This window comes from Nannobrachium achirus (assembly GCF_963921795.1).
Source record: "Nannobrachium achirus genome assembly, chromosome: 4".
Taxonomy (NCBI): domain Eukaryota; kingdom Metazoa; phylum Chordata; class Actinopteri; order Myctophiformes; family Myctophidae; genus Nannobrachium; species Nannobrachium achirus.
In genome coordinates, this window is record NC_137813.1 from 37,531,393 (window position 1) to 37,819,750 (window position 288,358).

The following is a 288,358-nucleotide window of genomic DNA, read 5'->3' on the forward strand; positions in this document are numbered from 1 at the left end:
AGGCTGCTGTGAGAAAGAAGAAACAGCCCAGTTATGCTGCCGCTGCTGCAGGAGAGAGGACCTTAGTCATTATCAGCTATGCTGTTAATGAACACAGACATCCACACCACTGAATCTGTGTCAGTCTGTTGAAGACCACAACAGACTTGGATTTCTGATTCGACACTGACAACAGGGAAGACCTTGCTCATGTCTTCAGGGATCCCTTGCTTGAGAGAATTGTCTTGCTCACCGAATAGAAAGTAGTGAAAGGATCTGCTCTTTTTAGTCACCAGTCTTTTTGGGGTTGTTTCCACCTCAACACGTTGTAGACTAGGTCAGTTATCAAAAAATCTTAACCCCAAAGGCAAATCGTGTTAATTTATTTATGACATACATCCTTTTCAGGGGTATTAAGGTGTGCTGAAACCAAATCTGCTGTATGTCAAGCAAGAATAAGGCCGCTAAGCCCTCAAAATGGTCCATTTAAAGATGGTGGCTACCACTATGCTGAAACATAATAAAACACATATCTAACTATTAATTTAGTGAATGTCTGTCCATCCGTCACTCTGACCATCTGTATGCTGACATCACTGATACTACACAGTTTCGCCGCCATGGTAGCCGTCTGTCTGCATGCTGACATCACGTCATACTCTAACGTCATACTCTGACGTCATAGTACTGACATCACAGACTGGACTGGACACGGAACACCATATATGGGCATAAAGATCTGCCCAACGGGCACTCCAACATGGAACACCATATGGTCTTAAAGATCTGCCCGATGGGCACCCCCTCCGGGCACAGGACTAGTACGTTTGACTAAACAAGGTAGAAAATTGACTGAAATGTCCTTTTTTATGTTTTCATATATGGGGAATACAATGAAATATTCTGATTTAAGATCAAATGTGAAGGAGCCCAGATGTAGCCCAGTGCATGCTCTAATGATGGTACCCGAGCTAGTGTCCTTCAGCGTCACCATAGTGGCCAAATCCAATATGAATTCAATACAAATGCAGACTTGGTGTCTATTTCAGGTTTTTTGACAATTAGAAACTATATTTTGGAATACTTATCTGTATTATTGGCTGTGTCTGGACACCTAATTTGCATATGTCCAAGATGGCGGCTATATGAAAAGTCCACATGATCATGGCTTCAATCCTGGCCATATCTAACTCAGTGTACGAGTAGCAAGCTGTGTGGTAATATAAGTACTGGTAGCTGATAGTAGGTGTTGCAATCCAATTTAGCAATCCATCTCTCAGGGGTTCCATTGGAATGGAATACAGATTATAGACTATAGGGTAGAGTAGACTAGAGTAAACTAATAGAAAGATGCAATTCTGGGAAATTGCAAGTGGGGTTGCTGTGACGCAAGTCACACTTGCAAATGATTTCCGTCTTACCATTTGAATTTTCACTGATATGTTGATGGCCATAGAGATCCCTCACTAATTGATCCTATCAATATTAAACCCATACAGATCCATCTAAAGAAAATGAATATTGTGTAAGAAATCATTGTACAGTAGATGCCATAGAACCCCAAATTATCACTCACTTCGGAAACTTCCCACTGCATGGACTTCAAGCAACTCTGACTGCTGTTTTGAGTCATCTGTAATATTGTGTAATATTGTAATATTAATTGCCAGACCCATGAAATGGGTAGGCCTACATAAGCAAATGTCGGTCTGTCTGTCCGGGTTTTCTATATAAAGGGTATATATGATGATGACATGATGATGACATGCCTACAAAAGGCATGATGTCATAAATGATGATGACAGACAGGGGGTCTGGCACAACCAGGTTGACCTGGTCTAGTTTTTGAAATATGGACTTTTGATGAGCTGTATGCCATAACGTTTTAACAAAAAAAGGTTTGGAATAATTCACTGAGTAAATTATTATAGTTATTATCTTTATCTTTGCATATTCAACCTCTCGTTTGGAACCAAGCAAGCTGCCATACATAGTCCTGTGGAAGATGAAAGTCTTTTGTAAGAGGCGCTGCTGGCCCTTGCTGCTGCTGGCAACACTGGGGCTAGTTTCCATTTACCTGTGGGTCATCATGGCTGAACAGGCAAGAGGGCTGGGCAGAATGCAGGCAGACCATGTGCCAGGCATAAAGAAGGCAGACCACGGACCGGGCAGAGAGTCAACTCCATCACTGAATCAGCATTTCAACCAAGCCAACATTCTGACTGGACATTCTGACGTTGCCATGGTGACCCCATGGTTAGTGCCTATTGTGTGGGAGACTTCTTTTGACCCCGTACTGTTAGACACCACCTATGAACCCCGCGGCATCAGCGTTGCAGTGACCGTCTTTTCTGTCAGGAAATACACCCAGTTCTTGCACGATTTCCTAGAAACCGCCGAGTGTCACTTCTTTGTCAATTTTCAAGTCGTCAAGACGTTAGCTGTTTGTCAGATCAGTGCCTGGGTCGAAACGCTGGCAAGAGATTTCAGCCACCCGAATAAAACGTATGCAGGAATTAATAGAGACGGATCTCTCTAGCAGTAACACTGACTACATCTTCTGTCTGGACGTCGACTCAAAGTTCCTTGGTCCCTGGGGAACTGAGACCCTTGGGGAACTGGTCGCCGCTGTGCACCCAGGGTACTACACTGCAGAGCGCTTTTGAGCTTGACATACTGCAGATTTGGATTAAGCAGCCCTTAATACCCCTAAAAAAGGTGTATGTCATAAATGAACAGTGCCTTCAGCACTTTAAATAAGCACCTTTTCTGAAATCCTGCCTAGTCTATTGTTACATCTTGTCTGCAGCTAGTAATTAAAGCCCTCTGTATCGTACAAACAAATGGCCAGGAGGTTAATAGGAGACGCAGAGGTGCAACTGACTTACTGTAGGTGGATTATGCCTTAAAGAATCCCTGATGAGGTCACTCACTGTGCATCTGCTGCGACCCCCTGCATTGATCTGACATAGAGATGCTGACAGAAAGGTCACTTTCCGACCTTTCTGTGATGGAATTCATTACTGCAGGGTTTTGATGTTGCTCTATGACCCCCAACCAGTGTCACATTTGACTGTCTGTCACACATTATTAGGCTATGTCATATATCCAAAGCACTGGGGGAGTATATAACAATACATCTGACATCAATGATTTTGCCTCACTGTTAGTCTCTCTCACCACTCTCACTCTGCTCTCATTCCTTATTGAATTTCAAAGGAGCGAGTCTGAAAAACTAACAGGCTCACGTAGCCTCCAAAGTCCAAAGCAAGTTTACATGATGTATTTTTATTTTTCCTGAATAAAGCAGCATCTTCAGTCAGGGTGACAGTGTAGAGCTCCCTTTGTCCATAGGGAGGCAGCAGAGTGCTAGTCAGAGAGAAAGGGTGACGGGGCAACCCCACTCTGTAAGCACTTGACCCTGGTGGTGGGGAGGGCTGGGGGCGGGCGCTGTCCTCATGTTCCCCTGGCTCGTGGCCCTCGCTTTGGGCAGCCAGAGATGGACAGACTGGAGCTGCATTGGGACTATAGAGGAAAACCTTCGGACTCCATCTGTTGCTTTCTCAACACCAGAGGAGAAGGAGACAGAGAGAGACAGAGACAGGTGTCCCAACCCCCACCAGCTGTCGCTGAAACCAGCATCTGTCCACAGCCAAGGGAACTTTCTATTCGTCACATCAACTGAGCCACACAGTCACATAGCATACACCATCTTCTTATTATTTTCCTGACTTTTATTGCCACCCTGCACCTTTATTGCCAATTCTCCACCTTCTTCCAACATATGGTGCTCTCTTGTTTTCATTTCATGAATCTATGGAATGAGAAATGTGACTTACCTAATAGGTTCCTTCAGTTGCGGATGTGAACGTGTGTCAGGCAAGCAGGGGCGTCACAAGGGGTAGGAAAGTGGGACTGAGTTACTGGGGCCCTGGAGGGGCCCTAATAACTTTATCTATTGAAAAATAGCAGATATACAAGCTCACAGCGCGGCACAAGTGCCGCGCTGCGAGCTTGTAGATCTGCTATTTTTGAAAAGTTGTGAAAATGTGTGAAAATCTTTGAATATGTATATGTACATTTCTAACTCAAATTTTGCTTCTGGGGGTCCCTGGAACTAAATATTTTGAGATTGGGGTCCGTGGCCAAATACATATCATCTTGGGGGTCCTTGACATAGGTTTCTTGCACACATTTTCACCATTTTTCAAAAATAGCAGATCTACAAGCTCACAGTGCGGCACTCGGTGCCGCGCTGTGAGCTTGTATATCTGCTATTTTTCAATAGTTAACATTCATGGGGGGCCCGCAGTGAATCCTTGTACCCAGGGCCCAGAATTTGGTGTGACGCCCCTGCAGGCAAGGTTAGGACCCTCATGCCCTCAGAGTAAAAACGTGCCCTTTACCATTGCGAAGCAAGGAAGGCAAGGAATGTATTATTATTATTAGGCTATACCCATGAAATAACATTTTTGACGGCTTAAACATACTCAAAAAGCTTAGCAACTTATTTGCACACAATCTATCAGAATTTGGGGGACATTACGTATGTTATTATTATCATCAAATTATTGGCTTAGGAATGTGATAAAAACGATATAAAACTATCCATTAATTCAATGCTTCATGGGGAATCGATAGAAAATAAGTCATTTTGGAGGTGAACTATCCCTTTAACGAATGGAAAGTAAAACGAACACTGTGGGAATGATTTGCGTCAGTGGGGAGATTTTGCTGAGCCCCTGTCTGCCAAAATGTCTGTGCTTTGCCCTGATGAATCTTTGTCTAGGGGGCACTATACCTGTCTTGAACATTTCAACAACTGTATACGGTGCAAAACTATCTGGGGATCACAGCCTACTCTTGAAAGATGTGAGAAAGGTTTGTTATCCAGTATTCATTAAATCTCTGTGCTTTTGAATCACGTGTGGTTTTCACACGTCTGTATAGAGTGTGTGTGTTGCTTGAGAGATAATGATGCCATCTTTGCTTCCTGCCAATCAGGATTCAGTTTTAACTCTGCCTCCTCAACTCTTGTGGACCAGTTTAAATGAACTGCAAATTGATACGGGGATGAGAATAAATGTTGAATCAGACAACCCAGTGAGTTTGATTAGGTTGCATGTATAGCCAATTAGGCCTATACTGGCTCTCACCAGGTACTAGCAACCACAAGGCTCATTACAATACAGGAGTGTCTACAGTAGGCTACTTTATTTTAATGTATCAGAGAACTATCAGATTTCATGTTCCTTTCAAAGGTGATGCAATCAAAGAGTATAATTCGTCACTGTCTGGCCAAAACCTCCTAAATCCATTTTTGAGGTTTTTTATTTTGTATTTCTTTTTCATAAATCACTGGGCTATTGAACACCCTTTATGTCTGCGTGTTGGTTAGAATAATATTGAACCAATGAAAAGTAGTAAAAGGTGCTTCGGTCAAAATCTCCTAACTCCACTTGAGCTCATTTTCCCGAAGATTAACATTTTAGGAGGTTTCGGCCTCCTTTCAGCAGAGATATGCTAATAAAAAAAAGGGGAAAAAAAGATAGTGTACAACCTAGGGCAGGAAGTATGTTACATCTATTAGAAAGGCAGGGTGGCTTTGATACTTTCACTCCTTACTGGTGTCTTTTGAGTGGTGGTCAACCACTCCCCAGAGTGGGTATGTCCGTGGCTTTGTGGCTATGTGGCTTTGTTTGTACACTGTTGCACAGCCTCCACCACTCAGTTCACACAAGTGTGATTTTTTTTGTTCATTCTTCAAAATGGGTACCACTGGAAATCAGGATCTGGTATGTTGAAAAGTATAAATATGGATCAGGGCAGGGCTGGACTGGGACATAAATTTGGCCCTGACATCTTGGCCCAGACCGGCCCACCACAAAACTGGCACGAACCGAACATTGAAAATCTAAAAGCAGCAGGGCGTTATGGGCTTGTATCAGCTGTTATATGTTTGGGTGGGACTCCTCCTAGAACATAGCAGCCTGTGACTGGACTACTAGGCCGGTATTCAGATAATAGACAAGCCAGTGATGTCTCTCTGCTCTGTGGGTTGGTGCAACTGAAGTATTGGCCCTCTCCACACAGTTGGTGGTGAGTGTGATGTTAACTCTCCCCACGCTTTGAACGATAACGCTCGCCCGATTTCGCAAGACCTCTCCGCCAATACGGCGCTCGTTCGGTTCGTTCGTCTGATGACTGTAAGCTGATGAGGGGTCGCGCGGCTGTCTACTGTAAACACATTTTCCGCGGTGATGGTGTAAAAAATCCATTATGCGTTAGATCAACGGAGAACAATTCACTTCCTTGTTGATTTCCTCTGGCTGTAAGGCTCTGGGGCCAGTGACTGGTCTTCTTCTTCTTCAACACATAACAGGCAAATTCACATTCATTCTCGCATGACGCCGCCCTCTGCTGCCTGGCAGACCAAAGTGCACTATTGCACAACCAAAAAAAATAAAAAAATAAAAATAAATGTCTGTCTGTCTGTCTATCTACTATAACGTCGCAAAGGTAAGCCGCTTTTTGATGGCGCCAGACCCAATAAATAAATAAATGATCTGGCAGTAGGAGAGTTAATAATGGTCAAAACACAAAGATATAGGACATGCATATTGCATATGCAGCTCCATATAAGTATTTTATGAGTAACCAAACCTGTCAATCCATACAAATGAACTAATAATACACCCTTAACCATTCATTTTAATAAAAAAACAAACACATTTCCTATTCCATAACAGTGCCATAACAGTGTCATAAAAAGCTTGTTACAGGAAATGTAACCTCATTATCAGGAAACATCTCCAGTCACGCAGAAGTGACACATGTAATTAGAACAACATGTATTGTCTGTTATTTGTTTCAGTCTGCATATTATCTCCATTGCTTGCCACATATTGTTTGTCTCCACTGCCTGCTGGGTTTAATCGCATCTCCCCATGGACATCAATGTACATCCATTCAGCATGATTAGGCCTAATAGATATGCAGTTGGCTTCTATCCGATGACCCAGGATGTTTGAAAAAGCCTCAATGCACTTGTTTATCAAATGTATTAAGCTACTACACTCTAAAAGCAACTGGTGCTACTGTATATAGCACCAAAAGCGTTTCTTTGGCTCATTATCATAGGAGAACCTACATTATATACGGTAGCATGTCTCTAAAATGTACTATATAGCACCTCAACCATCACAAAGAACCACTGAGGGGTGTAGAAGAGAGTCCCTTAAAAGGGGGTACAATGTACCTCCTTTTCAGGGTGTACATTTGAGTTCTCTCATATGCATATTAGCTCTCCCATATGGATACTTTGATTATCACAAGTCATATAGTGTAATATTTATATATTACACTATATATAGTAATAGTATTTATACTTATGAGTCTCTTAAGTCTCTTATGTTTAAATAATTGCTGGTCATTAGTGAATGGACATTATGTGTGATATTCAAGTTCTAAGATACAAATGAAGCATCGCAGTGACATATGCACTGAATGGCCAAAGAAAAAGCATTCAAGCAAATTTGTTAATTCTTTAGAGTTTCCTTAGGACCTTCAAAAGACCATGGATAAATTTGATTTGTTTTTTAATGATAACCAGTTGATGCTCATCCATAGAATACTTTTCAAAAATAAATGTAGGCTAATAATACAATTTGTGGAAAGTTATAAGTATCTCAAAAATCAATACCAATGTCAATTTAGGTCTCATGCCATTGTATACACACACATTAAAGTCATAGTGGGACTATATGAAGAATGTACAAGCCACATGCACACTGATTACAAATGAAAAGCCATGACTGTATAGTGGGACTATATAAGCAGTTTACAGGCAGACAAATGTTGAGAATGTGAGAAATACTCACCACTTTGTTCAATGGATAGTTACTGCTGTAGCACCAACTATGAGCAGAGAGTTTATTGTCATGAATACAAGCATGAATATAGAAATTAAATGGAAGAGCTTGTTTTCAGTCCGTCCTTATATTGTGCCATGCCATTATTTGAGAACTGCAGGCAATAGTGAATATTGGCTTTCAATAATATTCAGCTATGGCTGTGCTGCTTTTAACACAATCTATGTAACATATTAATTATAATGAATTTACAGCAACATTTAGATGATGTTAATGTAAACTGAATCTGTTTTGTTCTTTGCCTAGTCCATTGAAACCAGTCGTACTGGCTATGAGTCTGCAAGTGCACTGCTGCTGCTGCCATATTTGCACAATAGTGGAGGAGACGAATGTCCCAAATCTCCCTCTTTCATGCCTTTATAAGAGGTCTAATCCCATTGCTTGTTATTGCCTTCATTTGTCTCCGGTGTTACCATTACAAGAGGTGATTGACACCCCCCAGAGATGCTTTTTGGCGGGCCAACCTTTGACTCCCAACTTGAAATGTGCAATCCAGCTGTGATGGAGGTGCCTCTTGGGGCCACGCTGCAGCTATCTTCTGATCATCTGTTATCTCTGACTGAACATATTGGATTATTGATTGAGGGTGAGAATGTGCTTTTGTGAGTGCACTACGGCCGACAGGCTTCTGTGTAGGAGCCTAACATGCTCACTGTAGCCTAACCGTGACCCACTGAAATGCTTGATAAAAGGAGAAGGTCCATTCTTTCATTCTGTGATCTGAGAGTTCCTTTTAATCATAGCTCATGCATCACTTTCAACTACTTTACCAATGTACCGAAGAGTGAGTGAAGAGGAACTGTCCTTGGTGCTGAAACGTAACATTTCCTATAGAAAACCAAAGTGCCTTGAAAGTGTGAATTATGGGTGTTAATGTTTAAACAAGACTACACTGGCAGGAAGTGTATATTTTATTAAGTGTTAAGTATTAAGTGTATATTATATTAAGTGTTCCACACCATGCCCCTTTTTAAGTATATAGATATACCGGTACTAGTGGTTCTCAAAGTGGGGACCGGGGACCCCCAGGGACCCTTGAATGAGTTCAACATTTTTTAACCACTTTAACCCTACATACATTGGCTATTTGAAAATAGCAGATCTACAAGCTCACAGTGTGACACGTTGACAGATTTTCAAAGAATTTTAACCACTCCAATACGTGACTTTTTTTCAAGGGTTTTTTCCAAGGGTTAGGAAAGGGTTGACATAAGTTTGTCATATGTTTTCCAAGGGTTTTCCCATGATGTAATAAAAGCAAGAAAAAGTCTGCACACCAAATTTGATGTTCCCAATACTTGGTTTTTACTCAGGTGACGTTTCGAGCCTGGTGGCTCTTCTTCAGACCTTCACAGACAAGTGATACCAACATTTTTATATGTGTGCAGAGATCACCCACACCTGTGACCCATCTGCCAATCAGTCCCATCAGTGTCATCAACCAATGATACAGTTACATTATATGTTTGTCTTAAATTGTACATCATATACACATTGCATACATAAAAACAATACAAAAATCCTGTTGACCCAAGAAATGACATTTACACATACACAAAAGGACTCAGGCCAAAGGCCATCATACTGCTACCTAAGAGGCGCCTCTTGTCTATAGTAAAAGTAAATACCTTAAGGGACAAAAAACCTTTACATACAAAATCAAAACAAAAAACAACACACACATGAGAGATCGCTTGATTTGGAAAAACAACCAGGGTTAACCCAACAAGGAGGTACTATGGTATACATGGATATATACACACAGGTATAAATACAGGAGTGCATCCCTGTCTTTTTGCACCCCCTCTTTTCCCATGATGTAGTCAGAGAATATTATCAGAATACCTGTCAAAGCTGTGAATAAATTCCTTACCAAAAAATGTCTTCACCAATGTGTTCGTAAAGGTGTCTAGTAACATCTAACAAAGATTGAAATTCAACATCCCTAGGAGAATCTTTGACAGCTAGGGTAAGTTTGGCTCTCATTCACTTCCTATACACTATATACTATAAAGGGAAAAAATTACCCCCCAAAAATATGCTTTAAGTAGCATGTGAGGGGTCTTAATTATTCTGATTCCATTGCAAGCATTTGTTTTGCACAAAAAAAAGAAAAAAAAATCCTTGGGCCAATTATGGACCCCAAGCAACTGTGAAAAGTGATGACTCACCACTAAACTTTTTGGGGCTGTTTTAGCCCAATGAATGTTTTTCGTGCATTTGTTTTGCACGAACACCTAGTAGTCATGCTACTTAAAGCATATTTTTTGGGAGTAATTCTTTCCCCTACAGTATAGTGTATAGGAAGTGAATGAAACCCAGAATTACCCTAGCTGTCAAAGATTCTCCTAGGGATGTTGAATTTCAATCTTTGTTAGATATGTTACTAGACACCTTTATGAACACATTGGTGAAGAAATGATTTGGTAAGGAATTTATTCCCAGGTTTTATTAATATCCCCTGACTAATGGGGTTATAACTACACATGACATGACATCACAGGATATCAGTATTTGATATCAACACCGCTCACATGGGTGTGATTTTTTTAAACAACAATGCAAATCTTGTATGGGGGTCCCTGGCACAAAATATTTTCATATATGCGGGCAAATGCATATTAATTTGGGGGTCCTTGATAGGCATGCACGCACGCACGCGGCCATCGGGTGTAGGATTGTAGGACTGGACAGCTATTCAAGCACCAGTATCCCTGGGCAGTCGATGATCCAAATATATGTTTGTTTCTTGTGTGTGTAGAGAGAGAGAGAGAGAGATAAAGAGAACACATTGGCATGGGCGTGTATACAGTATGTGTTTATGGGCAGAACAAGAGAGGGTGGAGCTATATAGAGAACAGGCGGAGGACAATGGGTACTTTGATGGCTCCTCCGGAGACCCAGTGAATTAGGACAGTCTGAAGAGGAGACCAGCAGGGGAAGAGAGGAGGACTCTGTCAGCAGGATGATATCGACGTGGGACAAGACTTTTATTGATATTACAGTTCATTCTGGCTGTGTGTAACAGACAACAAAAGCATTTGTGTGAGAGAGAGGAGGATGTAGGAGACAGGAGGGGTATTATATTTTTCAGCAAAGCCCTCCTCATGTGGGGTGGTTCCCACTATTTATTCACACCTCAATGGTGTGATGAGCACTGCTTGAATTATAACAACCTCTTACGTCGAACCCCCCCATCCCTTACACGCACGCACTCAGGCACGCACACACGCTTGGATGCACACTGCACCCTCCCCCCACCCCTCCCCATTAGTTGATGGCATACAATCTGGAAGCAGGTAAATCACCAGGGACCTACTCTTACTGTCCCCTGCTGTCTAAATGAATTAGTAACACACAGTGCCACTAATGCTACCAGATCACAGACTCATGCACAGCAACATCTGTGCACATCTGAGCATATCAGTGTGACTCTGAGAGCCCTTGAACTTCACGGGGTAAGTCACCCTGAGGACACTTGTAACTGTCAGACACCTGTGGGAGACCGTCTGGAGCAGACGCTGCACATCAGAAACAATGAGAGAAACGCTGGCCATGGTTACCCAAATGCGTAAGGTAGAGGTCGTTGCTTTACGTTCAGACGAAGCTATCCTACTCAAGTGACTGTGTGTGTGTGCAGGGGTGTCGCACCAAATTCTGGGCCCTGGGTACAAGGATTCACTGCGGGCCCCCCATGAATGTACTTCATAGGGGAAGGGGATTTAACCCATTTAGATTGGGAACACATTACGCATTATTTTGTGCTTCAACTATATTGAAAAATAGCAGATATACAAGCTCACAGCGCGGCACCGAGTGCCGCGCTGCGAGTTTGTAGATCTGCAATTTTTCAATAGCTTAAGTATAAAATAATTAAGGCCCCTCCACCCCATGGGCCCTAGTAACTCAGTCCCACCCCCCCCCCCCCCTTATGACACCCCTGTGTGTGTGTGTGTGTGTGTGTGTGTGTGTGTGTGTGTGTGTGTGTGTGTGTGTGTGTGTGTGTGTGTGTGTGTGTGTGTGTGTGTGTGTGTGTGTGTGTGTGTGTGTATAAGTGGTCCAGCTGACATAGGCCTCCTTACCCTCAATCAACACCTCCTCTGCAAGATAGACACTTCATCTCACTTCTGTATCTCGTCTGTGTCTTATTTCCCGACACTGTGTCTCAAACGATGCTTTACTTCTGTTTTCTATTTTAGCTTCCATCTGCTTGCTTTCTCTCTCTCATTCTCTCTATGTATTCCCCCTTCCATGGCAGGCAAATACAACCATTGCAAAGACTAGCTCTGCTTCAATATTACATTATGTAAATGAAAGCCAATGTTGTTCATAGATCTGCAATTAAGCAAACAGCTGAAGCTTACAAACAGCGTCAGTCTCCAATACTTCACCAATAATAGAGTTTCTTGTGTGCTGATTTAAGTGGCTAACCCTATTACCTTCATTCTATTGCATTTCTCAGTTGGTTGAAGATTATAACTTGGAGCCAGCCAAAGGTCTTTGATTATTGAAGCAACGCAAAGTTGTCACAGTGAAAAGAAGCCTTCCTCTTCCCCAGTCAAAATGTCTGAGCACGACTGAGCAGACTTGGACCTTTGTAGAAGACACAGTGTAATTAGTGTCAGCATCATTTTCACTGAACATTACTGTGTGTAAAAGTATTATTAATGTTCTGGAGGCCAGCAATACCTTTGTTCAAATATAATGCTTGATCCAGGTCCCTAAAGCATCAAATAGATGACACTGAGTTAAGATTATAATGCAGCATTTCTTGAAGGGAGTTTCTTTGGAAGGGACAAATCACCAGCCTCTCTCCAGTCTCTATCCTGTTGCATTGTAGAGAGCTTGATGTGGCTTGCCTCTCTCTATATATTTAGTGACAGCTATGTCTGTAGCTTACACTAACTGGTAAATGTTAATTTTAATGATTGAAACTCATCTGCAGAGAGAATTTGGCAGCAATGACCATCTACAGTATCAGAAACTATTTTGTTGAGTGTATTACCAAAATTATTTTAACTGTAACTATTGTTTGAACCAATGGGAAAGTTTTAATGGTAATTAGGCTACATTTGTTAATGAATAGAATGGAAAAAGGGATGGGTGTATTAATGAATTGAACCTCGTTCAGCAGCAACAAAGCAGATTTCTGCCCTTTCATTTTAAACCCAGAAAGCTACAATCTTTTTGGTTTGTTTGATAAATTGCACTGTTTACCCAGAACTGTCAACATAAGTAGCACAATGAAATATGATGATATGTTCCATTCACAGAAATTGGGGACAATACAGGTGTACAGACAATACAGGCGTATGGCCAATGATTCAATAGAAAGCGCAATTTGGGGGACAATCCTACCTTGAACCATTTGAGATGGCAAAAGGAGGACAGCAATTCTAGCCTGTGAGCATCACAGCTGTTGGATTATTATATATAACACCTTAGTCATATCAATAAAATGGTCACCCAAGCACTTTGCTCCAAGCACTGACCATAAAAAGGCCATTCTAGGCTGTCAAGGTCCTTCATTCACATCTCAGGAAAGGACTGCGGCTGGAGAAATCCGATTTTGGGAACCATCTAAGTGATATTACGACCTCCTCACATTGTCTTAGGACAGCCTGGATTGATAAAGCCTATGTCATGTGTCAACACTTTGGCAAAAACAGTGTGCATTTAGGAGTGAAACTAGCACTGCACACTTTATACGGATATTAGCATGTGTATATATAAAAAAAGAAACACTCACATGCCATGCACTTGGATGGTGCAAAAGAAGATGGTCCTGTTGTCCTGCTGGCCTGGTCCCAATATTTACACATTCGAGGTCGCTATAGACCTGTCCAATGTAAGAGTGTATCAAAGTTTCCAATATCACGCTCCCCCCGGATAATTCCTTTGTAGAGGGAATCAGAAAGGAGGGATTCAAAGTCCATTTGTGGCAAGGGAGTCAGTGCCTGCAGACTATCCAGGTCATATATTTCTGACCTGATCTCTTTTCTCTCTATTTCATCTCTCATTCTACAAACACTCACTGTCTCGCACACGCACGCACGTACCGTGCACAGGCACGCATTCACAGACACACATATGTTTTTTTTTAAAGAGGAACAAGTGGCATATTGTTAAACTAATTAGAATGAATGACTGATAGTTGATGTTCAAAAGGAAAGGCAATATGAAATGATGGGATTGTATTATGGAACATGATGAGGGATTAGGACCCAGGCAGCCACAATCTGAAGTGTTTCAGCTTCAGACACTCTCTAATGCTGTGAAATGAGAACAGATCTGTTAAGGCTTCACAGAACACAGAAATGGGATAGAATTGGGTTTACGCTGTCTTACATTACCTCTCCCACATTGATAGGCCCTTAATGAGACTTAATTAAAAAGTCGATGGCATCTTTAATAGCCACAGCAGTAGTTGTTTTTCTGTGTTTTTAAAACGTTGGGGTGCTAATGACCAGAGGCAGTCTGATTTAGGAATGGAGGAGAGAATAATGTTCTGGCTGGTTGCAGGAGGTCATTATGACCGGTGTCAGAATTCTAAAGATAAGGCTTGTGTTTGGTAAATGCACCGTACTTCACTGCTCAGGTTTGCTTCAAAACGGACCACTGTTGGGGAAATTAAAAGTGTTATATATTACATTGCTATCATTATATTACTAGCATGAAAAGTAATACATCACATAACTTATTACTTACTGTGTCAAGTAATGTGTTATTATGTTTGCATTACTTTCACAAAACACAAATGGAGACTAAATTGAATAGAGAAGGGTGTCACAATATAGTAATGTGTTAATTATTTGACATACTGTAGTAGGCCCACCTATAATACCCAATTTGTTGTTCTTTATGTTTTCACCAGGCCAGATATAAATTGATAGAATTATAACAGTGAATTGAAACACAGATCTTAGTTTGAAGTTGTTTACCTTATGCATTGGAAATTACTTTATGGTGTTAAGATGTCAAAGGCACAAAAGCATTATTGTGAAGAATTTCTATTGAGACTCAATGTGAACCACTTCTGTTTTAACTACTGTTATAGTGTATGATTATAAATCAATTTTAATCAAGATATTCATAATATGATTATGACATTGAAATTACACTGCTAACAATTAAGTGGTAGTGCTACTTTTAACACTATCAATTAGGGACAACACATCCAATATTATGTGTCACTGATATAAAAACACATTTATCCATTTACCCATGCTCAACTGAGAGTAACAATGTTGTGGCCAATTATACAATTGAACTAAAGTAATAAGTGTCAAGTGATTAAATATAATAATTTCCACTCTTTTGGGGTATTTTTTGTCATGTATTCATCCTCTGCATTTATCCATACATATGCATGCTATTATTACAGTATCCAGGAAGCATTTAGGGGTTAAGTCCCTTAATGTACATGCAGGAACATTTCTACAACATGTCTGAGCAGGCCAGGGGGCTAACAGGGGACCTTCTACGGCCTCTCTACCCATTCAGCTATATGAGCAGTTTGATTTAGGAATAGAGGAGAGAATATTGGGCCTCTTTCACCAATACCTTTGTACGTTTTAAGTGTTCTAAGTGTTCTGGGAGGTCATGTCAGTCAGTCAATCAATCAATCAATCAATCAATCAATCAATCAATCAATATGTGATGTACACAAAATATACTTACATTTTCCCCCCAAAAAACGAAAGTTTTAATGTCTGAGCATATTCAGCTCTTAAGAGTTTAGAGTGTCAATGCTGCACCAAAACGTATATAGCCTAATAGTAGCAGAAGTTAAGATGCTCCTCCCTCTCCCTTTCTCTCTCTCTCTCTCTCTCCCTCTCTCTCTCTCTCTCTCTCACACACACACACACACACACACACACACACACACACACACACACACACACACACACACACACACACACACACACACACACACACACACACACACACACACACACATGCTCACAGATTCTGAATCTAAATGTTGATTCTTTTTATGCTATAAACTCTCCAGAGACATCAGTCTCTGCTACGTTTCAAATTGTTTTTTTCCCCCCTGAATGATAGTTGTAGGCTATGAGTGACTGAATTGAATATGCATTTCAAGCTTGTTCAAGCCTGACATTAGGGAGCTACCCAGCATAAACACCTCATCCTTTTCCTTCTTTTGGAAATGATCTCCATTTAGAATAGGGGGGCTGTCTTCCAAAGGATGCATCTAATTGGACGCAAAAGGGTTCCTTTCCAGAAGCTCTGGAAAGGAACCTTTGGCAGCGTAAGGAGTCATTAAACATGTCATTACAGCCTGGTCTTCTGATATAACTGGATGAATTCTGGATTTCCCGTTTGATCTGTGGAAATGATGTTGTGGGCTTTTCTGCTGTAATTCACACTAGAATGATGGAGGTCTGAGAGGGAAGTCCACACACACAAACATACTGATTTATGTACCCTGCTTCCATTCACACTGTGTGTGCTCTCTGTGAGCCTCTTTTCCTACAGGAGTGCACCAAATCATCCCATTACTGTGTATGGCCACATGACAAAAGACGAGTCTAGGATGTTCCCAGACTAGCTGCAGTCCTCCATCTGACTTGTAGTTCTTTGTTTCACTCTCGCGGTTGATTCTTTTTCTCCTTTCTCCAGTCTCCACTCAGCAGTCTGATTTGGCCTGCAGCGAGCGGCTGGTGATTCCCTGTGGAGATGTCGGCCTAAACAGCCGGGTCTGAAGTGATTATGTGAGTGCAGTGTGAGAGATTCCTTTAGGGCCTGTGGGAAGTCTACACAGCCTATGTTGACAGTAGCAATGAGAGAGAGAGAGAGAGAGAGAGAGAGAGAGAGAGAGAGAGAGAGAGAGAGAGAGAGTGTGAGAGAGAGAGTGAGAGAGTGTGAGTCTGTGAGAGAGTGAGAGAAAGAGTTGTTTGTAAAAAGATTATCTGAAAGAGCACTATAAGTGTTAGACTTAAAGAAATAGGTCTAGATATAAAAGGTCTAGATTTTATTGACAGCTATTAGCTTCTCTTCTATTTGTTTATTTTTTATTTTTTAATCTACAAATCCAATTAACATGGGACAATGGTAGGTGTCTTGTAACATTGCGCTATTTTTTGATAGCGCCGTCCATGGCTGCTGTGGTGACTACGTGTTGCGTTCTGTCGGTGTTTTTGTGTTTGTCTGTTTTTTGTTTTTGTTTATGTTATATGTGAAAAAATTGATTTGAATGCAAACATGTAGTATGCCAAAGCAAATTCCTATGTGTATTACACAATGGTTAATAAAGAAATCTGAATCTGAATCTGAACCTCATTGTGTATCTTAAAGCACTGCTATAATTGCTTTCAAATTTGCCTCAAGTTCACTTTTTAACTTTTTGGTATCTGTGATGCCATTCATGTGGTCCCTTCTGAGATATTTTACTCTCAGTGTGAGCCTTGTGCAAACATCAGAATCAGTAATTAAGCATCAACAATACGTCTTAAGGGTCTGTAACTATTAATTATTCATATTCACATTATCTCACATTGTCTTTTTAAGTACAGCCAAGCAATCCAATGATTTCCCTTCTGTTCTCTGCCATTGCCCTGTTTACGCAAAAATGTCCTTCAAGCATCTCCCTTTTAGAATCGATGAGCTAAGCTGAAGAAAGGCAAATTGCAGTTTATCACTGCCTAGCAGACAAATCCACGCTAAATGGCCACTGATTTTAACTCATTGGCTCAATAATCCATTGGAGAATTTACTCTGGGACACAGACACATTGCTGATGTATTTTCTGCATGGCTCTTGTTTCAACTGATTGCTCTGTATTGCACTGTTGTGAAGAAAAAAAGTTGAGCCGGAAGGCAAAGCTCTCTGTCTACCGATCAATCTTCGTTCCTACTCTCACCTATGGTCATGAAGTGTGGGTCATGACCGAAAGTATAAGGTCGCGGGTGCAAGCGGCTGAAATGGGTTTCCTCAGACGGGTGGCTGGTATCTCCCTTAGAGATAGGGTGAGAAGTTCAGTCACCCGAGAGAGACTTGGAGTAGAACCGCTGCTCCTACACTTGGAAAGGAGTCAGCTTAGGTGGTTCGGGCATCTAGTACGAATGCCCCCCGAGCACCTTCCTAGGAAGGTCCTCGATGCACGTCCCACTGGGAGGAGACCCCGTGGCAGGCCAAAGACCAGGTGGAGAGATTACATCTCCAAACTGGCTTGGGAACGCCTCGGTATACTCCCTGAGGGAGTGGAGGAAGTTGCTCGGGATAAGGAAATCTGGAAGTCTCAGTTGGAACTGTTACCCCCACGACCCGATTCCGGATAAGCGGTTGAAGATGGATGGATGGATGGATGGATGGAGTATTATTGTTACAACACAAACAAAAAAAGGAAACAGTATGAGCACAGTATGTATACAAAGAACTTGAAATGTACAAAGCACTATGCTAGTGGCTGCAGTCTCAGTGGAGTCTGAGACCTGAAAGTTGAAAGAACTTAGACACCTTCAGTCTATCCAGACAGTGCTTCTTTCATAATTGTACACAAACACATTCCTCTACCCCTTCTTCTTGTCCTGATTGAATAATTGGCTTGCCAATTTTTTGTCCAGCATCCAGCAACTTACTATACACTAAACATCCTCCATAATCGCTGTCTCCCTAATTCCTCAAAATGTATACATTTTCTTCCCCACTATACTTTCTTATTATTATTTCCCAGCCAGTATGCTGGAGTAATTGAGTGAGAGTAGTGGCTCTGGAGTCCTACGTGTAATCCACACTTTATACTCTAATTGAAGTGCAAATTCAATACTCCCTCATCAACTCCTTTCACTGGCTTGTGCATTTGCCCACAACCCAGGTAATTACAAGGAGACCGTCAGTTCAAACATTTCGCGGAAAATAATCTTACGAACAATAATCTTACAAACAATAATGGCTACACACAACACCAGAACAACGTGTTGTCAGTCACTGTTTAGTTTAAAGTGAGTAAGGACAGAGCTAGAAGAATAATACTAAATTCAAATCTCCAACACTTATGCTAAAATTGTGTGGTGGTGATGATGATGATAATACGATAATAATTGTATTATTATCATTTGTATAGCCCTTTTTTTCTTGAAAATATAGAGTAGGCAATTATTCTTTACCCCTTTTTCTCCCCAATTTAGTCCTTATGCCCAATTAATTCCTCCCCCCACACATTTCTGTCTTGACACTGCTGTTGTATCCTACTGACTCACCTGCCCGAGAGGAGTCCCACGGAGGAAGTAGGGCCTTCGTCCTACTCCTCAACACTCAACACCCAACACTCCATCCCATCCACGTATAGTACATGCAGTGACCAATATTCACCCTCCCTGCGGGCCTCCCTCCGAACACGGGCGCCTGACAAAGCTGGATGCACCATGGTGGTGCAAAATACATTTCACCAAATTAATGATTTGGTGAATCACATTCTTCTGAATGGTCAATATGCTATACTGCAGGGTTCCCCAATAGGCCCCCATTTGCGGCCCTCGGGGGGCTACTGTCTGGCCCCCACCAACCCCAGTAATAATGGTGGTATAAGAGCAGCAACAACACTAGTATAACATATTTGTCGGGTGGAAAGCTTGTATCTCCGAATTTGTACGTTCTTTTGCAAATCATACAAGGCCATCGCACAAAAGTAGTGAAAACAGCAGATCTACAAGCACACAACGCCTCGCACCGCGAGGCGTTGTGTGCTTGTAGATCGGCTGTTTTCACTAGTTTAAATCATTTTTCAAATGACAAATGCAAAACGGTTTTGGACATACAAGATTTTCACCCGACAACGACGATATCTGAACTGTCGCTGGAGTAGCGGGAACGCCACTGTCGCCCCCTGCAATGTTGTGGCCCTCGGCTTGGTACCCTAGACATAATAATTCGGCCCTTGGGGAAAACTAATTGGGTAACCCTGTGCTACTGGATCAGCACACACATATAAGCCCATCAACAACTACTGAACACGTGCTCACTGTTCATGCATGCAGGCGACACCGCGCTCCTGCCCTAGCATGCACAGCTATGCTCACGCAAATGTCTCCCCTCATGTATTGGTTTGCTTATATTACTGTCTCCACGTGTGGGAGTGCAGTTTTGCAGCTTTAATTAAACTTCCTCTATTTTCTCTCGGCATGGCCCCAAAGGGCCCAGACTTCTTCTCAACCACATGCTTATTTATGTATAATTGCATTTAACTCCAGAGCTGCCTGAGACACAGCTGAACCCCAATGACAGACCTGTGGCATAAACTGGGATTGAGAGAGTAATACAATTTCATGTACTGAAGCATTGCATTGGCTGGGAACATGCTACATTATGAATATGTATGGCTGTTCATTAAAAAGTAAGAAGTAGAAAAGTTTAGATTATTGCTTGAATAGCTTATGTATATCAAAATGTCAAAACAAATCTATACAGTCCTGTACTGTGGGAATATGGTTCCCACAGTTCCCGGTGCAAACAGACCACACAAACACAGTCACTGTAGCTGTTGTTTTCATCAAGAGATCAAAGGAAAATAATCCAGGTGACATCACGCTTCGACTTCCCTTTTTACATTTGCCAGATTGTTTTCATCTGTTGTTTAAGGTATTGGAAGAACTTCACAGCAAAGTCAAAGTAGGTCCCTTGTTTCTTTTACATTTCAAAAGAGAAATCACGTTTCAACATTCTTATAATATTGTGAAATTTCCAACATACCCAATAGCCTACATAGGGTAATTCTAGGTTATGACAATTAACAACACTGCCTGCACTAATAAACAAAAAGTTTGTATAGGCCCTGGCCCACATTCAATTATTTTATTCAACACCCATTTAATTAAAGGTGCAGTAACTCAGTTCAAAAAAACATTTTCATGTCAAGTAGAAATGTTGAGCATTGACAGTTTTTGGACACTTGTATATATTCTTCGTTCCCTTCTTTGTTGTACCTTGCTCTTTACTGTGCTCTGTTCTTTTTTATTCTTTTCATACCTCTCTGTAACTTTGTAAATATCCTTATACTGCTGTGCTGCCTCTGGGCGACTGATTTTCCCCCTTGGGATAATAAAGGTATCTATCTATATCTATCTATCTAAGTATTTGGCTGACCCCAATTTGAAGAGGTTTGTAAGAGAACCTTTGTGTGATCAATCTTCTAAATTATTTAAAAATTCAACATTTATCTATATTCTTTATAAAATAGCCAATCCACAAGCACAGTGCGTCACATCATGACAAGGTTAAAGTGGTTAAACAGATTTTTATGGTATATTAATACATTTTTGCTGGGGACCCCCTGGAACCCCAGGGGGGTCCCAAGTATACAAGTATGAACAAAAGTTATTTTTTTGTTAAAAGGTTAAAGCTCTATATTGTGCTAGTATCAGGGGTCAGCAACCTTTGAAATGAAGTGCCATGTTTTTATTTTCTAGATCAGGGGTTTTCAAAGTGGGTGGGGTGCCGCGACGGCAGTCCAGGGGTGTCGCGAGAACATTTGGTAATATTTTGAATTTATTTGAACACTTAAACAAATATTTGGTATCATTTTAAACTTGATGTACAGAGTTATTTTCAGTACGTTTTGACCAAAATGGTAATTATCTCAACGTTTTCCTCACGACATAATCCCGATAAATATGCCACGAATATAAGGTACTGGGAGTGAAAATTATGAATGTCATGTAGGTAATATTATAATATAATGTAGGGGTGCCTCTGATGAAAAAGATATTTATATGGGTGCCCTGAGCCCAAAAAGTTTGGGAACGAACCCCTGTTCTAGATAGTCAGTGTGCCATGTCAACATGAATTTTAATGACATGCCATCAAATATTCTGAGGACAAATCATCTCATAGCAATAATCCACCTATCTCATGGACAAGTCCTCCTCAGTCAGAGTTCAGATCTGCCAGACTCAGTGTGCCAGTGATCACCCTCCCCTGCATGTGCCATGTTGGCACCCGTGCCGTACCTAAGGTTGCCTACCCTGCTATATACCTGTAGCATAATGTTTGTTCATGCAGGGGTCTCCCTGTCTCAGCAGCTCTTTAATAGACATAAAATACATTTTTAGGCTAGTTTCTAATTTAATTTGGAAATTTCTTTTCAAATTTTACTTGTTTATATGAGTTCTCTCCTGATGAAATTGGTATCCCGGCCTGAAAATGTTACTAAAGAGCTGGAGAGTTTATATATATATATATATAAGAAGAAAGAAAGAAAGAAAGAAAGAAAGAAAGAAAGAAAGAAAGAAAGAAAAAATAATAATTTATAATATTAATTTGTCACTGGATAACAGCTTGATTGGAATAACTCCAAATATAATATTTAGTGAGGCAACCATAATTATTTATTGGCAAACTGCACAAATATGCAGACACATTGTGAGCTTGTAGATCGGATATTTTCAAATGGCTGAAATGTGATTAATGTTTTGTAATAATAATCAAAATGTAAGTAACTAGTAAAAGTTTTCAAATAAATGTAGTGGAATAATAATTGGATCACAGTGGAGTAAAATGGAAATACTCAAGTAAATAACAAATACCTCCAAATTGTACAGTAGGCTACTTAAGTAAATTAACTTAGTAGTTTCCACTACTGCACAATTGAAAGCCGGCTAAGTTAATGCATTACATTACTACAACTCCAGACACCGTCTAAAACCAAAACAGTCACAGCATGGCAATGTTTTCATTGGGCGTGTCTCCTTTCGTCACAGTCGTAACCCGGATGTGGAGTGACAGCTTCTGTCAAAAGAAATCCTTTGCCTTTCGGCGAACAACGAAAGAAAGGTGAGTTTTAAAGCAATGGAAATCACTACAGGGGTTACATATGAGTAGTATGATGTTATGTCGTAGCGTGTGTTTGTATTTCATATTCGACTAAATACGAGAAGCACTTTTTTCAAAGCTAACTGCACTGCATAGCTATAGGCTAACGGTACGGTAGCCCCATGCAGCTGGCTGCCAGATTGGTTACTGTTGTGTTGGTGGGATGGTGAGTCGTAGTTGTGCTTCATGTTTCTGTTTCTACGGGGTTGCCTCTTGCTTTGAATGGTTAATGCTAACCTGCCGACGCTGGTGAATGCTAACCTGGTGAATGTTAACCTGGTCGGACCAACGGGAGTTCGAACCATGGGGCAGCCCCCCTTTGAATGTGACCACGAAATGAATTGATCCCAAGTAAGCACAGGGACATGCTAGAATAATGAATCCACCCATAAAAACGCTGATTTCATGCATCCCCTAGCTCCATTAGAAGGCAATTTGTGCCAAATAGTGGCCGTGATTTCCCCAAGATTAAATTTCCATTCGCAGTGTAGGACAGTGGACAACGCTGCAGGTGGTTGCACTTTGCCAAAAACTGATCTCAATAAAGGTGAGGAGTTGTTGCTGGCTGCTGAGTTGCAGAATAGTGTCTTGAGCTTGTTGAGAAAGCATCCTGGAACCAGAGCCCTAGAATGGAGAGTTAGGCCAACTACGTTCACTTTATGGGGCGAGTCCAATGGCGGCTCGTGGGGAGCTTCTAAAGTGACTAATGTTAGAAAGCAATAGCAACTGACAGTCTCACGATAACAGAGTATGCCTTTCATTGCCTTACTTTCAGCTGCCACTCGGTGGTGCTATTGTGCATGTCAACAACGTTATGACAACGCATTGATTAGCCAGTGATAGGGCAACAGCCTGACTTCAATGATTTTAAACCACGTTATTTTACATCGTTTTTTGGCAATAGTGTAAAGTAAATATTAAAGCGACTTTAGTTATCCCTGTACAATACTTTAAAATGGTTGTAATATTGTATATTTACCTAAAAATGCAGATATTCGCGACGCTTCTATTGAAACCAATGTTATTTAAATCTCCCGCTTGTCCTTTTAGAGCTGAAACATGGGTCACGTGACGCAGTTCATTTTCAGACCCCTCGGTGACACGACTCTCTCTCTCAATTGACTCTGCCTGGAACCACCAGTGTTTACTGTTTTCAAATTCACACACATGAAATAAATGAAACGTGTGGCCATTGATGTTAAACCATTTTGACTGTTAACACTTAACAGGCAAAGCAAGGGTTGTCATGTTGTCTCCGCCAGGCCAAAAGGCATGGCCGAGACTGTTTCGCCCCTGTCCGTCCGCGTATCCTTCCTGTCCTTTTCTGTGGAAAGCTAATCTCCGGCACCGTTGGCATGATGGCAGCGAAACTGTGCACACACACTCCCTGGGTGCCAAATCAGAACTTCTGCCCCCAATCTTTTGCATGGGTCTTTTATAGCGCCACCAGGAGGTGGATTTGTGCAAAAAAAATAATAATTGGACAGTACTCTTACATCACGCAAATCGGTACACAGTATCTCTATAGTCATTAAACGAAACAGGTCTTTCAGATTTTTCATATTCCATCCTAATTGGCTTCCAAAGTTTGCAAGAGTGCTCCCTTTTGAACAAAATGCCTCAAATCATGACCACAGAGTGCGATTTCTGTGAAATGTTGCACACACATTCCCACTAGGCAGAGGAAGAAATGGCCCTGTTATAGCGCCACCAGCAGCTACATTTTTACAAAACAATTTGTTTTGATCAAAATTCCTCAAATCATGACAGGCTGCAGATGACATGGCACCCTTTGCCTATTATATTGCCACCAGGAGGCCACAATAACCTACCTGACCTGGCGGAGACCTGTGCTCGGAAGAGCACTGCTTCTAGACTAGTTTTGGATGCACTTGGGGCACTCATTATTCATCTGTCTTTCTCCTGACACCTCAAACTCATCCTCTCCCTGTTTTCTGTTTTTAGTATTTAATTCACACAGTTTGACAGCACATAGCTAAATAAATAAAAAACAAATAACAGGCTACACCATTGATTGATTGATGAAGACTTTATTAGAAGTTTGGAAGGAAAAGGTACAGTTTCATGACAGTGCACTCTTGTACAAGGTAAACTAAAAGGAGATCATGATAAGCTTTTAGGCTTATTTACCCAGGAAACCTTTATGTATCTAATATAACATCTCCTTTTGCACAAAGTAGTGCAATGCAATATAGAGGGCGCCAGATCCCTTTGAGTCACACCCTACCAATACTTCCTGTTCATCCACAGAGCATTGATTCTAGTCATTTTCTCCATTAGATTAAAGTGCTTTCTTTTCACCTTTTTCAACTTTTATTACTTGTCAAAATACATTTTATTTGTCTGCCTCATCTTTTTACCATCCCAAGTAATAAAAGTTGAAAAAAGTGAAAAGAAATCTAATGGAGAAAATGACTAGAATCAATGCTCTGTGGATGAACAGGAAGTAGTGGTAGGGTGTGACTCAAAGGGATCTGGCGCCCTATATCTTGCATTGCACTACTTTGTGTAAAAAACAGTTATAAAGAAGAAAAAGAAAAGAAAAAGAAAATAAATACAGTGGAAAAGGGGGAGGTAAGTACGGGCTTAGGTTAGTATTAGTCTATTACAAGTTTCGAGTAGAAGCCGCCTGTAAGTGACTTTTCAGACCTTAGTTTAAGGCTTTCAGTAGGGCGTTCTACATGTTAGTGGTATCGCAGGAGCACAAATTTGAATCTTTTTTAGAGCCAAATCTGGGTTGAACATAGGGCAGTCACGATTAATACATAATCGTCTATTCGTGATTATTTTTCATATTCGCGATTATCGTCAATTATTGACGTTTAGGAAGTATTTTGTCAGGTACATGGGTATCTTAGTAGTGTGGTGTATCTTGTACACCAGGCCCATTGCAAGATGCTGTACTCTGTCGGTAAGGTGAGCCAGAGAAGGAAGGCCAAGCAGGACCCTAATCAGTTTGTTTTGGGCTGTTTGGAGGTTTGATTTTAAGGCATTTGGGGCATCGCGATACCATACGTGGACTCCATAGTCAATGAGTGCTAGAGTCTTCCATGTATTGCTATTGACCAGCAGGGCGACCCTCTGCAAGGAACACATTTGTTGGTTGACTTTTTTGATCACCTTAGTTGTCACTTTTTCACTGGAAAGGTTTGCCTCTAAGATGCAACCCAGGTAGGTGATTTCTTGTTATTACAGTATCACCCACTTTGATTGTGAAGTTATCGACTTTGCTGAGGTTATGAATTGACCCAAAGAGGATGGATTCGGTTTTACCTAGGCGTATTGATAGTTTGTCGTCATTGAGCCAGGTGCATATCTTATTTAGTTCACAGCTGAGGACCTTTTCAACCTGCAATGTATCACTGCCTGAGTCTGAGACTAGGAGAGTCGAGGCATCCACGAACAGGAACAGATTGCAGTCACAAACACATGACATGTCGTTTACATATAGGAACAATAGAGGGCAATGTAATGCACGTTTATTTGCATAGCACATTACATACAAAGACAGATAACTAACTTACATACAGCATACAAGGACTTTCAAAGGAATAAAGCGCATTTAAAGAGTAATACAGAATAGAAGGATAAGAAAATAAAAATAAATCTTAAGCTCTTTGTGTGACAAACCTCATTCATACATTTCAACTAGGCGATTGAGGGTGACACACTAACTACAGTGTACAGTAGTTTGACCATAGAAGGGTTTTGGAACACAGCAGGCTACTGCACAAGTTGGAACTTCCTTTGTGTATAATATTCCATTGTAGCTACTGCATGTATCCTGGATACTCTATATGTGTGTGTGTGTGTGTGTGTGTAGTGTACAGTATGTGGGTGCCTGTGTCCTTGTGGAAATAGTATTGGCAAATTCTTTAAATAGTGTGTCTCAGCTTCCAGGTGACTGATGGCTGGAGTCTGACACATACTGTAGGACTAGAACAACTCAATGACTTCCAGCAAGTTTAGAAAGTTAACCGAAAAGTATTTTAAACCTATGTGGAAGTCAGTTTCTTACTTTTCTCTGACTGACAACTTATTTGACATTCTCTGACTTGCCCTGGTGAGGTAAACAACAACGCCCCTGGAGTTTACCGCACCACCACCTTTTGCTGCATGTTCAAACTAAGAATTATTTGCAAACTAGGCAAAGTATCCCACTTATTAGCATAACAATGGCACCACCTTTTTTTACCAATACATCGTTATGGAAAATTGTGTTCAAAACGATAGAGGAAATAGAAAATGTCCTATACTTGCATCCCCGTTGTCCAATTAGAACAAGTTGCACTGCGGGGCTTCTGTCCAAAATTACACATTATGTTCATGTTAACAAGATTATTTTGCAGGGGGGCAAGACAGATGAGGTATTGCTGAATGCTGAGCTGTGCACATTGATGAAAACTATCATTAGACAGGTGGCCAGTCCTGAGATTTCCAGCTGGCAGCTGGCAGATACAGACAATGCTGCTTTTGTTTACACTGTAGGTCTGCGTGTGCAATGGGATCAGACTATTTGTCAGTTTGAAGTGCCGGCCTTGAGTGCTTGTATTGTTTTAAAGTGTGTTCATTTTAAGACGCTAATATGCATTGTGGTTTGCCCTCTAGTCGACTGTGTTCATTCAGCTTGCAGTGGCATGTTAAACCACTCAACCACTCAATGAGATGTTCGCTATATACACAGCCGGCGATCCACCCAATGGCTCCCTCCCTCTTCATACACTGTAGGACGGAGCCATTTGGCTTATTTACGGGAGGTGCTTCTGTAACTGCTGGGAATAGGCTAACAGCCAATCGAAATACAGGGTGGAGGCCAAGCTAATAGAATCTGACAGGAATGGAGTCATAGAGGCCACTCAGGCGTCGTAAAGCTGTCGCCGTTTTAAGCCCCTAAATTTGTCGCTATTACATGACTACCTCTCCCTCCTCGTGTTCCTATAGTGGAAACTTGGAGTAGGAAGGTACTGCTCATTTCTCGTGGCCTGTCTCACTGTGCAAACTGGATCCTTCTCCTACTGTGTTTGTTTGTGTGGCAGGGTGGGTAGGTGTGTGTGTTGTGATAACGGATACATTTTGTGCCATGTTTTTTTTTTTTGTTTAGCACAACTGCTTAGCTGATGTCTGTCCATTTAGAATTTTGTTCACACACAATACACATATACATACTATCAAAGGTACAATTTACCTTGTTGTTGTAGGCTACCTGAGAATATTACAAAGGGATTACACACATCTAACCCCAACAAAAGCTGTACACCGTCCTAGTTACTAATACTTGGTAAGGGACAGAGTTTTAGTTGGGACTTATTTCTAGCTAATTTCTCACTTTGCTGATGGCTTGCGAGGGAAGGCAACAGGTATTGAATTAGTTTGCATGAGAGGAGGGAAATTGAAATATGGATTGGGGTCGCAAATGCCTGCCAGTGCTATTGGCTGTTTGTGATGTGGAGGATGAGATGTATTTTCTGTGTGTGTATGTGTGTGTGTCAGTGTGTGACTGATGCAGACAGTGCTGGTATCGAATGGCTTTCTACCACTTCCGCACAGAGCTATTTTCCAATAACAAGCTGGGAGCGGGAGTGACACAGATGAAGTGGATGTTTTAAGAGGAAAAGTAATCTTAAAGGGAAGCTAGGCCATTCCTCACTCTAATACCCAACTTCCCTTACCCCAACCCTCCAACCTCAGCTACTGCTTCCATCTTGGAGTCAGACACAAGCTACTTGTCTCTCACCATCTGCCTTTTAGATGTATTTAAATCATGCATGCATGCTAAGCATGGGGCAGGGTGTGGACCACTGGACCTTTGGTTCAACCAGTCATGTCCCTGTTCTCTCTCAAGGCTTTGCAGCCCAACTCCTGACCTGGGGAAACTGCCTGAAGAATATGAATACCAACACAGCAAGTTAAATGTGTCACAGGCGTGCTGAAAACGTCTGACCTGTTCCGATGTTTTGATAATCAAAATTATAATAGTGCCAAAGCTGTAGTGTCTGATTTGGTATTTGGATGGGAAGCAAATATGTTTTTGATTAAATGATTGAAGTGGGTATTAGGTCTAGGTACTGTAATGTGCAAATTCAAGTCTAGTCCAACCAGAGAGAAATGCTTTATAAAAATCTGTGTGCTTGCGGTTGTGAAAGGGAAAAGAAAGCATTAATAAAATGGAGCAAGCGAACTCATTTGCTTTGGAGCGGAGACTGAGGGAGGTAGGAGAGCAGCGATTTGTGAGATTCAGATGAAGAAAGCCTCAATGTTTTATTGAGTATTTTTTGCTTCATATTTTCTCTGCTGCTTGTAGACTGTGTTCAGGTGCAACAGTGTGTTGCAATTCAAAGTCCCATTTGCTTCCTCTGCGAATACAAAGCCATTAAGTTTTAAATGGCATCAAATCTCCCATGTGTTCACCCTGTCCATCTGAGTCCATAAACACAATTTCAAACACAATTTCAGGGCAACAGTTGCAGTGTCTACACAGCAAAATCCTGTGTTCATTTAACTCTGGAGTTTGTTCTTTCAGCCAATAACTTTATAACTGCCAGTGCCTTTAGTTTTTTAAGTGAGGTCACTTAGATTTCACACAACCTCAAATGACACTGCTGAGCTGTACTTGAGCTGTGTGTTACGGGTCCTTTTCATTTATATAGTTTGAGCTGATTTTGAGACTGAGCTACTGCCACCCCGGGAACTGTAACCCTGTACAGTTCCCGGGGTAGCAGTAGCTCAGTCTGTAGGGACTTGACTTAAGAGGCATAGGGTTCCCGGTTCAAGTCCAGCCCCGACCACACAGAGGGCAGATTGCTGGAGAGGTGCCGGTTCACCTCCTGGGCACTGCATAGGTGCCCGTGAGCAAGGCACCAAAAACCCCTAACTGCTCCTGGCCTGGGCTTCGGGTGTGTAGCGTTGTTCCGACGTCCCACTGGTCCGACGATACCTGACCCTAACCTTTACCCTAACCTCAGTAAAACTATGCCAAAACTTAACCTTAATCCTAACCCGTCCCTAACCTCAGTAAAACTATGCCTAAACCTAAACCTAAACTAAATCGGACAAATGGGAAGTCAGACTATCGAGATTTTGCCCTGGGCTTCAGCTTCACTACTTTTTGCAGTCAATCACTTCACCTTCTGTCCACATTTGCATGTCTAGTGGCTGTATTTCTGTATTTCAGGTGTATTTGTGTGTAACAAAATAATGTCCTTGTCCTCATAGGGATTAACACTTATGTTGCAATGATTTTTTCTCTTCAATGTCTCGCGTTGCCATGGTTACCATAGACTTCCATGTAATTGTGCAATTGTGTAAAAAGTGCATGCCCATGCCTAGATGATGCACCACGTGTGTAGATGCTGTTCACAGCTTTCAAACAAAAAAATCCGCTTGGAAATCCGTTAAGGCATTCATGATTTATGGGCCATTATGTTTTCTTCAGATGTAAACAAACATGGCTGCCATGTTTGAAAGAATGGGTTGGTATGGGGGTTAAACATGCAATTTCGCGATCGCGATCATGCCTAATACATTTCTGGAGGTCCAAAAAAAATTTTTTAAAACTTTTTTTTTTTTCAAAAACGGCCCAAACTCGGGAAACTCGGGGTTGGCACAGCGTTGGTATCAATACAAACTCGGGAAACTCGGGGTTGGCACCAGATGTTTTAATAAAGAAAACCTTCTAATCTTCTTCTTCTGCTGTAAGTAACCATTAAATTAAAGGGACCTTGCCCTCTCAGAACGAGAGGCATGCAATTGTCGACTGACCAGTGCACTGAGAGAGTCATGAAATCGATAGCTCATACCATTCTGACTTAGAATTTGTTTTGGTCACAAAACCAGGCAAAGAGAGTAGAATATGAAACAGCTTTTGCAGAGGCTCCTCTGGTGTAGCTTTATTGATTTACCGTTGCTTTTGTCCAATTACAGCTTGGTATTTTTGTCCGAGCCGATTCGACCAGCCGTTAAAGACCTGAACGGACAGGACGGGCCAAAGTTCTTCTGGGTGCTGACATGGTCCCATTCTCCTCGTGTCAAAGAAGCCTACCTTTTGAATCTCCAAAGTCCCAGAGAGAGGTATGGGGAATAGAGCCTGCTGTTTGACACATTCCACAGACTCACTGAGGATACAGCTATACCGAATGAGAGGTTCTGTCCTCCCACCACTCCTGGCTAGTTCCTCTTAAGAGATTCACTAGCATTTACTACATAAAGAGAAAATAATGCTCTGTCTGTGTGTCAGTCTGTCCACGCGTGTGTGTGTGCGTGCGTGCGTGCGTGTCTGTGTGTCTTAGGCTGGAGGCTCAGAATATTACATGTCTGACTGGAACTGGATCTGTGCCTGTATGAGACTGCATGGTTTTGTATGTACAGTAGTATGTGCGTGCTGTGGGTTAGGCGCCTATGGTCAGGCGAGTTGTGTGTGTGTGTGTGTGTGTGTGTGTGTGTGTGTGTGTGTGTGTGTGTGTGTGTGTGTGTGTGTGTGTGTGTGTGTGTGTGTGTGTGTGTGTGTGCGCGCGCGTGTGTGTGTGTGTGTGTACTTATATCAAAGGTTGCACTAGAATTGCTGGTCAGCATGATTACGGTTCACTGGATACCATCATCGTTTAATCCATGAAAATAAATGTAGCCAATAGTTACTAAATTTGGGTCTCGACTCTCGAAATGTTTTGAACATAGAGTAGCTAAGCTAATCAAAAATGTGAACAGCTTCATCTTATATAAGGGAATAAATTAGCTACATTACAATTACACATTTTGTGATCGTGGCTCTGTACGAAATTATATCTCAATAAAATATGGCATCATCAGTTTAATATAATACACAAGCAATCAAAGAGTTTGAACAAAAATGGGCCCTTGGGATAATCCTTTGTAGCTTTGATTGATTCATCTGGACGGTAATAAATCACAATATAGGCTACGCACGCAGGTATGGTGACATAATTATGTCCTGAATGTGTGCGGCCGTCCATGCGTCTAGAGGCAGCAGACATTTTCAGTTCCAAGTGGTAACATTTTACATGTTGGGACCATGCATTCCTTGTATCCATCTGTTTTCAAATGCTGTGCATTGCTGTTGATTTGTATTAGGACAATTGCCATTAGAATTGCCGCGGGTCTCGGGTCGGAGCTTCTAAAATGGATGGACCTATGAGGATTTTCTTTTATTATATTAAACTCTTTAACCATAGGTTTTTGCATATGCAATATAATTACATTCTAAAATCCATATTGTTTGTTCTCGCATTTTGAATGAGCCACATTTAATCTTAATAGCAGATTGAAAAGGACCCATTCTGGAGTGCAGTGCAGCAGTGAGCCACACTGCCTCCTGAAAACCTTGGAGATTTTATTTTAAACAAAAACCACAGGATGTTGAATCTGTGTGGACATGCACGGTAAAATAATCTGCTTTGCTATAGCTCCGAAGGAGCGGTGGAGATGACACTCAGACGGCCACTGTGAAAATTAGCATAATGTATCCTGTGCATTGGCTCCAGTACAGGTCTAGAGACCCAGTCGGATAGGGTTTCCTCTGGTCCGTTTCAGTCATTTTTAATTGTTTTCAGGTCTGTTCGGTCAAAATTGTTTGACCCTGGCACCCTTTATTACAGTGTGTCTGATTTGCAGTGATAATAATTATAAATTGTCGTGTTTTCTCTCTTCTTTTTTACCGGATAAGGTGACCAGAGAGAATTATAGTTTTTGTCATAAAAAACTATCAAAAATGTCTGTTCGTTGAGTTTCCGGTGGCGCTGAACAAGATGGCAGCTTAGTAACAGAGCTCCTGCACCAGCCTATAATTTCCCCTAATTCAGTGAGTTTAATACATCTAAAGTGATACAAACAAAGGAATATGAGTGGGGGAAAGACGCAAGGAGAGAAAAAAGGAGGATACGAGCTAAGAAAAACCACCGTTGGGTCGATGATCGGGGGCGACGCACACGCCGAGAAAACAACAACACAAAATGGAGACCGCGGGGGTGGAAGCGACGGCGGCGGCGACGACAGAGGCGGCGGTAGCCGCGGAGATGACGGCCAGGGCGGCGTGAACCACGGGAGCGGCGACCGAGACTGCGGGAACCGGGGAGACGGCGACAACAGCGGCGGGAGTCGCGGAGGCGGCGACCGCGGCGATGCGAGCCGTGGAGACGGCAACCGCGGTGGAGGAAACCGTGACGGCGGTGATCGACACCCTGTGATGGCACCGAAGCCACTACTGATGGATATGGCTTCTCTTAAAACTGTGGTGAGTGAGGCGATGGCGGCGGGGTTGGCCACAATCCAATCAGAACTTAAAAAAGACCTTTCTGAATTCCGAAAATGCCTTGGAGAAGATATTAAAAAACAAATGGAGGAATTTAGAACGGAAATAAACAGAAAGGTACAGGATTCTACAGACAAGCTGGATGGAGCAGTGAAAAGAATGGGGGAAATGGAGGAAAGCTTTGCCACCATGGAAGAATGGGACATTGGAGTTAAAGACACCCTCATTCAGATGCTCTCTAACCAGCAAGAATTGGAGGACAAACTGACTGCAATAGAAGGATATTCACGTAGAAATAACATAAGAATTTATTCAATTCCAGAGGGCGCAGAAGCGAATTCCACAGTCACATTCATAGAAAATCTGATAAAGACTGAACTGGGGGATATAAACCTGGTACAGGACCAGAACTTTGGAATAGAACGGGCTCATAGAGTTGGGCCAAAGCCGCCTGCGACCGCTCCACCGCGCTCCATATTGGTCAAGTTCCTTCAGTTTCCAGTGAAAGAGGAAATACTTATTACAGCCTGGAAGAAGAAACCCTGTGTTCAAGGTAAACGGGTCTATTTCGATAACGACTACCCGGAAGCTGTACAAAAAAAGAGAATGGAATATGCTCCAGTCAAAAAAGCTCTCCTGAATAAGAAAATACGCTTCAGAACCCCGATGACTAAAATACGAGTTGAATTTGAGAAGGGCGTGTACACAACATACGACAGTGCAGCACAAGCAACTGAAGACCTCAGAAGCAAGGGATTCACCGTGGAGAACTTCACCCCAAGGAACAAGAAGAAGAAGAAGGGTATGACAGCGGAAAAGCTTGCTGAGCTTCTGCCATGGAAAATGGTGAGGGCCCAGCACACTGGAGCCAAGGATCTGTTCCAGCAGCAGATTCGGGAGAGGCTGAGTGAATATCGCAGGAAGGAGCCTGGAGAAGAGGGAGCAACGCAAGACTAAGAGGAGGGGTGAGCGCCTTAACCCCCGGTCAAATGGAACCCGAGGTGTGTTATAGATAACTATGCAAATAACAGTATCCTTTAAATACGTTTAAAAGTTTTAGATAATGGCTGGTGCTTTGGTAATGTTTGAGCCACACATCTGTTTTTGTTTCTTTCTGCTTACGAGGGGCCCCATTTAGTGGCTAGCACCCCTCATTACGGAAGGCCTTCTTTGATGCCTTCACCTGTATTAGGAACTTTTGTGTTATTGTTGTTTTTTATTGTCTTATTTTCTTTTTCTTACTACTTGTTGAGGTCTGGGATGTTGCGGGTACAGTGTCAACCTTTTGTTATGTGGGATGTTGTCATGGTCTGGAATGATACAGGTCTGGGATTTACACTATCTGCTCACTGGTGGGTGCTGAATTATGGCATACAGGGCTTAAAAAAGAAAGAAAAACATGCAATACCAACACTATAACTTATTATCCCTAAATGTAAATGGGTTAAATAGCCCAATCAAGAGGAGTAAAATGATTGCAAAAATAAAAAAGGAGAAGATTAATATTGCATTCTGGCAGGAAACCCACCTGTCCGATATAGAGCACGAAAAGCTTAAAAAAATGGGCTTTAAAAATACCTTCTTCTCCTCATATAAAAATGGTAAAAAGAGAGGTGTTGCCATTTTGATTTCTAACGCAATTCGATTTGAATTCATATCCAAAATAATTGATAAGGAGGGTAGATATGTCTTATTAAAGGGGAAAATTGATCATAAAGAGGTGACACTATTTAATGTCTATGCCCCACCAGGGAGTGATATGTCTTTCTTTAGGAAAATATTTAATTTGGTTGCTTCAGAGACATATGGTACCTTGATTTTGGCAGGGGATTTAAATATCTTACGTCATTCTCAGGACTCCAGTAACAAGCAGAGACGTAGAACTCCTATAGAGAAACGTATTAATAAATCTTTAATGGACCTGGGACTGATGGATGTGTGGCGCGCTATGCATGGATCGGCCCCAGGATACACTTTCTTTAGCGCAAGACATTCAGTACATTCAAGGTTAGATTATATCTTTACATATAGTGGGGATGTACACAGATTGAAGGAATGTAAAGTGGGTCAAAGAGATCTATCTGATCATTCAGGGGTCTACCTGACCTTTCATTTAGATTGTAGAATAAGGAAAACATTATGGAGAATGAATACTAGCCTTTTGAATAGCACTGCTTTTAAGGAAGAAATGGAATCGGAGTTGACCGCCTATATACAAGTTAATGATAATGGAGATGTCAACCCTGGTATATTATGGGATGCGGCCAAAGCAGTTATCAGAGGAAAGATTATAGCCCGAACAGCCATGATAAAAAAGATTAAAGCACAACAACTATTAAAACTACAAGAACAGCTAAGGGAATTGGAACAAACACACATAAAAAACAAAGAACCTGCTATAATACAGCAAATCAGAAATACTAAACAAGAAATTGATAAAATAATGAGCGAAGAAGTGGAGAAAAACCTAAGATTTATGAAACAAAAATATTATGAAGCTGGACCCAAAGCAGCAAGGTTATTAGCCTGGAGGCTCAGAAAACAACAGGCCGAAAACACTATATATAAAATCAGGGATCCAACCACGAAAGAGATTGTTAGTAATATGGATGCCATACAGAAGGCATTTGAAACACATTTTAAATCACTGTACTCCCAACCTGATCTAGCAGACAAGCAAACAATTGTAACATTTCTGGAATCATTAGATCTCCCCTCGATTGGCACAATAATGAACAAAAAACTAATTGCCCCAATAACACAAGAGGAAATAGATGAAGCCATCTCTAGTTTGAATTCTAATAAGTCTCCAGGGACCGATGGCTTCGGCAGCGAATGGTACAAAGCTATGAGAGAGCAACTGCTCCCCCTGTTGGGGAAATGCTTCAACTACGTATTGAAAAATGATTTCATTCCTCCTTCATGGAATGAGGCCTTTATATCTGTTATTCATAAAGAGGGAAGAGATAGGATGGAGTGTGGGAATTATAGGCCCATAAGTGTTCTAAACACAGACTATAAGCTATATACATCCATCTTAACAAAAAGGTTGGGAGAGACAATGGATTTTCTCATAGACGAGGACCAGAGTGGATTTTTGAAAAATCGTCAGACTCAAGATAATATAAGGAGGACCTTGCACGTCATAGAGCAGATTAATAAGGACAAGACTAGTGCTATTGCCGTCAGCCTGGACGCCCGTTGTGCCTTTGATTGTCTATCTTGGGAATTTCTATATTTAGTGATGCATAGATTTGGTTTCTGTGAGAGTTTTATAAAACGTATCCAATCAATCTACTCTGCTCCCACGGCAAGAATTAAGATAAACGGTAGTCTTTCGGACGCTATAGCGCTTGAACGTGGGTCCAGACAGGGCTGCCCAGCTTCACCCTATCTCTTCAATTTATTCATCGAACCTTTGGCCCAAGCAATTAGACAGGAGACACAATTAAAGGGGATACATATAGGAGGAGAGGAGTATAAGGTCGGCATGTTTGCGGACGATGTGATTGTCACAATTATGGACCCAGGATCAGGACTACCCATATTGATGGAAATGTTGGAAACATATGGGTCCTACTCTGGATATGTTCTCAATGTAAACAAAACTCAGGTCTTGACATTCAACTACAACCCTACACAAGAATTCATTACAAAATATAAATTTAATTGGTATTTACCCCATATTAAATACCTAGGTGTTAACCTACCCAAAGATCTATCTCAACTGTATGATGTTAACTACAAGGGTGCAACTAGAAAAATGTATGATGACTTAGACAGATGGAGCATGCTTCCTCTGGATTTAGGGGATAGAATAAGATCAGTTAAAATGGTAATCCTACCCAGACTGTTATACCTCTTTTTGTCATTACCAGTAGAAATACCCATGAAACAATTCAGAGAATGGAACAAACACATTTCGCGTTTTATTTGGGACAAAAAAAGACCTCGGGTTAGATTTTCTACCTTACAACTGCCCCGGGAGAAGGGGGGCATGTCTCTTCCATCTTTAAGGGACTATTATTTATCAGCACAGTTGAGACCCCTTGTATACTGGTGTAACCCATCATATGTTGCCAAATGGAAACGTATAGAACTATCTTTAATGGATAAGCCAATACAGTCATTATTGGGTTGCATTGACGGAGGGAAGGGAATGCCTTTAACATCAAGTCAATGGGTAAATCTATCACTTAAAATTTGGTTTGAGGTGATAAGATGTTTCCAACTTCAGAGGGAAGCTAAGCTTCTAAGCTGGCCGGCATATGATCCTGACTATATGCCATCACTGCTAGACAGTAGATATAGACAATGGGTCCGCCTTGGTATCACTTCCATATGCACAATAATGAAAAAAGGGGATATTGACAGCTTTGAAAAACTAAGTCAGAAATATGGACTGGTCAAACAGGATTTTTATAGATACTTGCAGTTGAGGGATTTTTTCGGCAAAGAAATAAAAAGGTCTAAAGAAGAGATTACACCAACTATAATTAAGGTATTCATTGAAGCCTATGACTCAAAGAGTATGAGGGGTCTTGTAAGCAAATTGTATAATGGTATAATGTCATTGAAAAAAGATTCTACAATGTATATAAAACAACGATGGGAAAAAGAAATGGACATTGTGATAAGTGATGATGTATGGTTGGAAACATGGACAATACAATCAACAACAACCAACTCTTTATCTTGGAGAGACTTCAGTTGGAAAAATCAAATCCGCTTCTTTATAACGCCTAAGCAGAAGTCCAAGCAAACAGGCAACCAATTGGACTGCTGGAGGGACTGTGGAGAAACAGCTGTAGATCATGCGCACATCTTTTGGTCTTGCCCTGTGATACAACCCTTCTGGACAGAAATAACAACATTGGTTTCGAAAATAATGGGCTTCAATATCAGCGATACATTTGAGTTCTTGTATCTTGGACAATTTCCAGATGAACTGAGTCAGGACGATTCATACTTACTCAAGATACTACTTGTGGCAAGTAAAAAAGCCATAACTAAGAATTGGTTACAGAAAAAATGCCCTACTATAGACCTATATGTTAACATTGTGAAACAATTGCATCTTATGGAACAAATGACCTACTCTCTGAGACTCCAAAAGGAGGCAGGAGAAAGGAAATGGGAGAAATGGTTAAGACATTTGGGTGAAGCAACTGATTCTTTATGAAGGTTGATGATATCCTACATGTTACTAATCCTATAAATATAACTACATGACAACTGTGCCGGGCGTCCCATGACCTCTTATATTTTTATTATTGTTTTCTTTTATTGTATTTTATTGTATTTTTATTTATGTATCTTATTTTTGATCTACTTTTATATCTGTCTTGCTTATTGTCTTATTGTTTATATTGTTGAAAAATGTAAAATTATTGAGAAATAAAGAGTTTAAAAAAAAAAAATGTCTGTTCGTTGGAGCTGAGGTGAATTCCCTCACAAAGCTTTTAGCCAGACATTTACAGAGAAATTTCAGCCGTTTGAAAGCATATTGTTGCTGCAGGATTTGGAGGCTGAAATTCCCAGGCTGCGCTCCCCTGTGTCGGCCCTACTGCTGACACTGCTTTCACACTGCCCCAGTCTGGCTCTGTAACGAAGGCAAGGGGAGGATTTTGGCTCCCTGGAACAATCCAGAACAACTTTAACCCTCACTCCTGAGATTTAACAAAGTGTGTTGGCGATGCAAAACTACTCTTGCTCCCCTTGCTCACTCTATGACTTCCTTTGGTTTGTCGACACAATAAAACCCTTGTGTCAGTTTACCCTGGAAGTGTAAAAATAGACGCAAATCGTTTTGACTCTTTCAGGGTTAAGTTAACACTCAAAGTCACCCTCTGTCCCATCCCTTTCACCTGACTTCCTGGAATAATCTTCAACTCACACAAAAAATATAACATTAAATTATATACAATATTACAATTTAATAATTTTATCGCAAATATCATGACCCCTGTTTTGTGTTTTTTCGTTGTCGTATGTATTTTATGGGTGTTTCATATGTTTTAACAGTTAAAGTTAGTAATCTCAATGGCAGAGCAAGTGAGGGTAAAACCTCAATGTTCTTTTTGAGAATTAATTCAACTTTCAATCAATAAAAAAAACTCCTCTCCATCCCAGAGCTCTCCACTCTTAGTTGAAGCCTCATGCAATATGCGATTTTCCCACTTGAGTGTTAATGAGCCGTATGAATATTCATGAGGATGAGGCTGACATCGCTGTGTGGCGATTGTGTCAAGGGAGCGAGGGCAGGATGTTTTGTGTGTAGTATGCACAGGGACTGTGTACTGTGGTGGCCACATTTCTACTGAATTTATTTTGTGTGTAGACTCTGGGATTCAGTAGACCTCCACTAATGATCCAGATTTGTGTGCGTTGCAGTAAGTGAGTGCACATTTCTTATTACATTAGTTTGTGACTGTGTGTGTCCAATTTTGTGTTTGTGTACGAGGGGTGAGATTGTGCATCCTGCGTGTGCCTCAGTGTGTGTGCGTAATTGAGATTGCGTATGGGATTCAAGATGGTGCATCTCTTGTGTGTGGTTAAGTGAGTTGTTTTTGTGTCTGACACATATATATGTCTGAAATTGCATTTGGCTGTGTCAGTGTGCTCCTAATGATGCCCAAAGTGTGTCTTGCGCTGGTACATGTCTGAGTTGGTGCATGTCTTAGCCTGCCTCAGGGTGGATGTGGGTGACCCCTGCTGTCTCTGGTGGCTGCAGGCTGAGGTGGAGACTCCACACTCCAGCTGCTCGAGGAGAAGAACCGCCTGGCCAGCCCCTCACTTACCCAACGCCTTCTCTTTTCTCTGGCCTTGGTGTGCGACAAAGAGCCACAATGGACTGTCTCTCCAGGGAATCTCTCTCCTCCTCTCTCTCTATCTCTTTCTGTCTCTCTTGCTACCTCTTATTATCTTTTTTCTTTTTCTTTTTCGTGTGGCCTGGGTATTTTTCTTTCTCCGAACAGATTGCGCTGTGATGTCTGCAGCCTCTGGCACTGCTGTTCAGAGGACATGTAAGAAACGGTGCAGCCCATTGTAGCAGTAAAAGACAGGCCTATAGGCTGTGTGATGTGTGCCGGTGTCCTCATGCAAAATCCCAACACACATGCACACACACACACACACACACACACACACACACACACACACACACACACACACACACACACACACACCACTTCTTTAGTTGTCAGCTTTGTTCTGCTCCTCAGTTTCCTCCCTCAAGTTCCATAGTCAATGTTTTCCCATTGCTCTCTTTTGCTTGGCAGCTTCTCATTTGCATTTTCTCTCTCTCTCTCTCTCTCTCTCTCTCTCTCTCTCTCTCTCACTTGTCATCCCCACCGTCTGCCTCCTCTTCACTCATCTGTCTTTAGCCTGTTCCCCCCTTCTCCTCTGATTTACCTTTTCTCCTTCTCTTTTCCTCTCTACGGTCTTTTGCAATCCCTCTATCTGTGAGACACCCATGGCGTGTTGACCATATGAACCCTAGCAGCACCATATTCTGGGGCGAACATTTGCAGAAAATAGCAGATCTACAAGCTCACAACACAATCACCCACTTACAATTAGCCACCGATCAAAATTGGCGGCTAATTAAATCCATATCAGCATTATTACATGCATAATGCAGAATGAATGATGGTGTGCGCACACAGCAACAACAGTCAACAACATGCCATTGGTGTGGATTCCTTTCCAGCGTGAGACGTGAGTATAAAAGTTGAGTTAAGCAGCTGAATTGCCTGGCAACCACTGGGAAAACAAGGAAAAGGAATTGAATGACCTAATGCATGTTTGCTATACTATCCATTTGGTCAAAGCAACAGTGTTTTTTCTCCTCTCTTGGCTTCTAAACTCTTTGTGTATACCAGTGGTCATTAAACCTTTTCATGTCAAGGACCGCCAATTTGATATGTAATTGGACATGGACCCCCGCCTAAAAAGATTTTCTGCCAGGGACGACCATAGGAGAAGATTTGTAGAAATATTTTCACAATTGTTCTCTCCCTGAGCAGCTAATCTCTGGCATTGCTGGCCGATCGGTGTGAAACTTTGAATGTACTCTCTAGAGCTGTCAAAGACTATTCCATAGTCGATATATATTTGAATATAAAAAATAAACAGATTAGACTATAACAATTTTAAAGACATCACAGAGCCATCAGTCTGGAATACGTGCGTGTGTGTATGAAAATGAAAACTATAACTACAAAATGCATGCAAGCTTGAACCCCATGTGATGTTTTTTGCTGCCTATCTCTTCTGCTCCATTCACTTCAGCACCATGCACAAAGGATAGCAACACACACACACACACACACACACACACACACACACACACACACACACACACACACACACACACACACACACACACACACACACACACACACACACAGCTATACTTCTGTCTATAAACTATTTCATTCGCTGGCCATGGCATCAGGCAATGCATCCCTTTCATTGAAAGACCTATCGGACAGAAAAGTCCCATCTGAACTGTGTTTGTAAAGACTTTTACAAAAAAATCCACTGTTGTCATTATGAGCAACTTTCTGTCAAACTCTATGAGGCCATGAATCTCATCAGGGGAAGTTGTTTTGGGGTGCGGTGTGCTTATTTTAAATCAGTCAACATCTTGCATAATGTGCAGTTTCTAAACAGGTCGTACGCAGGACGACGAGTGATTTTAAAACAAGCACTTCACAAGGAACACAGCTCGGATTTGTCAAACACCTACATTGTATTCTTGTTATATGGTCGGTGCAATAATAGTGGCCTTCTGTACCTGTTTTCTGGGCCTACAGAGTGGTTACTCTGCTATTTCCTCACTTACAGATGATCAGTTCCAGCCTAAAGCCGGTAACTGTGCTATGCCGATTCTCATGCACATGACATGCTATTGTCAGTGGGAAATGGATGGGGCTACAGGGACCCCTCTATCTTTCCATCTTGATCCTTTCACTCTGCAGATTGAGTCTCTAAGTGACTAGACTCACCTATGTGTCTCCATTAGTAACAAAGATGTAAAGGTGGCTAGAGTAGATGCTCATATTGTAGCCATTTAAGTAGCGTGTGTCTTCTCAAAGCAAGAGTGACTGTCCATGTCCACTGGACTGGGACAGTCAATATGTCATGGTGTTGTTCACCACCCAGGCGTACTGTTGCTTCTCTGGAGCAGATGCCTTTTTGCAGCATGCCCCGAATGGTGCTGCCTCATCACCTGGGACCTCAGGGCTGTCCCCTCGGACAGGGAAGGACACTTGTCTCCTCTCTGTCTGTCTTCTCCACCATTCTCAAAGAGAGCTTTTTCCTTGCCATCCTGTGGCCCAATCCTGTTCCTCAGCTCAGCCCTGATCAAAGCCCCTTTTGAGGTGGACTCAGTGGATGTGAGCTGATAGCAATCTGATGATGGGCGTCTTAAAAGAGGCCTTCCTCCTGTGTGATTAGACCGCTTGTGACAGCCAGAGTCAGTCCCATCAGCTCACATTAAGCCCAGCTGCCACCATGGCCCTCTTTTTTTTTTCTAATCCTTTAATGTTTCACCTTCCTCCACCAGCTGAATCAATTATATGTGATTATATTGGTGTCAAAGTCTTTAGCGCTGGGCTGAGCGCTTCTCACACCTCCCTTCCTCTTCACTCTTTGACAGGCAGCCGTGCTACTACCTCGCCCACGCCTGCCGTCGGAGTAGGGTCTGCCACACAGGGATAGCTGCTCAACCGTCCTCCTCAAACATTGCTGTGACAATAAAAGAACGGTTGATTGTGGCTACTGGCTACCCCCCCCCCCCCCCCCCCCCTCCCGAAGTTGGTCATTCTAAATAAAGTGGCATTATGGACTTTTATATAAAAGTAGTGTGAGCAGTTAACTTTACTTTATGTTTCAGTGTATACAGTATCCAGTGACAGCGGTGACCAGAGGATGTTTTTCGGGTTGTCTGTCTGTCCCGTTCTCGTAACCACGATATCTCTGGAACGCCTTGAGGGAATTACTTTGAGAACCACAACTTTAACTTTTATTTTGGTGGTCAAATGTTAAGGTCACTGTTACCACACATCTCATTCTCATGAACACGAGATCTCAAGAATGCCTGGAGGGAATTTCATTACATCTGGCACAAATCTCCACTTGAACTCAAGGAACGAAAGATACTTTTTTTCATTGACAATTATATTAAAAAAATCTATTTTAACCAAAACAAAATGTAAAACATTATTAAACTAAAGGTAATATTTAGCAACATCTTATAACTTTTGTATTACTTTATTCTGTATTTTATATATAATGGTAGTATACAGTACTGTGAGAAGCCTGGGCGGCATCCAGCCCTTGCAGATCAAATTTGGTTGCATCTGAGTTGTTAAAGGAGTAGTTCACCCCCAAAATGACTTTTTTTCTATTGATTAGTCATGCCATGGAGAGTAGAGTTCAATAATATTTTTTGGTTTTTGTCACATTCCTAAGACAAAAAATGTATTCGAGTAAATTTACCCCCATTGATTCCGGATGGTGACCCGTTTCGAAGCGGGTCACCATCCGGAATGAATGGGGGTAAATTTATTGTTATCACATTTTTGTCTTAGGAATGCGACAAAAAACTAAAAAATATTATTGAACTCTAGTCTCCATGGCGTGACTAATCAATAGAAAAAAAGTCATTTTGGGGGTGAACTACTCCTTTAAACAAACTCAAATCAATGGGTAGGGATGGCCAACGGTTAACCGTTACCGGTAAACCGATAAGAAATTGGTTACCGGTAAGCACTAACGGTCAATTTTGACCGATAAAAAAGAAAAGAAAAAGGAAATCAACCCATGCGTCACACCAAAAGCCCCGTACACCAATATCTACGCAACATCAAGTCATCAACCATGCAACTATATATATATACGCGCTGTGGTCACACATTTCTGGGACACCAATATCTATGTAACATCCATGCATTCACGCAACTGGGAGTGTGCGACGCTGCTTGATTTTGGAGTCGGGTACACGCTGACTTGTTCAACAAATGCTCCGTCGTCGATTGGATTTTACAAAACAGACCCCCGTCAGCGTCACATTGAATCCCGTTAAGAATAGCTTAAAACACAACTTTCTAATGTTACATGTTGACGACGTGAGGAACGCTAAAGTCGTCTTGGTTACAGAGAGTAGCCTAGGATATGCGAAAATAACACAGCTCAGAGTCGCAAATTCAATGATCGCTGCATCAGCACACACAAAACACGGTCGAGAGAGAAGAAAATGAATGAAATGGACATCACGTTTAGCCGATTCAACCATTCCAAATGTCATACGATTGAAAGTTATTGCTCTACATGCGAGCATCTCGTTGCTGCTGTTTTTAGGCGAGAGCCAGGGAGTGCACAGCATTTTAGAGAGGCATGGGCTGAAGGGCCTTTTGGTGGACAATTCTGTTGATAAAAGTTAAGGGCTCCAGCCCCCTTTGCTGTATGTGCGCACGTGCCTGGCGAAATCGCATCACATTACAGATTGATCATTTCAATCCCACGGTTTCTTTGCAAAAACACATTTCTTTTAGAAAACATTTGTTTTCTTGTTTCTCCTAGTTTTATTGTTTGTAATGTGTAAATATGGCACTTTATTATGGGGGAAAACGGGTGTATTTTCCTTTTTTTTTAAATCGCAAAAATAGCGCATTTTTGAACACATTTCCTTAATGGTTAACGGTTAATTAACTGATAAGGCCTTTCGGTTATCGGTTAAGAAAAAATCTCCATTTGGCCATCCCTATCAATGGGACTTGCTAATTTTTCTCTATAACGTTTGTTTTGCCGTTTACAGTATGTTGCACAGATATAATGAACCATAAGCCTAATGACAGATTGAACTGTAACACTTCAACTGTACAATCTAATAGAAGTATAATTTGTACATTCTGAGTTAGCGTTTACATTAACAGTATTTATTTAATATTACAATATTTATTCACTCTGATTGAAATAATTCTGATTCTGATTGAGAGTTCAACGAGCCAATTAAACAAATGAGTACCAGAGGCGTGGAGACAATGCATCACATCGTTCTCCCAGATCATGGGATGAAGATGAGTTGCATATCATTTAGAATAGCAGATATACAAGCTATATAACAAACAAGTGTGCAGACTGTGCATCCTTGTTTGCGATAAAGAATAATGACAAAAGAGAATGGAGTGGAGCGGTGAATTATTATTTTAATAATTATTACTTTACAAATGACGTACATGGTCGATTCGCACAGGATAAAAAAAAACAGACGTCCTCCGTGATTATTACAAATCACCTGAGGTCCCTACATAATACTAGTCCCGTGTGAATAGGGCATAAATACTACTGCACACAGTAAAATGGCCATTGATTATTGTTCAAAATGCCTGCTGTTTCACTGGATGAATTTAAATTTAAACTTTTGAGTACAAGAAAGGGTGCATACTCTCATTCTCTCTCTCTTTCTCTCTTTCTCTCTCTCTCTCTCACTCACTCACTCACACACACACACACACACACACACACACACACACACACACACACACACACACACACACACACACACACACACACACACCTCACTCACTCACACACTCTCTCTCTCTCTCTCTCTCTCTCTCTCTCTCTCTCTCTCTCTCTCTCTCTCTCTCTCTCTCACAGTGGTTGAACAAGTCAAAGCCCAGCCGGGGGGCAGAGTGCATGATCGGGCCTCCCCCCAAGTTGCCCAACCCAACACCAAAACCACTACAGTACACAGTCCTGTTGCGCGCCGCTGTTAAGGCAGTTTCAGAAAAGCACTGTACTGTTGCATTATGGTGCTAAATAATAACGCTTGACATTACATTGCTTTGACAAACAAATGCCTGCAACTGCAGGGTTTACAAGCCTTACTAACGTTTTCTCACACAAAGTCAAAGCATTTGAGAGTGAAGAGGTCAGTACCATGGACCCACTTCAACTAATGAGCAGTTTTGTAAATTATCAATTTCTAGAATGTTTAGAAGAATTGGCACGGTGGCTCATCAGTTCGAGTGCAAGTACAAATTCAAGTTCCTGTTAAACACAATTTGAAAGGAACAATCTACAGTAAGTAGGCTGTGTAGCTGATAACCATATAACCTATACTTCTATAACCTGTTAATTTAGCTGCCTGACCCAGAGAAAAGTAACATTAGTAGTGGGGATGAATCTGATAACATACAGTAAGGCTCATCTGGAGTTGCTCGGGACGCCAAGTTTGAAGTTGACTGTTCTCAAGATACGCGACGGACGCACTCACTCACACACACGTACAAAGTGATTTCGCACAATTATAGATCCCCATACTATGCCTATACTGTATGTGGCATACATACAGTAGGATGATACAGCTGCACAGTCCACTTAAACGGGGCATGACACGCAAAACAAAGGGGGAAATCAGGCTATCAAATGAACTAATATGATGATGACCCCCCGCATTTATGAATGTTTTAACTTGTATCTACTGTACTGTTGTACGGCTCCTCCCCTATATGCTCCCACTGCACAGAGAGTGTCTGTCACTTCTAGTGACAAACAGTCAAAAAACACAACATAGTTTTTCCTCATCTCTAAAGGTCTCCCATACATGAAAAAAAATTCTCACTCAACGGTAAACAAACCTACATAAGTGTATACAGGGTATATGTACATTTATAATGTGACAATTGTGGAAACGAATCACATTAAATGTAATACCTACTATTCCAAGTGCTTGTCAGAGTGGGGGTCCCCAGTTCATATATGTTTATTTTGGGGGTCACGGCCTAAAAATGTTTGAGAACCCCTGGCCTGTTGTAATCCATATGTCATCTTTTTAGGGGCCAGGATTAGAATTACAGTGATGTCATTACGTCACCCTGGGGTCCCAGGGATGCGCCTCCATTGGAGTCCATGTTAAAATAATTTACTGCGTTGCGGTAAAAAAAAAAAAAAAAAAAAATCCACAGACACCACCATTGTTCATAGGTGAAAGCATCCTACTTTACCCTACGTTAACACAAATAAAATCCACATATAAAGTCTTAAACAGGCGATAGAAACGTCAATGTTTTGATTCCACCGACGTCCGACGCCATTTTGCACACGTAAACTTTATATTGAGGACTCATAAAACTTTTCTGGGTCCCATTTGAATGACCACCTGTGGGTCCCGGGACCCATTACATTGAAAACCTAGTAACATCACTGGAATTAGGATGTGAAATGCATGGTTGGAGGTTTGCCTGTGAGTATTCTTGATCAGGCTCTGCTGGTGACTGGAGGAGGTTTTTAAACATGTTCTAGTGGTGGCCTACTAAACTTCTGCCACCCCTTTTCTGCCGCAACGCATCTAACCTTGCATGCCACGCATGCATGCAGACAGACAGGTCGCGTGCACACACACACACACACACACACACACACACACACACACACACACACACACACACACACACACACACACACACACACACACACACACACACACCTATGTGCACATGCGCATTCACTCGCGTGCACACACATATAGTGTTCTCTCGTTCTGGTGCGACACACTTCGTCATGTGTTGTTGGCAGTAAGGGGAGATAGTAATCTTCCGTAGCCTTGGCACTCTAGTGCTCTCGGATTCATTGAAGAAGATTGATGGCCCCTCCTTAAGGACTGGCTGTTGTTTTGGATGGAGGGGTGGGGGGCGGGCGAGGCTGCTACTGCAGGTGTGAGCCAGGGAGTTGGAGGGTGTGTGATAGTTAACTTGGATGTGGTAATGTGAGGACCGAACAATGTATTTGGTCTGGTTATTGTTTTGGTCGGTATGTAGTATTTGATTAGATAAGTGCTGTATACAAGCACCATCAGTTTTGGATTGGCACAGCCTAGTTCTTTATATTCTTTAGCTCCACCAGTGCTGAAGGCAGGCGAGAGCCACTGTTTTACGGCATACTACCCCTACCTTAGCTGCACTTCACTGGTTACCTGTTAGTTTCAGAATAGATTTTTAGATTTTACTGATGACTTCTAAAGCTGTGTATGGACTATGGACAGGATCTCAATTATATCCTAGATATGCTGACCACTTACAAGCCTGTGCGCAGCCATAGATCCTCAGACAAGGCCCTCTTGATGGTTCTCAGAGCACGCCTCATCACAATGGATGGCCACTGGCCGGGCTTTTGCAGTCAAGGCCCCAAAGCTTTGGAACGCCTTACCTGGTGACCTAAAAGGCTTGCAACATCGGTGTCATCTTTTAAATCTCTTCAGAGAACCCACCCCTATGTTAAGTCTTTTTCTTAAATCCTGACAGTTTGTGTTTCATTTATTACACCTGTATGAATCTATTTTGTGGTTATTGTGCTAATTAATTCACTGATCTTTTGTTTTATCTCTAATGTTTATCATGCTGCTCTCTTACCCTGTCCTGTAAAGCACTTTGTAACTATGTTTGGACTTTGGAAAAGCGCTATACAAATACATTCATGCACGTGCACATGAGACAGCACATATATGGTCATCCTAGGACCTAGGCATCATATAAGCCACAATTTCACATTCTGCACACATGCACGCACGCAGCGTCGTTTTCATGTCGGCGGGATTATATTCTCTTCAGGATGCAAATTGGCCGGGAATGTATAGTGACGGAATTATAAATTAAATTACGACACAGCCTTTTGTGTGTGAGGTTGTAACGGCCATCAGTAGTGTCTACTGTCTAGTGCACGTGCTGTAGCACCGGAGGGAATTAGTAGTCTGTCACTGTGCATTACATCAGGCCCATTGCTCTGTGTGGGCAGCTCTCGGCTGGCTGGCTGGCTGGCTGGCTGTGATGACAGCTATGCTCTTTACTGTGTCATTCTTTCCTTTGTCACTCTGTTTAAGTGTAGTCTAGGGCTTGATGTAAATCCCTGGTGTTTTGTTCATTTCTACATATTCGTTTTAAAAAAAGTTATTGTTGTCACAACAGGTGCTGCTCCTGGTGAGACTCTTTATCTCTCCATTTCATTCCCTCCAATTCTGTGAATCAAGTGTGACGCTTTCTTTCCCTTACCCCACCCCTCCCTCCTCCTTTCTGCCCCTCTACCTAATTTGTCTTCCATCCGTGCACACTGTGTGTGTGTGTGTGTGTGTGTGTGTGTGTGTGTGTGCGTGTGTATGTGTGTGTGTGCGCGTGTGTGTGTGTGCGTGTGTGTGCGTGCGTGCGTGCGTGTGCGCGTTTGTGTGTTTTCCTTTTCCAGTCTTTATATTTCCACAATTGTTGGAGCTGCTGCTCCCTGTCTCTCCTCTGCCCTTCTTTTCATCTGTGTATTGTACAATGACTTATCTTTCATCCTAGCTCTCTAGTCTGTTCTGCTTTCCTTACCTGCACTTTGCTTTTTTCATTATTATTTTTCATTTGAACCACTTTTCCATTTATATTTTGGCTATTCTTCATTTTTACTATTTTTATTTTCTCTCTGTTGTAGCTTCCCGCACACCCCCCACCCCACCCTACTACCTCAGGAGGCTCAGCCACATCTGTGGGTTCTGACAGGGTTGCTGGATAAATGTGTAGATCGCTAGATGGATGGGTGATGGATGGACAGCTAAATGAATTCAGGCGTGTTGCAAATAAGTTAGTTGGATGGATAATTATAATTTAGTATGGAAAGAGGAATGGACAGAGGGATGGGTGTGTGTGTAGAGCGGCTCAGGAGGCCCCCGGTTCGATCCCCGGCTGCTCCTGACTTAGTGTTGAAGAGTCCATGAACAAGACACTTAACCCTTAACTGCTCCCGATGAGCAGGTTAGTGCCTTCATTGCATGGTTGCCTCTGCCATCTGTGTGTGCAATTGGTTTCACATCATAGTAGAATGTTTTGGATAAGGGCCCTACATAAATGCAGCATTTACCATTTAGATGGATAAGTGGATGAAACTATAGGTTACAAATGTTTTTGATTGATTAATTGATTGAATACTTTATTAACGGTTTGCAAAAACAAGGCACGGTGACACAGATTTATGCAAAAGAATGCTAAAAGCTTGACCCAGATAAGCCCTCAGCGCTTGTTTCCATTAAGGTCCTGTGTATTCAGTTCATTGAGACATGTAAAGACAAACAACAATATATAGCCTAACTAGAAAGTGTGGTTGTCCTGACGTGAGTTGCAAGGAATGCACTGGGAAATGAGTTCCGTCTTACCATTTATAATATATATTGTGATGTATAGATATGCCGTTTCAACTCTTCGGTATTTATTGCGCTTTTCCTGAAAGTTTCTTGCAAATGCATTTTTTCCACAGATTTCGTTCCCTGTTTTGCCTTTCAAATTCTTATGGAGAATGGAGCGTATTTTTGCAGAAACTCGCAAATGTCAAGAAACCACTCCATTCCCAATGAAAAGCAGAATCCACCTTCATAGGTAGATTTAAACTTCAAAGTCAGAGAAGGTAATAAAAATAGCAAAAATAGATGATCTACAAGCTCAATATTCTGCCAATGGCAGGATGTGTGAAGTTTTTAAATGGCACATCTGTAAATGTTCTTCTTTTGAAAAAGACACTTGGGAAGCCATTTTCACTCTTATTTATACTAGAACGTTCTAATCTTGATGAATTCTGTCTTGCCATTTATATTGAAAATTGTGATGTGGCGCAAAGTTTGACCAATCAGAAAAGGGACAGAAAAATGTCTTTATTAGGTGAGATAAAAGTTGTCAGACCTAGAACAATAGTCTGGTTTTGCCTATATACCAACTACACCAATATTATATGCAAGGGAGGGGGGGGGGGTTGATGAGTTTTGACTTTTTACAGGAGCCAGTTACAATTTGCAGACACTTTTTGAAGGAGGGTCAGGAGTCACACATGTTATGCCTAAGCATTTCATATTCTGGTGGCCTAGAAGTAGGACTAATTTGATCCCATTTTTGTGCCGAAACTGAGTTTAGTGAGATCAGTGGAGCTCCTTCTGGTGTTGTCATTGTGTGTCTTTTACACTATTGAAATAACTGTACTTTGAGCGAGATGTCGTCTCGCTTATGGGATGGCGCTCCCTCGCGGGATCACAGAATTGATTGATTGATTGATTGATTGAATGATGCCACAGATGTATACAAATGAATGCCAAAAGGATAATGTAGATAAGCCCAGGGATTTTTTCCCTTTTTCCCAGGGATTTAAAGACGAACAATAATATACAGTAAAATGCAAAAACATCATACGAGTAGTAATTAAACAAGAAAGATATGTACAGTAAACAGTTGGGGGTGGGCGGGGGTTTCCAGTGATAAGCTTAGACTTTTTACAGGGGCCAGTTACAATTTGCACTTTATTATACACTTCCACTTACAATTCCAGACAATCTATTAGCTGGATTAAGGTCACACCAGGCCACGACAGCAGGATACCACCCCCACCTTTGTGCTGTATAAGGAACTGTCATGGCCCGGCGCGTTATTGAAGATAAGCATTTTCCTTCCTCGCATACCAAACACGGAGGGTGTTTCAGCGAGACATCTCACTCGTAATACTCAATACTTATTTTTCATTTTACTCACTCAATGTCTCGCTTATGGTAGATGTGATAAACTCCAGTATTGCCCAGAACCTTATCTCGAAGTCCTGACCTGTCAGCCTATGGGGTTGTTTTGTCTGGAACCCACACTGACGACTGCATGCACCAGGTGCAGTGCAGTCACATCCAGTTTATAATATCTCGCGAAAGTCAAGGGTGAAGATCAGCTTTCCGCTGCACAGAAATCTTGAATAGTGATCCCTTTAAAAAGGGCCCAGGGTGTAGATATCCCTTGAAGTGGAACGTGTATATTTGTATGGCCTCCACTATCCAGTGGGAGAGCCAGCATACTGCTCGGCACGGCCCATGAAACAAACAACAACTGGTCTGACTTTCTGAGAGTCTTAAACCTTTCAATTTAAGTGCTCAGCGCTCTGACAGGACAAAGAGAATGTAACTTTTGGTGCTCCTGCGATGCAATATGTTTAAAGGACTAGGGTGAAACCCCTCCAATTCCACAGGAATGCACTTCATAAGAGGGTTCTTTGGTCCGAAAGTTGGGTTAGGCTTCATGACCACCCGAATGTTATTGTCAGCAAAACGAGTGCACTCCAGGTGTACCGAGAGCACATGCACATCACTGACGCGCTTTGCAGTTGTCAAAGCCAGAAATATCCCTGTCTTTCTTTTCAAATATTTGTATTCAGATTTTCAATCAAAATATAACCCAAGGGCAGGTAAACAGTCCCAGGTTGCGTACATCACATTTAAGAAGCATATACTGTACATAATGAGAATGAGAAACCCTTACCCTATCCCCACTCCCCCACCCTCAATCCCCCTACGGTAACATGACATGATCTTTCAAAAATAAAATAAAAAGATGAAAAGTATAAGAATAGAGAAAGGAGAGCAGGATATATAATTAAGGTTTGTTGCGGTTTTAGGTTGGTCAGAGCAGGAAAACGCCACACTATGCAGTTTGTTGTGTGTTGTGGTAGAATGCCATAAAGGGACCCCAGGTCTTATAAAATGTATTCTCTGAGCTGGCATTGTGGAAATAATGTTGTCTTAAGAGACAGAAACATCATATCCACCAGATGTAACGTTACGAACGGTGGTTTAGAGATTGAATCCAGTTCCACAGCTAAATCCCACAACTAAGGTTTTAGATACCGGAAAACAGAAAAACAGGGATAGCCGCGGCTGGTTAAAGTGAGCTAATTTTGCTCAAAAAGTCCAGATGCTGATTCTCAGAAAGCTGTCGGAAGCGTTAGGTGGTCGTGGCCCGGTGCCACCTTGATCCAGCCAATGGCTGCTGTTTGGAGCACGGGACAAAAGAGGAAGTGCTGGGCCATTATTAATGCAGAGAAAGGGGGGGATAGGGAGAACTGTGAAGTGTATCGATGGAGGAAGATGGAAGAGAGAATGGAAGAGTGTGGGCTTTATCTTGAGGGAGCAGCCAACACAAGACAATAGATTAGATAAGATTAAATTGTGTGTTAAAAGTTAATGTTTTGAAGGTGCAGTGAGAACAGGAGCAGCCAGGGTCAAACAATGTAAAGTAGAAATAGAACCGATTCTATCAACTTTAGCTTTCACACACTTTGTTTTTCATGTTCAATTACAGTTTGAGCTCTTCATCCCCCTACAATCCCCAGTCTACCTGTTTAAAAACATTGCATCAATGCAGGTTGGTATTAAACAGGTATTTGAAGTGGGGCTTATCGATTTGACTCGTATCTCTTTATTTATTTTTTGGTAAAGTTTTGAGTGCACATCTGCTTGTTCTGTCAATAAGAGGATCACATATTCAGTTGAGGGGGGTTATCGATCAGCCTTTGTGCTTTCTCCATACACACATCTGAGAGAGCAGCTTGCTCTTTGGCATTCCTCGTGAGCACTCTACCTCTGTACTTTGCATCTGATTGACATTTCCTTTCTATGTATGCGTAAACCTGCGGGTCTTTAAGATGATTCTATTCATTCATTTAGGCACTTCCCTTTCTCTTTCTCTCTGTGGTTTGAGTCCACAGGTGATATGGAGCATGGTCTGGAATATAAAGAGAATAACTGTCAAAATGTCAAAAGTAGCCGCCGGGCTAAATGCTTTAGACCAGAGCAAGAAGTTCGTTTTCATTTGGGTGTTTTCGTCTCCCTTTCCTTGGTCACCATTGTCAACAATGACAAGCTTGTTTTTAAGGCACAATTCCACATTTCATGATACACATTATAGTATCAATGTTTTTGTGCCCAAGCCACAACAATCGGCAAGTCACAATATCAATATCAAGGTACACCTCCTGTGTTCATAGCAAAAATAACAGATGTACAAGCTCACAATGAGCCGCCAAGTTTTTAGATCTGCTCATTTCGAAAGTTTAAAAATGTGTGAATTTTCTTAATAAAAAATAATAATAAAAAATAATAGTAAATTAAAAAATACTTAACTTGTATTTATTGCAAATTTGGGAACCACTAGACTGTGTGGGTCTACAGTCATGCAGAACAAGAATCAGATGTTCTTTAGGAAGGAAGTGTTGAATCAAAAGCAACAAATGTGTTTAAGTTCCTTTCCTTTGCAGATGAACATAAGATTTAAAGTACTTCAGGAGGAGAACATAAAAAAACAGTCTTTGTTGAAGCCTGGCTTGGCAAACAAGCATACTCCTCTTATGTATGGAGCCTTGTTTGAGCTGAAACATACTGGTCAGCAAGCGTTTTTAAACTTTGCTAAGCCAGGCTTCAATGGAGGCTTTTTATTTTTTCAAAGGAGCGGGTTGTGCCTCGGATATTTTGTAAGCTCTCCTGAAGTGCTCAGAGTACTAGATTTTCACAACTTTGTCAAAGAGAAGAGCGATGTAGGAGAAGGGTTGGACCACAGAGTGCCATCATGGATCTCTCCTAACCAGATGGCTGTACTGTTGTTGAAGTCTTATGATCCATTTATTCATCACACCAGCATAGCACTTGCACATCTGGTCTGCATCCACACCCATCTTATTCACATTTACAGGCAAGTGTGAATAGACAACGAGGCATATTTGAGACACGTCATGTCTGCTTTGAATCTAACTGCCCTAAGCGCGTCCATTTATGATTTGGTTAAATTAGATTGGAGTCCCTCAAGGCTTTGTTTACATTTGTGGCTTTGTGGCCCATTTGGAGAGGAGCCAGGTATAGTTCGTGTTTGGAATAGTATTTTAATGCTGTTTGGAATTAAATAACTAAGGCCTCTGTTTGACTTCATTTTCACCGTGTAAACTCCACAGCAGTTTTACTAAAACATGCATTATACACTCTGACAGACACATGCACAAAGGCTCACTAACACACACATTAGTGCATCATAAAGCATTTTGTGTGTTTATGCATAATGCATTATAAATGTGGGCTTCATAGAAAGTGTTACCAGAATATTTTATACTACCGCCGTAGTAACAGTTGTTGTTGCACTGTGGATTCAAGTCAGGCACATAGTGTAAATGTTATGTGCATTCAACTTGAACATTGGACTCGACACAGAGTCATCTTGTTGTAAGAATATGATAAAGTTCAGTTCACCCCATTCCCGCTCCCTCTTTTCACACAATGCATCTTCTGCCTGCTTTCTTTGTTTTGCAGCCCACTAGGAAGTCCAGACACAGTGAGCGGACAAACTGACAAGACGGTCCGACCTACAGACAGAGAGCAGCGCTTGCAGCCCTGACGGACATGGTCCAGCTGGCTGGCCATGGCAGCAGGCAGCAGCACAGATGTCGGAGGGACTTTGATCTAGGTGAGTACCAAATAGGGGTGAGATCTGGAGGGGAGGTTGGTCTGTACCAATATTAGAAAAGATCAAGAGTGTGTGCGTGTGCGTGTGCATGTGCACGTGCGTGCGTGCGTGCACATGTATGTTTCTGTGTGTGTACTTGTATTATTTCTTTGAGGGCTCTATGTCCCCACAAGTGCAGCAGAATACGAGAAATAGAATGTTTTAATCATTAAAATAATTGTTAGAGTTGGGTTTGGATTCAGGTTAGAGTTCGGATTAGGCATTTAGAGGTGAGATGCACTGTTGTGCACCGAACAGTATATCTACAAGTTAACAATGCGTCGCAGTGAGATGCGTCGCGTTTGTAGATCTGCAATCTCTGGTGCACAACACAAGTTTAAAAATGGAAAAAGTTGAGTTTGTGGGTTCTAATCCACCGCGGTACATGTCGAGAGTCTATACGAACAGTGTTGGCCCTTATTCCTGCAAGGGAAGCCGGGCAAGGAGGGTCATATTATTGCACGTAATCCTACGGGCGCCTGTCAGCAGGGGTGTTGGCCGGAAGGAGTAGGACGAAGGCACATCTTGAGGTCCTCTGAAATATAGTAATACAAACAAGTGTGTGTGTTGTGTTGTGCTGTGATGTGATATGATGTGATCTAGTCTTTAGTAGCGAGTTGAACCCGTTAGTGGATGAGTCGGATGCTGATGATACAGAATGAGCAGCAACAGTATGTGTTTTGAATAGGAAACACAGCCATTCCAAAGCAGCATTGATGACAGAAGAAGTAAAGTGCTCCTTGAAGAATACCAAGTAGCTGGAGAAGCAGGGGAGATGAAAATGACAACCAAGAGGTTGCAACAAGGAATGTGGAGTCATAATTTACAAGAGAGAAATGGCACCAGACTCTAATAAAATACTTAACAGTGTGAAAGAAGGCTATGACATTAAGTTGCTGGAATGTGTGGGGCACTGAGCTTGCTGAGGAGGGACAAAACTGTAAAGTCTGAGAACAACCTAAAAATAATAATAATGAATTAAACCATGTAACCCTAGTAGACAACCGTGAGGATATGTAAGTATAGCCCTCTCAGCTCAGTTAGAGGCAGTGAGGTATGCATTTGTGATTTTGTAGAGAGTTAACCAAGTAATGAAAGATGTGATATTCACATTATTAGCCTACTAGTGGGGTATGCGTTAAAGTGAAGGCTTCACTGTTGCTGCAACATCATTACATCAAAGAGATCCATTGTCACCTGTAGGCCTTGTGGTGGAATAACTCGAGGAGCAAGGTACCCCAATCAATGATGACAGACCAGTCTGCAACTCTCCATGTTCACTATTTATTTATTCAGTATGAATAAATAGTGAACGCAAATTGGGTGCTTATATACCATCCAAAGCAAGCAGACAGACTCGGATCTATTCTTACCTACCACTCACATACAATGTGTTTCAATATGAGCATCCTGCCTCCGTCATCAGAATTCATGTTGCAGTTCTAATATGTCTAGTCTGTCCTCTCATCTCTATTTGAATCACAGACCATTAGACACAGTGTCCGGTGGCTGGTCATTGTGACCCTACCTAGGTATCATATTTGTCATGATGTTGCATTAATCTTAATTTAGAATTTCAAGCAGATGGTAGTGTAGACATTAGTCTGTAGTCTGTTGTCCAACAAACGTATGAGTATGTGTTTTCTCAAAGGCATATACACAATATACAATATGAATCTTGCATATAACCGCATAGTATAGAAATTCCCTAACAACCTCATGCAGCATATACTGTAGATCAACAGCCTCATGAAACTGAATCTTGAACAATTTTATGAATTCCTCTGAATGTGAAACATTCAGAGGAATTTGTATTTGAATACCTGTAGTATGTGGCTTCATTACAGGGAAAAACAGCAACCTTGCCAAAGTAGCATCTACATTTACACATGTAATAAACCTGTGTTTTTCCTGGCAATGCACTCTTTAACATCAGCACTAGTGTTGCATACTGTACACGTTTGGGGATTTACTGTAAATCAAAATGCGGCTTGTGTTGAGAAATGCCAGGCTGTTTTTATCTTCTTTCTACATTATCATGCAGATGGTTCATCTTGCAGAATCACATTAAGGATCTAGCTTTCCAGCTAACCACCAGTTAAGTCAATATCTGTGACGGTATTGAATCTGATGTCCCATAAACAATCTCGCTCATTTCTGTCAGGATGTTAAAAATAATGTAAAATATTGAAAAGGTGACAGCCTGTATATATATGTGTGTGTGTGTGTGTGTGTGTGTGTGTGTGTGTGTGTGTGTGTGTGTGTGTGTGTGTGTGTGTGTGTGTGTGTGTGTGTGTGTGTGTGTGTGTGTGTGTGTGTGTGTGTGTGTGTGTGTGTGTGTGTGTGCGTGCGTGCGTGCGCTTTATGTGCGACTAAATGCGTGTAACCTACTGTATCAGTGCACACGCTTGAGTGAGACACAGGCACTGCTGACCCTGCAGTTAGGGCCAATTTACTGTTATCACAGTGACAAGTGTCTCCATGCGGAGACAACAGTAATTAGCTGGGGGTTGATATCGGTGAGGACCTGTCGTAGGGTTCCACTCATCTTGACCCCATCTCCTTCTTCATACAGTACTTGTCAGTGGGCCTGTCGCCATCCTGTCCCCGTCAGTCCCATCCCTCATGCTCTGCTGCTCCAGGTAATTGACGCCATTTCAGATCAGGCAATAGACCGGATGCCACTCACCTAACCTGTCATTCAGCCACCCTGACAGAAATCACCAGATCTTACCACCCGCTTACGTTTCAGGTCGCACAGGCAACCCAAGAGAGAACCCCAGCCCATCCCCACTCAGCTTCATGTATCTTCATTGCGACCGACCGACCGTAGGTCGCAGTTAACTATGAAAACCGCCACATCTTGTCAGTAACGTCAGAGGGTAATGTCAGTAACGTCAGAGGGTAACGCCTCAATGTCTATAGCTGACCTATGACATCACATTGTTGTGACTTCACATTGTGACATCACTTTCGTCCTTATCCCTTGTATGCCCATATATGGAGATCCCTGATGTACAGTTGTACAAAACAACATTTTTCAGTAGAACCGCCGATCCAACCAATATGCCCATAAAAGGGGACAAGGACTGAGAGACAGCTACTGACGTGCACGGACGCATGTCTGGGGTCTCACAGCACACGGTTGGTTCTACAGACAGGGTTAGGGTTAGGGTCTCCATATATGGGCATAAAAGGAATTGTATGTATGATGTCAGACGTCATAGGACTTTCACATAATGAGTAACCGAGTAAGCATGTCTGGGGTCTCACAGGCAGCACACGGTTGTTTCTACAGACTCCAACTTTTGCACACCGATAGCTCAGATTTCTGCCTATGTTCTTAGCTGCTTCCCCTGCCGTTACTGTACTTGCACAATGTATAGTTGTATGAATTTAATTTGTTTTTGTTGAACTGCCGATCCAACCAATATGCCCATATCTCCATATACATGGATCTCCATATATGGGTATCGGGGATCTCCATATATGGGTAACTGGTCCGATATATATTAATAATGAATTCCGTCCTGCTCGCCATCGCCCTCTGCGCAACCTCGCTTTTCACCCTTAGGCATCTTACTGGTGGTATAGTATGAATGTGGAGGCCAGTGATATATCTCAACCAATTGAGAATAACTCCATAAACATACTTGGTTTTAAAAACATGGTTATCCTGTATGCTACTAAAGGATTTGGGTAGCACTTTACAATAATGACCTGTTATAAAGCATTTATAAACATTTATAACACATTAATAAGCAACTTGTAGATGAGTAATAATGAATGAACAAGCGGTTAATACATGTTTATTTAAACATTTATAACTATATTTAATAATCATTTATAAATTGTTAGTAACTAGTGAACTATTCATGAATAAGCCATTTGTAAACAATTATAAATATATTTTAAATCATTTGTAACCAAAGTTATTTAGTATTTATAAGCTATTTAGAGATAAATAACTAATCATTTACAAGCTATTCATATACATTGGTAAATGTTTAGTAAAACATTTATAACCCTTTTTATGCCTTTGTAAATGATTATTAAAACATTAATAACACAGTTATAAGTTATTTGTAGATAAGGAACTAATCATAGACAAGCTATTTATATACTAATTCATTATTTACAACTGTCTATTTATGTGGCCTCCATTTTTGTTCATGTTTAACAAATGCTTTGTAAAGCATTCCTAAATTATCTATAAATCATTGCTAGATGTTATCAAGAGCCCTAATGTAAAGTGAAGACACTTCATAATCTACAACTGTCTGTTAACGTGGTCTTCACTTTACACTACCAATGATTTATAGATATTTTAGGAATGTTTTACAAAGCATTTGTTAAACATGAACTGTCTGTTAACGTGGTCTTCACTTTACACTACCAATGATTTATAGATATTTTAGGAATGTTTTACAAAGCATTTGTTAAACATGAACAAAAATGGAGGCCACGTTATTAACAGACAGTTGTAGATTATGAAGTGTCTTCACTTTACATTAGGGCTCTTGATATCATCTACCAATGATTTATAGATATTTTAGGAATGTTTTACAAAGCATTTGTTAAACATGAACAAAAATGGAGGCCACATTATTAACAGACAGTTGTAGATTATGAAGTGTCTTCACTTTACATTAGGGCTCTTGATAACATCTAGCAATGATTTATAGATAATTTAGGAATGCTTTACAAAGCATTTGTTAAACATGAACAAAAATGGAGGCCACATAAATAGACAGTTGTAAATAATGAATTAGTATATAAATAGCTTGTCTATGATTAGTTTCTTATCTACAAATAACTTATAACTGTGTTATTAATGTTTTAATAATCATTTACAAAGGCATAAAAAGGGTTATAAATGTTTTACTAAACATTTACCAATGTATATGAATAGCTTGTAAATGATTAGTTATTTATCTCTAAATAGCTTATAAATACTAAATAACTTTGGTTACAAATGATTTAAAATATATTTATAATTGTTTATAAATGGCTTATTCATGAATAGTTCACTAGTTACTAACAATTTATAAATGATTATTAAATATAGTTATAAATGTTTAAATAAACATGTATTAACCGCTTGTTCATTCATTATTACTCATCTACAAGTTGCTTATTAATGTGTTATAAATGTTTATAAATGCTTTATAACAGGTCATTATTGTAAAGTGCTACCAGGATGGGTAGTGGAATGTTTGGAAACTCCCACTGGTTATTATACTGGGACATACAGTACAACCATGTTGGAAGAATGACGATGTTGTTGTGGATGTTTAAGCTCTTTCTTAGACCTAATGTATTACAGTATATCTGTTCAGTAGAATATTGCTCACATTTATTACCCTACAGTACATACTGCACGATAATACCGGTATTTCAGTTATGGAACATTCTTTAAAGCGGCGTGCAACTGTGGCTTGTAGGCTTGCTAAATTTATCCACCAGTGCAAAACATTAGCTGCCTTCGACGGGTGTTAATTAGACACCTTTAAAAAATTATATTATTATCCAGAAACTTTAGCTTCCCTTCGAATCTTGGTTTATCGCTCAGCTCCACTTCGTTTCATGACGGAGGTCTATTGGTTCCAGGCTACTGGTAATGATGACTCTGAATACAGAGTACGTGAAGTAGATCTGTGGGGAATAAGAAATGTCTTTAAGTCATTTAGACCGTGTATGTATTATTGCGTATTATTATTTTATGCTTTACCTAAAAAATAGCAAATATACAAGCTCGCGGCACTCGGTCGGTGCCGCGCTGTGAGCTTGTATATCTGCTATTTTTCAATAGTTAAAGCATTAAATAATTCTAGGCCTAAATGGATTTAAGTCAACCCACTCAGGAGTGAACATCTCAAGTGAGAACTCGAGCTTGTGTATTGTCTTAAACGCGCGGCTTATCTCCTTCAGTGTACTTTATCGTGCAAGCCTTTAGTTGCGGCTCACTCAGCTGTCACTTGATGCTCAGCCATTACACCCTCTGTCGCCGCCTCGGTGCAGGCAGAGCTGCTGTCGGCATGGATATACAGACAGATGTGACAGCTGGCCAACCATATGTGTTAGGACTTTAAGATCTTTATGCCTTAATTATTCCTGCCCTTGGGACCCCCTATTGACGCTTTAGATCCTCACGTGCGAACCTGATCAACCGCAAGCGTCCGCCCAATTGGTATTGTTTGTCTCCCAGCAACCTGGGAAGTGAAAAGGTGCTTTCTCCTTCCGTGTTGCCGCTCTCACAAAATCTCATCTCCCTCGTTATCCCGGGTTCTAATTCTGGTTGCCGCGGCAACCCTGCAGCTCTCCTCTATCGGTGGCTCACCCTCTGTCTCTCTACTCAACTGCTTGTTATGTGTGGCTGAGTTGGTTAATGATGGTGCTTTATTTACAGTATCTCTGGATGGTTTCACTGTTTATTAACTATAGCTTGCTTTTTCTTTCTTTCTTTCTTTCTTTCTTTCTTTCTTTCTTTCTTTCTTTCTTTCTTTCTTTCTTTCTTTGATAAACACTATTAAATATCTGTGAAGATAGACACAGGAAACAGTGAGAGAGACAGGGAATGACACGCAGCAAAGGTCGTCAGGATTGGGACTCGAACCCGAGACACGCTGTCAGGCATCAGAGCCTATGTTGTACTATGCACCTGGACCGCTAGGCCAGCGGGCGCCCAAACTTTCGTACTTTCTTTTTTTTTTCTTTTAACTTTGTTTTTATTAAAGACTACACATCAACAATATAAACAATCAATCAATCAATATTCACAACCACCTACTTTCTTTTTTTTGCAGCCTCTTCCTTCTTACCCTACAGCCTTCACAATTGTTCTGAACGTGAATACATTGATTGATGCATGGGGAAGAATGTATGTCCCATCATCTCTTTATATCCACTTCTTCATTCACTTCCACTTTATGTCTGTCTCTGTTTATGTGTGCGTGTCCCTCTCCCTCCATCACTGGCTGTTGTCACCATCTTCTTGGCATCTACTGAAACAGAAGCAGTCTCTCTGGTGCTTTTGATTGGCTGGGCAGAGATTGGAATGTGCCTGATTCTAATGACTCCATTAGAGAGTGTTATTCTCCTGGGTCTCTCCCAAACGCAGTGTGATGTGATTGATTTGTCAAAGCCATTTAGAGAAGGACAACGTGTGTGCGGCGGAAAAAGTTAACTTGAATATTTTTCTACCGCAAGATGAGCAAAGAAGATTAGGTTAGGAATGGAAGTTTTATATTTACAGTTTAAAGGGCTATGGTTGAGAATTGTTAACAGACTAATCATTGGTTGTGCTCCCAGATTCAAAGATGTGGACCCATAAAATGTCACCACACTCTACAGTGTGTGTGTGTGTGTGTGTGTGTGTGTGTGTGTACATGTGTATGTGTGTGTGTGTGTGTGTGTGTGTGTGCGTGTGCGTGTGCGTGTGCGTGCGCGTGTGTGTGCGTGTGCGTGTGTGTCCGTGTCTTGTTGCAGTCCAGCAACTTTATCTGTCTGGCATTTCCTGGTTTCAGTACAGGCCACAGTACCAGACACCATCTGATGACCCTTAAAAAGGCTCAGTACAGGCTCAGTACAACCAACAGTACATGTCGCTGTAACGTGAATTAGAAAGGCTCAGATGGGAACAGTGCCACCCCTATACTAACGCTGGCAGCAGCTTTATTTTGAGGGCCTTATCTTAATAGTGTTGTGGCCTTATGGATTTAACACCCTATAAGGTTGGCTTTCTGTAGAGCTCTGTACCCAGATAATGAACTGATCCCAGATCAGGCCTCTGGATGATTACCAGCTAGAGACATTTGGAGTTGTCTGTATTCAGCCTATTGCAGTAAGCTGCAGCTGTTTACACTTCCTGACAGTCAGGGTAGAGATTGGCATTTAGGTGGCGATACTGGAGCCTGTATTTACTAGTTAGTGCTTGGTAGCATCTAAAATTTGACTGCCAAGCAAAGGCCAATATTGAGTATTTCAGGGGAATAGTATATGTCCAATTACAACATGTATGAGAATTACACACATTGACTTTGATAAGCACATTTGAGAATGAAATATATGAAATGTTCTTCAATCAGGTTCTCGGAAAATGGCTGATTCATCCCAGACATATAAGAGATAGGATTGCTGAATTAAGCCCAAGTCGTTAGAATCTGTTAGTTCATCACCTTGTAGTAGAATATTGCTATGGGCTTGACTTCATGTCCCTTGTTGTATAAATTACACATTCTATGTTCTGCTCCACTGGAGCACAGCTTGTAAACTGTCTCAGGTGACTCAAATTATCTCATACAGTAAACCAAACCACAGGAAGCTGCAGTCACAAGTATGGTGGCAACTAGGTCTAAATCTAAGGCTACAGTGATTGTCAATGTATGAAGTTTAAGATAATGAATGTTTTACAAATAAAACATAGGCCTACATGTTTTCCCCCACAAAAGTAATTGAATGATGAGGTGTCACTTAGCCTTAGTTTCAGGATTTTGAATCATCTAAAGACAATGGAAGTCAGTTTTAGATTCTTCATCTGAGAACTGGCTTGTGTTGACGTCATTAATGTTTGTTTTGTAAACAATAATATACATAATGCTTGTGTCTGCTTTTATTTGAAAGTGAGTCTTTATTTTTTGCATCCCCCATTCTCAATGCCGCTGCCTACACGTGCTGGCATTTTCCTTATAATCAAGGTGCTGGTTTGACACCCCTTCGACCGGGGTGACTCATATTCAGCCCTCGCTGTATAATGCACCTGCTCTTTAATGTACAAGTAACAATGTGTAAAAAGGTGAGAAGAGCACACTCACTTTTAAAATGTGATCCGTCTTTTATGGTTTTTAATGGGGAGTATTTAAAATGATTCGCCTGAATATTTCTGTGTGTGTGTGTGTGTGTGTGTGTGTGTGTGTGTGTGTGTGTGTGTGTGTGTGTGTGTGTGTGTGTGTGTGTGTGTGTGTGTGTGTGTGTGTGTGTGTGTGTGTGTGTGTGTGTGTGTGTGTGTGCGTGGGTGTGTGCGTGTGTGTGTGTGTGTGTGTGTGTGCGCTTGTGCGCAAATGTGGTAATTGGGAAGTGGAGTGACGTTGGGGCACACTGAGGAGTAGCCTCTGTCGCGCTGGGTGCAGCAGACAGATAGAGCTGAACTTATTAGTGCTGCTACCTTTCCTCTCTTGCCTTCACTGAAAAGAGCAATAAGACAAGGGAGCACAGTTTGGTCCCATCTCCCAGTGCCCCCCCATCCAATCCCCTCACTGGTTTATGAGATTAGCTCGTTGTGTCTCCATCCTCACTGCCTGCTTCTCTAGGCCTGCCTCCTGTTTGGGTACCCAGTCCTGAAGTTTTGACTCAAAATGGACCCAACAGCTATGTTGATATGATGCTATAATGCTTTACTCATAAGGACCCACAGGAAGGGATACGTTTTGTGTTGATGTCCTGTGCACAGGCTCCGTGTTTCAGTGACACTGTGTGGGCGATGGCGCTGAATGGACCTGTGTGTTCTCAGCTGTCAGCCGGTTCTTGGGAGAGCCGAGCTGTATGTCTTCGGTGGTCATGGGCAGGGAGGCTGTTGATGGAGGTAAATATGGGGTGATGGGCAGAAAAAGACCAATGGTGCCCCCATCATCCTCGCTCTGGCAGCCGATTGCCCTCGATCCCACTATCGCAGCACACTGCCATGACAGCATGACAAGTTAAGTGAACAGTTGATCTTAATTGGCTCCTCCATGGTGTGTGTGCACACTGCACAGTGACTTATGGTGGAAGTGAGAGTGTGTATTAGTGATGCATGGGTCATCCGACCCGGCTCTCTTGTGAGAGATGTATGTGTGTGAGGGACAGAGAGACCACTGGGGAATGGCCAGTCTGCTCTTTCTATGTATTTGACCCTAGCTGTCGACAATGTTTTCTTCCCTCCACTGGCTGATGCTTTTATACATTTATTTTTGTATGTTCTTTCTCAAGCAGCAGTGGACTCGAGCGGAGTAATTTCACACAGACATGTCCTACCTTCTTCCCCTACTTCCCCCCTCCCCTCTCCTCTCCCCTCCCCCCCTTTCTCTCCTGCTCGTCGTTTTGAGATGGCATCTCACAAATTCAGTGACTTGTATTGCTGCTGGCACAGTTCATTATTATAATTGCCGGAAGAGGGGCAGGAATGGCAGAAAGGAGAAAGAAAAAGTGAAAGGAAGTAAGGGGGAAAAAATACAAAGTCGAGAGAGTGGGTGCAGTAGAGTGCTGCAGAGGATGGGGAACGGTCATAATTTAGAAGGAGGGATGAAGGATTGGTGAAATCATCCCTCATGAAATAAGCCGCTAGGGATCATGGGACGATACGCGATATTATCGTTTATCGTGATAAAAAACGATAATCGTATCATGGAGATTTAATGTATCGTGATATCGTCCTCCGTCATGCACTGGGATCAATTCAACTTTTATTTGCCGAGCTGCATATCCGGTACCATTTTTAAACCCTCTATAATTGGTAAAATGTACTTATAATATACGTACTTGATACAGTCTTTTTTCACTCTGTATCAAATGTCTTTGCCAAAAAATAGCCGATCTACAAGCTCACAACGCGTCGCAACGCGACGCATTGTGAGCTTGTAGATCTGCGATTTTTTGGCAAACGTTCCACCCCAGGATAATGGATTTTGATTATCGCGATAATATCGTAAATCGCGATTTCTTTTGTCACAATAATCGTGATATGAAACTTTCATATCGTCCCATCCCTATAAGCCGCTAAGGGAATCCAGGGAAATACAGCAGGCAGATCTACTTAAGGCTACATTTCTGTGCCAAAGGAAAACTACGTTAAAATGGGAAACAATGTATGTAATTATGTAATCGTAGTGGCTAGTGTTGGAGCTGCTTTTTTCCCTTCTCCCCCTCGTTATAAATCCTAAAACTATCATGATTATTGTGTAAGACAAATAGGAATGTTTTGCATGATGTTGTTGACTATATGGGTATGGCTCGGTGTGTTATCTGTGCAAAACACGCAAGGTTCGTTAATCCAGAGAAGAAGCAGTCAGATTAGATGAGATTTGCATCAGCTTTATGGATTGTTCCAGTCAGGTGTGTCTTATGAGTTGAAATCAGAAAGTAGTAACGCTGTGTCCCTCTAATTACATTTTTGTCACCATTAAGGGTTTAAACTTAACAGCAGCACACAGGCTGGTTTCTCTCTTCCTACTCAGGGTGTGTGATCAGTCTGTCACACCCCCTCATGATGGTGTGACCAGACTTAAGCCGATTCATGTACAGTTTATTGAGATCTGCATGGTCTTGACTGCGGACGGCATGCAGTGCCGACAAACATCCAGTCGTTTCATAGTTATTACATTTAGTTGTCTTTGCGCTGTTTTTGTATTCCGCTACTCATAGCCAATCATGCCAATATGACAAGAAAAGGTGGCAAATATACTCAAATATCCTTTTGAACGTAGCTGTCGGACCAAATGTAGAAACCATTATCCGTTTCTAGAGATGGACCGATTGCAAAATTCTTGGCCGATACCGATCCCCCGGTTTTATGAAGGTCTGACCAGCATTCCACTCTCCATTAGATCCGCCCCCTCTATTGACTCTTTTAAATCCAAGCTTAAAACCTTGTTTTATTCACAAGCATTTGACCCCCCCTGAAACATCCTCTCTGCCTGATTTTATTGACTGTAATTGAACTCTTTTCTGTGCCTCTAGATGTTATTAGTGTTGTGTTATTGTTGTATTATTGTCTCCACCAGCCGAAGGCTGAGGGAGAGTATGTTTTCCCCTCCGTCCGTCCGTCCGTCCGTCCGTCCGTCCGTGCGTCCGTCCGTCCGTCTGTCCGTGCGTGCGTGCGTCCGTGCGTCCTCGCAGTTTGTGAGCAGCTAATCTCAGTCACCGTTGGCCCGATCGCTGCCAAACTGAGCACACACACTCCCTGGATGCCAATCTAGAACCTCTGCCCCACATTTTTCAAATCAGCCTCATGGTGGCGCTATAACAGGCCGATTTGTGTGGCCTGGTTGTTACCAGCTAATCTCAGGCGCCATTGGCCCGATCGCTGCCAAACTGAGCACACACACTCCCTGGATGCTAATTCAGAACCTCTGCCCCACATTTTTTAAATCAGCCTCATGGTGGCGCTATAACAGGCCGATTTGTGTGGCCTGGTGGAGACCTGTGCTCGGAAGAGCACTGCTTCTAGTTATTATTATTATCGTTGTATTATTGTTGCTGTGATGATGACATGCCTGTATAGCACTTTGGTACAGCGGAAGTTGTTTTTAAATGTGCTTTATAAATAAACGTTATTTGATTTGATTTGATTTGACCTGCCAAAATTGATTTTTCCGATACCGATTTCTTTAGCTAAGAACTAGAAGATAGGGTTGCTCCAATACCCTTTTTTTCAGGCCAAGTAGGCCTACAAGACATACTTCAATTTGAGTACCAATAAGCTAGAAGAACACTAATGCCAAATCAATCACAATAGTACAATATCCAAAATCACAGACAATATCCAGTCTAATATGACCGTCTGGACTAGGCAGGAGGAAAGCAGGTGATGCATGCTTTTTTCCCCTTCTTTTTGGAGACGACATTGACACAGGATTATGGAATATATCCTTACATTGCAAAGGTAATCAGCACCGTCTGTATTTTGTAGGCTGCCACTAAGTAGACTGGCTGCTACTTGCTAATGTTTACTTTAGTCACAGGACCAGAGCATCATGCTGTGCAGTGCCATAGACACAATTGGCATAAAACCGGTATTTATGTCAGTGACCTGCCGGTCACCGATTCGGCCGGTTTGATATCATACCTGCCGATTTTTTTATATTGGCCGATTCCGATGTCCATCCCTTTCAGCATTTGGCTTTGTTCATTTAAAGTTTGGACCTGTTGTTGACATATTGACTGAGTGCATACATGATGTCCAATGCAATTTGCAAGAGCAGAGGGATCAGAGGAGATTAGACGAACAGAAGGGATAAAGATAGAGCTAAAGACAGAGGCTTTGTTTTCTGTCCCTTTATGATCCAGGGCTCCTGCTAATTACCAGGCTCTCTGGTCCTTGCTAAATGTGTTTGAAAATCCACTAGATGCAGATAATTGAGCTGGAACCATGTTCCATGACAAAGTCAATTTGAAGGACAACTACAACCCCACCCCTTTCTCCCTGCCTCCCCCTCCCTGTTTCCCTCTCACATGCTTATACTCAGGGGTGTCACAGGTGCGGGGGGGGGGGGGGGGGGGGGAGTGGGACCGAGTTACTAGGGCCCAAGGTGGAAGGGCCTTAATTATTTTATACTTAAGCTATTGAAAAATAGCAGATCTACAAGCTCACAGCGCGGCACTGAATGCCGCGCTGCGAGCTTGTAGATCTGCTATTTTTTTAAAGTCGTGAAAATGTGTGCAAATCTTTGAATATATGTATTTTTAAGCGAACATTTGTAAGTCAAAGTTTGCTTCAGGGGGGGGGGGGGGGGGGTCCCTGGAACCAAATATTTTGAGATGGGGGTCCGTGGCCAAATACATATCATTTTGGGGATCCTTCACATGAAAAGATGTGAGCACCACTGACATAGAAACATAGGTTTTTTCAAAAAACCTTAGAAGGATTTGAAATATTGAAAGACTTGCACAAAATCACACATTTTCAAGATTTTTCAAAAATAGCAGATCTACAAGCTTGCAGCGCGGCACTCGGTGAGCTTGTATATCTGCTATTTGTCAATAGTTAAAGCACAAAATAATGCGTAATTATACGTTCCCAGTCTAAATGGCTTCTTAAACCCCCTCCCCCTATGAATAACATTCATGGGGGGGCCCGCAGTGAATCCTTGTACCCAGGGCCCAGAATTTGGTGCGACACCCCTGCTTATACTTTTAGAATTAAAACTCCCCCAAATGATTAATTGTGCAGTTTGTGTTGTTTGTTGAGTTCAGGCTTGAGGCTTAGGGGGCAGGTTTTAGTCACCTATGGAGATAAGCTATAGTGAAAACAAAGATAGACCCACAGCTTGTTGTGTGCCTATATTTTCTCGTCGCCACAATAATTGCTTTGGGCTTTTAGTTTAGGGATGTGTGCCTTGTTAAACCTCCTGCACACATTACCATAGCTGTAAGTGGGGAAATGTTTTCAGAGCCACAGACTTGGTGTGTCCGCCCCCGCCGTACAACTCAGTTTCTTTCTTCCAGTGACCAAAGCTGTATCCGATTTTGCATGGCCAAAATCACAAATTGATATCAGAGTTCTCATATGAAAATCGATTTACTGACTCGGATGAAGAGAATCTCTGTTTAATATGGGCATTAGAACGCTGGAGCAAGGGTGTAAATGTGTGTCTGGGAGGGAAGGGGGCTAACCGTAAAAAAAGAAAAAAAAATGAGAGAGAAATTGGCTCTCATGCCATTAGCATTTTAATTACAAATTACGTCTACCAAATAAGGTAGCGAAACAGCTGACTTGACCCACATCACTCCACCCTTTCACTCTAAGGTCCTTTGCAGATGAGAAAATAAAAAGGGGGAGATCGAGCAAGAACACGGTACATAATAGACAGATTTAGATGAAGGCTAAAGAGGCTTTGTGTTTAAGTGGGCATTTAGAGCTATGATGATATAGTCTTGGTCGGGGAAAGGTGGAAATGTATAGTCGGCCGGCCGGTCCTCTCTTAAGCAAAATGTTATCAAATTTTAAGTCTGTCCGTCCATGAGTGTGTCCGTCCGTCCGTGTGTCCATCTGTGTACAGCGAATCTCCAGAACTGTTGGCCCAATCGACGTGAAACTGTGCACACACACCCTCAACCAGGAACCTTTTTTAGATTAGCTTCCAATGTTTGCAGGAGTGGCCTATTTTGAACAAAACGCCTCAAATCATGAACACAGCGGCCGATTGCCGTGTGCACGCATTCCCACTAGGCCGAGGAACAAATGATATCCTTTTCACTTTGGCCTATTTTGTGCCACCAGGAGGCAGATGTTTGCGTAAACTTTTTCCAAACATCACGCAAATCCATACACATTATCTCTATCAGACAATTGTACAAGTCCCTCTGATCCGAGTCCAAGTCGAGTCACAAGTCATTTGGTCCAAGTCTCAAGCAAGTCTCAAGTTGTTCTGTTGTGGGCAAGTCGAGTCGAGTCACAAGGTTGTCAAGTCGAGTCGAGTCACAAGGTTGTCATGTCAAGTCGCGTCGAGTCAAGTCGCGTCGAGTCGAGTCACAAGGTTGTCAAGTCGAGTCAAGTCACAAGCTTTTCAAGTCGAGTCACAGGTTATATCTCAGGTTTATATCTTGAAGAGCGAAACCTTTCTTCCTAAAGTAAATGTCAAAAAATACCATGCAGATTAGTCTGCAACTCTGCATGAATTAAACCAGTATCCATTACATGTCTGATCATTTAGATTTAGAACCTAGGTAGATGGCAAAGGCTACATTCCATTAAAGAAGTGGCATGTTTGACACAAATGTTTTTATTTTCAACATTTTGCAACATTTAAATTGCAAGCTTTTTTGTTTTTACATTTGAGGTCTCTCTCCCCTGGAACCAAATGGATTTATTTGGTTGTACACTGTCAGAGTTACAGACCTGTAAGGGTCAATTTAGACCCCTGGTATATCCTCTGAAAAAAAATTAAATAAAAAAAGCTAGACTACAAAACTGCTACAGGCCTATTGCTTTAAAAACAAAAACAAACACAATAATCTTAACGTGCATGCTTTGTTTTGTACTACTAGTACTGTATTTTAATGTAATTTCTCATCAGGCACAAATTTAGCTGCCTACTCCACGTGCAATTGTTTTGCTGGCATGGGGTCCCATGTTCCAAAAGGATACGGGGAAATCTCACTTTTACGAACGGACATTATTTCGACCATAGAGTCGGGTGTCGAAAAGATGACATGTAGTAACAGCGACACGCTCCAGCGACTAACTGGAGAATAACAGAGTGAGTGGACTGAATTCAACTATAGCTAGAGCAAAACTTGTCGGAGGCTAAATGAGAAGGAATAAAGCTTTTGCGTGGGAGTTATTTAGTGAAGTTCTTAACCCTGCTGACGACTGGATGTATGTTATGAAAAGTGAGAAAGTGGTGGAAGACGGAGGCTTGCTAGTTGCTACCATGAATGGATATTATTTATGCAGTCACAGATCAACGTTCGTGACAGAGGTGAGTGACATTGTTGTCTTATTAATGTTCAAAACACGATCGACCGACAGTATATCACCAACACACACATGCACACACGCACACACACTTAGTTCTAATGTTATCTTATGTTTGGTTTCACTTGTCTTCATGCGCAGTCTTCAAGTGGCGGATAAAGTTTGACGTCGTTCCCTCTTTGTCTTTGATTTTAGCGTTGCATATCTTGCATTGAGCGTTCCTCTGTTTACCATCGGAGACTCGGGTCCGAGTCAAGTCGAGTCATCATGACTCGAGTCCAATTGTCTGATCTCTATAGTCATGTCATCCTGATTGGCTAAGATTGACTTCTACTACTGGCCTGGCGGAGACCTGTACTCTGACAAGCACATTTTTCTAATCCTCTCTCTCCCTCTTTCTCTCTTGCTATCCTTCTGTCTCTCTCTCTCTCTCCCACAAACACACATACAGAAACATTCAAATGACAGGGCCGTACACTAGCAAGATGTAGAGACTGTGACAGTAGTAAGAGATGCCGAAAGACTTCACAACAGCTACTAGCATCACTGCGAGGTCATGTCGCATGCAGGTGAAAAGCAACTTTAATCATAACTTTTGGATACATGTAAATGGCTAATCCCATCCCGTAAAATGTTACCGCTTGAATTGAAAAGCTCTATAAGGAGACAGTCTCTAACCACAGATGCATGGACTGCACCCACCACTGCCTATTACAGTACAACCTGTTTGTAGCCTATATTTTGATTTATTGCTGGTCAGCTCAGCCAGTCTACGTTATGAAGGATTATTCTGAAGGGCCTATTTTTGTGCAGTATCCTTTGATTGTTCCTTATTCTCAGAGAGCCAAATGGGTGTTTGTGACCATGGTTTTCTTTTTTGGCAGCAGTTGCGTTACAGTAGGCTAGCTTTGCTCTATGCAGCTGCACAGTTGTAACTAATGATGACCGATGACAATGTAAAGGCCTGGACATGGGAGTCAGTAAAGGAGCTTGAATTTATATGAAGAAGGTATGACCATTGGCCCACTTGGCACTGCATAAACGGTTGAGTATAGATAAATCTGGATTTTTTTTTTACTGAATTCAAACACATTTGACGATCTAAAAGCACTTTATCCCTGGGGATTCATCAAATGAATTCATTATGGTATAGCTAGCTGCATAGCAGGGTAGTGGCTGGCTACGGTCTAGGCATCTAAAGACAAGTTTAATCACCGGGTGTTCACCGTTGTGGTTGTTGATTGTGTATTAAAATACAGTCCTTACCTTCAGACCCACACTTAACGCTGAGTTGGCTTACATTATTGAATCCTTACACATGATTGTTTCCTGAAGGCCAGACGGCCAAGGGTCGCAGGCTGTTTTCACTCCTGTCCGTACATCTCTTCCTGTCTACTGTGTTTGTCTGTGAGTAGCTAATCTCCGGCATAGGGCTGTCCCCGACTAAGGATTTGTATAGTCGACTATGATTTTAGTCATTGTGTTGATAGTGGAATGGTAGTCGAATGGCCCGTTTTTTTATTTTTTTCAATTTTTGACCCTCGTTTTTTTTACGTTTTTTTACCCCTTTCTTTTACAATGGCTTATAAACACTTATTTAAATAGCATGTCTTCTTGACTTTTGTTTTAATATACTCATTCATTATTTAAACCAAGGTTTATTATCATGGCCTTATAAGAATAGTAATCAGAATAATACAGCAATAACAACAACGAAATAATATCTCTAAAGTAAATAAAGTAACTAAATAATATAAGGCGACTTAAAATAACGAAATACTAAAATAAGTAGGCCTATAGCAGATGTAAAGTTTATTCACTAAAGCCCCGGACTCCGATGTCTGTGTGTAACAGCCATGCAACTACTGTATATTATAGGCGATGGGGTCGCCGGTCACACATTTCTGTAGGCTCTGCACGACACCAATATCTGTGTAACATCCATGCATGCATCTGTCCTCTCCACGAGACTCTGCGCTGACAGAGAGAGAGCGATGGATTTTACAAAACGGACCCCGTCACTCGTCGGGGAGAAAGAGAAAAGGAGAGCTTAAAACACAACTCTAGTGCTGTTGTGTTGATGGCATAGGTTTATTGCCGATCTGCAAGCTCAAAACGTGAGCGTTTTTTAGTCGACTATTCGGGGTCACCCCTACTCCGGCATTGCTTGATCGGTCAAGCTGTGTGAAACTTGGCCAAATGTTTCAATGTCTCATGGTGACACTATAAAAAGCTGATTCACATTCTTGCCTATAACTTTTGAACCGTGGGTGGTACAAAACAACAATAACAACAAAACCCTGGATTCCTTGGCTCATGTTCAACTCCCCATATAGACTGTGGCCATTTCTGCTGTTGTAAAGGTTATTTCTGTTGCGAAAGTAGCCCTTACAATCCCTCACTCACACTATATCCCTTTTTGCTTTCCAAACAGCTGTCTATGGACCAATATATACCTTATAACAACGACATGGTGAGGTCGCAACTATAGGTTCTCACTGGCAGAGCTTGGAAAGGTTTTTGATGTTGAACATAGCCACAAATTATTGCACAACTCATCCATCAAGTCCTTTTACATGTATAGTAGGACTCTAGAGGACAGTTCATTCCTAAAATGGGTGGCAAGATTAAACTTTTATTATAACATTGCAGCAAACCAGTTTTTGACATTGACTCAAGAGATTTAATGGCATCAAATAGCATGGGCATTGAGAGCTTTTAGAACTGGCCTTTAAAATTTGTCAGACACATCCCTGGGTTTAGCAGATCTTGTGACATTCAGGAAATGCCCTCTCTCTCCCCAAGACAAGCATTAGAGAGAGAGGGAGAGGGAAGGAGGGTACGGCTGTGAGACACGTTTTATGGCAAACTGTGTGGGACTGTGGGTATTAGAGGGACTGAGAGAAATATGTGAAGGAAATGATGTATGTACTGTATGTGGGTGAACGACAGAAGAAAGGAGAGAAAGGTAGCATTCTTTAACCCATTTAGGCCTAGAATTATTGCATGCTTTAACTATTGAAAAATAGCAGATATACACGCTCACAGCGCGGAGCCGAGTGCCGCTCTGCGAGCTTGTAGATCTGCTATTTTTGAAAAAGTTGTGAAAATGTGTGCAAATCTTTGAATATATGTATTTTTAAAGCGAACGTTTGCAACTCAAATTTTGCTACTGGGTGGTCTCTGGAACTAGATATTTTGAGATGGGGGTCCGTGGCAAATACATGTCATTTTGGGGGTCCTTCACATGAAAAGGTTTGAGCACCACTGACATAGTAGTCTCTCAAGAACAGACTAACTGAGCTCCAGTTAAGTGAAAAGGACCTTTTCTTTGACGATGGCTAAGCTAGATTGCTGACATAGAAACATAGGTTTTTCAAAAAATCTTAGAAGGATTCAAAAGACACTTATAGAATCGGGTCAAAAAGATTTTTCAAAAATAGCAGAGTGCCGCGCTGTGAGCTTGTATATCTGCTATTTTTCAATAGTTAAAGCATAAAATAATGATACGCAATAATGTGTACCCGTTCGGAACACGAGACAATGGAAGACAGTGAGGGCATGGGACGGCGGTGTTGTTTCAGCACGGCTCGCTCCGTGGTCCAGGAAGGGCCTCTTAATCCATCACACCTCCTGTGGCCCTGAGTCCGACACACTCCAGCGTCTCCACTCAGCTCGCTGTCGAGGTCACGCTCAGCCCTGTCATGCATGTGTGCTCACTGTTCCTTGCCATCTCTGTCTTGCCTTTGCTCTGGATCTTTCTCACTCTCCATTTTCTCCTCTATGCCTCTGTGTTTCTCTCTTTCTCTGTCTCTCCAAGTGAGTAAATGTCAGGGCTGCCAGGATTACGGACAGATTTTTACTTCATCGTACGATGATGATGTTGGCCGCCGGAAGTAGCGGATGCGAAGAGTTGTTGTAACTTTGTAGATCTGCTATTTTCACCGAGCGACACCGTCATTGTATCTAACTATCTAACTATTCATTTACTGAATGTCTGTCTGTCCGCCGTCTGACCGTGCATGCTGACATCACTGATACTAAATAAACAGTGTCGCTACCATGGTAACAGCTGCATGCTGAAACAATGCCCAACTGACATCACTACAGTGCCCAAATTTGGAGATGACATCACAGACTGACCTGGACACAGAACACCATATATGGGCATAAAAGAGAGCCAGACAGACAGGCGGATACAACGGCTATTGCACAATGGTGACTATTCTGCCCAACGAGCACCGGTCTGGGTTCTCCAACATTACTTCTGAGACTCTTACATTCAATCCCTCATATACTGTGCACACCCCCCGGGCACAGGACTAGTACATGAATTATTCCTCTGGGCGAGGTGGATAGGCACTATTAGGGCTGTCACAATTATTACATAATCGTCTAATTGCAATTATTTGACATAATCGTCATAATCGTTTCCATGTTGAAAAATGTTCCGATATTTTTTTTAAGTAAAAAATTGTGGAAATAGCAGATCTACAAGCTCACAACGCAGCAGATCTACAAGCTCACAACGCGTCGCATCGCAACGCGTTGTGAGCTTGTAGATCGGCTATTTCCACTATCAATGTTCTTTTTTAAGTATAAGGTTGTCAAATATGTCAGTAATTTCTTTTTATATTTAGGTTATGTGTCATATCTACCATGTGCAACTTCAAAGCCTAAAAGCCAAACAAAAATGTAATTGTCAACGACAAAAAACACAATTAAATCGTTAATCGCAATTATTTGAGAGAAAATTAATCATCATGTAAAATGTCATAATCGTGACAGCCCTAGGCATTATTGTTCCACATGCGCCCACATATGGATGTCCCAGGTGATCAGATTATTAACCATTATTGTTTGAAGTGCATAATACGTTTCTGCCCGATAGTCACAATATATCTTACCTTTAGTATTCATATTTCATTATTGACCCATTCTTTGTTGAGAGACCAAACGCAACATAGGGGATTATTCAAAAAGTTTAACCCCCCATCCTATCACTCATTTACATTGAAAGATGAATTCATTCATTATAGAATAGAATTAATGTTAATTTACAACCTGCAAACACTAAATGGGAAAATGCAGTTCGTCTCTACTTGTATTCATTCACTAATCTCTGGTCAAAAGCATCTCCAATTGCATCACATTTGAATGCGTGTAGCTCAAGCATGAGCCATTGCAGTAAGACATTCCTTCCACTGTCTTTATGGAGGAGAAGCAGAAAACGGACCCTTTAATTTATAAACTCATGACAGACCTACCAAGGGAAAGAAAGCAAATTTGGGGGATACAACACCCTGACCCTCGATATACGTGAAAGGAACAGGACACCCTACCCTATGACTGAGTGAGTGTGCACAACGGAGGGGTTGGTCTAAGTGGAAGGGCGTAGGGATTGGCACAGAGAGAGAAAGAGATTGGAGCAGAGAGTTAAAATAAATTAAAGTTAAATCTGCCAGCCTGCAGATGGATATTTATTGTTTCTGTTTATCCCCAACACATTTTATCATCTCCAAATTCCTAGTCACATATGCTTATAGAAATCTCTTGTACGAGCATTACTGTAAGACAAGTGTTGTACACATTACATTCATCTCACATGAAAACACAACAGTACTGTTGGAATGAGTCTTGGAGAGCATACGCAGCCATTTAAGTTGTGTTTTTTTATCCAGCAATATACTGCTGACTGTTCCAGTGGAAAGAAACATTTTAGACGCTCTTCATCCCAGATGTATGATTGTGGAATCGAACCGCTGGACTCTGGGGTGCTGGCAGGTACCCCTGCATCACAGTGCTGAAAAGGCCCTTTTGTTTAGCAATGAGTGTACTTCCAAATAAATGTGTGTTGTAGAAATGGTGGTGGTGGTGGTGGGGGGTCTGCTCATAGACGGGTAATTGATCAGTCAGTCTCCAAAATGTCGCTTGTTTCCACTCTGCACTCCACACGGTGTTGTAATGGATTCTGACCTTATAATGAAGGGACTTAATTAATTCCCCATCAGTGGGGGAGAGGTGTGTGTGTGTGTGTGTGTGTGTGTGGGGCACTGGGGGGCAAGAGATTGAACAGCATTGCTGGTAAACTCTGGTAAAGACAGACAGATTGTGGGCATTTCATTAGTTTCAGCAAATGAACCATGCCTATACTCAAAGCCTGCAATGCTCAAATCCCTTAGCCCAAGTGCTATAGTTCCACCATGTCAGTGGCAAACCTCTCTGGTCTCTGCATGTTGTCTCTCTGTCTCATTGTTTGTCTCCTCCCTCTACCATGCAAGGTGACCCCACTCTAAACACTCCAGTATTCCTCTGCCTCACCCCTGTTGTTTTACACAAGCGCTGGAATCATGCAGCACCTCTCCCAGCCACCTGGTGGCAGTGTCTCGGTTCCTCACCCCATGTTTTCTCTTCCCAGCAGGAAGCTAGGCCCTGAGGGAGAGGCTAGCAAGTGATGCCATGTATTTGATGTTTCCCTTTCATGTCGCAAGTGAAAGAGAATTTAAATGGAGCGACGTGTGTGTGTGTGTGTGTGTGTGTGTGTGTGTGTGTGTGTGTGTGTGTGTGTGTGTGTGTGTGTGTGTGTGTGTGTGTGTGTGTGTGTGTGTGTGTGTGTGTGTGTGTGTGTGTGTGTGTGTGTGTGTGTTTGAATCAATTCATTTATATTTTCTGTGAGAGTACGGTATGCTATACCAGAGTAATGTAATGGTGTACTGTAATGGAGCACTCATGGTGGCGCTATAGCAGGACAATTCACGTTTTGGCCTCAACCGTAGGCTGTTACAATCAAAATAAAATGTCCTTGCATCATGGGTCAACAATACTAAAGGCCCCAGTCATTAGTGCCGTACTATATTCTTGGCCATTTCACACTTTTTGACAATGACATCACTACATAATCACATAATGCAAATTCTAAAATACTTTTTGCTAAATCAATACCGATGTAGCAAGCTGTGTTTGTCCCTGTCCGTTTTAATTCCATTATTAAAGATGATGATGACAAAACAAATAGCCAATGCTATTGCTTTATTTCCAGCTATCATTTGTCTAGTCAATTTAGATCTTCATCATTTATCGTGATGCCGCTGTCTGAAGCTGTAATCAAATTTGTCCCGGCACAGTGACACGGCCAAGACCAGTAACCATGGCAGTCTGAGGGAAGCTAGCAGCCCTCCAGCGGTCTCCGTGCTCGGGGGAGAGAGCTGGATCCAGCATTACATCACTTAAATCCATTCAGAACGGGTACACATTATTTTATGCTTTAACTATTGAAAAATAGCAGATATACAAGCTCACAGCGCGGCTGCGAGCTTGTAGATCTGCTATTTTTGAAAAGTCGTGAAAATTAGAATTTTAACCCGATTCTATAAGTGTCTTTTGAATCCTTCTAAGGTTTTTTGAAAAACCTATGTTTCTATGTCAGCAATCTGGCTATAGCCATCGTCAAAGAAAAGGTCCTTTTCACTTTAACTGGAGCTCAGTTAGTCTGTTCTTGAGAGACTACTATGTCAGTGGTTCTCAAACCTTTTCATGTGAAGGACCCCCAAAATGATATTTATTTGGCCACGGAACCCCATCTCAAAATATTTAGTTCCAGGGACCACCCAGAAGCAAAATTTGATTTACAAACGTTCGCTTCGAAAATACATGTAGTCAAAGATTTGCACACATTTTCACGACTTTTTCAAAAATAGCAGATCTACAAGCTCGCAGCGCGGCACTCGGTGCCGCGCTGTGAGCTTGTATATCTGCTATTTTTCACTGGTTAAAGCATTCAATAATTCTTAGGCCTAAATGGGTTAACTCTCATGCACCCAGAGGAGCAAGGATATACAGTAGCTGCCTGTTGTGTTGTCAGACGAGCCTTCATTCTGCCGTGGGCCCGTGGCCTGTTGAGGTGTGAGTGACAGAGGGTGTTGGAGTGAGAGGGTAGTGGTGGTGTGTGTGTGTTGGGGGGGTTGAGTTGAGACTGGCCCAGCAGAGTGAGAGGAGACTCTTGGTGTAATGAATATAAATGGGCTCCTGGTATCGCTCTCCTCTTGCGGTTCCCCAGTAGCTCTAATCTGAAGGGAAGGCACCGGACACTGGCGGACAGCAGTGTGCACAGAGCTTCACTTTCCTTATAGACAAACACATTTAACTCATTGACTGCTCATTCACACAAATATAAAACTTTATTTCCTTTCTTTCTTTCTTTCTTCCTTCCTTCCTTCCTTCCTTCCTTCCTTCCTTCCTACCTTCCCTCCCTCCCTGCAAGCCAAATGACATCATGATGACGTTATGATAACGTCCTCCGGTGACTCCGTGACGTTCAGAACTAGGCCAGATCACCGCCCATACGGGGATGATCTTGACATTACCAGGACGTCATATGGACTAAAGGATTATTGTTATTGTTTGTAATGTTAGTTGAAATATGAGCATGTAAGGTTATATTCTGGGACATATCTGACTAGTTATGATATTTATCTGGCCTTGATCAGACACTCTTTGATTAATCCAGGACGTCCGTTTTCGTGGGCATCGAGACGTCACTTATTGGTCTCTTTCTTTCTTTATTTCTTTCTTCCCCTCCTACTTGCCGGCGTCCTTGTATCCGCCTCCATTCTGTCATTTCTGTCTGCATTTACGTCCTTGTTCAGGATCTGCACGACAGCTCCTCCCCGTCCCGTCCAGAGGACACCTGTCAAACATTCTGACTAACACCCTCCCACACCCCACCTCCATTACCTTCTGCTTTGTCTTTTAATGGCCCTTGGGGGTTTTAACGCTTACCGTGACAATATTTGTTTTCTCGGTGCCTCGTGCGTTATCACCTGTTGGGTATTTTCCTCATCCACGCTGTCATCGTTTAGTCACATGACAAATTAAATATCTGAGGGTGGGAGGGGGGATGGGGGGTAACATCTCCAGCTTAACATCTCTAGCTTCTCTGAGTTGTTACTCTTGATGCTTCCCTGCCGCCGTGTCCTTGATATTGTCATGAAAAGGAGAAGAGAGGAGTGAGAGCGAGAGAGAGAGAGAGAGAAAAAATAACTGCATCATCCTCTGCTTTATTCTTGTTAAGTGTCACCTGGGTATATTTAGAAAGCTGCAAGGCTGTTAGCAAGGCTGCCAGTGTTGTCATGTTTTCGTGAAGTGATTCCCGGTGATTACTTGGCTATGACAGCAACCTTTAAGGGACAGGATGCAAAGACAAGATGGTGTGAAAATGGAGCTTTAAGATGTGCAGCTGAATGGAACCTTAGCAAAGCGCGCACGCACGCACGCACGCACGCACGCACGCACGCACACACGCCATGCACGCACGCACACACGCACGCACACACACACGCACACACACACACACACACGCCATGCACAGACATGCATGCACATATTTGTGTACGCGCCCTCGCTCACACAAACTATAATTAATTGCCAGGAAGTCTCAGGTAATTTAAATTGCAAATCAGCGCTGCCTTGTTCTCCCCCAACTTTTCGTGATTAATATTTTATTGTTTTACTGAGTGAAAATGCCACCAGTGTTTTTCATCAGATACAAATAGCAAGAAAGGAAGGAAAGGGGGCACTGAATTGAGCAAGATCTGATGCATGCAACTGGATGTTATCTCTAAACATTAATTAAGTTGTGTCTGCGTCTGAGGCTATGCGCGTGCGTCTCACTCTTATATCTCCCACTCTTCGCACTCTTTTTCCCACCTCCGTCTCGAGTTTCTACTTTCCTTGTCGACTCACTCTCATGGCTAGTTTCTGCTGAGGTTTTGTCCTGAACTTCCCTTTCAATCAGCCACCAATTAAGCAGCAGACGGGAACCGGTATGTGGGGAGACAGGGGCAGCTTGAATGAGAAAGGCCAAACGCAGAGAGGATGGGATGCAGAGACCCTGTGCGATGACTTGGATATTATTAAACACATGGCGGAGGAACAGAAATGACAGATGAGGCTGCTAAGAGAAGAGAGGGGTGGGGGGTCCAAACTGTTAACCCATTTAGGCCTAGGATTATTGACTACTTTAACCGCTTGTAGATCTGCTATTTTAAAAAAATCATGATTTTTCTTTGCAAGTCTTTGAATATATCTATTTAAAAGCGAACATTTGTAACTCAAATATTTGCTTCTGGGGGGTCCCTGGAACAACATATTTTGAGATGGGGGTCCGTGGCTAAATACCTGTAATTTTGGGGGTCCTTGACATGAAAAAGTTTGAGAACCACTGATTTAGAGGAAGGATTTAGAAGTCGGGTCAAAGATCGGGTCAAAGATATTCATAGACTTGCACACATTTTCACGATTTTGAGCTGTGAGCTTGTATATCTGCTATTTTTTCTAAGGTTAAAGCATACAATAATGGTTAAAGTGGTTAAAATCTAACGCGACTCGGGCACGTTCCAGGTATTTGAGAGTTAAATTGCCAGTTTTAGATTTTTCATAAGAGGTGTTCACTCTCGAGAGACCACAGCAGATGTAATAAAGGAAAAGGAAATGAAAGGGAGAAGTAATGAGTCGATGTGAGAGGTGGTGCCACCGTGACACGCGCTGTGACGCCTGGTTTATACTGGTGGTTGTGCATCGTGTTGCACACCTAAGTATAACTCGGGCTTAAATCTCCCACACTGAGAAATAGGGCTGTCACAATTATTACATAATCGTCTAATCGCAATTATTTGTGGTAATCGCAGTTATTTTGCATAATCGTCATAATCGTTTCCATGTTGAAAAACTTTCATATATTTTCAAACATTTTCAAAAACAGTGGAAATAGCCGATCTACAAGCTCACAACGCGTCGCATACCAATGTTATTTTTTAAAGGGGAAGACCACCCATTTTCAATATTGAACTATGTCATTAATAAACCTTAGAGGAGTTGCCTAGAACTGGAGGATTGATTTTGGGGTTTGTATTGCAAATCACAATGTGATGACATCACACCGTTGTACTTTACAATACAAACCCCAAAATCAATCCTCCAGTTCTAGGCAACACAGAAGAGGGGGAACATTTTTTTTTATTTCCACACAACTAAGGTATATTAACACCTTCTAAGCCTGGTCGTACTCCCTCGGACTTCCTACTGGGTCCCATCAGCCACACGTCTATTCCCGGACTTTTGATATAAATGATAATAATTTTAAAAAAAAAACATCGGAAATTCTTCTCTGTGTCTTTTTGGAGCTATCTGAAACGGTTAATATGCTCTCACAGTCACTTTCTGGTGCTGGGTGTGATACTCGTAATATCCAGCAGGCCACGCCGTTGACTCACATTCTGGATGGATGGCTGGCCAGGAGTGGCCATGAACTCTCCCCAGTGTTGAAACTCAACAAGAAAGACACACAAGATGGCTACTCTTTGTCTCTGTTCGTGGATCGCGGTTTCAATCACGTTCGGGCGCCGCTTCTCTATCGCTCCTTTCCCTGCTTCGCCGCACGTAAACGAATGGAATTGATCTCCCCTCCGCCTCGCCAAAGTAAGATCGCCGACCTCTGCAGGATGAATATGTACGCTGTATCGAGCACTCCATTACGTGTTGTTATCATGTGGGCTTTGTTTTTTTAAAACATGTTTGTAAATAAATGGCTTATTTCTTCGGCGCTACCTCTGTTCAGAGGGTTCTGCCGCGGCTTGCAACGTGTTGTTAATGACATAGTTCAATATTGAAAATGGGTGGTCTTCCCCTTTAAGTATAAAATTGTCAAATATGTAAGTAATTGCTTTGTATATTTAGGTTATGTGTCATCTGCAATGTGCAACTTCAAAGCCTACAAGCCAAACAGATGTAATTGTCAATGACAAAAACACTCGCAATTATTTGAGTGACAATTAATCGTCATGTAAAATGTCATAATCGTGACAGCCCTACTGAGAAATAAAAAAGACTGGCTTTGACCTTTCTCCGTCAGTATTGTCTTTTGAAAGTTATGTGTGCGTGCGTGCGTGTGTGTATATATACAGCATGTGTGTACAAAAGTGGAAACTGGCACGTTGAAATGAAGGTCTTAAAGTCTTGCCCCCTCACTTGGAGTTCCGGCTCATGGGCACAGCTTGGCTGGTGAAGCAACGCTCTGCTCTGTTCAGAGTGAAAACAAAGGGCAAAGCCGCGGATGGATAAATGAATGCTTTTCCTGACTGAAGCAGTGTGCGCTGCACTCTGAATGCTGCAGCCCTCTGAAAGCAAATGACTTCAGAGCTGTTATGTCCTACTTACTGGAAGATACTGCTCAATTAGTGTAACTATTCAATTAGGATATGTCTCGACACACATACTGTATAATATATGCACGTACACATAATATGCACATGCAGTACACATGCACACCACGCATGTATGCACAAATACACAAAGATTTAGAGACTGTCCCGTGTATGTATTGCACATGACACACACACACACACACACACACACACACACACACACACACACACACACACACACACACACTCACACACTCTCTCTCTCTCACACACACACACACACACACACACACACACACACACACACTTTCTATGACCATGTTTCTGTGTCATTACAGGGTGCCTGTTGCATTCTGGATGTTCCTGTGCTGTTCTGGGAACGTCTGTGAAGGACATCTTGTTTTAGGGACACCCCTCTCCTCCTGGCTGGAGCTCAGGCTCCACTCAGGTCCTCTCTGCATCCACGCTGGCAATGTCCAGAGTTCCGACCCCCCCTCCCCCTGCGGAAATGTCCAGTGGCCCCGTTGCTGAGAGCTGGTGTTATACGCAGGTGAGGAACTGTGTGTGTGTGTGTGTGTGTGTGTGTGTGTGTGTGTGTGTGTGTGTGTGTGTGTGTGTGTGTGTGTGTGTGTGTGTGTGTGTGTGTGTGTGTGTGTGTGTGTGTGTGTGTGTGTGTGTGTGTGTGTGTGTGTGTGTGTGTGTGTGTGTGTGTGTGTGTGTGTGTGTGTGCGCGCATGTAAGAAAATGACAATTGATTGGGTATTTTATTAGACAAAAGTGGAGAACAGAACAAGTATAGTCAATACATTACAAGACTGTAGTACAGTACAAGTACAGTTAAACACCCTGTCTAAAAGGAACATCCCAAATGTAAGCCATTTACCATGGAGGGAGTGGGTTGTTGGCTGATTTACCACTGTTTCAGGGTTGTGGCACGAGGCGAAGCCGACGACCCTCCAATGGTAAATTGCTTTTCTACCACTTCTACCATATAAATGAAAGAAAACACAGTTGTAACTTGCAAGGTTATTTAGTTACAATCATGCAACACAACAGTGGGTGGGGTCCATGAGCCAACTCAAGGTTGTTGACTGATTTACCACTGTTTTAAGCCAATCAGAATCCAGTATCTGAACATGTGACCACAAAAAGTGGTAGAAAAGTCTTTTTCACGTCGGAGGTCCTTGGTATTCAACTCATGGATATAAAACATAGCAAAGTGGGAATTTAACCTCCAACCTTGGCAAAAGGTTATATTCTGTTATTAGCTATGGAGAGCCACATGTCTGTGGTGTTAGGTATTATGTGAAAAACACATCAAACATATAATTTTCCGAATGTCTGAGTGAGTGTCTGTCTGTCTGTCTGTCTGTCTGTCTGTCTGTCTGTCTGTCTGTCTGAAACAACGTTTCTCCTCAGTGGCTGGAGCAATTGATCTGAAATCGCATCACCATTAGCATATTAACACACCTAACATAACTGTGAAGCCCGTTTGTCACTTTCACAAATCATATGCTGTATATTAGCATTTTTATGGTGTATCTACTATCTATTCTGCATCTAGCATGAGGCATATCTATTCTGCATCTAGCATGAGGCAACATGTTTAACCAGCTCTGTGTGTGTGTGTGTGTGTGTGTGTGTGCAGGCAGGCGGGTGTGTGTGCAGGCGGGTGGGCGGGCGGGCGGGCGGGCGGGCGAACACAGTATCTCTGTAGTCATTAAACGAAACAGGTGCACACATCCCATAACCCACACACTGCACATCATTTCGGAGCTCATATATTTGAACGGGTAAGGGCTAGTACAGATAATTGGGTAAATAACGTTATGGCCAGCCTAGTGCCTTAATTGGATGTTGAAGGGATGGTATATAGTACACCGCTATAATGAGATTATTATCTCTTTCTAGTTTGAACTTCTATTATCTCATATTTTGGTAAAAAGGGTTAGCCTTGCCAGTTCAGTTGCTACCTTGAATACAATTCATAGTAAAACTCAGGAGAAAAAATCGAACCTCTGTTCGAAGTGGAGCTGTGTGTGTGTGTGTGTGTGTGTGTGTGTGTGTGTGTGTGTGTGTGTGTGTGTGTGTGTGTGTGTGTGTGTGTGTGTGTGTGTGTGTGTGTGTGTGTGTGTGTGTGTGTGTGTGTGTGTGTGTGTGTGTGTGTGTGTGTGTGCAACAGCGCCCCTCCCTTAACATGTGTGGCCAGAAAAGGTTACTGCAGGCTACATACCCGGAGACAGACAGACAAACAGACAAACAGACAGACAGACAGACCCACACACACGGCCACGTATAGGGAGCTCCACACAGCTCCAAAAAACTCTTCAGCACTCTTGAGAAATGTTGAGCACTGCACTACAACAGGGACTGTATATCATTGCTGCTATGCCAGGTTTATTGTTGCTGCTACACCTCTTCCCTTTAATCTCATCATGAAATGGCTTTATTGTTAACCTTTATTTTTTGGTTAGTTTTAGTTTTAGTTTTTTAGTCACAGTGTCAGCAAACAGTTCCGTTCCCTCCGGGCTATGGGATCTTACACTGACTGCACTGATCAGAGCACATAGCGCAGCTGAGCGGGGGAGAGAGAGAGTGAGAGAGAGAGAGAGAGAGAGAGAGAGAGAGAGAAAGGAGCAAATAATACTGTGGCACTTTTGTATACTGTACGTATTGCTTAATTATGCACTGCGTTATTATTATCAAATGTTCACATCATTTCCTTAGTTGAGTACTAAACACATTTCACACATGTCCTTAGTGCTAAACCATGGTGTTGAATGCAACGCTATGTTTGTGTGTTTGTTTCAGCCAGGGCAAGGTTAAGACCTGCAGGTCCTGGTAGCAGCCGTCTGTTAAAAGCAGAGTACAGTATATGATGTTTTTCATTGATGATGTCTCTTTTTTTTGTCATCTCGTCTTTCTGTCCTTGAAAAATATCCCCCCCCCCTGTTGTTGCCTCTTTTATAATAGCCTTTCTTCTCTCCTTCCGTTTGTTGTCAGTGTTTATTAACTCAGTTAGCGCCGGGCGACTTTACGAGCGACTAGTTCACTATGGCGTTTGGTGCCGAGCGACTCGGAGCGACTTTTATATAAAAGCATTGTTTAAGCTTTTAATATGTGTTTATAGACGGAGCGAAATGGTTAGCTTACCTCAGCTAATGTCCACACGTAAACCGTGAAAAAAAAGGATACGATTATGACGTCACCTTTAAACCAGGGCTTCCTGTTGACAACAGGCCTCTGCTAGCGTTAGCCTCAATGCAACCATCCGACCCTCACGTAGCTTCACTAGGTCGGATTTTGATTCTGAAACTTTCTGTGTGGCATCTATATACGTCCCGATGCCCATACCAATGGTGGTTTGAGACGATCAAGCACGAATTGAACAGTATTGAGCTGAAATGGTGACCGGCGGCCCGTCCATGTTAAGTCAATGAGGACCAAGTCAGCGTCTCATCCTGTTATGTGGATTTAAACAGGCTTAACATGGGACCATGTCAGTGTATGGTGTATGGTGGTCTCTAGTGGTCATCTGGTGGTATGGTATGTTGAACGTGCATTCGTTAAGGTGGTCTGGTTAAGGTGGTCTGGGGGGATACAAAATAGCTATTTCCTGGCGTTATAAGCGCACATTCATATTCATATTTTGGAAATCTGGCCCTGTATGAGTTAAGATGAAAGGCAGTTTTGATGTACGGTTTTGAAGTCCTGACTGACCAAACACCACTTACCCATATACTGTAAAATGTATAAATATATAAATAAGGAGGTCTCTCTCTCTCTCTCTCTCTCTCTCTCTCTCTCTCTCTCTCTACTTGCCCAGATAAAAGTGGTGAAGTTCTCCTACATGTGGACCATCAACAACTTCAGCTTCTGCCGTGAGGAGATGGGAGAAGTCATCAAAAGCTCTACTTTCTCGTCTGGAGCCAATGACAAACTCAAATGGTGAGTAGAGGTACTAGAGGCAGGTAACACAGCGGCTGTTACAATGCAGCTTCTCAGTAAACCTAACCATCTTTTCTTGATATCACAACTGTCTCAAATTCACTTTAACCACATGAACCCTAGTAGTTCAGATTCTTATGGAGGTTAAGTTTGCACTAATCAATCGAAAAGCACCAAATTTGTAACAGATGTAGCCTAGGGCACGCTATAATGATTTTATGTATTTTGAGAATTAGAAACACATTGTTATGCGCAGGTTTAGGATTGAACTTAAAATATACCTATAATATGTACTTAAACATTAAATGTTCCACCCAGAGTTGTAGGAATGAGATCAGACTGGTGAAAACAAACAGCCCATGTACAGTATTTTACAGATGTCGCAGATGTTTACTGAAACAATAGAAGAATAGAAACCATTTCCTATTGATACAGCTAACAGGCTGTTACACACAATGCTCAGCAGAACATGGAAATGCTATGATACTGGTCAGCTGGTCTTAACTCATTCCTACAACTCTACACTCAATCTGCGTGAAATCTTTTACATATTTTGGGGGGATTATGGTGGAATAATATAGACACCAATTTTGCCTAAAGTTTCAAAATCTTCATATAAAGTCACCATCTTCGAAATATGCAAATTAGGGATCCAGACACACCCAATTCAGAGTGACACACCCAATTTAGCCTCTTTGCCAAAAATAGCTGAACTACAAGCTCACAACGCCTCGTGCTGCGTGGCGTTAGGAGCTTGTAGATCTGTTATTTTTGGCTAAAGTTCTCAGAATATGGACGCTAGGGTTCAAGTGGTTAATATAAAAAAGGAGAAAAAAAAACTTTCTATCACACAAAGATTTGGCAGACCCCCTGTAGTAACTCTGAGGAACCCCTAGGGGTCCTGGACCCCCTGTTGAAGACTCCTGCCCTAGAGAGCATGTGCTGGGCTACATCTAGAAGTAACCTCTAGTAGGGTTAAAATGGTGGTTAAATGATTAATTTTCATTCATCTTAAATATAGTGTGCAGAGAGCTGCAGCGGAAGGGAACTCACATGGAACCACTGTGATTGGTTGAACTCTGTCGACAGATTTCAGACATGCAAATTGGAAAACGGCAATGGTCTGCTTTGAATACAGAATAACCATTTAAAAGTAGAGATTGTATTTGTCACTTGCTCATGAATGTATGAGGTGTCCAAGGTAATAATACTACAAGTTAAGTACTACTAGTAGTAGTAAGTATTACAGTAACTAATAAAAAACAATATAAATGTAATTGTGCAAAAACGGCATCAGTAAACAGTACACGGACATTGGTGTAGTGAATGACCATAGACTAGGATATAATGAATACAGTTTAGAAATGCATCTTCCCTGGGTTATTCACGGAGGATATGTATCTATATATGTTTCAACCCCCCCAAAAAAGGAAATGTACAGAATATCAGGCACCTCTTGAATATGACTCCCAGGGAGGGGAGTGAAGTCCCTGTGGTGAGCTTGGCCGAGCGCACCACCACCACCACCACCACCACCACCACCCCTCTACAGGGCTCACCGGTCCCATGAGGAGCTATTTCCATACCAAATGGTGATAGCCCCGTCAGAATGCTTTGTTTAGTAGCTAAGTCGAAGGATTTCAGGCTCTTCTGTGACACTTGAAATGCCTGCAGCTGTTAAAGACCCAATGAAATGACTATTTTGGGTATTTTATTTTGAAGTTTCAGTTTGAAAAGGAAGCCTGTGTGTTTCTGAACCAATCCGAGGGGACCAGCCCTTCAGGCGATGGGATTTAAAGTCTGAGTAATGGGAGTAATGGGAGCCAGCAATGGGAAACAAACAGGTGAATGTAATCAAAGGTACAGTAATTAAGAATGGCCTATTTAGGGACCTTTGATATAAATATACACAAAAATTGTTTATTTTCAATTTTTTGCATCTAGTGTTAGGTATGGCCACATTATCACTACAGATATGCTCTAAAGTGTGAAAAACATGTTTTTGATTTCACCCTGTCTTTAAGTCTCTCACATTTTGAGTGAGATTCCTAGATAGAAGGGGTGAGAAGTGCCCCGCTTGCTAACACATGCACAAAACACAAACACATTTGATCTAGCTGATACAGTACCATAGATAGAGTAACATTACCATGTAAAATGGGATAAAAGCATCTGGTAAATTGTACAAAATGTCATACCTTTCCTGTGTCACAACGACCATGTATACTGTATGTTTTTTTAGGGTGTGGTGGCCTGGACCAACGGGAAATTATCATCTCCTGAAACTCAAGTCGTGGCAGTAAATTAGTTAATATGTGAGGAAATGCTTGAATGCTTTCTGGGAACCGACTGCATTGTGTTGAGCTTCCTCTATTTTATTTTTACCTGTCTGTGCTCAGCACTAATTAACCCAGCAGGAGGGCACAAATTAAAAGCGTAAAGCCTGTGCTGCACTTTGTTACATGCAAATGTCGTGCACAGAAAATGGCAGATCTACAAGGAACACGATTTGTGAGCTTGTAGATCTGTTATTATCAGTGAGCATGAATCTGCCTTAATAGCGATGAAGTGGCCTTTACGGAGAAATTAAGGACATGTCAGGTGCGGAGTTCTGCTATCTACAGGAAGACATGATAAATCACTCTAATGCTTATCTCGTGGTCCCAGGTGGTGCAAACACACTGTGAAAATATCATTTTGTGGATCGGTAAGAAATCAGAAATGCTGGTAGTGCAGTGTATAACCACCTAAATCGCGCTGCGACTCGCTGTGAGCTTGCCGATTGGTTATTTTCAGCTGAAGCTTTCCCCACAGAAAAGTCACTAGTATAGAGTCCACAGGGACTCCGGTCAACCACATGGGGTTTAAGTGGATAAGCCTGTTTCACACATTGATAGCGTCTTTCAATAGTTTTTGACAGGGCCGTTTAGTGAAACAAGTATTGAACTTATTGGACAGTTTCCTGCTATCATTATTATACAGCATTGACTGGTGATGACCCTGTTTGACTGATATTGACCGGCCTTGTCTGTGTGCAGAGTTCGGAGTTGGCCAGTCCCTTGTTATGTCACCAGTGGCACAGGGAGTGTTTCTACATTTCCAGTACAGGCTACGTTCCCTGTAGTTCACTTGGTGCCAACTTTTGTTCTGGAAGGAATAGAAGTATGAGAGGAAGTTTTTCTGAGATTGGGGGACTCGATTATGCTCAGTTGCATGCTGATATCTCACACCAAAGATAGCTGATCTCACAGTGTTTGTGCTGCAATAATTTGTAACTTGATCGACACACAAGCTTGTAGATTAAGCTTGTAAATCTGCTATTTTAGGTGTGAGACACCAGTATAAATCAGGCTTAACTGTTGGGAAAGCGAGTGGGGGATCTGATGTTTCGTCAGAGCTCAAGAGCAACTTCACCCTGGAGTGAATGAAGACGTGTGATGTGAGCATTTAAAACACAGCCTGACACCCACTGCGACGGCTGTTCCCGTGATTTGGCTTGAAACTAGCTGAGCTCACATGCCCTGTTGTTTCTCATGGGATAAAACCCCCAGAACAGGCAGCAAAAAGAAAAATTACTTGTCAACACACACAGGCAACAATGACAACAATGGCCTTTGCAGAGTATTATACTCGGAATGTTCTCCCATCGGCAGAAGACACATAGATTGTGCAACAGTTGGGCAATCACTGCATCACCTGCAGAAAGAACATTGCTGTTGCAGATGCCAAAAAATGCAACCGATCACTATTGCATTATTTCTATTCTCTCCATGTCTTAGGATGTCTCCCCCCTCTCTTCTCCTCAGGTGTTTACGTGTGAATCCTAAGGGTCTAGACGAGGAGAGTAAAGACTACTTGTCCCTTTACCTGCTCCTGGTCAGCTGTCCAAAGAGTGAGGTTCGCGCCAAGTTTAAGTTCTCCATCCTCAACGTCAAGGGAGAGGAGACCAAAGCCATGGGTGAGACAGCATTAATACGGCTTTAACTTCTGCATAGCATTGCTGAACACGCACAAGCCCTCCATCACTCATTCACGTCATTCCTTTCCCTGTACATTATAAATAATTTAAGTTCACACTAGGCTACAATGTCATTTTCAAATGGAAGCCAACAAGTTGAAGACACAAACTGATGCCTGAAGCTTTTGACGCCCACTACATCATTCTTTTGTTTTGTTTTTTTGGCGGGGTTCCTTTAGTGTTATTCTGTTGTTGTTTTGCTTTGTTCTATGGTATTTTGTCTTATGTTTGAGTTTTTGGTTTGTGCCGCCCTTTGTGGTTGTATGTTATGGAAAACAGCTTGAAAATCGTAATGAAAAGTTGAGGTACATTAGCTTCAACTTTTCTCAGCGATTAAATGAAGCATTAATTTGTTTTTGTTTCACCATTTCCATGCACCTTCTCTCTCAAGACAATTCCTTTTTAACCCACGCCTTTATATTTTCCTTAATATTTGTATCGCATTTGGGAGACCGCATTCTCAACTAGAAGCAGTGCTCTTCCGAGCACAGGTCTCCACCAGGCCGTGCGTCCTGGTGGTGCTACTGTATAATAGGCCAATGTAAAAAGGGTGGCATATGTTCTTCACCTTAGATCTTTCATGGCAATCGGACGCTGCATGCATGATTTCAAGCATTGTGTTCCAAAAATGTGTTTTGCTAAAGTCTACCTGCTGGTGGCGCTATAACAGGACAATGTTAAAAAGGTAGCATTTGTTCCTTGACCTAGTGGGAATATGTGTGGCAAATGTCACGGTAATCGCAAGCTGTGTTGATGATTTGAGGCATTTTGTTCAAAAACGGAGCAATCCTGCAAACTTTGGAAGCTAATATTAGCCAATCAGGATGGAATGTGAAATATCAGACGGATCGGACTTGATCACATGACTATAGAGATACTGTGTACCGATTTGCATGATTTTTGGATAAAATCTCAAGGAGTAATATCCAAAAATGTGTTTTACATAAGTCGGCCCAAAGGTGGCGCTATAAAAGGCTGATGTGAAAAATGCAGGGCAAAGGTTTATCCTTAGCCTCTAGGGAGTGCGCTTACAAAGTTTGAAACTGATCGGTGGAGTTATAGGTAAAACCACAAATCGGGCTGTTATAGCGCCACCATGAGGCTGATAAAAAAAAAATTAAGTGGCATTTCTTCCTCGGCCTAGTGGGAACGTGTGTGCGCGATTTCATGATAATTGCACTTTGCGTTTGTGATTTGAGGCATTTTGTTCAAACCGGCTCAATCCCACAAACTTTGGAAGCCAATCTTAGCCAATCAGGATGGAATATGCAAAATCGCACAGATCCGTGTCGATCACATGACTGTCGAGATATTGCCTACAGATTTGTAGGATTTTTGGACAAAATCTGTAAGAGTAGTGCACAGAAATGTGTTTAGCAAACATCGGCCACTAGTTGGCGCTAGAAAAGGCCCATTTGAAAAATTTAGGGCAGAGGTTCTAGATTGGCATCCAGGGAATGTGTGTGCTCACTTTGGCAGCGACCGGGCCAACGGCGACTGAGATTTGGCGCTCACAAACTGCGAGGACGCACGGACGCACGGACGGACGCACGGACGGACGCACGGACGGACACACGGACGGAGGGGAAAACATACTCTCCCTCAGCCTTCGGCTGGTGGAGACAATGACATCAACAAACATTTTGCGCAACACTTCAAAGACGACTTGGCAGCAGTGTTTTTGTAGCTTTTGCAGCTGCTGGTATGAACGCAGCATAAATGAATAGAAGACTCTTGTGTTCCTTCTTCTGTTGTCTCCTGCTACAAAAGCCATATTTAGTGCTGAAAAGATAAAGGAAGACATCTGAAAGTTTTCCAGGTGTAAACTTTCAAAGTCCCTGCCATACAGTACCTGTGTCACTGGGGTGGTCAAATCTGTACGCATAGTGTGGAGCGTGTCTAATATTCTGAGTGTGTCTAATAATGTGAGGTGTCGATAGCCATATGGGCATGTGTAATCACTGCAGGTTGGATTCATTTCCTGTAAATATATAATTCAGTAGCGCGGGGCAATTTTGATTTTTAATTAAAAAAGACCCAACCTTTTTCAAAAGTCTTCGTCCGCTTCTCTCTCCCCCGCTGATGAATTGGAAACGAACTCGCTTCCAATCTCTGCTTATTTTTAATTAGGTTATGTTATGGGGGAGCAAAAGCAAACTTGTGTGGAATTGAATTAGAGAGGGCCAGATGTGACCCGCTTCCTGGTTATCAAGCTTTCTGGCTGCCTCTTCCCTCTCTCTCTCCCACTCCACATTACCCTGCAGCGTATAGCAGGCACAGAGAAGACATGGAGAGGGGAGATACGGGAGATAGAGAGAGTAGGGATGGGACCATATGAAAACATCATATCACCATTATTGTGACAAAAGAAATCGCGATTTACGATATTATTGCGATAATCAAAACCCATTATCCTGGGGTGGAACATTTGCCAAAAAATAGCAGATCTACAAGCTCACAACGCGTTGTGAGCTTGTAGATCATCTATTTTTGGCAAAGACCAGTTTGGCAGAAACATTTGATAGAGTAAAAAAAGGCTGTTTCAAGTACGTATATTATAAGTACCTTTTATCAATTATAAAAGGTTTAAGTGGTACCGGATATGCAGCTCGGCAAATACAAGGTGAATTGATCCCAGTGCATGACAGAGGACGATATCACGATAAATTAAATCTCCACAATACCATTATCGTGTTTTTTTTTCACTATAAACGATAATATCGCTTATCGTCCCATCCCTAGTGCACTGTAAAATGTAACTCTAAATGTAACCATTTGGTTACATTATGTACACTCTCACAGTTACAAATCAATCAATCAATTAACACAAAGGATTTTACTGTGTGGGAGCTGGGAGGTGTTGGGGGAGAGTGGGGGAGGAGGCGGAGGGAGGTGTGCGGATGGGAGGCGAACGCAGCGAGAATGTTTACAACCCCCTGCGGTGCAGGTTTGTGTGGAAAGGGAAATCATTTTCCTGCTCAGAAACACTCTCACCGTGTGAACTTGACCACCCCTCGCTCACACACCCGTTCTCCCAATCACTCGTTTGCTGGCTCTCACTCTCTCTCACTCCCTCACTCCTCCATTTCACTTTGTCGATGTCACTTTCTTTTTGTGAAATAATTTTTCTTTGTTCCACCCACCCCCCGTGCTTGAGCATTGCCTCTCACGTTTCAACAACAGCAGACGACGTGAACATTGAACCCCTCCCGCTGTAATCGTGCGTAAAGCTTGTTCTACAGGCTCTTCTTCTATGCAGGTGGTTATGTGGTAATGGGGAGAGGATTTGCCTCTGCTATGAGCAATAAACAGGCCTCAAAGCTGTTTCGCTATGCCACGCGGCTATTTCATGAGCGTTTGCCTCTCTTAAATGACCCCCGAAGACTGAGCGTGGAAGTGAAGTGAAGAGGATCTCATTTTCTCGTTCTCTTCTCTTTCGGCGTCCCGTGGGCTTTCGGCTGTAAATGGTGCGCTCTTTGGTGTGCACACCTCCACCCACCCACCCGGTTCCCGCCATATGCCCACCTCCAATCTTCCTATCATCCCCCCGGGGAGAGCTGGGCGCTCTGCTCTGCTCACCCTGTCACCGGGGAAAATTACCCCACCTCCAGCATATTGTGACAGGAGCTCTAGTAAGAGCTACGTCTAAGAATACGGCGGTGAAGATCGCTCTATCTGTTCTGGATCATTTAGAATCCAATTTAATCTAGGCCTGCAGGAAAAAAAGGCCAAATAAAAACAAAGTGCCTTAATTAAGAAAACTGGGTGTCTGTGGACTGTTTATGTGGCATGTCACCTCTCTGGTGTTACACTCTCAATCCCTGTATCGACAGTTTCTTATGCATATTAAAGCACGCTGGTGCACAGATCATGCACCAGGCGTGTGCACGAGTCACGACGCTCACAGCTTTCAAACAAAGAGATCTGCTTGGAAATCTGTTCAGGCATTCATGAGATGGCTTTCAGTTGTGTTTACATTGGAAGTTAACAGACCTAGAAGAGGAAGTAATAGCAAAATCAAGTTGTTCCGGGGTTGAACATGCATATCCGGTTCGGGGTCATGCCGAAACCAGTCTTTTTTTAACTTGGGATACTCACTTGGCATGGAAAGACATCGGGAATAACTCTGGGAAACTTGGGATATGGCAGGGAAGTTAGGGCTAAGAGTTCTTTTGTTTTTTGTTTTCGCAGTACTAGATAATCAATAGGGGAAAAGGGGGGAGTCCACCATTGTTAGCAGGCGCATGTCCAGTCAGAGTGATGAAATGTATTAGCAGCACGCAGCTGAAGAACTGAAGTATGCCTTTGAAATATTGGAAATCTATATTTCTCTTTCCGACCTTTGTATCTCCCGGAAGACCTCTCACTTACGAGGTTTTCTTTAGTTGTCATCTATCTATAAATTAGCCAAATCTTAATTTCATCTCTTGAGAATCCTCTTACAAGAGGAGGAGATGCTTGGGAACAGAGGAGAGGCCTAGTCTTTGAAGGCTGTACTGTAAGTGTAAAAGCAGTTCTATGGGGTTTGACTGGTAAACCAAACTATTATCTTGATGTCGCTTCACCAACGTCAATCAGCCCCTAAGGCCCCCCCACCCCCCACACAACCACCATCACCAGAGACAGCACATGCCTCTGGATCTTTTGATGGTCCCTGCTTGCTAATGGAGATGGATTCAGGCTGCACCAGCCCACCAACCTCTCTCTCCCCCAAATACATACTCCACCTTACCTCTCTCTCTCTCTCTCTCTCTCTCTCTCTCTCTCTCTCTCTCTCTCTCTCTCTCTCTCTCTCTCTCTCTCTCTCTCTCGGCCCGGACACATCATTTCTCTCTGTTGCTTAATGTGCTGGTTCTCTCCTAGGAGACTGCTAGGCAGGTTGTAACTTGTCTCTTGACACCCCCTTCCCTCCTCCCCCCCTCGCTCCCCTCCCATGTGCCAGAGAGAGTAGCGAGCCCCCCTGCAGACTTTGCCTCTGTGACAGCTCCGAGAGGAGAGATGGAAAGTTCTTGTCCTCTCATTCAAGCTGTTTTGTATTCAAAATAGCTTCCTTGTTAAGTCCTCCCTCCAGACGGCGGTCTTTGTTGTGTTCTAGCCAAAGGCTAAGTGTGCCTGTGTAATGTTGGCCGAGAGAGCGGGGTTTCTGACGGTGGGTAGCATCCTTCTTGCCGTTAAAGGTTCCCCGTCTCTCGTTGCTTCACTTAATTGAAGCTCTCTGTACAGAGAGCGTGTCAGAGATGGTTGCCCTCGGTAACTGATGGAGGCGATCAGCCATTCTGTGTGGGTGAACGGGGGAGGGCTAATGGAGTAGAAGTTATTGGAGTCTTTACATAATCAGATGGTATTGACAACGGTAGAAAGAACGTCAATAGACATGTTTGTGCTGACACTAGCTTATAGAGCTCGTTCTTCAATAAAGATTAGATTTTCTTCTTAAAGTGTGTGCTGCGCGCATGCATGTTTATGTGATTGAGAGTGTCTGTCAGCCTGTTCTGTTTTTTTTGTGTGTGTAGTAGGATTACACAGCTAAATCAGATACTGGTGAAAATGAACATGCACTTCTATAGATTGACACGTCGCTATAGCTGAAGGCCACGTGCTGTAGCAGGCTAATTGACGCTTCAGATCAATGGGCTGCGAGGGAGCGGGGATTGGTTTTCAGCACAGGCCAATGGAGTTGTGTTGATTTTGTTGATAAAGTTGGGAACATGAGGGACAGGCAGAGAAAGTGGCATGACAGACGGGATGGGGCGATAAGCGATGTTATCGTTTATCCTGATTAAAAAACACTCACAATAATCGTATTGTGGAGATTTAATTTATCGCGATATCGTCCTCCATCATGCACTGGGATCAATTCACCTTTTATTTGCCGAGCTGCATATCCGGTACCACTTAAACCCTCTATTGGTGAAACGTACTTATAATATACATAGTTGATAGATTCTTTTTTTGACTCTCTACCAAATCTCTTTGCCAAAAGAATAGCGTTGTGAGCTTGTAGATCTGCTATTTTTTGTATTGAATTTTGGGGATATTTTGGGGATATTTTGGTTATCGCGATAATATTGTAAATCGCAATTTCTTTGGTCACAATAATCGTAATATGACATTTTCGTATAGTCCCATCCCTACATGGGGGACAGGCAGAGAAGGTAGCATGACAGACGGGCAGAGAGAGAGACATAGAGCGAGGGAGGGAGGGGGTTGTGGGGAGAAGAGACACCGTGATTGTGTTGGAGCATGGCGGTGGTGTGAGTTAGTGCTGCCCACTGTTGACTCTGGCTCCAGCGTTGGCTGTTTAGAGTCGCAGGCGTGCCAGCCCTTCTTCTGGCCACCTTTTCGCTCTGTGTGCCAAGCGTGCCCCAGAGCCACAGACCTGAATATGGATGCTCTGCTCACTAAAACACCCTGGCAGCCTCTGCTGTGCCCATCACATGCTGTCTCCCGCTCGATCTCTCTCTCTCTCTCTCCTTCAATCTCCTGCCCAGACCTCTTTTTTCACCCTCATTCTTTTCTTCCCCTCTTCCCTTTCTCGTCACTCTTATTCTCTGTCTCTCTCTCACTCTCTCTCTCTCTCTCTCTCTCTCTCTCTCTCTCTCTCTCTCTCTCTCTCTCTGGCTCTCATCTTTCTGACGTCCTCAGACACTCAGAACTTGACAGGTATCTTGGTACCTCTCACTCAAACGCACGCACGCACGCACGCACACACACATACACAAGCACACGCACACGCACGCATAGTCTTTCTCACTCGCGCTCTTTCTTGGACTGTCTCACAGTTGGTTCAGTATTCGGTCAGTGTTCTGCCTCTCTTGCTACCTCGGACTGCGGCTTTGTGAAAAACGTGAGCACCACAGTGGTCTGACCTGGAGTTGATTCTGTGCCAGGGCAGAGCTTCTGCTCCGGGTCAGAGACCCCTGGTAGGGGAGTGGCATTATCACACACGCACGCACGCACGCACGCACACACACACACACACACACACACACACACACACACACACACACACACACACACACACACACACACACACACACACACACACACAGAAAGCAGCAGAGTAACACCTATATTTTACTGACCTCACTGTTATTACACTGCATTTCCTCTCCTCTTCTCTCCTCTCCTCTCCACTACTCACCTCTCACACCTTACCTTAGTTTAACTCTGGAGACACAGACAGAAGGGAAGAACTTCACACGCTGCTAGTCTTGTTTCATACCCAAATGTCACCACTTACTTCACAAGGGGCCTTTTCCACCGGCAAAGAACCGAATTCCACCGGCAAAGAAGCGAATCCTGGGACTTTGTCGGAGTCTGAACATGCTATGTTTTATCAAACGCATTTAACCCATTTAGTGCTCCAGACATGAACGGGTTAAATGTCTAGCGTGCCGCTCACAGGCTCCTATACGCATCCATTGTCTTATTTTGAAGGCCAGAAGTCCATTGCGTAAACACTTCCGGGTTGACGTCATGACGTCATTCAACGGGAGCGGTCGTCATCCCATGCCGATCCTAAAATGGCCGATCGATGCCTTTGTTATTATGTTTTTGTAGCGAGAATCTAATGCCATCCTTGGTTTTAAAAGTGTTGTTTGGAGATAATGGACATTAAAGATGAGATCGGCCGTCGGCCTCCATGTTATGGGATTACTATTTTGTGCACGTGGATCCGTGATGATGATGAATCGGCGAGGCCGATCGTGCCCAGACCTTCCGCCAGTTTATAGGGTAAGAACGCCAGCGTTACTCTATATACAGTATTTTTCGCGAGTATACTCGGGATCGGCACTCTAAATACTTGAGTATTTTTCACGAGTATACTCGGGATCGGCTAGAAATGAGTTAAAGGACACATACGAAATTGAAGCACAAGTCCTTTGCTGTGTGTCAACGCAGCCACACGTGGTACCGTGTACGGCCCACACCGAGGAGGCCATGTGAAAGTTTGACTCCTCTTTTCAGCCACACTGGCTTTGGTTGAGAGAGCTCTGGTCTTCAAACTGACAACTTCTGACAGAAAGCATTGACATCCACTTCTGTAATACACAGAGGCAAAGAAGAACAATGAATAAAGAACAATGAAAAAGAAGGGGGATAAAACTGTTTGGATCTGTGATTTGTGTGTCCGCGTGAGTGTGTGCCCGGGCTGTGCAGGCGTGCATGAACGTGTGTGTGTGTGTGTGTGTGTGTGTGTGTGTGTGTGTGTGTGTGTGTGTGTGTGTGTGTGTGTGTGTGTGTGTGTGTGTGTGTGTGTGTGTGTGTGTGTGTGTGTGTGTGTGTGTGTGTGTGTGTGTGTGTGTGTGTGTGTGTGTGTGTGTGTGTGTGTGTGTGTGTGTGTGTGTGTGTGCGCGCGCGCGCCTGGTGTGCTTTCAGTTCCTGTGCATACAAAGTCTCCAGAGGGGGATTACAGTGAGGGACCCCCCTGCATGAGCGGTGGAGGGAATAACTGCATATGCACTTCACCCTTCTTCGCTCTCCTCTGCAGTTCCCCCCCCCCCCCACCCCACCATCACCAAACACTTTGACATACTGTAAAGCCGGAGTTATACATACTTGTGCACTGGTGTCGTGCACTGTAAATACTCGATCTACAAGCTCGCAATGTGACACTGTGCGCAAAACAAAGTACAGTATATCAAGCACTTAAGAACTTAGATAAAATACCCACATCCGAAGGCTTCCCACATCCTCTGACTATGTTGAAATAGTGGATACAGACTGAGGTTTGAAGCAGTGGTTGGAATCACACACATGAGTAATGTATGTGTGTAATGTATATTGTATGGAAGTTGCAGGTTATTGATGCGTTACGGCCTAGTATGAACTCATTTGCCCTTTGATCGAGTGACCAGAATTTATTTTCTATAGACACTGTAAATCCATGGCCATAGTGAAGTTGTCTGGTGGTTCTTTGGTGATGCTGTAGGTGTTGCATTTTCCTGCTCTGATTTATATGTCCACTTAAACCGTCAGAGGGCCATATAAAAGGCCATATATCGCAAAGCTATTTCTTCATGCATTTACTGTTTTTCCTTATTTCTGTGGCATTTCTTAATGGCTCTGGACTCTTCATTGATTACTATTTACTATTCTTCTGCCCATGGGTTATTAGGAATGGTGCATGTATTATGTGTGCGTGCTCTACAAAGTAGAGCCCTCCAATTCAAATCTTGCAGGAGCGGGCACTTTTTAAGTTGATGGCGGCAGGAACAGGCTGTGCCAAAAAAAAAAGGCACTTTCTGGGAGACAAATTGGTGCTGAACTTTTTATAGAATGTATTGAGATGACAAGAATATGAATGAATATGAATTCTGAATAGTCGTTTAAAGAAAATAAAAGAAGACATTGTTTTCTGATGTATTGATTAACGATGTGCACACTCATCATTTTATTGAGGTTTCTAAACAGCACAGAGCAACGTTTTGGACTGGGCAGTATGGGCTGTCCGCATGAAACTGTCAGTTGTTGGTTACAGCCTAATTGACAGATTTGACAGGTATGCATCTACAGTATGTATTTAGGGCTGTCACGATTATGATGTTTTACATGACGATTAATTGTCACTCAAATAATTGCGATTAACGATTTAATTGTGTTTTTGTCGTTGAGAATTACATTTCTGTTTGGCTTTTAGGCTTTGAAGTTGCACATGGCAGATATGACACATAACCTAAATATACAAAGAAATGACAGACATATTTGACAACTTTATACTTAAAAAAGAACATTGATAGTGGAAATAGCCGATCTACAAGCTCACAACGCGTCAAGATCTGCTATTTCCACTATTTTTGACTTTTTTTTCAACATGGAAACGATTATGACGATTATGTCATAATAATCTCGATTATGTCAAATAATCTCGATTATGTCAAATAATTGCGATTAGACGATCATGTAATAATTGTGACAGCCCTGTATGTATTATTATCTACTGATCAGCACACACAGACCGAGCCCAGCACACTGTCTCTGTCCGTGGTGCTGAAATGGGAAAATCCTGCTCCCTCGCTCTCACTCTTTCTGTTTGTTTTTGGGTACCAATGAAAATATGATTGGAGCAGGCGGTAGATGCTGCTTTGCTGTGGGTGAGAGCGGGTGGTCAAAAATAAACTGCGGGGGGACGGGTTGGAAGCAAGATTTAATGGTCAGAAATCCAGCTGGACCGTCTCGCTTAGGGCACTCCTACAAAGTCACTAGGATAGCAAGTAGACATCAAGCCTAGCATCTGTGCCATGGCTCACTCAGTCACGACACTGAATTAGATGAAACACATAAAGGAGATCATTGAGGACAAGTTAGGTTTGTTAGCCCCTAGCCTCGGTCGGTACCCAGGCCTTTATTTTCATTCGCGTTCGTCTCAAAAAGAAAAGCCTGGGCTAAACTTTTGACATTCCAGCCACATAGGGAGTGGGAGTCAACCTTCCCTTTCCCCAACCAACCAGAGTGCAGGGGGGCGTCGCTCCAAACGTTGTGACGCCAGGGCTCTGAGCTGTGTGCTATGGGGAGCGGGGGCGGGCACACAGGTTGGTGAACTGAACAAATAGGGGACGGGCGTTTGACCACCATAGGCTTTTTCCGATTGTATTTAACTGATTTTCGGTGGCACCCATGCGGCAGCTCCCGTTCAAGTTTTTTTCTTTCACACGAAGAAGAAAAAATACAACCGTGATCTGTGTGTAAGTTATGGTCCATGGTCCTCTGCGACGTTGGAAGCACTGTTACGTAAAAACAGTCTTCAACCAGGAAGAGTGTCTCCATCCGGTGGAATATTTTTCATTTTGCCCTAGAAATGTATTTTAACCGTGTGGTGGGGGGCTCAGACCGCGTCCACTAAGTAGGAGTAAGCTTTCAACTGTCCACTGATATCTTTGGTTTGGTGAGGGGCGAAACAGTTTTTGTTATTTTCGGACCAGACGACGGGTCTTTCCGGATTTGCCAAGGGTTTGGGAGGCAGACGAACATAGCGTTAGGGAGAACTCCACTGACGCTATGGACCAGAGCTACTGCCCCTCTAGTTCTTAGAAAGGGCCTGACCCCCAGATCAACAGCATAACTATCCAATCAATTGTGTTTGTAGAAGGAGAATGTATTCGTATTTTGCCCGTGCCGTGTGATTGGTCAAGATCTCGGTCACAAGCCATCCTAACTTGATACCATTCGTGCCATTTTCGTTGGTCCTCGCATGTGATTGATTGTAGCTGCTGGGTAATTGTTCTTGAAGTGCATGCCCTCACAGTGTGTGGTATTACGTGTGCCATTCCTCTGGCTTTGTAGAGTTACAGAATACATCCTGACACTGTCAGAGATAATTGGCACTCCATAAACACATGATAATTGCACTCCTTTGATCCCTGCAATTTCCTACTTCCTGGCCAAAGAGGCATAACAACTCCGTCTCATGCTTACTGCTAGTGTTTATGAAAGAGAGAGAGAGAGAGAGATTCTGTTTTCTTCTGAAGTGTTAATCTATTCAGAACGGGTACACATTATTGTGTATCATTATTTTATGCTTTAACTATTGAAAAATAGCAGATATACAAGCTCACAGCGCGGCACTCAAGCTTGTAGATCTGCTATTTTTGAAAAATCATGAAAATTAGAATTTTGACCCGATTTTGAATCCTTCTAAGATTTTTTGAAAAACCTATGTTTCTATGTCAGCAATCTGGCCAGCCATCGTCAAAGAAAAGGTCCTTTTCACTTGAACTGGAGCTCAGTTAGTCTGTTCTTGAGAGACTACTATGTCAGTGGTGCTCAAACCTTTTCACGTGAAGGACCCCCAAAATGATATGTATTTGGCCACGGGCCCCCATCTCAAAATATTTAGTTCCAGGGACCACCCAGAAGCAAAATTTGAGTTACAAACGTTCGCTTTGAAAATACATATACGGTATTCAAAGATTTGCACACATTTTCACGACTTTTTCAAAAATAGCAGATCTACAAGCTCACAGCGCGGCGCTTTGTGAGCTTATAGATCTGCTATTTTTCACTGGTTAAAGCATTGAATAATTCTAGGCCTAAATGGGTTAAAAGCTCCCTGCAGGCGATACTTCTTGCATCCAGTCTTTTTCTCCATTGTTCATGCTTATGTCCCTGAATCATAACACAACACACACACACACGCGCGCGTGCGTGCGCAGAGCCTGCTTATATTGTTAAGTTCTCCACATAACCTTGTTTTCCCCCTGTTTGTCATCATGTTTTCGCAGAGAGCCAGAGGGCATACCGCTTTGTCCAGGGGAAGGACTGGGGTTTCAAAAAGTTTATAAGGCGGGATTTCCTGCTAGACGAGGCCAATGGGCTGCTCCCAGACGACAAGCTCACCCTCTTCTGTGAGGTAGGACCCCATCAGCCCTACCTGATGTGACACTGGATGGGTAGGACCCTATCAGCCCTACCTGATGTGACACTGGATGGGTAGGACCCTATCAGCCCTACCTGATGTGACACTGGATGGGTGTCTTCTTTGTTCATTGTTAACTCATTCCCTGCTAGGCCCGATAGTCCAGAGAATATGCTAATGTCTCTCCCCGCCAGGCCCGATAGTCCCGAGAATTTCCTGTTTTTGAAAAAAATGTAGTAGGCATGATTTCAATCGCGAAATTGCATGTTTAACCCCCATAGCAACCCCATCTTTCAAACATGGCAGCCATCTTTGTTTACATTTTAGGAAAACATAATGGCTGCTAGTTCAAGAATGCCTGAACGGATTTCCATTCGGATTTTTTTGTTTGAAAGCTGTGAGCAATGTACACACGTGGTGCATGATCTAGGCATGGACATGACATTATCAGTGCACTATGAATTACATGGAAGTCTATGGAGACAGAGGCATATGAGAGTACGAAGGTATATGCAAATGGCGGGGTATAAGTTAAGGTCATAGTTAGGGCTGTCACAATTATTACATAATAATCGTATAATCGCAATTATTTGACATAATCTTCATAATTGTTTCCATGTTGAAAAATGTTCATATAGTTTTTTTTAAGTAAAAAATTGTGGAAATAGCCGATCTACAAGCTCACAACGCGTTGCATCGTATCAATATTCTTTTTTAAGTAAAGTTGTCAAATATGTCCTTTATTTCTTTGTATATTTAGTCATATCTACCATGTGCAACTTCAAAAGCCTAAAAGCCAAACAGAAATTATTATTTGAGAGAAAATTAATCGTCATGTAAAATGTCATAATCGTGACAGCCCTAGACATAGTGGTGGATGAACTCTCATCTAAACTTGCATTATTCTCCTTTCGTATTCGTGACAAATAGTATGTTCCCCCCTGACATGGATCTGCAAATAATTATTTCATCTGCACATTCCTTTTTGACTTGATAACTCTTAGAGTCTCCTCAAAAGAACAAAAAAATCACATCCAGTGTGAAGTGAGTGGTGCCAGAGTTAACACAACGCGCCCGCGCGTCAAACTCGTCAATATCTCCCAGTGCCGTCGACGCGTTTGGTGTGTTTGGTTTTGGGGCAGCCGCGGCTGAAGAGAAACACTCCAATTCTCAGAATGCAACGGGAGATAACGTATCAGGAAGTCCTATTTCCCTATACAGGCCAGTGTTATGAGATTCACAAAAGTGGATTCATCTCGCAATCTAACTCCAGATCACGTTCATGTTTAAAACAAGCCATTCTCTACCGGCCGTTACAAAAGCACTGATGGCCACGATTGCCGCACAGAAATTCCGGAAATTATCGGATTACATTTACTCAGATTACTTTCACTCAGAGCCTCCGAAATAAGGAAAAACCTATAAAATACTGTGGCACTCAGCGATTAAATCATTGTTTAATCAAGGGCATCCAATGTGTTAATTTAATTAAATATCCTGTGAAGTTTGGCCAATGCCCAGCGTTGCGGGATGGGCACGACCTACAGTACATACACACAAAGTAAGCTGTAGGAGCGGTTAGCACCACTCAATAATTCATTCATTTATTCATTCATATTCATATTCATATTTTTCATGTGATGGATTTTATTTAGGTGGTTGCCTCATTATGTTCCTTATACTGTCGTATGTAGTCAATTACTATTTATATTTACCATTTGTTTCCTTGTAGTTCCTTGTTCTAATCTAGACAGTATGTGTGTGGGGGAATACATAGCCTACAGGTTTAGATCAGCTAATTGACATTCAGCCCACACTGGTTACATGTGATCCTATGATCCGAGGCTGCCTGCTGTGCATTGACAATTCCCTTGTTGTTTCTCAGCTGTAACACAGGGGGCAGCAGAGGTCGGCTCTCCTCTCCTCTCCTCTCCTCTCCTCTCCTCTCCTCTCCTCTCCTCTCCTCTCCTCTCCTCTCCTCTCCTCTCCTCTCCTCTCCTCTCCTCTCCTCTCCTCTCCTCTCCTCTCCTCTCCTCTCCTCTCCCTCTTAAGCCAAGGAGTGAAGAAGAGGTTAAACTTTCTGTCTATGTTAATGCCTTAGTTGTAATGCATGTGCCCATAAATGTTTAAAAAGTATGGCAGTGGCTGTTTAAAACAATTCTAATTAACCCTGCGGGTATGGTGGAGAGGAGGATGTCTTGAAGTTTTCCCTTCTTAGTGGAGGAGCCATGTGCAAGTCTGTTTAAAGTGTGGCCAAACTGAGCTTATTGACAGAGGGGTGGGCGGGGTAGCGCAGCTTCTACATGGCCATGCGGGATAGGGGTGGAGACATTGCTCTGTGTGTGTGTGTGTGTGTGTGTGTGTGTGTGTGTGTGTGTGTGTGTGTGTGTGTGTGTGTGTGTGTGTGTGTGTGTGTGTGTGTGTGTGTGTGTGTGTGTGTGTGTGTGTGTGTGTGTGTGTGTGTGTGTGGGGGAGAGTGTCTTTTCTATATTCTCAGTGTCTCTCGGCAGAGTCGGCACCTCTCATTTGGACGTGTTTTTTTTTTTTTTCACCACAAGCCCACGTCCAAATTCAGGACAATATTGGACAAACTGCAGTGGCCCTTGTGCAAAGGCTGAATGGCAACACCACTGCGACGTGGGCTTCGTTTTTGCGTGATTAGACACTTTTGTACGGGAAAAATGAAGCAAGTGAAGGATTTTGTACCTTGTTAAAATCTTGCTCACCGTTTGTAATGCTGTGCACTGAAATTCCGTCAACAGCAAAAGGTGGTGGTGGTGGGGGGGGGGGGGGGGGGATGTTTGAGGTTGCCAGTTCAAGTCCTCGGCATCTGTTTCCTCCTCTGTAAATATCTGCCTTTCTCTGGTAATTACCCTGCTCTGTTAATGAGCGGGGGCCCCTCGCGAGCTGGCAGCGACGGCGGCTGCTATCTTGGAAGTGGGACGCCACGTGAAATAAATGATGAGGGTGCTACAGCGGGGCCTAGTAGCTCTCCCCTGTCACATGGACAGGGCACTGGAAGGGAAGGGGCTGTGAGGGGAGGAGGCAGGGGTGTCACAAGGGGGGTGGGGGGGTGGGACTGAGTTACTAGGGCCCAAGGTGGAGGGGACTATTTTTTACTTTAGATATTGAAAAATAGCAGATATACAAGCTCACAGCGCGGCACCGAGTGCCGCGCTGCGAGCTTGTAGATCTGCTATTTTTGAAAAATCGTGAAAATGTGTGCAAATCTTTGAATATATGTATTTTTTAAGCGTACATTTGTAACTCAAAAAACCCTGGAACTAAATATTTTGAGATGGGGGTCTGAAAATACCTGTCATTTTGGGGGTCCTTCACATGAAAAAGTTTGAGCACCACTGATGTCATAGAAACATAGGTTTTTCAAAAAAACCTTCAAAGACTTGCACAAATGTTCACGATTTTTTCAAAAATAGCAGATCTACAAGCTCGCAGCGCGGCACTCGGTGCCGCGCTGTGAGCTTGTATATCTGCTATTTTTCAATCGTTTAAAGCACAAAATAACGCAGTGAATCCTCGTACCCGGGGCCCAGAATTTGGTGCGACACCCCTGAGGGGAGGAGGGAAGAAGGGCGGTGGGAGTGTGGAATGGTGCTCGAATCTTTCTGGTGGTTTTCCATGTGACAGTGAAGCCCAGTGTTTACTGTCAGAGATCCTGGCTCCGTTCTCGTCCAGATGGTCCTCATCGTACATCTGAGAAAGAGGGATCGCCCCTGAGCCCATGGCTCTCCTCTCCTCTCCCTCCTCCACTTCGTCTTTTACCCTCTTATCTCACATGCGAGACCAATCCTACTTTTTTTTCTCTTTTGGCTACTCCCCCCTTCTCCTTTAATGTTTCCTAACCCTCTCTTTTTCTCACTCATGAGCGGACCACACACACACACTAGGAATGGGACGACGTGAAAATTTCATATCACGATCATTGTGACAAAAGAAATCGCGATTTATGATATCGCGATAATCAAAATCCATTATCTTGGGGCGGAACATTTACCAAAAAATAGCAAATCTACAAGCTCACAACGCATCGCGGTGTGACGATTTGTGAGCTTGTAGATCGACTATTTTTTGGCAAAGACATTTGATAGAGAGTGAAAAAATACTGTATATACCTGTAAGTACCTTTTACCAATTATAGAGGGTTTAAGTGGTACCAGATATGCAGCTCGGCAAATAAAAGGTGAAATGATCCCAGTGCATGACGGAGGACGATATCACGATATATTAAATCTCCACGATACGATTATCATGAGTGTTTTTTATCACGATAAACGATAATATCGCTTATCGTCCCATCCCTAACACGCACGCAAGCACGCACGCACGCACGCACACACACACACACACACACACACACACACACGTGTACATTCACACTTTCTCACTCTGATTCCCCACCCCTTTCTCTCCTCCTTTGCTAAGCTTCGTGTTTCCCTCGCTCTCCTTCTCCTCCCGTCTATCTGTCTCTCCTTCTGCTCTCTTGTATCATCTCCGCTGGAGAAGTGTGAGTGTAGGGCAAGACCAGGCTGCCAGCTCAACCAATAATGTCCCATCTACCCCCCCTTAAAACACATACGATACCATAATTCACATCAGATAGAGTCAGCACAAGCCCTGCCATGTCTCTCACTCTCTCTCTCTCTCTCTCTCTCTCTCACACACTCTCCACTCTCCCTCTTTCACTCCCCCCCCCCATGCTCACCCACCCCACTCTTTCCTTCTCCCTCCCTTGCTTCCTCTCTCTCTCTCTCCGTCTCTGCCAAAGCCCTGGACAACCTGCGGGTCTTTAATGAGGAGATAGCTCACATTAAAGGTGCTGCGTTGGCTGTCAAAGGAAGAGCAACCAGGGACAGAGAGACAAAGAGAAAGAGAAGGGCAGAGAGTGAGAGATGGGGGGGGGGGGGGATCTGGTACTGTGACAAAAGATTGAAGAAAAGGCCTCCTCGGTAGATGAGTGGGCATGGGAGGAAGTAACAAGGCATGGAGGGTGAGAGTTGCTGGAGTGCAGGGATGGAGAGGATGTCGAGTATTAAAAATCTGAGAAGAAAGAAAGTGGACCAGTCACGTCTCTCTCTCTCTCTCTATATTACTCTTCCTTATTTCGGTTGTGGGGGTCTCTCTCTCTTTTTCTCTATCTTTCCCTCCCTTGTTTTGTTCTTTTTCTGACTGTACTGCAGGTACAGCTTCTTGCTCTGAGGTCAGACCATCGTGACATCACCTTGATGCCACATTTTATGTCGGTCGCAGGCACATGAAGAGTGCACCCAGGTCCACCCACCGCCAACAGTAGATGTGACTCACACCTGGGTAACTTTGTACTGCAGAGCTTTGCCTGGGGGCAGAGCCCTGTTGACTGACAATCTAAGGGTTACTACCACCATGGCTTTGAATTTGTGGTGGGTTTTTTTCTGCTTAGCCTGAAGAAGGCCTATGTTTGGTCAAAACTTGTAATTTGTGAGTGCTTTGGTTTTCTTCTTTTTTTTTTACTACCATGAAAGTCTGTTTTGATAGACTAAACAGTAAAAGAGGGCTGTTCTGGAAAAGTAAGAGATTTATGGGAACATACTTGACAGTTATCTTAGATCAATCCGTGATGCCTGTAGTTAGAGGTAGGGTTGCATTGTTTTGTGTGAATAGTTGGAAGTTATAGTGAGTCTTTACTTGAAATTTATGGAAGTATTGAGTTCTAAACAAAAGGACCATCTATGGTAATTGGCTTAATATAAAATAAAGATTGTTCTTGGCACACATTTGCACTTGGGAAAGCCATCCCTATCGAAACAGGGTGAATTGTCCACCTTGAGGCGCTCAGACTGAGGTAATGTCAGAGAGGCTAGATCAGGGGTTTTCAAACTTTTTTGATTCGGGGCACCCCCTGTAAATAACTTATTAGAATCTTACATAAGCGACGCAAATATGCACATCTTTCCACCTGAGACACGGTAGGCTAGGTCACAGAGAAATATCCGTTTCCATCAGAACTGACTGAAAATAACTTTATATTTGACGTTTAACCACGTGAAACCCAGTATCCCTATTCCGGGGGGAAGGTTCACCAAAAATAGCCGATCTAAAAGCTCACAACTCGTCACAACGTGACGCGTTGTGAGCTTGTAGATCTGCTATTTTTGGTGAAGAGTTGGCTGTAGATGGAAAAATAACTCATCTACAGTGCAAATCAGGTCTGTGATATTGCTGATTTCCAAAATATCATCAAATTATTCTGAGGCACCCCTGTACTGTCGTCATGGCACCCCAGGGTGCCCCGTCACCCACTTTGAAAATCCCTGGGCTAGATAGCTTCCCACATTCTGACATGGACTCTCGTCTGACAGACACATTTAAAAATATCTTTGTCAGATATTGTTTGATATGAGGAGATGGGCCACTAGGGGACAACAGTGTACGGACATGGTGACATCACAGGGCTGGCTGTATACACAGCGTAGCTAGCGTTTATGTGTAGGTACAACAATTGTTAAAACTGTCACACGTTACAGAGAAGTTTGCAATTTAGGAACAGGCGGATGAAACAGCCGGCACGGATTCGACATTTCTCTCTTCAGAGCAGCATGCTCAAGCAGGTAGTTGGCATCCATTCAATTCTCTCTTTTTTAGCTGCGCTTTCCTTCCACGATTGTCCCATGATTCATTACATGCAGTAAGCAGGCGGCGAATGTGTTTCTGTAACGCATGCCTGATCGCAGTTAGAGTTGAGGCTAGCCGGTCCGAGCTCCTTCTTCTTTTAAGGCTCTCTTTGCCCAGCTTTCTCTCTCTCCCTCTCCCTCTCTCTCTCTCTCTCTCTCTCTCTCTCTCTCTCTGTCTTTCCCCCCTGGAGTGACATGGTGGTAGGAGAATAAATGAGCAGGGTGCTGATGTTCAGCTGTTTCCCTCCTCTTCCTCATGGCGTTAGCGCGGGTTTCGCCTCTCCTGTCGGTGGGTAAGCACTTTGCCGGGTGACAGCACCCATCCTTCACAGGGCCCTGCCATATGCCGTGCTGCTGTCAGAGGAGACGACTGCAGCTGCTCCAGATGCTCCCTCTGTGCACACTACACAGTGCACGCACACACACACACACACACACACACACACACACACACACACACACACACACACACACACACACACACACACACACACACACTTACACACACTCAACCAGCTCACTGAGAGGGGGAGAGAAGGGGATAAAGAGAGAGAGAGAGTGAAAAGGGAGAGGACAGAATTTTGTGTACCTGAAATGGTGTCCTTTGTTGAGGCGTGGAGAGAACCGTTTCCATGTGCTGTGAAGTAGAAGTTTACGCTGTTTAAAGTGAAAAGGTACAACCAGAAAGGTGCACTCAGTAGAGCGCAAATCTCTGCCAGGAGTCATGCCCTACCTTCCTCCCTCTGACAATATTGTGAGTAGTGTGCACTGTGTGCATGTGTGAAAAGTCAAGAGGCAATGGGGGGGGAAGGACTATGAGAAAGGATGCTGATTGTTATTTCCTTGTGTCAATTATGTTTACTGGGGCGGACTGGGAAACACAAACACAAATCAGCCCGTCAGCTACTTTTATTATTTTTATGCTCGAGAAAAATAGGGTTCTGGGGTATGTTGTTGTTACATTGTCACATTTTATAAATGTGCCGTTTATGTTTGAGTTAATCAAATGTAGACTTGCATGGAAGTGTGTCTCTCCCTCTCACACTCTCTCAGTGCACAGGAGCTTTGTAATTGGCCAGTCAGAGATGTGCAGATGGGCTCTGACGTCACCCGAATCCGCCCGCACCTCCAGTATTAATCATGCATCCACCCGCTTAAATTAGATTATCCAATTAATGTATCCACAACCACCCGCCGTCCGCATTTAATATAATTTGTATTATTTATGTGGTTTTCCAGGCTATAGTACCGAATTTATTCCATCTTTCCATTTCCTAGATGAACTTTATTTTGCTGCGCTACTCCTACCACAGTTTTCGTGGCACACATTTGGGCCATTATGTAAAATCGACCGGCTTCATCGGGAATCGATTCCTTGCATTTTGCTAAGAGATACGTTACAGTGTAATTTATATATACATTTATTTGTGAATAAATGTTCTCCATTGACTTTAATTAACATTTTTACTTATCCCAAATATGGAGATGACTGACATCATAGATGTCTGACATCATAGACCCCATGAGACTGACAGAGTATGTTCATATATGGGCATTCCAAGAAATGGGCTTAATATTGATGACATCAGGGATCTCCATATATGGGCATAAAAGGGACAAGGACGGAATGGTTGGCACCGCTCAAATAGGGACAAGCACTGACAGATAGAGACTCGCTTCACGGCAACCACACTTGCAATTTCCAATTGCATCTTTCTAGTTTATGGTATTCACTGTTGTTTGTTTGCTAAGTGTGAAATCACTGAATACATAGTTTTAAGGATGATTGGACAATTTAAAGTATTTTTTCTTACCTTTTTGGATGTTTGGAAGAACACAGAATAATGTATCCACAACTTTCCCACGTCCCGTCGTGCATTGCGCAGAAGGTGTGCGGCAGTTTCCAGCGTCGCAGGCGAGAAGGATCTACAAGCTCACAACGGTTGCATCTGCGACGCGACGTGAGCATGTATGTCTGCTGTTAACTGGAAGTGTCCCAAAGATAATGCTACAGTAATTTCTCGCGGAAACAGGTGGATAGAGCATATTATGTCCCACAAAAGTGGGATGTTCAAAGGTTCAAGGTACACTTTATTTGTCATGTTCGCACATGTTTATGTTTATTTATTACAGGTGTATTACAGTGTATTATAAAATAACAATCTTCCTATCAGCTTAAGCAATAACAATCATCCTTCCATACATTTATAGACTCAGGGGGGGTCCCTGCTAGGGGGTTGACTGTATTACTATGTATAGGGCAGACAATGGGATTCACCAAGCTGTTTATGCCCATATTTTTATTTTTTAACATACCGGCATTTACCAAAATTCAATGGTGTCTGATTCTTCAATCTATTTTCGTCTGTGGATTTTGTGGGAGGGCCGTCTGCTCGGAGCCATGATGACTTACGGGACCAAAGCTTAAGTATATTTCATTTGAATGTCTTTATCTTTATACAAAATCAATTACAATGTTGCCAAATCTCAAATAAAATATGTGTGTGCCCAACATACAGTATATTGTCAACACATACAGTATAAAAAAGACAGCATCATATTTTTACCACGGACGGACAGACAGCTGGTGGAGGTTTTGATAGTAACTTCATTGGGTGGTTAATTATGGGTGGTCACCTGTTCCTCTCTTCAGTGCTGGTACTCCTCTTGATAGATTGGGGGAAGGTACCAAATACTGTAGAGGAGAGGGGTCCTATGTTTAAGAGCTCTTATTTTGTCTTATGTTATGTTCTCTTTTCTTGATTGTGACGCATGAAATGGATATTGTATTTGAAATGGGTTTAGTAAAACCAGGTAATTGTGTAAGCCAGCTCATGGGCCGTTGTTAGCCGTAGGTTGAGTTAAAGGGTTACCAATTACAGAACTGTTATCTTGTTATAGTCTTGCCTAGTTAAAAGGGAGGCTGGGGAGGCAGTTATTCAGTTGGACTTGGCCCATTGACTCGGAAGCATCTAGGAGAGAGCTGCCAGGGCCCTTGTGTTACGGTGTTGCCTGTTAGAACTTAGAAGTGGTGGTGGAGAAGGTATAAGGCTTGGTGAGCTAAAGATTGAGTCACTGCTTTTTGCGGATTACTTGGTCCTGATGGCACCATCGGTCCAAGACCTTCAGCTCTCACTGGATCGGTTCGCAGCCGAGTGTACAGTGGCCGGAATGAGGATCAGCATCTCTAAGTCTGAGGCCATGCTTCTCAGCAGGGAACCGATGGATTGTGCAGTCCAAGTAGGGAATGAGACATTACCCCAGGTGAAGGAGTTTAAGTATCTCGGGGTCTTGTTCACAAGTGAGAGAAAGGGGAAGACGGAGAAGGGGATCAGCCGGAGAATCGGAGCAGAAGGAGCGGTTTTGCAGTCGCTGAATCGCACTGTTGTGAAGAAAAAAGAGTTGAGCCGTAAGGCAAAGCTCTCTGTCTTTCGAGCAATCTTCGTTCCGACTCTCACCTATGGTCATGAAGTGTGGGTCATGACCGAAAGTATAAGGTCTCGGGTACAACGGCCGAAATGAGTTTTCTCAGAAGGGTGGCTGGTATCTCCCTTAGAGATAGGGTGAGAAGTTCAATCACCCGAGAGAGACTTGGAGTAGAACCGCTGCTCCTTCACTTGGAAAGGAGTCAGCTTAGGTGGTTCGGGCATCTAGTACAGATGCCCCCCGAGCGCCTTCCTAGGAAGGTCCTCGATGCACGTCCCACTGGGAGGAGACCCCGTGGCAGACCTAAGACCAGATGGAAGGATTATATCTCCAGACTGGCCTGGGAACGCCTCGGTATACTCCCAGAGGGAGTGGAGGAAGTTGCGCAGGATAAAGAAATCTGTCAATTTTGCACTGAAACTGTTGGCGGAGGATGTTTTGGGTAAAATAAAACCCCCAAACTTTGAATCTTGGACTTTGTCAGCTTTTTGGAGGCTTGACCCTCGGTCAACCTTCATAGTCAAACCTTCTTTTCTTTCTGTCCTGTCATCAAGGAGATTATAGATTGTTAGCTGTTTGGAGACACAATTTCTCACTCTGAATTTTGCTCCGCTTGCCTCCATTGCTCTTTGAAAATGGAAGGAGCCCACTGATGGACTGGCCAACAGCTGGCAGAGTATATTAGGCACGCTAATTTGTGCCTAATGAAAAAAGACTTAACATTTCAGAGAATGTCATTAATATTTTTCGCATTATTTCACCCGCCCCCTCCCTAAACTCTGTTAATTAATGTTATTTTTATGACCCGTATCCACCCAATCGGTGAATATCCGTGGCATTCGTAGATATAACTGCGAACCACACATCTCTGTGTAGAAAAACAGCTTGCGCCCTATCGGGTAATTCCACTCCATAGCACGGTGGGATTTTTATTCCATAGCCTGGAAGGACAATTAATCTGCTATCAGTAATTCACAAAAAGTACTTACTGTAGTTTTTGGATAATTTAATTGAGGTATTTGGCCTGCTTGCAGTGTGCACAAGAAATTTCTCACTGATCTTTCTAGTAATTTGAAAGATTAGCTGTAGACAGACGGATGACCGAATGCTGATAAAAGGTCAGAGTATCCAAAAAGGATAGACAGATGTTGATGTGAAAGACAGCATACATTGTCACATCTTTGTTGTTGTTATTTAGCAAAATAGACATAGAACACACTCTACCACAGTACCATTCTTTAGCCTAAGCTCAGAGCATAAAGCCTAAGTCTAAGTTTTTTCTTATTTTTCACTTTCATTCTTATTCTTTCTTGTATTGCAATTTATATGAAGAAATGTATTTAATTTAATCCCCAACTCCCCACAATTTCACTTTCATCATGACTGCTGGTTGGCAGTTATCTTTGAGTCCCAATGCATGTTTTAATTGATGCTGCTTTTGACACTTTTACACCAATGCAGCCACAACAAGTCTTTTAACTTCCATCAGGGGCCGTTTGCTTCTCCCAGAGTGAAGACAACAGAAACGGAGCACGCCAGCAAGACTTGCTTGCTTCTTCTTTCAGCGTGGCCCAAACATTTGATTCAAGTGATTTTAAATGGAGTCTCAGAGTCTCAAAGCTATCGGTTTTATGGTTGTAATCCTCCTGTAGAGAAAGCAAAACTACTTAAGAGACCCAAATATCTGCTGCTCAAAGACTGCTCTGCCCTGCGCACCACCAGCCAAGTGTGTGTGTCTGCACATAATGCATGTTCAGTACACACACACACACACACACACACACACACACACACACACACACACACACACACACACACACACACACACACACACACGCTTATGCACGTGTGCCGAAGAACAAGGTTAGCCAGGCACAACACACTTGGCTGTGAAATCACGGTGCAGACTGGGACAGCGGTTCAGCAGCTTGAGTTCAAATCATGCATGAAATATGCCTCTGTCTGTGCAGAGCCACCAAAATACCTCTGTGTCAGTACTGTAGGTATGAGAGGTCTGCCTCCAATCCATGGTACCAGCCTTTCTGTGTCAGTAGGTATGAGAGGTCTGCCTCCATGGTACCAGCCTTTCTGTGTCAGTAGATAACCCTGCAGACCAAATCCTCAGTAATATAACCAAGGCAACCACAAAATTCATAGCCACAAAATGCCAAACTTTCCTAAATTGTACATCTACGTGCAGCGAAGTGAAAAACGTATGCGACAAGCTTTCAAATGTTGTGTTATACACAATATACAGTATATTATATATCACAATGTGTTAATCAATAACTGACCTTCTTGGCATTGACATTGTGACAAACAAATGGCAGATTTAGGTGCCTTTCCCACCTAAGGTTGGCTAAAATATACAAATCATGGACCAAATTGTTACATTGTCACATTTTTCATTAGTTCCGTTTTTTGTTCATGCAGTCCTGTGGAACCAAAATGTGTAAACCAATTAAACAATGTCGTACAGGCCTTTTAACTATTGGACAGAACATTTCTAGGGAACATTTTTTCTCTTGTGCGCATGCCCCCACCCACTGAAATCAAAATGGCTAAAATGATAGAAAGCAGTAAATGTTTATACATTTTAACACCCTGTGAAATTCTGTGGCTAAAATAAATTAACAATCATGTTAAAACAATACAACAATACAATGTAATACGAAATAACAAAACACTGTTAAAATGCACACAATAAAACTGAAAGGACAACAAATAAAATGTCTGAGGGACAGCAGCATTTGTCTTTGAGAATGTCCATAGCAAAGACTCAGAGATGAAGGTCCTATTTTAAAGTAATGTTTAGGTTATTCCAGTCTCTGGCTGCAGCAGATTGAAATGACAACAAGATTGCGTGTATGTCAATGTTTACGCCTTTATTGGCATAAACACAGAACACGCATCGCCAGACAGCCACATTACTATAGTTTGCCAATTATTTCACAGCTCAACTAACTAATAATACCCTCGGCTGTATTCCCTGTGCCCAACTGCTAAAATGACTACTGTTCCAAGTAAACTGTAGCCAATCTGTAGCCTGATTAAAGACAGACAGGGATGATATAAATCCTCCACACAATGATGCACATAAGCTCATATAATTTTATGTATAAATAAAAAAAGCTGCATTAGGAACTCCTTATGGTTATTAGGGATGGGACGATACGCGATATTATCGTTTATCACGATAATCGTATCGTGGAGATTTAATTTATCGTCCTCCGTCATGCACTGGGGTCAATTGACCTTTTATTTGCCAAGCTGCATATCTGGTACCAATTAAACCCTCTATAATTGGTAAAAGTAACTTATAATATACATACTCAATCTTTTTTTTCACTCTCTATCAAATGTCTTTGCGACGCGTTGTGAGCTTGTAAATCGGCTATTTTTTGGCAAATGTTCCACCCCAGGATAATGGATTTTGATTATCGCGATAATATCGTAAATCACGATTTATTTTTTCACATTAATCGTGATATGAAATTTTCATATCTTCCCATCCCTAATGGTTATGGCTGTGTCATAGTGATATGAGCGTGATGACACTGTCCACCGGCCCACCCACCGGCCGGCCGGTCCCCCCTTAAAGACAATTTTAATATAAGATGTCAAACATTCACATACTGTATGGATCGACTTAATATATTTTTATATGCATATACAGCAGTATTATAAACAGTGATATGAAAAACAAAGCGTTGTGAGCTTGTAGATTGACATTTCTTGCCGAATATTAGCCCCGCAGAATAGGGATGCTAGGGTCAGGGTTCCCATGGTCATGAAATTCCTGGAAATATTTTGAAATTAGATAAATATTTTTCCAGTACTGGAAAAGTTTTGAAATTCATCAAGGGTCCTGGAAGGTCCAGGAAAAAATAGCTATGCGTTGTCTTTGGTTATTGATTTTGTTAATACCTCTGAAATGACAAATTAAACATGGGCCAAATTGTCAAATATTTATGGCAGAAATTGTGAAAATAGCCGATCTACATGCTCACAACGCCTCGCGTTGCGAGGCGTTGTGAGCATGTAGATCGGCTATTTTCACAATAGAACCGTGTTATACAAAATTCCTCAACTCTTATTGCTCGTCAGGATGCCAGGTCCCCAGTTAACACGTGATTATTTTGGGGGTCACGGCCTGAAAAGGTTGAGATCCACTGGCATACACTACCTGTCTTTGGGCATTGCGCATAGTAGTAAGCAACCTTTTATTGAGCTGAATTATTGTTATATAGTCCTGGAAATTGGGTTAAATATTCTGGGAAAGTTTTGGAAAGGTTTTGGAAATGAATTGGTAAAAATGTGTGGGAACCCTGTAGGGTTCACGTGGTTAATATTAGTGGGAGATGATGGGATATTCCACTCTATAGGGTCAGGTTAACTTCCAGTCCTGTTCCTACCGTATTTACGCTCTGGTAAAACAGCTGCTACAGAAGGTCAAGCGCTGTTGAGTTTGTATCCCAGCATGTCTGCTGGACTATTTACATGCTAGCATGGCATTTAGTTAGTGTTTGTGTCAGGGACATGCTGGGCCCCTGATTCAGCCCGGGAAAAAGAGTTGGAGAGGCCCTCATTGCGCGCTATAGAGAGAGATCTCTCTCTGTAGCGCTGCTGCTACTCAAAGATTTGTGACCAAGTGACAAGCCAGTGGGCCAATTACATGAGTTATATTTCGTCGTTGTCGGGTGGAAACCTTGTATGTCCAAAAACCGTTTGTTTTGTATTTATCATTTTAAAAATGATTTAAACTAGTGAAAACAGCCGATCTACAAGCTTGTAGATCTGCTGTTTTCACTACTTTTGTGCAACAGCCTTGTATGAAAAAATGTATACATTTGAAACTTGGAGATACAAGGTTTCTGCCCGACAGTGACGATTTACTTTGTTGGCCGCCCAGCCCCCAAAATGGAACGAAGGCCGACATTTTTTTATTTTTTTTCCTAATGGCCGGCCTGGACCGGCCGGGAATAAACCGGCCGTTCGGGAGTTGTCCTGCTTTTCCCAATGGCCAGCACGTCCCTGGTTTGTGCTCTTCTAGAAGGGGAGGGGGGAGTATCAGTGTGAGGTGGAGGAACCTGCAGCGAGGGGTCTGCTGTGTGGCAGCAGCAGGTCTGTTTACTCTGGTTTGCTGGAGAGTGGGAGACAAGTCATGCATTATAAAACCTGGTGATGAGGGTTTTTTTTGCGCCTAGGGTTTTTTAGACCAGGGGTCTTCAATGTTTTCAGGCCAAGGACCCCTTAGTTGAGAGAGAGAGATGAAGCAGGGACCCCCACAACCTCTTCATAGATTCCATATAGTTTCATCGTTTGTCAGCACAATCGTCAGTGTATTTTGGATTCATGTCAATTTGTGTTTTCAGATATTTAACCGTCAATACTTAATATACTTGACCTTTCACTTTGTACTTACTCTGCTCTTTTTCCCCTCTAGACCAAACCTCTTTGCCAAAAATAGCCGATCTACAAGCTCACAAGGCGTTGTGAGCTTGTAGATGAGATCTGCTATTTTTGGCTAAAGTTCTGCGAATATGGACACTAGGGTTCAAGTGGTTAATATAAAAAAATCACTCAAAGATTTGGAGGACCCCCTTGGTAACTCTGAGGACCCCCTAGGGGTCCCGGACCCCCTGTTGAAGACCACTGGTTTAGATGATGTCTGGAAGATCACTGATCTATTAAGGTATATTGCAAATGATTGTGTGAGAGTTGAGTGGTTAAAGAAACATCCTGGTGTGCCGTTGAATTCTATCGCTCAACTATGTAATTTCTGCACTATTTCAGACCTAAATCGATGTTCTGTTCAAAACACTGCATTGCAAGATGTGTTGGGTTTGTTCACGCCCTCCACTGATTAGAGAATTCCAGCCCATTGAAATTGGTCAAATTTCTATTAAATATGTTTGCTAACAGGCATCGCATGTCAAAGACATAATACATCACTGTGCATTGTGTTGTCTCTGTGGGATAAATAGAGAGCTTCTGTCTTCCTCAATGACAGCTAACAGTGAATTAACAGTCTTGTATTGTTTGACTGAAAGCAAGACACAAGACACTGATTGATGGAAACAAATAACCGTTGGAAATGTTAAACTTAAACATTCATTTTGTCATTTTCTTATTTGATATTGTTTGCAAAAGTGGCACTGTGGAGTTAGCATTTGCTGTCTTAACTTGTTATTCTTACTGGTGAAGCATAAGTTCGGCAGCAATAAGCAACCTTTCCCCACATGAATAAAACATGTTGTTTTGAACACAAATCGTCCATGGATAATTAAATACAAATGCAATCCGATGACACTGAAATGGAAAACGGCTTGTATTTCATTTTAAGGAACCTTATTATTGTGTGTATTCTGTTTCTATGTGTGTTGCAGTAGACACACATCAGGAAGGAAAAAAAGAAGAAAAAAATACATAAGTTGAAAATGAGATGAGGGAGGTGAAGATGAGGTGTTGGCAACTTAATGAATTTCATTTGATAATTCTTTTTTAGAACCATTTCACGCATGGTGAAACACTGTAAATCTATAAACAAACACATAAACAGGCACAAAAGAGATTGATGCATAATGAATAAATAATCTGGGCTCTGAAACTGTGTATTAACTCTGCCTCTGCCTTGAGGAGCATCGGAGAGGATGGGGGGGTTAGCAGAAGATTCATGTTGATCTCTGAACAACTGGAGTGTGAGGAGGTGAGGAGTTTGCTGATACATTTTGCGGGAATTTAATTAGCAGTGGTATATTGTGATTGCCGTTCGGGCGATCATGCTTATTCATTATCGTCCACGTTTGTTTGTTTTACTTGTGCCTTAGGCAGCCCCTCCTGCTTATTGTCATTGTGTGCACCATCTTTATGCTATGTACTGTATAAGGTTTATCTTCATCTCCACCACCACCACCATCATCTTTCTTCATGAGTAAGAAAAGGTGAGAGGGAAGATGCGGGGAGGAGGGAGGTGAGGCGGAGCGCACGGAGGGAAATAATGCTGATATGTGCGAAGATGACAATGACTGTAGACGACAACTAATGGTATGACGACTGTCAGTGCGGCCAGTGTGCCTGAGTAACCAGGTGCTGCGTCGATGCATTTTGTCCCTGGTTAAACAGTGAAATAATTGGTCGGGTTAGCCAGTAATTAGGCTGGCTGTGCCACACTGCGTCTCGAGAGCAGAGATATGTCTCCTCCACCATGCTAATTACCTACGGTATTTATGCCAACGCACATTGGAAATCTCACTGAATTCGTCTCCTTTAAGCACGGTTTTGTTATTTAATTTTTTAATTGTTTGTTTCTTTCCCGTGGGTGTTAACCACACAGGCCTGAACCTGGTAGCATGTACCGTCCTCTCTAAAATACATTGTTCATTCCAGCTTGAGCTCTGTTGAACTTATGACCTACGGTATGCCCCTCGCTCTCTGTTTCCTCTCTCTCTCTCTCTCCATCTCTCAACCTCCCACCCCTCCCCCATATCCCTTTCTCCTAGTCTTCTGTATTAGTTAATCAGTGTCTTATGAATGGCTTTGCCTATGTTATGTGACTTCTTTACTTTGTGTGTTTGTGTGTGTGCGGGCGCTCACGTGCACACACATTCCTCTGTGAGTATGTGGCGATGGATGCCCGTCAGTCAGATCTGCATCCCCCTGGAGTGTGATTAATGGAGCCAGCTGCGGGGACCAGACTGTGGCGCACACACACTCACACATGCATGCACACACACACAGAAACAAAGATACACACATACATCGTCGGGCAGAAACCTTGTATCTCCAAGTTTCAAATGTGATGTTTTTTCTTAAAGTAAAGCCCTGCTTCACACACAACTAGTGAAAATAGCAGATCTACAAGCATACAACGCCTCACACCGTGAGGCGCTGTGTGCTTTATAGATTGGCTATTTTCACGAGTTTAAATCATTTAAAAAGTGATAGATAGTAGATACAAAACGATCGGTTTTGGACATACAAGGTTTCCCCACCCGACAACGACGACACACTCTGTACACTACAGCGATACTGCCCAAAATGCTCCTTTCTCCAGAGAAGTCACAGTGCCTCTCCCTCGCTGGCAGGAATGAGGCAGTGTTTATGAGAAACCATCTCTGACTCGACATCACACCTAGACTCCTATTTCCTTATCTGTCCCCTGCCTGTCTTTCTCTCCCCCTACCTCACTCTCTCATTTTCTCTCGCCCTGCTTTTGTGTGCCTCTGTCTGCTCTACCATTTTTATCTGCCCATCTCTCTGTATCTCTGCATCTCTATTCACAGTCCCTTCCCTTTCCATGTCTCTCTGTCTCTCTCTTCTTTCTCTCACTTTCTCTTTTACATCCACTCGCTCTTGCTGCTGTCTTTTTTGTTGCTTTCTTTTTTTATCTTTATCTTTCTTTTTCCTCCTAACCCTTCAAGGCTAACTCTCATACCTCCCACGGGAGCAAACAAGGGTCCTTGACATTCAATTTCCTGCTTGCCATGCACTTTTTTATTGTATGCTTTACCTCCCCTTTTTTCCTATGGATGGATGGATGGATGGATGGATGGATGGATGGATGGATGCAGTGGGGTCAGGCTTATTGGCTGAGCCTTTCAGCAAGCAAGGTCACTTTGCTGGGATTTTCTAGGGATTTTCATATGCGAATCAGCCCCATACTACAAAACATTGTAAATGTACAGTATCTGAGACCTGTTAGCAAAAAATTAATAAAATAAAGAAATTATAAAACGTAGTTTGTTTATCTGGTGTTATCTCTGGCTCCCAAAAGACCATAACAAAGGTTATAGATTATTGAGCAGCATTACACCGTGTTCCTGAAAGCTATATTGCTACAGTGGGCTATACTGTACTGTAGATGGGTAATGAATTGCATTTTTATAGCGCTTTTCCAAGTGCTCAAAGCGCTTTACAATGGTTCATTCATTCATACATTGAGAAGTGAAGCGGCGAACATTCGACGCCAGCGTCCTCACTTCCCACATTCACACACCAATGGTGGCAAGCTTGCACCAACCAACTCATTGGAGGCAATGTGGGGTTCAGTGTCTTGCCCAAGGACACTTCGACATGTTGACAGGAGTAGCCAGGATTTGAACCTCTGACCCACGGATCATTGGCCAACCCACTCTACCTCCTGAGCTACAGCCGCCCCGGTAACATTGACATTGTATATTGTGTATTTACTTGGATTGCTATCCAAGTATCACAGTTTAAAAATGAAAACAGTCAAGTCAATCTAAGCTATTAGTAATTAGTCCATAATTAGAGAGTGTGTATGCGGACAGTACATGTGTGTTTTTGCACGCAGTCCTGTTGAGAGATAAATGAGTCTGGTTGACATTGTCTGGAACAGGTGGTGTAGTCAGTGGGGAAGACATACAGAGAACACTCTCTCTCTCTCTCACGCACGCACGCACGCACGCACGCACGCACACACACACACACACACACACACACACACACACACTCTCACACATAATATACTCGCACATTGACTTGAATGTCCATTATCTCTCTTATTTGAGAGTATACAAGCAGCCTGATAGAGTGAAAGAGGAAGAATAGGCCCCATATGGAGAGACTGATGTATTGATTTCACCATTAATCACTCACAGCATGTTGGATTGATTGATGCACTGTACTATGAACATTGCAGGCTATTTTCTCTGCATATTTTTGTGCCTAGACGAGTTGAGACGATACTTGTTTGGATGTACGTGATTGCCACATTTAAAACGTCAATCTTCTTCACTCTGTGTGTTTGTGTGCGTGTGTGTTTGTGTTTGCCTGCCTGCCTGTGTATGTGTGCGTTTGCATGTGTGTACGTATAACTGTGAACAGGCACGTGCACACATAGACATCAAAGGGGGCTTGAGCCCCTGTCCTTTTACCTGTCTGTAAAAAGTGCCCTCTCCAGACCATGAATGTAGTTTTTACTATAGTGAAAGAAATGCAAGTGCCCTCTTTCCATGCCATACCTGAATGCAGCATTCAAGAGAATTGCCTTGTCAAAACTCTCCTGAACTTGAATGCAGCATCTTATGTTGAAAGAATAGCTCTCTATGTGTAGAAATCCATGCTGTTACGCCACATCTCCAGTATTGACTTGATCATGCTTAGTGTGGTATCAAGCACTGCAAATAGCAGTGCGACGCGTTGTGAGCTTGGAGGTCTGCTATTTTCGATATTTTCACCAAAAGTCCCTTTTAGATATTTCAGCCCCTGCCTCTCTAACATCCTCTGCACGTCCCTTCCTGTGAATGTCTGTGCTGTGTAGGTGAGCGTGGTGCAAGACTCGGTGAACGTCTCAGGCCAGAACTCCATGAACATGGTGAAGGTACCTGACTGCAGGCTGTCTGAAGAGCTGGGTGATTTGTGGGAACACTCTCGCTTCACAGACTGCTCCCTGTGTGTGGCCGGCCACTCCTTCCAGGCACACAAAGCCATCCTAGCAGGTGAGATTAAGCCTTGTTTGTACTCTGTTGTCGCTGGCCGAAAAATAGATCTACAAGCATATATTGAGAAAAAAAGTGCAAAACAAAAGAATAGAGACAAAATACACCCCTCCCCTCCCCCACAGCATAGCATTCCGTACACTACATTACTACCGTGTGATTAGCGGATCCAGTACTTTGGTGCGCTATATACGTTCATGTGTGTACATGGTACACAGATGTGCACAATGACTCATACAGTACATTGTCTTCATGCTCATTAAAGCAGTGTTAAACTTTGGTAAAACCTTGGGTTGCACTGTATTTACCTGCCCAAGTCCAAATATTTTGGTCCAATCATTTCGATATACAATTATATTCAATATTTGATATACAATTATATCACTGATACTACACGGTGTCGCCACCATGGTAACAGCCGCATGCTGAAACAATGACCACATGTGGAGATGAGTCTGCTGACATCACTGATACTACACAGTGTCGCCACCATGGTAACAGCCGCATGCTGAAACAATGCCCACATTTGGAGATGAGCATGGTGACATCCACCATGGTAACAGCCGCATGCTGAAACAATGCCCACATTTGGAGATGAGCATGGTGACATCCACCATGGTAACAGCCGCATGATGAAACAATGCCCAAATTTGGAGATGAGCATGGTGACAGCCGCATGCTGAAACAATGCCTACATCACAGACAGGTATTGCACAACTGGACATCAATGGTGACTGTTCTGCCCAACGGGCACCGGTCTGGGTTCTCCAACCTTACTTCTGAAACTCATTAAAGTACATTAAATCCCTCATATACTGTGCTTCCCCCCCGGGCACAGGACTAGTATATACTGTATATAATGGCAAAACAGGTCTTAAAAGCACATAAACAAATGCAAACAACGCAGATTCTGACAGTATATAATAAAGGGTGTCCTGGCACATTATTATTTTCTGCTTATTTCGCCCACTTTTGTCATCGCTTCCATTATACAGAAGAACTTTCCTCAAGGGTAATATAAAATGAATAAAATTATTTCACTTTCCCCAAATGAAGTCTTTTTTTTTATACAGGGTATGAGAAGAAAGCAGTTTGTTTGCATTCATCTACAGTATGCGCTAAAATTTAAGAGAATCTTTTGCCATTCAATGCGAGGCAGTGGAATCGCTACGACTGGGTTCTCACAGTGCACAGAAGCAATAGATAAATAAATGTTTGACTTTATTTGGACTTATGCCCAAGTAGCTACAGTATACAACCAAGTTTGACTAGAGTTCAACATTGCTTTAGTGCACACGTATTTGTATTTGTAACATAGATACAGTACATGCACACAAACACGTGCAGTGTATTCTGAATAAGTTGATTGAATTGTTGAGATATTGGCACCGTGATGACAGGCAGAATCAGTTGGCAAAACTTGGAGACATGGGCAAACTCTGTGTCCCCGCGGAGGTGTGGAGGGGCTGTTAATTATTGGATCTGTTGAAATGTGTGTGTGAGGAGCCATTTTAATTATGTGCTGCTGTGGTTTGGGGTCCTCCACTCTGCCACTCACTGTTTTGCTCTCTCTCGCTGTCTGTCTCTTGCTCTCTCTCTCTCTCTCTCTCTCTCTCTCTCTCTCCTTCTCTCTGTTTCTCCCTCTCTTGTCTCTCGTGTGTGTGTGTGTGTGTGTGTGTGTGTACCTTGTGCCTTGCTGGGGTCTACCTGGGGCCAGGTGGCTCCCCCTTCCTCTCAATTTCCTTGTTATTCCCCCCTCTCCGTCGTTCCCGTGACAACCCTCCCGGCCATTAATCGCTGTGGAGATGGACGGAGCGGGATCAAAAGAACTAGGGTGAGCATAGCAGCCGTGGAGAGCAGCTCAAATTGGCTCCTTATTGGCCATGTGCGCTTCAGAATCACCATTCTAAAGATGTGTCCCCCGTTTCTCTCTCCTCCTGTCTCTATAGCCCCCTCTTTTCTTTATTTCTGTATTTTTCTACTCCCCCCCCCCCCCCCCCCTCTTTCTCTCTTTATATTTCTCCACCTCTCTCTGTCTCTGTGTTGCTGCAGTATGAGCTCACCAAGATTGGGCTGCAACAGCAAAGCCTACCGTAGAACTGTTCCCAAAGCCTCGCCTAAACATTTAATTATTGTTATTATTAACTATTTGTGTGTATACAGTATACTGTGTGTGTGTGTGTGTACAGTACACTGACAGACGCTGGCTCTGTGCAGGGCATGCTGCGCTGCAGGCAAGAGAAGACACACTCTGTTTTGATCAATAAACCTAATGATAATTAACATTCAAGAAACTTTCAGAAGGACAATGAAAAGTTGAGCTCGTAATCTTGCCTAAAAAAATACAAATTAAACGTATTTCCATCACAACAGCTCAAACAAAGTAGTGTAGGAACATTTGTAAGGATGAACACTGGTAAGCATAAGCATCATTTTAAATCCCTTTAGAGAGATTAAAACTACCTCAACAACGTTTTGGGATATGTCATAAGACATATGTTTTTTGTCTTGCAAATAATTGAAAAGCAGAGGAGTAACAGCGACATCCTAAAGCTATATGCAACATGCCACCTTCATGCTGCTGCCATGCCACACCACCTATGCCCATGCATGCCGGTGGCATACATTATGCCGCTCCAAAGCGGCATATAACACTTGCCGTCTATGCTGCCACCGGCCTGCGGCATGCTGCAGGAGACACCGACATCACGGCATCTTGCTGCTCCAAAAGTGCCAGGTATTATGAAGAGATATCTTCTTTCTATCAGTAAGAAAGTGACATTTTTTTTATTACTTTCTCTCTCCCCCCTCTTTCCCCACGGCCCGTCTCAGTGCAAATAAAACGGTACTTGCCCAATGCAATATATTGATAATCTGGGGCAGAAATCTTTGATTTGTTTTTGGGCTTTTATGCCTTTATTGATAGGACAGTAGACTGACAGGAAATTGGGGGAGAGATGGGGAGTGACACGCGGCAAAGGTCTTCCGGATCGGGAATCAAACCGGCGACGCCACCAGGCATCCATGCCTATGTGGCAATGCCGAAGTGGTATGCGCCTGGACCAGTAGGCCAGCGGGCGCCCCTCCAGAAATCATTTTAACCTTAATGTGGAGTCCCTCAAAAATGGCACCTACAGTTCAATGTTGAACATGATCTATATTGTGGTGTTTTCAGATGAATTTGGATTGAAACGGGGATCAAATGCCATGCTACCTGGTCATAATTCACATCTTCCTCCTTAACCCTTTTAATGCCTATCCCGAACTAGTTCGGGATATTCGGGATCAAAAACAAATTTTTATTTGCTATTTTACTTACCCCGAGCTGCTTGGAGCAACGTGGGTGGTCCCGGCTCGCCCAGCGCTCACCAACGAGAGACGCTAGATGCTCCGACGATTTATTCCATTGAAAATGGTTTAAAATAAAGTTTAGACCCCCCCCAATGTTCACCAAATGTTCATTGTAGGCGGCGCGACGTATTCCAGGGTGCCTATCCCGAACTAGTCCGGGATATTTAATAAAATGAATTATTTTATCGGAGGCCTCAACGAAGCCCCGGTCTAGACGTCCATCCTTGGCCGGGACTTAGACTCGGCCATCCACGGGCCGTATTCGCGCTAACGGCCGAATCGCGCCGCCCACTCCAATAATAAATCACATCTTTAGACAGGATTTTCTCCGGATTGTGTCCCCAGACCCAACGAGAAAGTTTTTTGCGGCTGAAATAGCTTTAGATCGGGCTTCTCAATGGGTTAGCATTTTGGCTACGTGTCAGCTAGCTTCCTCCTCTGGACACCCATAGGATTGACCGGAGTGAAAACACGAGCCAGTTGGGAGAGGGTCGACGAAAGCTATAAAGAAGGTCAATGGAGAAATTTCTGGCACTCTAGCACCCCTTGTGGCCGGATGGCACTGTATGAGTTAATAGCTTGATAGCCTATCTTATCTTGACATAATCGACTTATTCATGTGCTCACTAGTTAAATAGTTTTTTTATGTGAACATAATCAATAATATATAAAATATATCAGCAACAGAAAAGGCATGCTACATACTTTTTAAAATGTTTATTTTTCTCTCCATATATTCTTTGATTTATCTCCACCTCTCTCCATAGCATTCGTTTTTCTTTGGACAGCATCCTGTTTTGTTTTTTAACTTTATAGCTGCCGTTGACATGTCAGCTCGTCAATGAAAGGGTTAATACCATGACGCCGTTGACGGGTCAGCTTGTCATTCTTACTGTAAATACAGTAACACTGTTATGACTTACTGTACGTCTTGGCTGTCCATTCCGCATCAGCGATGTCCGCGATTTGTTTACAACGCACGCTGGGCGTGCACGCGAAGTTGAAATCCATTGATCTTCCCATAAAGAGACTTCATTTACTCGAAAAAATACATTTTGATCCCAAGGCTGGCATGTTTACAGCTAAATCTGCTATCGCATGGGGGCCGCCATGACACCCTCTCGTCTACACACTGTCACGTGACTAGATGGGGTAAACGTTGAAGAAAAAAAAGTGAAAAGAAATCGGCGCAAATTCCCGCCCGGCCCTTCAAAATAAGAGCGTATGGAGGAAGCGGCGCGGCAGCAAGGGAAATTCATCCCTTCAAAGTAAGGGTCAACAGAAGTGTTAATACTATCAGCCGAGCACAAAAACGATGTAGATGTATTTGACCACTTGTTGTACGGTGTGTCTCATGAATTCTGATTGCAATCTGTTTGTGTTCGCTGTGAACTCACCTATAGCATCTTAATCCCAATGATGTGCTGTGTAAATACGATATGAAAATGTTTGCGTACTGCTCTAAAAACCAGTTTTTGGCGGGTCTAAACGCAACACGCTAATTGCTTTTTGCTCTGAGGTTTTGATTTCAAATAATGCACCCGACTAGGAAGTCAGTGTTTGTGTTTATCTTCAACTATTATGACGATAAAGAAATGGCATGCTGTCGAGGCACCAGAGCCTACAGTACCTACAGTATGTGGTCCGTGCCTTAACCCATTTAGGCCTAGGATTATTGACTGCTTTAACATATTGAAAAATAGCAGATATACAAGCTCACAGCGCGGCACCGAGTGCCGCGCTGCGAGCTTGTAGATCTGCTATTTTTGAAAAAATCTTGAAAATGTGTGCAAATCTTTGAATATATCTATTTTCAAAGCGAACGTTTGTAACTCAAATTTTGCTTCTGGGGGGTCCCTGGAACTAAATATTTTGAGATAGGGGTCCGTGGCCAAATTCAGGGGTCCTTCACATGAAAAATTTTGAGAACCACTGACATAGTAGTCTCTCGAGAACAGACTATAACTGAGCTCCAGTGAAGTGAAAAGGACCTTTTCTTTGACGATGGCTGGCCAGATTGCTGACATAGAAACATTGGGTTTTTCAAAAAATCTTAGAAGGATTCAAAAGACACTTATAGAATCGTGTCAAAATTCAAATTTTCACGATTTTTCAAAAATAGCAGATCTACAAGCTCGCAGCGCGGCACTCGGTGCCGCGCTGTGAGCTTGTATATCTGCTATTTTTCAATAGTTAAAGCATAAAATATTGCGTCATAATGTGTTCAGGCCTAAATGCCTTAACCCCCAGGGGCTTGAGAAGGTTTATCATATTATTATGAACAAACATGCAAGATTTTAACCACGTCACAAAATGTAAAAATACACACTGTATCGTTACATGAACCCTACAACTAAAGGCAGCCAATCACAATCATTCCATCACGTTTCAAGCGAACTTTCCCTTTCCCTGTGAGTCGAAGACTATTTAGCTCTAGCACGGCGGGCGTTTGCATAAGATAAGCATGACTGGCATCCTCTTTCTGGGATATCGGTTACACCCCGCCATTCCGAAACACCGCCATTCCGAACATTGACTTCTAACCCTAACCCTACCCCTAACCCTAACCCTAACCCTAACCCTTACCCTAACCCTAACTAACCCTAACCCTACCCCTAACCCTACCCCTAACCCTAACCCTAACCCTAACCCTAACCCTAGTCAATGTTCGGAATGGCGGTGTTTCGGAATGGCGGTCTGACACCGGGATATCATACTGTGTAGTATAGCTATTGAGATATTTGGCATAAATATTGAGGTACGAAATTATACAAATACACAAATACATTGTGTGTGTGTGTGTGTGTGTGTGTGTGTGTGTGTGTGTGTGTGTGTGTGTGTGTGTGTGTGTGTGTGTGTGTGTGTGTGTGTGTGTGTGTGTGTGTGTGTGTGTGTGTGTGTGTGTGTGTGTGTGTGTGTGTTAGCCTGGCGTTGTTCATACTAATTCCTCACTGCGTGTCGGATATTAGTCTAGACTCGGGAGCAGAAAAAAATGTCAAGGTGACTTGCTCTTAATTGCTCCCTCTAAACTTCAAAGGGGTTGTGAGCTGCGGTAATTGTTGAGCCATGCAAGTGTCTATAGCTCGTTAGTTCAACGAAAGCATCAAAGACTACGATCTGTTTGATGTCTGTAATAGAGTGGAGGGGGGAATGTGTTTGAATACACACAGACTCGCCTGATTGGCTGAATGGTTCTGAACCAGGCCACCACCCACCACGTGCCCCAAGCCTACAGCCCTGATTGGCTAGCCCTTTCTGAGGGCTGGTGGAAAAAGCTTATTTAATGTGAAGGGCCAGACTACACAACACCACCACTACCGCCAGGGGGTGGTGTTGTGCAGTCTGGTTTATTAACCAGGCTAAGTGTGTGTGTGTGTGTGTGTGTGTGTGTGTGTGTGTGTGTGTGTGTGTGTGTGTGTGTGTGTGTGTGTGTGTGTGTGTGTGTGTGTGTGTGTGTGTGTGTGTGTGTGTGTGTGTGTGTGTGTGTGTGTGTGTGTGTGTGTGTGTGTGTGTGTGTGAGAAAATGAACAGTATCTCTAAACTTGCATCAACCATTGGATGTAGTTCTTTTGCAAAAAAGAAAAGGAAAGAAGAGAGTAAATTAGGATTCATTGCCCACTGAGTTTTTACAGTAACTAGGCTGTGTTTGAACTTAAAGCGCTTCTAGTGCGTCCGACTCTGGGGGGCTTAACCGTATCTCTCCTCGGCAGCAAACAAATGGCTCCACACACACACACACACACACACACACACACACACACACACACACACACACACGTATTGTGTCGCTAAAGGCAAGTGCCCCGGCATCCCGTTTTCCTCTCCATACAGCAGGCTCTCAGGAGCATTCAGTTAAAGAGCAGACAGAGGGAGAGCTACTGTAGCAGAGCCGGGGCCATCCTGACAGCCCCTCTAAGGGAGTCAATGGGTGTGAGAGGAAGTGGTGTAAAGTAACTAAGTACTTTTACTTAAGTACTGTACTTAAGTACAGTTCTGAGGTATTTGTACTTTACCTGAGTATGTCCAATTCCCAATACTTTTACTTCTACTCCACAACATCTCGGATTCAAATATTGTACTTTTACTCCACTGTATTTATTTGAAAACTTTAGTTACTAGTTACTTTGCGGATATATATTATAATATTATAAAACATACATAAAGCACTTTAGCCCTATTGTATACCTAGGATATTTGAAAATAGCTGATATACAAGCTCGCATCGCGAGCTTGTACTTTTACTTTTGGTACTTTAAGTACATTTTGATGCCAATACTTTCGTACTTTTACTCAAGTACATTTTGAATTCTGGACATTTACTTGTAACGGAGTACATCTACAGTGCAGTATTGATACTTTAACTTAAGTACAAAATGTGAGTAGTTTTTCCACCTCTGGTGAGAGGGATGATGCTGTGGATGCAACGTTGGGCGGATTGCCTCCAGCAGCGACACATACAGTATATAAATAATATACAGCAACACTCCCTGTCCCCCCACAGGCTGTACCCTGAGAAGACCCCGGCTGCTCTCTTTGCTACCGAGTGGGAATGAGGAATGAAGCAGCCCCAGTGTTGTGGTTGAGCTCAGCATGTGGGCCTGGGCCCTGATTTACAGTATATATCTGCTGCGAGATATGAGCTTATAGATCTGATAGTTTCACTGCACAACTCCATAAACACTGGTAGCAATGTTGATTATAATTGCAGTGTAAAATACAGTTCCGCTGGATCAGGAAACATATACTTTCCGACTTCGAAAGTCATGCAGTGTGTACGAGTCAATTTGTTTACATTGAGGTATACACAGGCATCGCTTGATTAAAAAAATAAGAATAAAGAACGTATTATCATTGTCACCTTTGCACACTTTTTTGGTTTGCCGTCATCGCTTGTCAGTCATCCATGTCCCTCTCGCCCCTGTGGCAGTGCACTATAAGACTATAATTATGTGCTGACTGTTGAGACAGCTCATCAAAACAGGGCTAAAGTTCCTACCACCACTGTGGAGAAAAGGGGTTAGAATCCTCCACGGTACACATAGTGTGGCCGAGCGCTCCAACAAACACAATCGTTTGTGTTTGCGGGAGGTAAGCCAGACAGACAGGGAGGCTGTTCTTTGTCACTGCACTAGCCATCCCTACAGGTTGGTCGACTACGCCTGTTAAAACTCATTGACTGCCAAAGCCTGAGTTTCCCGAGCTTTTTATCAATTAGATTTGATTAAAAACAATCCAAAATCGGATCACCAATCCATGGGGTCTAAGCTCCCCAAAGATAGTGCTTCCGGTAGCGGAACCGGATCTGCATTTTTGGGGGCGGGACAACACGTTTCTCTGTGACCACTTTCTGCTGCGTTTACTTCCTTGTTACACAACACTACTCATAGCTCAGCAACGCTAGCATGGATTAAGATGGGGTCTTTTGTAATCGCGAACAGACCACAGCGTGCACGCGGATCATGCACGATCCGTGCACCATCGTGCGCGATAACGACGTAACCACGTTAAAAGATAAGAAAATCGTGGCAGTTAACGCGAAAATCACAGTTTTTTCATGGCAGTCAATGTGTTGTTAACAGTGGCGCTGAACTAAATGATGAGGAATAGGCTGTTCCTCGGCATGTGCCATGTCCTCCCAGCGAGGCTCCTCTCTGGCAGGTGAAAAGAAGAGCCAAGTGATTTCTTGTGTATTGGAGGAGGCATGTTGTTTCAGGACCATCCCTATGACCAACCAGTCTGAAGACGAACCAGTAGGGGTCAGCAGTGACAAGATTACACAAGTCTGTGGAGAATTCAGGAATTGGCTAATTGGGAGAAATAATTTTTTTGATGACGTTTTATTGTCTCTCTTTCTCTCTCCCTCTCTGCCTTATTGTCTCTCTTTCTCTCTCCCTCTATCTCTTTGTCTCTTTCCCTCTGCCGTCAGCCCGCTCGCCAGTGTTCAGTGCCATGTTTGAGCATGAGATGGAGGAGAGTAAGAAGGTGAGTGGAGTGTTGACACCGTCGTGATCTTCCCTTCTCTCCTGTTTTCATTTTTAGTGGCGAGAATGCCACAATACTTTGCCATCCTTGCTCTGCGTTGCATCACACTGTGCTGGGCTCACCTTTCGCAACAACTGAAGCCCGATTTATACTTCATTGTGCGGCATCACGCGACAAATTGCGACACCGGCGTACAATGAAGACTAAATCAGGCTTAAGCACGTGTCTGCTTGTAAGTTCAAATGCACTGCTGTAGGCAAATTATGGGGGGGGGGTTGGCACAGTGGTTTTTACAGCAATATGACTGGTGTTAATTAGAGGGAGATCTTTATACGTTTTGTTTGCCTGCTTGCTTGTTGTCTGTACTGGCTCGTGTATATGCACGTGCTGGAGTATTTAATATGTGCACCGTTGTTCTACATGTCCTCCGTCCTCGAGTTTTAGGTCCCCCCCCCCCCCCCCCCTCTCTCGTGCATATGTGTGTGCGCGTGGTGTGAGTGAGAGAGCCTCCGTGCCACAGTGGGTCTCGTTCATCTGATAGGCGCTGGCGAGATTGAACCTTGGTGATTTAGAGGCCGTGTCAGCGGAATATTGATGTCTTCGCTGCTCGAATGGGGAAATTATAAAGCACAGAGCCAGGAAATGCATCTTAATTGCTGTTTAAGTGGGCGTCTTCATCAGAGAGAGGGAGAGATGGTGGGCCGTGTCCCCATACGATACAGGGGAAACAGATAGATGGCTTAACACTCCTCTGCAGCACTCTATAGAGGAGAGACAAATGAGCTCATAAAGGAACGCTCTAACAGAGGACTGCTTTGTGAATAGAGGCGTGCGATATACTGTAACTAAAAGCAGTCAAATATCTATTTAAGACGCGGCACTGAACCCTTATTTTCCATGGTGGACTTGGGTAAAGAAAAAGACCCCACTGGGCTCACTCGGATTTGTATTTCCATTCGTATTATTTGCCCCCTGTTTTGCATTATTTTCTGCTTTGCATTATCTTCTGTTTTGCATCAGCTTCCGTACTTCCGTACAAGAAGCAACCAGAGGAAAGATTTGTCAAGCATACACCTTCTGTCCGCACCCTCCCCTCCCCCAACCTACCCTTCACTTTTACTGGCTTGTCTATTCAAATGCCATAGGCCACGGAGCAGCTGCCTTCCAAGCATCCTGACAAGGATGCACAGGCCAGAACGGGGAAAGTTATTTCTCAAGATGCGTTTGTACGTGTGTGTGTGTAGGATCTGTTTCGTGATTACTGGAGTGTGCAGACAATTCTTGCTATTTGCTTTGAAGATTGAAAGTAGTGGAGGAGCGTGTGTGTGTGTGTGTGTGTGTGTGTGTGTGTGTGTGTGTGTGTGTGTGTGTGTGTGTGTGTGTGTGTGTGTGTGTGTGTGTGTGTGTGTGTGTGTGTGTGTGTGTGTGTGTGTGTGTGTGTGTGTGTGTGTGTGTGTGTGTGTGTGTGTGTGTGTGTGTGTGTGTGTGTGTGTGTTCATAACTCCAAAAAGAACAGAGGCTCCAAACTTTGCCTCCATTATTTCCCTCTGTGGGTGCGTGTGTGAGGTTATGTGTGCTTTAGTTGTTGTTCGAGTGGTCAGTGGAGACATAAAATGCACTAAGCTGTCACTACACCCAGTCTGACCCTGCTAAAATGTACTTGGTCGCTGTGGCAACGGTAAAGCAGTGTTATAATTGGTTTAGCGCTATGTTCTGCCTCTGAAAGCGGAGGGAAAGGTTCAGGTTACTGCTACCATGCCGACAAGCGATAAAGCGTGCTTGGCTGGCCGCAGGCCAGTCGTTCAAGTAGCGAATGCTGAGGATTAATTTCCAGGAATCAGCTGGACAGATATTTTTTTTCATATAAACCTCACAGTACTTTTCAGTTTTGCCAAAATGTGTTTAGACTTTGCTGAAGTATTTTCCTTCCTGTCCCCTATTGAAACATTGCCCTACTGTCCCCAATGTCTGCACTAAACAAGGTGATTGAGTCCCAAAGAAAAAAGCAAAGAGAAAATAAAGCACTTTTGTGTTGGTCGTGCAGGATTGTCAAAGCATCTGTATGGTTTATTCTGCCCTGCTTTCTTCTTCTTCTTCTTAAACCTGCCGTGTTTTATCCTCTCCCACCCTCTCCTCCTGGTTCAGAACCGCGTGGAGATAAATGATGTGGAGCCAGATGTCTTCAAAGAGATGATGTGCTTCATCTACACAGGCAAGGCCCCCAACCTGGACAAGATGGCAGACGACCTGCTGGCTGCTGCTGACAAGGTATAGACTTTACTCTGTGTGTGTGTGTGTGTGTGTGTGTGTGTGTGTGTGTGTGTGTGTGTGTGTGTGTGTGTGTGTGTGTGTGTGTGTGTGTGTGTGTGTGTGTGTGTGTGTGTGTGTGTGTGTGTGTGTGTGTGTGTGTGTGTGTGTGCGCGCGCGCGCGTGCGCCTCTGCATGCATTATTACATTAATTTACTCCGAGGGATAAATGCATGCATAATGTACCAAAACATTTAACCGGCTGAAGGAAGTACCAGGTATTGCCACCTCCGCTCCACATAAACACACGTACACACCACCGACATGCGCACACACACATTCACCTGAGTGAACACACAGCTACTAGAGCATAAAACCATGTCTTCATTTAACTCTGAGAGTGGATGTTTTACACTCTCTGGAGTTGAATGGCCACTGAGGAGTGTGTAGAAATACGGAGGCGGAGATTGTATGTCCGTCCGTTTGTCTGTCTGTGCTTAATCTCTGGCATTGCTGGTCCAATCGGAGGGAAGCCTACTCCCAGTAGGCTAAGGTCCCAAAAGACGGCGTCGGGCGGCGTAAAAAAATTAACAGGGGCGAATTGGGCGTCTGACGTTGACGTCGGCAGTGGAGCACCCTTCCTTGATTAAAACAGCTGACGCGACGCTGGATGTGCCAAGTGGAGCCAGGGCGTTAACACTTTGATTGCCTAAGACGTCCACAGGAGTCTTAATCAATTAATTAAAGAAGTGCCAATAGACCTCTATGACAGGTCCAGACGTCTTTTCATTTTTTCAATTATTCCAGTAGGTGGAGCCCTTGCGCAGCCTCTGAGTGAAGACCGGGTTGCTGGGTGACGTAATCACCCCAGCAACTGTCTGATCCAACCACATGGGGTTCTGGATCAATGTTTATCAACATTGATGGGGTGACCTGTGGAGGCCTATAAATACCTGGGTTCAGGGGGCGTTCTGAGTGGGAGTAGGTACGTTTATAGAGAAGCAAGTGATTATTGAGAGAGAGAGAGATATTGAGAGTTTTGAGAGAATTGAGTGCTAGTTTATTGATTGACTGTGAGGTGTTTGGTGGGCGACTGAGGTGAGAGTTTGTGTGTGTGATTGATTTGACTGAAAGTGAGCGAGAAAGAGAGAGAGAGAGAGAAAGAAAGTGTGATTGTTTGAGGTTTAGTCAGGAGAGAGGAGAGGAGAGGAGAGGAGAGGAGAGGGAGAGATTTGTGTTTTTTTGTGTCTTGTTTTTGTCTGTTTCTTTGTCTGTTCTGTTCTGTGTAGTCAGTCAGTGTTTGGCTGTGTCTGTCAGGGCGACGTTGAGAGAAGGAAGGTAAGCAACAGTTAGCATTAGCATCAGTCTGTGTTTAGGATAGCCTTAGAGAGAGTTCATTGTAGTTTATCTTGGGTGGGGTCAGTTTATCTCAGTTTATATCAGCTTAGATTAGACAGTATTAGACTAGTTAGTGTAGTAAGTGATACATTTTGGTACAGTGATGGGGAAGCGCAAGCTCCCATTGCCCAGTGCAGGCCAGAGGACACTGCAACAGTGTCTGCCACGTCGCAACGTGGAGCCTGTGGACCCAGGCTCCAGCGACATGTTTCAGGGACACCCCCTCATTCCTGTTGCTCGCCGTCGTCGTTCTGGTAGAACGGCTAACCGTCCAGGGCCTCGGTACAGAGCCGCCGAGGAGTCACACGACGAGAGCGATGATGATGATGGTACTGGTGGCGACCTGGAATGGGTTCCAGAGCCGCCGGACCGAGAACGAGTTCTTGGTAAGAGTTGTGTAATGCTATCGTTTAGCTTCGATCAGAGTCGGGTCCACCGCTATCCACCGCGGTGTAGACTTTTTGAGTCATAAAACTACAACGTAACGCTCAAAAAGACTTCACCGCGCTACACCGCTCTGATCGAAGCTTTTGACTTTAGAGATGAGGCGGAAAATAGCCGATATACAAGCCCACAACGCGGCAGCACCTTGCTTTGAGAGCTGAGAGTCTTTTTTTTGGTTCAATAGTCAGCTGGCTCACTCGACATTGTCCCAGTGTGTATGTACATATTGTATTATGTTTAGAGACATGATACGTTTCCATATTGAGAAATTATATCGTGTTTGAGTGTTGAGATCACACACTGCGCCGAAAGTCGGGGGGACGAAGATGGCGCTGATCAGGGCTACACGCTGACAGCTGCCTGATCGGCCATCTTCGTCCCCCCGACTTTCGGCGCAGTGTGATCAACACTCAAAAAACGTCTCAAGTCTCTAAACATAATGGTGACTAATAAACCTGAACCTGAACGTATATGGTTGACGATGACGTTCCTGAAAATAACCGATCTACAAGCCCATCGACGCGTCGCGCCGCCGCCGTGCTTTGAGAGCTGAGGTGGTCTTTTTTTCCCGGTTCAATCAAGTGTGTATCATACACATGACAATGTCTAAAGTATATGTATTATGTTTAGATACTTTAGACGTTTCTATATTGTGAAATTATATTGTTTGAGACGTTGAGATCACATTTCTATGGTTGACCATGACGTGGCAGAAAATAACCGATCTACAAGCCTATCAACGCGTCGCGCCGCCGCCTTGCTTTGAGATTACACACTGCGCCGAAAGTCGGGGGGACGAAGATGGCGCTGATCAGGGCTACACGCTGACAGCTGCCTGATCGGCGCCATCTTCTCCCCCCGACTTTCGGCGCAGTGTGATCAACACTCAAAAAACGTCTCTCTCAAGTCTCTAAACATAATGGTGACTAATAAACCTGAACCTGAACGTATATGGTTGACGATGACGTTCCTGAAAATAACCGATCTACAAGCCCATCGACGCGTCGCGCCGCCGCCGTGCTTTGAGAGCTGAGGTGGTCTTTTTTTCCCGGTTCAATCAAGTGTGTATCATACACATGACAATGTCTAAAGTATATGTATTATGTTTCGATACTTTAGACGTTTCTATATTGTGAAATTATATTGTTTGAGACGTTGAGATCACATTTCTATGGTTGACCATGACGTGGCAGAAAATAGACGATCTACAAGCCCACAACGTGATTTATGCATGATGGTATCAGTACAAAATGATGAATGATAATGAAACAATGAATATTATATTATACATATATCTATGGTTGAGATAGTTGCAGAAAATAGCCGATCTACAAGCCCTCAACGTGATTTATGCATGATGTTATCAGTACAAAGTGATGATGAATGATAATGAAACAATGAATGTAGATATATAAACTCCATTGGCATCTGGCATGCACACAAAACATATACACCTGGCATGAATGTGATTGTGACATACACTGACACTGACATGAAATCATCACATTGTGTGCTTGCAGATAGGCTATTTTATGCCACCATCTCAACCACAGATATATGTATAATATATATAATTTTCCTCATAAGCAAACTTTTCATAAAGTCTACAATCACATTCGTGAATCACATTCACATTCATGCCAGGTGTATATGTGTGCATGCCAGATGCCAATGGAGTTTATATATCTACATTCATTGTTTCATTATCAGCACATGCCTGATGCCAAGGGAGTTTAGATATCTAAATTTATTGTATTGATGCCATCATGCATAAATGTTGTACATCACCACAACTCTGACAGTGTACAAATATACAGTTTCATGTTGTCTTGTTTATATATTCAATCATGACATGACAAATATATAACAGTACAAACTACACTTTTACAGATTCCGACTATTCTGAGGAGGAGGAGGTGGTGGAGGAGCAGCCCGATGATAGGAGGCCACGGCTGTACATCTCAGGTGGAGTAATAAAATAAAACGGAAACCAGAAGCTTGAATTGTACTAGATAAAACATTTTTTTTTACATCAAAGTCATGAACAAGATGGCAAAGTTTAGATTTTGTGCATTTTCCTAATACATTTTCATTTTCTTGTCCCCGAGGGGTAATGTTATATGATATAGAGGATGAGGAGGAGGATCAGGAGGACGGAGCTGCCGGGGTCGTGGGGGAGGCCACCACAGCTGCTGAGGGGGATTGCCAGCCTGGTCCAAGTTCCCAGTCCGTTCCGCTGTCTCAGGGGGTTGGAGCGCCACTTTCCAGCGAGCCAGGTAAATAAAAACAGTGTGTACCGAGCCCGTCCAGATTTGCTGCGTGTCACTCTCGCTTCCCGTTTCCTGTCAGTCTACTGTCCTGTCAATAAAGGCATAAAAGCCCAAAAACATATCTGGGGAAAAAACATGAACCCCATGGGACATGAGTTGGGCAACACTACTAAATCTTGACACTAGACACCATTAGGGTACTAAGAAACATGACGTGTGAGTGTGACCTTAGAAATGTTGTACAAAGAGAAATATACGGTAGATGTGATTTGAATATTTTCTGAAAATCTTTTGCAGTTTCTGCCATGAAGTAGTGTCAAAATGTGCTTGACACATTTGTGTCAAGCACACAAAGCACACATGCATGTGTATATACACCTCACATGAATGTGAATGTGATTGTGTCATACACTGACACTTAGTGTATGAAATCATCACGTTGTGAGCTTGCAGATTGGCTATTTTCTGCCACTATCTCAACCATAGATATATGTATAATATATATAATTTTCCTCAAAAGCAAACTTTTCATAAAGTCTACAATCACATTCACGCGAGGTGTATATATAGCAGATGCCAAAGGAGTTTATATACTGTATCTAAATTCATTGTTTCATTATCAGCATTCAATGCAGTAGTTGGATAAAAACACGTTTCTGTTTGATTTAAAGTCTCTACATCTCTTTACTATGATGCATAATGGGGTGAAGGCTATATGTCTAAATTGTAAATTGTTTTGATTTGCATGCTATTTAGCATTTTCTCTTTCTCTGGGATTTCAGACACAGTGAGGCAGGGGACATCTGCTGCTGCTGCTGCTGCTGCTGCTGCTGCTGCTGCTGGGCCTTCGGTTCGTCGTAAGACGGGTGAGAACTGTTTCTGCTCATGACACTGATCTAAGCTGATCTAATACCTCCACGTTTGTCATTTCTCACATGTCATTTCATACAGTGTTACTGTATGTCAACTAAAATGACAGGTGACAAATGACACATGTGCCAGCATGAGGTCAGTATCATGCTTGTTTATTTTTTTCATGTTTTATGACATTCATCTCCATCAGCAGATCTACAAGCTATGCCCAAACGCCAAGGTGGCAAAATGATACTGTACCAGGGTGTGCGTGTTTACTTCGACCCAGACACCGATGAGGATGTCATTTGTGATGAGTCAGTTGACATGCAGTAACAGCACACAATGTGAGCTTATATGGTCTTACATATGATCTTATTTGTCAAACGTACCACGTTCATGTAGAGAGTGTAGTCACACACGCAGGCTGGCTTTTTCTGTGGGACTCTGTTCTTTTGCCCTTTCTGTGTCACGTGGACTGTGCGTAGTTCATCCTGGTGGAGGGTGGAGATCATCTTCACGATTCGCTTGTCCCTCCATGCCAAAACCATCACTTTGCCATTGTGGCGAGACACTGTTCCCCCCACTTCCAGATCAGTCATCTTGATCTTATATATTAGCTATTTGGTGCAATTTATGTACCACATGAATAAAAACAATATATTTTATGGTAATCATGTATTTCTATGATTTACAGGTGGCAGACCACCCACACAGACAGATCATGCACTGGGGTGGCGTGACGAGAAGAACTGGAGCCCCACCGCCTTCCCTTTCCGTGCAACTCCAGGTCCACTTGGCCGTGCATATGAGCTGGAGTCAGAGAATCCAGTAGACTACGCAGAGCTGTTCCTGTCTGATGAGCTTCTGCAGTACATAGTGGACCAGAGTAACATCTATGCGGCCCGCTGCATCGCGGAGGTCAGAGCGAGGGAGCCAGCAGTGAAAAGTTCGAGAGTTTATGCCTGGAGGGAGCTCACACTGGTCGAGTTCAAGAGGTTCCTCGGTTTGCTGTTTCTTACGGGCCTAGTGTGGAAGTACAGCCTCGAGAGCTACTGGTCCAAAGAGGAAGCAATTGGAACGCCCTACTTTGGCACCATCATGGCACGCAACCGATTCCAGCTCATTTGGAGGTTCCTTCATTTCACTGACTACGACACGATTGATGCCAGTGACCCACTCTGTTTAATCCGCCCTGTTCTTGACCCGTTGCTGGCCAGTTTCAAGAAGATGTATCAGCCGGACATCAATGTGAGCATCGACGAGGGAACACTGCTTTGGCGTGGCAGCTTGAAGTTCAAGGTCTACAACCCAATGAAACCCATCAAGTATGGCATAAAGAGCTACATACTGTCAGAGTCCAAAACAGGCTACCTCTACGCCATGAAGCCTTACTGTGGTGTAAGCGCTCACCTCCCAGACACCATCCGGTTCCTGATTGACGGCCTTGAAGGCCTTGGATACCGTCTTTATCAGGTGATGAGCTAAAATTATATTATGTTATATTGCTTAGTAGTGATTACATTTGCCTGCTGTGACCTTCCATGCTATACTATGATCTGACCTTGGCTTATCTACAACTGGTGGTTGTTCTCAGGACTAAACTATAATTTCTAACCTCATTTCAGGATAACTTTTACAACCACATCACGACGTCTACCATGCTCCTCGGTCTCAAGATGCACACCTGTGGCACACTCCGTACCAACAGGGGCGAACCACAGGCCATCAAAGATGTCAAGCTGACTGGTCTGGAAGTGGGTGCAACGGTGTCTCGCCACAATGGCAAAGTGATGGTTTTGGCATGGAGGGACAAGCGAATTGTCAAGATGGTCTCCACCCTCCACCAGGATGAACAACGCACAGTCCACGTCAAGCAGAGAGGGCAAAAGAACAGAGTCCCCCAGAAGAAGCCAGCCTGCGTGTGTGACTACAATCTCTACATGAACGGGGTAAGTTTGACAAATAAGATCATATGTACCACCACCACCTAATACATTGTCTTGTCTACTCATTGCCTCATTGCGTGCATCAACACGTGGCACTGCGTGTTGTGAGCTTGGAGCCTGCAAGCTCACAACATGCAGCGCCGCATGTTGTGGTGCCTCATGCTCTTGGTGCCTCAGGCTAACATATTTGTCATTATACATTGTCTTGTCTACCAGTGGCATCAGTTCAGAAAAAGCTAAGGTATGGCAACATGACTGGTGTCTTCGCACCAGTCATGTTGCCATACCTTAGCAACAGGCATGATGAAAAGTACATTTTATTATTTCCCCCTGTAGCCAAGGTATGGCAGCTGCCATAGCTTACAAAAAAAAAAAAAAAAAAAAAAAAAAAATTACAAAAAAATAAATAAAAATAAAAAATCTGCGATAGCTTGCCATACTCAATTGACGCCTCTGTTTACTTGTCTTTGCAGGTGGACCGTCTTGATCAAAAAATCTCGTATTATCCGTTTGTCCGCAAGACGGCCAAGTGGACTTCAAAATTCGTGATGTACCTGTTCCAGATTGCCCTCGTCAACAGCCACATCATCTACAAGCTGAAGAACGAAGTCGACAGCGACGACGACGACCTCAGAGAACCAGACGAACCCAAGAGGAAGCCGCCAATGAAGATGAGGAAGTTCATCCTGGAGACAGCCAAGGCCTGGACCAAACTTCCTCTGGTAGCAGAAGCAGCAGCAGCAGCAGCAGCAGAGGCAGCACCAGAGGCAGCAGCAGCAGCAGCAGCAGAAGCAGCAGCACCTGCTCCTCCCCCCCCTGCCCCCCTTGCCCCCACCCCTAGGGGACCCCGCGGCAGGGACCCTGAACAACGGTACGACATCGACTTCAGGGGGCATGTTCTGCAGCCCATCAACCCCAACCCAGGTCAGGATAGGCCGTTCCGAAAATGCAAGAACTGCCTGAACAAGAACCCTCCCGTCCGCAAGGAGACACATTATGTCTGTGTGGGCTGCCACTACGTCCCCCTTTGCACCTACCCCTGTTTCTTCGAGTACCACCAGAGGTGAGAAGCATGATGCTCTCTCTCTCTCACACACACACACACACACACACACACACACACACACACACTACACAATGTTTTATTTTATTTTATTTCCTTTGTAAAAAAAAAGAAAAGAAAACAAAAAAAAAATTATTATTATTTTCTATTTATTTTCCTCACACTCATTGGACTATCGCTCAGAGTGAATGCATCTTTGACATTGAACTGAGCCTACGTCCTGAACTTTTATTTTATTTTCCATATTTTTCATGTCTCACTTATTTTATTTTATTGAACTCACTCAGAGTTCAAGCACCTTTGACATTGAACTTTGGGACTTTGAGCTGAAGAAGGCTTGTATTATTTTATGGTTAGAATATTCCTAGTTGAACAATTATTGTGGCACAATATTTACATCTCTCAAATGCATTTCTGTGAAGTAATATCCCAAGGAAAATAAAGCCTTGTTTCATTGAAAATGTAACCTGTTCTCAATGCTGTTGCTCACATAGCACTGTTGAAAAACCAAGCCCTACAAATGTAAGCCCCTTGTTGTTTTGAGAATACCTACTGTCTGTCTGAAGTCAATGAAGTCAAAAGTAAAATATTCATATGACCTTTCAGCCTGTCTTCATGTTGCCATTTGAGATTACAAGCACTGTGTACATGGAAAATCCATTGCATTTGTATATATAGTATATAGTTATAGTATGTTGGCCTATCTATTTTGATGCACTGAAATACACTGTATAGTATATAATATGTTGGCCTATCTATTTTGATGCACTGAAATACACTTGCACAGAAGTACCTGACAGTATCTACTGTTGTCTGATCTCAAAGGTTCAAGGTTGTACTTTATTGTTCCGTCTTTTGTACAGGAAAATAAAATTTCAAATGACCAGTCTTGTCTTTTATATTTGTAGAATAAAGTACACATCCTCAGCTTTCCAATAGAGGTATCACATTTGCAAATATTCCTAGCTGAACAATTACTGGGGCACGATTTTGACAACATCTCTGAAATGCATTTCTGTGAAATAATATCCCAAGGAAAATAAAGCCTTGATTCACTGAAAAAAGAGGTTCAGTGTTCAGGTTTAGTTATGTGTCATAGTAACTCAGGTTCCCTTCATATCTGAAGGGAACCTGTAGACATTCAGTAATTTCGATCAAAGCCAAAACCTTATAATGCAGTCTAGAAATTGACCGGCCAAGCCTGCCATGTTTGAATTGCATAGAAAATGGGAAGATAACATTAGTCTACCAAGGCCCCTACAGCAGGTCAGAAGAGGTCAACAGGCAACATGCAGTTGAGCATTGGGCAATATTTCATTCATAGCATTCTGTCATTCAGTTTTAGGCTTTTGTATGTAAAAAAAACATTGTATTTGTATATTTTGGCCTTATTTATTTTGATGCACTGAACTAAACCTGCACTAAATGCCTGACCTACTCGTGTTATTTGTCTAGGTGGGGTACAAAATAGTTTCAAGAATTCCAACTTGAGTAAACTAAAAGCATCTTGGGGCGCCCACTGGCCTAGTGGTCAAAGCGCATACCACATACTATGATGCCTGCTGGTGTCACCGGTTCGATTCCCGATCTGGATGACCTGTCATGACCACATGTCATCCCCCATCTCTCCCATTTCCTGTCAGTCTATTGTCCTATCAAATAAAGGCATAAAAAACAAATCTTTAAACTAAAAGCATCTCATCTCCATTCCCATAATTCAGTAAATGTACTTACTTTCAATCACTAATTGTCCATCACATATCTGGCTACATAACTGACCATTACATGGTACTCAGAGTACTCTGAGAGTGTAAAAATTGACCCGTAAGGGTCCATTTGGTTCTATTTGTACACTTATGAATGTATGAATGACACACACACATTTGTAGTGTCATGATATAGAACGAACACATGGGGGCGCCAAACCTCCTCAATACAGTATATTGACAGGCCTTAGTCAGAAAAGATCAACAAACTACCTTTTTTTGTAATTTATAATGAAAGACAACAATTCAAAGGGTTGTTTGAGATATTTGCTGTAAAAGTTGAGCATTTTATGTTGGTCTGGCAATCTCTGAAATGCATTTCTGTGAAATAATATCCCAAGGAAAATAAAGCCTTGATTCACTGAAAAAAAGAGGTTCAGTTGTTTGTTCAGGTTTAGTTGTTTAGTAAGCTCTAATGTGTCATAGTAACTCAGGTTCCCTTCATATCTGAAGGGAACCTGTAGACATTCAGTAATTTCGATCAAAGCCAAAACCTTATAATGCAGTCTAGAAATTGACCGGCCAAGCCTGCCATGTTTGAATTGCATAGAAAATGGGAAGATAACATTAGTCTACCAAGGCCCCTACAGCAGGTCAGAAGAGGTCAACAGGCAACATGCAGTTGAGCATTGGGCAATATTTCATTCATAGCATTCTGTCATTCAGTTTTAGGCTTTTGTATGTAAAAAAAACATTGTATTTGTATATTTTGGCCTTATTTATTTTGATGCACTGAACTAAACCTGCACTAAATGCCTGACCTACTCGTGTTATTTGTCTAGGTGGGGTACAAAATAGTTTCAAGAATTCCAACTTGAGTAAACTAAACTAAAAGCATCTAGGGGCGCCCACTGGCCTAGTGGTCAAAGCGCATACCACATACTATGATGCCTGCTGGCGTCACCGGTTCGATTCCCGATCTGGACGACCTGTCATGACCACATGTCATCCCCCATCTCTCCCATTTCCTGTCAGTCTATTGTCCTATCAAATAAAGGCATAAAAAACAAATCTTTAAACTAAAAGCATCTCATCTCCATTCCCATAATTCAGTAAATGTACTTACTTTCAATCACTAATTGTCCATCACATATCTGGCTACATAACTGACCATTACATGGTACTCAGAGTACTCTGAGAGTGTAAAAATTGACCCGTAAGGGTCCATTTGGTTCTATTTGTACACTTATGAATGTATGAATGACACACACACATTTGTAGTGTCATGATATAGAACGAACACATGGGGGCGCCAAACCTCCTCAATACAGTATATTGACAATAATGTAAACTTTTGGTCCTAACTTCAAAAAGAAATGTCATATGAACTTACTTTTTGTGTGTAGAATAAAGAACATCCTTCAGGCTTTCAAAACAGGTATCACATTTGCAAATAGTCCTAGTTGAAATTACTTACTGGCACAATATATACAAAACATGTGTTTTTCTCTGACATCCATTTCTGTGAAACAATATTACATGGAATATTGTAGGTTGACGATGTGAACATCAAAATATCTGTAAATAAAGCATGCAGCTGCCTAGAAAGCATGCAGCTGCCTAGAAAAAATAAATCATGACCCATAACAGGAGTTTTAGCCTTGGAAATGCTGAAAGTACCACATAACACAGTTCTATTTTGATTAACCCTAACCCTATAGATAAGCCCATAACTCCACAGGCGAATAATATTTTGACTAACTGTAAAGTCAACAGTAAAGTAAACATCCTACCGATTATTCTGATATGTGCCAAGTTGAGATTGACACAGTACAAACAGTTCTGTACATAAAATAAACCTTTAAATGCGATTATCTCAGAACCTCATTTGAGAGGCAAGATTTATGAGCGTTTTTTTTATTTTCACATGCACTTATATTCAAAATGGAACTATCTGTGAACTCAATTCTTTGCAACATGAAAGAATACACCCTAAAGTGTATCTGCATGTGTTCGCAGTTCATATAATACTTCAAAAAAGTACAGTTATGTATGGTCTCAAAATGAATGGGGAGTCAATGGTGGCTGGGGCTATTGACTAATTTCCAGAAACCTTGGCATTCAATGTGTTAAGGAAGAACTACCACCCCAATGTTTCAAATTGCCCTCATGGTGGCCGCACCACATTTTGGCCTGTAACTTTTAACTGTAGGTCTTACAATCAGAAAAGATGTCCCCTGGATTCCTTGGATCATGTCTCAACAACCAATGTACTGTAGGCCATTTTGAGGAAATCATGAATGCTGGGTACGATCTGCCCCAAATTTGAATCACTCATTGGGTGCGTTTATATGCACATTCAGAATGGCATTCAGAATGAACTTATTCCGAATAGAGCTTCATACCCAAACGTTTACATGGGACCTGAATACAAGTATCCCTCATTCCACTGTCGTTTACATGACCAAAGGATTCATTTGGAATAGAACTTTGGGCATGCGCAAAGTAGGCCTACTTCAGGTCGGAGAGGGGGGGGCAGTTCAGACAGCAGTTCATTCCGAATGGAGCGTTTATATGACAAATCCGAATGGAGCGTTTATATGACAAATGTATCCGATTGAAACGGCATAAACCACCTCTTCAGACCAGAATGAAAATTAATTCGGGTCAGACCGGAATGGCCATTCCTAAACGTTTATATGAGCATTTCTATTCTGAATGAGCAGTCATTCCGAATATAAGTGGAATACATCTGTGCATATAAACGCACCCAGTGAGAAGCCCTTTACAACGCAGTGTGATTTCACTTACACCCATATATTATCAAAGTATTCTGAGGCACCCCTGGACTCTTTGAGAAACCCTGACTGTAGAGCACACCTGTAAAAACACTTTCACTTCTGCCCATCGGGGGCATTGCAGATTACTCGTGTCCTGAAGGCTGCACCCCACGATTGCACAGCTCAGCCTTTAGTAGGCAACCTGGCCTGGCGGAGATCTGCGCTTCGAGAATCACACTTTTCTGGCAGTAATGTAACAAATTGTATCCATAAGGGTCCATTGGTTATGGATAAATATAACACTGAGGATTTTACTGTGTAGCTCAGCGCGTTGGGCTGTTTGATCGGCCTCTCTAATCCCCTTACTGTTCAAGGACTTCTGTCCATTGTGGCAGACGTCCGTGTCCACATCTCACCTCTTTTCACTGCACTCACTCTGGTTCCCTCACACTGGGTTTCTGCTTCTCCGTTGCACTCGGTCCCCGTAAATGTACCCAATTAACGGCGTCCGCCGGAGGGAGAGCCGGTTAAATATAAAAGCTGGAGGGCCAGGGGGCCTCATCAAGGTCACGTTAATCCTTTTCTTCATACTAGGGATGGGACGATAAGAGATATTATCGTTTATCGTGATAAAAAACACTGACGATAATCATATCGTGGAGATTTAATTTATCGTGATATCGTCCTCCGTCACGCACTGGGATCAATTCACTTTTTATTTGCAGAGCTGCATATCCAGTACCATTTAAGTCCTTTTTTGTTAAAACGTACTACGTAATATGCGTACTTGATACAGTCTTTTTTTCCCCACTCTCTACCAAATCCCTTTGCCAAAAAATACCCGATCTACAAGCAAACATTCCGCCCCAGGATAATGGGGATATTTTGATTATCGTGATAATATCATAAATCACGATTTCTTTGGTAACAATAATCGTGATATGAAACGTTCATATCGTCCCATCCCTACTTCATACCATCTCTCTGGCTGCGCAATAAGCAGAGGCACTCTACCATTTGGTCTCAGCCAGGAACACTCTCATGCATGCCTCAGTCCCATTATTTCTATATGTACTCTGCGTGTGTGTGTGTGTGTGTGTGTGCGCGTGCGTGCGCGTGTGTGTGTGTGTGTGTGTGTGTGTGTGTGTGTGTGTGTGTGTGTGTGTGTGTCTTCCACCAGAGAAACCTCTGGGGAACCAGTTTTCAGTGTTTAGAGTCGTCGCCACGATCCCTGTGACTGTCTTCACCCCCCTCCAGCCCCGTCTTCCTTCCGTTGACACTACAGCGGAATAATTTGCTGTTTCCAAATCATTACACGGTGCTGCGATCGGGGATGATGGCAGCACAGAATGGCTAATTTACCCCATTCAGGCCTAGAATTATTGAATGCTTTAACCAGTGAAAAATAGCAGATATACAAGCTCACTGCGAGCTTGTAGATCTGCTATTTTTGAAAAAGTCGTGAAAATGTGCGCAAATCTTTGAATATATGTATTTTTAAAGCGAACGTTTGTAACTCCAATTTTGCTTCTGGGTGGTCCCTGGAACTAGATCATTTTGGGGGTCACATGAAAAGGTTTGAGAACCACTGACATAGTAGTCTCTCAAGAACAGACCAACTGAGCTCCAGTTAAGTGAAAAGGACCTTTTTCTTTGACGATGGCTAGCCAGATTGCTGACATAGAAACATGGGTTTTTCAAAAAAACCTTAGAAGGATTCAAAAGACACTTATAGAATCGGGTCAAAATTCGAATTTTCACGTTTTTTCAAAAATAGCAGATCTACAAGCTCGCAGCGCGGCACTCGGTGCCGCGCTATTTTTCAATAGTTAAAGCATAAAATAATGATACACAAAATGTGTACCTGTTCTAAATGGGTTATTTTACCTCCTGTATTTCCTTTCTCATTTCTCCCCTGTTATTTCTCTCTCCCCCCCTCTCTCTCCCTCTCTCTCTCTCTGGCTGTCAGTATGCCCTGGAGAGGTTGAAGGTGATGTGTGAGGATGCATTGTGTAGCGGCCTGTCTGTGGAGAACACCGCAGACATTCTCATCCTGGCTGACCTACACAGTGCCGAGCAGCTGAAGACGCAAGCCGTGGACTTCATCAACTAGTGAGTTGTAGCATCTAACCACACTCATCCATCTTCTGAAGCACTTCCACACATATGCAAATATCATCTTTTTCTTTTTTACCCTGTTACTCAAAGCGCGTACACACGCACGCACGCACGCGCACACACACACACACACACACACACACACACACACACACACACACACACACACACACACACACACACACACACACACTTTATTTTTTCAAATGAAGTCATTAATTTTCTGTGGGAGCAATCTTTGCCTCCCATGGAAATTTAATTTAATTCCCACATCAGCCCATTTTGCTGCCATATCACATTGGGCCATTTAGCAATGAACCTCTTCTGCTGATGTTAATCATCTTATGGGCTTGCGCATAGTTTGGGTAAGATGGAGCCTATTAACGCCACCGACTGCTATTTATGTTCAGGGCGAAATGATTGATCTTGTGTTCCAGCGGCCGGTTAACACTAGCTTTCCTCTTAGTCCTGACCATCCATATACTTCCAATGTGCCGTTTCTCTCTGGCTCTGTCTCCCTGTGCTTGTGTGCCTCCGTCGCAGTCTGTCTTGGATCACACCGGGTCCCGCATCCTCTCTCCACGCCGTCTCAGCCTCACCTCGCTGTCTCACTCCCGCCCTCTTTCACCCTCTCCCTCCTCTCCCTCCACTGCCACAACCTACCCCTTCTCCTCGTCTATCTAACCTCTCATTCTCTCCTCCCAGAACCTCGTGTGTGCCTAAGGTGTTCCGTAATGCAGATTTCTAGCCCTAATCCCTGTCATTAATTGTGGTTATGGGCCTTATGACAGTTTAATTTGTGACAGTGGCGGTATTGTTGCTGCTGCTGTTGCGGAGGGGAAAATTGGCCACGGGGGACTCCGGCTAGCAAAGCGCTATCAACCCTCCTCCCTCGGACATCGACGGCAACAAGAGCAACAAAACAAAAATCAATATGGAGGACGAATATAGAAAACAAACGACACAGAGGAACCAATAACACTCCTCCCTCGCTGCCTGCTGCCCTCCCTACCTCCTTCCTCCCTCTCCTCCTCTCCAGAGCGGACTTCACAAGCAGCTTGCCGTCAAGACCAATAGCAGCGACGTCTCCCTCTCTTTCCCACATATTCCTCCTCCTCCTCGGCTCTCCCTCTCCTCGGTCTCTCCATCCCGTTCCTCCCTCCTGACTATCAATGCTTCATCTCACATCCTCCTGCATGCTCTCCCTGCTCTCTGTTGTTGTTCTGCTGTCTACCTCAGCCCTCTCCTCGGTTCATTCTTCTGGGCTTCCTGCCCTGCTCTGTCCTCCTTTAGAGGGGATGGGGGGGAGGCGGGCTGCTGCTTCCCAGCTGTGACTGATCTCACTGTGCCCTTTGCCTGGCTTGCTGGCTCAGGCTTGGCTCAAGAGCCATTACAGGGATCAGGGGTTCAGGTCCTCAGCAGGGAGCAGGGTCAGGGGTCTGGTGCCGGGTGTGCACGCACAAGTCGCAATTACATGCATGCACACACACATGCATGCACGCACGCACGCATGCACAGACACACACACACACACACACACACACACACACACACACACACACACAAACGCACGCACACTGTTTTGTTGATTAAGACACAATCAAATGCAGTAAATGTCATTAAAGGCCACACAGCAGGGTGCAGGCCAGCACCCTCGGGGTGTGAGGAAGACCTACAGGGCTTCCTTATGTGAATTTCGGCACATGTTGTTTTATTTATTTATTTATTATCTTCATCTATTTATAACTTTAAGCTTTGTCTTTCTTCTCCGCTTTGGGGTTCTCTTCATTCCCTCCTACAATAATGTTTTCCCCACTTTCTGTCTCTTCTCTTTTACTCTCTCTCTCTCTCTCCCTCTCTCTCTCTCTCTCTCTCTCTCTCTCTCTCTCTCTCTCTCTCTCTCCTCTCTCTCTCTCTCCCTCTCTCTCTCCCTCTCTCTCTCTCTCTCTCTCTAAGCCATGCGGCTGATGTGATGGAGACGTCAGGCTGGAAGTCCATGGTCTCAACCCACCCCCAGCTTGTGGCGGAGGCCTACCGCTCCCTGGCCTCCACCCAGTGCCCCTTCATGGGCCCCCCGAGGAAGCGCCTCAAACAGCCCTAGTGCTGTGGAAGAGGCACCCTGTCCTAAACAAACCCTGCTGTACCAACAAGTACCCTCTTCTTCCTCCCACCACACCCGGTGATGCCCAAGATGTCAGGACTCAGCCCTTTGTTTCAGCGGCTGCTACTAGGGCTAATGTTGGCTTAACGAGGTGCACAGAGCAGTATGTTACAGTACAATGCTGGGAGAGGGAGCCCCTTTGCGTCTCTCTTTCTCTCATCTTCTGCGGCAGTGTGCGCCGGGGGGGTCGATATCGGGTGTGGATGATTTGACAGTCTCTCCCTCTTGCCAGATATCATCCAGGTCCATAGGATCACAAGCTCCAGTTTCTGATATTCATGTGTTCCTATATCTACGTTACTGGAAAAAAAAACAGGACCTTATTCAAGTTTTGTCGGTCTTCATCGGTATAAACTACTGGCTGGAAGCTCTGAGGTCAATTATTGATTCATTGTTGATACATTTTCTGAAGTATACTTTGTCTTGTCAAGAAATCCCTTGATTTTGCCAAGTATTGTTTGTTGAAGCCCAAACCTAAGAAATACACTGAAGAAGAGCCAGTCAGCCAAAAAGAGATAGACTGCTGCTCTTTTTCACGGTTCACATCAACTGTTTGTTCAGAAGTGTTGTTTTTATATTGCACAAATAATCAAGTGTCCTCTTGCACAGCAAAAAAAGGAAAGGAAAGAAGAAGAGAAAAGTAAACTAAATTATTTTGGTTTGAATGAAATCACAGCAATGAACACGTTTTATTGTTCAGGCTGTTTCTATTAAAAAGAAAAAAGAAAAGAAAGGTGTAACGAAGAAATCTACCTGAGAAAAGAAATCTGTTTTTATCAACCTATCGACTACATTCCTCATGACTGTAAAATTGTGAATCTGGATTGGGTCTTTGAACTCATGAAATACAGCTATTTTACATTGTTTCTGGCTTGTCTGTGTCTTCCTTTTTTACAACCATGACAACTTTTAATGATTTCTTAATAACTTAATAACAATAACCCATTAAGATCTGAGGTCAATTCTACAATTGCCTTTTTAATCTGTAGTTCTCAAACATGTTATGCTATGTTAAAGAATAGCAGATTTAGAAGCTCACGGCCTGGCACGAAGTGACACGCTGTGAGCTTGTAAAATTGCTATTTTTGAATAGCCAATGCTGAAATAAAATGACACAGATTCTTTACTGTTTACTTTTTGTAACAAATCCCTTTCAAGTTGCAGTTAGACCTTGTCCATGACTAACGCATTTCAGTTTCAAGTCTGATCCTCTGTTGATCAGTTCATTCCCCTCAGTGCATATGCTACTCCCTGTATCTTGATTACCAAAGGTTTATGTACATACTAAGTGTGTAACGTGTGGCCATGTTTGACTAGATCTCACTGGGCTTCCTTGGAGAACAGTTTGTAAATATTTACAACCTGTTGTCCAGTAAGCTGGACCTTCCTCTCGCACCAGATTTTAATAGGCATTTCGCTGTGTTGACCAAGGCTGAGGCCCAACAGGATTTACCTAAGCTCTTCCCTGAGCCCAGTAAATCACCACTCATCAAATAGGCTGCCAAGCCACTGATGCCACCGACACGCTGACATTGTCCAGCTGCTACTATATAATTGTAAAGGCAGGATGACCATTATTTGGGCACTGTAGCTACGAGGCAAATGGATATTCACTGTATCAGCACTGAATCTCCTACATGCCATTAACAGTGCTGGCCTTGTTGGTGAAGAGGGCTTCAGGTAGATGCTAGCTATGTTAATGTAGTGAAACTAAGGAGCCTGCAAACTTGCCTTCCAGTCAGTACTACTGTGGCCAAGAATTTCCTTGCAAAGGTCAGGGTGTGTGTGTGCCCGTGTGTGTGCCCGTGTGTGTGCCCGTGTGTGCGCATTAGAGTAAAAGAGTGTGTGCACACGGCGGTCATAGAGTGCGGTGGGACTTGTCAGGAATGTCAACATAGTCCTTTGTCTTGGCTGTCCCTGAGATGGGGAAAGATTTTGTTGACTTACGTCTGGTCTGCTGCTGTGACCTTCACCACACACGCTGGAATCTGAGGCTCCGGGATGTGAATTTTCTAGCTTTGACAAAGTCCACCTGTCTGTACGCCTAACCTTATGCGTCTTTGTAAAGGCCTCAGTGTGTGTGTGTGTTTGTGTGTGTGTGTGCGTGCGTAATATAGAGCCAGCCTCAGATGAGACAGTCAGGGCCAGATAGATGGAGCGATACATGAGGAGAGGCGTAGCTGCCTTCACGCATGCTGTATGAGCCTGTACCTCCCTCCCTCCCCTGTCTCCTCCTTGCTCTGCCTCCCCATCACTCACTCCCCTCATTTATGAGCGAGGGAGTGCAATGCGCAGCAGGTCAATGCTGTAAAGTGCGGTGACAAGCTCTGTGCCTGTGTCGGCCCGCCACAGCTAAAGAGCAGGAAGAGCCAGATCGAGATGAATGCCTACTGCCATGTACTGCCGTGCACTGCCCTGCAGGAAGACGAAGAGTGAGAGACAGACGGGAGGCGACAGGGAGGGAAAAGAAAGGGGAAGGGCAACATGGCTGTGAGAAGGGCAGGCACGTTCTTCGATTCCCCAGGAATTTCAAGTCCAGAGCTTAAGATTTCGACAGCAGCTGCTCTTAGAATGCTAAAGACACTAATAATGTTATTAAAGTTTTACTGACATTTTGTGTCTTGACAGACGCTCGTATGAATCTCATGTCTTAACAAGAGAAATAGCGCGTGCTTAATGAGAGCAGCTACAGTGTGACCTTTGTCAGCAGATGGCGGGCTCCATTTCTCACTGTATGCAAGTAATATACTCCCAAGGTGTCGTCTTTGACAAGTGAGGAGGGCTCAGGCCTTGAGGCAGAGAGACGTGAAAGGATGAAATGACAGTGATAATGGATGGACGGAGGAATGAAGAGTGATCAGGTGTCATACGGATGGCCCACGGCCAGACTGATGGCGAATTAACTGAATGGATAGCGAGACGGACCAGGCATCGATTCGATTGAGAGATTTGTCTCGTTTCTGTTTGATTTGTGTTGTTTCTCAGAACTCTCAGATCTTTTTTACTACAGCAGTAAAGAGTGAAGTTTGCCCCCATGCACGTGCACACATAGACATCAAAGGGGGCTTGAGCCCATGCCCTTTTACCCGTCTGTAAAAAGTGCCCTCTCCAGACCATGAATCCAGTTTTCACTATGGTGAAAGAAATTCAAATTCCCTCTTGGCATGCCATACCTGAAGGCAGCGTTCAAGACAGTTGCCTTGTCCAAACTCTCCTGAACTTGAATGCAGCACCTTATGTTGAAAGAATTGCCCTCTCTGTGTAGAAATCCATGCCATACGTCACATCTCCAGTATGCTCGAGTCTTGATTAGTTTAGTGTGGTCTAAAGCACCGAAAATAGCCGACCTCCAAGCTCGCAACGCATTGCAGCGCGACACATTGTGAGCTTGGAGGTCTGCTATTTTCAATATTTTCACCTAAAGGCCCTTTTAGAAATTTCAGCCCCTGCCTCTCTAACATTCTCTGCACGTCCCTGTTTGCCCCTGTACCTGCCCCGATGTTTTAGTACGATCCCATTCTTCCATTCTGAATGTGATTTCCTCTAGCATTAGGAGCTGGGCCCTGCATGGCACACATGTCTGTGGTGAGATCTGTAATGAACCGCCTACTAATAACAACGGATGTAAAAATTAGAGGGAAGGAATTAGGCGAGGGAGTTCAGTCACACGCACCCCGTGCCACGCACGCAATTACACACGTATATATGAACTGCTAATTGCTTTGTGTGCTCCAATCCATCCTTGTGTATGAGCCGGTGCAATATTGAGGTGCTGTGGGTGTTTGCCTGGCTCATAACCGGAGACCAATGTGGCGTAGACAAGCTCATATATTAAGATAACCCCGAAACGGAATGGAATTGTATTTCCCCTGCGGTTCAAACGACTTCTGTGGTTGTAAACTGATAGTGGATGAGATTTTGCTTTAATGAAGCAAGACTTATTGTGCGCAATGCAACCGAGAGGAAGGTGTGCGTATAGGCTCCTTCATTATTTGTGAGTGTGCGTCCGCGCGCGTGTGTCCATTCTTTTCTTTAACAAGGTGCGGTGTTATCTACAAATGTGTGTGTTTGCCGGCGCTCTCGCAGCAGAGGTATTGTATCACTATTACTCCTGCTGGCTCAGGCTGTGTGTCTGAGGACCGTGATTTATTTTGTCTGAAATAATCAAGTGAAAGGTTTTTATTTCATACTTGTCCCTGGCGTAATCTTTCTCAAGGTTGTGTGTGTGTGTGTGTGTGTGTGTGTGTGTGTGTGTGTGTGTGTGTGTGTGTGTGTGTGTGTGTGTGTGTGTGTGTGTGTGTGTGTGTGTGTGTGTGTGTGTGTGTGTGTGTGTGTGTGTGTGTGTGTGTTGTGTGTGTGTGTGTGGGTACACGCTGTGAGAGTGTCATATTCATCTGTTTATTAGAATGTCCCCCAGTGACCTGGCTGTAATGAGACCTGTGGAGCTTAGAAATGATGGAGTCGAACTCATCAGGATGAAACTCATTGTGACTACAGAGGAGAGAGAGAGAGAGAGAGAGAAGAGAGAGAGAGAGAGGCTGTGGGACATGGTATAGGAGTGGAGGAGCGGTAGAAAGATGTAGGGAAATTGGATCGTAGAGAGCACAGAGAGGGAGGCAAAGAAAAAGTGGCAGGCACAGCTTGTGGAGGTGTGAGCAAAAGAGGGAAGATGGCAGATGTGCTAAAAGAAGTCCTGTACAAGAGAGAATGGAAGGCTGTAGAGGTGGGAAAAAACTGGATGAAAGAACGGGAGGACAGCAGACGATGGCTTCGGGGGAAGAGTTTGAGGACAGGAAGCTGTGGTTTGCGGTCGAAGTTAACAAGAAAACTTCAGCCGTGCAATAAATGAAGGGGGAAATGTTATTTTGCTTTTAACACTACGTGTAATAGCCTTATAGCTTGTATCTGTATACACTGTAAAAAAAAAAAAAAGGAAAAAAAAAAACATTTCCTTGCATAAAGAAAACAGTTTGAAATTGTTTTGGAGACAGTGTGGCTGTCATTCCTGACTGAATTAAACATGTGTTGGATATCACTGAAAATGTGCTTTTTGGAAACAGAGATACATTGCTTTCTTTGATATTCTTTAGTTGCCATTTATGTCATATTAGATATTAGGTAGTACTGCATATACAATTGGACTTTCTTTCTCCTCATGGGGAAGTCCAAAGCTTGCATGAGAGATCTTGAATCTAAACGCTTCAGAACTAGATTTCTCATCTAAACTAGCCAAACGTATCAATTTAATGAAACTCCAAACAACAAAAAAAAGGCTGAGGCAGCGTCTGTACAGCTGGGGTGTTGAACGGTGAGGAATATAGTGTTCCTCCACATCTCGGCTCCTCACTGGCAGGTGAGCCAGTAGGGACCAACTGCGGTAGTGCGGTAACCACCTATACTGTACGTTTATGGGGAATCTGGGAATTGCCATAACTGCCTTTAAAGATAGGTGTACAGTAGGCTGACAGGAAACGGGGAGAGAGATGGAGGGAGGGTGACACGCAGCAAAGGTCCTCAGAATCGGGACTCGAACCTGCAACGCTGCAAGGGCTGGATTGCCAGCCTAGGTGCCTGGACCAGCTGTGACCCAGGCCGCTACACACATTTTAAAGGGGGAAAAAAAACGAAACAAAAGCCCTGAATCTAAATGTCCACAGAGACCAAGGCAGGAACAAAGAATAGGGATGGACAGATGTGATGTGATGGAAGGAGAAAGGAGAGCGCAGAATGAAGGAGGTGGGCGGGGGAGTGGTGGGGGTGGGAGAGTGTCTGGTCCATTTGTTACCTGCGCCTGGGTAAATGAAAGCCAGCCTTCGCTCAGCCTCGTTAAGCATGATGCACTGCCTCCACCATTGGCACTGTGCTGATTAAAATTCACCCTCTGGAGCCGCTGGGAGTGGCTGGCCTGGCCGAGTCGAGCAGAGCAGAGCCGAGCCGAGCTGAGCTGAGCTGAGCTGAGCGTGCACTCTTGCAATCCCAAAGCAAATGGGCTGAAAGGTCATGGCTCGACGACCCCACAGCCATGCGTTATTTATTTAGCCTTTTACCTTGCCAGAAAGGGAGGGGGGCGGGGAGATATTCATTCGTGCCCATAGACATCAGTATTGTCACTGACACACATGCATGTACGGTACACGCACGTGCACACACACTCACACTTCTTGCATGGCACACTATGCAGTGCTGTCTCGCACACCCACTGCATCAAGTCTCAACAAAGGTTTCTCTTACCTTTTAACTCTGCTTTCAGCAAATGAAGACCTCATGAACTCCAGAGTTGTCAACAACACACAGTGCCACAACAAACACGCCCACTCTCCCTCTCTCTCCCCTCTCTCTCTCTCTATGACTTATCCCCCAGATCCTTCGCCTTCTGGATTTACTAATCAGCGTCTGAATGACTTTCAATACATGGCCTCCTGTACTGTCACTTCTTTACTACTTACTGTATGTGTGCCTCTCCCATTTACACAGAGCAAGGGTTGAAGTGTTCTTTAATTCTTTTTAAATGCTTCAGATACGAAAAGGCTGTGCAATACTCTTTGCCATGTCAAAAACCTTCTCTTTATCACTGGTTTTCAACAGGGACAAGGGAGACTGCGTGCGTGCGTGCGCTCTCACTATACCTCCAAGAAAACCCATGTTTGATCCCTAGAGTAGTGGCAGCTGGAACTTTGCTCAACGCTGCCTTCCGTTCTTATGATAATATCATCTGCTACACAGACCCCCCCCCCCCCTCCACACCTCCCTCTTTCCGTCCCTCATTTTCGGTTCAAATCTCGCTCTTCTGTGCCTCACCGTTCTCTCCGCTCTCTGCTCTTCTCTTAATCTCTTCTCAGACTCAGTCTGTATTGTTGTTGTTTCCCTGTCTCGTCTGCTCTGTGCCAAACCTCTCATCCCACCAAGCCGCCCCTCTACTCCTCTCTGTGGTCACAGAGCCCTCTGTAGTCCCTCTCTCCCGCTGACTACCTCCAGGTATATTGTTCATTTCTCTCGTCTCTCTCTGTCACTCTGACATCGTACTGTATTTCACTCTTAAGGTATGATTCTCTCTCTGTCTGTCTGCCTGTCTGTCTGTCTGCCTCTCTCTCTCTCTCTCTCTCTCTCTCTCTCTCTGGTCTGTTCTGCAGGTCCAGAGAGGTGTAATTGGGCTTCGCTCCGTTAGAGAGCTTCTGGGAGAAGAGCTTTAATCTTTAGTCTCGCTCAAAATGCAAAGTGAAGGCTGGAGGCTTCTGGCTACAGCAGGGATTTTGCCCCTACCCCACACAGACGCACACACACACACACACACACACACACACACACACACACACACACACACACACACACACACACACACACACACACACACACACACACACACGCGCGCACACACACTCACCTTACTTCATGAAGTGGATTAGTAGCAATATGATGCACAAGGTAACTCTTTGTTGTGGACTTCAGTGCTCACATTAATTCATAAGTCTTACCATATCAGTTGCTCAGTCCCCGCATCACACATGCACATGCCGTATTGTACTTGTTCAGCATATTGTTTGCATGAATATAATGTTGAATTATGCATACGGACACACTCATCAGAAGCCCCTCATGTCTGCTTTCTGAGTGCAGCCGGTACACGGTAAGGTGTTAGCACATTCCATATCTATTTTCCAAATGCCTACGGAGTGTGCCTAAGCAGGGGCGTCACAAGGGGGGGGGGAAAGTGGAACTGAGTTACTAGGGTTCAAGGTAGAGGGGCCTTAATTATTTTATACTTTAACTATTGAAAAATAGCAGATCTACAAACTCACAGTGCGGCACCGAGTGCCACGCTGCAAGCTTGTAGATCAGCTTTGAAAAGCAGTGAAAATGTGTGCAAATCTTGGACTCTATGCATTTTTTAAGTGATTTTTTGGGGTCCTTCACATGAAAGAGTTTGAGCACCACTGACAGTTTTTCAAAAAGACGTATTTTAAATATTCAAAGACAACTTTTTCAAAAATAGCAGATTTACAAGCTCTCTGTGCCGCACTGTGAGCTTGTATATCTGCTATTTTTCAATAGATAAAGCACAAAATAATGCGTAATAATGCATTCCAAGTCTAGATGAGTTAAACCCCCTCCCCATGGGGGGCCTGCTGTGAATCCTTGTACCCAGGGCCCAGGATTTGGTGACGCCCCTGTCACTGTGCCTGAGCAAAGCCAGTAAACCACATCAGTGCCACGGGGCCCTCCCAGGTGCTGCGCGTGGACTATGTAATGAGTGTTGAGGTAATTGATTGGGGGGTGTAATTAGTGGTTAGCTGTCATTGATTAATCACAGTCCGCCACTTCCCAGAGTTGTCATCTCGTCTTTCACGTTATTTTGAGCATGAGCGCTTGCTCCAGTGGACATCGTCTTCAGAGACGCCGGTGGCTGAGCTGTCGCCACGTGTGGCCCTGTAGCCCCTCCTCCCCTACGTCATCTACAGTGGTTCTAAAAGTGGGTTCCAGGGACTAGGTTGGTTCTTTTAAGGGTGTTGGGGGGGGGGGGGGGGGGGGGGGTCTAAATTGACCCATAGAAGTATGTAAGGGATATCTATAATAAAAGATGCCTTGATAGGGCCCTGAAAATAATCGGGGACCCCAGCCACCCTGGCAACGGTCTTATCACCCTGCTTCCTTCAGGCAGACGCTACCGTTGGGAGCGCTGCCCTGACAGAGAGACGAAGCATAGGGTTCATACTAGTAGGCTGGTAAACAGCTTCTTTCCAGAAGCGGAAAGATTTTTGAATAAGTAGCACTAATGCACTTTATCCTAGTATTGTTAAAGTTGTTGCATACTTTTTAACTTTTAATACAACTGATGCACTGAGCCGATATGCTGATTGTACCCTTGTCTTATTCTGCACTTGTATGTGTTTGTTTTTGTTTCCGTGTGGCTTGTGAACAGGAATTCCAATGCATTTTAATGAAAATGTAAATGGCGAAATAAACTTGAAACTCTGACAGTGTACAAATAGGGAGACCTTGAAATTTGAAAGTTTGACAAACACTGATCTACATGTAGTTTTCCCTGCTTCAGTCCGTGTAGAACTCTATCCATCTGACTTTTGTATCTGCCCCCCCCCATCTCTTCCTTTTTTCTGCACCCTTTCTCTCTCGCTTCCTTCCGCTTGTCATTATCATTTCACGTAAAACAAAACACAAAATTCCATACTGAGACTTAACGCTTCTCCTCTTTTCATTTGTGATTACCGCTGATTTGTCTGAATTAGCCCACTTTAATCGTACAATTAAATGATTAAATAAGTTTTCTTCGGGTAATATCAGATGAAACTTTTTTTCTTTTCTTTTTTTTTTGTCAGCGACTCATCAGTATTCTATGGCTTGTTAAATAATTTCAGTTAATAGGATAACTCCAGCGCTAATCAGCAAAAAATGTTTCCTCAGATGAGTTGCCTGTGTGGATCCCTGTGGTAAACGCTGAGCTGGAGGGAGCCTCTGCTACATCTCCAGATCGCTGTCAGATAACTGTGCTGCACTCTAGTAGTACTTACTGTGGTGCTTCAAGATAGGCGGAAGAGATGGAACTCTCTCTCTGTGTGTGTGTGTGTGTGTGTGTGTGTGTGTGTGTGTGTGTGTGTGTGTGTGTGTGTGTGTGTGTGTGTGTGTGTGTGTGTGTGTGTGTGTGTGTGTGTGTGTGTGTGTGTGTGTGTGCTGGCAAAATTAGTTTCCTGGTGTCATTGAACACACCATTCAACCATTTTATATGGTTGTGTTCTCCGTCCCTATTTTAAAAAACAAATAAAGTAAAGCAATTAATTAATCAATGAATTATTCATAACTTCCATAAGAGGCCAGACCAAACTATGGAACACATTTGCATCACAACTACTTATTTCAATGTAAACGTGTATTTTAAAAGATTCACATTCATACTGCATTCAAGAAACAAATACACTAATGTCCCATACTGTAAACACTTTTAATAAAGACTGTAGACTCTCTCTCTCTCTCTGCTGATAGAGTGATAACTGAGAAAGCTGTCTCGGAGCAAGACAAGACGTGATTTGTAATTTATGTTATTCGATATCTTTTATACAGCTTAGGATTTCGTGCTAAATTAACAATTTGATAGTATTATTTCATCTTTAATGAGCAAGACTTTTGTGTCAAAGGATTTAAAGGTCCCTTCAGTGATTAAAATCCTAGGCTGTTAAATGATGTTTTACGCTATATAGAAAGAGAGTAGAGCATAACCAAGGTTGTGATAATTTTCACACAGTTGAATTATATACAGTTGAATTATATGCTTGTTTCAGATTCAGCTTACATTTCATAAAAAAAAGACCAACGCCTCGCGTTGTGAGCATAAACTGTAGATTGTCTATTTTCACCATATTTATCTGTGTCAAACTAAATGTAATACCTCAACCCTCAATTCCATGCACTTGTCAGGGTGGGGGTCCCCAAGTTCAAATATGATTATTGTGGGGGGTCGCGGTCTGAAAAGTTTTAGAACCACTGGAGTAAGAGATGAGGGTTACAGTCAATGCAGTGTCCTCAAAAGTTAGCAAACCAACCTCTGTGTGAGAGTAAAATGCATGGCGTTGGCTCATGTGCACGTCTACGTGCCATGAGACATCCAGTACACGTGTGTGTGTGTGTGTGTGTGTGTGTGTGTGTGAGATTTAGTCTGATTTATAGACTGTACCCGCAGGTCTCTGTATGGACACTGGGCTGATAGTGTCATGGAAACAAGCAGCGGGAAGGTAATCGTAGTTTGACCTTCTCAGACGGGTACAGTGTACAGTATGTGTATCTGTCATGTGTACTGCATGCGTGCCAGTGTGCAGGGGCGTCACAAGGGGGGGAAAGTAGGACTGAGTTACTAAGGGCCCAAGGTAGAGGGGTCTTAATTATTTTGTACTTTATTGAAAAATAGCAGATCTACAAGCAGTGCCACGCTGCGTGCTATTTTTGAAAAGTTGTGAAAATGGGTGCAAATCTTTGAATATATGGATTTTTTTAAGCGAACATTTGTAACTTAAATTTTGCATCAATATTTTGAAATGGGGGACTGTGGACAAATACATATACATGTAATTTTGGGGGTCCTTGAGATGAATTGAATATGTTTGAGAACCACTGATTTAGAACAAGGATTTAGAAGACATTTATAGAATCGGGTAAAAAAAATATTCAAAGACTTGCACAAATGTTCAAATGTTCAAAAATAGCACATCTATAAGCTCACAGCGCGTATATCTGCTATTTTTCAATAGTTAAAGCTCAAAATAACGCTTACTAAATCCTTGTACCCAGGGCCCAGAATTTGGTGCGACACCCCTGCCTGTGTGTGTGTGTATGTGTGCACCCACTTAGGTGTGAGGACAAAACAGGGATCGAAAAAAGCCTAATTTTGTCGGGTGAGCAGCGGCATGCCAGGGTGATATATGAGGTCACTCGTCCTTCAGAAGCCTCCGTCTCTCCACTTTTATCTCCTGTAGCACACAAGTGGTTCTCAACCTGTGGGTCGGGACCCACAGGGGGGTCCCCACATTTTTTTTTTTGGGGGGGGGGGGGGGGGGGGTCCCCAGATGATTAACTTAATGTGCAACATTGTTTTCTCACTCAACAGTAAACAAACCAACATAAAGCTTAAGTGAGAGGGCATCTGCACATTTCTAAAGTGACAATTTAAGGACCTTTAATACCTCTATAATGACAAATTAAACATTGGCCAAATTGTCAAATATTAGAGGCAGAAATTGTAAAAATAGCCTTGCAATGCCAGATTTGCTATTTTCAAGATAGAACCGTGTTATACAAAATGTAATGCCTCAACTCTTAATGCTTGTCAGGGTGGGAGGGTCCCCAGTTAAAATATGATTATTTTGGCTTCACACACACACACACACACACACACACACACACACGGCAGGCGTATATATGCTCACAATCGTGTTCATATTTCAAAGTTCAGAGTGAAGGAACGTTTGTCCTTCAGTTTTGCAATAAGCTTTTATTTGTTGTAGAAAAAAAAAACATGATCATCTCAATATTCACCGCCATCTACTTGTGTCAACCTCCTTTCTGCCAAGGAATGATATTCTCAGAACTGCATAGCTCCTGCTTTACAAAAGGAGTCGACCCTTGACAGTTCCATCAGATACGTTCCAGGCAGATAGTGTCCAACCTCACGTTTCCACATTCTGCTTTATAGTGACGGCTGTGAAGACCTCATGAATTCTTCAAATGGCCAGATTGCCTTCGGCTGGTCCCCGATGACTCAGGTGGCTTGATGAGTCTAAGCTGGAGCCATAACGAATTGTCATCACTCTTGACCAAGGCGAGGGTGTGTGCGTGTGCGTGTGCGCGTGCGCGTGTGTGTGCGTGTGTGTGAGACAATCACAGGCTCTGCCTAGTTAAGAATTCCATCAAAAACCAAAAGCTGATGCTTGCCTTTTGTTTACGCACTGCTGTATTCCTTCTCTTTATTTACGTTCAATTCAGAGTTTTCATTAAAATGCAAAGGATTTCCCCCACTCTCACTTTTTTATTCCTGCAATCTCCCGTATTTACCCAGCATTTGAGAATTACCTCAACTTCTAAGGCGTTATTCTCCTCCCATGACTCTGTTCCTCCCCCTTTCTCTCGCTCTCTTTCTTCCTCCCTTTCTAGTGTCTCTCATCCTCTCCCTTTCTCCTCCTCTGTATATCTTTCTATCTCATCCCTTTCTCAACTGCTCCTTTCACTCAGTCTTTTTCTTTATTATCCTCCCTTCCTTATGTTACTCTCTCCCTCTTTCTACTCAGCAGTGTTAGGGGGGTTCTGTTTCAACTGGAGAAAAGTTTTCTCTACTACAGTATACAGGACTGATCATTCACACTGTTTCAATTAACTGTTCAGTTAGACTAGAGCCGTTGTTTACTTTTGGTGATTGTTCTCTGTGGAGCTGCCTGCACTGTGTTCTGGTATAAGCACCCATTAAGGTTCTTGTTTAAACTAGAATGCTATTAAAAAAGTTGATTATTTTCATCTGAGAACCATGATCAGAAAGTAATTATAACAATTAACCTGCAACAAAGACAATAACACCATCAATAAATGGCACCGTGTGGGTGTTTGCTATCTGTCTTCGCGACGAACCAATACATTCAAAGCAGATTAGTTTTTATTCTTAACTACATGAACTCTCTGTATAGCGTTAACATTTTGGAGCAAACTTTCGGTGAAAATAGCAGATCTACAAGCTCAATGCATCACAGCTATTTTTGTTGAATAGATTTTGTGTAGTGCGAAAAAGGTTGAAACCAAGTTTAGACCATGGGTGACCCCACATTCTGCAATGTGACATTAGGGCAGAGGTTCTCAACCTTTTCGGTCCGCGACCCCCAAAATTATCATATTTTTACTGGGGACCCTGACGACTGACGAGCACTAAGAGTTAGAGGCATTATTATTTTGTATAACATGGTTCTATTGTGAAAATAGACGATCTACATGCTCACAACGCAGTAGATCTGCTATTTTCGCAATTTCTGCCTCTAATATTTGACAATTTGACCAATTTGTCATTTTAGAGGTATTAAAAAGTCCTTAAATTGTCACTTTAGAAATGTACAGATACCCCAATACACTTAAACTTTATCTTGGTTTGTTTACTGTTGAGTGAGAAAACAATGTTGCACATTAAGCTAATCATCTGGGGACACCCCAAAATAATTTGGCGACCCCCCTGGTGGTCCTGACCCACATGTTGAGAACCACCGCATTAGGGGAGCGCTCTTGTGGGTCAAAGCAAGCCAATTGATCCCCCAGACTGGCAGGAGAAATCTGAGTGGGGTTAGTGAATGACCAACACTACAGTTACAGTACCTCTGCCTAAACACACACCGTTGAAGTGCCCTTGACCAGGTATTCAACTGCTCCAGTGGAGCTGCAGTGGTCAACAGTATAAGACTGTTGTTGTATTGGGCAGCTCTCAGGTGTGAACGTGTGTAACTGTGCAAAACGCAGGGCATTCCTGAAAAAGAGAGCTCGTGCTCAGCAAACCTCCCCTGGATGTTATTCCAAAAAACCTGGATGCAGGGGTGTCGCACCAAATTCTGGGCCCTGGGTACAAGGATTCACTGCGGGCCCCCCATGAACGTTCTTCATAGGGGGAGGGGTTTAACCCGTTTAGACTGGGAACGCATTATTATGCATTATTTTTTGCTTTCACTTTTGAAAAATAGCAGATATACAAGCTCACAGCGCGGCACTGAGACTGCCGCGCTGCAAGCTTGTAGATCTGCTATTTTTGAAAAATTGTGAGTCTTTGAATATTTCAAATCCTTCTAAGGTTTTTTGAAAAATCTATGTTTCTATGTCAGCGGTGCTCAAACCTTTTCATGTGAAGGACCCCCAAAATTATATGTATTTGGCCACGGACCCCCATCACAAAATATTTAGTTCCAGGGACCCCCCAGAAGCAGTTACAAATGTTTGCTTAAAAAATACATATATTCAAAGATTTGCACACATTTTTTCAAAAATAGCAGATCTACAAGCTCGCAGTGCGGCACTCGGTGGCTCGCTGTGAGCTTTTATATCTGCTATTTTTGAGCGGTGGTCACACCGTCTCCATAGCGTGGCCGTGTGTGTGTGTGTGTGTGTGTGTGTGTCTGTCTGTATGTAGCCTCTGGTGTGTGTCTGTCTGTATGTAGCCTGCCTGTGGTGTAGTACCTTTTATGACCACACATGTTAAGGGAGGGGCGCTGTTTTCAGGCCAGGCCAGGCACACACACACACACACACACGCACACACAGTCACACACACACACGGGGGGGGGGGGGGGGGGATGGGTAAACCACCGCTCAGTTCACACGGGTGTGATTTTTCAATATAAAATGATTAAGGACCCTCCACCTTGGGTCCTAGTAACTCAGTCCCCCTTTCCCCCCCCTTGTGACGCCCTGCTTGGAAGCGCCACAAGTCACATTTTCGTGGAGACTTGGGTATGGATTTCCCCAACGGCTCAGGTCCAAAGACTCCCTCTAGGTTCATGATTGTAAAAGTACACCATACGGATGGCTTTTGTCCGACTCGCGACGGAAACCAGTCAATAGCAGTTTTGTATTGCTTACAACCTAATGTTATATCATATTCTTTTTACATCTGTTATGTAATAGATTGTAATAACATTATTGTTATAATATAACAATAATGTTATTACAATCAATTACACTAAACCACTACCACACATATGTGGTAGTGGTTTAGTGCACTGTTAGAATGCAAAGTGTATGGTGTATTTGACCCTTTTTGGTGGAAATAATTGGGGAGTGAGGGTAATGTTTGTCAGTTGTTTCCCCACCCCCCTCCACACTATTCACTATGCCTTGTTTTAGTTTTCCTTCCTCACTTGTGGTTTCAGAGCTATTTGTTGCATACACACCGTTTGGAAGTATAGATGATAAAACAGTATGTCTGTGTTCTTGTCATGTGGATTCAGGGTCTTATTAAACACAAGATATTTCATAACTATTTAAAGAGGAGCTGAAATGAAAAATGTGTTTTTCCACATTTTTAGAGCATATCCGTTGTCATTATGGAAAAATAATTAACAATAGTTCAAAAGTCCCTTAAAGCCCAATCTTGATTACTTCCTGTCAATCAAAAATGATTCATCTGCAGGAACTAACCGATTTCATCCAATAAAATTATGAATCAAATGATTCACTAGTGATTCCCATAGCTCAATGTTGCTCCACACACAGCTGATTCATTATGGAGACAAATACAGAACTGCTACTCTGTTCTGAGTCTAATTCAAGATGACGGCTGCACCGTGCACTACAAGCGTTCTCATTTTAAATTTAAACGTTACACTAAAATATGTATTCAAAAACATTTGAGGATGACAAATAGGCATTGTTTTGACACAATGTGATTTGGCACTGCCTCTCTCTCTCTCTCTCTCTCTCTCTCTCTCTCTCTCTCTCTCTCTCTCTCTCTCTCTGTGTGTCTTTCTCCCTCCCTCTACCCCGCAATCCACAGTGCCGACAAGGCAGTGGAGTTGCATTTAGATCCCATATTGTGAATGGCTGTGAAACACCCAGCCTCTGTTTCTTTTTTTTTTTATATATTTTTATTGTTTTTTCTTTACATATAACGCACAAAGACATTCACATTCACACACATTCACACACATACCACCTGCACATGCCTATATATATATATATATATATATATATATATATATTTTTTTTTTTTTTTTTTTTTTTTATTATTATTTTTATTTTTTCAAATAACATTGTTTAAATCATTTTCTTTCCCATTTGTTTTTCCTTTTTTTCTTCTTTTTTTCCCTTTTCTCTTCAACCACATATTGTTATTGTGAATGAATGAGCATCATCCCCAAGTGTTTGTTTCCGTAGCATTCATATATATTTCCCAAAGCTGGTCAAACTCGTTCTGTCTACCTCTAACTATATAAATTAGTCTCTCCAGTCCAATAGAGTTCATGAGTTCTCAATGCCACATCCTCAGGGTAGGGGCATCAACGCTTTTCCAACATAGTGCCACCACTCTTCTAGCTTGGAGAAGACCAAAATCTAAGATTTTGGTTAGTTTTGCTGGTTGTATACAGTTCTTCGGATAAATTCCAAGTATACAGAGTTTAGCACTTAGTGGAACTGTGATTTTAAAGATTCCTGACAAAACACTTAATTCCAAAAGATTTGCATCTTAGGGCACTCCCACATACAGTGAAATAAGGTACCTTTCTCAACAGCCTCTGTTTCTATTAGGATTTATTTAATAAAGGTTGCAAAAACTTTATTTCAGACTTTAAAAGTGGGAAGGTACAGATTACACCGATTGAAATGAAGGGCCGGACCTAGCACAATTTGCACCCTAGGCTAGCTTGGCTATGGCAACTTGCAACCACATGCAACAGAATATTAAAACTGTGGTTTGCAACGATATGAAACTGGACAGTCCACACCCAGGCACCAAGCCACGACCGATTGCCGTTTCCACAGCAATGGTATTGTCACAGTCCCTTCGGAATATGGGATATAAACAGCAGACTGGACAGTGACAGATGGTGACAGACACATCAAGGAACAGAGATAGTTTACTGTTTGTATACCACATCAACCTATTATGTTATACTACAGTATGCTCTAAATATGAAATGGCTGTACTGTATGTTTGTGTAAAGAAGTAGTAGTAGTCAAGTTGAATGACTTGTGACTCAATGAGCCGGCATGCGTCATCCTCCAACAAGATAGTTTTACTTTTCTCTGCAATGTTCTGCAATGGTGTTACGTAGCAAATCATTGATGGTGGACTGTGCTTAATAGACACATGGAGAAATAGACACTGCATGGTAGTGTACACTTTACTTAAATGTTCACAAGTCACTCCAGGCAATGCCCCTGAACCTGAAAATGTATCCTGGTCCCCAACCCACGCTAGCCCTTTTTATTAGTCCAAATCAGGTTTTGTCTACTTGGGTATACACATTAGACATTACACCTCCCTCCTTGGTCTGAACAAAGCTAATTTAATACCCCTAATTAGCAGGATTAGAGAAGACATTGTGCCTTGGCACTGTCTCTTCTAGGACTGGACCGTTTCAAAATGAATATCGTCGTTGTCGGGTGAAAACCGTTCGTTTTGTATTTACCATTTTAAAAATGATTTAAACTAGTGAAAATAGCTGAACTACAAGCACACAACGCCTCAAGGTGCGAGGCGTTGTGTACTTGTAGATCTGCTATTTTCACTAGTTTTGTGCGACACTTTTGTATGATGAAGTAAGGCTTTAATTTACCAAAAAAGAAACATACAAATTTGGAACTTGGACATACAAGGTTTATGCCTGAGAGTGACGATATACTTCCATGGTTGTTCTACCCCTTTCAAATGATCCCAGCTTTGGGGGCTTTTTGGGCTTTATTTATAGTTTAACAGTAGAGTAGAGAGCAAAGACTCGAACCTGTGATGCGCTGTCAGGCTATATTGGAGTCTAGGTGCCGGTTGCTATGCCAGCCGTCCGGGCCTGATCCCAGCTCTTTTAAGAAGGAAACCACTTTTGGTTATAAATAGCTCTTTGTTTTCCCTTCTCTGGAGAAATAAGCGAGCTAGGTTGAAACTCACTACATTGCAATGTCCTCTTGAGGAAGGGTGTTTAGGTGGTGCTGGATATTAAACGCTACCAAATTGCCTCTGTAGTTACCTGTGGTATTGGTTTAGAGAGCACCCTGTATTTACCTGGCTTACCTGCTTAGAGGCTGCCCCAGTGGCCCCCTCTTCAAAGAATTATGTTTAAAATAAATGGGTTGGTCTCGATATTAAGGGCAAGAAAACTACAGTATAAATGAAAACCAAGAAGGCTTCTTCTCTCTCCTTACATCTGTCCACTTAACCACTTAAGACCCACTTTATACTTATACTGACAATTCAAAAATAGCATTTCTAGTTGAATCATGATGTGACGTGTTGTGAGCTTGTAAATTATAATATAATTAATATAATAATATAAAAATATAGCTGCAAGCAGCGATAAAGTGGCCAAGGCATAAAAAGCAGGAAAGCTAAAAGGCATCAAGGGAAAGCAAAGAAGAATATCAAAGAAAAACTAGAAGCAGTGTTCTTCCGAACAGGACTCCGGCAGGTCAGGTAGGTTTTTTTTGGCCTAGTGGTGACTCTATAATAGGCCAAAGTGAAAAGGGTGCCACGTGTTCTTGGGCCTTTCACGGCAATCGGACGCTGCATGTGGGATTTGAAGCATTTTGTTCCAAAAATGTGTTTTGCAAAAATTGACCCGCTGGTGGCGCTATAACAGGCCAATGTGAGAAGGGTGGCATCTGTTCCTTGGCCTAGTGGGAATGTGTGTGCAAAATCTCACACACATAGCAGGCTGCGTTTGAGACATTTTGTTCAAAAAGGAGCAATCCTGCAAACCTTGGAATTCAATGTTAGCCAATTAGATAGAATAATGATATCTGACAAATCCGTCATGATTACATCACTGTAGAGATACTGTGTACTGATTTGTGTGATTTTCTGATAAAATCTGAAGGAGTAATATCGAAGAATGTGTTTTACATACTGTAAGTCGGCCTTCTGGTGGCGCTATAAATGGCAGATGTGAAAAATGCAGGGCACAGGTTTTTCCTTGGCCTCTGGGAAGTGTGCATACAAAGTTTTACACTAATCGGTGGTTATAGGTAAAAGCACAAATTGGCCTCTACACAACATGTATGCAAAAGACTGTAGGCCTATATGCAACAGACATAAATAACTGTGATACTATGCACCTGGACAGTTTGATGATGTACATAGTAAGCCTTGCTGAGCTATGAAGACCATATGACTCGGCCGGGCCATGAATCTCATAGGGCAGGAGCCTATCTCCTGTTTCTGTAGCGTAAGGAAGCTTGATGTACAAGTACACCCCTTTGACATGACACTATGTCGCAGGGACTTACCCCAAATCCAACCCTTGATGCTGAGTTTCAAGCAGGGAGGCACTGGGTCCCATTTTTTAGAATCTTTGGTATGACGCGACCCGGGTTTGAACCCGGATCTCCCAGTCTCAGGGCAGACACTCAAACCACTAGGCCACTGAGCTGGTACATGATATCATTGCAATCCTTGGAAATCACAACATAGGTGTAGACATGACAGTTTGTATTATAATGCTTGTTTCAGGATTTATGATTCAAAATCCATTATTTAGTAATGGCGGATATTAAAATACGCATCAAGGGGGGTTGGGGGACATTTTTAGGAAGGCCATATCAGACATTGTTCAAGGAACCAAACTGTTAAGTCTACCAAATGTCATGGTTTTATGCTTTTATAAACCCCAAGCGGGATTCGATCTAACGACCTTCTGCATGAAAGGCATATGCCCTGACCACTACACTAGGCAGCCACACGATCTGTTAACCATGTTTGTTTAAAAAAACAAGTTCTATGTAGGCTGAGTGCCTTGATTTTATTGATTTCTTTTTTATATTTTGGAGGCTTGGGGTGAAATCAATCTGAGTAAATGTAATCTGAGTATTTCTGACATTTTCGAGTGATCATATTTTCTTTTACTCAGAACAGAAAAAAAAAACGGCCGGTAGAGAAGGGCTCATTTTAAACATGAACGTGATCTGGAGTTAGATCAGACATGTCAACATGGCCATGGGCATCCAGGATGTTAACATCAACTCAACCCGACGTGGGGTTTGAACTCACAACCATCCGTATATCAGGCACAGGCACTGACCACTACACTACGGCAATCACACATAATGGACCTGTCATTTAAAAAAAAAAAGGTTTCATGTAATGTACGACGCCTTCTTTCAAAATGATATAGCGCCCCCCTTTGGCCAATTGGGGTAAGATTGGTTTCAGTGATATTTGGACTAACCCTCTACAGTAGTTCATCATGAAAATTTTACTTTGCATGTATGTTTTAGAGGCAGAAGAATAATTTGCATAAAACTTGCAATATTGATTGAATTATTAAAAAAGCATGTTTCAATTTTTAAAAAATCCGATCTGACAGATCTTTAGATATTGGTCCAAAGTTAATGTAAAAAAAGTTCCATGCACGTGATGCGAAAATTCCGGAATAAAAGCGGGTTTAAGCGTTTTACAAACTGCTCAAAATGGCGGAAAATCTAAGGGCGGAGCTTACTTAACAAAGACACAGATGTCTTCTGCTTGAGTCAAGGCACGCGTGTAAGTAAGTTGCATGTCTTCAAACGAAACGAGGCATGACTTATGCCCCTTTAAAGTTTGAGTTTTCAAACGCTTCGTATAGCGCCCCCCTTTGGCCAATTGGAGTAAGATTGCTTTCAGTGATATTTGGACTAACCCTCTACATATTTGCCAAATGCCATGAACGTGTCACTTTGCATGTATGATTTAGAGGCAGAAGAATAATTTGCATAAAATGCAACATTGGGTGAATTATTAAAAAATAATGTTTCGCTTTAAAAGAAATCCGCCGTGACAGATCTGACCGTATTGGTCCAAAGTCCATGTAAAAAAAGTTTCGCGCACGTTATGCGAAAATCCCAGGAGGAGATAGATTTTGACTGTTTTTCATATAATTCAAAATGGTGGGAGAAGTAAAGGTCAGAGGTCAAAAGTCAGAGTGTAAAAGTTGTTCGGCATGAGGAGACGCATAAGTGTATACAGGTTTCATTGCTGAACCTGAATCAGAGCATGAGCTTTACGTGTTCAAAGTTGGCATTTTTCAAAGGCTTCCTACAGCACCACCCTTTGGCCGATTGTTGCGAGCTTCGCGTTTTAGCCGTTTGGCATAGTCCTCTGCCATACTGCCAAGTTTCGTAAAAAGCGACTGCACGGTCTAGCCGCTAGAGAAAAAGTGGCGGAATAATAATAGTTATGATGAAGTCCAATATCAATGAGTGGCCATTTGCCACTTCGTGGCCTTGGCCACTAATAATATAATTTAAAAAAGGCCTGCCCAAAATAGGGACGCCAGGGTGAGGTGATTAAATTCAGAATTTCACCCTAATTTGGTGAACCCCATCTTTAAGTACTGTGGGTCACTTAGTGATCGATGGCTGATGTCAGTTTATCAACTCAAATAGAAGTACAATCTGTCTAGTTGTATAATATACACAATTTTAAAGATTCTACCAGAAAACGTCAACTACAACTAAACTATGTTTTATAGGGGCCTACAAAAATGATTGTACAGTTCATATCAGGTCTCTCTGGGACTCTTGGGACAGTGTTTGGTCAAGCTCTTCAGGTTGCTTATTTATACACAGCCTTCAGATGACTGGTGAAACATAACAAGTTTAATCCTCTGTGCTCAAAATACACGTATCTGCACCTCTGTCTCAAAATACTAAAGGGTAATGTTTTCTGGTAGTATGTAAACAAATAGTTATTACATGCATAATGCATATTATATCCTTGAACATATTTTCTTCTGAGAACACAATCAGCAGCATTGAACCATAGCTCCTCTTCACTGATGCTTATACCTTCTTTTTAGTGCAAGGTTTGTGATTTTCTCGAGTGGATTTCAGACTGGGATTTGGAGTGTTATGGAACTGAGCCCTTTAGAAACTATGCTTCTGGTTCAGGGACAAACCTCTATATTGGAGATGACAGTACCCAGTTTAGGATTTGTTTGGGTTTGCAGTACCGCTTGCCAGATGGTAGCAGATGAAACAGTCCATGGTTGGAGTGGTTGACGTCCTTGATAATCCTAATTTCCGTTCACACAATGACTGGTGATCCTGGATGGAGAAACTGACATACATGATATAATCCCTCCAAAATGTGTAAACTCTGCCAGGAGATAAAATTGCCACAATCTGGCCAAAGTTCACATACATAAAAGCTGGTTGCACACTGCTGCGTTTTCCGGGCCGAATATCGGACTGAATTTCGGAGCACGCAAATAAAAAAATCAACCTCACGTTATGTCAGTCACGTTTGCTCACTGCCGCCCGTTTCGCGCACCGCTCGGTCCCTTGCTCTCTCTATCTCTCTCTCTCTCCTTGCCCTGAAAAACGCATTTCGCAACGAAAAACACAGCAGTGTGCAACCACCTTAAGAAGGGGTCAAAGAGCCAAAGGCGATTTCACTACATCAATACGGGGTGCCACAAATATTACAAATGTCACTGTTTGTTGCAGGAGTATGTTTTTAAAGTTAATAAAATAAGAAGTATTGTATAAGTAACATGCAGTTGAACACAATGTTGATATTGCACTGGACATCACGCTTGGACACAACAACATGTGCCCATCATTGAAGCAACTGATGTACTTCAATGCTGTGAGCAGACAGATCCTACAAGGTGAACAGCATAAAAACCTGTCATGTTTTCCTCTGCCTTGAGGTTTACTAGTGGTCTCTATATGGTTTCAGATGTAAGCTGTTCTCCAAGCCCTTTAAAATGAAAGTGAAACTTAACATGGATTTATTTAAAATACAAAGTCCCCTATCCCTGCCTGTGAAGTACAGTATGGTGGCTTTCTGTCTTGCAAAATTAGACTTGGAGTAAGGTGGTATAATATCCCCTCCAACAGTACATACTTTTCCCCAACTTTCCAAACATATGTTTTCTCATGCAAATAATGCTCCTTTGAATTGAATTGAATTGAATATATACTCTTACTCTATAAAGACTGAAAGTCTGGCACCTTGACTTCACGGTTCTGTCACTGGTGGCACATATTGGCATTACCTCTCCTTGGTAGAAGAATCAGTGCGTATCCCATATTGGAACCAAGAGCTTCTACTGCTAATTAATGTGTTAAATCCAGTCTGTGAACTGACAACGGTCTCTTTGAAAAAGATAACGAGCATGTATCGCTGCTAGAGCAGCACAGTTCTGTATGATGAATAATAATTAGGGGACCAAGCACGTCACTGCAAAGGCACTCTTTTGTTTTTGTTAGTTTCCACTTTTTCTTCCTGTTCTGGCCTTCGGTTTTTAAGAAATTTTGCAATATGGTATAGGGATATGCCAAACGGTCAAGACATGAACTTCACAACCATTGGTCAAAGGGCAATTAATTGAAAAATGCTTTTTCAATTGATTGAATGCATTTTGAACATGTTTGACTGTTTGACCTACAGGACGAATGAAACTTCATTACACATATTGTCTCCTCATGTAGAACAAATCTGCCACTTGACCTCTGACCCTTAGATTATATGAAAAACAGTTACATTCAATCTAGTCTCGCGTGGCCAGACTGTTGACTCCACGATTTGGAAATGCTCCCGTCATACAGTCTGGGGTAGCGTAAGAAGAACGATGAGTATCCGGTTAAAGCGGAAGTGAAGCCTCCTCCCCACTTCCGTTTCGTTTTTAACATCGCACACATTTATCCTAATATAAATAAAAATCATCTACCGGTAATTGCAAGCAGCAAGCTATGTATGCTCAGATGATTTTTATTTATATTAGGATAAATGTGTGCAGAAATGACATTTTAAAAATATATTTTCATGAACGGAAATGTCAGTTTCCATTACTCGCCGTTCAAGAGCTGTAGTTCCAGACTCTATATAGCATTCGGAGATTGTGGAATAGTTGTCTGGCTACGTGAGCAATCTGCACGAAACTCTCTACAGATGAACTTTGGACCAATATATAAACACAGTACTATTGTATTGGACATCACAAGCCTTGGACACACTAACATTTGCCCATCATCGAAGCAACTGATGTACTGTACTAGAATGCTGTGAGCAGACGGAGCTACAAGGTGAACAGAAAAAAAGGGGTAAAAGAAATGTGGTAATTGTTTACTAGTTGTCTATATGTTTTGTGTGTGGGTGGGAGGGGCATGCGTGTATGCGTCATGGACACAGCCCTGAGGTCGGCTGTGTTCACAAATATCTTCAATATCAATTCTGTATTTAAAACTTTAAGGTAAAGTGCCCTTTATTATTATGTGAGCATACTGTATAGCACAGGTGGCTCCTGAATGGTTGATGCATTGATCACTCTCCTGAGTGAAGATCACTAGTTAGGATGAACATACAGTACCACAGTACAGTACCACAGTGACACTGAAAGGAGAGCCTAAGCTAGCTTTTAGTAGATCATAATGAGGCATGGAGGGATGGACTGTAGGAAGCAACATAATGAGGCATGGAGGGACTGTGGATGCAACTCTCAGTATAGCTACAGTACACACATTCATGGGCGTGTGTTTGTTGGGTTAGGCAGCTGTGTGTGTGTGTGTGTGTGTGAGTGTGTGTGTGTGTGTGTGAGGGGTTTGGCAGTCTATTCGGGACAGCAGACGTGCAGTCTGATGGGGATCCTTGCTTTGTTCTCTCTATCCGCTCCTCCTCTCTTTCCTGCCGTGGAAGACATGAGGCTCAGATCTCTGCTGGACCAACATCTGTTCAGCCTCCAAGGAAGTTTGGGAGTGTGAAAAATAGAAATTGTCGGTGTGTGTGTGGTCATGTGGGTGAGAGTGTCTGTGCATGGCTGTATGTACAGATTCATTTGCTTGTGTGTGTGTTTGAGCAGGGGCGTCGGACCAAATTCTTGGCTCTGGGTATTTTAACTATTGAAAAATAGCAGATATGAAAGTTCACAGCACGGCACCGAGTGCCTTTGAATATTTCAAATCCTTCAAAGGTTTTTTTGAAAAACCTATGTTTCTATATCAGTGGTGCTCAAACTTTTTTACGTGAAGGACCCCCAAAATGTATTTGGCCACGGACCCCTCCACCTTGGGCCCTGGTAACTCAGTCCCACTTTCCCCCCCTTGTGACGCCCCTGTGTGTGTGAGAGAGAGTGTCAGTGTGCGTGTGTGTGTGTGTGACTGTGTATATACAGTATAATTCCACTGCTGCATGTTGCCTGTCGCCATGGAAAATCCTGACATGGCTGTGGTCGTGTCGGCCATGTTGCCACACCACCAGTAAACTGTGGCTTATTAGGTGTTGATCATTGTTGTGGGATTATGACGAGGATCTGACAGCCAAGTTGGCTGAAGCTTGACACTTGGTGTGTGAGGGATATGAAGGACATTAATCCACATGACAAGATGCCAGTGGCAACAAGCCCAACGCCCACTATACAGTACACACACGAGACTGGTTAGCTTTCCACTCAAGATCACCCAATAACACAAATAATAATTTGTGAAGATGTTGCCATCCATGATGCATTACCTTATTCAATTTACATGTCTCTATCTGTTGCAACCAGGTTTCTGAGGACAACTGTGTTGTGGGGAATGTACGGAATATAATGGTTAAATTGATGGCGTTTTACTTTGGGGGGTTCTGAATTGTTTCTGCAACAGCGTTACCATGCATGTCGTCCAGGGCTGGACTGGGACATCATTTTGGCCCTGGCATCTTAGCCCAGACCAGTCCACCACAACCGGCGCAAACTGAACATAGAAGATCTACAAGCCCACAATGCGTTGTGGGTATCAGCTGTTATATGTTTGGGTGGGACTCCTGGGCCACAGTAGCCTATGATTGGGCTACTAGGCCGGTTTTCCAATGATGGACAAGCCAGTGGGCCAATCGTGTGATGTCTCTCTGCTCTGTGGGCCGGTGCTACTGAAGGATTGTCCACTTAGTGGCCGTCCAACCAAAACATTACCGTAACTATCTTAAAACGGTGGCAAAAATCATTTGGTGGGGGCACGGTGGCGCAGTTGGTAGCGCTGTTGCCTCTAGTCCTGGGTCCGATTCCCTCTGGGGGTGCTGTGGGTGCTGCTGGGGGCATGTTCTCTCCTCAAAGACTTCAAAGAAAGTTCCCAAAAATATAAACAATACTGAAATAGCCTTTCTAAAAGCTCTGTGAGCTTGTACATTGTCTAATTATCCACTGTATTTGAATTATGATGGGTGCTGGCAGCTGCCACAAAGTCACTCCCCTGGTAAACACTGTGTTTGAGCTCCACTCTAATGCTTTATCATCTAGGGACTTGAAGTTAAAAACACAAAAAATATCAAGTGTTTAATGCTTTCCGATACTTATATAGAGGGGGAGTGGAAATAGGGCTGAAGTGGTTAATTGATAATGCTCGTTTTTCTCTTCCTAGAAATGTAGTGGAGTCGAAAGTAAAAATGTGTCTTTGAGATGTAATGGAGTGAAAGTCATCCACACATTTGTACTTTGTTACTGTCCACCACTGGTTTTGTGCAGGGCAATGGGGTTGTATGATATACTGTATATGGCCGATGTTGGCCGACCCTGAAGCCTAAATGATATTGGTCCACTCTGGGGGTCTTTAGTGATGGGGCTGGTAATAAAATAAAGATGAGCCTGGGCCCACGATATTTACAGAGGGACAATGCGATTACGTGAGGCCTGTTTGTTCTGCTATGAAGCTCTATGGGTTGTGATGAAAAGCAGGGGGAAGATATTAAACCTCAACCATTTTTGTAAAAGCCTGCGTTTTGCCATCCGCACCTGCCTCTGAGAGAACCCTGGTGTCATGTAAATAAAGAGGGAAAGGCAAGAGGGAATGATTGCTTTAGAGCAAGGAGGACAGCAAAGGGGGGCGGGGGTTGAAGGAAAGACTGTAGAATATGTCAGTGAAATATATAGAGAAAGTAAATGGGATCTTCTGAGAAATGAAGGATGAAGGGAAGCATATTGCACCCTGGGAGGAGATGGCCAGTTAGGGCTGAGGTTCAAATGGAACGTGAAAGGCTGTGGGGGGAATGTGAGGCTCCGCTCCGTATTGGGGGCAGAGCAGGGGGGCCGTGCTGCCGCTACAGCTACAGGGGTCTCTACATATTGTATAAATGTGTGGTGGAGATTCTCATCGATTTCATAGATAGATTCATAGACTTGTTTGACACTTAACCACTTAAACCATCTTAAATCGTCGATACTTAGTTAACTTGACCTTTCACTTTGTACCTGGTCTGCTCTTTTTTTACCTCTACACCAAACCTATTTGCCAAAAATAGCCGATCTACAAGCTCTCAACACCTCGCAGCGCGAGGCGTTGAGAGCTTGTAGATCTGCTATTTTTGGCTAAAGTTCTCCTCAGAGTATAGGGATGCGAGGGTTCAAGTTGTTCATTTAAAATAATGATCCTATCACACAAAGATTTGGCGGCTCCACTGTAGTAACTCTGAGGACCCCCTAGGGGTCCCGGACCCCCTGTTGAAGACCCCTACGCTACAGTATGAGACTGCTCATCGTGCATTTGTTCCACACATATAGGAATCTTGGGAGTTAATGCAACTCTGAGAGTTAAATTAATTGAAGCGATGCAGGACACAGGAGTCAGCTGTAGTTGTAGTCAGCTGTCAGTCAGCTCTGTTCTCATTCCTCATTCTCATATCTGCTGGTCATTACGTCACATGACTGCCATACTCCAATCAAAGCTCTCAATCAGTAGGGAAGGCTCCTTTAAATACGGCTTGTTTTCTCTACCTATGCTTGGTTTCCGAAGATTCTGAACATTCGCTGCTAGCTGCCTCCTCCTCCACCCCAGCCTCCACCTTTCACAATCAGTCTGGCTAAGCTCAAATACTTGTGATTGTCTGACTAAGTTAAATGTCAATGTATTGTTAAGCACACATACTGTGATTTGACTGACAAACATGTTACATGTCAATGTATTGCTATTGTTCTGCTATTGTATCCCTATGGGGGTAATGCTTTGCATTCCCTGGTTTTGCTTAGCATGCTCAAAAAGCCTGCACAAAATTCAGGGAACATCTCCGAACGCGGAGCCCTTTAACACCAAGATTAACTCTATTCCATTTATGCAATACATGGTTAAATCTACTTTGACGTGAGTGTTCCTGACTAAACTGGCTACCTTCTGCTCCTCTACAGTCGTGTTTTCACTGAAAACTGCTTAGACACCAAATCCAGGCCAAAACTACATACTAAATATGAATGTAGTCTTCCACAGCAAATAACCATACATAAAAAACTGATACCTCTAATATTTTAGAATGTGATGTCTTGAATATTGCTTTGTGCATAGTAACGTTTCACAGATACAGTATACCATACTGTATTGTAAGACCTGTTGGGCAAAATGGGAAGGTTAAAGTGATGCAGCCTAGAGAGTTAGATTTGTTGTGTATAGAGCCATCTAAGCCATAAATTAATATGCAGCATGTAATCCCAAAACGCCAATGTAGTTTTCATGTTCCTTTGTTTAGCAAAATGGCACAGTGCCGTTTCACCAGGTCTCATTAACATTGAACCGTGTTTTTCCACTGTCCCTGTCAGTTGTGGGAGTGTAAGTAAAGAAGAAGTGGAGGGGTCAGTACAAGTGGCTTGTAACAGTGTCGGGGTCTGAGCACCGGGCCACATCCTGGGGCTTGAAGGTCATAGCACTCTGCCAGCGCTAAGAGCTACATGGTCATTTTTGCCCCGCTAATAGAATTAGCAAGCCATCTGTTTTCTTGTGGCGTGCCAGCCCGGAACTCCGGCTAATTACGTTATAATATCCCATTCAACGAGGGCCTGCATCTTTTTAATATTCCCCCGGCTAACGCTCACTCCGGGGGCGGACACAGAGGATCCAATAAAACCAGGTGGCTGGAGACGGGAGGCACAAAAACACAGGCCCCTCGCGCTCCCTCTTAATGAAATAATACAGTAGCTGAAAGTGTGTATCTTTACCCGGACTGGGAAATATGTTCAGAGGCTTAGCCATGTTGCCAGGCGACCGCTAGCCTGGAATAGCGTGCGTGTCAGGGTGCTGGCAGACAGATGGAGAAGAGGAAGGACATGGCAGTGCTGAGAGGCTGGAGCTGTCTCTCTGTGTTTGGGGGGCGATTGTTGCCGCCGACATGACTATGATACAGTAGCGCTGTACACAATGTCAGGCATTCAGCACATCAGGGGAGGTGAACGACGCAGTTTAATACACTGGCTGTGTTCACTCTTCTAGCTATTAATACTCTGGCTATCTGCACAGTAAATATTGTTTGCTACAGTATAAGTAGAATTAGAATTTAATTATGGAGAGGACGAAGGCACCTATTGTTAAATATCTCCACCTATGACCTCACCAATGGTCTTCTGGCCATTTCGTAATGACACAGCCATCGCATGGCCCGGCATTATGTTTTGCTCCTGTTTTCTCAGTTCGTCGTTACCCTTGTTTTTTGCAGGTTGACCTTGCTTCAGACAAAGTGAGAGATTCGTCACTCACAGCGTGCCTCATTAAATTAGAGTACCATCAGAGGGGAGTTGAAATAATGCCGCTTTGCCCATTGTCTGTCCCTCTTTGTCATCATTGTTATATTGTCCTTTGTGTCACCTCATTTAGAACAAATAGCTACTGATGCTATCTTTAAAGGTAGCGTGATATTTTGTACGTTAAAACAGAAAGGTTTTGTTAAAAAGGGTAAGGCTCTATTTTCTGATAGTGATCATAGCTATCGGGTGTTCGTTCAGTTCAGAGATATCTCCTCATCTCTCCAGCTCTTTAATAAACAGAAAATACATTTTCAGGTGGGTTGCCAAATTCATGCAATCAGGAGACGGTACCCATTCATCACCAGCTCCTATGTTAGTGTTCCAGCTCAAAAGAAATTCTGCTCCTTTCTTTGTCATCACTTCCAATTTCACTTGTTTATCCTGTGTGGATTCTCTTTCCTGATTGGGTACAAATTGGTATCCTGACCTGACAATGTGTTATATAGTCCATTGAGTGCAGCCCGATGCTCACTTTACTCATGCTTTTACACATGCTTTTGAAATTACAGTTACAATACAGGCATTTACAGTTGCTTTCATCCAGAGCGACTTTCAAGTATAGGATCAGAGTAGTCAACAAACAACAATGTAAATTGTCGACATGAGTAGAGTGCACAGAGAACACTGTAATGCCTCAAAGAAATTAGGATACCAGGTAAACATCAAACCTAGTATCTGTCAAAATAGTATGCTGTCTAAATATTATTCATAACGTTTGTGGTCAAGAAAAAACTCAAGATAACAAAAATATGTTAATGGTGACAAGAAACGATTCAAAGATAGAGGTCTAGGTGGATTCTGAAGAGGTGAATCTTAACTGCAACAGAACATTGGTAGTGAGTCTAGCTGCGAGGGGGATTTCATTCCACAGTTTGCGCTGCGACTCATTGTGACATTGTAGAATTGTTATTTTCGCACGCAGCAGTGTTTAACACAGACCTGATACTGCTAGGGTCATTACCCATTTAAAACGGGTACACATTATTGTGTATCATTATTTTATGCTTTAACTATTGAAAAATAGCAGATATACAAGCTCACAGCGCGGCACCGAGTGCCGCGCTGCGAGCTTGTAGATCTGCTATTTTTGAAAGATTGTGAGAATTAGAATTTTGACCCAATTCTATAAGTGTCTTTTGAATCCTTCTAAGGTTTTTTGAAAAACCTATGTTTCTATGTCAGCAATCTGGCTAAACGTCGTCAAAGAAAAGGTCCTTTTCACTTAACTGGAGCTCAGTTAGTCTGTTCTTGAGAGACTACTATGTCAGTGGTTCTCAAACCTTTTCATGTGAAGGACCCCCAAAATTATATTTATTTGGCCACGGACCCCCATCTCAAAATATTTAGTTCCAGGGACCACCCAGAAGGAAAATTTGAGTTACAAACGTTCGCTTTGAAAATACATATATTCAAAGATTTGCACACATTTTCACGACTTTTTCAAAAATAGCAGATCTACAAGCTCGCAGCGCGGCACTCGGTGCCGCGCTGTGAGCTTGTAGATCTGCTATTTTTCACTGGTTTTTCACTGGTTAAAGCATTCAATAATAATTCTAGGCCTAACACAGACCTGATACTAGTAGGGTCATTAAGTGATGCCACCGCCATGCACAGACCTGTACTGTATGTATGTGTGCCCGTCAGAAACACAAACACATGTCGTGATCACTTTAATCCTTCTGCAAGGGAACACAGGAGTGAGTGTGTGTACAACTCTTTAGTCAGTGGTGTAAAGTAACTAAGTACATGTAATCAAGTACTGTACGTAAGTATAATTTTGAGGTACTTTTACTTTACTGGAGTATTTCCAATTCTCAGTACTTTAACTTCTTCTCCACTACATTTCAGAGGCTAATATGGTACTTCTGCTCCATTACAATTATTTGAAAACTTTACTAGTTATTGTTTTACTGGTTAGATTTTGATTATTATTACAAAATATCCATTAACCACTTCAGCACATATACATTTTGGCTATATCTACATGCTCACGATGCCAGCTTGTAGATCTGCTATTTTCAAAATAGTTCCATACTTTTTATACATTTCAAAACTTGTGAAATGGGACATTCTGCATTTTGGATTACTTTCTACTTTTGATACTTTAAGTACATTTTTATATCAATACTTTTGTACTTTTACTCAAGTAAATTTAGAATTCCATTTGATGTCTACATTGCAGCATTGACACATGTACTTAAGCAAACTGTCTTTAGTATAGCAATAGTATATTTCCAACCAAAGACAAACCGTCTATCCAATGCAAATTGTGTCACGTGAACAAACACTTCTTATGAGACTGATCAGTTTACACCTGGCCACCTCATCTTCTAGCGAGGACTGAGGAAGAAACTTTTATAAGCAGGAGGAGGAAACTCGTTGCTATGGAGGGATAGATCTCTTACACACACACACACACACACACACACACACACACACACACACACACACACACACACACACACACACACACACACACACACACACACACACAAACCTTTATTTAGAGGACATGTTTTTTTGTTGTTGTTTTTTTGCTACTGTAAGTTGTTACAGTTTGGGGCAAGTCTTTATTCTTTTGCTACTGTAGTGGGATTTGAGTTGAGTTGTTGCATTTTAGTTTGTACTGCAAATGTGCCCAAGTCTAAATGAGCATATACCCATGCAAACACAGGAGTGCACACACACACACACACACTCTCTCTCTCTCTCTCTCTCTCTCTCTCTCTCAACACTTGCGTTTCGTTATCAGCACATGTTTTGTTTTAGTTGCCAAATTGGTTTTGGAGCAGTGATTGCAGAGAGCACAGCTCATTGTTTAATAACCAATTGCACTGAACAGTTTTTGCCAGTCTATCTGTTTGACTGGCAGATTTATTCATCACTGAGACTTCAAATGGAAACCTCAATGGAAAGCAGTTTGTTTACATTCAGTCATGCAACGTGGCTCTACGGCTTTGCACCGTGAGCCCATGTGACCCATGACATCACACCATTTGCGGATTCCCGTTTTTTCTGTTTACATGGAGACACAAGGCAGCGTGTTCTGGAAGGAGCTTTCACTTTGTTTTGCGTTTTCAACCCCCGAAAAAGGAGGGGTCGCCACAGCGGCCAAATCAAGTTGGGCTCCCATCGACTTTAGTGATGAAAAGTGATGAGTCATCACTTTTCAGAGTTTTGTGGGTGCTGTGGTGACCCCGAAGGTCGCCGACTCGGGCGCCCTAGCTAAATCATTAGAGCATGCCCTGAGCTACATCTGTGCAAAATTTTGCACTTTTAGACTGATTAGCACGAGAAAAAAAACCCTAAGGCCTCCGACTAACATGAATACTCACCCATACGTGTATTGTTTTCTGAGGCCATTTCTAGCCCACGGAATGTTTTTTGTGCAAAACAAATGCCTGCAATGGATTCAGCATCATGACAAACCCCTAGTTAGACCACTCAGATCCTCCTTAAATACCCAGAGAAAAAATCTTTTTCTGGGTATTTTCCTCCTGTATAGAAAGTCAATGGGAGCCCAACTTGATTTGGCCGCTGTGGCGACCCCGAAGGTCGCAGACTCGGGCGCCCTAGCTAAATCATTAGAGCAAGCCCTGGGCTACGAAATTAGCATTTGCTCCCCTTAAATCCCCACACTAAATAATATTACTGCTTCAATGTATAGGAGCTGAAAGCCAATAATATTACTCTCCTAGACTCCTTGAATCTTGAATCATCATCATCAACTGGGTGTGATACTGTGTGAGGGAGGATGAACTGTGATGGGTCCCTGTGATTATCACACGTTTACATGCATCCGACCTTAGTGAACTGTACATCTTTTTACAAGCATCAGACCATAGTGAACTGTATTTAGGGCTGTCACAATTATTAAATAATCGTCTAATCGTGATTATTTGACATTATCGCAATTATTTTGTCATAATCGTCATAATCGTGAATGTTGAAAAATGACCGAAATAGTGGAAATAGCAGATCTACAAGCTCACAACGCGGATGCGACGCGTTGTGAGCTTGTATTTCCACTATCAAAGTTATTTTTAAGTAGTAAGTTGTCAAATATGTCAGTAATTTCTTTGTATATTTAGATTATGTGTCATATATCTACCATGTACAACTTCAAAGCCTAAAAGCCAAACAGAAATGTAATTATCAACGACAAAAACACAATTAAATCGTTAATCGCCAATTATTTGAGTGACAATTAATCGTCATGTAAAATGTCATATCGTGACAGCCCTAACTGTATTTTTTTTATTTACATGCGTCAGCCCCTAGTGAACTGTACATCTTTTCACAAGCATCAGACCCTAATGAACTGTAAGTTTTTACATGCATCACACCCCAGTGTACTGTAATTTCTTTACAAGCATCAGCCCCGAGTGAACTGTACGTCGTTTGTTGGTGGGTGGGGGGCAACATTTTATCTCGACATTCTCCCTTTTTTTTCCTCTCTTTTACTTTGAACAAATTACACACTGATTAACATGCCAGGAAACTGTTCATGACACTGGCTGAGCTGCTCCACAAAGGCGAGCGATAAGGAAAACAGAAAAGGAAAATTAATATCCCCTCGGAACTGAAAGCGGATATGCCAAATTACTATGCAACCGCAGTATATGTCTCTGTCTCTCTCTCTGACCAATTGTGTTGATTGGGATGCCTCCCTAGAGGAGAGAGACCCTCTGACAGCTCTCCAGGCTTTAGCCTGCTGCCGGATGTCTGTCTGTAATTTGTGATTATGGTTCGTGCAGAAGAGGTTTCAGAGATTAATTCAATCCAGTACGCAAATCTGAATCCCTAAATTTGCATGTTAATTAGAGGAGAAAGGAGTTGGGGAAGGGGGGGGGAGACATCCAGTGTCTTTAAAGCAGGTGGCAATGTAGAGGATTGTAAAAAAAAAATGAAAAGAAAAAATATTTTTTGATATTTACCACTCCTGTGTCTGGTGAGTGGAGGTCAGTGTCTGGTTGTGCATCAATCAGCATAAATTTACATCCAAATGATGTGATATACTTGTGTGTAGATCCCCGTGGGTTGTCTATCTTTCACCTGCTAGCATTAAATTATCACAATTTAAACAGTGCCTATACACTAGGATTTCTGGAGACTGGATTTGTGTTGAATGCTCGATACACAGCTAGATCAGGAAAAAACGGTGGCAGTGATGAAAAACAAACATTCCGTTTATGTAATGAGTTGACTTCAGATGAATGGAAGTGGATGACTCATGAAGTTAAAAAATGATATTGTCAACTATAGTAACATTGTATTTGTAATAGACATAGACCGATTATCGAAACAGGCGATTATCGAATTCGATATTCATACAATTTATTAATATCGAGAAAAAAGAAGTTGGGGAAAAAAAAAGATTTTATTGTTTTAACTATTTGTGCATCTTGGTAACTGATTTTCTCTGATTTCCCGCTGTGGGATACGTTTTTAACGCTGAAAGAATATTACCACCGCAAATTTAGACGACCTATACAAACGGCACAATCCATGAAAAATGCAAAAAAACAAACAAAAAAAAGCAAAAGAAAACTCTTCAAGATTCCAATTAAAAAAATAGCAGATTTACAAGCTCAAAATTGGTCGCACTGTGAGGTGTTTTGAGCTTGAACGGCTATTTTTGCTATGTTTATATGCATTGTGGCCCTGTGGAGTGAGTGTGAAAATATAGTGACCTCTCCATCATCAAATTTGCCCACCCCTGTTCTAGGGTGATGCGCGACTAGATGTGAGCCTCTAGAACATTTAGGATGGGAAAAATATATAAATGAATTAACCACTTAACCACCATTTAAAATTTGGGGATTTCTTGTATTTCTTTTACTTAAAACGCATATCGGTTCTTAATATCGGTTATCGGCCTCTTTGATCACAACAAATCGATATCGAAATCGAACATGAAAATCCCATATCGGTCGACCCCTAATTTGTAACAACAAAGGGCATGGGACTCATTGATATTGTCTCTCGTCGTGACACCGTTGGGACAGTGTGTTTTTATAAACCATAAAGTAGCTAAAATTCTAATAAAGGATCCTTGTCCCTTGCAGGGAAGGCCTACTACACATTCATTTCCATTGCAGTTACCTGTCATGTGAGTGTCAGTGGCGATATGACAACTGGAGCTGCTCACAACCCACACACATCCTTCCTTATGTGGAAAAGGATTAATGCACTGTTCTGTTCTGTCCTCCCCACCCACCTACCTGAAGGCTAATTTAAACCTGATTTATACTTTGTCGCGAAGGCGTCACAGACCGAAATAGCAGATCCACAAGCTCAGAACACATCTCGGATGCGACACATTCTGAGCTTGTAGATCCATTTTCAGCACACGACCCCGTCGTACGACAGAGCATAAGTTGGGCGCTATACTTCTTCAAACGACCACGTTGCTTGAAGAAAAAGCAGCACGTTTGTTGGAAATCTGTTCTTTTCGCTCAATGACAAGACTCGCTTGACGAAGTATAAATGAGCTCGAAAGAAAGTCAGGCGTGTCATTTCACTTTGAGTTTGAGAGGAGCCTGCAGATAACAAAACAATTATTTCTGATATTCTTTTACACTATAGCTTACCACCTTGCAGGTTACTTACAGGTTGCTGCATTGACCAGCACAAAATACCCCCTAAAAACCAAACAAAAAAATACAATAAAACTGTCAAGTTGAAGTCAGTCATGACAGTACCATGTCTGCCCTGAGGTGTATTTCCTATCACTGCAGCACTGTGGGAATCATTACCGCTGTGGTTGATACTGTAGCAACACACCCCAGGCCACACACACATGCACGCACTCACGCATGCACATACACAGTCACACGCACACGCATGCATGCACACACACACACACACACACACACACACACACACACACACACACACACACACACACACACACACACACACACACACGCACACACACACACCTTGATTTTCCTCAACCATGCTGATACTGTAGCATTGTGCGCCCTAGCTAGCTCTGTATATAGAACGCTGTGTTATGTTACAGATGTGAATGACAGAAGGTGGATTGAATGAATGTTAAAAGAAGCCGTGTTGTTTTCTGCTGCAGTAACGGTTCTCTGCAGCAGTCTGTTGGCCAGGGACGTGCAGAGAATCTTAGAGAGGCCGGGGCTGGAATTTCCAAAGGGGCCTTTTGGTGGGAAGCACCGAAAATAGTAGACCTCCAAGCTCACAACGCGTCGCAGTGTGAAACCACACTGAACTAAGCATAACCACATCAATAGTGGAGATGTTGCGTAAATACATGGATTTCTACACAGAGAGGGCAATTCTTTCAACGTAAGATGTTGCATTCAAGTTCAGGAGAGTTTTGACAAGGCAATTCTATTCAATGCTGCCTTCTGGTATGGCATGGAAAGCCTGGAAAGAGGGCATTTGCATTTCTTTCACCAGTAAAAACTGCATTCATGGTCTGGAGAGGGCACTTTTTCAGACGGATAAAAGGGCAGGGGCTCAAGCCCCCTTTGATGTTTTTGTGTGCACGTGCCTGCTGTTAGCTGCATGTTTAAATCTGTCTCGCTGCCTCTCGCCGCTGCGGTCGGATGCGGTTGTGGTTTATGGGCCGCGCGGCCAGCCCATTAAACCCGGCGCTCTTTTGTAAAGGTTGTCTGCCTCTTAAACGGTGTCGTCTTTATTGATGTGTTTCCCTCCCACCCCTCCTCTCATGTATACAGAAATATGCTGCATGGCCCTGGTTTAAATTCAATTCTCCAGCACAAGTTGTTTATTACGGCAGGCGGGCCAGCCAGAGCGCCGGGGTGGCAGCAAGCTGTCCCGGCCTGAAATGATACAGTAAATTAATGCGTTCGTTTCATGGATAGTCACATAACGCCTGTGCGCGCGTACACAACACATACACAAACATATGCATACAAACTCTAAACAACCCCCACATTGCGTTTATCCCGGACAATGCCGTGGCTGTAAATGTGGCTTCCTCTGTGATCACAGTGCACAAATCACAGCGGGTGACAGAAGACAGACGTGTTGACCTGCCGCCGCGAGTGCCGTGAACGGGCTGCTTAGAGGACAAGCTGTCAGTCTCTCCCCAAGGAATAAAAAAAAAGTGTGTATTTTCTGTGACTTCCTGCTCACTGTCATTTTGCAGGTGTGCTGCTTCTCTGCATATAGCTGCTAGCTCAAGCCACAGTATGTGTAATAATAATAATAATAATTGCTGGAATTTATATAGCGCTTTTCTGAGTACTCAAAGTCGCTTTACAACACTGTGTAAATGTTTGTGTGTGGCAGGTAAAAACAACAACTTTATTAGAAAAGAAAAACTAGGAAAGAAGATACAATAAGAGCTAGAAGCAACAATAAAACAATAAAAACAAGAGTAGGTCCAAGATCAGCTGGGGTAGGCAATGGTGAATAGGTGTGTTTTCAGGGCGGTTTTAAAGGTGTAGTGATGTAAACTGTTTGTTTTCATCGTGTTCAATGGTAAATGTCCCTCTCTTTGTTTGGTTTCCATATGATATTTTATGTTCCTTTATGACGGCGTCACCTTTGACATCAATTTCATGCAGTCCTGTTTGGGTGGCACTTGAGCTGCGGCCTCAATATAAATGCAATACAGTCAGTAATAACTCCGGCTAACTATTGATCCACTGGGATTTGTGCACTGTGTTAAGTACTCCATCTCATAGCTTCAATCTTTACTCGACAGGCAGTTTGTGTCTCTGGTTTCTTTGTGGTCTGGGGGAATGTATATTGAGCGTACAGTAGGTGATCACTTGCTCAGATTGCACACACTCTCGACAAACTAGAGATGTGTGCGTGCGTGCGTGACTGTGTGTGCTGTGGGCCATGGATGAGTCAGGGGAGGCAATGACAGGCAGACCTGATTAGCACTGTAACCTCTCGCCATGCTGTGGGCGAGTCTAACCAGTAACCACCCCCACCCAAAAACCCATACTCACACCCTCGCTCCCCAGAGCTGCTAATGACTGCTAATTGTGTCACAGCAGGGGGTGTGAGCTGCTAAAGACTGGATACCACTAGTCCTGCCTGGTGCCACATGAGAGCCTGGCATAACCACCGTCCACAGCCCAGGAGGTGGCGGTCATTCATTTACCAGCCAAATGTCCTTCGGGTTTCAAAGCAAGCCCTCCCAAATTAGGGGAGGTTAGGGGTGTCCCCTCAACCTTGCATCCTTAAATCACAAGTTTTCATAGTGGGGTCTGCCACAGGTCGTCAAAACAATAAATATATTATTTAGTCAATCTTTTGGAATATGTACATTTCTTTTATTTCAATTCACAAGATTATTTTGCCAGTTAAACAAGTTTCAACTTTGCGTCCATTTGTGCATGTGATTGTTGTAAAACATAGACAAAATTATCAGATCTGTAAGCCCACAACATGTTGCGGTGTGATTGTGATGTGTTGTTAGCTTGTACTGTAGATGAGCTATTTTAATTTAGTAGATCATATATTTTATTTTTATATTTTTAAAGCTATTTCACAATTGGGGGGCCACAGCCTGACGTTATGGCAATATGAACATTTTAGGAATCCCTGCCCTAAATGTCATCATCAAAGGAAATAACAAAGAATTTGCTTGGCAAGCATCAACCAACTTTTTTTATGAGTGCGAAGGAATATTGATCCAGCCCCGGACGAGTCCCCTCTAAAATTCTACTCATTCAGTCTTTGATAGATGGGTTGCCCTTTGTGTGAATCCACTCCTAATCTCTGTCCCACTCTATCTGTCCCACAGTCCCAGCGCGCGCTGTCATCCGCACACCGTCTCACTTTTCATCTTCACTGGTTTGTGTCTTCATGTCTTGTTCATTTAGCCCAAGTCACTTTGTGACACACAGAGGCATTCTTTGCCGTATGGAGGCACATTTCAGAAACCAATTGGAGCACAATGTGCTCTTATGACACAAACATGTACTCTATAATCACATTCTATAGATCTTATAGAGAACATCTATTAAGCACCATGGACAGCAACACTGTCGCAGAAGGTTTTAATTTATCGACATGTTAAAGTTAAGCAATATTCTGTATGAAACTGAACCAGATCAGTTGTTGTAGATTACATTATTATAACACAGAATGTTTTTTTACATACTATATCATTTCTTTTTTTATACGTATACCTTTTAGTCAAATAGAACATACAACTCTTGGAAGTGAAAACAGTGAAATAATCATGAGAGAGAGAGAAAGAGAGAGAGGGTGGGAGGGAAAAGGTGTTTTTCTGTGTGCTATAGTAGAGTTTAAGCAATGCTTCCAACTTGTATCTCACATCAAATGTTTTCATAGCTTTCTGAAGCATTTTCCTATTCCACTACAAATTGGAATCATGTCCTTGGTTTTATGGAATGAGATCCACTGACGACTTGGTGCTCATTTCTCTCATAACAGGAGTAGCTGAACATCTCTTCTTAGTGAACTTTGTTTGGCTCATATTTATTTTTTTGCCTGCAACTGAACCATTTCCAAGTACTCTTTTTGGAACACGATTGTATTCCGTCTCGCTCGTATCCTCTCTCTCTTTCTCCGACCCCTACCGCTCACTCCCACCGCGAGCAAATGCTTTGAGAAGCAAGTCAAAGAGCCGAGCAACAGCACGTTGCCACTCACCCTAGACCCCCGCCAATTTGCCTACCGACAACACATCCACAGACTTTCTGTGCTGTTGATATAAAAACACATACAGTACACTGCCCTCATCTCACCTGGAGGAGGAAAACTCCTATGTTGGGATGCTGTTTGATTGTTTGATTTGACAGTACTAGAGGGAGCGACGACAACCTGGTACTACCCAAATATAGAACAAACGTGGGAAAAGTTCTCATTCTATTTCTTTGCCACCAAAATGTGGAATGCCTTAAGTTGACATCATCCATTAAATGTGAATCACTGGTTTTTAAAAACTAGCCAAACAATCTGATCTATCAGGACACCACAAGGTGAGGTAAATGCAATTTCCCATAGAAATCTCCATATGTGAGCACAGTGTTCTTAAACATTTTCATGGCAAAAAGACCCCCAGACATACGTACATACGCCAATTGTATGTCAATCTAAAAGACTGCATTATGGAAATTATAAAGGTGTGCGTTTGTACATATATACAGTACTGTATTGTTCATTAATTGAATACATAGGACCAGGACCTTTTTGTGTTCTCGCCTTAACTCATTCGTAGTTTACGGCCGAGGAGCCCGAAGATTGTTCTATGTCTTTCACTGCTGGCTTCTCCTACCTGTTAACACGGGCGCTCATCCAGTTCCCATCGTGCGTGATCGGACACTGCTATGCATCGTGTGTTCGCGTATTCCATCAGCTTCTCGAATCCTTTTAAATTTTTTCAATTGATCAATAAGTTCTCCGTCTGTAAGCCGCAGTGTTTACACAGAAAGCTAACGGGCCAAAATAGAGGACGGACCATCCGCTTCCGGTTCACGGTCTCAATGTTAACTGGTCCGCTCAATAATATGTATGTGTAGAAACCGATCACGGAGCATTAGTTCCGGCCTATTTTAGTTCCGCTTCGATAAAAAATATTTTTTTAATTAAAGCTTATTAAATCTTCGGGTTCCTCGGGCATGGCAGAGAAGGGGTACAAAGGGGTATTTTTTGGCAGAGGTTGAGTTAATGTCATATTGTACATGTTGGCATGCCATTTTACATTTCTGACTAATAAAGTATTCAATCAATCCATCAAAACTCTGCGGAGCACATATCTCTGCCAGACAGATTGGTGTCACAACAATTATCAAGGTTCATCCAAATCAGAAAACCAGCACTTAAGCAGGCACTGAGGAGGACAAAATGAGAGCTTGCATTTAGAGAGGCACTATAACTGTACTAAAACAGACTTTACGGGCAGGGAGAGAGGAGGAGACCTTCACACTGCCTGATTGCATGCGATCCTCGCATGCCATTCATGTACAGTATGCACACCGCGGACATGACATCACCCTTGGTGTCCTGGAAAGAGCCGAAACAGCTAACAAAAGCTGTACAGGCATGAGGATCTGTCAGTTCTTGGTGCCTACGGTGTCTAGAGCTAGTTTATTGAGGAGCAGAGTAACTCTGGCTGACTTGAAAGCAGATGGGACGCAGCCTGATGTTATGGATGGGTTGAAGATGGTAGTAATGAATAGGAGTAGATTGTGTGAAATGGTCTGTAAGATTGAGGAGGGGATTGGGTTTAGAGCAGTGGTTCTTAACCTATTTAATTTCAAGGCCCTCAGTTTCATATGCATTAGTCGATTTACCACCATTTGATACAGTTTCTATCTTGTACACCTCAATCTACATTGTATAATCCTCACTTCCTGACAAGGAAAGGACAGGTCTGGAGTGATTGCAATAATCATATACATGGGAGTCAGACATCTCAAGAACTACCAAAATCAAACTGAGGCTGTTCAAAGCCTGTGTATGCTCCTCTACGGTGTCTAAAATGAATAAGGAGCTTCAGGATCGTCTTGATGGAACATAGACTTTTCTTGCATGTCCAATTTGCCAGCCTGAATTCAAACGTTTAGCTTTATATGATTGACGGACATGCTAAATGAATCCAACAGCTCTCATCTAGAGCAGTGGTTCTCAACCTGTGGGTCGGGACCCCCAGGGGGGTCCCCAAATTATTTTGGCGGGTCCCCAGATGATTAACTTAATGTGCAACATTGTTTTCTCACTCAACAGTAAACAAACCAACATAATGTTTAAGTGTATAGAGGGTGTCTGCACATTTCTAAAGTGACAATTTAAAGACTTTTTATACCTCTAAAATGACAAATTAACTCTTATACTGCTTTGGACGTTCCTGTTCGCCCCAATTCTCAAGAGACCTCCGCGCCAATACGGCGCTCGTTCGCGTTCGTTCGTTCGTTTACCTTGTTGAAGCTGATGAGGGGTCGCGCCGCCGTGTACTGTAAACACATTTTCCGCGGTGATGGTGTAAAAAATCCATTATGCGTTAACATCAACGGAGACCAATTCACTTCCTTGTTGATTTCCTCTGGCTGTAAGGCTCTGTGGCCAGTGACTGGTCTGAATGTACGGCAACACATAACAGGCAAATTCACATTCATTCTCGCATGACGCCGCCCTCTGCTGCCTGGCAGACCAAAGTGCACTATTGCACAATCAAAAAAATAAATACATAAATAAATGTCTGTCTATCTACTATAACGTCGCAAAGGTAAGCCGCTTTTTGATGGCACCAGACCCAATAAATAAATAAATAATCTGGCAGTAGGAGAGTTAAACATTGGCCAATATTAGAGGCAGAAATTGTGAAAATAGCTGATATAGAGCATGTAGATCTGCTATTTTCAGAATAGTAGCGCGTTATACATAATGTAATGCCTCAACTCTTTGTGCTCGTCAGGTTGGGGGGTCCCCAGTTAAAATAGGGTTATTTTGAGGGTCGCGGCCTGAAAAGGTTGAGAACCACTGATCTAGAGCAGTGATTCCCAACCATTTTAGCTCAAGACCCAAAAGAGAAATTAGACATTTGCCCGGGAACCAAACTAGTGAAAATAGCAGATCTACAAGTGCGTCACTTTGCGCAGAGTTGTGAGCTTGTAGATCGTCTATTTTCATACTTATTTTTATTATTTTATTTTATTTTTTAAATAACACCACTCGGATCTGTGGTGTTGCATTGCGCTCCTCATGTGAATAGACAGAAAATGTTCAACAAAATTCAACTCTTGACGCGGACTGTGTGTGTGTGCATGAACATGTCATGTCCATTCCACGGTGTTGCGCCAGGCTGTCACTAGTCGACAGTAGCCTGTCCCTACTGTCAGACTGTTCACCCCCCACCATGTGAACACTCACCTGTCATTGAAAATGAAATACTAAGCATGTCAGCCACTTCCCATATGGAACAACTGAAGCCCTGCCATGATTATAGGACTGACCGACTCACAGTACTTTCATTTCCATTTTGACAAAACAGTGGGAAATGCAATAAGGTGGTAGTGCCAGTTCAGTTATTGCATTTGGATATTGTCCACTGTACACCAGGTTAAGTCTTTGAAAATGATATTTCAAATACCGCTTTCATTTTCTATGGAAGATATGTTTTTTAAAAAGGAAAATTGTATTATTACATTTTAATTTTTACTCAAGTAATGTGGAATATTATAATGCTATTGTGGAATTGCATTATCATTTTAATATAGTCTTATGATAGTTCCACCCATACAGTATCTCTCCATCTCTCATTTCAATGGAGAAAGTTTCTCCCCTTGTTTCAAAACCTAATTTTCCCCAAAGTCCCTGTGTCAGCAACGGCTTTTGTCTTATTTTAGTCAAATGCATTCTGTGTCCAGTTGCAGTAAATCCTCATACCCATGATGCAAAAGAATGATTTCTTTCTTTCTTTCTTTCTTTCTTTCTTTCTTTCTTTCTTTCTTTCTTCGCTCTCAATTTGTTTCTTTCTTTTGCCCTCTATTTTTTTCTTTCTTTCGCTCTCTATTTGTTTCTCCTCATGTGACTAATCATAATGTCAACTAGTTGATTATTATACTCAACAAAGTTGTAAAATTGTGTTTGCCACATTCAGTCATGCAGAGAACAACATTTTCAGGTTCACAATGGCTACTAGGCAATTGAAAATTACAGACTGTCATATTTCTTCAAGAAATAAATATAACTAATTCATTGAAAAAAGTATTTGTTGACTAAGACCAAACCAACCAATTAAACGATTAATCAAGCATGAAGGGACAGTCCTAAAACACAGACGTGATGTATGTCTGAACATAACTCGTGATGCTAATTCAATCTGGGTGAAACTGGATCTCCCCTTATGACTTTTTCCCCCTCCTATATAGCCAGCCTCTTGCCCCCTGCCTCATTCCCCTGTCCCTGCAGCAGATGGCACTGGGCAGAGGTGGACAGGTAACAGATGACCTTGCATCTCCCCCAGGGCACCTGAGCCCTACGCTTGCTGCCCCCTACTCCCATACCAGACTCCCCTACCAGCCTCCCCTACCAGACTCCCCTACCAGACTCCTCTCTCTTACCCATTCTGCTCTCTTATCCCCCCCGCTCCCCACACACACACACACACACACACACACGCACACACGCACACACACACACACACACACACACACACACACACACACACACACACACACACACACACACACAGGAACGTGCAGAGAATGTTAGAGAGGCAGGGGATGACATTTCTAAAAGGGCCTTTTGGTGAAAATATAAAAAATAGCAGACCTCCAAGCTCACAACGCGTCACAGCGCAACGCGTTGTGAGCTTGGAGGTCGGCTATTTTCGGTGCTTGATACCACACTGAACATAATCAAGTCAATACTGGAGATGTGGCGTAACGGCATGAATTTCTACACAGAGCGGGCAATTCTTTCAACATAAGATGCGGCATTCAATTTCAGGAGAATTTGGACAAGGCAATTCTCTTGGCAATTCGCATGGAAAGAGGGCATTTTGCATTTCTTTCACCATAGTAAAAACTGCATTCATGGTCTGGGAGTAGGCACTTTTTACAGACGAATAAAAGGGCAGGGGCTCAATCCCCCTTTGTTGTCTATGTGTGCACGTGCCTCCACACACACGCACGCACACGCACACACTCCCATCCCGCTACTATACCCCCATCTCCTCAGAACCGCCCTGCTCCTTTGGGCCGGTGGTCCAGGCCCAGCCCAGTCCCCCCCAGCGGCGCACGCCTTCTGGACAGAGCAGATGGTAAGAGCAGACCAGGAGGAGACGTCCTCTAACCTGGGAGCCCAGCCAGACCTGGCCCAAAGCAAATGCCTCATGCCAGCCTAATGGAGCTGGACTGAGCTTGGACCAAATCCTGATTTTCTCTCCCTCCCTCCCCCCTCTCTGTGTATCTGTGCGTGTGCATGCATACATATTTTGGTATGCATGTTTTTATATTGATATCGGTGTTGTTGCCGGGTATTTTCGTGATTTTGCAATTTGCCGTGTTTCATTGGAGCGTCTGTTACGAGTCTGTGTTGGTGCATATTATTTGGCGGATTCGGTCAGTTGACGAGCTGCCTTTTTGGTGACAATTCCAGGCAATTTTCTTTATTTAGATAGATAGATGGAGTTCTCACCTGTAAGATGATGGATGGATGATGACAGTAAAGGTGATGTTTTTTTTTCTTTATAGGAAATCTTTCAAAGCATGTTCTAAAGCAAACACACCTTAACTCTCAAATACCTGGAACGCGCCCGATTCGCGTTAGATTTTAAACACTTTAACCATTATTGTATGCTTTAACTTTAGAAAATATACAATACAAGCTCACAGCGCGGCACCGAGTGCCGCGCTGCAAGCTTATAGATCTGCTATTTTTGAAAAATCTTGAAAATGTGTGCAAATCTTTGACCCAATCTTTGACCCGACTTCTAAATCCTTCCCCTAAATCATGTTGTTCTCAAACTTTTTCATGTAAAGGACCCTCAAATTTACAGGTATTTGGCCACGGACCCCCATCTCAAAATATGTTGTTCCAGGGACCACCCAGAAGCAAATATTTGAGTTACAAATGTTCGCTTTTAAATAGATATATTCAAAGACTTGCAAAGAAAAATCAGGATTTAAAAAAAATAGCAGATCTACAAGCTCGTAGCGCGGCACTCGGTGCCGCGCTGTGAGCTTGTATATCTGCTATTTTTCAATAGTTAAAGCAGTCAATAATCCTAGGCCCTAAATGGGTTAAGTGTTCTCTGCCACACTGAACAAACACCAATACTGTTAAGGCTGTCTGGATTGATGGCAACAGTGTACACTACAGAATGCATGCGTGTGTATAGTGAATATGATCCATTTAACTGCCCGAATGATGGATGTGTGGCACGGAGAAAATATCAAGTTCAAAGCACATTTCCCCAGAGGAAAAAAGAGTTTTCCTTTGCAGCTGAGGCAGAGTAAATGAAGCCATTTGATCTACCTCAGATGGGTTTATACAAACCAGGCAGGGAGGTCCGTTGTCTTTTCAGCAGCATCTACAGCAGTGGTCCTCAAAGTGGGGTCAGCAAAAAGACTTAATATGGCATCAAAATCAGTTTAACCACTATAACCCCTATCTAAATCGGTTATTTGAAAATAGCAGATATGTACAAGCCCACAACACATCACAATGCGGCGTGTTGTGGGCTTGTAGATCTGCGATTTCTTTTTAATGAATATTTCCTCCTCCTTGACCTGAAAAAGTTTGAGAACCACTCTGGCCTACAAAGTAGTGCAGTAATGGGTTTAAAAGTGTTTCAACTGGTCATCCAAATGAGATATACTGTGGGCATATCAGTGATATTACATCTGTTCTTGAGGTCATTGTTTATCCCCCAATATCATGAAGGCTAATTTGACCTTTGGGATACACAAATAAGTCAGTGTGTCCAAAAATGTACAGTTGTTACTGCACTCTGGGCTTTATAGGGCAGCCTGATCTACACTGTAGATCAGGCTGCCCAGAGTGCAGTACAGTTGTTACTGCACTCTGGGCTTTATAGGGCAGCCTGATCTACACTGTAGGGGTCCCGACCCCCCTGTGGGTCGGGACCCCCAGGGGGGTCCCCACATTATTTTGGGGGGTCCCCAGATGATTAGCTTAACACTTGGGGAGCCAAACTCGTTCAGGGACGAGTTAAGGCCACTAGATGTCACTGTGCCAAAAGGAGTTATCTCGTTTACAGACGAGTCAACATAGGGTTAACTGTACACGCTGCTGGCTGCCCTCTGAATGACCCGAGTCCATTACGTAACCCCGCACCAAGCAGTGAGACAGAGAGGCAGAACATGGCGGAGGCAGCTTACATTGCTTCACATTCTACTTTGAAACATAAGAAGGGCTTTATCCCTGAATCAGATGAATAGAGCGCCAGGGAAGGAGAGATCTGATTGTTTTCACGGCGACACTTTACCGCGATGGTCGGCCCCGTTTTGGATTATAGTTTCGCGAGCTTTTGTAAACAAAGGGATTATCTTCCTCAATCGCCAGCGGACACCCACGTGCACACGCACAAAGCTTCCGAGGCACTTCAAAATAAAGCGTAAGTGAATGGTGGCAGCAGCAACAGCTAGAAATGTTATAAACCTTAGCAGCCCATGTGTTAATGTGAAACATTGTTTTCTCACTCAACAGTAAACAGACCAACATAAGGTTTAAGTGAATAGAGGGTGTCTGAACATTTCTAAAGTGACAATTTAAGGACTTTTTAATACCTCTAAAATGACAAATTAAACATTGGCCAAATTGTCAAATATTAGAGGCAGAAATTGTGAAAATATGGTTCTATTTTCACAATAGAACCATGTTATACAAAATGTAATGCCTCAACTCTTAGTGCTCGTCAGGGTGGTGGTGGAGGGGGGGCTGATCTACAGTATCATACTCATATCACTTTAATTACCACCAGGTTTTTAGGGCCGCACCTTGATTGTAAATTCGAGGCAGCGAATCACGCCGCCTGCTTCCTGTTTAGTTGAAGTGTATTTACGGCCATTCCCTAAAATTCATTTAAAATTCATTAATACCACAGGGACTAACTCAGTGAGCTCAGCCTGGTTTCTCTCATTTGCCCAGCGAGTCCAAACGGATTGCTGTGCTCCCCAGACGCGGCTCCTCTCCAATCTCTTCCTGTTATTAAATATTCAAATCTCTACTGCAATCACTCTGTTTAGTAAACACTCAGGGGACCTCACCAAGACTGTTAAAGCAGAGATGATTGGAACGGTTTGTTTTGGTTTGTTTTCATTCCTTCATACTGTACTCCACATGGTAATTGCTAAAGGATTACTGGTTAATTGTGGGTCCACTTTGCAGGGACCCTCATCCACATCACCTGGCTTAAATCTCAAAAGTTTCTTCTCTTATTGTCTCCCGTGCTTTGTTTCCTGAGCTTACATGCATGCGCTGAAATGTTATTAAAGGAGTAGTTCACCACCAAAATGCCTTTTTTTCTATTGATTACTCATTTCATAGACTTGAGTTCAATAATACATAACTATTTTGTATTTGTCGCATTCCTAAGACAAAAATGTGATTATAGTAAATTACCCCCCATTGATTCCGGATAGGGACCCAAATGCTTGGCCCTGGATGGGGACCCAAATGCATGGCAATGAATGGGGAAACCGTCAGGGTAAGTTTACTATAATACATTTGTTTGTCTTAAGAATGCGACAAAAAACTAAAAAATATTATTGAATTCACGTCTCCATGGCGTGAGTAATCAATAGAAGGAAAAAAAAAACATTTTGGGGGTGAACTACTCCTTTAAATAGGGACATACTCATGAGAACATGTGCACATGTACACAGTGCATGCATACGAGCAGGCCTATGCAGACAGTCTTTCAGATGTTTCAGAAGATTTCACACAACACCCTGTTGGGATCTTTTATTATCAGGCTTCCTCCTCCTGGCTCCCTCGAGCGAACCACACACAAGAGCATTACCCAGTCCCGTCTTCTGCATTTACATTTATCACTGCTGTCCATTCTGGGAAGCTTCCACTCCTGTGCTCTGGCTGGTTGTGTTTCATCTCATCTCCAGTGCCGTGCTGTTTTCTAATAAGCGCCTAAGTAATTTCTGCTCCGTTATTAACGGCTGACTGTAGCCCCTCCGCGGAGATCCAGCTGTGTGGAGGCGAGGGTGCATGGCAACGTCTGCCCCCTCCATGCCACACAGGGGTGTCGCACCAAATTCTGGGCCCTGGGTACTTTAACTATTGAAAAATAGCAGATCGCAGCGCTGCGAGCTTGTAGATGTGCTATTTTTGAAAAAACGCGAACATTTTGTCTTCTTTGAATATTTCAAATCCTTCTAAGGTTTTTTTTTTAAAACCTATGTTTCTATGTGGTGGTGGTGCTCAAACCTTTTCAGGTTTAAGGACCCCCAAAATGTTGTATTTGGCCTCGGACCCCCATCTCAAAATATTTAGTTCCAGGGACCCCCCAGAAGCAAAATTTGAGTTACAAATGTTTGCTTAAAAAAATACATATATTCAAAGATTTGCACACATTTTCACGACTTTTCAAAAATAGCAGATCTGCAAGCTCGCAGCTGTGAGCTTATATATATCTGCTATTTCTTCAGTAGCTAAAATAATGGGCCCTAGTAACTCAGTCCAACTTCCCCCCCCCCCTTGTGACGCCCCTGCCTCCATGCCACGTCTACCCCAGACAGCCCCCCCACCCTCCCCCCTCCCCCTCACACCTCGGGGGAGTTCACACGCTAGCACCCGGAGGTGATGCTAATGGGAGATTTTAACTACATTTCCCATCCCCCCCCCCCCCTCCCCTCCCCTCCCTGCCCTCCCTTCCTCACACTCTCCCACTGGTGCTGAGGATATGAGCCTCGAGCAAACACAGGGCACTCTCATTAAGGGAGTAGTGCCGGTATTAAATTCGCTGTTATTAGAGAGGCCTCCTTTCATTTCACTGGCACAGCAAACCACAGACACCCACAGGAGACTCAGGGTGAGGTCTAGATTACACTGATGTTTTGTGTGTGTGTGTGTGTGTGTGTGTGTGTGTGTGTGTGTGTGTGTGTGTGTGTGTGTGTGTGTGTGTGTGTGTGTGTGTGTGTGTTTGTGTGTGTGTGTGTGTGTGTGTGTGTACAGTATGTAAGTTATATATTTTTTTTTATCAAAAACTGTTCCCATAAACCACTGCGTATGGAATGTTTGTACTGTATGCATGACTGCCGTTTCACAACCGCGTGCAAATTGGTTAATTTGGTTGTGGTTGCGAATTCTTGCATCCATATCATTGAGGCCAGGGGTAGCGTATGAGGCCCTCAAGGACATCGGCTGCCAATCCTCCACCTGCCTGTGCCAGCCTTGTCACTGCCCTCGGGGCACGGGAGCCAGAGTGACAGGGAGCACGGCAAAGTGACTGTGACAGGGGAACTCGTGTCAGCTTTCTGTGACAGCTACCTCACATGCATAAGGAGATTACGGAACGGATCCAACATGAATGTGAAATGTGAGATGAGAGTGAACGTTTCCAGAAGAGAAGAGCCTGGTTTTGATATGCGGGTGCGATCTGGCGTGTCGAAACTTGGCATGCCCGCTATAAGAGAGAACAGAGCAGGTGGCGACGAGTAGACGAGCAAAGCAAACTGAAGGCGAGCTATGAAAGAGCCACAGGTGCCTGGGACACCTGTGGTGATAACACTCAAAACACACCCGACGGGGAAAAAAATAAAGAAAACATAAACAGGGAATATTTATTACGGCAGGACCTAATTTGACTTCTCTCTGTGCTTCTTCTCTGGGAGGATTCGTCATGGCGTTTGTAATGCTACCAGGCAGTCTGTATCCCTTCTGTTGTTGGTGCTGTAAAGCACAGCGGTGTGTCCAGCTGTGACTGGGACTCATTAGAGGCAGGGAGCATCCCTCATGGTCCCCGCCTGTCTATGTGTTGGACACGCAGTAGGGGAAACGGGAGTCTAGATGAGCCTCCCCGAACCCGGAGACCCCGTCCTCCTCCAGCAGGCCAAATCCTCCTCGATATCATCCCATGCTTCCTGGTATATCCTTCCTTTTCTTCAACATCAGTGGTGGAAGAAGTGCTCTTAATTCGAAAGTAAAAGTAGCAATACCACAATGTTGAAATACAACGTTGTGATATGACATTTTCTGTCATTTTGTTTTGAGGCTTCCGTCTGAAGCGGCCTCGCAGCCATTCAGAAGGTTGCATTCCTTCAGGCTATGGCACGGTGGAATCGTACTCTCACAGTAGCCGTGTGGAGCAGAGTGCTAGTGTTTGTAGCCTGCAGGCGCACGCTGCCCAAGGGAGAGAGAGACGCTGTGCAGAATGTTTGTTAAAAGTTGCTTATTTCTAACCTAAAATGTTTTCAGAAACATATTTTAGTTACAATGAGTAAAATACACATTCTGCATGTTATTATCTATTATCTTGAATGAGTTTCGAAACGGAGTCGTTCTGTAAACAGACTAAACACTTGAACATGCAGCTATGGGAATCAGATTAATTTATATTCATACAGGTCTATGTCATCACGCAGCATGTTGTGTTTATATGGTCTAAAAGTGTGAAAAACATGCATTTCATTTCACTACGTCTTTAAAGTCCTGCACTTAACATTTTACTTGACTAAAACGACAAAAGTATTGGCATCAAAATATACTTACAGTAAAGTATCAAAGTAAAAGCAGTCATTATGCACTGTAAGTCCCAAGTTTTTGTCAAAATCTAAAACAATAACATCTACAAGATATTTTAGAATAGATATTTTAGTATAAAATGGAGCTTAAGTGTAATGTTTGTTTTGTGTTAATTGCGACCGAAGTAGAAGTACGGGGTACTGAAAAGCCGACATACTCAAGTAAAAGTACCTCGTAAATGTACTTAGTTACTTCTCCGTCCCCCAGCTGGAGCTCATCTGCTGTGCTTTACTGAGTCCCATCGTCAGTTCCCCACCACCCTGAAACATGCCAGGCTCACAGCATGCAGCCTCTTGATCAAAGCCCCAAGAGGAATGGCAGCTTGGCTGATGCTTATCAAAGAGTCCATTGTTGTTCACCTGTGTAATCGTTCCAGTTCCAGTAATCCTGCTGTTATTGTCACTCTCAGACTACAACTGTACACTGTGAAATCCTGAGTGTTAATCTTTCTCTGAGAGCATAAAAAGGCATAGACAGAGAGAGAGAGAGAGAGAGAGAGAGAGAGAGAGACCTTGGTCAGACTGGCAGCCCAAAATCCAGCCCAAATCGGATTTCCTGCTGTCGGATTGGTTTCATGCAGTCCGAACAAGGCTAAGGAATGTGATTCAAATCTGATTTGAAAGGCAGTTTGCATGCGGTTTTGTGCTCTTGATAGACTTGATAAAAACACATTTGATTCCAGTCTGGATAGGCCACAAGTAAATAGAATTAAATTGCGGTTGGTTGTTTAATGACTGACGTCTGAGTATTATATAGAGTGTTAGTTGAGTATCTGGAGTCTCTATATCTCTCCAGCTCTCTATAAGAACCAAATGCTTTTTCAGGTTGGGATACCAATTGTATCCAATCAGGATGGAGAACAGGATACAAGTGAAATTGGAAGTGATGACACAAATAAATAAGCCGACGAAATTGGAACTGGAACACTATAAAAATGTGTTACTGAACAAACACTGAAAATAGTGGCGTAACCTTTTAACAAGAGACGCCACATGCATTGCATGACCATGACCAACAACTGCTGCCCAAATCTGAAAGATTCTTATCAATAATCTCACTATATACGATCAGTCCTAATAGGACTGATCGTGGATACTACTGGGTCGGGACTTGATCAACCCCGGCTGGGTCACCTGGGCGAGGGTGTATGACAGGGATGGGCAACTTTGATGATGGCGAGGGCCACTATATTTCCACCTTCACTCCAGAGGGCCACATTGCATATTGCTACGTCCTACTTTGTCATTCTAGTATCTGCGATGCGTTTTGAGCTTGTAGATCGGCTATTTTTGCTTCTTTTGAATTGGAATCCTGAATGTTTTTTTGTTATTTTTGAATTGGAATCCTGAAATCTAACATTTTGATTTAATTTCAACCGCATTTCGTTATATAATCATGTTAACTTTATGAACCTAAATACAAATAAATTGGACATGAAAATGTAATATTACTATACTAGTCAATAGTCATTGAGCTACTTAGATAGACTGACAGTACCAGAATTAAAGCTAGTCATGTTTGGAATTGTAACAGCTGAAATCAATAATATATTAGTATTGCAGTATTAATGCGTGGGCCGCATTAAGTGAAGGTGGGGGCCGCATGTGGCCCCCAGGCCGCCAGTTGCCCATGAATGGTGTATGATGTTGCGAGACCTGAAACACCCGTCGCCCCAAGCTACTGTATATCACTGATGATACGTCCCAGTTGCATCCTCGTGATGTTTTTTTCATTATCAATAGTCTCACTATACAACAGGGGACTTCAACAAGAGTTTTGGGAGCATGTGACAATAAAACCCTTGAAACGCTTATCATTTTAAATAGTGCTGTACTCTAGTGTATAGGGTCACATTCATCTTTTGTCATCCATCCAATCATCCCTTTATACTTCTCTGTTTGTTTGTCCATCCAACCATCTGTCCATCTCTTCCATTCATCCATCCAGATCTGGTCAGATCTCCCTCCATCCACCCATGTATGTTTGTTCAGTTTTAAGACGTCCCTCGGAGCTGCAGAGTTTCCATCCGAGTCATGGCTCTCCATGCTGCTGCCAGCAGAATAGCAAAACTGTAAGGCCAGCAGGACCAGCACAGTGTCACATCTCCACTCATGTGTGGAGTAGCTCAGACACTGGCTCAATCTCTCCCCCCCCCCTCTCTCAGTCTTTCTCTATCTCTCCTATACCCCCTTCTCTCTCTCTCTCTCTCTCTCTCTCTCTCTCTCTCTCTCTCTCTCTCTCTCTCTCTCTCTCTCTCTCTCTCAAGCAGCAAATGCTATGTAATTAAGACATTAATTAATTAAACATGTATATTTATAGAGACACATTAACATATCAGGTATAACTAAGTATACATATGTAGTGTAATAAGTATATCTGACACACTGTCTTACTCCATGAGTTTTATTCTCTTGCCACCCCCACCCCCCCCCCCCCCCCCCCATGCCATCTCCCCCTCCCTCATCTACTGTATTGTCCCCTAAAGAAATTGTAACTTTCTGTCACAAGCCTTGTATATTTCATTTCCATATCGCCATGGCTCAAAAGTTGTTTGATTGCTCCACTCTCTCTCTACTTCTGTTTCTCTCTCTCTGTGTTTGTGCTCAGAGACAAACACAATGGCCATGTTGGTGTACTGTACATAAGGCGGAGGTGATAAGTGACAATCCGGGGCCCCTATGGTGATCAAACGAGAAAGGACATTGCTCATTTCCAACCTCAAATTGCCTTGCTCTCATCTCTGACCCTCTCCTAACCACCGCAGCCAACCAATTCATCGCTTCCTTCCCTCAGACACACGCACAGGTGTGTGATTACATGTCCGCACATACTGTACCATCACTGAAACATCAAAAGCATCCTCATAACAATAACATGTGAGATGGCGCATTTCACGTACTGTAAACCGTGGCAATTTCACAATTTTGCCGTTAAGCCCTTTTTCTTTAGCACCACACTACACAACACTACACCGCACCACACTGCACCACATAAAAAGATCTACATTTTCCATTACACCAAAGTACCCCTTTCGTTAAGATATAAATTAGTATTGCAACTATCCAAATTATAATGCACTATAATGGATTATAACTGTGATTATAATAAACTATTAAGTATTAATATATTACTATGATAATTATAATACACTATATTAGATTGTAACAGTGATTATAACACAATAGAATCTATTATCATTACAACCAGTAAGACTCCCTACAAATAGGGCAAAAATTCATGTTGATGGGATGAGTGTAGACATACTGTGTAGCGATTTGCGTGATTTTAGGGCAAAAACTGTAGGAGCAGTGTCCAAAAATGTGTTTTAAAAATCGGCCCGAAGGTGGCGCTAGAAGAGGGCCATGTGAGAAATGAGGGGTGGGGTCTCCGCGTTGCCTTGGCGGACGAATAGGTACCGGCCCCGGCTCTCCCGGACGCTCCTAGCCCGAGTTACGGCATTTTATGTGAGCTGCAGTAGAGGGGGTCCTCCACTGGGGGCGCCACCACTTTTGCATCCGTTCTGGAGCACCAGGAGTGGGTGGTCCCCAGGAATTCCCCGTGAGCAGCCCCGTTGGGGTGGTCATTTGGTCATTTTTGCACATTTGGTCATTTTTACACCTGGGGGTCCCCCAGGGACCTGGGGGTCCCTGAAGCTCCGGGGGTCCTTGGAGGTTGTAGTTTGGCAGGTAAGGAGTGTGTGTGCAAAAGTTGGCATGGATGGGGGCAACAGTTGTGGAGATATGAGCAGGGCAAAAGTGTGACGTGTGACGTATGACTCACGGACGGACATTTTTTTACACCTGGGGGTCCCCCAGGGACCTGGGGGTCCCTGGAGCTCCGGGGGTCCTTGGAGGTAGTAGTTTGGCAGGTAAGGAGTGTGTGTGTAAAATTTGGCATGGATGGGGGCAACGGTTGTGGAGATATGAGCAGGGCAAAAGTGTGACGTGTCACGTGTGACTCACTCACTGACTGACGGACGGACAGCCTGTGGAGGTTTTGGTAGTAAATGCGACCTACGGTCGCAACAATTTCCTGGTGGTCTAAATGAAAAGTCAGTGAGTGATCAGTCATCATGAAGTGTTTGGCCCTGTTTGGCCTAGCTCAGACCTACTCTGGATTGGATACTTTTTAGTACCATGTTTAGTACCACTTTCACACCACTCTACCCAGGTCCTTGTAGTGGAAAACCTGGCACAAGTGGGCGGTGTGGAGTGGTGTGGTGTTGGGCCATGTCAGTGGAAAAGGGGCTTTAGAGTGACTACGTAGCCATATTGTATGCCCTGCTCTGGTTAGGACCTTGTCTCCATGGATACGTGATCGTTTTGACCAGTTATAAAGCTGCAAAAATTAATGTCCACCCAGGAGGCGGAGTGATTGATTGCGGCTTACCACGAGGGAGAATCAGCGGGAATTGTGGACGTTCCCGGAGTGATCCTGAATCACATTGTTGACATTTCACCTCGCGAGCAGGATGAGAAGGCCCCCTCTATCGGCTCCGTGGTGATTTCCTCTCCACCTTCTGTCAGACATGCCCCGTGGAAATGGCCCTGCTCATATAACTTCATTACTTTTTAATGCAGCCATAATCACTCCGGCATGTTGTAATTGGACGGAGATATGAGAACAATAAAGGATGTCAGGACAGAGAACAGGGTTTTAATTGTGGGTTAATGATGTTTGTTTTGCGGCTGTGCTCTTTTCGCTTCTGAGTCACGGCTCCGTATTGTGGGCTAAGTGTTCGATCTCCAGAGGCGACGGAGAAGGGTGCTTATTTTCTCTCTTGTTGAGGTTCGTACGCCGCCTCTCTCCCTGCCTTTTGTCATGGAGAACGCAGCACATTAACCTCGGATCCGATTAAGGCCTGTAACGGAGCTGGGTCGTAGACCAGCCAAGGTGGCCCGCACGGCTCCTCGGGGCACAGATTAGGCCTGACCCCTGACCAATGTGTCAGTGAGAGATAATGAACTTAGCTTTATCATCCCATTCCTCTCCCTCGGGAACACAAACAGGCCTGGCGTTGCGCTGTTGCAGCCAGTTGTACAAACCCTGTGAGCAGCAGGGTTAATGCTCTGCTGTGATAAGGATCACACCACTTTATCTGCACTCACCGGAGGCTCCTCGGCTTCATCTGAAGAGAGTTGGAAAAAAACAACAACAAAACTTGGGTTAAATAAACCCAAGAGGCGTATATTATTATATGAAGTTGACTATCAGCTCAGTATTCCCATGGGGGGTCTGTCTCCAGTGGCTTAACATTAATCCTTATTATACTTATATTGTATGACGTTGTCCCACAGCGAAAATAACTGATCTACAGTACAAGACACATGGTGAACTTCTGCTATTTTCGGGAAAAGAAAAACTAATACATTTAAGCACCCATGCATCCTGGGCTTGAAACTTGCTCATAACCTGTGTCATTGTCTCTCTCCACTATCTATCCCAGCCCTAAATAGTGCAGAGCTAAAGTGAACTTGTCAGGATTGTTTTCTTTGCCAGCCAGCACTAGGAGCAAAGATTCATACATTCAATGGGAAAATGTAGGACGGCTCACAATAACCGCCACAAATGAATGCAAGACAAGTGAGTGAGAGACCATTCTGCGACGAAGTATAAATGAAACATAAGTTATCTACGTAGGTTTATGAGGTACTCTGCATCTTCACAGTGTGAAGTGAGGTGGAACAGGATTATACTAGTCAGTGTTGACACAAATTGCACCTTAATCCAACAAGTACAACACAAGTTGTTTTGTTGTTGTTGTTGTTTTTTGAAGGGTCTTCAACAGGGGGTCCGGGACCCCTAGTTGATGTAGATCCCCTGATGTAGACAGTATCTTACCTCAGGTACTTACTGGACCAAATAGATATCCGGTACCATGTGTAAATAATATATACTGTAGATTGGCCAAATGTGGTTGTTTTTTATGTATCTTTCTTCCACCTTGCCCTCTCCTCTTCTTTTTCCCTTTCCCTTACGGAAACAACAAAAATTATGGAGCTGGCACAAAAACTAATTTCACCCGCTGTTTTACGCCTGTGAACCTGTGATGTGACAATAAAGTGTTTGTTTTATTGCAACAGAAATTTAAACTGTGAAATAAGCATAGAAAATGTAATTTGCTGGTGAACTCTCGCTGCAATACCTACACAGGGACACGTCAATAAGTGTTATAAATATGTTGCTGATGAAAGTGGGCGAAATAGGGGAGATTGACAGATGAATTGTGTGACTCCAACAATGTGACCGTCAATTAGGCAAAAGAAATACAGTTGAGATAAAAATAAAAGATGGAGGAGCACATTGTAATCAATTACTCTGTTCCCTCCACCTGTGGTTTGCATATGTTGTTGATGAGCCAGGGATTATCAGGGAAAAGAGAGGTGATGGGGAGATGAGTGAGTCTGCTAGATTAATATCCTGCCATGGCAGCCCAGGGAGAGATTAATTTCCTCTTTATGACCGTTTAAATAGGCGCACGTTTCTGTGTGGGCTGTTTCTGGGAGAGGTGGATGGAGGGAGGGGGGGAGAGAGGGTAGGTTGACAGTTGATCTCCCACGGTGCACTCTGCCATAGTTCAGCAGTCACACCCATGGATTGATGGGTAAGAAAATGGATGTCATTGGTCAGTTAGTGAACTTAGAGCAGCTCTGCTTGAGCACCTTTTGCCCTGTGTGTGTGTGTGTGTGTGTGTGTGTGTGTGTGTGTGTGTGTGTGTGTGTGTGTGTGTGTGTGTGTGTGTGTGTGTGTGTGTGTGTGTGTGTGTGTGTGTGTGTGTGTGTGTGTGTGTGTGTGTGCGCGCGCGCGTGCATGCGCATGCGCATGCGCGTGTGTGTGTGTGTGTGTCGGGGTGTGATTGATTACATCTCTGAGTGTTTGTGCCAATAGGAACCAAATGAGAGAGTCTAGGAGTAAGTGTGTGCAAGCATCAGAGAAGATTGAAACGTGTGTGTGTGTGTGTGTGTGTGTGTGTGTGTGTGTGTGTGTGTGTGTGTGTGTGTGTGTGTGTGTGTGTGTGTGTGTGTGTGTGTGTGTGTGTGTGTGTGTGTGTGTGTGTGTGAGTGAGTGAATATAGGGCGTGCATGACATGCTTCTTGAGGTTTAATTTTATTAAGTGTGAGTGCCGTCACTGTAAGCAATGAGAAAGATGATATTGTTCCTATTTCTGCAATATTAGGCTGATGAAAATGAGGTCATTTTTAGATCTTAGATGCTCCTTGCCTTGTCACGTTCGCTTGGTTAACAGCCAAGAACACTATACTGAAGGCCTGAGTCGAGATTATTTTACAACTAATTCGACCGTATGAGTTTTTTAACTCTTAATTTGATATTATTCTTAATTGAAGAAGCAATCTTGAATTTCATCCTAACTGAATATTCAATTATACAGATCAATTATACAGTATCTCAGATCATTTTAATAAGTATAGGCAGAGATGCCTGCTGGGAACGATGCTCATTGGACGCCTGTTGGGCATCGTTACTTGGATATGCTGTACCCGTTGTACCCAGAGCACTTAGTGCATTACCATTATCAGTCAGTCAATATACAGCTGTTGACACCCCGCAACTGGAGTTTGCCTTCAGGTTGCCCGACTGCGGGCAAGTGCTTGTTTGAGAGGGGACACAAACATCTTTATAAACACAACACGAGATATCTGTCTAAACACCTGAACGTGACAAGAGCGCTTTTGTCTTCTGGTCTGTGGAATGTAAAATAACTTACATGCACACTCTGCTGGCGCAAGTAACTAGAAAGGTGCAATTCTGGAAAATATCAAGTGTGGTTGCACTGAAAAGAATCGCGAGGAATCCACTGAAACTGAATTCCGTCTTAACATTTGGATTATATATTGTGATGTCACATGAAGCATGACAACAGTGACAACAGAGTGTGACACATGAACACAAGCTTCACTTTTCTATTGTGCAGCCTTACAACCCGGAAGTTTACAAAACACAGATTCACTTTGCTGGCAAAACATTCTTGGACCAAATACGATAGTGTGTTTCTTATAGCAACCACACTAATAAGTGTTAAATTGAACCGTAAAATATTACCTGTCACCTCATACGATTTACTTTTTGACCTTTGGGCAAGTAGAACATGACCTGTCCGTCTCTTGTGCCGCTTATTGTAGGGATGGCAGGACTTGAGTCTGCTTGGAGGTGCTGCTGTTGTTGTGGTGTCATGCAGGATGTGTCATGTTGCTGGGCTTTCCTTGCCAGGGCGACGGGATTACTGTTAGGACTGGCATGTGGAATAGTGGGGTGAGCTTTAGGCAGCCAGGTATAATCCAGAGGGTGTTAATGGCAACATCAACCTTTTTAACGCATGGGTGGGCTTCAGGCTATAATGTGTAGTATTCAACACCAGTCTTGCGTGCATATTTTTTATGTCTTTGCGGAGGCTCCTCATGCAGCGAGATGTCGGATAAGGGAGACCCTTAACGTCACCTTGGCCTTGACTTCTATTAAGAGCTGCTTGAAGGACAGTATCCGATCCAGTCGTATGTACGCCCAGGTACTTTGGAGCTTGCTGGAACTTCAGGTGCTTATCTACAAACACCACCAGTTCCCTTTTTCATGCAACGTCAATGTCTTTCCAATGCTGGACTACAGACGGCACCTCCAGAAGTAGTCTTCCAGGGTGCCCATGTGTGTGTCCTTGGTTGAAAGTTGAAACCATCTTCATCACGTGTCCATGTTGGGCGTTGTAGCACGATGGCCAGGTCGTCCGTTTAATTGTAACCTTCTGAGCTTGCTGCACTGCACTAGCCATTGCTGTTCTTTAGGATGAAGCTGCGATTTGACAGCATCTCAATGCTGCGTGTGTGTGGGTGTGTGCATGCATGTGTGGGTGTCACCTTATAAATGCTTGTAATGGCACCATAAAGTCTCCTCTCTCTCTCTCTCTCTCTCTCTCTCTCTCTCTCTCTCTCTCTCTCTCTCTCCCCCTTCCGGCTGTCATTCACCTGGGATCAGAAGACCATGCCATTGTCAATTCTGTAAGCGAGACCCTGTCCTCTCATCCTGCCCGTCCCTGGGGCGAGGGCCTGTATAGAAATGTCAAACTAAATGAGCTGGCCATGAGAGACATGAAAGACAACGCTGGCCAGGAGACATTTCTCTCCCGTGTTTGTTACCATAATGTTATGACCCCATGCTCATCTTGCCCCTCAATCCTCCTTCTACCGCTCCAATCCCCTTTCGCCCTCATCATTCCACCCCCCGTGGCTCTTTGGGTGGGGTGCCGGGTGGGGTGGCGGGGGCACGGGTTATCTTCTCGCTCATAGGTTTAATTATTGTCCTGTTCATTATTTAAATAGCTCCAGGGGGTGGGTGCATCCTTGGCCTTCAGTTTGATCAGCATCTAACATCGTGTGCGCACAAAAAAAGGCCCAGAGCTAAGCATTACTCTCTGTCTGAGCCAGTCTGCATGTATACAGTCTCCTTGCACACACCGCATAAGACAGCTCTCAGAACAATGTATTGTTTCTTGTGCTTTGGCATACTGTACAGCAGGGGTCTTCATCGTTTTCTGGCCAAGGACCCCTTGGTTGAGAGAGAGATGAAGCAGGGATCCCCACTACCTTTTCATTGATTCCATATAGTTTCATCATTTGACAGCATAATCATCAGTGTATTTTTGATTCATGTAAATTTGTGTATTCAGATATTTAACCACTTGAACTGTCAATACTTATTAAACTTGACCTTTCACTCTGTACTTAGTCTGCTCTTCCCCTCTACATCAAACCTCTTTGCCGAAAATAGCCGATCTAGAAGCTCACAACGCCTTGCAGCGCGAGGCGTTGTGAGCTTGTAGATCGGCTGTTTTCGGCGTTCTCAGATTATGGACGCTATGGTTATCACACAAAGATTTGGAGGACCCCCTGTAGTAACTCTGAGGACCCCCTAGGGGTACCGGACCCCCCGTTGAAGACCCTTGCTGTATAGTATATACAGAACTGTAGGCCTTTGGTTTATTGGGTTCAGACACTGTCATGAATTAATTGCGTGATGCATGTAAGGTTCATCATGAATTTTAAGGCTCAAGGCTCCCTGTGCACTCCTGTTGGTTGACCTGCTTTTTGCAGCCAGTAGAGGTGGTGGGCGGTCACGGTCACTTTGAAGTAAGTCCACTGTTTCTTTTTTCCACATGTTTCTGTAACTTTTGCTAATTGTCTCCACCAGCCGAAGGCATGGGGGAGAGTATGTTTTCCCCTCCGTCCGTCCGTCCGTCCGTGAGTCCGTGCGTCCGTCCGTGTGTCCGTGTGTCCTCGCAGTTTGTGTGCAGCTAGTCTCAGTCGCCGTTGGCCCGGTCGCTGCCAAAGTGAGCACACACATTCCCTGGATGCCAATCTAGAACCTCTGCCCTAAATTTTTCAAATGGGCTTTTTCTAGCGCCACCTAGTGGCCGATGTTCGCAAGACACATTTCTGTGCACTACTCTTACAGATTTTGTCCAAAAATCCTACAAATCGGTAGGCAGTATCTCGACAGTCATGTGATCGACACGGATCTGTCCGATTTTTCATATTCCATCCTGATTGGCTAAGATTGGCTTCCAAAGTTTGTAGGATTGAGCCGTTTTGAACAAAATGCCTCAAATCCCAAACGCAAAGTGCAATTATCATGAAATCGCGCACACACGTTCCCACTAGGCAGAGGAAGAAATGCCACTTAATTTTTTTTTAATCAGCCTCATGGTGGCTGTAGCGAAGAATCCAATATGTAGGTTTATTATATTGAATATAGGCGCGCTACTCGCCTGCCAAGGTTGTAATTATTAAGAATGAGCCATGCGAATACCAATCGCGTTCAACAACATATATAAGGCTGGAGGCCGGCCCAGGCCTGGTTCCTTGAATTCTCTCTGATCTGATCGTCTGGTGTATACTTGACCTGTAGTGATTTAGTCTATTATGATCTCGATCTATTCTTGATCTTATCTGTACTTGGTCTCGATCTGAGAAAGTAGGCCGATTCATCTATTCTTTATAGTCAATTGTGATGTCATTCCGCATCGTGGCGTCATATTGCATTGTCTCCGAATAAGGTCGTATATTCTTTTCTACACTCCCCCCGTGACACCGTTAGGTTTCACTATCTATTCAAAAGATAATAAGACCGAATTCGTACTTGCTATCTTCCTTTCTGGAATCTTCATGATTCTCTTCTGGTGGTTGTGGTTGGTAATCTACGCTTATGCAGCCGCGCCATATATAAAGTGACTCCTACATTCTCCTCCACGGCGTCCCGTGAGAGAGGATGAAGAGACACTCCGGCGTGTACAGTAGTTTCTCTGCTTCTCTGCACGGCGTCCCGTGGAGAAAAGTAGAGAGGTACTGCTGTGACGTCGGGGGCTGACTTGAGAGCACAGTTTGTCCTGGATGGGTCCTGAGTAAGGGATCTGTCAGTTCATCTGTCATCTGTTTTTAGGGGTAGGGGGTTCCTTACGAAAGGGTCCGCCGCGCCCTACATTATCTCAATAGGTAATGTAGCTATGAGGGGATTGGGACATCGAATTCCTGGACAGCATGTCTGGGCGCAGGGAGTATCAAGGGTCTCGAATAGAAACATGCAACCATACTGCAGGGTATTCCATATGTATGATGTATGATTTAATCCTTATCGCCTCTGCCACGCCGTGGCGATAGTGCCGTGGCGTCTTCTGTGGGGTCAGGGACCTCGCCTTAGCTAGTCAGTGGCGACTCGCTGGGTAATGGAGCTGGTTCTGTTCCATGCTATGTACATATCATCTGTACTTTGTGAGTTGTAAGTTCAGGTTTAACAGGCAACATAAGTCCACTCTCTTCTTCCAGTAACTGGGATTAGATTTACGGTGACTGGGAAAGACCTCCTCCAGCGGAAATGCCAGTGTACCTGTAGGGAGGCTGGTGGATTGTAGTTAGACTGTTGTAATGGGCAGGAAAGATCATCAGGGTGGTAAGGGCTATGGTGATACTCGAATCCCCTGGTCCTAATGCCTGATATCATTCCAGCTTAGATCTTCGTCGGTTTCATCGACGTCTTGAGTCTTGAATGATCTCTTGAATGAGATCTTTAGATTTGAAGGCTTTTGACAGGCTTCTATCTTTGCAATGACAAAGTTTCCACTTTGCTCAGTTTAGCTAGGCGATCTTTGATCGCGTACAGCTAGGGTCAGTCAGGTGGCTCTTCAATAGCCATGTCTGACTGAGGTAACTTCCATTCGTAAGTACACCACGTCTTAATACACTACCATTGGCCATTGGTAGGTACGCACCACGTGGGTACACTACGTAAACATACTAGGAAATCCTGAGTCACTAACAAGTCTAAGGATCCCTGGCGAATGCAGGAGGAATACTCACTGCTGCTATATGCGTCGAGCAAGCTTACCAAAAGCTTGTAGTCGAGGCTCACTGAGTGGATTTACTTAAAATCTCTTATCTCAATGATGGGGCACGCTGGAGTAAACTTACCAAAAGCTTACTCAGGGCAATAGGGGCACGCTGGAGTAAACTTAACAAAAAATTACTCAGGGCAATAGGGGCACGCTGGAGTAAACTTAACAAAAAATTACTCAGGGCAATAGGTGCGTCGAGCAAGCTTACTTAAAGCTTGTGGTCGAGGCTCACTGAGGTGGATTTACAAAAAATCTGCAACAGCGATGAAGGCTCACAGAGTTAGGCTTACTTAAAGTCTATATCTCGGTGGTAAGATACTGAGTGATTTACTTTTGCACCAGCTATCTTCTTCTCAAACACTTACTTCTCAAGCGTGGAATTGAATCGGCGAGGCATATAGTGACTTGAGGTATATTCTTCTCAAACACTTACTTCTCAAGCGTGGAATTGAATCGGCGAGGCATATAGTGACTTGAGGTATATGACCATACAAGGCCTTGAAGATAGGCTTCTTAAGCTTCTATCTGAGTTTACACTTCGTAAACTATAAGTGAACTACGTAAGTACTTGGGATACAAACCACAAATACACTACGTGAACACTACTCTCATAGCAGACTGTAAGGTGATTCCCTTTGAATGCCGTCTTTAAGATTCCAGGTCATCTGGAATGCTGTCTCCGATGGTAGGCAGTTCTTGATAACAGCTCTACTTCTTGATTGGTTCTGCCACGTCCGGCTGAAGTTCAGTTTAGGAAGGGTAATGTTTGGACAAGGAAATCGGCTATGGCTGACCCTCGAGATTAGATTAATGGCCGCCGTCTCTCCCCCCATATCGAGGTTAGCCATCGATGTGTGGGGTATTTCCACGGTCCAGCCGATTACCACAACGCGGTTGAGGGCCTTATGTCATGAGGGCCTGCCGCAGGAGTGATGCAACATTCTACCATCTCTTCGGAGGTGGTACTGGTCTTGCGGATGGGTAGCAAGGGGAAGCTGGTCGCAGCCGGCTACAAAGTATCGTTGTGACTCAGCTTTGTCCGACACGAAGTCAGGCAGATCGGCTAAGGTAGGTTGTCGACGAGGTCGAGGTGGAGTTGGGAGGCTCGGCGTGCCAGAGCTTGATCATGGTTCATCTAACGGCGCTTCTGAGCAAGGATGGATGGTGGTACTGATCGAAGGGCAGTGGTGTCCTGGTGCAGGGCGGAATTACGCGTGGCTGCAGGAGGCGTATGTACCATAGGAGCAATACGCTCCCCAGGTGATGGGCGGGTAGAGAAGGCAGTAATCGGTACCTGATCATAGGGCCCTATAGGGATGGAGGGTCGTGCACGGTAGATAAGCCTGACAGGGCAGGGGCAGAGGTAATTCCGAGCGTAGCAGGAGGAGAGATACTGGTCGCCCGCAGCTCCTGTAGTCGAACGAGCATGGGTGCAAGCGCATCCAAAACGGCAATGCTGATCATATCTGACAGGCTCTGCCTAAACTCCTGGAGGTCGTCGTGTGCGACCATGTCCTGCTTAAGTCCTTCAGGGTTGTTGTGGGTGACCTGTGGTTGTCGTTCGGTCATGGCGATCGGATGGCTCGTCGAGATTCGTAATGGCCACCAAATGTAGCGAAGAATCCAATATGTAGGTTTATTATATTGAATATAGGCGCGCTACTCGCCTGCCAAGGTTGTAATTATTAAGAATGAGCCATGCGAATACCAATCGCGTTCAACAACATATATAAGGCTGGAGGCCGGCCCAGGCCTGGTTCCTTGAATTCTCTCTGATCTGATCGTCTGGTGTATACTTGACCTGTAGTGATTTAGTCTATTATGATCTCGATCTATTCTTGATCTTATCTGTACTTGGTCTCGATCTGAGAAAGTAGGCCGATTCATCTATTCTTTATAGTCAATTGTGATGTCATTCCGCATCGTGGCGTCATATTGCATTGTCTCCGAATAAGGTCGTATATTCTTTTCTACAGTGGCGCTATAACAGGACAATTTGTGGTTTTACCTATAACTCCACCGATCAGTTTCAAACTTAAATTTGCCACACATATTCCCACTATGTCAAGGAACAAATGCTACCCTTTTCACATTGGCCTGTTATAGCGCCACCAGCAGGTAGAATTTAGCAAAATACATTTTTGGAACACAATGCTTCAAATAATGCATGCAGCCGCAGCGTCCGATTGCCATGAAAGGTCTAAGGTGAAGAACATATGCCACCCTTTTTACATTGGCCTATTATACAGTAGCACCACCAGGACGCACAGCCTGGTGGAGACCTGTGCTCGGAAGAGCACTGCTTCTAGTTCCAACCTGTAAAAGACAGCTAACATTGTGTACCACAATAAATGTCTTACCTGCCAAAAGGACATAACAATCAACAACTAAAAAAAAAAAGACAAACAAGAAACCACCTGCTGACCGCCTGTCAGCATTGAGCAATTTGTTTTATAGGGGGTAAAAGTTTGGGGCCATTCACTTACTATACACTATACTATAAAGGAAAACGATACCCCCATTTACAGCACATTATGGGTAAATACCCCCAACAATTTTGTATGAAAAACATTCCTTGGGCTAAAACTGCCCCCACAAAATTGTTAAAATCACTAAACCATAGTTTTGTGGGTCTGGTTTTAAGCCAAACGAATATTTTTCATACAAAACAAATGCTTGCAATGGATTCAGAATCATTAAAAACCCCTAGTTTGACCCCACACATGTCCCCTCAAGATTTTTGGGGGGTATTTCTTTTTTTTTCCTTTATATTATGGTGTATAGTAAGTGATGGGCCTCAAACTGTTACCCCTATAAAATAAATTGCTCAATGCTGACAGGCGGTCAGCAGGTGGATTCATGACTGTATGTATATAGACAATATTTAGGCCAATAAAAAAACTACAGTATATACCAGATTTCAGCCGGTGTGTTTATTTATTTTCATTCAGTTGATACATATTTTGCTTTGTATTCAACAAGCATTTTAACACCAATAGTTACAGCTGCTCATGCAAGGATTAACATTGAGAGAGAGGGGGGGGGGGGGGGGAGAGAGAGAGTGTGTGCATGCGCGTGAACATGAAACTGTTACAAATGGGGGTTTAGTTAAAGTGCTTTAAAGTGTGTCGTGCAGTGATAGTGCGCTGGCCCGCTAACCCCCTGACCAGCCTCTCGCCTCCATCCCCAGGGGGGTAATGACACTAATACCTATAAATGGCACACTGCCTTTATGCCGGCTGTGAGGTCCAGCTCCTTTAAAATCAATTCCAAGCCCATCAATTAGGCCTGTGATTTGTGATGTGCAGGACTCACCGTGGCACTGCCACTTGAGCAGTCCACGCTCCCCGCTGTCCATCCTCTGTCCCACAATCCCCGGGGGGCTCAGAGAGCCATTGATTGGATGAGCTGTTGGGCCCATCAGACTGATCGATAATCACTGTGTTCTGCGAGTGCTGTGCGCCGCATGGCTCAGGGGTGGAGGGTGCGTTGCGGGAGAGAGTCGTTCAAGGTGCACAGCCCATCACTTGCTGCCGGGTTCCCATGGGAACTGCACTCTGAGAGCATGTGGGTGAGTCCCGCAGGATAAGGCACTGTGCAGTATATCTGTGGTTCTCAACCTGTGGGTCTGGACCCCCAGGGGGGTCCTCAATTTATTTGGGGGGGGTACCCAGAGGGATTAACTTAATGTGCAACATTGTTTTCTCACTCAACAGTAAACAAGCCAACATAAAGTTTAAGTGTATAGGGGGCATCTGCACGTTTCTAAAGTGAAAATTTTAGGACTTTTTAATACCTCTAAAATGACAAATTAAACATTGGTCAAATTGTCAAATATTAGAGGCAGAAATTGTGAAAATAGCCTTGTATTATGTAGATCTGCTATTTTCACAATAGAAGCGTGTTGTACAAAATGTAATGCTGCCTCAACTCTTAGTGCTCGTCAGGGTGGGGGGGTCCCCAGTTAAAATATGATTATTTTGGGGGTCGCGGTTGAGAACCACTGGAGTATATCTCCATTATTTATTTTTGAGCATGTGTCCCGCGTCTGTTTGTACGCCCAGGGTCACATTGGCCAAGCTTCGTGGGATGAAATGAACTCATAAATAGCAGTGCTCACTTCACACTGGGTGTGATTTTTTCCCCCAACTAGTTTCTGTTTGGAAGTTTTACTAAATCCAACCCATAAAAGACAGCTAAAACTGTGTGCCCCAACAAATGCCTTAATTGCTAATTATGGGATAAAAATGAGTCTAATTACATTTTTCTATCTTATCTGTTTGGTTCTTTGTCTTAGAGAAACAGATTGAGTTCATGTGCTGGAACCCAAAACTGGTACACTGGTCGCCAAAATAATGAATTTCTTTTGATAAAAAATTCTCTCCGAGAGAGAGAGAGAGAGAGCTGAAAGCCTATTGATTTCCATTAAAAGTAATCAAACTTTTCATGATGTGTAAGCGTATGTATTTCTCTTTTTTCATCATGAAAAGCCCTTCAATCTGTTCTCGTAGAAATGACCACCAATCTAATCCCCCCTCCCCGCCTTTTATATCACATGTTAATGGCCCGGGCCCCAAATTCCTTAACTCTCAAATACCTGGAACGCGCCCGAGTCGCGTTAGATTTTAACCACTTTAACCATTATTTTATGCTTTAACTTTAGAAAAATAGAAGATATACAAGCTCACAGCGTGGCACCGAGAGCCGCGCTGCGAGCTTGTAGATCTGCTATTTTTTTTTAATCGTGAAAATGAGTGCAAGTCTTTGAATATCTTTGACCCGATCTTTGACCCGACTTCTAAATCCTTCCTCTAAATCATGCTGTTCTCAAACCTTTTCATGTGAAGGTCCCCCAAAATTACAGGTATATGGCCACGGACCCCCCATCTCAAAATATGTTGTTCCAGGGACCACCCAGAAGTAAATATTTGAGTTACAAATGTTCGCTTTTAAGTAGATATATTCAAAGACAAAAATAGCAGATCTACAAGCTCACAGCGCGGTGCATCTGCTATTTTTCAATAATTCAAGCAGTCAATAATCCTAGGCCTAAATTCCTTAAGTAGCGGCATGTACAGGGCTAACTGCTGAAGCCATGGGCAAAACTTTTAAAGTTCTTAGCTTGTATCTCATGATTTATCAATCTCTAAACCAATAGCTCTGAGGTGGCGGCAGCATGAATCTCATGCCCCGGCATCAGCCCTGAATCGTTTGAACCATCAATCTCTCCTCTATTAGACGCGTGCTGTCTGTTCCATGGTCACATCTCCTCACCGGAGTTATGGGGCCGACAAGAGATGGGAAGGGAGGAGGAGGAGGAGGGGGGAGTGCGTGAGTGTGAGAGAAAGGGGGGAACATGGAGGAGGGGATGGGGGAGGACCGCAGACCGGAGGGTAAAGTCATGCAGAGGAGGAGGAGGGTGCAGGGACGTGCAGAGGGGGCTGAAATTTCTAAAAGGGCTTTGGGGAGGAAATATCGGAAATAGAAGAGCTCCAAGCTCACAACGCGTCGTGCTGCGGCGGGTTGTGAGCTTGGAGGTCAGCTATTTTCGGTGCTTGATACCCCGCTGAACTAAGCTTAGTCAAGTCAATACTGGAGATGTGGCGTAAAGGCATGGATTTCTACACAGAGAGGGCAATTCTTTCAACATAAGATGCTGCATTCAAGTACAGGAGAGTTTGGAAAAGGCAATTCTCTTGATTGCTGCCTTCAGATACTGTATGGCAGGAAAGAGGGCATTTGCATTTCTTTCACCATAGTAAAAACTGCATTCATGGTCTGGAGAGGGCACTTTTTACAGACGGATAAAAGGGCAGGGGCTCAAGCCCCCTTTCATGTCTATGTGTGCACGTGCCTGGTGGGTTGCTGGGGTTATGGCTGGGAGAGATATACTCTGTATTTAGGAAGAGACACTTAAGGAATGGTGGACGTGTCTGTGGGGATGTCGTGGCCCTGTCTGCTCTGGCCCCGGTGGTCCCAGTGCCTCGGTCCATCCTCGCTCGGTGGCAGGCCGAGGCTCATAAAAGAGCGACACGGCCCCGTGTTCAGGTCATAAAACTAAATTAAAATATTAAATCTGTCAGGGCCTGTCCTCGTAAATAAAGCCATATATTACTACCCCCTCCCCAATCCATAAAAGTGAAAAAAGGTCCAGGCGTTTTACGAGGGGGGAAGAAGAGCAGGTCTATTTCAGATCTGATTGCCAACGCCACCACGTCGCAGTCCCCCCACCACCTGTAGATGGAGCTAATTATTCAGAGTACAGTGTGGTGGTGTGGACTGAAGCAGGGGAGCCATGCTAGGCTGAGCTGGGCAAAGGCTAATGGTCTGGAGCAATCACATTTGCTCGTATTGTTTACAGTCATGCTTTAAAGTGCAATCCGACACGTGCCCCCTACTGATAAACAAGGGGAATTACGACAACAATGTTTCAAAACATGGTTGGGGTGTTCATTCACATGAATGTCAGTATTGCCCTGTCTCCGTGAAATCTTCATACAGTTCAGTTCATATTTTTTCAGGCTTTGTGACTACCATGAATGACTAGCTTTAACAGCGCACCATCACAGTGAAAAGCCATTGCACGTTGGTGGCATGTGTATGAGCAGCAGCAATAAAATTAAGTTCTGGATTTTCTGTATGTGTGTGTGTGTGTGTGTGTGTGTGTGTGTGTGTGTGTGTGTGTGTGTGTGTGTGTGTGTGTGTGTGTGTGTGTGTGTGTGTGTGTGTGTGTGTGTGTGTGTGTGTGTGTGTGTGTGCGCGCGTGCGTGTGTGTTCGTGTGTGCGTGTGCATGTGTGTATGTATGTATGTATATATTTATGTATATATATATGTCACAGTTTTTTTTTTAGTTTCAGTGAAATTGAGAACAGGAGCGCTCGTCGTGCGGCGCCGGGCGGAACAAGCGGTCGATTTGATCCACAACAACGACAATGTAGCGTCGGCAGTAATGATGGCGCCTCACCCCACGGAGGTTAGGGTTAGGCATAGTTTTACAGAGGTTAAGGTTAGAGTTAGGCATAGTAAGCTAATGGCTAAACACAGCTGAGCTGGGCTAGTAGATAAACAACGAAAGAGGTGTCGCAAACGAGTGACGTCAGCGACTACACAAGTGAATGGATGTTGTCGCCATCTCATGGTGAATACGCAGAATTACACAGGTGCGCTGATAAGAGACTATCAAGGTGAATTGATCCAGGTGGTGTTAGGGGTGTGTAGTGAACTACAAAACGAGCGCTCTTACCCCAATCTCACGGAGTTACCCAAACTGACTGTAACATATATATATATTTAAACATACATACATACATACAGTACATACATACTGTACGGTTGCAATAATGGCCGTGGCTAAAGTGTTTCTTTTAAGCCAAACAAACAGTAATAAGCTAATAAGCCCGTGTGTGTTGCAGATATTCTCTGGTTTGACCTGCCCCCCCCTGGCAGTCCAGTGGTCCCTGGGAGCCCAGTCATTAGCATTAGCAGGCGGTAGTGATGTTGGCCACAGCCGTCCACCTGCTCCTGCTCCCGCAGCTGCTACTGGCCGCTCAGCTAATTGGCTGGCAGGTGGCCGCGGCGACGCCAGTATGTCACTGCCGGGGAAGAGAGGAGCGAGGACGTCTCCCGGTGTTCTGGACCAGAGATGAAAAGGTAACTCAGGAATGAAAAGAGAGTCACGGGCAAACATGTACGCATGCGCACATACGCACGCACGCACGCACGCACACACACACACACACACACACACACAAACACACTCACAGAGGCAGTGCTTCATAGAATAACCTTGGCACCAGCATGGTGCCTGCTTCACCAGTCTGCTAGATAGATGGGCCTCTATGCAGGCTGGCATGGCTTTTCATTATGTTAACCACCAATCCATAGGAATAAGGCCTCGTTTTGGATTGATTCCCTCTTTCTTTCTTCTTTCTTTTTTTTTTTTTTGCCTCTGCCTTTCTGGCATACAGAACTATAATGTATGTTTAATAGCATTGTATGTCAGAACGGTAGTATTGGACTGTATGAATTGTACAGGTATATACTGTACAGTGTATAAGGATCTAAGAATAGATCTAATACAACTGAAATAATGCAGTCCAGGATCGCCAGTTCTCACCACCATCATTCACACATCCCTCCGCATTCTCCCAAACCCCATCCATTACCCGGTCCCATCCCTTCCCATTCACCTCCACTCACAAATAAGACTACAATCTGAACATCTATGTGCAAGTTGTGATAAAAAGGGGTTGCCAAATCCTATTATATTTGTGTGGCACATCTTATCTGGGGCTGCAACTATTAACTAGTGGATTACAGGTCATGGTGACTGTGGTTACCCTGACTACGAGATCATGTTTTGGTTATACTATATCTCTGTCTTCTTGTTATGATAATGGGAACGAATCAACGAGTCCCACGATCTAACTGTCATAATCTGCACTTTGGAAGAGAGAATTAGCAAGCTGCCACTAGGATGGTATGCTCACTGTTTTGTCTCTTTGTCTGACTCTCTTCAATACAGCAATTTATTGATTGTCCTTTGCCTGTCTTATTTTGGTTATGGATTTATCCATATCCATATTTATTAACTTAATAACTTATTTAACAGTTACTGTCCTACAACTCACAACGCGTTGCATCGCAGAGCATTGTGAGCATCTGCTGTTTTCATTATTTTTGAAAAATCACCCAATTTATTATTATTTTTTTGCTGTGAGGAGGCAGTAAGAGAGGACTTGTTTTTGGTGCTGTGTTGAGTCTTCTTAATGCTTCAGATACTTCAGATCAATCCAAGAGGATGTAACTATATATGGAGGGTTATACAAACCTATGAAAAAGAGTTGCCTCTGAGGAGTGGTATTTATGTGATACATTCGGATATCGTCACTGTAGGGCAGAAACCTTGTATCTCCAAGTTTCAATTTTTTTTTTTTTACACAAAGTAAAGCCCTGCTTCATCATACAAGGCCATCGCACAAAGGTAGTGAAAACAGCAGATCTACAAGCACACAACGCCTCGCGGCTGTTTTCACTAGTTTGAATCATTTTTAAAGTGATAAATGCAAAACGAACGGTTTTGGACATACAAGGTTTCACCCGACAGTGACGATATCCGAATGTATCTTGTTGTGCATTTTCGCCTTGGAGTAATTTACTGTATCCTAAATTGTATAAGACAGTGCCTACTGTTATTTGAGCATTTATGCATGTGCTCCAGGACTTTCCTCCCCATATGTCATCTGGTATTTGGATATTCATTTCATTTTCCAGCTGGTCTCGGAAAAACCTCAGAAGATAGAGAGAGGTTATTGATAATCTCCTCTCCTCTCCTCTCCTTCTCTCCTCTCCTCTCCTCTCCTCTCCTCTCCTCTCCCTCTCCCTCTCCCTCTCCTCCCTGGCTTAATTAGGATGTGGGGTGAGCTGGTTGTCGGTTGAGTAAGCTTAGTATCAGATGATTAATTGCTGGAGGGGGGGTGCGGCAGCCCAGGGGCAGTATGGCCCACGGAACACAAGGTTACAGGATGGTATACCACACCCCTCCCTCCCCACCCACCTCCACCACCACCACCCTCTCCCTCTTTCTGTCTCCTTCAGCAACTTCCTCTCTTCCTCTCTCCATCTCTGTCTCGTTTATCCTTTCATTCTCCCCTCTCTCTCTCTCTCCTTGTTGATCTGTTGTACGGCAGACTCCCCTGCTTCCTGTGTAACCTACACATGTAGCCGCTGAGCTCGGGGCTGCAGGAGGGTGTGTGTGTGTGTGTGTGTGTGTGTGTGTGTGTGTGTGTGTGTGTGTGTGTGTGTGTGTGTGTGTGTGTGTGTGTGTGTGTGTGTGTGTGTGTGTGTGGGAGGGTTTCTTCTGCACATATGTGTGTGTGTGTGTGTGTGTGTGTGTGTGTGTGTGTGTGTGTGTGTGTGTGTGTGTGTGTGTGTGTGTGTGTGTGTGTGTGTTGTTAATTAAGATAAAAAGGCCAAAGGCAGATGAGCAGACCCGAACCAGCTGTTCATCAGCAAAATGATCATTAGCTCGATGTTTCCATTAAGGGATCTGATTTTATGTGTTCACGGTGGTCACAACGTGTTAGGCTTTGGAAGGGACCGCGGCTCCGTTTCTGTGCCTCCTGTCTACGTGGCCAAACGCAGCCGTCTCTCCCCGGGCGTTGTTTTGCATTTTTTACAAGTTGTTTGCTCTCTTTTTGGACAAAGGCCGAGTTGATACTTATGGTCAGTGGCATTGCAGCTGACCTTGGCTGTCGGCACTTGGAAGTATCACACCAGGGTCGGGATTATTTCGGAGTTAGTGTACCTCGTCTTTTGTCGGCTAGAGGGCAGAGAATGCACTTCTCTGATTGGCCTGGGCGGCCTGGTATACTCTGTAAATTTGCTGTGACTTGTGAGCCAGTGGCAGCATCGAGCAAGAGAGCTTGTTCAGAATGTAAAATTCAGATTAATGGAAAGCCAGGTGTAGGTAAGTTTTGTAATTAATGGCCTTGACCTGCCAGGGCTAGCATATTACCATGAGTCTGAACAGAACCAGACACCTTTCTGGCCCCAAACAAAGCACACACCCACTCTGTCTTGGGGGAATGGAGACCTCATCTGTTTTCTCAGGGTCTGTTTTTCTTCTTATTTATTGCTTGTTTGACTTCACTGCTCTCCGCAAAATGTTGTTTGGCTGTGTCTGTCGGGTGCATTTTGCAGTCCAAAATGCTGCTAGCATTTCACACTCCACCTGCAGAAGGACAACAGCCTACCTTGAACAAACTACCCCTCCCACTTGCACCCAGAAATCGCTGTCTCAGCTTTGTTTTGTTTTTAGTTTTTAGTTTTTTTTTTGTGGTAGAGACCTCATCTTCTACCATTTTGTTTGCACCGGTGGAGAGCACCTTCCATTAACCGTCGGTCCCATATAACTGTGACGGCTGTGTGGGTTTGCTGTGCGTTACACTTTGTGACCCTCACTCTATTTTCTCTCTTCCGCATTGCTCAGTGTTTTCACTTTCTCCATTTCCCTTCCTGTCTCTCTCCCTCCCCCACCGACGCCGTTGCGAACACTTCCATAGACCTCGCCATGGACTTTGCCAGCCGCTTTGTGAAAAGAGGTATTCATATTATGCACTTAAACATTAACAGTTTGTTTGCTAAATTTGAACAAATCAAGCATATGGTTCACGAAGGTAAGGTCCATTTTCTAACCTTCTCAGAGACCAAACTTGATGACTCTATCACTGACTCTCAGATCGAAATTGACAACTACTCGGTCATCCGAAATGATAGAAACAGATTTGGTGGTGGTGTATGCATGTATGTTCATAACTGTATTAAGTATATCCCCCGCCCTGACCTACAACACAGCTCTTTAGAAACTGTATGGGTGGAAGTGATTCTTAAGAAAGCTAAAAACATACTAATCGGTGCCATCTATAGACCGCCCGACCAAAATGATTTCTATGAGTTACTGGAGGAGAGCCTTGCACCGGTGGACAATGTTGAAAAATACATTATTGGCGATTGGAACACAGACATGCTTCGTAAAGAAGCTCCTCTATTCAAAAAGTTCAATAAGCTATGTAATCAACAGGGTTTCACTCAGCTCATCACCAAGCCAACTAGGGTTACAGATAACTCTCAAACCACCATAGATCTCATTGTAACCACAGACAAATCTAAAGTCTCCGCGAGTGGGACTATTGAATGTGGTGGTCTAAGCGACCATGATATCATTTACTGCACCCGCAAAATACATAAGTCCAAAGCTGACGGCCACAAAACAGTTGAAGCTAGAAACCTCAAAACCTACTCTAGCGAAGCCTTTAACCACAAACTGGAGAAATCTGACTGGTCCCCAGTACTAGCTAGCACTCAGGTCGATGAAGCCTGGCTAGGCTTTAAATCCATTTTCAACACTACCCTAGACGAAGTGGCTCCTTTGCGTAGGGTCAGGGTTAAAGCCCGCTCACAGCCATGGTGGAATTCGGAAATCTGTGAATCAATGAAACTCAGAGACAAAAAATACTCTGAGAAACGCAAATATAATCACAAACTCAAAAAAGGCCCCAATAAACACCTTAAAGCCAAATTAGAAATAGTCAGTTTAGAGGCTAATAAACTGAGAAATCGGACAACCTCCTTAATCCTTTCTGCCAAAAAAAACTACTTGGATGAGAAAGTTGAGGAAAACATCCACAAACCACGAGACCTATGGAAGCTATTTAAAACCCAGCTAGGCTGTGGTGCTAAACTCAGATCCATAGCCAGCAACATATCCATCCAAACTCCCATAACCCTCCTCACGGATAGTCTTGATGTAGCCAAAAATCTCAACATCTACTTCACCTCCATGGCCAAAAATCTGGTCAATAAACTGCCCGCTCCATCTGGGCTGTTTGGTGTTAGGCACATCTTGAAATTCTACAGGAACCTTGGGGTATGCAAAGACAACTTTAAACTTGCCACGGTGTCAACTGATGAAGTGTTTAAAAAACTGCGCACCCTACCTCAATTCAAGGCCGCTGGCCATGATAAAATTGCCCCCAAATTTCTCATAGACTCAGCTGCCACCATTGCCCCAATCATTACCCATATTATTAATCTATCTATCAAGCAGGGTTATGTCCCCCAGGACTTCAAATTAGCCAAGGTAACCCCCCTGCACAAAAAAGGCAGTAAACTTGACCCTGGCAACTACAGGCCAATCTCAATCCTTAGTTCCATCTCTAAGGTAATGGAAAAAATTGTCTATGAACAGGTGGCTAGATATCTTGAAGAGAATAAACTGATCTACGAGTTCCAGTCTGGCTTCAGAGAGTCCCATTCCACAGATACATGCCTCATCTATTTGAATGATTACATCAAACGTGAAATTCACGATGGCAAATATTGTGGCATGGTCATGCTGGACCTCCAGAAGGCATTTGACACCGTCGATCATTCTATTCTGATCGAAAAACTCAAAGCTATTGGTCTTGATAGCACAGCAGTGAGATGGATGCACTCTTACTTGGTGGGGAGGGAACAGATGGTGGAAGTCAACGGAACCCTGTCCCCCCCCCTCCCAGTAAACTGTGGAGTACCTCAAGGGAGTATACTAGGACCACTGTTGTTCTTAATATACGTAAACGACATGTCATCTGCTTGTGACTGCAATCTGTTTCTGTTCGCGGATGACTCGGCTCTCCTAGTCTCAGGCAGAGACATTTTGCAGGTTGAAAAGGCCCTTAACTGTGAACTTAACAAGATCTGCACCTGGCTCAATGACAACAGACTCTCAATTCACCTAGGCAAAACTGAATGTATCCTCTTTGGATCTAGTCAGAAACTTAGCCTAGTTGAGAACTTCACAATTAAAGTAGGTGACACTGTGATAGAAAGAAAAAACCACATCTGCTACCTGGGTTGCATCCTGGAGGCTAACCTATCCAGTGAAAAAATGACCACCAAGGTAATCAATAAAGTCAATCAACGAATTCGCTTCTTGCAAAGAGTTGCCCCACTGATCAATATTAAATCCCGAAAGACACTAGGAGGTGCTCTTATTGGGCCCCTCATTGATTACGGAGTCCTTGTCTGGTATCGCGACGCCCCAGCTGCCTTAAAGCTAAAGCTCCAAACAGCCCAAAACAAACTAATTAGGGTTGTGCTTGGTCTGGTCTCCCTCCTCTGACCCACCTTACCGAGCATCACCACGAAAGCGTGGGGTGGCTCAAAGTAGCTGACAGAGTACAGCATCTTGCAATGGGCCTGGTGTACAAGATACACTACACCTCCAAGATTCCCATGTACCTGACAAACTACTTCTTAAAGGTCAAGGATGTTCACGATCATAACACCAGAGGCAGCTCCACTAATCATCATCAGCGTAGATTTAACACTAAACAAGGCGCTAACTCGTTCTCCTGCTATACCATCAACATGTGGAACGCCCTTCCACAAGCCCTAAAGGAGAGCAAATCCCTAGCCTCCTTCAAAATTGGTATGAAAAGTCACCTTCAGACAGCAGCTACCCGTGACTTGTAAATAGACTAAGCCCCCATGCTCCCCCCCCCCCCTTTTTTTTGTATTCTGCCTTTTGTATTTGATGTTATGCTTTTGAAACTGTTATTATCCTAGATAAAGTACTATGTTCTATCCGTCTGTCTTTCAATGTTATATGAGATACTTGGAAATAAGCCTCGGCTTTCTAGGATCTCCTTTTAGTTGACCTTGTACCAGTGATTTGTACTGTCATGAAACTGTACTTGTTGTGGGCTCGCCTGGAAGGCGAGCACACGTATGTTATCTTCATTATTTATTTCTATACTAGTCAGTATCCTCAAAACTTTGGCGCGCTTCATCTCTTAAACGCTTACACCTTTCAACACCATTCAAATTTTTATGTGTTCAGCTTACTGAGGACAAGTGTGCGTGTATTTTTCTTTTTGAAATGTTTTGTAGTATAATTATAAAAAAATAAAAATGATTAACTTTAAGCACCCAATGCATTTCCAATGGGTTTAGTGAGGAAAGGGACCCATGTTTATATTAAGGCGCTGTGGCTGCAATATTCACACTTCAGATATGCTATTTATATCAATGCGTTCACACAGGTCTGCTCTCTGATTTGATCCAAATATCTAAGCTGTGTGATGTATAAAACTATAGTTATAGTTAAAACTATAAATAAATGTCCCTCTCCACTCTACTGATTACACAGCTGTGATCAAGAATCAAGTCCGGGCGATGGGATGTAAATCCCATAGCCATATATCCTAGAGCCCGCAGGGACAGTCAGCCATATTAGTGGTTGTTGTTGGTTGTCAGGGAGATATCAAAACCAATGCATTTCCAAGTCAGATCCACAAACACAATAAAAGCCATGCTCCACTCCTCAGTCTGGAGTGGCCACATAGAAGAACGCCTTGGTTATAGACATAGTGGAGGACAGATGTGATCTGGGATTGTTAGCCTACAGTATATGCACTCAATATACTCCACTACAGTTGGAGTCCATTTGACAGTTGCTGGTTCCCAAACACAGAATCAAAAATGTAGATCTAGAACACATAGAATATGTACAGTACAGTAAGGTTCAGTAGAGTACAGTAAAAGTACAGTAAGGTTCAGTAGAGTACAGTAAAGTACAGTAAGGTACAGAAAGGTACAGTACAGAAAGGTACAGTAGAGTACAGTACAGTAAGGTACAGTAAAGTACAATACAGTACAGTAAGGTACAGTAGAGTACAGTAAAGTACAGTAGAGTACAGTAAGGTACAGTAGAGTACAGTAAAGTACAGTATAGTAAGGTACAGTAGAGTACAGTACAGTAAGGTACAGTACGGCACAGTAGAGTACAGTATAGTACAGTAAGGTACAGTAGAGTACAGTAAAGTACAGTACAGTAAGGTACAGTACAGTAAGGTACAGTAGAGTACAGTAAAGTACAGTAAGGTACAGTACAGTAGAGTAGAGTAAAGTACAGTACAGTAAGGTACAGTAAGTTACAGTAGAGTACAGTAAAGTACAGTAAGGTACAGCAGAGTACAGTAAAGTACAGTACTGTAAGGTACAGTACAGTACAGTAGTGTACAGTAAAGTACAGTAAAGTACAGTAACGTACAGCACAGTAAGGTACAGCAAGATACAGTAGTGTACAGTAAAGTACAGTACAGTAAAGTACAATACAGTACAGTAAGGTACAGTAGAGTACAGTAAAGTACAGTAGAGTACAGTAAGGTACAGTAGAGTACAGTAAAGTACAGTATAGTAAGGTACAGTAGAGTACAGTACAGTAAGGCATAGTAGAGTACAGTACAGTATAGTACAGTAAGGTACAGTAGAGTACAGTTAAGTACAGTACAGTAAGGTACAGTACAGTAAGGTACAGTACAGTACAGTAAGGTACAGTAGAGTACAGTAAAGTACAGTACAGTAAGGTACAGTAGAGTACAGTAAAGTACAGTAAGTTACAGTAGAGTACAGTAAAGTACAGTAAGGTAAAGTACAGTAGAGTACAGTAAAGTACAGTAAGTTACAGTACAGTACAGTACAGTACAGTACAGTACAGTAAGGTGCAGTACAGTATAGTAAGGTACAGTACAATACTGTAGGGTACTGTACCTTACAGTACCTTAAAGTATCCTATTTGTTGGGTTGGAATCGAGCCCACACTGTTTCGAAGGAACAGTATTTCTAGTTTCTATTGCAAACTTCTAATAAATTCTTCAATCAATCAATCAATCAATTCCCGCCAGTGGCGTCAGTTCAGAAAAAGCTAAGGTATGGCAACATGACTGGTGTCTTGCACGCGCGCCAGACACCAGTCATGTTGCCATACCTTAAGAAGTACATTATATTTCCTCCCGTTTCTACCGTTTCTTGGGCTGGATATGGCAGCCTGGAGCGGTTGTTCAAGTGCAGCTAAACTTGGCATGTTAGTAAACGTGCCACAATTAACAATAATGCATTGCACCTGTGCAGAATATTTATAATACCTTGTTAAAGTGACCATTTTGTAAAATGTTGCAGTTATTTTACTGTAATTTAACAACATAATACAGATAAGACAAAGAGACATCCGTGGATTTATATTTAAAGGTAACTTTTATTTCCCCCCCTGGACCCAGGGTATGGCAGCTGCATACCCCTGCCATACCCGATTGACGCCCCTGCTTCCCGCCATCCCTCCCTCACACTGACTTGTCTCTCTCTCTCTCTCTCTCCTCTCCCTCTCCTTCTGTCATATGGAGCTGTCCGTCACCGCGGGGTCGTGCCTCTCCCTTGGTGTGTGATGGATGGGGAACACGTAGGAGGAGCAGCCGTCTTTAATAGACATGGCGGATTGAAACGCTGGGGAAGTAAATGTTAAGGGCCTCATAAAACATCCACTTCCCCACCCTCGTACTTCTGCCCTCCCCCACGGCACGCTGCCACCTAGCTCCCACCCGCGTTCCCTAATTCAACCACCCACTCGCCACTGCCTTAGCAGGCACCCTGGCCTGGTGCTGGCAGTCTGTGTGCATTGGTGCGTGTGTCTGTGCGCGTGCGTGCGTGACGTGTTTGCGCACGGGGCGCGTACACATGTGTCTATGCCAGTGGTGGAAAAAGTACTCAAATATTTGACTTAAGTAAAAGTATCAATACTGCAATGTAGACATACTCTGTTGTTACAAGTAAAGGTCCGGAATTCAAACTGTACTTGAGTAAAAGTACAAAAGTATTGGCATCAAAATGAAGTTTTCAAATGTTTAAAAATGTATAAACATCTTTTGAAAATAGCAGATCTACAAGGTCACAATGCGTCGCATTGCGACGCATTGTGAGGCTATTTTCAAAAGGTCAAAATGTATACGGCTGAAGTGGTTCATATATGTTTTGTAATAAAAATCCAAATCTACAAAGTAATTAGTAACTAAAGTTTTCAAACAAATTTTGTGGAGTAAAAGTATAATATTTGGATCTGAGATGTAGTGGAGTAGATGTAAAAGTATTGGAATAATCAAGTAAAGTACAAATACCTCAAAAGTGTACTTAAGTAGTACTTAGGTAAATGTACTTAGTTACTTTACACCACTGGTCTATGCATGCCTGTGTTTGTTGGGGCATCTCTATCTCTACGTGTATTCGCTGTCCGCATAAGCATACACTGCACCGATGATCACGCCGCGCATCAAATGTGTCGCCGAGCAGCCCTCGTCTGTTTCCGCGGCGACAGTGATGGATAGAGTGAGGGACAGGGAGGACCACCTTCCAACCCGCTTAGATTCTCCATGCATGATCCGTACAGATCAGATCCTGGTGCCCACTCTGCATGTGCACTGACTGTGTCTGTGATGCCCCCTTGCATACCTGACCCCAGATAACCATTAGCACCTACAGTGACCGTAGAGATGCAAGGGAGGGATAAGCCCGACATCGGTAAAGTTGATTCATTTCCTTGAGCCTCGGGCGGAGACAAGAGAACAATGTTAAAGAGCCTCCATCAATAAGGCTCCGCTTCTGCTTCCATATTTGCTAGTGGCAGCAAGGTCAATTTTTAAAGTGATGGCTGGAGGATGATGGCTGCTCCGCCGAATAACTCAATCCCCAAGGCGGAAGGGTCAAGAGGGGTCAAGGACAGTGGCAAGGCAGGGGGAAAGTGAATTTCACCAGCGGAGGGGAGTGTTTTATCTGAAACACTGACCCTGGTCATAATTCCAATTGCCTGACTTGTTTGATGCAGCAAGAAATCCCTCAACGTGAAAGGAATTGGCTTAACCTAGCAGCTCCATTGAACGGTGTGTGTGCGTGTGTGTGCGTGTGTGTGTGTGTGTGTGCGTGCGTGCGTGCGTGTGTGTGTGTGTGTGTGTGTGTGTGTGTGTGTGTGTGTGTGGACAGGCGCACACAGGTCACATCTTGAAAAACCATCTCCAAATTGAAACTCTACAAGGAAAATAACATTTGAGGTGATGTGTCTGAGCACTAACCTCGAACCCAATACGCCGGCTCTGCACATTCGGCCATTAATCATCATAATGCAGGAGGCATCCAGCGATGAAGTGGAATTTCTTAGACCATGCAACCTCAATAATGCAATTATTTAACCGCTTTCACCCTGGTGTCCATGTTTTGGGCATGTCCTTATGGGTGAAACATTTTCACAATCACACAAAATAAAGCAGATCTACCAAGCACATTTCAACCCATATTGTGAGACTGTGGATTGGCTTAAATAGGGCTTAATTAAGTGTCCCTATTATTCCCAATTGGAATATTTTTTTGAGCTTATGTCAGGACTGACACAGCAAGCTGGCGTTAGAGGGTCATTTTGGAGTCCGGGGACAGAATGGTGCAGACATGTTTAGGTGCACATTGTGAAGTCATAAGCAATTCTGATAATTTGAGGAATATTATGCTGATTTGGTTTGGAGTTGTCTGAGTTGTTATCCAGTCTAAAGCTGGGCTATGCACAGCTTGAGGCCGCAAAGCTTAAGATATTCCACAGGTAATGAGCAGGAAAATATTTGCTGAATAGAGATATCTATCATTAAAATGAGCTTGGTGTCAGCATATTATAGCTCTCACCCTCAGAGTAGAGACAGTGACAAAACCCCTGGTTTCTTTCCTAGGCTTCCAGTTGTAAATAGAGTTTTGACTTGCAGGCTGTTAATTTAAAGTCGTGTATAATGAGGTAGATGACAAATGTGCTGATTACCTGGTCTCAAAGAGTCATACTGTGACCTATTGAGGATACGTTGTCATTGAGACGTCACATTAAACTCAAGATTTCCAATTACTTTCCTGCAACGATCTCTCTGCCCTGCAATGGCTTTCTCCCTTTCACTATAGGTTGTAAACACGATGGTCCAAGCCTTCAAATTCAATTCATTCACTAGAAATAAAGGAGCAGAGGATGGAGTCTTTTCAGCAAGCCTTTTTTATTCAGGCATATTACACAGGGAACATGGCCAAACTTTCTCCTCTTTACCTTTAAGGGGAATGCACTAATTTCTTCTGATAAATCTGGATCTCATCCATAGAGCAGATGTGAATGCTATCTAAATGGAGTGTTGTTATTGCACATTGCATTCGTGGGTCTATCACTGGTAATGTGTGCCCGCAGGGGGACGCAGTGCTGTAATAACGCTGTTTCTCCATCGCCTGAGGCCAGTTTTACTTTTGCAGTATCTTTGGGCCCAGCAGGACCCTCGACTCAAAAAGAAAAACAAAAAACTATTTGATAATCTGTCATAAGGTGGAAATTGAGCAAAGAAAGGGATTCTCTCACTCAAGACATCTCAGCGTAACATCCCGGGCCCCCCACCTCTCCCAACACCTCTCTGTGCACACACACACACACACACACACACACACACACACACACACACACACACACACACACACACACACACACACACACACACACACACACACACACACATACATACACACACACCAGTGTTGTTTTTGACAGCAAGATTTTAGGCGACTAAATCTACAGTTGATTTAGTCAACTAAAATGTATTTTGGCAGGCCTTGATGACATTGTAATGGCTGATTTTACACATAAAATTACTCTCTTCAGCACTAGTCCCTCCCCAACGTTTTAGTCTAGTTTTGTTGACGAAATTGTAAATATATTTAGTCTTAGTTTTAGTCATCATGGCTTACTATTTATTTTGTTTTTATTTTGTTCTTGTCAGTGAAAAAAACACAGTCGTCAAACATTTTTCGTCATAGTTTTAGTCGACAAAATCAACAATGACACACACACACACACACACAGTACTGTACACACACAAACACACACCGCCCCCCCATGCCAGGAGGCGCAAAAAGAGGGAAAACAGAGCAAAGAGTGGGCGGAGCGAGTGGAAAAAGAAGAAGCAAATGAAGATTGATTGCGGCGTTGTGAAGGGTGTTGCACATTGTCTGCAGCTGAGTCCGCACATCGCCGGGTTCCTGATGAAACCCATTCAGGGGTGCCGATAATGAATCCCAGCCAAACAGTCTCACGGCGAGCCTGACGAGGGGAGGTAGGAGGAGGAGGAGGAGGGGGGGAAGGGGCCGTGATCAACCCCTCAAGATATGGAGAAGCATCAGCCACCAGCAACTTGAGAAGCAGCAACCCCTGTAATACCGAGGACCATAGTGTCAGCAGAAACAAGCCAGCAGAGAAAGCCAGGCGTTGAGCCTCACCGGGAGGGAGGGAGGGAGGGAGGGAGGGAGGGAGAGAGGAAGGAAGGAAGTCAGTGAAGGTGTGTGATGAGACAGCGTGTGGAAGGGAAGAACCAGGGCCAGAATCCATCACTCTGCACTTTTTCTGTATTTTTTTCTCCCCCTGAAGGACATATTGCCAATGAGAGTCTCGTCCCATCAACCCCAGGGCTGAGCCTCTGTCTGGACTCTGCAGGAGAGCTCTTCCCCTCGAGACCATGTCAAGCCTTGTTTGGTTGAAGGTTATTGTGGGTGGGGGGTGGGGGACGGGAGCAAGAGAGACAGAGAGAAAGAGACAGTGATGGTGGGGCAGAAAGCTAACCTTTACCAGATCTTATTGTATGTCTTGACTATTCTGTCTGTCTGTCTGTCTGTCTGTCTGTCTGTCTGTCTGTCTCGCTCTCTCCTTTACCCGTCTTCTCTTCTGCTCTCTTTCTCTCTCCGTCTCATTTATCACATATAAGCCCATAAAGCACTCTTTCTTTGCTCTCGAGAATTAACTCTCAGTTACATGAAGAAAAAGAGGAGAAACTGCTTCGCACCTTCCTCAGCTGTCTCCCTGTCCCTCTCTCACACACACACACACACACACACACACACACACACACACACACACACACACACACACACACACACACACGCAAGCACACAGGCACACACACCTGATTGTCTTCTAAGGGAGTGAATAATTACTTTGCCAAAGGGCACAACTGTGATCCCCGGCTGGTATTTAAAGCCCTGTCACTGAATTTAAATCACCTCTCCTCCACAGCGCTTCCTTTAGTTAAGTGGAAATGTCCTCTTTGTGCGCTAATACAGAGATCATAGCCCTAAAGCCTTCATCATGGCCTCCAGCTAATACTGTGTCATATAGTGTGATGCAGTCCCCTCAGCCAGGGGTGTCGCTCCAAATTCTGGGCCCTGGGTTCAAGTATTCATTCAATAGCAGATATACAAGCTCACAGCACGGCACCAAGTGCCGCGCTGCGAGCTTGTAGATCTGCTATTTTTGAAAAATCGTGAAAATTTGTCTTTGAATATCTTTGAACCGATTCTATAAATGTCTTCTAAATCAACGTTTTTTGAAAAACATATGTTTCTATGTCAGTGGTGCTCAAACCTTTTCACGTGAAGGACCCCCAAAATGATATGTATTTGGCCACCGTCTCAAAATATTTAGTTCCAGGGACCCCCCAGAGGCAAAATTTGAGTTACAAATGTTCGCTTAAAAAATACATACTGTATATTCAAAGATTTGCACACATTTTCACGACTATTCAAAAATAGCAGATCTGCAAGCTGCTGTGAGCTTGTATATCTGCTATTTTTCAATAGCTAAAGTATAAAATAATTAGTAACTCAGGCCCTAGCAACTCAGTCCCACTTCCCCCCCCTTGTGACGTCCCTGCCCTCAGCCGCAGAGACTGTTGCTGCTGTCTGCCCTGCATTTCAAATGCAACTCCATCAGGAGCTGTAGTTATCGAAATTGTGTTTGCCATGTTATTGTTACCACCGAAAACGCTTTACACGTCTTAACGCCCCTCTTACCCCCCGATTTCCAATTAACTGGGCACTCTAACCTGATCTAGCTGTGTGTTTCACGACATGTTTCTGAAATTGTGACATCGTCTAATTAGTTTGTTCATGTATTCTTTCATCCCTCCGCTGTTGTAGCCCAAGGGCCTTTTCTCCATCCTGTCCAGAAAGCTGTCACAACTACAGCTCCACAGTAACACAGCTAATTTAACTTCTGAGAGTGTGAACTGAAAGGTTACCCACGAGGACCCAAAAATTAACACTCCCAATAACAATCTGTGGTGTAAAGTAACTAAGTAGATTTAGTACTGTACTTAAGTACACTTTTGAGTTATTTGTACTTTACTTGAATAATTTCCAATTTCCAATACTTTTACTTGTACTCCACTACATCTCGGATCCAAATGTTGTACTTTTACTTCACTACAATTATTTGAAAACCTTAGTTACCTGTTACTTTGCAGATATAAATTGTAATATTTTAAAACATACATAAACCACTTTAGCCCTATTTTATACCTAGGCTATTTGAAAATAGCCGATCTACAAGCTCACAACGCGTCGCGATGCAACGTGTTCTGAGCTTGTAGATCTGCTATTTTCAAACATTTTGTACTTTTACTTTTGGTACTTTAAGTACATTTTGATGCCAATGCTTTCATACTTTTACTCCAGTACATTTTGAATTCCGGACTTTTACTTGTAACGGAGCACATCTACATTGCAGTATTGATACTTTTACTTAAGTACAAAATGTGAGTACTTTTTCCACCACTGATAACAATTTTACCGCATACCTCTACCGTAACCACCGCCATTCTACACTGTAATTTTCACTTGCCGTGTCCTTCCTGCCCTGCTGTCCTGTCTGAGTATCCAATAATATGTGCATAAATATAGTGAATCCAGGACGGGGTTTAGTGCTCCATTATGAGGTTATGATTACGGAGAGCTTTTGAGGAACTGATCCTGTGTTTGTCCTTGTCTGATAGGAGGCCCCTCACTGGGCCCCTGGTGCTCTGCCGCACAGAATATGACTTTACACTAGGGATGGGACGATACAAAAAAATTCATGTCACGATTATTGTGACAAAAGAAATCACGATTTACGATATTATCGCGATAATCAAAAACCATTATCCTGGGGTGGAACATTTGCCAAAAAAATTGCTGATCTACAAGCTCACAACGCGTCGAAACACGACACGTTTTTGAGCTTGTAGATCGGCTATTTTTTGGCAAAGACATTTGATAGAGAGTGAAAAAAAGACTGTATCAGGTACGTATATTATAAGTACCTTTTACCAATTCTAGAGGGTTTAAGTGGTACCGGATATGCAGCTTGGCAAACAAAAGGTGACTTGATCCCAGTCTATGACGGAGGACGATATCGCAATGAATGAAATCTCCACAATACGATTATCGTGAGTGTTTTTTTATCACGATAAACGATAATATCGATTATCGTCCCATCCCTACTTCACACCTGCCGGCCCAGCCAGTCCTCCTACACGCTGTGCTCCATCTGCATGATTGGTGTTGTGGCGCCAGAGAGACCATTACAATGCTGGACCATGAAACCACTTAAAATGTGTGCACTGTGTGTGCATGTACTGTATGCGCAGCGATGCATTTGCATTTGCCATCGACACACTTATACCCGTGTCAAGTGCGTCACCATGACCGCCGGTAGGCACACAATCCAGAATATCAAAGAACATCAAACATATTTGAATTCAATGAGCGCAGCTGCAGCCAAGGTATGGTATTAAATTGCAGTCCGTATATGAGGTTGGTATCCGGGTAACAAAAGCATAATCAGGATCTATAAGGCGTATGGTCACAGCGCCCCTAAACCATGCAGAGATCATTTCCGGTAGATTGGTTCTTCATCATGCTGATGATTTTTGTTTGCAAAGATGTTTGGGTGGACATTATGGACAGTGCAAAGACACCATTTACCACTTAAACCCTATAATTAGTTAACTAGGATCCCTCAGATTTTTTATTATAGGTCTGCTCCTTTTTTCCCCTCAACACCTCATCTCTTTGTCGAAAATAGCAAATCTGCAAGCTCTCAACACTTGTTGATATGCTGCTGTTGCTGAAAGTTTGCCACAGCATAGTGATGCTAGGGTTCATGTGCATTCATATTATGTTGAATGCACATGATTATGTTGAAATTATGATGGGTATTGACAGTAGGATTGGTTGCTTACTGTACAGTGTGTAGGTTTCTTAATTCATCTCCTCACTCACATTTTGTGTAGTTCTGCAGACATACCTCATACCTCAAGGTTATTTTTTCCCCAGCGCCTATTCATCACTTTTAGCTTTTTGCACACTGTCTTTCCGCCTCCTGATGCCATCGCTAGTTATTTTCTCAATTGACTACGGGCCGGGTTCCCATTTCTCATTTCTCATGGCGGAACGCCCCATTCCTCCTGGACACCACGCTCACGCTGCAGAATTGTTTTCCCAGCCCAGAGAAACCAAAGCCTCCGCAAAAAAGATAGTTCATTTTCTTTCCCCACCAGACTGTTGTACACATTCTAAACCTTTTGTCCCTTTCTCCCATGGGCCTCTCATCGTTGTGCATGTGTGTTTGTAAAATCGTGGTTTCATTTTTCATTTGCAAGGACCACCATAACTCTGAGAGTGTACAAATGCAACCAAATTGGCCCGTTCCATTTGGTTCCATTTGTACACTCTCAGAGTTACAGACCTGTTATGGTCATTCAGTGCTATCTCTTTATGTTTTTCTGGTAATATTATTGTCCACACATTTTGTATGTCTGTGGCAGAAATGTATTAGAGGGTATGCGACTATGCGTGTGACATCATCATCATACCCGGAAGTTATGCACCTACTGAGTGGGAAAAAACTACTTTCTGGCCTTGACAGCCCATACATCCAAACAGAAAAGTCCTTTCTGATTGCATTAAACGATGTTAAACGACGTTAAACTCACTTTGCCACTCACGTTTCCACTCGATTTGCCATTCACTGTATGCATGCGCATACCCACAATTTTGACAAAAATGTCCACCACAAGCCAACATGGCGATGATGACCCCTGCAACCGATCTGTAAAGTTCACAACATCTGCAACGCAAAGTAAAGCACTGCTTCATCATACAAGGCCATCGCACAAAAGTTGTGAAAACAGCCGATCTACAAGCACACAACGCCTCGCACCGCGAGGCGTTGTGTGCTTGTAGATCAGCTGTTTTCACTAGTTTAAATCATTTTAAAAATGCTAAATACAAAACAAACGGTTTTGGACATACAAGGTTTCCACCCGACAACGACGATAAATTAGTCATAAGACAGAGGGAGAAGAGACTGTTGGTGGCGTGCATGCGTGTGTGAGCCAGTATATTGCTCTCTATAGATTCCATGTTTCATAGTGATCCCTGCCTTCTTCCAAATTAGATTTCCATTATTCTATCTTGATGTTGACTTATTCGCTCTCCCTTTCATCATCTCCGGCAAGGTTATCCCGAGGCAGCCGGGCGCTTTTATAGGAACAAGGGGGCGTTGGCAGGCAGGCAGGGGAGGTGGGGGTGGGGGGGATCGTGGGCCTGGCTGTGCCTGGCTGTGCCGCCAGCCATGCCTTAATCGATCTTGTTTAAAAGGGATGTAGCGAGCTGAATGTTTGAACTCGCCCCCCTCGTTAACAATTGTCTGGGATTTAATTAAGGAGCAGAACGAATTTAATGTCAATTATGTCGGAAAATTAAGGGCGAGAAGGAAGAAAGGAAGAAAAAGAAAGAAAGAAAGAAAGAAAGAAGAAAGGGAGAGAGAATTAGAGAAAGATGGGGGGGATAGAATAAGTGAAAAAGAGGGGGTAAATAGGAAGTTAATTAGGGGGAGGAGTTGTGTTCATGCATCATTCCAGTTAAACCATTTCCTTCCCCATTCTCCCTAAACCCCTTGTTTCTCTATCTCTGCTTTCCTTTCTATTTGTCCTTATTCCTATGTTTCTCTGTCTCTCTGCGTGTACCTGGAAGGGCCCTTAGCACAGACTTTTTTGTCACATGTTTTCGTTGCCGTTGGCGCATTAACATAGGCATGCAAATAAGACAAAATAAAGACTTCAGCATTGTTTGCACATTCTACCTACATAATATGAGTCTGCCAAGCAAAACAAGATATACAACTGGAGTCTCTTTCTCCACAACTGTAGTGATAAGTACTATGTGTACTTTATTGATTTTTTGTTGTTGCTTTTGTTTAGTTTTTTTTAATGTCGAAAACCACAATAATTGCCATCATATCATTCGTACACGATACCATCCACATGACACATGAAACAAATGAAACATTGCGGAACAAAAAGATAAAACAGACAAACCTCACATTTAAATACAACTTTATTCGGGTCCGAGCGAGGACTCTTTAGCTTTTTATATATATATTTATATATATATTTCAGACGGTCGGTTCTGTTACTATTTTTCGCTGAGCGGGCTAGCGTTTTCTCTTTAAAAGTCCCTAAGGCCAAGTGTCCAAGTGTCCCATCATGGCACCAGATTGGTCAACAATAAGGCTGTTGCCACTCTGTCCCGTCCCACAGCAACATGAGTTCTTCATAATGCTTCATCCAGGCGACCCCTCTTCAAATGGCCGCAGAGAGATGGGGTGGCCTCACAATGGGACGTACAGTATTGCTGTAAGGTTGGGAGGATTGGTAAAGACTGGAGGGATGGAGAGGTGGGCAAGGAAGCTAATGAAAGGAAGGACACTCTGACGTCATTTTCTTTACCCCGCAATTCCGGACGGCAGATTCGTCGCACTAGGTGGCGAACTCACGCCAGAAGTTCGGTGAAATAACATTGGAGTCTATGAGGGCCAGCTGGACAGCATAAGAACAAACACTATTTCTGAAAGATAGAGACCTTTATAAAATACTCCACTCAGGTAAATTAAATAAAACATGTCACGCATTGTTTTCTGCTGTGTTGCTTTTCTATGTGTGCACTGTATCATTTTATAGAGGTATCCAAAGAGCACAAAGTACGTTTCTGAACTAGCTAGTATCGCGAGACTGTACACCATTTCCTGTCTGAAAAGCAAATCTCGCGATACCTCCGAGACAGAAACGATACCTGCCGCTGTTTAGATGCCTCTATAAATTGTGTACTGTGCACACTGAAAAGCAAATGATTATAAAACAACCTGTGATATGTCTTCTTTTTTATCACCTGAACCGATTATATGACAAAGGTCTCAATCGTTCATAAATAGTATTTGTTCATGAGCTGGTCCAGCCGGCTCCATTCACATGCATGTATTTCATTGAACTTCCGGTGTGCGTTTTGTCACCCATGAGCGTCATGATGGCGCATCCCCGGCGTCACGTGATGTCTTTTCCTTCAGATGTTCCTTGGAGGTGGGTGGGTGGGGGAGGGTGGGGTGGGGGTGGTCCCAGCGGCTTTCCTAACAGGTAGTGTGTCTGATGTCCTTTCTAGGTCACTGATGGAGTTTGTGTATTTCCCAAGATTTGACTCGCAAAGACGAACAGCTTTGTACCGTGTTCTCGGGATGCCCTGCCAGGGGGCAGAGGGGAGTGTTGAGGTTACTGGAGTGAATCCAGGTGGGGCGCGCCCGCCGCACCATGGGCATGCTTTAGAGGAGGTTTTCATGTCTTCATGATCCAGGGGCTTATGTAAGCTACTCTGAACGGGCGAATGTGTGCGTGTGTGTGTGTGCGTGTGCGTGCATGAGTGCACGCTCATGTGTGTGTGTGTGTGTGTGTTACTCTAGTTTCATGAGACAGATGCGGTGTCAGATACAGAGGGGGAGAAAGGGAGCGAGTTCTCGCTGCCTATGTTCGGTTGGCTCTGTGTTAAGCCGAGAGAGATTAGCCAGCAAATCCCAACGCTACACTCAGGAGGGTGGAGGAGTGGAAGGGGACTACCCACCGCGGGGTTCAGCTCCAGGGCAAGGGAGAACAGCCAAGAGCGGGATTTGGCTGTACCGCTGTAGTGAGCCAGGTCACGCCGTTCACGCGTAAATAACAGCCAGGTGTGAGTGGGCCAAAATGGTCGGTGATGGTGATGGATGAAATAAAGCGAGCAGCAGTGTTGATTATACGTGTGCATACTGTATGCATACAACGTGTGCATGTTGTATGTATACTGTACATCAGGGGTCTTCAGCGTTTTCGGGCCAAGGACCCCTTAGTTGAGAGAGGCAGGGACCCCCACAACCTTTTCATACATTCCATATAGTTTCATCGTTTGACAGCACAATCATCAGTGTATTTTTGATTCATGTCAATTTGTGTTTTCAGATATTTAACCACTTGAGCCATCATTACCTAATAAACTTGACCTTTTACTCTGTACTTAGCCTGCTCTTTTCCCCCTCTACACCAAACCTCTTTGCCGAAAATAGCCGATCTACAACCTCACAACTGTTGTGAGCTTGTATATCTGCTATTTTTGGCTACAGTTCTCACAATATGGACACTAGGGTTCAAGTTGTTAATATAAAAGGATTTGAATATTTGGAGTACCCCCTGTAGTAACTCTGAGGACCCCCTAGGGGTCCCGGACCCCCTGTTGAAGACCCCTGCTGTACATAAAGTGGTCGCCTAATGCCGGTTGACAAAGTACATGAAGCATCTCTTCCAGCACTGCTCAGAAAGGGCCTTCAGTCAGGCACTGTCTGAAAACATCTCACATTTTAATTGCTGCCCATAGGCCACGTTTATACTGCATCATTTATTTTGATACTACTGTATATCTTTGCATTCAAATGAATGTTATATGACGGCATAATGTTTTCAGGGCCTTGTGAAGTTTCATTATGAAAGTGGGCGTTTGATTACTGCCACCCATATTGTTTTTTATATGCCTGCTATTGTAACTGGCACTGAGTGGTTAACATCCAGTTAGAGGTGTGACTGACTGTTAAAGAATCTGTGATCAACCAGACTGGTCTTGTTTACAAACAGTCTGTTGTCAGCATGGACGAGATCCACGCTACATATCTGTTCCCATAAAATAATCAGACATTATGTTTTATTTGGCTGATTAAACTGATTGCAGTTAATTCTACTGCCTGTCCCCTGCAGTCCCCTTTAGCACTGCCTGCTGTCTGCTGTGGGTTGGAGCCGCATTCAGTGATACCCTCTATGTAGAAAGAAGCTACACCCTTCTTCAGGAGTAAATGAAAAGCTCTGAGGCTTTGATGCGCAGATGTGTGGCTTTTTGTTACAATCTTTTGTCCTGTGTCTGTTTTTCTTTTCTTTTTTTGCTCAGATGAAACAACCAAAGTGACCTATTTCTGACTGGCCTGATGCTACCCCCCACAGGAGAACTGAATTATTTGACCGCTCACTATTGTGCCTTCACAGGACACACATACACCCTTGCACAAATGCACACATTATCACATATCTAACACTTCATAGCAGTTCTCCATTATCACTGTTTCCATGCCTAATACACCCTTACACCTGGCTTATGACTGGTCACTTGTGAGTACACAGTAAAGTCATTCTGCCCATCTCAGCCCATCAGCAAAATGTGAGGCAGCTCAATTCATACATTGGAGCCTAATCTCCAGTCATATTGTTTGTGAGAGCAACACGAGATGGGCCAGCCCGTGGCAATTTATCTTAATGAGACCAGTTAACTCAGGGCTGAGCTTTGTGTGCCAGCTCTGTACATAAATACAGTACAGTAATCCATGAACAAGCTCTTATCCTCCTACCAAATGACTCGGTTTCTCAGGAATACAATTTTGCCCTCTCGTTGAAACCTTAATTAGTTCTAAGGAAGATTAAATTATAGTAATTATTATGATAATATTTTCATTTATTCAAGATAATGGGCAGCCTTTAGTGAACACAGTATTTGTCGGGAGAGAGCGCAATCTCCCCCGCACACAGTCAAAGTTATCAAGGCGTGAAATCTGGAATCCTGACGGCAACAAAATGTAATCTTTTTCATACAGAGGGGACAATAGAAGGAGCTGCACACTCAACGTCTCCTTCTGTACCCTCCACTTTAATTAAACGAGCTCACTGAATCTCTCGCTCCCTGCACCTCTCCCCCTCTCAAGATGTGAGTCTATCTCTATGCAGAATCTAGTTATTTCCCTCGCACTGAACTTGTCTTAAGCCTTGCCCCGAATCTTTGTCAAGCAATTGCTTTTTCTCGCAAACTCTCTCTCTCTCTCTCTCTTTCCATCGGCCCCCCTCTCTCTCTCTTTCCTTCTCCCTCTCTCTTGCATTGCAATGTAGGTGGTATAGCCTAACTCAAGGATATAGTGAAATTATATTTGGTTGCAAACTTAAAAAGTATAAAAGTAAACAGAGCAGATGAGCACATTTTGGACGGGAAGCTTCCAGAGATGATGATGAAGATTGGGATTGTGTGTGAAGATGAAGAGAGACAATCAACATTGTTCTCAGATGGTCTGCACTGCAGAGCACATACAAAAAAACGCCCTTTTTAGTGTTACCCGATTGGTCATCTGGTTACACTTTACATTCAGCAGATCTTTGTGTGAGCACAAAATGTATGATTTGGTTAAATGCACATTACAATATTACATGGATGGGTTTTCTACAGCAATAGATGGACATCTATACTGTACATCTATGTTTAATCATAGATGTTTGTGTAAACATACATGTATATAAGTTATTATTAAATTCTGAATAGCTATACAATTCTCCAATGACTTGGATAACAGCATGTTAATGCGTGATGTTCCCGGAACAAATACTGCCTTGTGACTTGGTGTAAGATGACAAGTAGTGATCAATGCGATCAGACAGAGAACATTCAGAGATGAATTGGGTGAGGGAGCAGAGTAGCTGGTGAGAGCGGTGATATTTGGAACTTGTGTTGAGGTAACAACGTGTGTGTGTTGGCGGTGTTATGTGATTTTACACCACCAGCCAATAATGAATGCTGCAGTAAAGCATCCCGAGTGCCTCATCCTGCATACCATACTTTTTTTTTTGTTTTTTGTTTTGCATATATGTTGTTGTATTTCTTTTCACATGTAACAGTAGTCAGGTTATAGAGAGGGTTTACAAGGTGTTGTTCCCACAACAGCGTTTTGGGTTGATTCACAGCCCTGGTTTTCCTCCTCACACACATCGTAATAATCACTCCTCTTCAAATCTCTCCCCTCCTCCCGTCCCTCCTGTGTGTTGTTCTTCTAGCCCGAGGGCAGGTAGGGCATCTCATTGTGATAGTTGTAGTCCGGGCAGACTTTCTGGACCAGGCGGTAGTCCGTGCTATAGAAGGAGATGTAAATGCAGATGACCTTGAAGGGCTTGGAGCAGATCCAGGACACGTGGCTCTGGGTCTGCTCCTGGAAGCAGGTCTTAGACGGGTCATAGTTGCAGAGTGACGTGCGCTTGCTCCGGTCCACCTTCTCGTAGTCCACGCGGCAGTTGAAGATCTTGGAGTCCTTGGGGTAGACCACGCTCTGGCGCTCCAAGTCGAACTCGACCGCCTTGACCGGTGGCACCAGGCTGACAGAGATGTTGCCCTGGCCCGTCGAGTTGTGCCGGAAGTAGACACTGAACGTGCCGTTGCCATGGTCCACGATCTTCCCTGTGATCAGCAGGTTGAGGCGCACTGTCTTGATGTTGGAGTAGAAGTCCCCCCAGCCAAACATCTTCTTGAACTTGCCGGTTTTGACGATGGGCCGACGTTTTACCCTGGAGCTGGAGTCGCCGGGCTTAAGCAGGTCGCTTCCCAGCATCTCCCAGAACTCCTGCTTGGAGAACTCCTGCTTGGAGAACTCCTGCTTGGAGAAGGGCAGCGGGGAGCGGTAGGGGAGCTCCAGCGAGGTGGAGTTCGCTGCTCGGCTCTTGCTGTGAAGCATCCAGCGGCTCAGGGGGGAGAGCGGCGCCTGCCCACTCAGGAGGCCCACCGTCTTGGATGCATCGTCTGAAGAGCTCTTGGAGCTTGAAGCCTCATCTTCTTGACCCAGGGCCAGCTGGAGAGAGAGAGAGAGAGAGAGAGAGAGAGAGAGAGAGAGAGAGAGAGGTGGTGACAGATGAAGATTAGGAAAGGCACAGAGAGTGAAAGTAAGGGAGAGAGAAAGGTGAGGAAAGAGGTGGTAGGAAAGTAGAGAACAAAAGTAGACAGCTATTACCGAGGGAGAAAGGAACGTGGACTGAAAACGAATCATAGGCTTAATCGATACTTAATTTACCATTCATACCTCCAGTGGTAGTAATCATGACACTCTTTCAACTTGTGTGTGTGTGTGTGTGTGTGTGTGTGTGTGTGTGTGTGTGTGTGTGTGTGTGTGTGTGTGTGTGTGTGTGTGTGTGTGTGTGTGTGCGTACAATATACATATATATATATATATATATATATATATATATATATATATATATAATAAAACTATTTGTATAGCACCTTTCATGACAGAAAATGAAGCACAAGTGCTTAACTGACATATTATCTTGTTTATTATAGTGATGTTTTATCTGCTTATTGTAAGTCGCTTTGGATTAAAAGCGTCTGCTAAATGCCTAAACTGTAAACTGTAACACACACACACACACACACACACACACACACACACACACACACACACACACACACACACACACACACACACACACACACACACACACACACACACACACAGAGAGAGAGACACAGTAGGCCTATGTATATGTGTATTGCAAAAGAATGCAATTTTATATATATATATATATATATATATATATATATATATATATATATATATATATATATATATATATATATATATATAATTGCATTCTTTTGTTTACTCTAGCTGAGAGAGAAAATACTAAATAAGCATGCCATGCAATTTCCCAAGTACTTGCTAGCCTGAGGGATGACAACATGGCTTGTAACAGAAAATGCACACAAAGAGAAAGAGAGGTTGCGGTATTGTTTTTCACCAATGGTCATGTACAGTTCAGTCAGTATCTGTGAGTGTTGTGAGCAATTGTATTCTAGAGCTAGAAAACAATACCCTGATGTCATTAAGAGACACTTCATGAAGAGGAGATTGATTTATATGTCCATGGTCTTGCACCAGAATAAATGTAATTCATTGTGGCAGTTATGGAAGCACTTCTATTTATTTCTTCCCACATTTCACATACTGTAGTCTAACAAATTCTTATTCTTGGTCAATGGAGCTGTTTCCGAATACATTTGAAGTACTTGATCGCATGACAGATCAGTCTTATCTCCTGTTTCCGTCCTTGGGCACTTGAGCCCTATTCAAGAAAAATCTGAAAGTTTTGAAATATTTCGCCTAGGGTTTGTTGACATGCCCAGAATAGGGATGCTAGGTTGAAAGTGGTTAAAAGGGAAAGATTCCTGAGAATATGTCATGAGAAATCATCCAGAAAGGACTCTCTGGGGCGCAGCACCCCCAGTTCCATTCCTGTGTTGCATGTCTTTTCCCTTCCCACTGCCTTCAGTGTCCTGTCTCTCTACTATATGCTATCTAAATAAAGTAAAAGTCTACCAATAAGAAAGAAAGAATGGATTGTCCAATAAATAGACCAAAACATGTGTCTGTGTCTCTCAAGCGTCTACAACTCGTCCAGAATGCAGCAGCCCGCCTCCTCACCAATACCAAAAAACGTGACCATATTACTCCTGTCCTTGCTTCATTACATTGGCTCCCTGTTAGATTTAGAATAGATTTTAAAGTCCTTTTATTCGTTTTTAAATCCCTTCATGGCCTGGCACCTACTTACCTCTCAGATTTAATTCACCTCTACGTCCCAGCCAGGACCCTAAGGTCCGCAGATAAGATGCTGCTGGTGCCCCTTTCCACCAATAAGAGGAGCAGGGGAGACCGTGCTTTCGCAGCAGCGGGCCCTACGCTCTGGAACTTGCTGCCCCTCTCTATTAGATCGGCTCAATCGATAGGTGTTTTTAAATCTTTACTTAAAACACATTTTTTCTCCATTGCCTTTGAGTGTATATAGCTTTTGTTTTTGTGATGTTTTTGACAATTTTTGCTTTGTTTTTGTGATGTTTTTAACTATGTTCAGCACTTTGGTCAGCTTTGCTGTAGTAAATGTGCTATACAAATAAAGATTGATTGATTGATTGATTGTTCCCCTCGGAATCCTTCAGTGTGAGCCTGAGTTAGACCATGCTATTGCCATGGTGCATTTAGTTGGAGGCAGGAGAGCGGAATGGGGGCAGAAGTATAAACAGTGATGTCCAAATTAAGTCTTTTAATGTTTTAATTAATGAAATCTGTGTCGGCACAATGCTGCTCCTGTAGATGTGAGTATCAACTGACGAGGAAAGTGAAGAGATAACATGGTGGGGCTCCGCTCAGCTCGCCGTTGGCTTTGAGAATGTGCAGGCGGGAGAGCAAAGTAATGGGTAATTGTTTGATCATAATGCTCTATTAACAGAGTTAGTGTCTGTCAGCTACTGGTGGAAAAAGTACTACATTTTTTTACTTAAATAAAAATATCAATACTGCAATACTCTATTACAAGTAAGAGTCCGGAATTCAAAATGTACTTGAGGAAAGGTACAAAAGTATTGGTATAAAACAAAATAATAATAAAAAAATCTTTTGAAAATAGCAGATCTTGAGCTTGTAGATTTTCAAATGGACGAAAAATGTATATACAAAAAAATCTTTTGAAAATAGCAGGTCTTGAGCTTGTAGATTTTCAAATGGCCGAAATGTATATACAAAGTCTACAAAAATAACTAGTAACTAAAGTTGTCAAATAAATGTAGTGGGGTAAAAGTACAATATTTGGATCTGAGATGCAATGGAGTAGAAGCAAAAGTACTGACAATTGGAAATACTCAAGTAAAGTATAAGATACCTCAGAATTGTACTTAAGTACAGTACTTGAGTAAATGTACTTAGCTACTTTACACCACTGATAGTTATGATCTATTAACAAAGGTAGTGTCTGTCAGCTATGCTGGGGAAGCATCCATCCAGTCCTCCCTGTCCTGTCCTATTTGATCCAGCCACGGAGAGAACTGTGTTTGTGTTCTTGTTGTCTGTTCAGTGTATGGGTGTCATCTTATGATTAATGTGGAAAACTATGAGTGTTACTACAGTAGGTGAGAGCATGAGTCAGCGGGCAAATGAGCGAGTGAGTGACTTTTTCTTTTATTCTTGTGTGCATGTGCAGCTACGTGCTGGTGTAGAGAATAAAGCGTGTGTGTGTGTGTGTGTGTGTGTGTGTGTGTGTCTGTGCATGCGTGCGTGCGTGCATGTGTTTATTCATGCGTGAAAGTGAGATGGAGAGAGGATCTATGCCCTCCGAGCCCAGGAGGTTTTTACTATCATACATAATGCATGCTTCCTTGTCTGTGCTCTGATCCATCCACAGTCTTTACTGCCTGGGCTTCCTTATACAAGCTTAGTCAGGATTATTAAGTCTTACTCATTCTTATTCCATTTTAGGCAGGTTTTTCAAGACCAGTCAGATTTGCTCACTTGTGCCACAGTCAGTCAGCACTCAGCACTATTGATTTCCTGTCTCTCTAAAAACGTGTATTTCCTTTCATAACAACGTGGATCGCATTTCAAGGCGCCTTTCGAGGATTTCCCACTGCTGTGGTTGTGGTCTGGTATTGGTCTCAGGTGAGAGGGCTCCCCCTGCCCTAATCTGGCCTTATCCCCAAGGGTCCATTGGAGGCTAGACGTCCTCTCCTTTAGTTACCTGTCTATTGCTGCTCTGATCCTTTGGCTTCACCACAGGGACCAATGTTCCTCCCTCACGCAGACAAAAAAATGAACATCAACAGCCATTGACAAGGACTCCTTCCTCTTTGAGTCAGATGGCTGTGATAACTGCCCAGAGAATCACTCGTTCATTAATAATGTAAGAAGAAAGAAATTGGGAGAGCCGTAGACATATTGATTTTAATATCTTCAGACGATTCTTTCTTCAGTTTTTTTGTTTCCCTGATGGGGGAGTTAGGGGCAGGCCGGATGACTTTCATAACAAATAGACTATTCCCCACGGATGCTAGTGAAAGAGTGGCTTGTGTTTGACTACACTCATTCAGTAAGCTGCTGGCTGCTGAGAAGCAAGGACAGCACTCTACCTGCCTCCCCAGGTAGCACTTAAGCATCCCTGTGGTGCCTCTAGGATTGTTGGTGTTACGTCAGTCCGAATTTCTCTGAAACTGCCCCTGCTGTTAGATATTGGGCATTTCTCCAACAGTCTCATTGTGGACACAGGGCTAACAATAAGGTCATGTAAACTTCGGTCGCAATTAAAATACAACACATTACAGCAGGGGTCTTCAACGTTTTCAGGCCAAGGACCCCTTAGTTGAGAGAGAGAGATGAAGCAGGGACCTCCACAATCTCATCGTTTCATCGTTTGACAGCACAATCATCAGTGTATTTTGGATTCATGTCAATGTGTTTTCAGATATTTAACCACTTGAGCCGTCATTACCTAATAAACTTGACCTTTTACTCTGTACTTAGTTTCCCCTCTACACCAAACCTCTTTGTCAAAAATAGCCGATCTACAAGCTCGTAGATCTGCTACTTTTGGCTACAGTTGTCAGAATATGGACACTAGTGTTCAATTTGTTAATATAAAAAGGATTGGAAGATTTGGAGGACCCCCTATAGTAACTCTGAGGATCCCCCCACCCTTTATAGTGACATCATTTGGAAGGTTCAATACCCAGGCTACAAGGGTATATAGAATGATGAAGTGAGGATTGTGCTATTGTTGAAGAATTAAGTGTCTGGTCCCTCTTGGTGTCTGATTCAGTGTTCACTGTCATTGTGAAATGGTAGAATGGATTTAATATGACTCAGAAAAAGCACATCTGTAACCAGGGCTGCAACTGCTGAAGGCGTTCTGTGGCGGCTGTGCACCCACATGGCACCTTATTTTTCTAAACAAATTAATTATCATGCACAGTATTCAGACAATGGCACATGATACAGCAAATCGTTATACAAACAATTTTCAAGTTTTGGGTTTGATCACTCTTCACTCGTCTCCATCTCAAATTCTGTTTTGTATTTGTTTTGTTTTGTTTTGTATTTGATGCTGCTTTTGAGGCCCTCTGAGGTTATTGATCTCTCTCTAGTGAAAGAGTGGAACAATTCAGTTTCCAAACTGTGTGTGGGTGTGTGTGCGTGCGTGCATGCGTGCGCGTATGTGTGCCTGCGCTTATGTGTGCTTGCGCGTATGTGTGTGCGTGTGTGTTTTGTTTTTTGATTTATTGATTTATTGATTGAATATGTTATTAGCAGTTTGCAAAAAAAGCACAGGAAAGTACAGTTCAATACAAGGTCTGCTAAGAGGATTTAAACTCAAGAAAGCATTATGGCTTGTTTCCATTGATGTCATAAACTGAACGGTTGCATGTAACTACTGTACATCTTTGGTTCTGTATCAATTGGCCGGTCAGGTTAGTGTGTAGAAATGCCGTCTGGTAATCAGAAGCTCACCAGGCTTGCTTACCAGCCCACTTATAGTGTTGAAGTGTACAATACCTGAACAAGACAGTACACTGTCTGCACCAACCCCCCACCCGAGATCCTCTGAGCAGCCTACAGCTGGATGAAGCTGAGACTGAATTTACGTACAGTAACTATAACATGGTTCTCAAACCTTTTTAGGCCGTGACCCCCAAAATAATCATATTATCCTGACAAGCACTTGGAATTGAAGGAATTACATTTATTGTGACTGGGTTCCACAGATAAATTATTGTGAAAATAGCAGATCTACATGCTCACAACGCCTCGCACTGCGAGGCGTTGTGAGCATGTAGATCTGCTATTTTCACAATGTTCACTTCTTGCTTACTTCTTGATAGTTGACAGTTTGGCCAGTTTGGTATTAAAACGGTTTGAAAATCCTTAAATTGTCACTTTAGAAATGTGCAGATACCCTGTATACACTTATACTGTGTGTTGGTTTGTTTATTTAAAGAAATACATTAACCCATTTAGGCCTAACATTAGTGGATGCTTTAACTATTAAAAAATAGCAGATATACAAGCTCACAGCGTTGCACCGAGTGCCGCGCTGCGAGCTTGTAGATCTGCTATTTTTGAAAAAGTCGTGAAAATATTTTCAAAGCAAACGTTTGTAACTCAAATTTTGCTTCTGGGTGGTCCCTGGAACTAAATATTTTGAGATGGGGGTCCATGGCCAAATACATATCATTTTGAGGGTCCTTCACATGAAAAAGTTTGAGAACCACTGACATAGTAGTCTCTCAAGAACAGACTAACTGAGCTCCAGTTAAGTGAAAAGGACCTTTTCTTTGACGATGGCTGGCCAGATTGCTGACATAGAAACATAGGTTTTTCCAAAAATCTTAGAAGGATTCAAAAGACACTTATAGAATCGGGTCAAAATTCTAATTTTCACGACTTTTCAAAAATAGCAGATTTACAAGCTCGCAGTTAAGTGAAAAGGACCTTTTCTTTGACGATGGCTGGCCAGATTGCTGACATAGAAACATAGGTTTTTCCAAAAATCTTAGAAGGATTCAAAAGACACTTATAGAATCTGGTCAAAATTCTAATTGTCACGATTTTTCAAAAATAGCAGATTTACAAGCTCGCAGCGCGGCACTCGGTGCTGCGCTGTGAGCTTATATATCTGTTATTTTTCAATAGCTAAAGCATCAAATAATGATACACAATAATGTGTACCCGTTCCGAATGGGTTTTTAAGCTAATCATCTGGGACCCCAAAAAAAGAACCACTGCTAATACACCATGCAGTATATCACCACAAGCGGCAATGTTGTGTTACTTTTGACTGCAGTGTGAAAACCTCTGCAGTGTTGCAGCTCTAATTGTAGAGACTCTGAGGTTAACAAAGAGCAGAATGTTCCAAGTCGGGAGCAGATGCAAATAAAACAGTATATGAAATGTCACATTTAATTGTCAGACCTGTTCCAGGTCTTCACTTGTGCCGTGTAAGCAGAGTCAGAATAGAATAGAATAGGCTCCATTGTTCGCTCCTTCAGTTACACTGCCATAAAAAGTGAAAGCAATATTTTACTTCAGCAGAATACAGGGGTCTTAAACATTTTCAGGCCAAGGACCCCTTAGTTGAGAGAGAGAGATGAAGCAGGGACCCCCACAACATTTTCATAGATTCCATGTAGTTTCTTTGTTTGACAGCACAATCATCAGTGTATTTTGGATTCATGTCAATTTGTGTTCAGATATTTAACCACTTGAACCGTCAATACTTAATAAACTCCCCTTTCACTCTTTACTTAGTCTGCTCTTTTAGACGATCCACAAGCTCACAACGCCTCGCAGCGCCTGCTATTTTTGGCTAAAGTTCTCAGAATATGGACGCTAGGGTTCAAGTAGTTAATATAAAAAAGGAGAAAAAAGGTTTCTGTAGTAACTAATATACTATATAAAAGAATTACGAGTCTAGCCATCTATAAGAGGGTCTGTCTGTGTCTGTCTGTGTCTGTCAGTGTGTCCAGAGATAATCTTGCAAACTGCTGGACCGATCAGGGCAAAATTACTTCGGTGGCAAGTAGGTTTTTACACACATGTTTTATACTTTTATCTTTAATTTTATAATGGAAGTCAATGCGGCTCTGTTGAAACCATGCCTAAATGTGGAGTCCTACATGATAGATTATCACAGGCTGGCCACATGAAGTATGGCATCTACAATGGAGCCAGAAACGTCATTCCTATGTGGATCCTGAGATGCGTTTGATTTGTTTTTTTTAACACACGCAAGCCCACATGACATCAATCCCATGTCCTCTTGGTCACAGAAGTTGTCCCATTCAAAATACCCAAAACCGTTTTATTTTATTCACGTCATATAAGAACTGTGTTAAAAAAAATAAAAAAAGACAATTCTGTCAGGGAGGTGACTATCGTTCACGTATTTCTTTTTTTTTTTTTATAATCAACATTTTTATTGAGTTTTCACATAAATGTTTGACAGAAAATCGTTCACGTATTTTGATGTTTTTGGAAGAGATTAATTCTGCCGAGATCGCGGAGATTCCTTAGATTGTTACATTTGTTATCTGTTATTATTTAGCTTGAATTTTTCAGTTGAAACAACTGAGAACAGACAACACTACTTTGTTTTCTGCAGAAAGAAAATAATCCATTGCAACATGATGTGGCGCTGTTTGTGCCCCATGGCTCCTCCATCTCCCATGTGTAAAGGGAGATATAGGGTTGGGTCATTTTTAAGTCTGAGAATTGTAGTTGATTTGTAGGTGGCTGTTTATTTTCTTACTCTTTCACAGCCATATGAGTTAAATTGCCAGACTATACACAGTTCTTGTTTGATGTGATATTACAAAAAGTCTGTGGGATTTAGAAAGGGGAAAAAACATTCTGTGGTTTCAGCCAAGTCATTTTAGCCAATCAAAAATAAAAATACATTCTGGGACAGACAATGTTCATCTATTGTTCATCATTGCACGTTATAAGTGGAATATTGATTTTGATATCAAAGACTGTTCCCAATATAACAATTCTAAATCACACCCTGAGTAGACAAACCGTGGGCGACGGGGCAATCATGTACTATGATAGTGATGCTGTGATTTTGTCATCTGTCATGTATGCTACAGTCAGTGAGTCAGTGAGATGGTTGGGGACAAGGCAGGGGCGTCACAAGGGGGGGGGGGGGGGGGGGGAAGTGGGACTGAGTTACTAGGGCCCAAGGTGGAGGGGCCCTAGTAACTTTAGCTATCGGAAAATAGCAGATATACAAGCTCACAGCGCGGCACCGAGTGCCGCGCTGCGAGCTTGTAGATCCGCTATTTTTGAAAAGTCATGAAAATGTGTGAAAATCTTTGAATATATGTATTTTTTAAGTGAACATTTGTAACTCAAATTTTGCTTCTGGGGACCCCTGGAACTAAATATTTTGAGATGGGGGTCCGTGGCCAAATACATATCATCTTGGGGGTCCTTGACATGAAAAGGTTTGGAAACATAGGTTTCTTGCACACATTTTCACAATTTTTCAAAAATAGCAGATTATAAGCTCGCTTGTATATCTGCTATTTTTCAATAGTTAACATTCATGGGGGGCCCGCAGTAAATCCTTGTACCCAGGGCCCAGAATTTGGTGTGACGCCCCTGGACAAGGGAAGGTGGCTGTGGGCTCTCTCTGGCACTGCAGTAATTGTGAGTCATTCAGCCAGTGAGCACAAGCCTTCAGTCTCTCTCCCGGCAGGGGACTCGTGGCTGGGGTAGAGGTTGATATTCACAAAGCTGCCACTTACAAAGGCAATAATGAGCCTGTGAAACTGAAATGTACTCCGTTTAACCACTTTCAAACTGATGTCCCTACTTTGGGCAGGGACGTCGTTATAGGCGAGAATCAGGCGGAAATTGGCCATATGTTCGCCGTACAACAAACTATGAAGGGGCTTAAGTGGATAATCCATTCTCCTTAGCCTCACATCTTTTCTGTTTTTTTTTTCTTTTTTCTTTTTCAGTGTTAGTTTAGTTTTGATTTGTTTTTGTGTTAGTTTTTTATTGTAATATGGAGGGACAAGATCCAACAAGGTCAGAATAATAGCAAGAATAGCCAATCTACAAGCTCACAATACGTTTGAGCTTGTAGTTCTGCTATTTTTTAAGGTTTTTGACAAAGACTAAGACTATTTTCTCTATGATATTATTTAGTTTTGTAAACACGCAGTTGAGTTTCACTTATACATATGTTTTTGTAAAGCCTCATTTTGATTTCAGTTAACACTTGTACAATATTATTGTATTGTATATGTTGTTTTGTATGCCAAAAAAAAAACACTTGTACAATAGAGCCAACTTTATTTAAAGGGCCACTTCACCTCTAGGATAACGCGATCTTATTTTATTGTTGTTTGGGACACAGAGTTATTTTTTGTGTTCAATCTGTTTCTTTTAGATATTTTTGTATTTCAGGATGTACTAGTGATGCGTTTTGCATCATATGATGCAAAACGCATCACTGATGATGCAAAATGCATCACTAGTCATGCTGTCTGCTGAGATACTAAAATATCTAAAAACACAGATTGAAGGATTGTGTTGATCGTGTCCCAAACAACAATAAAATAAGATCTGGTTGTCCCAGAAATGTGGCTCTTTAAGCAACGGTTCATTGAGAGTTAATTGTCCCTATTGTGCAAGTGTAGACGGTGTGAAGGTCATTTTGTTGTATTCTATCTGATCTCTGCCTACGCACCTGTCTCTATGCTGATCAGGTGTGTGTAAGACTTTGTTGTTTCCTATTTCAGTTAACTAAAATGTTTTTGTTATTTCGTTAGTATGAGTCAACTATAATAACCCTGCTGCCTACTGATACGTCTGGTGATGTTTCAATTCTCTAGAGGTAGGTGGTAATAATTCAGAGATAAAAACAAAACGGAATACAGCACAGAGATCAGAGCATAACTTTCACAGAATTAGGCTCTTCTTACCAACATAATTGACAACTGCCAGAGTTTACATTATTCTAATTTCCATTCTTAGCAGTTGGCGCTTTAGAAATTCAGACGCCAAAGATTGCGAGAGCCTCACCACCCAGCAGGAGATGAAAGCACGTGATTGTCCTTAGGAGCTGACAAGTTCAATAAGCACTCCATTTTCCTCTGGCTTGTTGAGTTGAAATCTTCATCTCTAATATGACATAAATTTTTAATTAAAGGCTCGGGCATATAGCTCAGTTTTCCTAAGCGTTCATCAATGCTTTTGTGCTTCATCTCCACATCTAATAGGCTCACTGCAGGAGACTTCTCTGTTACATGATTAAAGTCCAAGAACGGCTGTGCCCTTATAACTAATTATTCCACTGGCTAGTATGAAGGGGGGCATGGGGGAAAGGTAATTTCACAAGAAACAAGCCGTTTGACTCTCAATGAATAATTTATGCTGGCTCCGAGGAGGTCACTGGAGCTTAGCTCCGTGATAGGTGGACGAACTCACCGCACTGAGGAGCTCTTTTTTTCCCCTTTCTATTTGTCTCCTCCAACCCCCGCCCCGATTATCCCCCTGACAACTTTTAGACAGGTTTAGTTGTGCGGCCCCGTGCACGTGAGCTAGGGGGTAGCAGGTTCCTTCATTGTGTATGCGGAGGGAGATGCCCGGCTCTGAATTGGCTATCAAATTTTTACATTATAAGATATCGACATGGAGGCATGGGCGCCAGAGTAGGGCGTCAATGGGGGACAGAGAGAGAGAGAGAGAGAGAGAGAGAGAGAGAGAGAGAGAGAGAGAGAGAGTTCCTCCTGGGAGCACAGAGCATGCAGGGGCTGATGGGACAGGGCTGATTAAAGCAGTGCTCCCTGTCTGGAAACCCCAAGTGGAGCGCTCTGGTATCATCTCACCCAGGCACAGGTAGAAAAGCTCCACTCGAGTGCTCTCACATCAAGGGATCTAAGTAGGATTTATTAACGCTTTCGGCCTCCTGATTAATTCCTGAATAGCACCCCCAAAAAAAGCTCACATCAATATGAGCCAGGCGCTGATAACACATGAGATTGTCCTATATAGGTCTACCTCTGCTACGCGTAATTCTGAACAACTGTAGAACAATCTGACATGGACATTTTACTGTTACCTGCATGCTGCGTTTTTGTACTCGAAACCATCTCTTTAAAGCAGGGGTCTTCAACAGGGGGTCCGGGACCCCTAGGGGGTCCTCAGAGTTACTACAGGGGGTCCTTCAAATCTTTGTTTGATAGAAACCTTTTTTCCCTCTTTTTTTATATTAACCACTTGAACCCTAACGTCCATATTCTGAGAACTTTTGCCAAAAATAGCAGATCTACAAGCTCACAACGCCTTGCGCTGTGAGGCGTTGTGAGCTTGTAGATCGGCTATTTTCGGCAAAGAGGTTTGGTGTAGAGGGGAAAAAAGATCACACAAAAAGGTCAAATTTATTAAGTATTGACGGTTCAAGTGGTTACATATCTGATAACACAAATTGACATGAATCCAAAATACACTGATGATTGTGCTGTCAAACAATGAAACTACATGGAATCTGGGGGTCCCTGCTTCATCTCTCTCTCAGCTAAGTGGCCTGAAAATGTTGAAGACCCCTGCTTTAAAGCTCATGTTAATTGAGCCCTCCAGTATTCCACTTGTTAGAAACCGCTAAAGAGAGCCCTGTCTGTATATGGAGACAACTCAGAAAATCACTGTATTTCCCCGATTATGGGGGAAACATACAGTACTGGCACACTCATCCAAGCAGAACAGTCTGTTTACAGATAACTGAGAACCACAGAGAATACAAACAGCATTCTCTTTCTGATGAGGAAACCAGTAGTTCCTGTCGCGCTGTGATGAGATCAGCATGAAACCAGGGGGCTGCATCAGGGCAGCTTGTTTCAGTGTTAACATATAACAGTCTAATGCTGATCTGTTTAAATATCTGTCCTTGTGTTGGGATATTGTACGGACAAATAAAAACATTTTAATCATGTGGATTTCAGGATAGGATTCGATCAGGGGTGTCGCACCAAATTCTGGACCCTGGGTAGAAGGATTCACTGCGGGCCCCCCATGAATTAGCCTCGCGTAGCCAGGCTTACTCATCTGCGAAGAGAAAAGCCTGGTCAAGATATGAGGCAGAGACCGTTCTAGGAGGTGGGGCTGAATTTTCCCAGAAGTTGTATATTTTTCACAGTGCGTGTTCCTCCAAACGTGTTCCCAGCTGGAAGAAAATCTGGTCTACCTCTCCTGCTCTGTCGGTTGCGCTCGCAATAAACATTATACAAAAAAAACATTGATTCAGGCGATTACACCTATTAAGAGTGAGTTAAGAGCTACAATCTATTTTAGTTTTTTTCGCTTGGGAATGTAAACAGACCCGCACCGCATGACGTAACGTCCGTTAAACGCAGCACTTCCACTAGAAATCTTGGAACCAAGCGGAAGTCATATCTTGCCCAGGGTGCCCATGAATGTTTAACCCATTTAGACTGGGAACGCATTATTTTGTGCTTTAACTATTGAAAAAACGCAGATATACAGGCTCACAGCGCCTCACCGAGTGCAGCCCTGGAGCTTGTAGATCTGCTAACATTTGTGCAAGTCTTTGAAAATGTTTGACCCGATTCTATAAGTAACCTATGTTTCTATGTTAATGGTGACACATGTGAAGGACCCCCAAAATGTTATGTATTTGGCCACGGACCCCCATCTCAAAATATTTAGTTTCTAGGGACCCCCAGAAGCAGAATTTGAGTTACAAATCTTCGCTTAAAAAATGCATACATTCAAAGATTTGCACACATTTTCAAAAATAGCAGATCTACAAGCTTGAAGCTTGCAGCGCGGCACTCGGTGCCGCACTGTGAGCTGAGTATATCTGCTATTTTTCAATAGCTAAAGTATAAAAAAATTCCAGGCCCCTCCACCTTGGGCCCTAGCAACGCCCCTGGATCCGATGTGGATCTCTGACTTCATGTGGCCAGCCTATGACTTCTCAGTCATCAGTCGTCCACGACATGACTCCAAATTTGGGCAAGGTTTCAGCCCTATTAGAGCCCCTTTCAATTCTATTAAAAAAGTCTAAAGATGAATATTTCAAGAAGTATGAAGCGCGTAGAGTTACTTCTGCAGCGTACTGGCAGTGTGCACAAAAAAATGTATACTGATCGGTCCAGTAAAGATTAGCCAGATTAACTCTAGACACACTGCTGAGCCTCCTCTAGTCTAGACGACTTGCTTCTGAAGAGCCGTGCTGTAAAAAAAGCATGGTCAAATCTTCTATTGTTGCCTACATGTTGTAACATTATGGGATAATAACTATAGTTCAGTATATTTACATTGCAATGAATTAATGATTTAGAAATTCCAATTATATCAAAAAATATTATTTTAAAATGTATATTTAAAAAAATCACTCCTAGTGTGAAGTGAGCGGTGCTATTTATGAGTTAATTTCGTTAAGCGTCAAGCGAAGCTTGGCCAGTGTGACCTTGGGTGTACTTTAACAATCTTTGGGAAAAATATTTTGAGCCCTGATAAGGCATAGGCCTAAGTAGGCTCATATTGCCTGGTAAACTGTGTACCGGTATTTATGTTTTATAAAAAAGAAAAGACTCAGGTTTGTGTCATATTGGCATATTGAGGGCTTGATTCTATAGGTGTGGCATATTGGCTTAACCAGTAAGACTCCCTAATCGGGAGATAAGCGACCGTTGGTCGCTTATCTCCACAAATATCACAGCCTCCACCTCTCACGTCATACGGGCAGCCATAGTTACACCTGGAATGTTGAATCTCCATATATGGAGATAACCTACCCATCACACAAAGTCTGACCTCACCAGCCCATACCTGGGCATGGACGACTTATATCTCCATATACGGAGATGGCCATATATGGAGATACGATGACATCACAGAGTCCACAGCTGATGATGTGGCGTGATGTCATACAATACACAAACAAGCCCTATATAAAGGGGCAATTCTCACCAGGGAAGAGAGCATTCCCCACTAGCTGAGTATCTTAAGATGGTTGGATGTGATGATAAGCCACAAATAGGCCAAAAGTTTGTTTTACCAATTATCAAGACATACGGGCAGTTGACGGTTTGCCATTGTTACTCATTGAAGTTGAATCTCCATCTGAATCCCTTTTATGCCCATATATGGAGATCCCTGCTCTGAGTATCTGACATCACTAATCCCTTTTATGCCCATATATGGAGATCCCTGCTCTGAGTATCTGACATCACTAATCCCTTTTATGCCCATATACAGTATGGAGATCCCTAACAGAATCCATTTTATGCCCATATATGGAGATACCTGCTCTGAGTATCTGACATCACTGTGATGTCACCTGTTTATGCCTAAATATGGAGATCCCTGCTCTGAGTATCTGACATCACTGCGATCTCACCTGTGATGTCACAGTGATACATCACCTCAGTATCTGTGATGTCACAGTGACACATCACCTCAGTATCAGGCGTTACACGTATACATTGAGCAGGGCAAAGGTGTGACGTGTGTGACGGACGGACGGACGGACGGACGGACGGCCGGTGGAGGTTTTCATACTAAACTGCGACCTTACGGTCGCAATGAATAGATCCTGGAATGATAAATGAGTCCACGTTTGAGATACTATAAAACTCCTTTATGGATGTTTTTTGGGTGAGGAAAATACTTGAACATTTGTTGATCAGAGATAGATTTTTCGGAGGATTTAAGCCACACTTCGGTTGTGTGAACAGTGACTTTAACCTGTAAGGGTCCATTCCTATATTAGAACAATCATCTTACTATCAATGCGACAAATCTCTGTGAGCGTGCCGTGTATGCGTAGATGTAATCCACATATCTCGAGAACCGTTCGTCCCACCGGCTTCAGATTCGGCACGCGCGTTCCCCGCCGCGGTGCGGAGTGCCGTGCCGTGCCCGGCCTCGACCCGACACGACGCACATTTTCCCGAACCGGCGCGAAACGTTTGGAATCACCATATGCGGAGCTGATTGTTGACAAACCGGTGCAAGCGCTGACTCATTGTGACATCACTTCATAAAAGATTCTGACATCACGTACGCCACATGAGTCAACAAAAAATGCCATGGTTACGTATTGAATGTCATCAGTATGACGTAACCGAACAACGGGTATGATGGGTATTGCCTAACAACCGGAGGGGCATCATTCCCCACGGGTGGCAAAGCAAGCAGGCTGCGTATACTGCTCAAGATGAAGACAGACAGATACAGAGATATCCATATATGGGCATAAAATGGACGCAGACAGAAATATATCTCCATATATGGGCATAAATGGACACAGGCAAACTGATAAATGGGGTTTGCGTTAAAGGGTGGGGCATTCATTCCCTATTTATTACATCGTTCCCGAGTAGGCCGGTCCCCGACTAGACGATTGGCCGCCCGAAGGGCAGAGATCTGCATATATGGGCATAAAATGGATGCAGGTGCTACACCAGAATGTTACACGTAGTGCTCAACATCAGCAAGAGTACGCGTATTTTACCAACAAGAATCTGTATGCTGGAATATTAAGGGTGAGCAATAAAATAGCAGCCAGGAGAATGAGACTTGCAGGACACTGCCAAAGACACCAGGAGCTGCCAGACAGCAAACTGGTGCTGTGGGAACCAACACATGGGCACCGGTCACGGGGACGTCCCACACTAACATATGGATGTACTCAAGAAAGATGCAGGAGCACAAAGCACCAACAAGCTGGCCAGATGTATGGAGAACCCTGATGACTGGAAGCGACGATGGAAAGCTCGTCTGAGGACGACTTAGAGAGAGAATCTTTATACTGTAGGGGCATAAAAGCGACATCATGACATTGATCGCATCGGCCAAACTCTAGATGTGCCAAATTAACACAAAGGCTTTTACTGTATGGAGACTACCTTGGTATCTGTGAAAGGCAAAAGATGTCCATAACTGTGATCCTATGGTGTGGGGAACGTCTACTATTTTGATAATGTGTAATTTGCATGCCTCTCTCATCCTCTATGCCTGTGTGGTGCAGCACACCTGCTCATTCCACCACAGACTATGAGTCACTCTTCTTTAACACTGTACACCTCGTGGCGCCCGCTGGGCTAGCGGTCCAGGCGCATACCATATAGGCTCTGATGCCTGACGCGGGTTCGAGTCACGATCCTGACGGCCTTTGCTGCGTGTCGCTCCCCATCTCTCTCCCTGTTTCCTGTATATCTACTGTACTATCAATAAGCCCCAGAAATATCTTAAAAAAGAAAAGAAGAAAACACTGTACAACTCTATGTTCGTGATTTCCAAAGCATCAGACAGACCAGCTGTACATGTAGCCTACAGTATACTGTACCTGTACATGTGCCACTGTATCAGTCACGGCTCTGCTCCTTGGAGCAGTGCCACAGTAAATTGTGCTGGTTTGTGCAGACAGTGGGTTATGTCTCAGGACAGCTGCTCTGTGCTTCACTATAAGGGCTGACCGTGTCAGGGAGCATGCACTCTCTCTCTCTCTCTTGCTCTGCTAAGGCTGTGTGTCGACCAGGCAGCCCGGGGTTGCCAGGGCCCTTGGAGGTTGAGGCTCTGCTGGGCTCCTCTGCGGGCGGTCGGGGGAAAAAGGCGCACCTCTTGGGTCATTGGTGCCGTGGCTGCGCATAACTCTAGCCGCGTTATACTGCAGGCAGGGAGCCACGGAGCCTGACCATTAGAACACAGCCCCTCCCCTCCACCAGCGTCTCCGCCCGTCGCTCAAGCCATTGTTTTCCAGCTATGGTCTGCTGATAATAGGCTGAGGGGAAGGGGAGTGAATTAATTGGTTGTTATTGATACCAAATAGGGGAGTCTGTAGTTTTGGACTGCTATGAACTCCCCCATAACGCACGCACAGTCGCACACACGTGCTTGCACGCACACACGCACACACACACCATTTGCACTAAAATGATATTGCAGTGGGAATATAGGAAGGAAGGCTCTACCGCGTGCATTTGTCTGTCCATAGCCCCTCACAGTCTGTAACACACTGTTGTGATAGATATTTTTTGGATTTGTGTGAGACATACTTTGAAATCTGTCATGTTTTTTGAGGATGAAGGCAAAGGAGAGAGAGAGAGAGAGAGAGAGAGAGAGAGGGAGAGAGAGAGAGAAAGGGGGGAGGGGTGGGGGCCTTGGGAAAAGAGTAACAGAAAGCCACAAAGACATCAGTATTCAGTCGGCTCCTGTTGTCTCACATTTGTGACTGCAATGTGTGTGTATTATCAAACAGTGGCATTTTTGCCATTTGGTTTTGTTTATACTGGAGATTACTGTATATCTGCTTAGATCTATCTGTCTGGACAAGTTTAGTAATCCTGAAAATAGGGCAGGTAACATACTGCTTCTAACTCAAATGTACACTTTTCATTCATGCAAGACATGTCACATATTTCAGTTCAAAGTAAGTCAGTCATTTGTGGTGAGTGCTACGGACTTACGACAAAATATAAATCAGGGCCAAACAGTGGAACGTTTTTGGCTGTGTTTAATCTCAGACTCTCCAACTGCTATAATTCCATTTGTTCCTCTTATCTGTAGGTGATTTATGCTTCCTGTTGTAATGTTTTTCTGTGTGTATGGCTAAATTAATATCCCCTATCCATTGCAAAATATCGTGATCATCAAATACACATCATAACGTTACACATATACCACCAGTAAAACGCCCTAAGGGCGGGAAACGACCTAGGTCACGCACATGGGCACGACGTGCACATGGGCGTGTGCATGCATCTGCCTGGGTGACAGCAGACTGCTGGGTGAGCGCTGGCGCTTTGGCATGGAATAAACTTTGACCAAAAATATTCACAGACCTGGTTGATTGTTTAAGTTGGACAAAATGTTGCCATATTTTCCCAAATATGGAGATGACTGACGTCATAGATATTTGACATCATAGACAACATGAGACTGACACAATATGTCATATGGGATAATATTCCCAGATATGGGCTTAATATTGATGACATCAGGGATCTCCATATATGGGCATAAAAGGGACAAGGATGGAATTCATTTGCAAGTGTGACTATTGATGACTTCAGGCAAAAAAGGGATTGTATGATATCAGACGTCATAGATGTCTGATCAGGTCAGCTATTTGCATCTGCTGAGCTGAGATAAGGTGTCACGCACTGTGACGCACACACAGGATCTGGAGGTTTTCATGGTAAATATAATGTATTGCACAGCAATATCACCATTGTGTGTGTGTGTGTGTGTGTGTGTGTGTGTGTGTGTGTGTGTGTGTGTGTGTGTGTGTGTGTGTGTGTGTGTGTGTGTGTGTGTGTGTGTGTGTGTGTGTGTGTGTGTGTGTGTGTGTGTGTGTGTGTGTGCATGCGTGCGTGCGTATGTGCATCCGTGCGTTTCCCTGCTGTAAGCAAGCAGCGGGAATATCAAGCAGAACAGTCTCTCATGGCCACAGAGAGGCTATGCCTGAGACACACGTTTCTATACTGAGCTCGGTGTGCATGTACAGTATATGAGAGACCTGAGCTTCTATACTGAGCTCAGTGTCTGAGTATGTCTGTATGAGAGACCTGAGTTACGTGCGTCTATACTGAGCTCACTGTGAGTATGTACTGTATGATGAGGCACGGTGGCGCAGTGGTTAGCGCTTCGCCTCACAGCTAGAAGGTCCTGGGTTCGATACCCGCCGGGGGATGCTGTGGGTGCTGGGGGCGTGTTTCTCCCTCCGCGTCACCAGCGCCCACACCCTAGGTGGGGTCAGCGATAGGGCCTTTCTGTGTGGAGTTTGCATGTTCTCCCCGTGTCTCCAAAAACATGCAGTAATCCTGGTCTCAATAATGCCTCCCCCTGGCCAGCTGGGGCGCTTGTTGGAGGGGAAAGGAACTGGTTGGAATAACGTGTTCCTTTCACGCACTACGTCCGTCCCGGGGAAATCCCCCCTGTCAGGTGAAAAGAAACAACTTGGACTACTCATGCATTGAAGGAAGCATGAGGTCAGTCCGTTGTCTCCCCAGGCGCGGCAGAGGGAGAGCAGAGCCCAGGATTACATAGGCAATTGGCACTGGGTGAAAATGGGTTGCAAAATAGTATGTACTGTATGAGTTGGCTGAGATATGGGATTAGGAGACAGTACACTGAGCTCATTGTGCGAGTATGTATGAGAATGAGATACATGCTTCTATTAGGGATGGGACGATATGAAAATGTCATATCACGATTATTGTGACAAAAGAAATCACGATTTGTGATATTATCATGATAATCTAAATTCATTATCCTGGGGCAGAACATTTGCCAAAAAATAGCCAATCTACAAGCTCACAACGTGTCGTGTTGCGACACGTTGTGAGCTTGTATATTGGCTATTTTTTGGCAAAGACATTTGATAGAGAGTGAAAAAAGACTATCAAGTACGTATATAAGTACATTTTACCAATTATAGAGGGTTTAAGTGGTACCTGATATGCAGCTTGGCAAATCCCAGTGCATGACGTAGGACGATATCACGTTAAATTAAATCTAAGTGTTTTTTATCACGATAAACGATAATATCGCTTATCATATCATCCCTAGCTTCTATACTGAGTACAGAGTGTGTGAGTATGTATGCAATACCTGAGATTTGTGCTTTTATACCGAGCTAATTGTGTATGTGAGTATGTATGAGAAAGGCCACATACAGCTACTGTTGTTTGCTGTTTGAAGGTTACAATGCAAATTTAAAGGCAGAGACCCATGACAAAATAAACCCCATCGTGAGTGTCTGTGTGTGTTTGCACATACTGTATCATGTGTGTGCATTATGTGTCGATGTCTGTGCCTCTTTTGCTTTATCTTTTTTTCTTCTCCAGTATTTTAAAATGTACATTCATAGGTAAATAAATCATTACTCTACCGGGCGTTTTGTATAAATGCACATTTATATTTACATAAATATCCAGAGAAACAGGCTTGCACATGCATGCAGTGAAACTGCACAACCATTGCAGTAGCACTGGCAGATCTCTTTGTCCCATTCTAGTTGTGGGTTCACTGCCCTAATCACCCGTGTTTGTGCTGTTTAGCTGTTTCTGGCTGGACCGCAGCAGAAGGGCTAGCCAATAAACACAAATACCCTGACTGCCTGAAAGATGAACTATTGGATGAGCAATTGTCCCTCCAGTGCATGGAATGTAGCCTATCCTAATAACCAACCTTAATTTGCAAGGCTCTAAAGTGGGATTATTGCACTCGCATTTGTGCCTAAAAATAGATGTGTGCGAACCAGAAACCAGTAACAGAGTAAAAGTCATTTGTTTGAAGTAATTAAAAGTGTTTTCCTAGTCAGAATCCTCTATTATAAACCACCTTTGCAAGCAATCCCAAAACAATTATTGTCATCAGTTTGGATAGATAGATCATTATTGCGTTTTGGCTCTTGACAGCGCACGCCCAAGAGAGAGGAAGCTAGAGAGAGAGAGAGAGAGAGAGAGAGAGAGAGAGAGATAGAGTGTGTGTGTGTGTGTGTGTGTGTGTGTGTGTGTGTGTGTGTGTGTGTGTGTGTGTGTGTGTGTGTGTGTGTGTGTGTGTGTGTGTGTGTGTGTGTGTGTGTGTGTGTGTGTGTGTGTGTGTGTGTGTGTGTGTGTGTGTGTGTGTACGCGCGCGCGCAGGGGTGGCAATGAGTGTGTGCGTGTGTCTGTGAGTTTGAGAGACAGAGAGAGGGACTACCTTGTCCAAGTGCTATACTTGCAGCCAATTAACGCACTCATTTCTAGTGAAATTATTTCATGATTGATAGGTTTACACACCTGCTTTTATTTGTAATGGTGGTGGATATACTGTAGCTCCTGTACCACATTTTGTGACCATATGAAATGATAACATCGGATGAACTCACACAGCCCTACTCCATAGTTTCTGCCTCAGCTCAGCAGTCAATCAATCAGAGAGGACGTCTGGTGCAACATGGTCGAGTACATATCTCTGACCTTTGGTTCCAGTCAGCCTTGATCTATTGATCTATTAAACTGGCACGCCGCAACGTCTACGGGGATAACACCACACCTTAACATCACTGACTGATGAAGTTACATCACTGGTCAGCAGCTGTCCGCATGTCGCAGCTGCCTATCTGTCGTCTCAAAGTAAAAAGCCCTTCAGCGATCACATGACAGCTACTGTAGGTAAAGAAGGGGAGAACAGTGTATGTAAAGTAACTCTGAGAGACTAAGAATTGACTATATATCACAGGTTAATTTTACATTTTAAATTTTACATATCAGAATTATATAAATCTTTCTTCTGCTGCACTGTCAATTTGTAGTTGTATCCAGTGGTGTCGCACCAAATTCTGGGCCCTGGGTACAAGGAACGCAGCGGCATTATTACGTATTCTTTTGTGCTTTAACCATTGAAAAATAGCAGATCTGCAAGCTCACAGCGAGCTTGTAGATCTGCTATTTTTGAAAAATCGTGAAAATGTGTGCAAGTCTTTGAATATTCCAGAAGGTTTTTTGAAGAAAAAACAAAACAAAACTATGTTTCTATGTCAGTGGTGCTCAACCTTTTCATGTGAATGACCCCCAAAATGATATGTATTGGGCCACGGACCCCCATCTCAAAATATTTAGTTCCAGGGACCCCCCAGAAGCAGAATTTGAGTTACAAATGTTCTCTTAAGAAATACATACAGTATATTCAAAGATTTTACCACATTTTCACGACGAAAAAATTGCATATCTACAAGCGGCACTTGGTGCCACGCTGCGAACTTGTATATCTGCTATTTTTCAATAGCTAAATAATTAAGGCCCCCTCCTCCACCTTGGGCCCTAGTAACTCAGTCCCACCCCCCTTGTGATGCCCCTGGCTGCATCAAGTGTGAGGAAGAGGAGTTTAGATTATGTTCTTTTGTGCTTAAGAGGTATACAAACTTCATGTCAATAGTCTCTTGTTGTGGTGCCACCATGGTTAGTGTATAGACAATATATGCACTCCTTGAGTGTGAGGAGGACATGGGTTCAAATCTGAACCATGTTGTTGAAGCATTTCTAGCCTCTCTCTTTGCCCTTGGTTTCCTGTCTGTCTAAAACTGATCTATGTGAAATAAAGCATAAAAATGCCAAGCATGAATCTTTCCAAGAAATAGTCTCTTAAAACAAGAATTTAACTGTCATCCTTTTCTCTAGTACTTCGTCCCTTTCATTTCTATACGCTGACCTTCTCTTGCTCACTACACAGAAGAATTCTTAGTGTTCATTTAACAAATGTAGCCTTTGTATGGGTCCGTTTTTACACTCTCAGAGTTAAAGGATCTTTACTGTCTATGCCAAGGGTTCCCAAACCTTTCAGGCCACGACCCTGACAAGCACATGGAATTGTAGGCATTACATTTAGTTAAATATTATACATATTCACAGATAAATATTCTGAAGATAGCCGAATTACAAGCTCACAACGCCTCGCACGGCGAGACATTGTGAGCTTGTTAGATCGTCTATTTTCACGTTTGCCTCTTTCTTATGTAATATTTGGTAATTTGGCCAATCTGGTATTAAAAGGTCTTAAAAGTCATTAAATGGTATAACTTTAGAAATGTGCAGATACCATGTACACTTGCACTGTATGTTGAACCACTGGTCTGCATTATCTTGTGCTCTCTTTTCCCCCTTTTGGTTTCTCATGCTTCATATTGTGCGTCTACTTCAAATGTCTTCTCATAAATGTCAATTTATCTTCTAGTGGCCACTGCCTGTCCTTGCTTTCATCTGGCTTTAGCTGTATCTGTCACTTGATTCATTTCATGACACCTGGCCTGTAGCGTATGGTATATCTTTGAAGTGAAAACACTACAGATGAGGTGGAGTGCAATTGCAGTCTACTGAACCTGATTCTGAACCTATAGTCAAATCTTTAATCTAATATAACGGTTACAAATACACTCGCAGTTAAAAATGCATACATTAAAACTGAGGATATACTGTGTGCTGTGTGCATTTTACTTTTTTCTCTGCACCTTTCATAAGCTTGTCCATAATGCTGGAATGCAATAGGTTAATTCCTCAAAGTTATCATATCCTCATTGATGCAATGGAGAAGCCATATAGTTGATGATGAAACTGCGTTGTTAAGCCATTTAGTTCATTACAAAGAAATCTAGGCAGCTTACTGACTGTCAAAAATGAAAGATATCTATAGCTATTGCCAAAAATAAACACAATTTCTCTAGCTAGTGATTTATATCATTTATAAACCCCTTACATACAGGCTTTAATTAACATTTGAAACATGAAATCCATCATTTAAACAACAATCACCCTGACACCTTGTGTTAGAAGTCTATAATAAAGTTTCCAAATGAAAATCATCTCTTGAGACCAGCACACTCGGGGAATGATGAACTTATTACAATAAAAGTCATCCAAATCGGATTTTTAATTCACAGGAGGCCTATGCTTATTAATCACTTCTCAGTGCTGTAATAAAAAGTTGGATAATGTATTAATTGCCCCATAATTTATCATTGTCACGCAGCTAATAAATTACCCAAGATCTCACGCTGAGGGATGTCATGTACGCTTTTCATAGATATATGGTCTGAAGAAAAAAATGCACAGCAATTAATTAAATTAGCATTCATTAGGCTATACAGCCATTCTGATTTAGAATAGGCCACAATCCCAGCGCTCATATAAAATGCCCCGAAAGCCGACATGGATTTTAGCTCTGATTATCAGCCTTTTATTTTATTTTATTTTCTTGTCTTTTATTTTATTTTTCCCCCCCACTTGCAATCACATGCCTCATTTTTTTCTGGCATTTTGGAGATGATGTTTTCTTGTATTTCTGTGAACATATTTACACACACACACACACACACACACACACACACACACACACACACACACACACACACACATATATATATATATATATCGGTCTGTCGAATATGGGATATGATCCCCAAATAGCAGTTAACCAATCAGTTTTGGAATTCCCAAGTGTAGCTATTCATTAAAAAAGGGTGATATATCACCCTCTTTAATGAATCCGTATCAGGTTTCCCTCATCCCAGTTTGTTAACAAAGCCTATACATTATATAACACCACAAGAAAGGCCTTTGTTTCAGGTATAAAGTGATGGAGGTGGTTGGAATCTTAACGACTACATACAAAGCCCCAATGTCATCAAGAGAACAAACAACGAGAACAGACATCACTTGACTCCAGATTTAAACAAAACCACTGAGGCTTCCATAGACTATAGACTAGTCTACTTGGCCCTAAGGTATCCTATGTTGGGCTGTTTAAAAGTTCTCTCAAGGCTCATGTTCTGTGGTCATATAGCCTAAACTAAACGATGCGTGTCTTCCTATTAGCCTAAATAGCATTGTAATCGCACAAGGGCAGACACATAATCGCGTTATTGGTACATTATTATGCGCCTAGGCTGATCTTCTTGGATCCCTTTATAAAACGATTATAGGCCTAACCAATAGCATAATATGCCACACATCGAACAAGCAATCACGGAGCACTGTCTTTCATGTCATCACAAAACTATTTAAACGAAACGGTGTGCATTTACATTTACTCTAATACAAAAATAAAATAAATAATAATAATAACGTCTCGTGCGCAATACGCATGATGCATCTGGTATTTATTGAGATACTGTACTTTTGCACGTTGTAGCCTATGGGCAGAAGTTCACAGTGATTTTCGGCAGCACATCACTAAAGCTGTTTCGATATTGTGGTGGATATCATAAGGTATAGCAGGTGCAGTGGGACGGCTGTGCGTTCGGAGCGGGACGGTGCGCTTCTCTCCATGAGTCACACCAACAGACAGACACATGCAGAAGGTGTTTACTGAACACACAACACAACAGGGAGCAAATGAACCCGACGTGGACTTGTTCGTACAGGACTCTGACCCCCCCTGTCTTACCAAACAAGCCGTTCCGTTGAGGAGGAGGAGGAGAAAGCCGCGGCTCATAGCCATCGTCGTGGCGCGCAGACCCCAGCCAGCGCTCCCCGGTCAAATCCAGAAGACAGCTTTCCTTCAGCACTACTCCTCCAGTAGTAGCCCGCTGCTGGATCTCTCACGGCAGCAGGGTCCCATGTCCCAGACACCTAGAGGAGCCGCTGGAAGGAAGGAAACCCGCTCGGAGCCTTTTATCAATCCCGGATTTGAGTCAAATCAAGTTGATGTGAGAAATCCATAGATGGATATAGGATATGAGAATAATAATGCGGCATTAGCATCCATGCATAGTAATCCCAGTTTTAGCCAGAGACAGGTTGACTGGGAAGTGGGTGAATCATGTTCTGTCATCTGTGTCAGTGTAGATCCTCCGGGATGAAGCAGGCTGCTGAAAGAGATCCTTTGGCAGCGCTCATCTCAGCGCGTGTGGACTGGCAAGCCCTCACACACTTGCTTTGACGTTTAACAGTTTTCCTCTCCTCTCTCTCTCTCTCTCTCTCTCTCTCTCTCTCTCTCTCTCCCCCCCCCTCTCTCTCTCCCCCACCCCCTTGCCCCCCCCATCTCTCAAACCTCATACCAATATTTCTCACATCGCATGCTGTGCAAGCCTCAGAGGACTATACCAACTAATTGACTCACTAGGCTATACTTTGCGAGCGTTTTCGAGCACCGAGGCTCGAGCATGTCATTAGATATAATCAGCTCCGTGGTGCACGGGTGTAAAGAAAATCATTGATTGGGGAGCACCGACTGTTTTCATTCTATGAAACTTCAATGCTATACTATAACTAAACTACCTATAACCTAATATCCGAGGGACTTTAGTTTGGCGACTGCTTCTGCTTTTTAGGTTGCAGTTTTTTTTTAAGTTTGTTGCAACGTTGAATTGATTGTCACATCATGCACACGTGGCCTAATCAAAAACAGTGGTGGTAGAAGTACCCACAAGTTTTACTTAAAAAGTATCAATATTGCAATATAGGCCTACTGTAGAAATACTGTACACTCTGTTAATACTCTGGACTACTCGAGTAAAAGTAGTACAAAAGTATTGGCATCAAAATGCCTCATTTCAAAGTTTTCAATTGTATAAAAATATTTGAAAATAGCCGAGATATAAAGTTTTCTTATCTTATGTTATATAGGGCTGAAGTGGTTAATGTTGGCTTATATGTTTTAATAATCAATCTACAAAGTAACTACTAAGTTTTCAATTAATTCTAGTGGAGTAAAGTCAACAATATTTGACTCTGAGATGTAGGCTTATAGGTAGAAGTAAAAGTACAATGGGAATTGGAAATACGCCTACAAATACCCCAAAATAGTATATGCCTACTTATTTAAATCTAATATTTACTTTACACCACTGTGCTAATCAAATAGTGTGGCCTATAGGCCTAGGCTTGTCTTTCCCATAGGGGGGATGTGCATGCAGTGATCCAGAGCCGCAGCTTACTGTATATCGACGTGCACGGTGCACCGCATAAGCCCGTTGAGCAAGAGAACATCACCTTAGCGCCGCGTGCTTAAAGGAGTGGTTCGCCGGTTTTCAACCAAGTCTGTGTTCTTTTAGTCAACTACGTTCATGCTAAAACGCGTCTATTTCCTTACATTACTGTTCTGTGGACAGTAGGGGGCCTTACTACCACGTACGTCATAGACTGATTCGGCCAATGGAACGCCTGGCTATGACGTACGTGGTGGGAGGCCGTTGTAGCTGCAGAAACTACAGTAGGATTTGACCCAGTGTGGTTGCCGTAGCGTGAACGCTAGTTAGCAACAACAGTATGGTTGTTACTTGTTTCAGACATGTTTTCTACTGACATAGGGACTTGCTGGCAGAATCTTCGGTAGAACTACTTTTTATATGAACTGGAGTAGGCTATGCATTACATTAGAAGAAGGAAGAAAAAAAAAAAAAAAAAGCAGCGACGTGAACCAGAGAGAAAAGACGAGGCGTCTCTCTGCCAGCTGGGACTCCACTAAGCTAACATCATACACACTGTCATAGGACCATTCTCTGCACCCAAGTTATTCTGCCCGTTTGTTGTGACTACTGCTCCATGCTGCTAGGATCCCCAAGTTGAACTGGAAGAGACAACCGAGACCCAATGGTATGTTTCATTCATGTATAACTTATTTGTGTATGTGAGTGTCATCATCAATGTGTCCTGGCATGCACATTCCTATATTAATCCCAATTACAGAATGTAAAGTCTGTAGGCCTAAGTTTACTTTAAAATATGTATGATGGCACTGATTTTACTATGTATTTCACATTAGGAGTCCACTAGTACAGTGGCTCTCAAAACTTTTATTTTCCAGTACCTCCTATGGGTCTATTTGGTCCCATTTGTAGGTCTACACTCTGACAGAGATGGAAAAAGGACTAAGATACTTGAGTAAAAGTAGGCTATCAATACTGTAATATAGAAAACGTTCTGTAAGAAGTAAAAGTACTAAAGTATTGGCATCAAAATATACTATAAAAGTACAAAATGTTTGAAAATGGCAGATCCACAAACTCACAACACATCGCATCAACACATTGTGAGCTTGTAGATCGTCTATTTTCAAATAGCCTGGATATAAAATAGGGCTAAAGTTGATTAATTAGGTTTTATAATATAATCATTTATGTGCAAAGTAACTCAAGTTTTCAAATGATTGTAATGGTGTACAAGTACTATATTTGGATTCGAGCTCGAGTCAAGTACCAGTACAGAAAGCTGGAAATTATTCAAAGTACAAAAGCCTCAACATTTTACAAGCACTGCTTACACCACTGCTCTCAGAAAATAGACCTGTGATCCATTTGAACCATCTTCAACTGAAGGTCCCTCAACACACTGAGAACAGCACTAGTAGGCTAATATTTAGGGCTAGCAGATCTGTCTCTGGTCATATTTAATATTTGTATGTCCATGACAAAAACCAGGGCTAGGCAACCTTAGGCACGAGTGCCAACATTGGCACAGGGGGGGGGGTGATCACTGGCACACTGGCAGAAGTGTGAGACAGGATTTTTATTTCAAATATATATTTTAAACATGGTAAATTAAATTAAGTCACCTAATTTGCAGCAAATGACATCCTGCATATAATTCTACATTCATTAAAGCTATGAACTCTGACTGGGGAGGGAGTCTGGGAGATAAGTGACTTATTGCTCAGAGTCTAATGATTGTTATGTCCTTCCAATCAAAATGTCCACACTTATGATGGCTTGTCATTAAAATTCATGTTGACATGGCACACTATCTAAAAAAATAAAACCATGGCACTTTTCATTTGTAAAAGGTTGCAGACCCTGATGTACACGATAAGCTGCCATGGCGATGAACCGTTTGTGTGTGACAAAGACAATGCAACATGTTACAGTATTTTCTTCTTCTCACTGCAGGCACTGCGGTATCGTTTGGAGTGTCCTGGAGAGTCGTCGCAAGTGGAGAGTCGACGTCTTCTTACCCTGGCATCATTATATTGTATTATACATAACAAATGCATAGAGATGTGAACATTTCTATGATCCTTATCATAATAGATAATAAAATAGATTCAATACATTTGATTTTCCTTCTTTTCTGTTTTTACTTGTAAGAAATATAATGTACACAGTATGGAGTGCTGTGTGAACCTGCCATTTGTAACACAGTAAACACAGTACAATGTAACAAACACAGTGGCAAGTACTTCTGTTTCAGAGCATTACTGTAGTCCAGTGGTTCTCAACCTTTGAGTCTGGGAGTTTGAGCTTGTAGATGGGCTAGTTTCACAATATTTATCTGTGGAACGGAATCGAGCAGAATGTAATGCCTCAACTCCTACAGTCTAAGTGCTTATCAGGGTGGGGGGTCCCCAGTTCAAATATGATTGTTGCAGGGACGCCAGAGTAAGAACCACTGCTCTACTCCAGCAAATAATATATTACCGGTAAATACATATTTTCATGACAGATTGCAAGGATGAAACCAAAAAGCTCATGATGTTATATATTGTTTTTATTAGCCTTTTTAGTGTGTAGTCCACCTGAAATTGAAACTGTTATTCTAATAGTTTGTGCTGTAGCCAATACTGAAAATGGGTTGAGCAGCGCACACTCTCGACCAGAGCTAGGACATGGTTGTCCCGGATGTTTTAGGGTTCTGACATGTTCCCTGTGTTAGCTGATCTAATTTAGAAAGTTAGCAGACACTTATATCTGCAGAAGGGCAGCACGATTCTTGTAAATGATTATTTTTCTCCCTAGGATTTGGAAAATTATTCTCTCACTTTTATCTTATTTCCCAATTTGACTTATTAAAATAACAAGCTTATTACTGGGTGTACAGAGCACAGGCGAGGCAACATTAGAGTTGAAAGAGGCTTTAGAGTAGTCTAATATTAAAAAATTAGATCACATTGCTGTATGAATCGAGAGAGTAAATAATATTCCTGGGAGTTCCTTGTAAGCTGCTTCTTCTACGGCATCTCTTCAGAGGGCGATGTAGACAGTTGTACCGCTGTCTTCCCGCAGGACTGCTATGGACATCATCTTGGACATGGTGGATTATGTGATGTGTCAGCACCTTATGCAATTATAGACAAAGAGGAGGAAAAATGTTTCAGGGTACACAGATTTTTTACAATGACATTTCAAAATGTTGCCATAGCTTTTACCCCATTTCTAGTAATCACACCATGCAATAATGAGAATCCTAAACCAGTTTGCTAAAAAAAAAAGAACAGATCTATAAGCTAACAACAGTAACACTGCATTTTACCATGTTACATATTTCATGTAATGTTGGGGGGTTGCTCTCGGGCACAAACCTCTTATCTCCATATTTAAACAGTTTTTTGTTTGTAAGTTTAAACCCTACTTTATAAAACAGTGTAGTACAAAAGAATAAAAAGTAACTGGCAAAAGTGCTGGATGATTACAATTTAGGCATTTAGCAGATTTTAATCCAAAGCGATGTACAATAAGCAGGTAATACAGTATATCAATATAATAGGATAATGTCAGTACATCAACAACAATATAACAAATGCATAGCAATATCAATCTAGAAAACAATAACATTTAGACCACGCACATCAGTAAAAAACATTTAAAAAAAAAAACAATGCGATCTAGCTTCATGTATGGTCAATGAGGGAAGGGGAGTGTTACAGTACTGCTATGTGTTTTAATGGAGTTATGTGGATTCAGTTTGTTTATGAGTTTGTCTGAATAAAATATATTCTAGTGATTCACACACTTCACAGTTGTAAGTACCCAACGTTTGGTTGCCTACACTAGGAATCAGAGTGTAGTATCATCATCATCATCATCTTTTATAATAGCTCACGTTACATCATAATTACTGTGCAGCCACTGGGGGAGGGGTTGTTTGTCGATTCATATACATTATAATACAGTCCCCTCTGTTGACTTTTATCTCACCACTTTTGGGTGCCCCGCACATTTACATTAATGTTGGAACCGCACTGCTGTTACAGGCTAAAGATTAGCATCGCTAGCAATAACAATAGCCTAAAAGTAGTCCTACCTCTTGAAAGAATACACCTTGATATGAAGCCTCTCCACCCATTAGATGGATGATTCTAAAGACAAGAGATGACAACAAAATAAGTGTTACAAACATGAATCAAGTTGCAACCTTTGCTTGTACATTATACATTATGTTTCGTAGAGTGGCATTTTAATTCCAAACATACAGTACATACCTATGTTCTGCTTTACAAGGGACATTTAGCTTTGCATTGTGTCCATCAATCCTGCCATTACATCTCGGTGGAAGTCATCTGTTGTGAAATGTTTACTAATCACTACACAACCGCAGATTCATGTCCCATCGTTCTGCAGGCAGCAGCAGCACCCGGGGCTCGCTGCGTCGCTCGGCTTCATTCAATCATAACACCACGGTAAAACAACAATGCCATGTTGTTTCACCGACACAGTTGCACACGTTTCAAAACTTCTACAACTGCTCAGCATCACTGCGGTCATAACATCCCATCTTCTTACTACGTGACTTCCAACCAACAGCAACAAACAAACTAAAACAGCAACGCAGCGAGGATGTTATTATGGTTACGCTGTTAGCTTAGCTTTGGCTCTCTTCTCCAAGCGCTGCTTGCGCAAAGGATTATGGGTGCTGGAGGAAGTGAGGTTGGTGCTGTAGGAAGTGAGGTCATAGCTTCGCGTTTCCCAAAAAATGGAAATGTACCACAAAAATAAATTTCTTTTTTGTTTTCCAAGTTAGAATATGATAATATGGGGTTACAAAAGCCCTTGAAAACGACCGGAGCTCCCCTTTAATAAAGAGCCCGTACAGTTCATTACAGGCAGGTTAATGGACTGAAATGCAGGATGTCGCTATACGGCAATTCCCCCACCACAGCTCAATGTCAGCTTCATTAGACACATAGGCCTGGATGAGTTTTATAGTTTGTCCCGTCTCTCAGTCTCAGACAGTCCATTCGTCTACCCAATAACAACCCCGTCTGTCCTTTTCCATCTTAGACAGTGGGTTTCAACCCTTTTTTCATATCAAGGTAGTACATTATTTATTGGGCATTTGAGGCATTTGAGGCATGCCTGATGAGATTTAGCCTCTCAGACCCAACCCGATTTGTTATCTTTATATCTTTATAACAAATTGCCCACAATTCCATTCTCTAATTGTGTAGACTTCTTATTAATTTCATTCTTGAATGAAACCAAATGGACCTGTAAGGGACCTTTACCATGTGTCAGTGACATTTAACTTTGACCAAGCCGTTTTGAACCTTTTGATCTTGTCTTTTCTGCGCCTGGTAATACCGCATGAAGTGTTAGCCTATAATATATCATCTGCTCGTGTGTAAATTGATCGAGGTTCATCGGGGTTAATTGGCTCTACGTGCGTAATGTTGTCAAAGGTGAGAGGTCAGCGGTGAGGGGTCGCGTGGACTGAAGATAGGCCTCTGGGGGGGGGAGAGAGTTTGCAACCAAACAAGGCAGATATATTAAACAGTGTTGCGTTAAATCCTCCACAGACTCCTCGGATAGACACAGAATCACTCCTCTATATTGCTGTAAACACTAATGATGAAACGTGGCTTTGAGCTCGCCGACTCGGGAGATTTCAGGATGTCTCGTTTTTTATTTGGTTATTTCAGACTCTAAACGCGTCTCCGTATAATTGAATCCACACAAATCAGTTGGCCAGGGTACCAGGGGGCTCTGTGAGAGTAGAAACGGCGCCCTATAAAGGGAGATCAGCTCCCCAATCCACCATCTAGAGAAACTACCGACCATAATAAAACGCCTCTAAAACGGAGCACGTTCATTCATACACACGCTTTCTCTCCTGCACATAATTATGGGGCAGTAACTCAGTCTGTATACTCTCAGGGGAGCACTGAGACTAGCGGCTCTGCTATTTTTTACTCACTTGAAATAGGCAGTGTGAATGCTGAGATACCCATCATTCCCGCACCTCGGAACGACTTTAATGTTGTTGCGCGAACGAGTCGCATCAGTGTGACAAAAACAAATAGGCATAAAAGCAACGCGTCTTTGTAGCCTATGCATCTCGCTTCCTTTTTACTCGGCTTTCCTGCCAAACTCTAACAATTGTGCTCAATCATTGCATTGCTTGACACGTAATCTTGTTTCACAGTATAATTTAATTTGAATGAGGAGCTGCTGCAGCCCGATGAGAGTTAAGGCAACCGGACAGCACAGCCAGAGTTATAGCAAGGTATTGCTGCCCTCTAGTGTTCGATAGTTGCACATGTTTGGTGAGGTGTGTCTGTGTGCTACTTGTCTGTGTTCACTGGTTCCCAATTCCCAAGGGCAGATGCGACCGTATATGGGTCCCTTTATTGTTTTGTCTTCCACATTTTGTTTTTAATCATTATTATTTCATTTCATTTCAACATTATAAAAACATATTCCCAAAAAGATACATTTTGGGATGAATTGAAATTATTTCTTCAATAATTTCATGAAGAAATAAAAGACAAATCAAGAATTCCATAAATGAGTCGGGGCGCCCGCTGGCCTGGTGGTCAAGGCGCATACCACATGCTAGGCTATGATGCCTGCTGGCGTCGCCGGTTCGATTCCCGATCCGGACGACCTTTGCCACATGTCATTCCCCATCTATCTCCCCATTTCCTGTCAGTCTACTATCCTATCAAATAAAGGCATAAAAAAGCCCAAAAAAAAATCTTAAAAAAAAAAAGAATTCCATAAATGAGAACACAAATGTTTTAGAAGTAGTGAAACTGCGGATCTACAAGCTCACAACATGGCTGTATAAGCAGTTGTGAGATTGTATTGTAGATCTGCTGTTTTCACTAGTTTGGGTCCTGGCCTGGGCAAACGTCTATAATCTTTCCTTTGGGTCTTGAGCTAAACAGTTTGGGAACAACTGCTATAGAATATAGGATCTCCATGTGGGTGCTTCATGTAAATCACTCAATGCACCCATAATATCAACCTCATAATAATAAACAATAACGCATTCAATTCAATAAAAAAGTAATATTCCCACAGTATGAATAATGACTGCACTTGCTTCCCCACAAGTGTTCTGTGTGATACAATTAAGCAATTAACATCCTATTAACAGTGACTAAAGTGACAAAAGGAAATACATCAGTAAATAGGGGTTGAAAATTGTGAAAGAAAGAAAAACAGAATAGCACTTCTTTGCAGATGACTGAGAATGTCAATGCATACATGATCAGATTGTGTCTGCGAGTACAGTCCTTTGACAACTACATATCTACCTGTTTCCGTGAGAATTTACTGTAGAATTATTTGTGGGACACATCCGGAGAACAGCAGACATACAAGCTCACGTCGTGTCGCAGATGCAACCGTTGTGAGCTTGTAGATCACTCTTGGCTACGGCGCCGGAACCGCCGCACTCCTTCTGCGCAATGCATGATGGGACGTTGGAAAGTTGTGGATAGGGGGGTTTATAGGTAGGGTAACAGTTCATAAACCCCTCATTTAAAGACCAATGCACATTTCAGAGTTAAGGCACTACTGGTCTAAAAAATGTATATAGGTCAGATGATGAGTCATCCTTTACTTTATTCTCCATGCATGCATGTGTGAGACATAGACCACAAAAGATGGTATGAATGGCAGTGGTGTAAAGTAACCTTTTTTGAGGTAATTGTACTTTACTGGAGTATTTCCAATTTTCAATACTTAAACTTCTATTCCACTTCATCTCATAGGCATGTATTGTACTTTTACTCAACTACAATTATTTTAAAACATCAGTTGCTAGTTAGTTAGAGTAAAGTAAAAAGTAAAAAAATGATGAATGGTCAACTTGTCCATTCATTCATCTTCAGTACACACAATTACTGTAACGGTTTCTTTACAGGTCTCCCTAAAAATCAATCAGACAGGTGCTGTTGATTCACAACGCTGCTGCTCGAGTCCTTACTGATACCAAGAAAGATCACATAAGCTTTAGTTTTTTGATTTTATTTGATTTTATTCAGCACATTTTTAAAAACAATACAATAACAAATATTCCACAAAAATAGAAAAACAATTAAAGTGCTAGGAGGAGGCAAGAAGGGTTGTGTGTCTGCAAGTCTGTGAGCAGCTATCTCTAGCACTGTTGGACCGATAGGCGTGCCGTGAATCTTCTCCATCAGCGACACCAGGAGGCCAATTTACAAATCCACTTTTTACATCACTCCAAAATGTGGCTAATATCTCCCTCTCTTCATACATACTGTACACTGTTGACGTAGCAACCATATATTACTGAATTTCCCCCTTGGGATAATAAAGGTATCTATCTATCATATTGTACTTCAGTATTAGGTCATTGTCACGTTCTAAATCTCGTCTCGCGAGACTTCCGAATCCCATTGGATCCAATAGGATTCAGAAGTCTAGTATGTATGAAGGGGAGATATTGGCAGAAATTTCGATTTTGGAGCGATGGAATAAGCGGATTTGCATAAGCCCCACAGCTGCCGTTTTGAGCAGTGGTCGCGGCGGCCAAAATGAACATTATCGCGTTTTTTGATCAAATAACACCTGGACCAAAGTAACAACAATAAAAGGTTAGAAAGCGGAATTCTCCTTTAATGCCACTTTGCGTTTTCTTTGCAAAACAGTTTTTTACTACTACTCATAGGCGACAGATTTGTATTTGTGACGTATCACATTTCTCATATTCCATTCCGAAGGGCTATGATTGGCTTCCAAAGTTTGCAAAAAATGCCACACATCATGAATGCAAGAAACTCCATGCCATCTCTCCCCCCTCCCCCCTGGATTCCTTGGATCTTGAAGCAACATATAGGCCCCATTTTTTGCTACTACTCCTCCAGATTTAGTCTAACACAAATCCGTACAGATTATCTGGGGTCATGTGATCAACTGGTATGAGAATTTTCAGATCACATTTCAATTGGCTACTGTATGACTGACTGCCTTCCAAAGTTGGCAGGCCCTGAGTAGGCAACCCGGCATGGAGACCTGTGCTCAGAGGAGCACACTTTCCTAGTTTTTCTCTTTTACTTTACCTTCTTCCTTAATGCTCTGTCCTGATGTGTTTGTGAGATATACAAATAAACTTGCCTTGCCTTGCCTGATGTGAGTGGTCTCTTCCAGAATAACAACGCCCTGCTACAGTGTCAGGTCACTGAAGGGAGTATGAAAATGCTGTATGTGAACCATATATTATGGCCTTCGCTGTCACCACATCTCAACAAAATGTAACACCTACATATTGGAGACAGAATCTCTATCACCATCATCAAAACACCAAATAAAGGAATGTCTTTAGTCAGAATGCATGGTGTTCCATCCCTCAACTAGAGTTCCAGACACTTTTACAATCTACTGTATGCCAAGGTGCTTTGAATCTGTCAGCTTGTGGTGGCCCAACATGTTACTAAGACACTTGATGATGTTCTTTCCTTTAATTTGTCATCTGTTTGTACATAGCAAATTAAAGTCAGCCCAAATTCCATAGATTCACGTTAACTATGAACTGCATGTGTGCATGATGTCCATCCCATGAATGGCCCAATTAGCAGGCCTAAAGTACACATGAGGTTGCTCCCTCTGATAAAGTTCAACTCTTCAGTAGTATAACACCAGGAGTTGTTAGTGAGCAACACTGTTGTACAAGTATAAAATATATCCCTAACACACACTGGGGGGAGCTATAATCAAAGGAAAAGCTTGGAGGCACTCAACAGCTCTGAGGCTCTGAATGCACTGTACTGTACAGTAGATCGCCATGCATCAGGAGACTGGTGCCAGTACATGAACACATCTCTGAGTCAGTGCTTGTTTACTGGGGATGTTGTCCCCCCTATTGTGAGAAGCACATCAGCTGAAAGAGAATAAGGGTGTTTATTTTTGCCCCGTTCCATCTATCTGAGACACTATCAGACTTCATGAGTCTGGTGAGTCTTCCAGCTAAGTGCTTTTCCTCACCAGAGCCTCTCTAACTATCCCGTTACAGCAGTCTGACTCAATCTACCGTATCATTTATATGTAATAGGAAAACGTTGAGGAGAAACACAGTGCGTTGTTGCACAGCAGGGACAAGCGGAGGTGGGGCTAAATAGTGAAAACATCAGAACCATACAGCTGAACTTCTCTGCGTATTTCTGTCATGTAGTGGCCTGTATCTATTTCATTCTCTGTATCACTGTATTTGTTATTGTCTGTCTGTCTGTCTGTCTGTCTGTCTGTCTGTCTGTCTGTTTGTTTGTCTGTCTGTCTGTCTGTCTGTCTGCCTCTTTCTAGCTCTCTCACATTATTAAAGTCCCAGGTGTGAAGGGATCCAGAAATATATTAGATCAGGGGTTGTCAACATGGGGGTCCGGGACCCCTAGGGGATCCTCAGAGTTACTAAAAGGGGGTCCTCCAAATCTTTGTACGATAGAAACTTTGCGAGGCGTTGTGAGCTTGTAGATCGGCTATTTTTGGCAAAGAGGTTTGGTGTAGAGGGGAACTAAGGGACTAAGTACAGAGTGAAAGGTCAAGTTTATTAAGTATTGATGGTTCAAGTGGTTAAATATCTGTAAACACAAATTGACATGAATCCAAAATACACTGACGATTGCGCTGTCAAACGATGAAACCATATGGAATCTATGAAAAGATTGTGGGGGTCCTTGCTTCATCTATTTATCAACTAAGGGGTCCTTGGCTTGAAAACGTTGAAGACCCCTGTATTAGATCATGCCCTTTTGCTGATCGATGCGTCTGTTGAGCAGAGGAAAAGGACGACGATAAGAGCACAGGTGAGAGCTACTGTATCTCAGAGCCTGGCAGCTTGGCACTGGAGAGATGGGGGGATCGGGGGGTGAAGGGAGGTCTAAGTACGGATTGAGGGATGAAAGAGGGCTAAATGAGAATGGTGGAGTGGATGGAGGAGATTCATATCTCAAGCTTTGGGAAGGCCCATAGACGCAGATTCCGTTAATCCACGATAGAGCCCTCTTTAGTTTTCGTTTCATTTCCTCTCTGTAACAGAGTTGGGAAAGTGGGGAGGTCCCCAGTTATCCCCCCAGTTATTCCCCAAAGCCACCAATCCATATACACCGCAAACCTCAGGGTTAATTTTACTCTTTGATAGTGTAAAGTTTTACCCATAATGGTCCAATTGTGTCCATTTCTGCGCTCTGAGTTAAATTAACGCTAAGAAGCTTTGCAGGGTGTACTATCACTCTTATTGTTTATTTGTTCTCTGGTTAATGTGTATTTAGCCATTGTTTGAGCTCCCGTGTTTATTTTCTCTCGGCGGTTCCTCTAAGAATATGTTTCAGATGTAGGCCTATGTTCCCATGTTGTGTGTCCATCCTCCTCGTTCTCCAGGGTCATATCTCTGCCTGGAATCTGATGGAAAAGTTTATGTTGTATAAGTACCACAGAGGGTTAATTGAGTCACAGCGGGGGAATGGAAAACTTGACAGCCTTTTTTTCTCCTTTTTCTCCCTGTCTCTTTTCTTCTTTTTTGGGAGAGGAGTGGATTACTTCCAGACACAGAATGAGACTCACTGTTCGCTGTCCCCCTTTCTCTTGCGTGTGTTTTGTCATGTATGTAGGGCATCGTTCGTCTTTTATTACTAAAAATCATTACTTTGGCCTCTCTCCAATAGGAAATCACCACTGTATAGTAGTTACTGTATGTTACAAGGCAATCATGGTACAATATGAAAGACAATGAATATTATCAAGGCAATAGCTACACAGTGCTTAATGCTTTGAAGTGCACTGAGAGGATAAGGGAGGGAGAGAAAGAAAGATGAAAACACAAAGATGAAAGAACAGTAGTTTTAACCACACGCATGTAAGCCCCATTTCAACTAGAGGATTATGTGGATCTCGGGATCCTCATAGAAACAGAGTGACTCCAGTGTGGATTTCAGACTTCATGGAGATTGTAACATCAGTCATCTACAACGTCAGTCATCTATGCCGTATCTATGATGTATGAAGTTTTGAGCACAGCCCAATTGAC

General features: G+C 42.9%; 2 protein-coding genes and 1 long non-coding RNA gene across 3 annotated transcripts; 1 reads left to right on the top strand and 2 right to left on the bottom strand.

Moving 5' to 3' along the window:
* Positions 1-22,638: 22,638 nt before the first annotated feature.
* Positions 22,639-153,486, top strand: spop (speckle type BTB/POZ protein). Its single transcript, XM_080724690.1, has 11 exons — positions 22,639-22,703; positions 55,154-55,307; positions 84,056-84,267; positions 87,544-87,665; positions 91,472-91,623; positions 103,908-104,035; positions 124,421-124,598; positions 133,876-133,931; positions 136,077-136,199; positions 150,610-150,752; positions 152,715-153,486. Exons 3-11 carry the CDS (start codon positions 84,190-84,192, stop codon positions 152,857-152,859), a joined length of 1,125 nt encoding a protein of 374 aa, XP_080580816.1. The 5' UTR covers positions 22,639-22,703; positions 55,154-55,307; positions 84,056-84,189; the 3' UTR covers positions 152,860-153,486.
* Positions 153,487-248,603: 95,117 nt separating this feature from the next.
* On the bottom strand, positions 248,604-274,877 carry LOC308283436 (neurexophilin-1; the record flags this gene model as incomplete). Its single annotated transcript, XM_080723869.1, has 2 exons — positions 248,604-249,392; positions 274,824-274,877. 2 exons carry the CDS (start codon positions 274,875-274,877, stop codon positions 248,604-248,606), a joined length of 843 nt encoding a protein of 280 aa, XP_080579995.1.
* Positions 274,878-279,289: 4,412 nt separating this feature from the next.
* Positions 279,290-281,091, bottom strand: LOC308283806. The gene is made up of 3 exons (XR_013961969.1): positions 280,572-281,091; positions 280,394-280,448; positions 279,290-279,427 (listed from the first exon to the last, which is right to left on the bottom strand). It is a non-coding gene; the product is annotated as an uncharacterized lncRNA (long non-coding RNA).
* Positions 281,092-288,358: the final 7,267 nt, after the last annotated feature.

Coding starts and splice junctions, on each gene's coding strand:
- spop (XM_080724690.1), top strand. CDS start 84,190: ATGTCCAGAGTTCCGACCCCCCCTCCCCCTGCGGAAATGTCCAGTGGC. Junction 104,036..124,420: donor AGCTCACCCTCTTCTGTGAG/GTAGGACCCCAT, acceptor TGTGCTGTGTAG/GTGAGCGTGGTGCAAGACTC. Junction 136,200..150,609: donor TGCTGGCTGCTGCTGACAAG/GTATAGACTTTA, acceptor TCTGGCTGTCAG/TATGCCCTGGAGAGGTTGAA.